This window comes from Thalassophryne amazonica, chromosome 21 (assembly GCF_902500255.1).
Source record: "Thalassophryne amazonica chromosome 21, fThaAma1.1, whole genome shotgun sequence".
NCBI classification, from domain to species: Eukaryota; Metazoa; Chordata; class Actinopteri; order Batrachoidiformes; family Batrachoididae; genus Thalassophryne; species Thalassophryne amazonica.
The window spans coordinates 10,472,312-10,760,669 of record NC_047123.1 but is presented as its reverse complement, the minus strand read 5'-3'; the positions used below and the strand labels follow the sequence as shown (position 1 = coordinate 10,760,669).

Below are 288,358 nucleotides of genomic sequence, written 5' to 3'. Positions count from 1 at the left end.
ACAAATATAATAAGAATGTTTTTTCCATCTATCAACAGTGACTTGATGAGGCAAATGACTGGAGTTGCTTCAAGGCTCAACGGGTCTTCAGCTAACATTTGTGTGAGAGGTGGAGTCCAGGGCGTCATTGTGAAGGAATCTCAACAAGAGTACATAGACAGTGTCTCTCTAGCCTATACCAGTGACAATCATGACACGCCTGCATTGGTGGGTGCACGCATTTTGAAATAACCTCATATTTTGGATGTTGTTACAGTATATTTCAAGATCATACCAACACAGTAATACCTGTGTTTAAAACACACACAAATTGTATGTTATTTGCATTTAATTAAATTGGAAAAATACATCTCAACAAATGCACTGTTATGTGGGCCGCCCGAAGAGGAGGTTCTGCTGGCCAACGCCAGAGGGCGCCCTGCCTGTAGTCGGGTTTCAGGCACCAGAGGGCGCAGTCACCACCCAGGAGTCAGGACTACCAGCTGTCAGTAATCATCACTGCACCATAAAAGCCTGGAGGAGACACCACATCTCTGCCGAGATATCAGTTTACCACTCAGGTAATTCTCTCAGCCGTTGTTTCTGTGCCGAACGCACATACCTTGTTTGTTCTGAACTTTTTTGCAGGAGTACCTGGAACTCTACTTACAGCTGGGTTTGTGGACGGTGGGGGAGTGATGATCTTCACTCCTCATTCCACTTACGTTAAGTAGTAGTTCAGGCTGTGCCGTTAACTGGTTCCAGAGTTGGAGGTGGAGGTGTTCCCTCCAAGTGGATAAACATTGTGAGTTGCTGACTGCTTACTGGGTGTCCACACACCCACCATTAACCTGTTTTGTTCCTGCCAGCAGTACCGGATCTGACAGCTGAAGTAGAGGCCACCTGGGGACTCGGGACTTGGTAGCTTCGGTGTACTGCACGTCTTCGTTGGCGGCGGAACCTTGTGGGCCCCGGCTCTTCTCTGGATAGGCGTCTCCTACCCTCAGGCCTGCCCACACGTCACCTGTTGTATTTTGTAATTGACTGTCTACAAGCAGTATTCCACCTGTTGTACACATTTGCCACAATAAATTGTATTTATTGGACTATCTATTGACCGTTCATTTGCGCCCCCTGTTGTGGGTCCGTGTCATTACACTTCCCCAACATGCACAACATTTTCACATTACAAAGTTGTATCTGGGTTCAGTCAGGAATAACATCTACACACTGCGGCAACGTAATATGGAAACGTCCTATCATGAAGTTACGACAGTATGTATGGAACCACACAAATGTATCTTATCACAACTTCATTCTGCACTGCTTTTACAGCATCATTACTGTTGCTAGCTGGGGTTATGTCTTATAAGTGTTATGTTTCGGACGCGGTCGGAGGACCGACCCAGCGTTTGAAAGGAGCCAGCATGAAATAAGCAGAGCACGGTTCAAAAGATAACAGAATTTAATAAACATAACAGTGTAGTGATGCTAAACAACTAAACAGTCCGCGGTCTGGTGAGGTGAAAACACGGCGCGCTCTCAGCAGCGCAAATGGTCCGGAGCCACAGCAGTTCGAACCCAGGGACCCCGCCGACACCCCCCAGGTGGCCGCGACAAACCGAGTCTGTGAAGAAAGAAAACATGAGGTGAGTCCAACTCCACACAGAGAGACACAACTCAAAGGTGCACACAATCAGCAAACACTTCCTGGCTTAAAGCTATACATCAGCTTCTCACCCTGCAGGCACGGAACAACTCAGTTCAAATCTCCACTGCAGCAGAAGCTGATTAGACAGTTAGCATAACGTGACAGCTCACCAACACAAGGTGTGAGGGACACCAAATCCACTGTCATTACTTCATAAAGTCACCAAAACCAAATTACCTCAGGAAGTGTGCTGAAGAGCGTGAGACCTCACCCAATCCTCCTTCACAGACTGTGGCGTCAAACCTGGAGCGGTCTCTGCGTCCGTGATGGTGAGATTGTTCTCCTGACGTCGATCTCACACGTCTGCTCACAAGGTCGAGTCTCTGGCAATCACACACTGTGCATTCAAGGTTTAAATGCAGCAATCTCTGATTATGACAAAATACACCACAGCTGTGAGTCCTGATGACCTGCACGTGATAACAAGCCTCAGGTGTTCAGGGTGAGGTCCTGATGCTCAGCCACTCAGTCCTGAATGCATACCACCTGGTGGGAGAAACAGAAAACAAAAACCAAACCAGCCAAACACCCCAGCCCACAACAATAAGTATGGTCATCAACCTTACATTTACACTAGCGTGTCACCCGTGGGGATCCATGGCCTCTAGATTGGTTAGTGTTTGTAAAATAGTTAGCTGACATTTTTCAAGGGTGGTAATAAATTATGCAAAGTTTCTATAATGGGTTGGAATGGTGTGTGAATGTTTTTTAGAACCTTAGACCTCAACAGTTTTTAGAAGAAGAAGTCAAGCCTTTTATTTCCTTCTACATAATTATGGAATTTTTAATGTTAATTTACTGTCTTAATGTATTTATAAATTGTTTAGGTTCTTGTTATCATATACACACTATTATTATTATTATTAGTAGTAGTAGTAGTAGTAGTAGTAGTAGTAGTAGTGTTTGATTTTTACTTCTATTTTGTCATTTGATTTTTAAATGGACCACAATGGAAATAAGTGTTTTCATTTTTTGTGTCATCCATGCATTTTTAATGTATTTAAAGTTATATTATGTACTTACATTGAACTTACTAAATAAAATCACGCACGCACACTTTTAATATGTAGAGTCATGGGGTCGGTGGACAGAGGGGTTTGGGAATGCCAATACCTTTGCATGAAAAGGAAGGTCAAGTCTTTTGGGTCCTGGTGCTTCCTGTCATACTGTATGGTTGTATTTGTAAAATTATGACATTAAGTGTATAACTGCGTCTGCATATATGCCTAAATCACAATTGTTATACTGAAGATGTCACAGAGCCTCTTTCTGATATTTGCTTTAAAAAATAAGCTGTACAATTTCATTAAGTTCTCCTTAATGAGCTTTTCATGTCAACAAATTACAATGCGATTATATTTTGTATCTTTTCCTAGTTTGCACTGAGACAGTAAACAGGTGATGGTCTAGTGGTCAGACCACAGAATCCATGTTTTGGCTCCCTGTTGCCATGATAGGCTTAGCAAGCCAACAGTGAATATGATGTGCTTGAGGAAATATATACACAGCATTGTAGATGTTGCCAGTATGACCTACAGCCGTCAGGGTGCAATGGGGTAGGGTACGGGAGCTAACATATCCCACATATATACCCCATCTATCTACTAACATAAGCAACAGATTAGTTGTGATGCGCCATTTCAGGTTCTTGAAATTGAGAATTTTTCCAAGAGCTCTCATATATTTATTTATATCATGCTTAGTAAATTCCTTCAGCTTGTCCTTTTCTACACTCGGGGTCGCCACAGCACTGTCGCTTTTGTCGTTTTCATTCTGATGACTTGCCATGCCCAAGTGTTTACACTGTCTTCTATTTGCACATTTGCTCTGCCCTTCTGTTGCACAGTTAGTATTCCTGCTGCTGCTGTGACACACTGCAAATGTCCACATGCGGGACTAATAATAAAGGAATATCGTATCTTATATGTGCTGATAATGTTGTATCAACTCTTTTTGTACTTACATGTAACTGACTCGTAATCAGTGACTACTCACACGGTTAAAATAAACTTGACTAAGGGCTCAGTCACACAGCACACGGCGTTAGCTGGAAGAAGGATAAAAAGTCAAAAAGTCACAATTTGTCAAGAAAAAGTGGACGAAAGATCATACACCTTTCCCATCACCGAAAAGCCTGCGAATCAAGAGCGAAAAAAGGAACGAAACAAAACTGAAACAAATGAAAGAAAAATGACCGAACATCAACCTCGATGCTTTAAAAGAAATCAAAACGAAACTGCCACGATGACATGACTGACAGCGGGTAAAACTGAGAGGACCTAGCCTGTGCTCATGTCCACAAGACTTGCAGGTGCAGAATTTTGTTTGTCTTGACAACAGGTGAGAGATTTTTGTGTTTGTCATTACAACAATGTGTCTGCACACGCAGGCCAGCCACAAACTGCTGGAACGTGCATACACAGTTAAAGTAGTTGGTAAAACATTCTTAACACTATTGCTTCTGTATGACAACGTTGCTTTTTTGTCCCAAACATGGACGATTCATTAGCAATACAAGTGTTAGAGAACCGACCAGCGTTTGAAAGACCCAGTATGAAATAAGCAGAGCACGGTACAAAGGCTAACTGAATTTAATACATAACAGTGATACATAAAAAACAAAGTGCGGTCTGGCGTGGTGCGCTCCCAGCAGCGCTAACGGTCCGGAGCCAGAAGCCGTTCGGACTCAAGGACCCCGCCGACACCCCCCAGGTGGCCGCAACAAACCGAGTCTGTGAAAGAAGGAACCATTATGTGAGTCCACACTCTACACACAGAGAGAACACTTAAAGGTGTACAAACAGCAAACACTTCCTGGCTTGATTACTAATCAACTTCCCAACCTGCAGGCATGGAACATCCAGTTCACAAAACTCCACTGCAGTGGAAGTCGATACATGACTAACATACAGCTCATATAATAAAGGTGTGAGGGACACCACATTACTGACTGTATAAATGTTAGTCACAAAATCTAACGTACCTCAGGAAGTGTGCTGACGAGCGTGAGACCTCACCCCCTCCTCTTTCACAGACCGTGCATCAAACCCTGGACGTTCTCTGCATCCACTGATGATGAGATGGCTCCCGAGACGACGATCTCACCCGTCTGGTCACAAGGTCGAGTCTCTGGCAAATACACACTGTGCACTCCAGTCTTAAATGCCACCATGTTCCAATCCATGCAGATGCACCACAGCTGTGAGTCCTGATGAGCCGCAGGTGATCAGCCTCAGGTGATCAGGGTGAGGTCCTGATAAACTCAGTAACACAGCCACTCAGTCCCAAATGCAAGCCACCTGGAAGGAAAAACAAAAGACAGAAACAAAAAGGCAGCCAGGCCCCCCAGCCATACAACAACAAGGATGTTTTGTTCAGCTAGTCGAAGCTTTAGTTATTGATTTGTTTGGTTCGTTCAATACATCGGACTTGGAAGGTTGAATGAAGACGGACGAAAGTCAAACGAAACGCTAACGTTATGAAAACTAAGCAAACAATAAGAAACCGTCGAGAAAGAAAACAAACCCATAATATGGATGAATTGAGGTTGTCGTCAGTTTTCATTCAAATTTTTCAAGTTTAAAAAATTCTGATGAAGCGCCAGCTGCATGAACGAAGCTGGACGAAAGTCAAACGATGCCTCCGAAAGTCAACAAAAGTCCAGATTTCTTGTTTCGTTTGGGCTTCGTTGTCCTTCGTTAGTGCCGTGTGACCGCGGCTTTATTTCTATGAACATTTTCTGAATTGGATCGAGATCAAGTGAACAGTTTCAGGATTCTTGCAGTGTTTAACACAGTGTTATATTTGAGCTGTGAACTTGCACATTAATGCTGTTTAGTTTTGACAACACATTTTTTGTCCCTCTCACTACAGATTGTAGAATCCACCACTATCCTGCACAACGTTACCAGATCTGTTAGCATTTCTTCAGAAGCAATTGAAAAGTCGTTTTTTTCCAACAACCTTTCAGCTTTTGTAGCTGCTTTCCGATTCTTCAATATGGCTAAGGTAAGAAAAAAAAACCTGAGGTGTTTGTGCCGTACAGTGACTGATTATACTTGTGGTTGTGCTGTTTTCCAGGATGAGTTAAACAGTGGTCTTTTAGGCAATGAGGTCATAGCAGTTGAAATGGGAGCCAGTATCACCAATCTGACAGACAGCATTTCTATCAAATATCACAAGATCAAACAGGTAATTGATTAGTAAGTATTAATAGTTCTACAAGGCTTAACTGAGGTTGTTGATCGGCACCTTTGTTTCTATTTTTGTATCACTTACAGAAAGGAATTCCATCCTGTTGCTCATGGAATGGCGAAGGTATTTTTCTGCCATATACAGTAGTGTTCAGAATAATAGTAGTGCTGTGTGACTAAAAAGATTAATCCAGGTTTTGAGTATATTTCTTATTGTTACATGGGAAACAAGGTACCAGTAGATTCAGTAGGTTCTATTCCCGACATTTGGAAAATTGCATTTGTTTTACCTCTATTAAAAGGTGGAGATCCTACAATATTAAATAATTACAGACCCATTTCAAAACTGTGTCTTAGTAAAAATTTAGAAAAGATAATAAATGAACAGATTAAACATTATTTGTATTCCAAGAACATTTTATCACCTCATCAGTCTGGTTTTAGAAAGCAACATGGAACAGTTACGGCCTTTCTGAAAGTTCTTAATGATGTAGTTCAAGCTCTTGACACCAAGTACTATTGTGCCGCCCTCTTTATAGATCTGTCCAAAGCCTTTGACATGGTTAATCATAGGATTTTATGTCAAAGGCTTTTGGACACAGGGTTCACTGACCAGGCTATGGGTTGGTTTTTAAATGATCTAACTGGTCGTAAGCAGTGTGTACAGTATAGGGATCAGACGTCAGACTACTTAGACATTACTCGTAGTTTTCTTTTTCAGAACATTCCAAATTCATGTGCTGACTATGCCCAGTGTTTGTCCAATGGTTTGGATTGATTTTCCTTCTTTTTTCAGCTTCAGAATGGCTTGCTTTTCTCCTGTAGACAGCTCACTGATCATCATGTTTGTTTATCCTCTTTAACAAGAAATGCAGTCTTTATAGGTTAAATCCAAGGCACACCACAAGGGTCAATTTTAGGGCCTATTCTTTTTACTATATACATTAACAACTTGGGCCATGGTCTCACAGATGCGGCTGTGCATTTTTACGCTGATGATTCCATAATTTATTGTCAGGCAAAATCAGTTGCCCTTGTTTTTGAACCCCTGCAGTCCGCTTTTAATATCATTCAGTCTCAGTTTTCACAACTTCAGCTAATGTTAAATGCAAGTAAGACAAAAGTAATGTTATTTTCGAACAAAAAGAAAGTGCCGTCACCTCTCCCTACTATATAATCACAGCACAGGGATTACAAATTGACTTTGTATCATCATATAAATACCTTGGCATTATTTTAGATGAAAATTTAACCTTCAAGCCACACATTGAAAATCTACTAAAAAGGCTTAAGTTAAAACTAGGCTTCTTTTTTCGAAATAAACACTGTTTCTCTTATAATGCCAGGAAACAGCTGGTTTCTGCCACCTTTATGAGCCTGTTAGATTATGGAGATATTGTGTATACGAACGCCTCTGCCAGCTTATTACGTATGTTGGAGGCTGTGTATCATGGAGCTCTCAGGTTCATCACAGATAGCAAAGCTCTCACTATCACTGCACCCTCTACTCCTTAGTTAAGTGGCCCTCTTTACGCACACGCAGACTCCTACATTGGTACACATTCATTTACAAATCCATCCTTCACTTGGTACCACCATATTTGTCATGTTACTTTTCATGCAAACAACATTACAGTCTCCACTCCAATGATTTGATCACTTTCAGTGTTCCTTCTATACGTACTGAGTTCGGCAAAAAAGCATTCTGCTACTCTGATCCATCGACCTGGAACATGCTTCAGCAGGATTTGAGGTTGTCTAGTCTGGTCACTCTTGGGGAGTTTAAAGTTTTACTGAAAAGTTTGGAAAATACATTTATAGGCACTTGCTTTTAATTATTTTACTAATGTATGTACAACCCCTGGCAAAAATTATGGAATCACCCGCCTCGGAGGATGTTCATTCAGTTGTTTAATTTGTAGAAAAAAGCAAATCACAGACATGACACAAAACTAAAGTCATTTCAAATGGCAACTTTCTGGCTTTAAGAAACACTAAGAAATCAAGAAAAAAAGATTGTGGCAGTCAGTAACGGTTACTTTTTTAGACCAAGTGTTATGTGTCGACGCGGATTGAGGAGCGAAAAATAACCAGAAAGCGGTTCCTCAGCGTCTCACAAACGAACGTCACAAGGTCGAGTTCCCGGCAGTTCTGCTTGAATCACACATGACTTAAATGCAGAACGCCATCCAATTATCTGCTTCAGCTGCAAGTCGTCCAGGTTGCACGTGAGCACCAAGCACAGGTGCTTTCCATGATGTTGATGAGGGTGAAGACTCTTCAGCCGCACCTTCTTCACAGACAAATCAGCCCTCATGCCACCTGGAGAGCAAAGAAAAGAAAAGAACACCAAAACATCCAGCCACGCCCCCCCCCAACACACAACAGTACCCCCCCATCAACGGGAAGCCTCCCGGCGACCGAACAGACCAGGCCGCGAGAACAGCCCCTCCCTCCGGGGTCCACGTCAGGAAGCAGACGGCAAGACAGGCACCGCAGCTGGAAGGCCGGCTGGAATCAACAAAAGCCCAAAACATTCCCAGAACAAGTCCACTCACACAAAAAAAACATAAAACCCACCCAAACCTCCCCAGGGGACCGTCCCATCAAACCCCGGGAGGAAAAGAAAAACTCCAAAACACAAAAACCCAACACAGTCCCACAACACAGTACAAACGTAGATGCATAAAAGAAAAATAACAAACAACCCCCCCAGAATGACCTTGTAGAGCCCAGCCCCCCCTCGAAGGCCTTCATTGCCAGTTCCAGGAGGAACAGCCAAAACCGTGATCCCACAAAGGTCCCCAGATATACATGGAGTGAAACGGTGCCCCCCAGGGGACCGCATCATCAACCCCAGGAGGCACCCTCCCCACAACCCCGGAACCCCAGATCCGGTCACACTTGTCCGGTCGGTCCCAAGCCAATTCCCCCACCAGAGGACCGTCCCATCAACCCTGGAGGCGGAACCCGGAAGGAAACAAAATAAAACCAAAAACCAACCCCCGGAGGACAACCAAAAACAACCCCGGGGGGATATAAAACGACCATAAACCCCGTTGCCCTCCCCGGCACCCCGAAAGACCCCAGGTCCCTCCCAGAGCCCTTTGGCGGCTCTAGTTTGGCAAACGGCTCAAAATAGTAAGCCGGAGAAGGGAACAGGTAAAAACTAACCCAGCTCCAACCCCAAAGCGCAGCGGAGAACTGGAAATACGTCCGGCGCCCCAACTCGACCATACCCCAGCCACTCGGGAGGGGTGGAACTACCGAAATGGCAAACAGCAACAGATCGGCCCACCCCTCCGACTGAGGCATGTCTCCGCTGCACCACACCCCGGCAACACCCATGACAATCGGTCCAAAGGCTCACCGAGGCTGGAGTGGAACCGGGCCCTAACCAAACCAAAAAGAACACCTCTAACACCCCCCCCCCTAGGTGCAGAGGTCTTCTGAGAATGCTCAGCGTGACCAACCTGCACCACCCCACAACCCACAAGACAAGCGGTCTAAGGGCAAGTGAGGTTGGGGTTAGGAATGTAGAGAAATAAAAACAACAAAACAAAACGACCCAACAACCCAAACAGAAAATACCTAAAAACACATACACAATGACAGGTAAGTGAGCCCAGGCGGGCTTCTAACCGCCTATCACTCCACCAGATACGCCCCTACCTCCCCAAATAAGTATAACCCCTGATTAAGAAACCAAACATTTACGTGTGGTAAAAATTTTTTTAAAATTTTTTTTATTTTTATTTTTATTATTTTTTTTTTATGTGGGTTCTTTGCCTGTCCCAGAACACTTGGAGTTACGTCACCGTTATTTCTCTTGACGCTTACGTTGTGGGGGCAATACAGGAATCTCGACTCGTCCGAGCTGCATGGGCTCATCAATAGGAGGAGCCGGAGGTCCCGTCGGAGGAGCCGCAGTGGGGCGAAGAAGAGCGGCCCAGCTTTGTGTCGGGAAAGCCCCGAGACAAAAAAAAAACCGCTCTAATGGGCGTCCTCTCTCTCGCGTCCACACTCCTTCATCCGATCATCTAGACGAATCACCAACGATATTAGCTCGTCTAAATCATTTGGCTCATCACGGACCATCAGCTTGTCTTTTAATGACTCATTTAACCCGTCCACAAATACGCCTCGTAAAACTGCGGCATTCCAACCTGTGGGTGACGGAGTTATCGGCACCGATATCGATAGTGCCGCAGCTGGAGCAGCAGGGAAGCAGAACAGCTTGCGCTGCAAGCTCCGTAAACACGGGGCATCTGTTTGTTTATTTGGTTTCGCGAGATGCTGTAATTGCTCCCGTATGTTCTCCAAGTGTTCCTGAACTTTTTCGACAAAAGGAACCGCTTCTGCCGCTGGGTCCATTATGGAATGGCCGGGAACTACTGTTATGTGTCGACGCGGATTGAGGAGCGAACCTGCGTCAGACAGGACCCAGCGCTAAAATAACCAGAAAGCGGTTCCTCAGCGTCTCACAAACGAACGTCACAAGGTCGAGTTCCCGGCAGTTCTGCTTGAATCACACATGACTTAAATGCAGAACGCCATCCAATTATCTGCTTCAGCTGCAAGTCGTCCAGGTTGCACGTGAGCACCAAGCACAGGTGCTTTCCATGATGTTGATGAGAGTGAAGACTCTTCAGCCAGCACCTTCTTCACAGACAAATCAGCCCTCATGCCACCTGGAGAGCAAAGAAAAGAAAAGAACACCAAAACATCCAGCCACGCCCCCCCCAACACACAACACCAAGCAGAGGAAAAAAATATGGAATCACTCAATTCTGAGGAAAAAATTATGGAATCACCCTGTAAATTTTCATTCCCCAAATTAACACCTGCATAATATCAGATCTGCTTGTTAGTCTGCATCTAAAAAGGAGTGAACACACCTTGGAGAGCTGTTGCACCAAGTGGACTGACATGAATCATGGCTCCAACACGAGAGATGTCAATTGAAACAAAGGAGAGGATTATCAAACTCTTAAAAGAGAGTAAATCATCACATAATGTTGCAAAAGATGTTGGTTGTTCACAGTCAGCTGTGTCTAAACTCTGGACCAAATACAAACAACATGGGAAGGTTGTTAAAGGCAAACATACTGGTAGACCAAGGAAGACATCAAAGCGTCAAGACAGAAAACTTAAAGCAATATGTCTCAAAAATCGAAAAATGTACAACAAAACAAATGAGGAACGAATGGGAGGAAACTGGAGTCAACGTCTGTGACCGAACTGTAAGAAACTGCCTAAAGGAAATGGGATTACATACAGAAAAGCTAAACGAAAGGCATCATTAACACCTAAACAGAAAAAACAAGGTTACAATGGGCTAAGGAAAAGCAGTGTGTGGACTGTGGATGACTGGATGAAAGTCATATTCAGTGATGAATCTCGAATCTGCATTGGACAAGGTTGATGATGCTGGAACTTTTGTTTGGTGCCTTTCCAATGAGATTTATAAAGATGACTGCCTGAAGAGACATGTAAATTTCCACAGTCATTGATGATATGGGGCTGCATGTCAGGTAAAGGCACTGGGGAGATGGCTGTCATTACATCATCAATAAATGCACAAGTTTATTGTTATGTGTCGACGCGGGTTGAGGAGCGGACCTGCGTCAGACGGAACCCAGCGCTACAAATAACCAGAAAAGCGGTTCCAAAAACAATATATTTATTTCACCCGCTGGTGTATAAAAAGTGTAAACAGAAATAGCATCCTTCTGGTGGAGTGAAGGCTGGCACGCTCTCCAGCGCCCAAAGGATCGAAGCCCGGTGCTCCTGGACCCACTACCACCGCCAAACACCCCCCAGGTGGACACGACAAACCAACTCTCTGCGAAGCATAGAAGAGGTGAGGTAAGTTAGCAGTTACAACTAATATCCTTCAAAAGACACACACTAATCAGCAACACATGCAGGTCTGTATTTTAAGCTTTATGCAAATGAGCAGCTTCTCACAACAGGTGGAGGACCACTTGTCCGCATGCCCCAGCAGTGAGAAGCGAGCTGCACAATCCTCATCACAATTCAAGTATACTGCGTAACAAAATACCAAGTTACTATCAACAATTAGTCAAACACTTAATCACCTTTGATGTGTGCTGACACCATGTGTCCCTCACCCTTCCTTGCTTCACGGGCTCGATGTGTCAAACCCAGGCGCGGTCCTCAGCGTCTCACAAATGAACATCACAAGGTCGAGTTCCCGGCAGTTCTGCTTGAATCACACATGACTTAAATGCAGAACGCCATCCAATTATCTGCTTCAGCTGAAAATCTTTAAGGTTGCATGTGAGCACCATTCACAGGTGCTGCACATGATGTTGATGAGGATGAAGGATTCTTCAGCCAGCACCTTCTCCACAGACAAATCAGTTCTCAGCCCCTGGAGAGCAAAGAAAAGAAAACCAAATATCCAGCCACACCCCCCAACACACAACAGTACCCCCCCTTTAACGGGAAGCCTCCCGGCGACCGAACAGACCAGGCCCGAGAACAGCACCTCCCACCGGGGTCCTCGTCAGGAAGCAGACAGCACCACACTCCTAAGGTCCACCACAGACAGCAGGACAGGGCACCGCAGCTGGAAGGCTGGCTGGCATCAACAAAAGCCCCAAAACATTCCCCAGTAATATCCACACAGGAAAAAAACACAAAACCCACCCAAAACCTCCCCAGGGGACCGTCCCATCCAACCCCGGGAAGAAAAGAAAAAACACCCAACGCAAAAACCCAACACAGCCCCACAAACACAATACAAGCTTAAATACATAAGAAAAATAACAAACAACCCCCCCAGAACGACCTGCAGAGCCCAACCCCCCCCCCCCAGAAGGCCTTTACCGCCAGTTCCAGGAGGAACAGCCAGAACCAGAATCCCACAAAGGTCCCCAGGAGTACATGGAGCAAACGGCGCCCCCCAGAGGACCGTACCATCAACCCCAGGAGGTACCCTCCCCACAACCCCGGAACCCCAGACCCGGCCACACGTGGCTAGTTGGCCCCAAGCCAATTCCCCCCCAGAGGACCGTCCCATCAACCCTGGAGGTGGAACCCGGAAGGAAACAGAACAAAATCAAAACTCAACCCCCAGAGGACTACCAAAAACAACCCCGGGGGGATATAAAACGACCGTAAACCCTGTTACCCTCCCCGGCACCCCAGGTCCCTCCCAGAGCCCCTCGGCGGCTCAATTTTGGCAAACGGCTCAAAATATTAAGCCGGGGAAGGGAACAGGAAAAACTAACTCAACCCCAACCCCAAGGCGCAGCGGAGAACCGGAAATACGTCCGGTGCCCCAACTTGACCATACCCCAGCCTCTCGGGAGGAGTGGAACTACCGAAATGGCGAACAGCAACAGATCGGCCCACCCCTCCGACTGAGGTATGTCTCCGCTGCACCACACCCCGGCAACACCAATGACGAACGGTACAAAGGCTCACCGAGGCTGGAGTGGAACCGGGCCCTAACCAAACCAAGAAAAACGCCCCTAACACCCCCCCCCCCCCCCCCCCAGGTGCAGAGGTCTTCTGAGAACGCTCAGCGTGACCAACCTGCACCACCCCACAACCCACAAGACAAACGGTCTTGGGGCAAGTGAGGTTGGGGTTAGGGATGTAGGGAAATAAAAAACAACAAAATAAAACGACCCAACAACCCAAACAGAAAATACCTAAAAACACATAAAAAATTAACAATTAAGTGAGCCCAGACGGGCTTCTATCCACCTAACAATCACTCCAACAGACACGCCTCTGACTCCCCAAACAAATTATAACCCCTATTTAAAGAAAACAAAACATTAACCTGTACTAGATTTTTTTTATTTTTATTTTTTTTTTATGTGTGTTATTTTGCCTGTCCCTTAACACCTGGAGATACGTCACCATTATTTTCTTGACGTTTATATGTCGGGACAATACAGTAATCTCTGCTGGTCTGAGCTGCATGGGCTCATCAACAGGAGGAGCCAGAAGTCCCGTCGGAGGAACTTCAGTGGGGCGAAGAAGAGGCGGCCCAGATTTGTGTCGGGGAAAGCCCCGAGACGAAAAAACCCGCTCTGATGGGCGTCCTCTCTCGCGTCCACGCTCCTTCATCCGATCATCTAGACGAATCACCAACGATATTAGCTCATCTAAATCGTTTGGCTCGTCACGGACTGCCGGCTCGTCTTTTAATGACTCATTTAACCCATCTACAAACATTCCTCGTAAAGCTGCGGCGCTCCAACCTGACTGAGCAGAAACCAGAGAACATTGCATCACCGTACAAGGCTCCGGACGACAAACAATTGGTTCGGACGCCGAATCTCTGGGTGACGGAGTTATCTGCACCAGTATCGATGGTGCCGCAGCTGGAGCAGCAGGAAGCGGAACGGCTTGCGCTGCAACCTCCGTAACACGGGCGTCTGTTTGTTTAATTTGGTTTGCGAGATGCTGTAATTGCTCCCATATTTTCTCCAAGTGTTCTTGAACTTTTTCGGCAAAAGGAACCGCCTCTGCCGCTGGGTCCATTATGGAATGGCCGGGAACTACTGTTATGTGTCGACGCGGGTTGAGGAGCGGACCTGCGTCAGATGGAACCCAGCGCTACAAATAACCAGAAAAGCGGTTCCAAAAGCAATATATTTATTTCACCCGCTGGTGCATAAAAAGTGGAAAAACAGAAATAGCGTCCTTCTGGTGGAGTGACTGTTGGCACGCTCTCCAGCGCCCAAAAGGATCGAAGCCCGGCGCTCCTGGACCCACTACCACCGCCAAACACCCCCCAGGTGGACACGACAAACCGACTCTCTGCGAAGCATAGAAGAGGTGAGGTAAGTTAGCAGTTACAACTAATATCCTTCAAAAGACACACACTATCAGCAACACATTCAGGTCTGTATTTTAAACTTTATGCAAATGAGCAGCTTCTCACAACAGGTGGAGGATCACTTGTCCGCATGCCACAGCAGTGAGAAGCGAGCTGCACAATCCTCATCACAATTCAAGTATACTGCGTAACAAAATACCAAGTTACTATCAACAATTAGTCAAACACTTAATCACCTTTGATGTGTGCTGACAGCATGTGTCCCTCACCCTTCCTTGCTTCATGGGCTCGATGTGTCAAGCCCAGGCGCGGTCCTCAGCGTCTCACAAACGAACATCACAAGGTTGAGTTCCCGGCAGTTCTGCTTGAATCACACATGACTTAAATGCAGAACACCATCCAATTATCTGCTTCAGCTGAAAGTCTTTAAGGTTGCATGTGAGCACCATTCACAGGTGCTGCACATGATGTTGATGAGGGTGAAGGATTCTTCAGCCAGCACCTTCTCCACAGACAAATCAGTTCTCATGCCACCTGGAGAGCAAAGAAAAGAAAAGAACACCAAAATATCCAGCCACACCCCCCAACACACAACATTTATGTTGATATTTTGGACAATTGAAAGGATGTTTGGGGATGATGAAATAATTTTTCAAGATGATAATGCATCTTGCCATAGAGCAAAAACTGCAAAAACATTCCTTGCAAAAAGACACATAGGGTCAATGTCATGGCATAGGGTCAATGTCAATGAGCAGATCTGATTTGATGCAGGTGTTAATTTGGGAGATGAAAATTTACAGGGTGATTCCATATTTTTTTCCTCTGCTTGGTCTAAAAAAGTAACCGTTACTGACTGCCACAATCTTTTTTTCTTGATTTCTTATAGTTTTTCTTAAAGCCAGAAAGTTGCCATTTGAAATGACTTTAGTTTTGTGTCATGTCTGTGATCTGCTTTTTTTCTACAAAATTAAACAACTGAATGAACATCCTCTGAGGCCGGTGATTCCATAATTATTGCCAGGGGTTGTTGTTATGTGGGCCGCTGAAGAGGAGGTACTGCTGGCCCACTACCACCAGAGGGCGCCCTGCTTGGAGTGCGGGCTCCAAGCACGAGAGGGCGCCAGACCCAGAGGAAGTGACAGCTGTCACTCATCACACCAGCTGTCACTCATCTACACCACTACTTAAGCCGGACTGCAACTCCACCTCCCCGCCGAGAAATCGACTACCAAGAGGTAATTTCTCTGCTGACTGACACGTTGTGTACTAATCTAGATCTCATTTGCAGCCATTGTCCTGTGGTCGTTGCCTTATCTGGGATTTTGGCATTTGGCGTGACTACGACGACTGCGCCTCACTCTCTGAACAGATAAGTGGTTAATCAAGAGCTGCACGAGTGTGTGATTTGGAGGTGGAGGTTCCCCCTCCTAACTGTGTACAGACCGTGGACCACTGAGTGTACAGACTTACACTCATTCATCTTGTCTCTGCTTTCTGCCAGCAGTACCAGGGTCGACAGCCGAAGACAGAGGTCACCTGGGGATACGGGACTTGGCGGCTCCGGTGTTCTTCAGACCGTTGGTGGTGGAGGCCGTGTGGGACGCGGCTTCTCTCTCGTCGGGGTCTTCTATCTTCGAGCCTGCCCACACGTCACCTGGTGTTAATTGGCTTTACAAATTTTGTGTGTTTAGTTGTGTGTTGTCACAACATTAAATTGTTACCTTTTGGCTTACTCATTGTCCGTTCATTTGCGCCCCCTGTTGTGGGTCCGTGCTACGACACCTTCCCAACAGGATTTCTCGGCCAATCGTCATGGATTCCGAGGGGCGTCAGCTCGAGCGTGAACGGCCAATGGAAGAGCCAGGAGCGCAGGCGTCAGCAGGAGGCGTGTTGAGTGAGCTGCAGCAGATCTTAACCGCCTTCACGGCTCGGTTAGATTTAGTGACCGAGCAGAATGTCCTCCTTAATCGGAGGGTGGAGGCTCTCGCCGCCAGGGTGGAAGCGCGCGATCAGGGCGCTGCTGCAGCTCCTCCTCTGGCTGGTCCTGAGCCTGTATCAGACGTTCCACTGGTCGTTCAACGAACCCCCCCACCGTCCCCTGAAGCATACATAAGCCCTCCGGAACCGTACGGGGGCTGTGTTGAGACGTGCGCAGACTTCCTCATGCAGTGTTCGCTCGTCTTTTCACAGCGCCCTGTCATGTATGCATCAGACGCTAGCCGGGTAGCTTATGTTATAAATCTGCTTCGAGGAGAGGCACGCGCATGGGCTACGGCGCTTTGGGAGCAGAATTCATGGCTCCTAACGTCTTATACTGGGTTTGTACGGGAGTTCAAACAAGTGTTTGATCATCCCAACAGAGGCGAGACCGCTTCGAACGTGCTGCTGTCGATGAGACAGGGGCGCCGTAGCGCAGCCGAGTATGCAGTCGACTTCCGCATCGCGGCAGCGAGGTCCGGCTGGAATAACGTTGCGCTCCGCGCCGCCTTTGTAAATGGACTGTCCCTGGTCCTTAAGGAGCACCTACTGGCTAAGGAAGAACCGCGGGATTTTGACGGGCTTGTCGATTTGGTTATACGCTTAGACAACCGTTTAACCGAGCATCGTCGGGAGCAGGCCGGGGGGCGTGACCGGGCACGAGCCGTCCCTCCCCCTTCCGGTTCCGACAAGGTGACGTCGTCCCCACGCTTCACTGCCAGAGAGCTCCGTGTGGCTACAGCTCCCCCTGCTGAGGAGGCTATGGACACGAGCAGGGCCAAAGTGAAAACAAATGTCAGACAAAGGAGGCTGGCCCGCGGGGAGTGTTTTGTCTGCGGCTCTTGTGAGCACATGCAGAAGGACTGCCCTGAACGGTCAAACTACAACGCCCGTCCTTAGAAACTGGGCTAAGGGTGGGTCATAACACGCACGCGGAAAGACCCCGCAGATCTGCACGAATCCCAGTAACAATCCTTTGTGGGGATTTAACCCTTCACGCCCCAGCACTGGTAGACACGGGGTCAGAAGGGAATCTGCTGGACAGCAGATGGGCAAAGGAAGTAGGGCTCCCCCTGGTGGCTCTGCCGGCACCATTGCAGGTGCGAGCACTAGATGGCACCCTGCTTCCATTAATCACACATCAGACACAACCAGTGACTTTGGTTGTGTCTGGGAATCACAGGGAGGAGATGGTGTTCCATGTAACACCATCTACCTCCCGAGTGATTTTGGGCTTTCCATGGATGGTGAAGCACAATCCCCGGATAGATTGGCCGTCCGGGGTTGTGACGCAGTGGAGCGAAACCTGCCACCGGGAGTGTTTAGGATCCTCGGTTCCCCCCGGCACTACAGCTAATGAGGAGGTCAAAGTCCCCCCCAATCTATCGGCGGTGCCAAAGGAGTACCATGATCTTGCTGACGTTTTCAGCAAAGATCTGGCGCTCACTCTTCCTCCGCACCGACCGTATGATTGCGCCATCGATTTGGTCCCGGGCGCTGAGTACCCGTCCAGTAGGTTGTACAACCTCTCACGTCCGGAACGCGAATCAATGGAGACCTACATCCAGGACTCCTTAGCTGCCGGGCTGATCCGGAACTCCACCTCCCCGATGGGTGCTGGTTTCTTTTTGTGGGTAAAAAGACGGCGGACTCCGTCCATGCATTGATTACAGAGGGCTGAACGAGATCACGGTTCGCAACCGATACCCGTTACCTCTGTTGGATTCAGTGTTCACGCCCCTGCATGGAGCCCAAATCTTTACGAAATTGGATCTTAGAAACGCGTACCACCTGGTTCGGATCCGGAAGGGAGACAAATGGAAGACGGCATTCAACACCCCGTTAGGTCATTTTGAGTACCTGGTCATGCCGTTCGGCCTCACTAACGCCCCCGCGACGTTCCAAGCTTTGGTAAATGACGTCTTGCGGGACTTCCTGCATCGGTTCCTCTTCGTATATCTGGACGATATACTCATCTTTTCCCCGGACCCTGAGACCCATGTCCAGCATGTACGTCAGGTCCTACAGCGGTTGATGGAGAACCGGCTGTTTGTGAAGGGCGAGAAGTGTGAGTTCCACCGCACTTCTTTGTCCTTCCTGGGGTTCATCATCTCCTCCAACTCCGTCGCCCCTGATCCGGCTAAGGTTGCGGTGGTGAGAGAGTGGCCCCAACCAACAAGCCGCAGGAAACTACAGCAGTTCCTCGGCTTTGCAAATTTTTACAGGAGGTTCATTAAAGGTTACAGTCAGGTAGTTAGCCCCCTGACTGCCCTGACCTCCACCAAGGTCCCCTTCGCCTGGTCGGATCGGTGCGAAGCCGTGTTCCAGGAGTTGAAACGCCGGTTCTCGACTGCACCAGTTCTGGTGCAGCCTGATCCTGATTGCCAGTACATAGTAGAAGTGGACGCCTCTGACTCAGGGATAGGAGCCGTGCTGTCCCAGAGCGTGGAGGCTGATAAAGTTCTCCATCCTTGTGCCTTTTATTCCCGCAGGTTGACCCCAGCTGAACGGAACTATGACGTCGGCAATCGGGAACTTCTTGCGGTGAAGGAGGCTCTTGAAGAGTGGAGACACCTGCTGGAGGGGGCATCGTTGCCCTTCACGGTTTTCACGGACCATCGGAACCTGGAGTACATCCGGACCGCCAAGCGGCTGAACCCCAGGCAAGCCCGCTGGTCTCTGTTCTTCGGGCGCTTTGACTTCCGGATCACGTATCGCCCCGGGACCAAGAACCAAAAATCAGATGCATTGTCCCGGGTGCACGAAGAAGAAGCCAAAGCGGGGCTGTCGAACCCCACCGAGACCATCATCCCCGAGTCCACTGTCGTGGCCACCCTTACCTGGGACGTGGAGAAGACCGTCCGGGAGGCCCTGACCAGGAGCCCGGACCCGGGGACTGGCCCCAAGAACAGACTGTACGTCCCACCAGAGGCTCGAGCTGCCGTATAGGACTTCTGTCACGGGTCCAAGCTCTCCTGTCATCCCGGAGTGCGTAGGACCGTGGCAGTAGTCCAGCAGCGCTTCTGGTGGGCGTCCCTGGAAACTGACATCCGGGACTACATCCAGGCCTGTACCATCTGCGCCAGGGGCAAGGCAGACCATCGGAGGACGACGGGCCTCCTCCAACCCCTGCCAGTGCCTCATCGCCCCTGGTCTCACATCGGCCTGGATTTCATCACGGGCCTCCCGCCGTCCCAGGGCAACACCGTGATTCTCACGATAGTGGACCGGTTCTCCAAGGCGGCCCACTTCATGGCCCTCCCGAAGCTCCCGACGGCCCAGGAGACGGCAGACCTCCTGGTCCATCACGTCATGCGGCTACATGGGATACCATCGGACATTGTATCAGATCGTGGTCCCCAGTTCTCTTCACAGGTGTGGAAGAGTTTCTGCAAGGAGCTGGGGGCCACCGTGAGTCTCTCGTCCGGGTACCACCCCCAGACCAACGGCCAGGCACAGCGGGCCAACCAGGAGTTGGAGCAGGCCCTTCGGTGTGTCACCTCCGCACATCCGGCGGCCTGGAGTCACCATCTGGCCTGGATCGAGTATGCCCACAACAGCCAAGTTTCGTCTGCTACCGGCCTCTCCCCTTTGAGGCATGTTTGGGGTTCCAGCCCCCATTGTTCCCGCTGGTGGAGGGAGAGGTCGGTGTGCCCTCGGTCCAGGCCCACCTCAGGAGGTGCCGCCGGGTGTGGCGGACCACCCGCTCTGCCCTGTTAAAGGCCCGGACGAGGGCTAAGACCCATGCGGACCGCCGACGTTCCCCGGCCCCCACATACCAGCCCGGGCAGGGGGTGTGGCTTTCAACAAAGGACATCCCCCTCTGTGTGGACTCTCCCAAGTTAAAGGACAGATACATCGGACCATTCACGATCCTCAAGATCATCAACCCGGCCGCAGTGAAGCTCCAACTCCCAGCTTCACTGCGGATCCACCCTGTATTCCACGTGTCCCGTATCAAGCCACACCACACCTCGCCCCTCTGTGCACCTGGACCTACGCCGCCTCCTGCCCGGCTCATCGACGGGGAGCCTGCTTGGACAGTCCGCAGGCTCCTGGACGTCCGTCGTAAGGGCCGGGGGTTCCAATATCTGGTGGACTGGGAGGGGTATGGACCTGAGGAACGCTCCTGGGTGAAGAGGAGCTTCATCCTGGACCCGGCCCTCCTGGCCGATTTCTACAGAAGACACCCGGACAAGCCAGGTCGGGCGCCAGGAGGCGCCCCTTGAGGGGGGGGTCCTGTTATGTGGGCCGCTGAAGAGGAGGTACTGCTGGCCCACTACCACCAGAGGGCGCCCTGCTTGGAGTGCGGGCTCCAAGCACGAGAGGGCGCCAGACCCAGAGGAAGTGACAGCTGTCACTCATCACACCAGCTGTCACTCATCTACACCACTACTTAAGCCGGACTGCAACTCCACCTCCCCGCCGAGAAATCGACTACCAAGAGGTAATTTCTCTGCTCACAAATCCAACAAGACCAAGCATTCATGATATGCACACTCTTAAGGCTATGAAATTGGGGTATTAGTAAAAAAAAAAGTACAAAAGGGGGTGTTCACAATAATAGTAGCATCTGCTGTTGACACTACAAACTCAAAACTATTATGTTCAAACTGCTTTTTTTAGCAATCCTGTGAATCACTAAACTAGTATTTAGTTGTATAACCACAGTTTTTCATGATTTCTTCACATCTGCAAGGCATGGAGTCAACCAACTTGTGGCACCTTACAGCTGTTATTCCACACCAAGATTCTTTAACAACATTCCACAATTCATTCACATTTCTTGGTTTTGTTTCAGAAACAGCTTTTTTGATGTCACCCCACAAGTTCTCAATTGGATTTAGGTCCGGGATTGGGCAGGCCACTCCAAAACATTAATTTTATTGGTTTGGAAGCAAGATTTTGCTGGTTTACTAGTGTGCTTGGGGTCATTGTCTTGTTGAAACACCCATTTCAAGGGCATGTCCTCTTCAGCATAAGGCAACAGGACCTCTTCAAGTATTTTGACATATCCAAACTGATCCATGATACCTGGTATGCGATATATAGGCCCAACACCATAGTAGGAGAAACATGCCCATATCATGATGTTTGCACCACCATGCTTCACTGTCTTCACTGTGAACTGTGGCTTGAATTCAGAGTTTGGGGTCATCTCACCCTTGGACCCAAAAAGAACAATTTTACTCTCATCAGTCCACAAAATATTCCTCCATTTCTCTTTAGGCCAGTTGATATGTTCTTTGGCAAATTGTAACCTCTTCTGCACGTCTTTTATTTAACAGAGGGACTTTGCGGGGGATTCTTGCAAATAAATTCGCTTCACACAGGCATCTTCTAACTGTCACAGCACTTACAGGTAACTCCAGACTGTCTTTGATCATCCTGGAGCTGATCAGTGGGTGAGCCTTTGCCATTCTGGTTATTCTTCTATCCATTTTGATGGTTGTTTTCCATTTTCTTCCACGCGTCTCTGTTTTTTTTTTGTTTTTTTTTTTGTCCATTTTAAAGCATTGGAGATTATTGTAGATGAACAGCCTATAATTTTTTGCACCTGCGTATACGTTTTCCCCTCTCCAATCAACTTTTTAATCAAACTACGCTGTTCTTCTGAACAATGTCTTGAACGTCCCATTTTCCTCAGGCTTTCAAAGAGAAAAGCATGTTCAACAGGTGCTGGCTTCATCCTTAAATAGGGGACACCTGATTCACACCTGTTTGTTCCACAAAATTGACAAACTCACTGACTGAATGCCACACTACTATTATTGTGAACACCCCCTTTTCTACTTTTTTTTTTTTTACTAATAGTCCAATTTCATAGCCTTAAGAGTGTGCATATCATGAATGCTTGGTCTTGTTGGATTTGTGAGAATCTACTGAATCTACTGGTACCTTGTTTCCCATGTAACAATAAGAAATACTCAAAACCTGGATTAATCTTTTTAGTCACATAGCACTACTATTATTCTGAACACTACTGTATTTGTTCCTGAACACACTTATAAAAATAGGCAAGATGAATAGCTGTATGTCTGTTTTGTGCACAATTGAATTTATTACACACACGTTAACACATACATGATGTTAGCCATCCTTAAATCCTCCTCTGTGGGAAAGGATTGGCCTTGATGACAATTTTGATTCCAGAAGAAATGAGATTTTAGCACTAGAGTTGCATTTAAATCAGCTTCGTAAAAATGCCGTCCTCTACATCTGAATCAGTTGATGAATTTCAAGGTGGAAAACTTCTTAGATTTTGCTGTTGACTGGGATCTGAATGTGGATTCTACATGTTTTATCACTTAGGATCTCGTTTATGAGTGCTAAATTGCATGGGCAATCAACACTTTTCACACTTTGGGTGGAGACAGCTTTGCAGGTGATTTACTAAGATTAATTGCACAGTTGATAGCGGGCGGTAACATGACGTAGGCAGCAATATTAGTCCATGGGCCAAGCAGGTTTTTGGTACCACTTCAGGTAACTAAACAACACTTAGAATCCAGCCTCAGTGTATCACGGCCTACACAAAAATGTATGATAACCATCCCAGGGTGGCAGCTGTAGTCAGGTAGGGGTCAATGAAGAATTACACAGAGGTCAAACTATAAAAATGCTCCAGTCATGTTGAAAACTATATCACATTACTTGTCTGGTCATAACGATTCCTAAAAGGTATAGTTTGGAGTATCTGTGATGGAATTTTTTGGAGTTATGGGGTAAAAACAGCAAAAATTGTGACAATGGTCGGTTTCAGTTTGTACAGGGGTCAAAAGTTAAAGTTGCTCCAATTTCAGTACAGAATGATGCAAATTATTGGTTGGAATAAAAGGATTCATAAATGGAATATTTGTTACAGTGTTGAATGTTTGGTCTCCAAGGTAAAGGTCAAACAAGGTCAACATCTATTGGATTCTATGACATGTGACATATGTTACCCTGTAACATGATAACTAAGCATGACAGATGGAGCAAACTATTCCTTATTAGAACCCTATTAACCCAAACAATAATTTGCATCATTTTTTTTATTGAATTTTAGCAACTTTAACTTTTGACCCCTGTACAAACTGAAATTGACCTTTGTCACCATTTTTGCTGTTTTTCCCCATAACCCCAGAATATTCCATCATAGATAGCACAAACTATACTTTTTTGGAATTGTTATGATCAGACAAATTATATGATATAGTTTTCAACATGATTGAAGCATTTTAAAATTTTGACCTTTATGTAATTCTTCATTGACCCCTACCTGGCTACAGCTACCACCCTGGGATGGCTATCATACATTTTTGTGTAGGCCATGATACACTGAGGCTGGATTCTAAGTGTCGTTTAGTCACCTTCAGTGGTACTGATTAGGTCAAAATTGATGACTGGCTCATGAACTGTATGTAAATGAGTATTTTGCACATGTTAATGGGCGTCAGCACAAAATGAAATCTGTATCATTTTGCATGAACTCTGCCACATAACTGAGCTTGTTCACACGCTGGCTATTAAACGTTTTCTGACTGAAAGTTGAGGAAGGAGGCCGTTCCAGCTCTGAACTTTTTTTTAAACTGCTTTCTGTTTTCATCTTGTAGGACATCTGCCAGTCTGGACTAATAGCGGATGTGAAACAATAACAGACGGGGACAATATTACCTGCAATTGCTCACATTTGACGTTTTTTGCTGTCCTAATGGTGAGTTTTATTTGTCCTTTGCCAAAATGAACCCTTTTATGACATTTCCAAGGTTGAACTTTATCCACATATATTTGGTGGAAATTGGTCAAAATACCTGGAGGAACCGACCAACAAAGAGTCAGACAGACATGACCTGGACTACAATGACTGACCTTCTTGACCTTGTTTAGACCTTTCTGAAACTCTCCTACGTGTGTGTGTGTGTGTGTGTGTGTGTGTGTGTGTGTGTGTGTGTGTGTGTGTGTGTGTGTGTGTGTGTGTGTGTTGTGTGTGTGTGTGTGTGTGTGTGTGTGTGTGTGTGTGTGTCACATTTGGTGAAAACTGGAATAAAATACATTTATTTAAAATAATTTATCATGACAATATCTTTGAACATGAAGGACTGATTAGATTTTTGTGCTACATCGTCCCTGTGGTCCATTGGCAGTACTCATCCCTCGGACTTGCAATTTAAATGACAAACAAATGAAATGTAGAAAGGCACCTTATTAAAAATGTGTACTTTAAAGACACTTTGGTCAGTGGAGGGAAAAATTTGTGCATATTTTCAAAAACTTTTTGTCACCAAATATGGTGGTGATAAAAAAGGAATTTGTTTCAAAGTGACAGCTCACCCTGACCAGCACTAAAATAAATGCAATATTGAATAACCTGAACTCTGAGGTTGTTTTTGCATTTTGCAGGCTCCCCTCAACATCACCATGTCCACCTCTGACTTGACCACACTCACCACCATCACACAAATTGGCTGTGGCTTGTCCATGTTCTTCCTCAGCGTAGTACTGTTTATGCACTTTCTTATAAGGTAACTTTTTTTTACTGGCTTGACAAGAGAGTGATGGATACAGAGACAGAATAAACCAATTAATGTTCCAAAGTGGTGCAATAAAAACTAAATGTATTAAGAAAAAATGTGTAATTATTTAGAGGGATAAATGAATGAATAAAAAATTCAACAGGACATAAAGAAACCAAATAATTCTGGAAATATATATAAAGGGAGATAAAATACATTTTACAACTCATATGCAGTCTTCATTAATACTTTATTTCTGTTATTAACTACATTAAATAAATTACAGGGGGTGCCAATTGAGCTTTGCCCCCCCCCCCCCCCCCCAAAAAATGTCAAAACAATAGTTGTAAATATATCAGTAATTGTAAATATTACAATAAATATCCTATATTTATGCCTGGAAAAGTCTTGGTTTTAGGCACCACTAAAGTGGACCATACCATTTCTTGTCTGCCTGCATCAATCTCGTAATTACAATGGCTCAGTACAGTTGATGGTAGGTTGTGGTAGGTTAATGTAAGCTGCTATCTTGCTATCTTCACACTTTCCCTTCTTATCTTCAGACATTCTGTCTCAAGAGTCTATGGATGAATGATAACATGAGATAGTTGCTCCATGAAGCTAATGTTTGTTTTACAACTTGACAAGTTTCAAATTCCAATGAACAGGATCAAAGATTAGGATCAAAATTCTCTAATTTGATTCCAAAATCAAAAATGAATACATAGGATCACAGGACAGCAATAAGCATGAAATCAAAGGATTATAGATTAGGATAAATGATGAGAGCTTGGTCGTCACGATCAAAGGCCAGCTATCTAGATCAAAGATCAGTGATCAAAGATACAGAACAAGGTTCAGCAACAAGGATAATTTAATTAAATTAATTTCTCAGGTCAGCAATCAGAAACAAAGGTTACTGGTTATGATCAAAGATCAGGAACAATGTTCATGCATTAGGATCCAAGATCAAAGACGTTTAATCAGAATCAGTGGTCATCAGCCAGTAGGAAAGCGTAGGAGCAAAGATTTGTATGGAAGATGCGTGATTAGGATCAAAGATTATGAAAGACCAGGAACAATGATTCTAATGGAAGATGCTTGATTTGGATCAAAGACTGCAATCAAAGCTTGGTGATTGGGGAGCAAATATCAGACATCAAAATCATAGAATAGCAGTAAAAGATGGTGAACAACACTAAGGAACAAGGATCAATTTTAATTTCACAGTTCAGTAATCAGAGCCAAAGATTCCCAATCAGGATGAAAAAATAAAGTAAATGAACTGCCTAGCCAGCCCCCTACTGGCTGTGTGAGGTCCGTAACATTTAGCAGCCCTTTCTGATTGTGGGAGGCACATATTAGGGGATATGAAACTATATCTGATTCAACTTGTCATTTACTTTTGCAATTATTATTTTCATTCAACATTTTTTTTCTCATTCTAATCAAATTTATGGGCTTCAATTTATGAATTTTCTTCCCAGGAGGGCCAAAGCCACTGCAGCCACACACTTCCTCATACACTTGATTTCAGCCATGTTCCTGCTGAACCTCACTTTCCTCACCAACCACTGGGTGGCAAAAATTGGCAACTCTGCAGTTTGCAAGATGATGGCGGCTGTCATGCATTACTTTATGTTGGTCACCTTCACGTGGTTCGCCATGCAGGCCTTCCACTTCGTCCTGCACGTGCCTCGAAGGATTAACACGCGCCACTATGTCGTCAAAGTCGCCTTGATCAGTTGGCGTGAGTACCAATGAGTATTTCCCACCTGATTTATAAAGTGCGAGACAGGTGTTTTATATTTGTTCATCTTTTCCCAGTTCTTCCAAGTGTAATTGTCATCGTCCTGCTCATCACTGCAAAATATGGCAAGCAAGTCATCAACACTGATGAAGCCAACGTGAACATGTGAGTACGATCTGTATTATGGCCACAAAAAAGAAAAATCTCATTCTCTTTGGCTCTTAAAATCCATACCTTTACATACAGCTTTATTTCATACAGCATACATACAGGTATATTAGATTTATTTCAGCTTTTATTGATCATAGCAGATGAGTCAGATGTTTAGATACATCATTACCCTGTGGTATTGGGTATCGTTTTCACTATCATGTGTGTTTCTCTCAACAAAATAACTCAAAAATGTCCAGATGGATTTCCATCAAACTTGGTGGGAATGCTACTTGGATAGATATCTAGAGGTGCTTACGTTTTGGAGTAGTTCGGTCAAAAGTCAAAGAAAACATGATCCGAAAACACCTTTTTTTGTATATCTCAACAACCAAGAAGCTCAGATGGATGATTTACATATATATTGTTGAACTAAGTATTTATGACTGATTACTTCATAATGAAGTCATCTGATGAATTCATCATCAAAACCCCCCATTTCAGATATATTTAGATGGACTGATCACCTGGATTGTGGTTCTGTGGTGTGGTGGATGTGGTGACGTGGTGACAGCATGTGCTCCCAGACTTGACTTGTCAAATCAAAACCCCAAAGCAGTTTACAAGTGCAAAGTCAAGACCAGATCTTTCTAATATTGTCTGCCTAGTGTGCAAAGTCAGTCAAGCGCAAATACAAACCAAATGAGCCCATTAGTTTTTGGCAGATCAACAAGAGAGAAAAACAGGTGCAGGTTAGGGACACCTGAGGAGGACTGGAATTGTGAACCATTGATCTAGTGGTTCATGGTTGGGATGATGTTCTTTGGATTTAGAGCCTCACCCTTTCTCCTTCATACATTACTGATCTTTATGGCCACACAATTCCATTTTTTTGTCCCATTTGACCACAAATGCTTACTTTTTGTTTTGGTGATCACCTCTGAAATTTGGCTGATCTTTGTTGGGGTTTTGGTCCAGTTTTTTTAGCCTCTCTTCATCTAATCCTTAGATGTCACCCTGAGCTGCAGTTGCACATTAAAAATCAAAGTTCATTGAGCTCTGGGTGTTACCTTGGGTCTTCTTGAAAGGTGTAAAGTCTAATGGTCCAGAGACTCTTCACAGATTTGATATTTGTTCATGAATCTTTTCATGATGGCTCCAAAGGAGGAATCCAGATTGTAGAGATCCAGAAGGCTGAAGACGTTTTCTTGTTCTTATGTGAAAGAAGGTACTGATTCTACATTTAGACACTTATATCCATCCAAATGGTTCGCATTTATCATAGAATTAGTCCAGGTGTTAATTCAGAAGCTTTTTCAGAATAAGATGAACTTTATTATCCCGAAGGAAATTATTTTGCGAGAGTACCGAACAGTAAACGGTGAATATTTTTTTTAAATATATACAATAGGTAAAACAAATTTATGCAAAATGACTGATGACATTTTCACAAGATATTATCCAATATTGCACATAACTGAATAACTGTTGTTTATTCATCCTGCAGAAGGGGGGAAAAATTCTAGTCTGATTGTCACAGGTAGGAAAGCCCTCCTGTGGTGTACCTCGGTGGTCTCAGTCTATGGCTGAAGGTGCTCTGACAGGACATCAGTGTGGCATGCAGGGGGTGGAAGGTGTTGGCCTGGATGCTGTGCAGTTTCCTCAACATCCTCCTCTCTGACACCTCCACTACCGATTCCAGCTCAACCCCCAGGACAGGGTTTTTTTTTTTTTTTTTGTGGCCACAATTCCACTATTTTCTGTGTCTTCTATGGTGTTTAAAGAGGCATTTATTTTGGTGTATGTCAACAGATGACATGCTGAAAATCTGACAGCAAAACCTGAAAATCGAACTTGTAACTATTATTTTTTAAAAAACTTTATAATGAATTAAAGTGGACATTCTAAAAGCAAGATAAAACACGTAGTGGGGCTAAAAAACCCGAGAGTACATAAATATTTGGACAAAGGATTTGTATTTAATTTGTTTTTAAGTGTGAGACCTTGACCTTATGTTCATGTCCACCTGAAGTCGAGCTTTTTTCTCATTGGGATGTTTTGTCGTAAAAGGTGCTGGATAGCCGACAGCAACGTCCACAACATCGTCAACATAGGCTACTACGCGGTGGTCTTCCTATTCACCTTCACCGCCTTCATCGTCATCTTCACGTGGCTCATTTGCCTCAGAACCAAAGCGGGTACAACTGAGTTGAGCGGCGTTGGCAAAAGGGTCGTCACCATCATGGGCCTGTTTTGCATACTGGGAATCTCTTGGGGTTTTGCTTTCTTTGCCTATGGCGCCTTCCAGAAGCCGGCCTACTACATTTTCACCATCCTCAATTCTTTCCAAGGTACCTGCACCTGAGACCAGATCTCAGCCTCATCTTCAGTCATTTCTCAAGTCCAAGTGTATAATCACATGAATCATTTATTATATTGCTCACTTTCGCTTTTCTATCAGTTTTCCACTTTAGGCCAAATTACCTGCAGATCAACACACACAGGAGCAGGTCACAAAAATGTGAAAGGATTCTGCCAATTCTTAAAAATCTTCCAGTTTTGAAGGAAATGAATAAATGTTTTTATCCTGAAAAGATCATTTTTTTCATTTGTACGATAAATTATTCTGACAATCACTGACAATTGCTTTATTTCAAATTAATTGGTATGCCATGCTTTTTAATTTGTTCATACCATGTCAGATAGCAAAATACACAAATAATCAATTTTACAATGATCTTCCTTAAACTTAAAGCAAATCTCTACAACTTGATATACAGTAGTTTTCAAAATAATAGTAGTGCTATGTGACTAAAAAGATTAATCCAGGTTTTGAGTATATTATTGAGTATAGTTATTATTACATTGGAAACAAGGTACCAGTAGATTCAGTAGATTCTCACAAATCCAACAAGACCAAGCATTCATGATATGCACACTCTTAAGGCTATGAAATTGGGCTATTAGTAAAAAAAAAAAAAAAAAAAAAGTAGAAAAGGGGGTGTTCACAATAATAGTAGTGTGGCATTCAGTCAGTGAGTTTGTCAATTTTGTGGAACAAACAGGTGTGAATCAGGTGTTCCCTATTTAAGGATGAAGCCAGCACCTGTTGAACATGCTTTTCTCTTTGAAAGCCTGAGGAAAATGGGATGTTCAAGACATTGTTCAGAAGAACAGCGTAGTTTGATTAAAAAGTTGATTGGAGAGGGGAAAACGTATGGGTGATTCTTTAACTACGAGCACTATTGGCCTTGTAAATGTAATTTCCACCACACCATTGCCTTACAATATAAAGCGCCTTGGGGCAACTGTTTGTTGTGATTTGGCGCTATATACATGTGCTCTGATGTCACTGTTTATCTCCATAGAAACTACCCAAACAATCTTTCATTCAAACTGTTTAAAGGGACATTACATTGTTGTGGTGGAAATTACAGCAATAGTGTGGGACAACTACATTTTGTTTAAAAAAAATCACAACAGTTGTATGACATTGAATACCCCAATTACATTTTGATTATTTTACTGATATTTTATTCAGAGATATTTTAAAACATTAGAAAAAACGTTTCTTTACCATTCATTTTTATCATTGAAGATCAAAAGTCTGGGTGTGGGACAAGCACAAAACGGCAATATTTGCATATAATGATGCTGAAAAAAGGTGAAAAAGTCATCATAGACTACTACAACAAATTTCTTAACACACTTTCATTGTAAAGATAACTATAAAAGTGTGAAATTTCCCTTTTTCTGTTTTTCATACAATATGATCAAAGGACATAAGTGCCCGTAGTCTAAGAATCACCCGTATACGCAGGTGCAAAAAATTATAGGCTGTTCATCTACAATGATCTCCAATGCTTTAAAATGGACAAAAGACAAAAAAAAAAAAAAAAAAAAAAAAAAAAAAAAAAAGAGACGTGTGGAAGAAAACGGAAAACAACCATCAAAATGGACAGAAGAATAACCAGAATGGCAAAGGCTCACCCACTGATCAGCTCCAGGATGATCAAAGACAGTCTGGAGTTACCTGTAAGTGCTGTGACAGAAGACGCCTGTGTGAAGCTAACTTATTTGCAAGAATCCCCCGCAAAGTCCCTCTGTTAAATAAAAGACATGTGCAGAAGAGGTTACAATTTGCCAAAGAACACATCAATTGGCCTAAAGAGAAATGGAGGAATATTTTGTGGACTGATGAGAGTAAAATTGTTCTTTTTGGGTCCAAGGGCCGCAGACAGTTTGTGAGACGACCCCCAAACTCTGAATTCAAGCCACAGTTCACAGTGAAGACAGTGAAGCATAGTGGTGCAAACATCATGATATGGGCATGTTTCTCCTACTATGGTGTTGGGCCTATATATCGCATACCAGGTATCATGGATCAGTTTGGATATGTCAAAATACTTGAAGAGGTCATGTTGCCTTATGCTGAAGAGGACATGCCCTTGAAATGCGTGTTTCAACAAGACAATTACCCCAAGCACACTAGTAAACGAGCAAAATCTTGGTTCCAAACAAACAAAATTAATGCCTCGCAGATGTGAAGAAATCATGAAAACTGTGGTTATACAACTGAATACTAGTTTAGTGATTCACAGGATTGCTAAAAAAGCAGTTTGAACATAATAGTTTTGCGTTTGTAGCGTCAACAGCAGATGCTACTATTATTGTGAACACCCCCTTTTCTACTTTTTTTTACTAATAGCCCAATTTCATAGCCTTAAGAGTGTGCATATCATGAATGCTTGGTCTTGTTGGATTTGTGAGAATCTACTGAATCTACTGGTACCTTGTTTCCCATGTAACAATAAGAAATATACTCAAAACCTGGATTAATCTTTTTAGTCACATAGCACTACTATTATTCTGAACACTGCTGTAAATTAATTAAAGATACATAAGCCAAGATGATGGGTTGCATAAGTAATGGAATGCTTTGGTATAATACCTGTAAATAATCTGTTTTATTGCCAGTTTTCTTCAGACAAGTCAGGGGATGGATACATGAATATTTCCAAGTCACTGAATGTGTCTTGGACTTTACTGACATCAGTTATAAATACAAACAGTACGGCACTCTATGGTAAATCTGTGTGGAGGAGAGTTCTCAAAAAGTGTTACAGGCTTCTGTGGCTGTGACTGAAGAAATTGTACATAGTGCATGTATTATATTTTGTATCCCTAGTTATACAGCTTCATGATGAAGTGGTGTAGAGGAGGATTTTCTTAAAAAGAAGACCTGAAAGTTCAGCTACAATTTGCCAGAAGGTACATCTGAGATGCAAGCCTAGATTTAATGTTTTGGAGAAAGCAAACCTTTCTCTGTAACACTTCACTTTGAATCGCTCATGTGACTCGTTATGTCAGGATTTATAACCTCTCAAACACAAACTGAGCACAAAGCCAACAAAGTGCAGGTTTCCTGAGTGTTTCCATCATATTTCCTCTGTTGTAACTCAGCTGTTGCTCATTCTAGCAGTTAAAAATTTTACGTACTGATTCTTTTTCTGCCCGGCAGGTTTCTTCCTGTTCATATACTACTACAAGACCAGGAACACGAGCAAGACCGAAGGTGGTTTGAGCGTTTTTAATTTAAGCAGCACAAAGAACACTGTGAATACTGCTGTGGAGGACTACCAGAACCCCTATGAAGACATGTCGACCAAACCCAAAAATCTTTAAAAGAAATTATGGCTGAAAAGCCAGATATTTAAAAGATGACAACTGACAACTACACAGAAGTACAGTTATCCATGTGTACTATTGTTCAATGTAAAGTAGTGCTAGAAAGACATTTGTAACATTTTCTTAGTCCTAACTTCAGTTGACCCCAATTTCTGACTTTCGGAATAACATGCACTGAAACATGGTGGATGTTGTAAGCAACATCGTTGATGTTGGATTCATTTTTAGGTAGGTAGTGGACATTTCCGAGCAGTGAGCAGCTGTGACAGAACCCAGTCGCATCATGCGTCAACAATTTATTGTAGTACTACTGCTTTAACAATAAATATACAACAAAGTAAAAAAAATATTTTTTGTGGAACTTGCCATTATTTTTAATTACTAGAGCTCTTGGTCAAATTCTATTGCACCCGCAGTAGTGTTAAATGTCCACCAGGTGGAGATATTGCTACATTTCAAGAACCTTGAGTACAGGCTGCTGTGGGACATGACTATGACCAAGCTGCTGTTTCTATTAGTAGATGGTGGATTCAACAGTTTAAAAGAAAATATAAAGAAAGCGTTTTCATGGGATAAAGGGATGAAATAGGGGTGTGAGACTCATGAGGTGTTCACAGGAAGCTGTTATTGATTATTTCTAGATTTGTTTTATGGATTTATTCATGTTCATTGTTAGTTGGGTCTATCTTTTCTGTTGTTTTTTTTGTCTTTGTCTAAAATTGTGTTGTATCATTACTATTGTTACTATTATTATTATTATTGTTGTTGCTATTATGATTGTCAGCAGTGGTATTTTTAAGGAAACAGGGGTTGATCTGTGAATCATTATACAGGGAGAAGGGGTGGGATTAGTTAAGTTTAGACTTCTCACTCCTTTTTGAACTAACTTTAATTTTACATTGTCTGTTTTTTTTATTTTTTCTTTTATGTTCAAAATAATTCTTAAATCATTCAATCAATGTTGGAAATCCTGCAAGATCATGTGTGTTGTAGCCAAAGTAAGTAAAAACACAGATTTGATACGGCGAATCGCTGCATGGTGCTACTGTGTCAGTGGCTCCATAAAGTCTGAATGCATTGTTAATACTACTGGGTTCTGTCACGGAAACGTCTCGTACCTGTAGCCATAAACAGCCACATTTAAGACACGGCTAACCCTCACCAGAACAGAAACATGCGACTATGAACACGAGAAAAATAACTTAATACAAGCCCTTTATTCCTTTAAAATAATCCTGAAAGAAACACATACATTTACAACAGCAGAGCTTCCGCTTCTTTGAGAGCTTCTTCCATTTCAGCAGCTTCCAAGGAAAACGTCTCCCTTTCCTGCTTCATGTAGTCATGTGACTTTGTCAGTTCTGCCATTGTTCTTTGGATTTCCTAGAGATTTTTCAAAATAATGGACATAAAAATGCATTCCAATTAATTACAATTTATGGCAAAGTTGCAAGTCGTAGAAAAATGTGTGCAGCTCGACTCACCTCCAGTTGACCACGCTGCTGTGATGCTGCATCACTAACGGCCCTTAGTTCTTTCCGAAGGTCAGTGGAGACACGCTGAGACACATTAGAGGAAGAAAATTACCAGCACTTTGAGCTTTTAAGGAGAAATATTTATAGACCCAGTAAATGTTGTTTTTTGGAAAAATATGGAGCTTTATTTCTATCAGACGGTGCAGCTACATAGCAAAGAGATATGATAGTTTAGAACTTCTCTTTCTGTCCCCATGTGCATTGTATCTTCTGGAGTATGAGTTGTATCTGTCAAAAAAAAAAAAAAAAGCCTCTTGAAGAGAGGAGGGGGAAAAAAAAAAAAATCAAAGTCACCCCCTTTTTCTGAATGTTAAACTCACTTTTTAACACAGCATTTCTGTGGGGGTGACCTTAATGTACAGGAACTCTAGCACATGTGCACATCACAGTGTGTGCTGTCACTAAACATAAGGATCTTTAAATTCCAAAAATAAGCAAGATGGAGAAATAAATGTACATTTGATAACATATTGCATGCTATTTGAGGCAGTTTGAACAAAAGGAATCGTCAGATTGACACAGAGGAGTGAACAGTGGATTCATACAGGAAACTCTGAGCCTGTGGTGAGTACCATAAGGACCTATAAATGACAAATAAATGTGTGTTGGACAACAAATTGGATGAACAGGGATTGCTGGAAACAGTAGAATTAAAACATGAGTCCATCTGATTGTTTTATCAGCTCTGTAATTTGATATTTTTGTGCATTGTTGCAGTCTACTCTTATGATTGGCACAATGGCTTTTGCTCTTTTATTACTGGAGTTTATTGTTTGAAACTTTTATTCCAAAGAAAGACTGAAATCTAGAACTAAATAGTTAATTATTATTAATAACGAATGTGTGATTTGTGTGTGTGTGTGTGGGAGAATAATTGTCAGGACCTACCAAACCAGTAAGAACTAAAGAAGTGAAATCAGATAAAAACAGGACTTATACTTCAAAAAAAATACAGTAATTTTGTGTGTGCTTGAAAAAGCACGACTGGTATAACATAATTGCAAATATAAAGCTCAGGACATGAAGTAAAATGCGTACCACCACTTCTTTTCTTTCATCTTCATTTTGTTGTGCAGCTTTTCCAACCGTCTCTCCTGAAACTGAGCACCAAGAAGAGCATGCAATAGTATCTACAAGGCAGCAAAGTGTGATCAAAAACATTTGAAATTTTAGGCGCATTCTCACCCGGGTCGATTTTGGCAGCGACAAGAAGCGCACAAAAGTACTTCAACTGCTTGTGCATCTCTGCATTCTCTTTCTCTAGGCCGGCGTACTGCAGCTCTAGTTCAGCTATTCTTTGCTGCAGAGTAACAACATAAACTCAGGCACGCGTAACAGATACGTGCAGCAGATGAATGATTTAAATATGCACCTGCGAGTCAGTGAGGTGTTTCTGCAGATCCTCATTGGCAGCCATCAAATGCTGTTTCTGGTCCCTCAGCTCGGCCTGTGGACCGTACCTGTGGGACGGTGCTCTGGGGGGCACATAATCATGCACAAACACAAAAGAATCCCACAGCATTTTCAGGGTATGCAATATCATTTATGACTTACCCTTTGTGAATTTTTGTGACCACATTCTTTCTGAAAGACACAAATAATTTTATACAGCAGGTAGAAGCGGCAGCAGATGCAGCTTCTCTGCACTGTGCAACATCACCACTCAGACCTTCACAGTGGAGTAGTACAAAAAAGAAAAGAGGATTTTCATACAATAAATGACCAAACCCATGCGCCTTCTGGCAAACAGTCAATGAATACTTCTCTGTGCCGCTCCTCCATGAAGCAGCAATGTATCTGCCATAATTAAAAGTCCTAAGGGTATAAACTTGTTGCAAGTATACATCCATTGTGTTGTGAATCTTTGCAGCAGGTTTGTATTTTTGTGTGAATTTGCAGAAGACAGGTTATCAAATTATATTGTTGCATGTGCTGTAGGTTATATTTGTCTGTATTCTCTTTGTTTACAATGTTTCCCTCAATTTACGAGACATTTTTTTTTATGCAAATACCTACTGTGGAAGTGATACAAGTCGTCTTTTATGTTTGTGTTTTCTGGATTTGCTTTTGTCTTAATTTGGAAGTCTTATACTGTCTGAAAGTGGACAAATTGTGTATAAAAGTGATTTATCCAGAACAGCTGTAGGAAAGATTTGGTTGTTTGTTTTGTTCTTCATTTCTCCCTTTTTTTTTCTTCTTTAAAATAAATAAATAGTGAATGGAGAAAAATTTGGGTCCTGTCTACTAGATTTTTACTGACAAATAAAATTAAACAAATTTCATTTAAAAAGATTCTATTTTATTCAATCACTTAAATAAAAAACAAGATTTAATTTAGATTCTGACACTAACTGTTCTTTTTGTAGGTCATATCCAAAAGGATTTATTTAATTTCTTTTTAAATTATTTTGGGTTGATTCCTGCTTTGAAAGTGTTATATTTGGATTTGTGATCGAGACCATTTCTTTTTATAACTCTTCTGTTAAATTTATGGAGCTCATATCCATGAGTAGAATATGACAATAAGAAACCCAGTTTTAAATTCTTCATGTGTTGTTAATTTAGACCTTAACAGGTATTAAAATTCCCAAAATTAAAAACTTTGAAAACCACTGATCTCTGTAAACATTCTGATCTATTGCCATAAGGGTTTTTGTTTGGGACTGATTTATTTTAATATAATTCAGAGCAAATTTTATTTTTGATTCGTATGTATATAGTTCATGTTAAAGTTGTTGTGACTCTCTGGCATTCTTTCATATGTTCCTTTTTGTTCAATAAAGAGTTAAAATAATACTGTATATAAAAATGTCTAATTCCTAAATGGTTCATGTTACATTTTTGTTAAACCTCTTGAATTAACTCTAAGAGTCTACATTATAAATACATATTAACATAGAAGGTGAAAAATTTACACAATTAACATAAAACATAAGATCTGACTGTAAAGTCAGATTATTACAAAGCTTAGGTTAGAGTGACCGTATTTTGATTACCGAAAACGAGGACATTCGGCCTGGCAATGAGATACTGAAGTGATACTTGGTTGGCAGCGGGTACTAATTGGCGGAACCAGAACGGTTGGTAGAACCGGAATAATACAAGTGATACGATACAATACACTTTACTGTCCCTTCCGGGACATTTGTCTTGGACTCCAAGAGCTGCACAAATAAAACTGCCATGGCATAATTACATAACTCATGCATATTGCACGTAACTTAATACACACACCAATATTGCAAAAGTGACGGAACGATTGACAGAATAGCACCTTACTATGCCCCCGTCATGTTGAAAGCACAAACGTATCTCTTTTCTGTCCCAGTTAGCAGGGATTGCTGGAACAGCAGATCGCCATATTGGAAAGTTTACCTTCACTAACATTAGATGGCACCACATAAGCTCCCATTCTGACATTCCGTTGCTGTTCTGTCAAGAGTTATAGCTTTATATAGTGTCTAAATATCTTGACTCTTTTAATGGTGAGACCTGATCATCTCATCAATACTTGTTTTGGGAGTAACATAAGCCAAATTAAGTAAGTAAATAAGTAAATTTTATTTATATAGCGCCTTTCACAGACATAGGTCACAAAGCACTTCACAGGTTAAAATACCATAAAAAATAATAAAACATACATAAAACAAAGGACAAGGTTAACAACTGGTCAGTTCTGAAAAGCCTTATTAAAGAGAAGAGTCTTCAAATGCTTCTCAAAAGTCTCAGCACATTCCAGGGAACACAGGAAAAGTGGCAGTTCGTTCCAGAGACGAGGAGCTGTGGCTTTAAAAGCTCTGTCACCTCGGGTTTTAAAGCAGGTTCTTGGAACCATCAGCAGGTTCTGACCTGAAGACCTGAGACTACGGGCAGAGGTATAAGGCTGAATCAGATCTTTAATATATCCGGGAGCCTGACCATGAAGGGCTCGGAACGTCAGGACCAAGATTTTGAAAGTGAGTCTAGACTCAACTGGGAGCCAATGGAGAGACTTTAGGACAGGGGTAATATGAGCTCTCCTGTCTGTATGAGTCAACAGCCTCGCAGCAGAGTTTTGGATGTACTGTAGCCGGTTAAGGTCTTTTCTACTAAGGCAGGTAAACAGGCTGTTACAGTAGTCCAATCGTGAGGAGATAAAGGCGTGGATGATTGTCTCCAGCTCATGGCAAGATACCACCTGTCGCAACTTGGCAATATTTTGCAAGTGAAAAAAACAATTTCTAATTAATTTATTACAATGCTCAGAAAGAGACATTACTTCATCAAAGATGACTCCGAGATTCCGCAGACTTGTCTTAACTGACGAGCCCAAGTCACCCAACTGCTGCTTGATGCCGGGAATGGCATCATCAGGGGCAACAACAAGTGTCTCAGTTTTCTCAGAGTTCAGCTGAAGGCTATTTCCATTCAGCCACTGCTTCACCTGTGACAGACAGTTCATTAAAGAGTTCAGTTTCCCAAGTTCCATAGTTTTAAAAGAGCAGTATAGTTGTATGTCATCAGCATACAGATGATAGGACACATCACTAAAACGCTGAATTATCTGCCCAAGGGGAAGAATATATAAAAGAAACAAGAGTGGCCCCAGCATCGAGCCTTGTGGTATGCCACACTGCAGATGAGCTGATTCAGACCTAACATGGTTTACTGAAACGCTAAAACTCCTGTTTGTCAAATAGGAGGTAAACCATTCTCATCACAGAGCCCGACATCCCCACCAGATCTCGCAGTCTATTGACCATGATGGTGTGGTTGACTGTGTCAAAGGCAGAGGACAGGTCTAAGAGGACCATCACAGTACACCTCCCAGCGTCAGCAGACATCATGATGTCACTGGACACTCTTAACAGTGCAGTCTCAGTAGAGTGGTGTTTCTGAAAACCTGACTGGAATTTGTCATAGATGTTATATGTCTCAAGGAAGGATGTCAGTTGTTTGGCTACCAGTTTTTCCAGTAATTCAGATAGAAAGGGAAGCTTATTGGGTGGTAGCTTTTATACTCTGCTTGGTCCATATTAGGCTTTCTGAGTCTTGGTTCGATCACCGCATGTTTGAAGTGGGTGGGAAATACACCAGATGAAAAGGAAAAATTGAACAATTCAGTGACCCATGGGCCAATATATTCAAGAATATAAGGAAAAGTTTAGAGGGGATAATGTCGACCAAACATTTTGGATGACAATGCCACAATGTCTTCCAGATGCACAGGGTCGAAGGTTGACCACATCTGTGCAGGTGGCTCACTCTGAGTAGGGCCGGAATATGAAGGCCAGTTTATTTGGTCTTTTATTTCCTGCACTTTCACAATAAAGAAAGTTAAAAAGTTATTGCTGTCGGCTTCAGAGAGCACAGGGGTAGCAGGAGCAGTGTTAGACACTAAAGAATTTATAGTGTCAAATAACACTATCGGGTTTCCCTTATTTGCTGTTATTAATTGTTGAAAATGTTTAAATCTGGCCTCTTTTATAGACTCATTTAAAGACAACATAAGGTCTTTAAGATGCAACCTATGGACCTGGAGCTGAGTGGATTTCCACAGCCGTTCAATTTTACGGCACGTCCTTCTTAAACTCCGGATGCTGTCATTTATCCAAGGGCAGGTGTGTTCATGGGTAGCACAAATTGTCTTGAGAGGAGCAACTTTGTCCAAGTTTGTAGCACAATGACAGTTAAAACAGTTCAAAAAGCTGTCCACATCTGTGCAGTGTTCAAAAACGTAAGAATCGAACAAGGCACAGAATCTGCCTGCTGTTGTCTCTGTGATGATCCTTCGTTCGGCCTGTTTACGGACAGGTCGAGGCTCAGAAAGCTCAAAGAAAATGCCACTATGATCACTCATGTGAACATCCTCAACACATACGTTTGTGACGTGTAGGCCTAGTGAGTACACGATCGAGTGTATGTCCCTTTAGGTGGGTGGGGCCTAATACATGTCTAAAATCATGGATTTCCATATTCTTTAAAAATTCCACTGCTGGGGCAGACGAAGTGTCTTCAAAGTGCAGGTTAAAATCACCAAGAACTAAAAGTCTCTTGAGTTTAATGAGATGATAAAAAGCTGTTAAACTCTGTGATAAAAGAGCCTGCAAAAGCAGGGGGACCATAAATTAAAATTACATAAAAACTGCTTGAGGAACCGACCTTAATCATTTGTGATTCAAACGAGGGGAATTGTTCACAGTAAATCATTCTGCATGTGTATCTGTCCTGAAACACAGCAGCTAGACCTCCACCTCTTCAACCGGGGCTGGGCTTCCCAAGAGCACTGCAGCCCACAGGGCGCAGTTCATTCAGGTGAAAGACTTCTCCATCTTTCTGCCAAGTCTCTGTAAGGAACATAAAATTTGACCCATTCCACCAGTTACCAGTTGTTCTGGTTCCATTCCACCAATACTTCCAGCAATTAGTAGCTCCCTGAATGCCGGTCAATTTAATGGCCCAATGAAAGACAGTGAAAACCAGGAAATCGACATCACTTTCTAAAAAAAAAAAAAAAAAAACCAGGGTGCCCAGGACATGTCTTGGGAAAACAGGACATGTCACGGCCAGCCGTGTCTTGACAATTTGGTCACCGTAGCGTAAGTAAATTCTAACTTTGGCGTGTTTGTGAGTGGTCCATTCTTCCAGCTGAAATTTGTATCGTTGTCAAAGTCTACTTACTTTAATATATTTTCCTTTTGCGCTCGAAGAACCCTGTCGGATTTGGGGCCATTTGTTGACGGACAAACTGGAGCTGTTTCTTTGACCTCGAGTTTCTGAGCTACTTTCTTAGATTCGCCAGGGATGTGCACAACTGCAAAAGACAGAAACATGTTCATCAGACACATGTATGAAAGTGTCGATGAATAAAATCCAGCCACATGCTCACCTCTGGGGATTTTTGAAGACATTTCTGTGCAGTAACAAACCAACAACAACGAAGACAAATGTGCCTGAAAGTATAATTAAAACAGTGTTAATATGTTACCTTAAACTGATTTAACCAGATTTAACCTGCTCTGCTCAAACGTTTTCCACAAAAAATTAAATTATCGTTTCTGTTTGAATACGTTCACAAATATGTTCCGAATAACTTACAGATGTAAGCGATACTCAAAAAGGTTAACATGAATAAAGCATTATTTAGTAAAAACAGCTTTTCCTTACTTTTATAGATGTTTTAACGCTAAGCTGAAAGTTTCCGATCCCCTTTTTGTATTTTTAAAAAGTCCCGCCTTCTGTCGTCACGTCCGGTAAGTTGGTTGTCCCAATCGGTAGGTGGCGCTGTGAGAAAAAAGTGCCCTGAAGCTGTACTGCGCATGCGCGGAGGCGGCTAAATTCAAACTGTATGCGTTACCTGTCGTCGATCTCAGATTGGATAAATTACTAAAGTTTGCTAGCATGCAATAACAATTTCGTTTCTGTGTTAAAGGAGGTTATTTTTATAATAACTGCAGGTACGTGTGTTATGTTTTGTTTACGTTCATCTGCGTATTTTTTTAGAACGATGTGATTAGCCAGCTAGTAGCTAACACATAACATGCTACCGAATTTAGCACTTATTTGTTATTAGTGAGGAGATTTGTTAAGTAATTTAACAGTTTTATGAGGTGTGTTTTGGAGACATATTCTTTGTCAAATACTAGTTTATTTGTCAGTGCTGTGCAAACTGGTGAAACAAAACCGGTTTTAATGTTTTCGCAGGTGAAGATGGAGCCAGTTGATACGGCCAAGAATGAGTGAGTGAAATAATTGTGAGACAAATCATTTATGCTTCATCACAATCAAAGAATTTGGTCACGTTGGAGACGCTGCGCATGCGTCATGTTCGAGCATCAGCAGCGATTCAGATTATTGCCTCTTCATAAACTGGCTTTATGATTTAAGAGGTTTTGCTTTTTATCATCTGATGGTTATTAATAACATTATTCCCTTTGATCGGTAGAGGGTCAGACTCAGACACGCTGATGTCGCTCTCTGATTGGTCCCCCCGTCTTTTATTATGAAATAATGCTGAATTTATGTGGAAATGATTGTAGTGCAAAAGCTTCAGAAATCTGTCACTGAGATAGATGATGACTGGAGTGCAGTTTTAAGCAGAAACAAGGTGGTAATTGGTGAATCGCTGCTGACTCTCCGAAATTATGCATGCGTACTGAAGGGGGGGGGAATCAAATGGACCGCGACACCAGCTAAAATACGAAATGGGGACTGATAATTACAAAATGGGGGTAAAATGTAACGAAATAGAGCAAATGATCGATGATAACATGCAAAATGGGATCAAATGTGCTGCCACCTAGTGATGGTTACCAATAACCAGGGAAATGGGATGAAGTGTTGTTGGTATTGCCTTCTGAGATGGATTGAGGCATCAATTTTGTATTAAGCATATTTTATTATGTGAGTAATCTGATATTAGGTTTGTTTTGTCATAATTGAGTGCATGTAACTAAATGTACTGTAATTTTAGGCCCCATTTTGTTACATTTCATATTTTAGTATCGCTACTCTAGGACCTAATTTAAACATGTATGCATATCATTTGGGAGAAGATAACTCAATTGCTCTAGACTGATCCCACTGTCTAGTATGACTCCAAGCAAAAAGTAAGAGACTGAAAGAACTTACTGTGGTGATGAAAAGGATATTCCTAAAAAGAAGAGACACTATTTCAGCTCCATTTTATGAGAGGGTACATACAAAGTTCAAACCTAGATTAGATCTGTTTTCTTGTATGAAAATTCTCTCTGTCGGGTGGCCAGAGAGTAAATTTTTGTGGTCCTGTGGAACCTTGTCTGTGCTACTCCATGATGCAGCTATGACAAGAGAGAATCACCGAACTGGAGTAACTGGGATTTGAACTTGTTATCCTTCAACTGGAAGGCAGCCACTGTGTCGATGAATTTTTTATTTTGTTTAATTGTGGGTAGACTGTGCATGTGACAGCATAACGCCAGGTTAATACAACTGCACTGGAGCCTTCACAGCTCTGGACCTCAACGCTTCCTCACTGGTGTGGCTCTTTTCTTGTTTTGTGTCACAGTGACAGCGCTGGATTATCGAAGCCACGCATTTCATCGGTCAGTACTATCTTTAATTTGCTAAGCTATATTCGCCCCACCATGAATAAATATTGTAATTTGTCTTTCAGATTTTAAAAGTACCACAGAGATCAGTCCTGCTGTCTGACCTTGAGCAAGTGGAAAATTTGGTAAATGGATTGTTTTCTTCTGCATTTTAAAATATAATTTTTTTTGAATGTGTGAAAAGCTGTATTAGCTCCCTCTAAAATGAGCATGTATACATGTAAATGTGTTGTGACTGAATTATAGCGCATCATTATATTGATCTGAAGTGCGTGATCTCAGTTGGTCTATGTATGCAGTATATGATGTATACTGTAATATATGAAGATGATTTCTGCCCAGTACCTGTATAATACTTCACATTTTCCACATGATTAATTTTTTTTACCTGTTTACTTGGTAAAAAAGCTTCTTAGTGGTTAATATTATTAAAAATGCCCATTAAAATGTGCTCACACCCTCCGCAGCATGCGCACAAATGGTTCTGTCTGCTTTGATGTTTAATGCTGAGCATAAATAAGCCTTATGTCATCCCTTTAGTGGCCACTTGGCTTTAGATGAGTCGAGACATTGACACAAGGCTGTTTTCTAGTTCTGTTAAATCAGTCATTAAGAAATATAAACATTATTGCATATTGTGATAAATTGTCCTTATGCAGGTTATCAAAACAAAAAAAAACCCATCAAAAACAATGGGTGAGAGAAACCATCACAAGGCACATGACTGCTCTGGAGAAGTCTTGTTGCACTCTGCATACCAAACATTTGAGTGTTGCTTTGCTGCAATTTTAAAAAGACATTTCAGATCTATGCTGAAGTATCCCATGTGACTTTTGGTAGACCCATGCTTGAATTATCTTTTCCGTATTGTGACATGTGACATTCTAAAACACTAAAAGCATCTAAAAACTGTGGTGAAAACTTTTATGTACATAATCGTATGTTACTGTGTAGGAACTTTTATTATCAAGTTGTTATCCAGTTGATTTAAATGTTAAGGGTTTTTTTTTATGTGATTACCGTACTTGGATGTAGCATCTGCCCAATTTCACTCCATCTTGTCTCGTTACCTGAAAATTAAACAGGCACTACAGTACAATGGAGTATTAATAATTGTGCTTATGTAAGTCTTATTTGTGATGTTATTTCCACAAAGGTTGAGTGTGTCAAACCAGCGGAAAAGAGGACCTCAAAACGAGTCAGTTTCGCCCTTTCTAACGATGTTCTCTTTTCCAAGTAAGACACTGAATTGATATCAGTTTTCATTTTCCACAAAAACACATGCTTAAAAACAACTAAGTCATACAGTTTAAGTAATTCCTGTTAAACACAGGCTAAAATTTGTAGTTATGAATATATTCAAATATTACATCCCCAAATTAACATGGAACCAACACATAGGAATTATATATTTTCAGTAAATTACACCCTGTGACCCAAAAGGCCATTCTTTATGCGGGTGCTGATTGAGGTACAAGCTGAGTTTCAGTAGTTTGACAAATGTTAGATGAACAGAAGGAGACAAGAAAAGAGAAGACCAGATCTGCTATGTACAAACAAACCAAACATTCACCTGGTAATGTGAATGTCCATGCACAGACACATGCACACTTAAAACAACACACTGTCCATATAGACAACCGTGCACATACCTGGTACTTGTGTTAAAAATAAAGTATGCATGCAGAAAACATGAAGGGAGGTGCTTGTTCTAGAATCTGTTATTGCTTTCCCTCCATGTTTCTGCTACAGATCGTGTGATTTTAGCACATACGATCGCCAGTTATGTGTACAGCTGCAGACTGTGGAGAATAGTTGGAGAAAAAAAATACAAATAATGTACTTGCACATGTTGAAGGACTGATTCCTTTTTCTGATTCAGTGCAGCTAGTCTTAATTTCCACACAGGTTGACTTTGAGGTGAGGCATTTTTTACAAAAACACTCATTTCAACTCGTACAGTGGTCGACTGATTATCAACAGGCTGGTAATAATTGGCTAGGCTGATAATTGGTCAGTCACTAATAAATTTTTATATATATATATATATATATTACTGATTATTGGTCTGGCTGATTATCGGTGTCTTACAACTTGTCTTACAAAAATGTCTCACCTCAAAGTCAACCTGCGTGAAATTAAGACAAGTTGTACTGAATCATATATATATATACACACACACACAAATAATGAATGTTTATGAGTTCATAACGGCTAAACTAGATCCTTGTCATTTGATATTTTATTAATTTATAAACAACAGAAAAGGGACTTACATTTTGGTGTTCCACTGCTGGAAGTCCAAATTGTGACATGTAGTCCAGTGATGCTGTGCACTGACTTTGGACTTCCATAAAAGGAAAAAAAAAACTTTGTAGTTCCTCAGTCCAGCCAAAAATCACATCAGCTTTTTATTTGAACAGCTCTTCATGCATCCAGACGGCTTCCAGCGGAGTGGATTTGTGTGCGTGTGTGTGTGCGTTACAAGAATTAGCAGTGTCAGATAGCAATCAAATCATCGTTTTGTTGTCCCCTGCGCGCAGACACATGCAACGTAGTCGGTGCTTGTCCGCGCGTGTACTACCAAAAAAAGACAGTCCTCAGTGAAGCCAAAAAATTACGTCAGAAATTAGTCCAGCTTTTCATTCCAACTTCCTGCCAACAGCCTACAGACAGCACAGTGCATTTTTGTGTGTGTGTGTGCGTGCGTGCGTGCGCGCACACGTGTGCAGAGTGCAGTGGTACCAAACGTATGGAACCAAATGGGACACGACAACCAACACAAATGGGATGAATTAATCCATATCACGTGACATACAAGCACCAGTCAAATGACAAGGATCCACTCAGCCGTGATATGCAGCCTGCTGTGCAGCCCTGCTTTCCCACTGTCGCCAAGTGCTTGCTCATAGGGGGTCGTTTTGACCGTTGGGGTTTTTCTGTAATTATTGTATGGCTTTTGCCTTACAATATAAAGTGCCTTGGGGCAACTGTTTGTTGTGATGTGGCGCTATATAAATAAAATTGATTGTATTTGATTTGATTACTATTTTAAAGTAACATTACATAACAAAGCTACTGTTATGGTGCAAACGTTTTGGACTCAGTTTCAATGCAGTTGTGATACTTCAGAAATGTGTGTGTACGTAGTATTTTTCTGTACTTGAACTCACAGTTGCCACAACCCGTGAGTTTCCAAGTGTGCTGTGGGAATAAATTATTCTTTGTGAAGATGTGCTCTCATTAGACATAATGATCACTGATTGAGAAAACTTGTAGGTGCAAAATGAAAGCATACGTGCACATTCTTAAATGCACTGATCTTTAACGTGTGAATGGTCAGACTCGGCATATTGTGTTATAATGTAATCTTGATTTTATCATTACAGGGAGGTAAAAAGTGTCTCTTCTCAAAGCCAACTGCAAGTGTTAAACCCACCAGCGTGTAAGTATACTGGGAGGGTACATTGACATGTTTAATTTGTTTGATTTTAGTCTTTGATATTTATACGGTATCATACGCAAGCCAATATCTCAAGAACCGGTTGACCAATTTCAGTCATATTTAGCATAAGGATGTACTTGGGTGATCCCCGAATACCAGTCAATTGCAGTGACCTTGGGGTCAATTTCAAGGTCACAGCGACATATTCAAGATATTGTCATTGCCACCCTTGTTAGCACGATATCTCGAAGACCAGTTGACCAATTTCATTCATATGTAGCATAAGGATGTATTTGGGTGATCTCCGACACTTTGTGTTACTGGTTTATGAGGACTGGGGGGATATGTCATCTCCTGATGACTCTTGTTTGTCAGTTTGTAGGTGCATTCAAAGTCCGATTCAGGAAACACTTTTACACACCAGCTTATTGTGTATACCTTGGACGTGTTCACATGGATAGTGAGTTAATAATAAAAAAAAATGAATACAGCTACATGTCCAATCAGCACCCGATTTTGGAGACTGGCATTCTGCTATTAGAGTTCCACACAGAAACAGTTCATTGTGGAATTAAGAGATCTGCGAACGTCTGTGAATGATCAAAAAAAAAAAAACACGAGTGCCTTCATTGCTTTGCTAATATGTGTGCAAACTTTATTTCACAGCTGAAGCATCCAAGGAAAACAGGTAAGGTGGTTTTTCTTCTTTCAAGATATTCCTGTTCTGGTCTGTTTCAGATTAGAATCTTCGATTTTTGAAGTGACCAAACCAGCAGGTTTTATTTGACATTTTGTCTTCTTTGCTTTCACAAGGCTGCAGGTTGCGGTTGCAGGAGAAATGATTCAGCATCGTAGTGGTAGGAGGTCTAATTCTTCTTCCTGTTTGACATATGTGAGCCCTGTCACACACAGACAAACACCATTAGGAATGTAGTGTGTCCTCAAAATTTTGATGAACACAGCAGTGACATGGTCAAAATGTAAAAATGTGCCGTTTTCATATGCTGTTGCTGATTCCTGCTGTGTTAACCACAGCAGAACATGTTCCCACTAATTTCTTAACACCCACATGGTCGACGTACGTACTAGGTGCAATTAATTCTAACAGTGTTCTCACTACAAAAAAAAAAATCACATTCTCACAGTGTCTGTCTGACTTGTCCTTACCATTATTGCTGCACCATGCACTGCACTTTTTCATTCATTTTGCAGGTTTTCTTGTGTCCACATGAACAACAAAAATCATCTCTCCTGCCAACATGCCCATCTCCATTTTAAACACAGACTCAAATATGCTCCGTGTGGACGAGTATGCTCATGCTTCAAAGAAAATCTTGATTTGTATAAGGTTATTTCAATTTATATATATGTTTTGCTGTTTCAACACCATGGACAGCGACCAGTACATTTAATTTACAAACCAGCCCACGACCAGCTGCTAGGAACAGCTGTCTATACCACACCTGTACTACTTCAGTGACGACCTTTATAGATTTAATTGCGTTGTCAATACATCCTCATGTAATTCTTACTGTCCTGATTTGACCACGTCCTTGCTGTGTATTTTTTTTAACATGTCTACAGTTTGCATTTAACAATTTCTACTGCGTTTCTTAAAGGTTGTACAGGCTCTTTAAGGGGGCATTCCATTTGTAATCTGAGGTTGGAATTTCCAAGTTCCACTCCCAGCAACTCCCCCTGATCAATTACTCCCAATTCATATGAAACCCCATATACCCAGAGTCCACAATCCAACATGGCTGTGAAAGTTGTAGTTTTTAATTTCAACACTTGTCTTTTTTCTGTTCAGTTTAAAAAAAAAATTGTGCACAGAGTTCTGTTTTTCCGCTGTCAGTGGACATGGTGCTGCAGTACATTTTTGCATGAAATAACTTGTAATATGTTGTTTACAACTGGTGCCGCTGATATTCGTGAACTCGTTAGCTTTTGCTACAAACAATGACTACACTGTGCTGCGAACTGAGCAATAAATTAAAATGCAAATATAACTTCTATGCCATCTCTTCTTCTTATTATTATTATTCTCACTCTTGAAGTCGAAATTTCGGCGTGGCAACATGCCTCAATAGCGCCCCCTTGAAACTTTCAAAAACCCCTCTACATAGGGGTTTTTTGGAGTAGGGAGATGAAAATTGGTACACATGTGTGACTTGCATAGACGTACAAAAAAGTCTCTTGCACCATGGGTCTACTCCAAACAGGAAGTCGGCCATTTTGAATTTTCTTCTCATTTTGGCGTGATTTCCACATGTTGTATTTGAACAAACTCCTCCTAGGGATTTTGTCCAATGCACTTCAAATTTCTTCCAGATCACCCAGAGACGATACTGACCAAAAGTTTTCGAAAGCTTTTCTGTATGTCGAAGGGTGTGGCCGCTATGGTGCTGCCATTTTGACCCTTCGCAATATGAACATTATACTTAAACAGGTACTGAAGTCACATATTTAACCCCATCAACTTCCTTCCACTTCTAAAACATGCAGAAGAACTTGGTGAACGTAGGCGATGATCGCCGTGAAGTTACGAGTAACGGCATCCGTGTGGCGGTGTGCCAAATATTGCCCATTCGCCATGAAATTACGTTCTTCCTTTTGACGGCTTTAATTTTGTCATATCATCATGAAAATTGAAACACAGGTCAAGCACGACAACCTCTTACAATTCATAGGGGCATCACCCGTGGGCGGGGCAAAATGCCTCAATAGCGCCCCCTTGAAACTTTCCAAAACCCCTCCCCATAGGGGTTTTTTTGTAGTAGGGAGATGAAAATTGGTACACATGTGTGACTTGCATAGACGTACAAAAAAGTCTCTTGCACCATGAGTCTACTCCAAACAGGAAGTCAGCCATTTTGCATTTTCTTCTCATTTTGAAATGATTTCCACATGTTGTATTTGAACGAACTCCTCCCAGGGATTTGTCCAATGCACTTCAAATTTCTTTGACAACATCCAAAGATGATACTGACCAAAAGTTATCGAAAGCTTTTCTCTATGTTGAAGGGTGTGGCCGCTGTGGTGCCGCCATTTTGACCCTTTGCCATGGAACATCAAGTCATGATAACTCCTTCATGCTTTGAAACTTCACATGTATGATGACGGTTGGTCCCTGAACACACCTGGCCCCTCTGTTTCTACACTGAGCGCCCCATACTGGATGAACCATCAACATGTCATAACTCCATGCATTGTGTGATTTGCTTGAAATTTGAACTGTGGGATGAGTGGTTGCCCCTGTACGCACATGCCCACATCTGGTCACAAGAGAACACACCGCCCTGGGTAGGCGGTGGCGCGGAACGAGGGCCCGTATATGACTGCTTGCAGTCCTAGTTATTATTATTATTATTATTATTCTCACTCTTGAAATCGAAATTTCGGCCTCTTCCCATGTTCAAAACTCACCAAACTTTCCAAAGTCGTCCGGCCGGATCCGAAATTTGATATTTTGGGGGTGTCGCACATGGTCACAGAAAAATCGTGAAATAGCGCCCCCTAGAAATTTTCAAAAACCCCTCTGCATTGGGCTTTTTTCGTCGTAGCCTCACGAAATTCGGTACACATATTTACCATGCCAGGACGCACGAAAAAGTCTCCTACTGTCATGGTGAAATATCGACAGGAAGTCGGCCATTTTAATTTTAAGTTTCAATTTTGAGCAAATTTTTGCCATTTTTGGCCATTTCCACTACTTACATTTGAACGAACTCGTCCTAGGGATTTCATCCGATCGTCTTCAAATTTGGTCAAAATCATCACAACACAATGGTGATCAAAAGTTATCAAAAGATTCTAATTAAGTCAAAAGGCGTGGCTGCTAGGGGTCGTCAAACTTTGGCGAGCTTTTCGGAGCACGCCATTTCACTTCGAACGGCTGTCACGCCCACATACTTCATTGTAGATCCTTCAAACTTGCTGGACATGATGAGGGCTCCGCCCTGAACGTCTACATATCTTAAGTTCCCCTCCACATAGGGGTTTTTTTTGTAGTAGGGAGATGAAAATTGGTACATGTGTGACTTGCATAGACGTACAAAAAAGTCTCTTGCACCATGGGTCTACTCCAAACAGGAAGTCGGCAATTTTGAATTTTCTCATTTTGGCGTGATTTCCACATGTTGTATTTGAATGAACTCCTCCTAGGGATTTTGTCCAGTGCACTTCAAATTTCTTTGACAACATCCAAAGATGATACTGACCGAAAGTTATCGAAAGCTTTTCTCTATGTTGAAGGGTGTGGCCGCTATGGTGCCGCCATTTTGACCCTTTGCCATGGAACATCAGGTCATGATAACTCCTTCATGCTTTGCCTGATTGACTTGAAACTTCACATGTATGATGATGGTTGGCCCCTGAACACACCCAGCCCCTCTGTTTGTACACTGAGCGCCCCCTAGTGGATGAACAATCAACATGTCATAACTTCTTGATGCATTGTGTGATTTGTTTAAAATTTTAACTGTGTGATGAGTGGTTGCCCCTGCATGCACATGCCCACATGTGGTCACAAGGGCACCCACTGGCCTGGGTAGGCGGTTGCGCGGAACGAGGGCCCATATATGACTGCTTGCAGTCCTAGTTCTTCTTATTATTATTATAGATTTTGTTGTAGCACTGTACACTCCAAAGTGTTAAAGGCGTCCATCTTATTTTCTGACTTGCGTTGCTGTGTGGAGAATGGAACACATTAAACATAGTTGTGGTGTCATTTACAGTTATGACTTCCAAGGTAAATGGAACGCAACATTACTGCTTCTCTTGCTTTTTTTAAAAACTGGAAATGTGGCTGAGTGTGGTGGGGGTGTAAGATGACTCTTACTTAGCTATGGTTTGAAATTTTAGGAATGGAGACTTTACTGAATGCTCCTCTGCATGCCTCTCAACAAAGAGATCAGGTAAGACTGACGCTGCTGTACTGTTTGAATTTTTAACCACAGTGATTACCGCTGACGAAATAACCTGCTCATTGGTCCTGATTACTGGAGATGATTTAAAATTTGAATGTTACTGATGATTTGTTGTCATCATCACCAGGTCTACTTTGATACTGAGCAGGACTACGGTGATAAAACTGTGATGTTTGCTGCAGATGATGCGTTTATGGACATGACCCACAGCCATACTATAAACCTTGCCAGTGATCCGGAATTACGTGCAGAGAATTTGGGTATTTTACCCACTCGCAGAGAGAAAATGATGCCCACAGGAGATGATGGATCCCTGGGAATGACCAAAACCCTGAATGAGCCAGTATCACATTCAGTTATTCCACATCAAAAGTTTAACCTCTTACCCACTGGCAAAAGTGTGGATTACAGCATAGCTACAGGGAATAAAAACACATCCTCCTTGAGGCCTGATTTGGATCCAGGATTTAAAAACTTTCTGGCAAGTCTCTGTAAACCAAGTGGACCCGTTGTTAATCCTGTGATCGCCAGAGTGGGACCTAATGCTGCAGCGTCCGGCAAAGAAACTACGGACACAAATGAGTCGCCGGTCCATCTGTCTGCTGAGGTGGATAAAGAGAACCAGGCTCCGCCCTTGATTTCAGCTTTAAAGCGAAAGTCACTGAATCAAACCAGAATGACTCGAGAACGTCCTGAGTTACGTACACTCTGCCCTGAAGGTGAAGTCAGCGTGGACAAGACCAAAGCTCATTCAGGGTGCGTGAGCAAAACCGAAGCCATGGATGCGGCTGATACTCAAACAGGCCAAACGGAGGGAGTCACGGATGCAGACGATCCTTTTCGGTGCCTCTTTGCAATACAAGACAACGAGGTGTCACAGAGAGCTGAGAAGGTGAAAGCTTCAGAACAGAGCGGTACAACACGTGGATCGTTCAGCCTTAAAGGTATGAGAACATTAGCCTTTCAGCTCTGATTTTCAGTGTCAAAAAGTCAAAGTCAAAATCAGCTTTATTGTCAGATATGCTATACATGCTCAACATACAGCACAGATGAAATTTCAGTCCTCTTAGACCCACGGTGCAAAGTATAGAATAAAAACTACTACTAAGCTAAGTAAAAAATTTACCTTAAATATTACTGATTTACAAAATACAAATAATATAAAACAGTATAAACAGTGTAGGTCGTGTAAATATAACAGTATGATGCTGTGTGCAAATGGGAAAAGTGTACCATTGTAAACAGTATGACATTAGACATTCAAAAAGCAACATAAAAATCTACTGTAACATTTATCACAGCTTTCAGTTATAATATAGAAATTCTAATCCAAATATTAAAATTTGTGCAACCTTTATCCTACAGCTCTGGAAACTAATAGGTAAGTTTATTTCCACTTTAAGTTCTTTTCTTTCAGTTAAATTTCAGATAAAACTTCAGTTGGGTCTAAACTTGTCCATGTCTGAGTTTCAAACACTGTTGCCAATTTCACTGTATGTTGTGGTCGTTTGGTTGAAGGTTCCTCAGGTTGGTCGGTCAAGAAGCCCCTCAGAGCTCTGGTAAGCAAAGTGAACAAAAATTTTCTCTTCTCCTGCAGTTTTTATCTCTCCTTATACTTAAATGATTTTAATTTTCTACATTTAGATGTGAAGACGTTAAATCTTCCACTTCAAGCCTGTCAACAAAGACATATGGTGAGGTTGTTTTTTTTTGTTTTTTTTTTAAGATTACATGTTAATTAGGTTTCATGTTTGAAAAGTTTTTTTCTACGATGACATCAGTATAAACTAGTGACAAAGTGTGATTTGTAAATAAGTGAGCAGAGTTTTAGAATTATTGTTAAGTTAGGGTCATCACAATGCCAAAAGTCTGGTTCTTAAAAAAATTATATATTTTTATGTTATTGGGGATTTTGTTGTGACCCTGCAGTTACAGCTTTTTTTTTCCCTGCTCCTCCAGGTTGACCTTGGCAGAAAAGATGAACGCAGAGACACGACACAAAAGCCTAATTCTGAGTCGCAGTTGCGTCTTTCCACAAACGGGTCCCTGACCAAGCTGAACACTCAGAGACCTGGCGGGCATAATGAGAGTCTGTTTCCAGCCTCGACTTCAACTGTGATGGAGAAACTACTAAATGCAACCAAACTTACAGGAGGGTCATCAAGTGGAGGTGGACATGACCAAGTGGAGGTGGACATGACCAACGCTCGGACAGGCAAGACTTTAGCAATCACAGGTACTGGCAGACCTCTTCAGTGTCTCCTTCCAACCAAAGATTTGCAGCCACACTGTGATACTGTGAAAGCAGAGATGACATCAGAACATCAGAGTAGTGCTGCACGATGGTCATCAAGTCCGAACGGTAACAAATCTACACACTCCAGATGGTTTTTGATGTAAGGAAGTGTTTGGTTAAAAGTATAGGTCCACTGAGCTTTTTAAGATTCACAACACAAAAAGAATTTTCACTGGCACCACTGCAACTTTATTTATTAGTCTTCAGATAGAGCATTCAAGATATGACATTACCAATACGATAAAAATACAAGTTGTCTATAAAAAATTCCTAAACATTTTTATGAAAGGTAAAATATCAAAAGACAGACAGAGTGGAACTACTTATGGCAGCGATCGTTGAAACCAACAGTCTGACAGTGATCACATGGGGGCTTTCTCAGACTTGTGCAAAGAATTATGGGAAGCACACAGTGGCAGCCAATCAAAGTAGAGAGGTACAGTGTCAGACTAAAACAGTTAAATATGGTCTATTAAACATTAGGTCTCTCTCTTCTAAGTCCCTGTTAGTAAATTATATAATAATTGATCAACATATTGATTTATTCTGCCTTACAGAAAACTGGTTACAGCAGGATGAATATGTTAGTTTAAATGAGTCAACACCCCCGAGTCACACTAACTGCCAGAACGCTTGTAGCACGGGCCGAGGCGGAGGATTATCAGCAATCTTCCATTCCAGCTTATTAATTAATCAAAACCCTGGCCAGAGCTTTAATTCATTTGAAAGCTTGACTTTTAGTCTTGTCCATCCAAATTGGAAGTCCCAAAAACCAGTTTTATTTGTTATTATCTATCGTCCACCTGGTCGTTACTGTGAGTTTCTCTGTGAATTTTCAGACCTTTTGTCTGACTTAGTGCTTAGCTCAGATAAGATGATTATAGTGGGTGATTTTAACATCCACACAGATGCTGAGAATGACAGCCTCAACACTGCATTTAATCTATTATTAGACTGAATTGGCTTTGCTCAAAATGTAAATGAGTCCACCCACCACTTTAATCATATCTTAGATCTTGTTCTGACTTATGGTATGGAAATTGAAGACATAACAGTATTCCCTGAAAACTCCCTTCTGTCTGATCATTTCTTAATAACATTTACATTTACTCTGATGGACTACCCAGCAGTGGGGAATAAGTTTCATTACATTAGAAGTCTTTCAGAAAGCGCTGTAACTAGGTTATGATTCCTTCTTTATGTTCTCTAATGCCATATACCAACACAGTGCAGAGTAGCTAAATAAACTCTGTAAGTGAGATAGAGTATCTCGTCAATAGTTTTACATCCTCATTGAAGACAACTTTGGATGCTGTAGCTCCTCTGAAAAAGAGAGCTTAAATCATAAACCCCAGGTTTCTTTTCAGCACTGTAGCCAGGCTGACAGAGTCAGAGCTCTATTGAGCCGAGTATTCCTTTAACTTTAACTAGTAATGACTTCATGACTTTCTTTGCTAATAAAATTTTAACTACTAGAGAAAAAATTACTCATAACCATCCCAAAGACGTATCATTATCCTCTGAAAAAGAGAGCTTTAAATCAGAAGTGCCTAACTCTGTGGTATAACTCACAAACTCGCAGCTTAAAGCAGATAACCCGTAAGTTGGAGAGGAAATGGCGTCTCACTAATTTAGAAGATCTTCACTTAGCCTGGAAAAAGAGTCTGTTGCTCTATAAAAAAGCCCTCCGTAAAGCTAGGACATCTTACTACTCATCACTAATTGAAGAAAATAAGAACAACCCCAGGTTTCTTTTCAGCACTGTAGCCAGGCTGACAGAGTCAAAGCTCTGTTGAGCTGAGTATTCCTTTAACTTTAACTAGTAATGACTTCATGACTTTCTTTGCTAATAAAATTTTAACTATTAGAGAAAAAATTCAATCAGTCAATCAATTTTATTTATATAGCGCCAAATCACAACAAACAGTTGCCCCAAGGCGCTTTATATTGTAAGGCAAGGCCATACAATAATTACGTAAAAACCCCAACGGTCAAAACGACCCCCTGTGAGCAAGCACTTGGCGACAGTGGGAAGGAAAAACTCCCTTTTAATAGGAAGAATCCTCCAGCAGAACCAGGCTCAGGGAGGGGCAGTCTTCTGCTGGGACTGGTTGGGGCTGAGGGAGAGAACCAGGAAGAAGACATGCTGTGGAGGGGAGCAGAGATCAATCACTAATGATTAAATGCAGAGTGGTGCATACAGAGCAAAAAGAGAAAGAAACACTCAGTGCATCATGGGAACCCCCCAGCAGTGTAAGTCTATAACAGCATAACTAAGGGATGGTTCAGGGTCACCTGATCCAGCCCTAACTATAAGCTTTAGCAAAAAGGAAAGTTTTAAGCCTAATCTTAAAAGTAGAGAGGGTGTCTGTCTCCCTGATCTGAATTGGGAGCTGGTTCCACAGGAGAGGAGCCTGAAAGCTGAAGGCTCTGCCTCCCATTCTACTCTTACAAACCCTAGGAACTACAAGTAAGCCTGCAGTCTGAGAGCGAAGCGCTCTATTGGGGTGATATGGTACTATGAGGTCCCTAAGATAAGATGGGACCTGATTATTCAAAACCTTATAAGTAAGAAGAAGAATTTTAAATTCTATTCTAGAATTAACAGGAAGCCAATGAAGAGAGGCCAATATGGGTGAGATATGCTCTCTCCTTCTAGTCCCTGTTAGTACTCTAGCTGCAGCATTTTGATTACTTATTTATTAATTAATTATTTTGATTGAAAATTACTCATAACCATCCCAAAGACGTATCGTTATCTTTGGCTGCTTTCAGTGATGCCGGTATTTGGTTAGACTCTTTCTCTCCGATTGTTCTGTCTGAGTTATTTTCATTAGTTACTTCCTCCAAACCATCAACATGTCTATTAGACCCTATTCCTACCAGGCTGCTCAAGGAAGCCCTACCATTAATTAATGCTTCAATCTTAAATATGATCAATCTATCTTTATTAGTTGGCTATGTACCACAGGCTTTTAAGGTGGCAGTAATTAAGCCATCACTTGACCCAGCTATCTTAGCTAATTATAGGCCAATCTCCAACCTTCCTTTTCTCTCAAAAATTCTTGAAAGGGTAGTTGTAAAACAGCTAACTGATCATCTGCAGAGGAATGGTCTATTTGAAGAGTTTCAGTCAGGGTTTAGAATTCATCATAGTACAGAAACAGCATTAGTGAAGGTTACAAATGATCTTCTTATGGCCTCAGACAGTGGACTCAACTCTGTGCTTGTTCTGTTAGACCTCAGTGCTGCTTTTGATACTGTTGACCATAAAATTTTATTACAGAGATTAGAGCATGCCGTAGGTATTAAAGGCACTGTGCTGCGGTGGTTTGAATCATATTTATCTAATAGATTACAATTTGTTCATGTAAATGGGGAATCTTCTTCACAGACTAAGGTTAATTATGGAGTTCCACAAGGTTCTGTGCTAGGACCAATTTTATTCACTTTATACATGTTTCCCTTAGGCAGCATTATTAGACGACATTGCTTAAATTTTCATTGTTACGCAGATGATACCCAGCTTTATCTATCCATGAAGCCAGAGGACACACACCAATTAGCTAAACTGCAGGATTGTCTTACAGACATAAAGACATGGATGACCTCTAATTTCTTGCTTTTAAACTCAGATAAAACTGAAGTTATTGTATTTGGCCCCACAAATCTTAGAAACATGGTGTCTAACCACATCCTTACTCTGGATGGCATTACCCTGACCTCTAGTAATACTGTGAGAAATCTTGGAGTCATTTTTGATCAGGATATGTCATTCAGTGCGCATATTAAACAAATATGTAGGGCTGCTTTTTTGCATTTGCGCAATATCTCTAAAATTAGAAAGGTCTTGTTTCAGAGTGATTCTGAAAAGTTAATTCATGCATTTATTTCCTCTAGGCTGGACTATTGTAATTCATTATTATCAGGTTGTCCTAAAAGTTCTCTGAAAAGCTTTCAGTTAATTCAAAATGCTGCAGCTAGAGTGCTAGCAGGGACTAGAAGGAGAGAGCATATCTCACCCATATTGGCCTCTCTTCATTGGTTTCCTGTTAATTCTAGAATAGAATTTAAAATTCTTCTTCTTACTTATAAGGTTTTGAATAATTAGGTCCCATCTTATCTTAGGGACCTCATAGTACCATATCACCCCAATAGAGCGCTTCGCTCTCAGACTGCAGGCTTACTTGTAGTTCCTAGGGTTTGTAAGAGTAGAATGGGAGGCAGAGCCTTCAGCTTTCAGGCTACTCTCCTGTGGAACCAGCTCCCAATTCAGATCAGGGAGACAGACACCCTCTCTACTTTTAAGATTAGGCTTAAAATGTTCCTTTTTGCTAAAGCTTATAGTTAGGGCTGGATCAGGTGACCCTGAACCATCCCTTAGTTATGCTGCTATAGACTTAGACTGCTGGGGGGTTCCCATGATGCACTGAGTGTTTCTTTCTCTTTTTGCTCTGTATGCACCACTCTGCATTTAATCATTAGTGATTTATCTCTGCTCCCCTCCACAGCATGTCTTTTTCCTGGTTCTCTCCCTCAGCCCCAACCAGTCCCAGCAGAAGACTGCCCCTCCCTGAGCCTTGTTCTGCTGGAGGTTTCTTCCTGTTAAAAGGAAGTTTTTCCTTCCCACTGTCGCCAAGTGCTTGCTCACAGGGGGTCGTTTTGACCGTTGGGGTTTTTCCGTAGTTATTGTATGGCCTTGCCTTACAATATAAGGCACCTTGGGGCAACTGTTTGTTGTGATTTGGTGCTATATAAATAAATTTGATTTCATTTAAAATTTTACAAAGGTTTGCAAAATTTCGTCAGTTTAGGGAAATTTTAGTGGCCCTCTAGCTTCACCAATACTGTTGAGAATGAAAGTAACTTTGTTGTGTTATTTGAAGTCATATTGCTCTCTGCGTCCAGTGTTTTAGTTTAAACTGATTCTTACTTTGTTTCTATCAAACGTAGGTATGGAAACATTTTCCAGTGAATCTTTAAATAAATTAGAGCAAAGACATCAGGTGAGTTTAACTGTTTACTTGTGGTTTTATGTGCATTATCTTAGTTTGAAGAACTATATATATATATGCGCACACTAATCTTGCATAGAATGTACATCAAATCTAAATTGACATTATTGCATTTAATGTTTTGTTAGTGGCAGTGTTTTGTCTGCACTGGATCACAGGAGGACCTTTTCCTTCCAAACAGAAGATGAATGAATGTCTATTTACACTGATTTTCCTTCTTCAGGTGAAACTTGATGGTGAAGAGCGCTGTGAAGACAAAACCGTCAGGTTTTCTGCCGATAATGCATGTATGGATGTGACACGTAGTTATACTGTAAACATCGACAAGTATTTGGAATCACAGTTTATTACTACAGACCACTGTGACTCTCTGCCGACTCATGGAGCGAGAAAGGTGACATTTCACGAAAATGACAGAGCCACGAATATCTCCCAGTGTCATACTGGAGACCAAAAAAGGCATGCACAGTCAAAGGTTGTAGGTTTAGACCAAAGCTGCAACCTTTTACCCACTCATAAAGAGAAAATGATGAGAAAACAATTTTACACTAATGATGAATCCATGGATATAACCCAATGTCACACTGTAAACATTGCCAGACATGCGCAGTCACAGCTTGTCAGTTCAGACAAAATGTGCAACTCTTTACCAGCTCAAGGAGAGAAAACTATGCGATTCGGCGTTAATGATGGATCCATGGATATAACCCACTGTCACACTGTGGATATTGACAGACATATATATTCACAGGTTGTTAGTTCAGACAAAAAGTGTGCCTCTTTTCCTGCTCATGGAGAGAAAACAGTGAGATTTGATGCTAATGATGGATCCATGGACATAACCCAATGTCACACTGTAAACATTGCCAGAGCTGCACAGTCACAGGTTGTTGGTTCAAATGAACAGTGTGCCTTTTTACCTGCTCATGGAGAGAAAGTGAGATTTGGTGCTAATGATGGATCCATGGATATAACCCAGTGTCACACTGTAAACATTGCCAGAGCTGCACAGTCACAGGTTGTTGGTTCAAATGAACAGTGTGCCTCTTTACCCTCCCGTGGAGAGAAAACAGTACAATTCGATGCTGATGATGGATCCATGGATATAACCCAATGTCACACTGTAAACATTGCCAGAGTTGCACAGTCACAGGTTGTTGGTTCAAATGAACAGTGTACCTTTTTACCTGCTCATGGAGAGAAAACCGTGAGATTTGATGCTGATGATGGATCCATGGATATAACCCAATGTCACACTGTAAACATTGCCAGACATGCGCAGTCACAGGTTGTCAGTTCAGACAAAATGTGCAACTCTTTACCAGCTCAAGGAGAGAAAACTATGCGATTGGGCGTTAATGATGGATCCATGGATATAACCCACTGTCACACTGTGGATATTGACAGACATATATATTCACAGGTTGTTAGTTCAGACAAAAAGTGTGCCTCTTTTCCCGCTCATGGAGAGAAAACAGTGAGATTTGATGCTGATGATGGATCCATGGACATAACCCAATGTCACACTGTAAACATTGCCAGACATGCGCAGTCACAGGTTGTCAGTTCAGACAAAATGTGCAACTCTTTACCAGCTCAAGGAGAGAAAACTATGCGATTCGGCGTTAATGATGGATCCATGGATATAACCCACTGTCACACTGTGGATATTGACAGACATATATATTCACAGGTTGTTAGTTCAGACAAAAAGTGTGCCTCTTTTCCCGCTCATGGAGAGAAAACAGTGAGATTTGATGCTGATGATGGATCCATGGACATAACCCAATGTCACACTGTAAACATTGCCAGAGCTGCAGAGTCACAGGTTGTTGGTTCAAATGAACAGTGTGCCTTTTTACCTGCTCATGGAGAGAAAGTGAGATTTGGTGCTAATGATGGATCCATGGATATAACCCAGTGTCACACTGTAAACATTGCCAGAGCTGCACAGTCACAGGTTGTTGGTTCAAATGAACAGTGTGCCTCTTTACCCTCCCGTGGAGAGAAAACAGTACAATTCGATGCTGATGATGGATCCATGGATATAACCCAATGTCACACTGTAAACATTGCCAGAGTTGCACAGTCACAGGTTGTTGGTTCAAATGAACAGTGTACCGTTTTACCTGCTCATGGAGAGAAAACAGTGAGATTTGATGCTGATGATGGATCCATGGATATAACCCAATGTCACACTGTAAACATTGCCAGACATGCGCAGTCACAGGTTGTCAGTTCAGACAAAATGTGCAACTCTTTACCAGCTCAAGGAGAGAAAACTATGCGATTGGGCGTTAATGATGGATCCATGGATATAACCCACTGTCACACTGTGGATATTGACAGACATATATATTCACAGGTTGTTAGTTCAGACAAAAAGTGTGCCTCTTTTCCCGCTCATGGAGAGAAAACAGTGAGATTTGATGCTGATGATGGATCCATGGACATAACCCAGTGTCACACTGTAAACATTGCCAGACATGCGCAGTCACAGGTTGTCAGTTCAGACAAAATGTGCAACTCTTTACCAGCTCAAGGAGAGAAAACTATGCGATTCGGCGTTAATGATGGATCCATGGATATAACCCACTGTCACACTGTGGATATTGACAGACATATATATTCACAGGTTAGTTCAGACAAAAAGTGTGCCTCTTTTCCCGCTCATGGAGAGAAAACGATACAATTTGATGCTGATGATGGATCCATGGATATAATCCAATGTCACACTGTAAACATTGCCAGAGCTGCACAGTCACAGGTTGTTGGTTCAAATGAACAGTGTACCTTTTTACCTGCTCATGGAGAGAAAACAGTGAGATTTGATGCTGATGATGGATCCATGGATATAACCAAATGTCACACTGTAAACATTGCCAGACATGCACAGTCACAGGCTGTTGGTTCAAATGAACAGTGTGCCTCTTTACCCTCCCGTGGAGAGAAAACAATACAATTCGATGCTGATGATGGATCCATGGATATAACCCAATGTCACACTGTAAACATTGCCAGACATGCACAGTCACAGGTTGTTGGTTCACATGAAAAGTGTGCCTCTTTACCTGCTCATGGAGAGAAAACAATACAATTCGATGCTGGTGATGGATCTATGGATATAACCCAATGTCACACTGTAAACATTGATGGACATGTACGATTGCAGGTTGTTCGCTCAAGTCAAAACTTTGCCTTTATACCAAACCATGGAGAGAAAACGATGAAATTCGATGACAACGATGGTGCCACGGATATAACCCAGTGTCACAGTGCAGATATTGACAGGTGTGCACAATCACAGGTTGTTACCTCAGACCCAACCTGTGACTCGATACCCACCTGTAGAGAGAAAGCAGTGGTATTTGATGTGAATGCTGAAGCTGTCGATATAACCCAATGTCACAGTGCCGACCCTGCAGCTCATGCAGAGATGCTGGTGGCTGATTCTGTGAGCACAGAAGCAGAGGATATGGTGACAGCATGTCGAGATGTTGGCAGACAAAGTGGCTTTATCGATGAACCAAGATCACAGAATGGTGAAGAGGTTTTGGGTTTTGTTTCTGCTGTAATGGAGAAATCACTCAATAAGCCCCTGGTGCACAGAGAAAAGTTTAATGGAGGCGCATCCTCTCGCAAACAGAGTATAAATCTGGATGTAACTGAAGTTCAGACAGACCATATTTTGGAACAGCCGTGTAGAGATGAGCCTCTTTCTTCAGTCAAAGACCTCAGTCCACATTGTGACCATTTGAAGGGAACTGAGGTGGAGTCCCACAAGGGCTCTTCTAACTGTAGTGTTGTGACAGCTGCAGATGGTCTAGATTCTGTTTGCCCTCAAGAATTTCAGAATGTGCACAATTCCATTAGAGCAAATCAAACAATTATAGCACAGAATTTGGAAAATTCACCAGGTGCTGGTGCTGTGGTCCCTGATCCTCCCAACGTACCATCACAGAAACGCGAGTCAACTCGAATTAGTTTAGCTGACCTTCGGTCAAAAGTTAGGCGTTTGAGCCACATCATAAATGAAGTTCCTGAAAGTGTGGCAGTGGACAACTGCACTGTCCCTCTGTCTCAAATGGACGAACACTTGGACAGCGATTCAATCAAAGTCCAGCCGTCTGTGGAGTCTGACCTTGACTTGGGTGAGGGGGATACTGGAGATAAAAAACTTAAGCAGTCAGCTGCAACTACATCTGTACCTTTCAACTTGAAGACACAACAACTCATGTCCAAGCTGTCAATGGGAAGCTTTATGCCAAAGCTTCCCCAAAGAAGCAAATCTATTCCACCAAATGAAGGGGACTCTCGCCATACCACTTCTACTGAAGAACATACAAGGACAAACACAATAGTTTTTGATAAACCACTGAAAAATACCAGTGATGAGCAGATCAATATTTGCGATGAAGTGCTTGGAAGTGATGAAGATTTGTCAGAAACGCTGGACACGAGGAGTCCTCAGAACATGCTAGAAACAGGGTTGAGGCCTCCTGAAGGGCTCAATGAGGATGAGACCCTCATGGATGACGTGTTTGAAGAGAATGCTCTTAGCGCCACTCGTGGAAGAAAGAGATTGTCAGATGATGAAGCTAATGTGGAGGCTGAGAAGAGAATGAGGCCTTCCGCTGATGGGTCGACCAACAGCACGGTTGAAACGGTAGGACTGACTCAGCTTTATTGTGTTGCAATTTATTGTCACCGTTTAGGTATGGGAGCTTTGATAGTTTTCTTCACTCGTTTCATTTTCCACAGAGACCACAGTTTCCTGTCGTGGAGTGTGACAGTAACATCACTACGGCCGCAAATGTCACCACTCAGACCACCGATTCCTACAGTAGTGGTCGCACAGCCAGTTCTGGATATGAAACTACGTTTGAGTCCAGTAAGTTCCGTTTATGTTACACAGTGTAAGTAGTTGACACGAAGGCCTCATTGTACAGATGCACATATCGCGTATGTGCAGCATTAATGCTAGCAGTGAGCTGAGTACACCAGGTGCATACCAAGTAGTTGATATAAAGAATTTTGCCATTATATCCAAAGTAGAGCTGAAACAACTAATCGATTAAAATCGATTATTAAAATAGTTGTCAACTAATTTAGTCATCAATTAGTTGCTAAATAACTGTTTTACCACAAATGTTTAGTTTCTTCCATATAATCAACCGAGCTTTGCTTTGAATCCTGAACCAATGAAGGAGTGCTTCGAGCTGCTGCTTCGTTGGTTTCATTTGTTTTATTTTACTTTATCTTAATTTTTCCCCACTAAAACCCTAAAGAGCATATGTCTGTGAGGAATATTTACCTTTTTATGTTAAACTGACCTGTTACGGTCTTCTGAAACAGTTGATAGATGTATTTTGTGCTAATGCCGATGCTAATGCGTTAGCGTGTCTATGGCGTTTTCAATGTTAAAGTTAGCATTAAGCTGCTGGCATTTCAGCATGTTTGTGCATTTGTTTTCTGTATAATAATTAATGGCTCAGCGTTTGTCGTAATAGTCAAATGTATTACAAATTATATTTTTTAATTTATTTTTATTTATATATTATTAATAATAATAGCAACAATAATAATAGTAATAATAACCATGACCATGTTCTCCACCTCCATTGTTGATGCGGCCGCTCGTAGCTGTGGTTGCAAGGTCTGTTGCGGTGGCAATCCCCGAACCCGGTGGTGGACACCGGAAGTAAGGGATGCCGTCAAGCTGAAGAAGGAGTCCTACTTATCTTTGTTGGTAGGTGGGACCCCAGAGGCAGTTGACAGGTACCGGCAGGCCGAGCGTGCCGCAGCCCGTGCGGTCGCAGAGGCAAAAACTCGGGTCTGGGAGGAGTTCGGGGAGGCCATGGAGGAGGACTATCGGTCGTCCTCGAAGAGATTCTGGCAAACCGTCCGACGCCTCAGGAGGCAGAAGCAGCTCCCCACCCGCACTGTTTACGGTGCGGGTGGGGAGCTGTTGACCCTGACTGGGGATGTTGTCAGGTGGTGGAAGGAGTACTTCGAGGCTCTCCTCAATCCCATCGTCACGTCTTCCGAAGAGGAAGCAGAGACTGGGGACTCAGAGGCGGACTCATTCATTACCCAGGCCGAAGTCACCGAGGTGGTTAGAATGCTCCTCGGTGGCAAGGCTCCTGGGGTGGATGAAATCCGTCCTGAGTACCTTAAGTCTCTGGATGTTGTGGGACTGTCTTGGCTGACACGCCTCTGCAACATCGCGTGGCGATCGGGGACAGTGCCTCTGGATTGGCAGACCGGGGTGGTGGTCCCTCTGTTTAAGAAGGGGGACCGGAGGGTGTGTTCCAACTATAGGGGGATCACAGTCCTCAGCCTCCCCGGTAAGGTCTATTCCAGAGTACTGGAGAGGAGAATTCGACCGATGGTCGAACCTCGGATTCAGGAGGAGCAGTGTGGTTTTCGTCCTGGTCGCGGCACACTGGACCAGCTCCACACGCTCCATCGGGTGCTCGAGGGTTCATGGGAGTTTGCCCAACCAGTCCACATGTGTTTTGTGGATCTGGAGAAGGCATTCGACCGTGTCCCTCGGGCACCCTGTGGGGAGTGCTCCGGGAGTACGGGGTCCGGGGTCCTTTGCTAAGGGCTATCCGGTCCCTGTACGACCGCAGCAGGAGCTTGGTTCGCATTGCCAGTAGTAAGTCAAACCTGTTTCCAGTGCACGTTGGCCTCCGCCAGGCTGCCCTTTCTCACCGGTTCTGTTCATTATTTTTATGGACAGAATTTCTAGGCGCAGCCAGGGTGTAGAGGGCGTCTGGTTTGGGAACCACAGAATCTCGTCTCTGCTGTTTGCGGATGATGTGGGTCTGTTGGCTTCGTCAAATCAGGACCTTCAGTGTGCACTGGGGCGGTTTGCAACCGAGTGTGAAGCATCCGGGGTGAAAATCAGCACCTCCAAATCCGAGGCCATGGTTCTCGACCGGAAAAAGGTGCTTTGCCCTCTTGTGAGTGAGGGACGGATGGAGCGTGAGATCGATAGACGGATCCGTGCAGCGCCTGCAGTGATGCGGTCGCTGTATTGGACCGTCGTGGTGAAGAGAGAGCTGAGTAGGGGGGCAAAGCTCTCGATTTACCGATCGTTCTACGTTCTGATCCTCACCTATGGTCATGAGATTTGGCTCATGACCAAAAGAACGAGATCGCGAGTACAAGCGGCCGAGATGAGTTTCCTCTGCAGGGTGGCTGGGCGCTCCCTTAGAGATAGGGTGAGGAGCTCGGTCACTCGGGAGGAGCTCGGAGTCGAGCCGCTGCTCCTCCATGTCGAAAGGAGTCAGTTGAGGTGGCTCGGGCATCTTTTCTGGATGCCCCCTGGAGGCCTCGCTGGAGAGGTGTTCCGGGCATGTTCCATTGGGACGAGGCCCCGGGGAATACCCAGGACACGCTGGAGGGACTACATCTGTCGGCTGGCTTAGAAACGCCTTGGGGTTCCCCCGGAGGAGCTGGGGGAGGTGTGTGTGGATCGGGAGGTCTGGGCGGCTTTGCTTGAGCTGCTGCCCCCGCGACCCGACTCAGGATAAAGCGGAAGAAAATGGATGGATGGATGGATGGATGGATAACTAATAATGCTACAATACAATTTTAGAGAAAGAGACATGAGTCACATGTCATTGTGAAATGACCACATAGTTTACAAGTTATACAGAGAATGTTGCACATATGAGTCAGGCTACAGTTTTTGATTTACCGTATTTTCCGGACTATAAGTCGCACCGGAGTATAAGTCGCACCAGCCACTTTATCCATTATAAAGAAAAATAAACCATAAATAAGGTTCACTGGACTATAAGTCCCATGGACATACAGGTATGTTAACATGAAAAGTTCAGATGATAATATTGTGACGGCTACCGTTTTCGGATGCATATTTCACCAGTCGCAACTTGTAATCTGCAGAGTATGATTTTCTTTTTGGTGGCATTTTTTCGGGCCTTCTCCGTTGTCTTGTTATCAGTAACGTTAAAATTTTTATTTTTCTATGGTAGTCAGAAGTCGCAGGAACAGTCACACAAGCCTCGAGTGCCCTCTCGTGAGCTGCATTTTACCTACGGATATGTTTGTATTTTGCGGACCACATTGCGAGCCGAACCATGCAGCGCCTACCTGCGCAGCTCATGACCACCCAGCGGTGTCGATCCAGCTCCTTCCAAGTGCAGACGCTAATCCTCCGCCGTCGCTCAGTGCTCCCATGCAGCTCTCAGCGTCAACTCTGCTCACACTGATATCCAAGGGTTGAAGCTGTTTTGTTAGCCGTCCCGGAATAAACACCATGTTCGTCTGCTTTAAACGCTTTTCACAATCATCGACGCCAGCTCCTTCCAAGTGCACACGCTAATCCTCCGCCGTCGCTCACCCAATGCTCCCACGCAGCTCTCAGCGTCAACTTAAACACTCTGCTCACATTGATATCCAAGGGTTGAAGCTGTTCTGTTCGCCATGCCGGAATAACAGCAAGCACCGTGTTCGTCAGCTTCACACGCTGTGGGTGAGGTGAGGAATACGCATCCAAAGTTCTGTTCTCTGATTGGTTATCGCGACCAGCGTGAACTATAGGATGGCCGTCATACTACAGTGCCCATGATGCATTGCATTTCCTTTTCCGGTGGCCATTTTAAAACATAGATCGACTCTGTCACGTAAAATTGTTTTGTTACAGTAAATTAATTGAGATCCTACCGGTATATTTTTCATTTATAAGTCGCACCGGAGTATAGGTCGCACCCCCGGCCAAAACATGTAAAAAAAGTGCGACTTATAGTCCGGAAAATACGGTAGGTTTTATGGTTAACTGGTTATGCTAATTGCTCATTTGCAGCAATAAAAATACCTCTTTTTTCACCATATATTTTATAACGTGTTTCAATGTTGTTTTATGGCAACTCAGAACTTTGATAAAGCAATGTCATTTGAAATAATTATTTTTGTTCTTTATTATAAACTGTTTTATTCTTTATTATTTTATATTTCAACAGCCAAGGGACATTTGACGATTTGTTGATTTTCAAGTATTTTAAGTTTTCAAATAATGTTCTGTTGTTAAATAAAGTGATGGAAGGAGAGAAAAATTGTTTCACTGGCACATTTTTTTAAAAGTTCCCCACTAATCCGATTAATCGTGTCGAAACCCCATCAGATTCATCGATGATCCAAATAATCATTTGTTGCAGCCCTAATCCAAAGCAGACGCTAGTATGAGGGAGGCAGTCGGTGCTGAGCAGCGTCTAACAATTTTTCTGAGGTGACCTTTGGACAATTAAACATTACAAAAGGAAACATGAGTCAGAATAGTTTTCAATTTTATGTCAGTTGATACAAATGGCTGTTGTTGTACAGTAGCATTTTCTGAAATGCACTGATTACTGTCAGTAAATTGCCTGAAAATATCGGAGTGGGGGAGGCAGTATGTTACGCTGTATTGTGTTGTACAAACACACTGCAGCGTATAGTCAATAACCACGCTGTTGGAACCCACCGCCACAGGCGTATCGTCAAACGCTGGTGTTGTACAAATACTGCAGAGCCATTGCATTAGTATATGTTATACACAATACGCTGATGTACATTGCATCCTGACGTGTTAATGTCTTAAACCTCGTTAGATGTTTTTTGTTGGTTTTTAAGCTCTCCCGGTCCAACCCTTGTGTTGCTCACAAAATACATTTCCTGCCAAAGATTTGGCACATAAATTTCTAACATTTTTATTGATCTAGTCCCAAAAAGACTGTGGTTTACACTGTGGATAACATAATGCCCTCAGATCGTGTCCCATGTTCTTGACACGCAAACTCCATCTGTGGAATTATGTAAGAAAGTGGGGAAACCATTAAAAGTCATTTCCACAAGAAACGCATTGATGAAAAGAAAAAGAAAATCTGATGTAAATACAGTTAAAATGGATCACAAATCTCATGGTTCAGATCGTGATTTGATTTCGGGGATCAGATCATTTTTGTTTTTCAGTCCGAATGATGCAAAAGTTGTGGGATGTGAAAAGTGTGTTTCTTTGGAGGGGTTATGTTTACGAAATTAGGATGTGTGACGATATGTACTATATGCTGAGATGATGTAAATCAGACATTAAAGTAGTATTTCATGTGCTTTTCTTATACATTATGATTTTTGGACTTATGCTTTTCAGATTGAGGTTTGAAAACAGTTCTTGAATGTGCCAATATAGAAAATGATGTGAGCACTGTTATTCTTTGGATCGGCGCTGAATACATTAATAAATGGTGATGACAGGTTTCCTGTGTGGCTTACACTTACTGAATCAAAACTCTGATAATGATCAAATGCATGTGTCTTAACAATAAATGCAGCAAATCGCTGATCAAGTGACAAAAACAGTGCTGACACTTTTACATACCTCAATAATCACATGATTATGGCCTCAATATACTACATGACTTTGTTTTTGTATAATCAGAGCTTCAGTATCAGAGGTATCATGAACATTAACATTAATTTAAATTGTATACTTCATAATAATTACACTCAACAAAAATATAAATGCAACACTTTTGGTTTTGCTCCCATTTTGTATGAGATGAACTCAAAGATCTAAAACTTTTTCCACATACACAATATCACCATTTCCCTCAAATATTGTTCACAAACCAGTCTAAATCTGTGATAGTGAGCACTTCTCCTTTGCTGAGATAATCCATCCCACCTCACAGGTGTGCCATATCAAGATGCTGATTAGACACCATGATTAGTGCACAGGTGTGCCTTAGACTGCCCACAATAAAAGGCCACTCTGAAAGGTGCAGTTTTATCACACAGCACAATGCCACAGATGTCGCAAGATTTGAGGGAGTGTGCAATTGGCATGCTGACAGCAGGAATGTCAACCAGAGCTGTTGCTCCTGTATTGTATTTCTCTACCATAAGCCGTCTCCAAAGGCGTTTCAGAGAATTTGGCAGTACATCCAACCAGCCTCACAACCGCAGAACATGTGTAACCACACCAGCCAGGACCTCCACATCCAGCATGTTCACCTCCAAGATCGTCTGAGACCAGCCACTTGGACAGCTGCTGAAACAATCGGTTTGCATAACCAAAGAATTTCTGCACAAACTGTCAGAAACCGTCTCAGGGAAGCTCATCTGCATGCTCGTCCTCATCGGAGTCTCGACCTGACTCCAGTTCGTCGTCGTAACCGACTTGAGTGGGCAAATGCTCACATTCGCTGGCGTTTGGCACGTTGGAGAGGTGTTCTCTTCACGGATGAATCCCAGTTCACACTGTTCAGGGCAGATGGCAGACAGTGTGTGTGGCGTCGTGTGGGTGAGCGGTTTTCTGATGTCAATGTTGTGGATCGAGTGGCCCATGGTGGCGGTGGGGTTATGGTATGGGCAGGCGTCTGTTATGGATGAAGAACACAGGTGCATTTTATTGATGGCATTTTGAATGCACAGAGATACTGTGACAAGATCCTGAGGCCCATTGTTGTGCCATACATCCAAGAACATCACCTCATGTTGCAGCAGAATAATGCACGGCCCCATGTTGCAAGGATCTGTACACAATTCTTGGAAGCTGAAAATGTCCCAGTTCTTGCATGGCCGGCATACTCACCGGACATGTCACCCATTGAGCATGTTTGGGATGCTCTGGACCGGCGTATACGACGGCGTGTACCAGTTCCTGCCAATATCCAGCAACTTCGCACAGCCATTGAAGAGGAGTGGACCAACATTCCACAGGCCACAATTGACAACCTGATCAACTCTATGCGAAGGAGATGTGTTGTACTGCATGAGGCAAATGGTGGTCACACGAGATACAGACTGGTATCCCCCCCCCCAATAAAACAAAACTGCACCTTTCAGAGTGGCCTTTTATTGTGGGCAGTCTAAGGCACACCTGTGCACTAATCATGGTGTCTAATCAGCATCTTGGTATGACACACCTGTGAGGTGGGATGGATTATCTCAGCAAAGGAGAAATGCTCACTATCACAGATTTAGACTGGTCTGTGAACAATATTTGAGGGAAATGGTGATATTGTGTATGTGGAAAAAGTTTTAGATCTTTGAGTTCATCTCATACAAAACGGGAGCAAAACCAAAAGTGTTGCGTTTATATTTTTGTTGAGTGTAAAAGTAAGTATTCCAGGAAAATGGTGACAGCAGGCTGGCTGGCAGCCATGACGGTGACCTTCAACAGTGTACAAAATCTTTGTTTGCACATTTTGTTGGTTGACATGAATGGAATTCTTCTGACACTTGACCATTAATTTTTTTTTTTTTTTTTAGCTTGTAAACCCAGCCTGTTTGAGTCCCAGCTGGAAGACTACGCAAGCGACGAACCAAAGGTATACAGTTGATTGTTACTATCTCTTAAATGATTTTTAGCTCAGTCACTGATGGTTTTTTCCTCATTTTATTGCAGAAGTTGAATGATGGAACCATAACTGTGTTGGAGTTCTTTAAACTCTTTAACTTGGACTTTGTCATTCATAATCCTCGGCAAAGTGTTATCTCGGGCAAAGTAGGTTAATTTACAATAAAATATGGATCTTTTTTCTATCTTTTTTTGTTTCTTTTAAGCAGCAGCTGTATAATGTCATGATGCTTGTTTTTGTTCTTGTTTTTGTAGTTTGGATTGCAGGTAGACTGCACACCAATGGATTTATTGAGAGACAAGCACATCAGTCGTCCTAAACAGATGGTTTATGAAACAGATGTTTTGAACCTTACCGAAAAAGTGGACGGGTATGAAAATTTTACATTGGGAAAAGTACATTTAAGATGAGAAATGTATATAACATATTAGTCAAATACCTCATTTTAAAGCCTGTGAAGATGTAGTCTATTGTGAAATTATCCAAATGATCTGTCTATTTTCTGGCAACTTCATTGGTTTTGTTAATTTCCCAGGTTGAAAATCCGAAGGCGCGACCTTCAGAAGCCTTTGAAGACTGTGAATCGACCTCTGTGGGAAGAAATGAAAAATTTTTCAGAGAAAGAGGTAGAAATAGTTGATTTATATGTTTAGTCTCTAGGTCGGGGTGGCCAAGTTCGGTCTTCAAGAGTCACCTTCCTGACACTCTTAGTTGTCTCCCTGCTCCAACACACCTGAATCCAATGGAAGGCTCATTAAAAGTCTGCTAAAGAGTCTTTCATTGGATTCAGGTGTGTTGGAGCAGGGAGACAACTAAGAGTGTCAGGAAGGTGACTCTTGAAGACCGAACTTGGCCACCCCTGCTCTAAGTTTTCCTACTGTGCATACTGCTGCAGTCTGAAATTGCTTTACGTAGTTGGCTATTTTATCAATACTGGAAGACCCCAACATGTGGTATGGGAATGCTTTTCTAGGTTGGTGTGTTCTCCACCAAAATCAGGTTGCTGTGACCTTCATTTTGACCTTTATGTTTTTAGCATGGCTGGAAGCCCCAATAGAGAGAATGACACAGGAAGTTAAAACTCAGTCTGCATTCCGGGTTGATGGGCAGGCAAAGGTCAAGTGTCACAGGAAAAGCAGTCTTCATAACAACAGACAAGGGGGAGTGAGGGAGAAGACAAACAAGCAACCTAACACAGGAGCCAGAAGGTCAACACATAGTCCATAAACACACCAGTACACTTTATCTCAGGGTAGTTTTCAATGGTCAGAGTGAGAATGGAATGCTGATGTGTGTTGCTCCTGCACAGTGCCGCACCAAGAGGAATAAAATCCAGTGCTGAATTCACCCATGCCAAAGAACAGCTACGGAAAATATTTGGTTTCTAACTTGAGTCTCTATTTCCTCGACATTTGGTGACCTGATTAACGGAAAGATGTATAATTTGACTTCTTTAAAGGGTAATCAACATTTGGACAAGAAATAGCTGCAAAACTGAGTATTTTTCACTGTTATTTTGACAGTTTTGTAGAAAACCTGCAACTGATTCTAATCTAAAACTACATCATAACATCCTGTGGTGCACTCGTGCCAAACACTCGGACAAACAGTACTCCAATCCACTGTTTATCTTGTTAAAAGTGTAAATTACTGTATTTTCCATTAGTATATCGTGGTCGTCCCCCCCCCCCCCCACTAGTTTGGGAAGCCCTATGAGTTGTACACACGTGCAACTGATTACCAAAAAAAAAAAAAAATCATGCGTTTGTTATTCATGATAATTATAGTAACTGTATAGAACTCACAGGAATCAAAGCACTAAAAAAAATAAACTCCAATAATAAAAGAATATATGGTAATAATAATAACGATGCTACAACACTTTACAACACAAAAACACCAAATTAATGAGGTGATTATACAGAAGGAAGGTGTGACTTATACTCCAGTACCATTTATATATGGGTTTTTCCTCTTCAAGAAGCATTTTTTAACAAGTGCAACTTATACTCCAAAAAATACATTATTTTATTCTCATGACTATTCAAAACATGGCTGTAACTTAACAGTAGAATTTTTCCCTGCTGGCAGAACTGCTGCAGTGCAACCTGTCTTTAAAGTCATGTTTAAACTTAAACCATGTGACTTCTTTCTAATAAAACAGTATAAATCCCCAGGTTGCAGTAAAATTTCTGTTTTATTTGCAGTTTGAGCATCTTTCTGTTGAGTGCATGTTTTTCTTCTTGCAGCATGATGTGCAGCGATTATGATGATGTTCATAACTCTGGTTTTATTCATGCAAATCCACAGCTCAGATGTTTTGGGGCAACGCTGAAGGAGAGAAATAAGTTCTTCAGGACGGCGAGCAAAGTTCAGTCACATGAAATGAAGGAGGTCCTGTACTCGGCTCTTGTTCAGGCTAACCAGGTAAAAATAGAGCTAATGTTTGATATTTTCTTGTCATATGTTGGTGAATTATGTGTTGTCAAAGTGACATAGAATGCAATTTTACAACTTCATTCTTTCACAGTAAAAGAAAGAATGAAAAGAAGCTGAATATTTCTCTCAAGCCCCCTATTGGTTGCTTCACTGAATAAAACTGATTATTGCCTTCAAGTAAAAAATGTTAGCAGAGCTGTGAATACTAAATTTGACCTTTCCTATTTGTATTTATTTTTTCGTGGCTTTTTTTCTTTCTTTTTTTTTTCAGGATGAGCAACAGAAGTTGAGCTCAACCATAGAGAAAGCAGACAAGATGTTAAAAACACTTGACAGTTGTATTTCTGAGTTGGAAACAGGTATAACTACCATTTAGATGGAGTGTATTCCTGTATCGTGATACCTGTTTATTAGAATGCATCATGCAAAAACTAAAATAAATGCAGTATATTAGTCACAGAATGAATGTTTTTCCATGGGTGCTGTCATTTTTTGTTGGAAAACGATAGCTACGGTCATCTCTGAACATAAGGTTGCTCAAAAGTGCTTAAGCAAGTTGAAGAAATGAAAAAAACTTGCATCAAAATACATGAGCATTTTTTGGAATGTATTATAGAAGACATACCTTACTGAATTTTCATGGAAGACCAAAGGCAGTGGAATAATTTAAATAAGTATTCATTGTCTTTCAAATATTGTCAAGTTCGCGCTCACTTTTACGAAAGCCCAGTTATCCTAACACATTAGGGGTGTGGCCACGTTGAGTGACAGCTGGTGTCGCTGAGAGCTGTGATCCGTCACAGGCTGCTAGCGGATCGTGTAACGTGTGCGCAAAAGTACACATATTGCATTGCATTTGCATATTTGATCGAAATTACAACGTTTGTATTTTAGCAGCTATCAGCAGCCTGATGATGTTAGGTCAAGTTAATCCACAATTATGCCCACACCAAAGCAAAACAACTACAAAATCCACTGCTCAGCTCCCCCCCCCCCCCCCCAAAAAATATGATTTAATAAACACCAGAACAGAGGTTAGCCTGTTAGCATAGCCTGTCAAAAATTCCTAAGATGGGAGTGTTTTTGTGCTTCTTCTGTCCTGCCCAGATCATGCCCCGTGTCGCCCACTTGCCACCCGTTTAATCATATAAGCTGTTTAATTGCGTGTGTTTGTGAGTGTGTGAGATTAAAGGACTGAACATCTTACCTGCTTTAATTTGTTTGTTGTTTAGAACTTGCAGCAGTTGAGGAAAGTGGCTTTGGGGACCAGCCGAGTTTGAAGTTTTGTCAGCAAGGTAGCGCGCGTGTGTGTGTGTGTGTGTGTGTGTGTGTGTGTGTGTGTGTGTGTGTGTGTGTGTGTGTGTGTGTGTGTGTGTGTGTGTGTGTGTGTGTGTGTGTGTGTTTTCATGCACAAAAAAAGAATGCAACACTTGTTTTCATTCCCATTTTTCATGCATTGCAGTAAAAGCTCTCAGACATCTGCTGTACACACACAAAAGATTCGTTTGTGTTGAATTTTGTTAACAGATTTGTCAAAATTCTCATCGGTGAGCACCTCAGCTTTGCTAAGATGGTCAGTCACTAACCAGTCTGGTAGTTCACGATGCTGATTAAGCAGCATGATTATTGCACAAATGTGCTTTGGACTGGTCTCAGTCAAAGGTCACTCCTAAACGTGACATTTTTTCACACATCACGAGGCCACAGATGTCACAAGTTTTGACTCGCTGACTGCAGGAACGTCCCCAAGAACGGCTGAACGTTTATTTCATGACCAGTGTGGTTTCAAACCAGTCTCACAGCTGCAGACCACCTGTAACCATGACAACCCACGACCTCCACATCCAGCTTCTTCACCTCATTAACATCTTTTATCATCAACTGCACGTTTTAGAGAGACACATCTGTCTGTTTTATCAGGAATCACTCACGAACACAGATTTTAATAAGTTTTTATTTTTGCTGTGTGTGTGCTAAATATTTATTCATTTTTTTCAGAGCTGAAGAAAGTCACTGAGGCGTTGGCTGACAATGACCGGTGAGTTACGACGAGGAGTAAAATATTTGTGTTTGAGGTTTAACAGGAACCTTTATTATAACCATTTATTTATTAAGTTATTCCTCTGTTTATTCCCATGACAGAAAATTAAATGAAGTGGGACTGCAGAACAAACAGGCTTCAGATAAAGCAGAGAGGATCAAATCTGAGACAGAGAAACTGGAGAACCACATCAGCATGTTGCAAACGTCAGTTTCTGGTTTTCATTTTCAAATGGTTATTTGCATGAAGGCATTTTTGGATCAGTCGTAGGCTCACATTACCGTTTCCTAACATATATCCTTGTGTTTGACATGAAGTGACATTGATTTCTCTGTGTTTTATTTCTTTTTCTGAATGCCTCAGGATCAATGAGTGGAAGTTGGGGGAGAAGACTGACAGCTGCACCGTGTACACTTTCCTTTACAACACCCTGCATCTACAGCTGGACTACGAAAAATCTGATGGTACCATTGTATTTCCATTTTTATTCATCTTGACGAGTCCCCCACATTGTGAAAAATCACTTATAAAGTTTTACAGGTGGCCTTTAAAGATCCCACAATTCTGCCTGTTCATGTTGAAATCCTCCTATTGTGAGCAGATTTAGGGAGAAACTTTAGTTCTCATCACAATTTCAGCACAAACCTTTTTCTGTTTTCAGTCGCGTCACTTCTGAAGTGTTTGGGAACCTTTAAAATTTACTTCCTGCTTTTTGCTGTTGGCTGTGAATCTAACACTGAACATAGTATGTGTCGGCTTTAGCGTATTTGCATAGTGGTGCTTTTACAAAAACAGACTTTGCATTTGTATTAACACAAGGGTTTTTTTTCCCTTAGGAAAAGATGCTGATGAGTCACAGCGTAAAATGTCACACATCACTTTTACGTTTCTACTTGATGGTGAGTGCACAAACACGAGTAGCACGCTGTTACTTATACAGGTTCTCTGAATGTGTTCAGGTTTATTTTGTCTGTGTTTTATTTGTGTGAAGACTTATTTTTGCAACAGCTCCTGGTTGTATAAGTCAGTCATTTTGGCTGGAAGGACACACGGAGCCAACTTCTACTTTTTTATAAATTCAGCTCTGTCGAGCTCAAATAAACGTAATTCTTTATATTTAATGGAAGTGACGAGTCATTTTTCTAAGTATGAAGAAGCATGACGTACCTATCAGTCAAATTTAAATCACATTTTTTTAAGGTTTGTATAGTGTTTAATTCTACAAGCTGAAGCTCTTTTACTTTTGCCAACTTGATAGAAAATCTGAATCAACCTGACCTCTTCAGCATTTTTATACCAACCACAGAGTACAACTAGATGTTAGTAACTTAAAGATGCTTTAAACATTAATGCAGCGGCTCATGACTATTTTCTGTGTGAACATTTAATGGTGTCCTGCACAGAAAATGAAGTTGTTCTATTCTCTGTTTATGTAGCTGGACCAGCCGTGCGTGCACAAGTCCCGCCTTGTGAATCTTGCTCATCTGCACGTTTATAAAGAGGCGGTAATGACTGTCCACATAGAACTGTGCAGGCAACAAGCAGTTTGGTTCAATTCAGGACCCATTGAAAGTCATTAGATTAATCATTTTCACCAAAGTGGATCCAAGTGAAGATCCCAAATCCTTAAGCAAGTTCATTGGCAGTGAATCAAAAAGGCAAGTGGTTGTTTTAGCACTATCCAGTAACCCCAGAAGAACTGCATTTAGAGGCGCAAAGGCATCTGACCAACAGCACAGTCAGATGGAGCTCCCTCAGCTGCTTTAAAGACCATCAGTGACGATGTCCCCATACGGACACTTGGTTTGTGTATTTACTAAGGGTGTAACAGTACATGTATTTGTATTGAACCGTTTCGGTACGGGACATTCGGTTCAGTACAGGGCTGTGCACGGGTGAGTTTACATGTGTTTGCATTCACTGTTGCCAACTTAGCTTTCTCACTAAATCTGGTGACTTTCCAAACCCTCTTGATGACTTATTTTCTCAAAAGCGACTACTGACAAATCTAACTACATCTCCTGGCGTTACCGGAGACTTTTCTGATATTTGGCGACTGAAAGTGAAAGTCCCTGTTGTCACCGAGCGGCAGTGGGTCTCCCCCTCCTCTGCAGCCTCCAGCAACCTGTAAAGCACTGAGCGGAGGGATATCTGTAATCCTCCTCACTCGGACTCGCTCAGCCTACTGACCTCGTTTGCTGCGCTGTGATTAAATAGTCCCCAGACTTTGAGAAGCCCTGGCCTTGAGAAGTTATTTTATTTTAATAAGTGATGGCCAATTTTAATGACAAAATAAATAAACAAACCAAGAATCAAGTTTATTTGTGGTTATAAATATTTTTAAGGTGATTTTACTCACTTTATTGCCTCTCCCACAGTGTTTTTGTTTTCAAAACTTTATTTAAAAAGATATATTAACAAACATTAAACAAACAGTTAATAGAAAGAGCTAGAAAATAAAATAAATTGTACAAAAGTAAAGGGATTCTTTAACATTAATTCTCTTTAAAAAAAAAAAAAAAAAAAATCCCTTATAGAGTGTGACAGTTTTGGACAAGTTCATTTTTCTGGCAAAAAATATGAAGGTTGAATAAAATTGAACAGGGCTTCATGCTGGAACTGTTGTGCTGCTCTTTACTTGTGGAAAGGTTTTGTTAAAAGCTCTTTACTAGGAATGTATTTTTTACAGTATTTCATACATTTGTTGTTTATTTGAGAACATTTTATTTAGCTTATTACCAGGCAGCATTTTGCAATTATTTTATTTTCCTGTTTATGTAATGTTACAATAAATTGTTGGTTTAAACAACAAGCAAATTTAGGTTTTGCATTTTGTTCCCATACTGTACCAAAAATGAACCGAACCGTGACCTCAGAACCGAGGTATGTACCAGACTGTGATTTGTATATTGTTACACCACTAGTGTTTAACAATTAGAATTTTATTTATTTATTTTTTTTATCATAGAGGATAAGTCGGCGTGCCACGCCCGTCTTGTTCAGAATTTGCTCTCGCTGTACTTTGGGAGAGAAACTGCCTGGGTCAACAAGTATCCAGATCATAGTTATGTTCCAAAGGTAGGTGCAGACAAAAACATTATATTTAATTCCACGTAATGAATGTAAAATGGTATTTTATTGTCCTGTAGGTTTTACACTGAAATGCTTGCTGTGTCTTTGATATAATATTTAATGAAAAAAAAATACTTCATAAGAGCTCTGGGTCACTACTCAGAAAAAAAATGGTCAGAGATGTTTGGTTTTCACGCTGTGTCCAGTTGCTCCATGATGTAAGCCTCGTGGTGAGTCGCTGTCGTCTGCTTGGTGAGGAGATACGTCTGTTGAAAATGTGGGGGGGCCTGAGGCTCGATATCCTGGTCATTAGCTGTGTGGATACTCAGTAAGTGTTCTTCCAGTAAAAAAATGGTGTGCTTAGATTACTACGACAACCAAACACAAAAACTGTTCACATTCACCTCTTTTTCTAACCTGCTTATTCCTGTTCCAGGTGGAGTAACAGCCTATAACTATCTACATATTGAAGTTTTTTGTTTTTTTTTTTTTTGCATTTTTGCATTTTTTTTTGTGCATTTCGTGCACACTGAAGTGTTTATCATTTTATAGGCCTGGCAGCCTTCCAGGTCAAATCTATGCACCCTAAAACTTTCAAAAAAGAAAAAAATCATCTTATGGTACTTAAGAATTAATTTCAGTCACATTGGCTCAGTATTTATTTATGTCTGGAAAAGCACCATTTGAAAAAACAAAAAATATTCAGTCAAAGTGTTGACTCTCACGGATGTCAGCGTGCACGCTAACTTCCGCTCATTGTTTGAATTTTCTGGTCTTTGATGACCACAGGAGCTTTTCCCTCCTTCCAGAGTGCACATCGTCTTCAGCAGTTTGAAGAAAATGTCAAAGTTCGAGGTCGTCTTCGCTGTCAGTTTGACCGAACACGTCTCTGTCCAAGTACAGAGCTTCAAAAACATCATTGGAAACACAGCGTGAGTATGAGCCAATCAGAAACAAACATATGACGTGCAAACAGATTCCAGCAGTAACGCCGATCGGACGCTTTCACAGGAGCCAACAGATCGAAGAAATCGTGGCATCGTTCCTTCCGACCAAGAAGCTCCTGACAAAAGTTGTGAAGAAGATTCACAAGAACCTGCTCTGCTGAGAAGCTGAAGGTTTTTTGGACTGAGAGCAGCAGTTTTCAGAGTCGCCTCTAGATGGTGACGGAGGCTGGTGGCAGTCTGTCCGCCGTAATGACGACTGCTAAAAGCTGATATTCAGACACGTTTCTGTGTAGAACTTTATATTTCACTCTGATTTCTTCGTCTCACCTGTAGCTCAGTGTAAATTTTTAAAACAATTAAATGTGCTTTTGTATTATAGAACAATATAATATTACTGGGAAGGTAAGTATGTATTTAGCAATTATTTTCAAGATGTGTGTTCTTTGACTTTTTTGGGGGTGGGGGGGTATAGTTGTTTTTTTTTTTTTAAATTGATGCATTCATTGCTAAATAAAAAGTTTACAATATTCAAATCACACACACGATGTTTGTTAGTTGAGATCCATGAGACTGACGTGCTGTGTCCACACTAACAAATACAGTAAATTTCTACTTTTAGGTGATATATAACATCAAAATACAAGGAAAAGCAAATCAATATGCAACTTTATGTTTTATTTATGTTTGTTGTGTTGATTAAAGTGTTTGGTCTTGTCATTTATAAATGAAGTGTGTATTTTCAGAATTTTGGCTGCAGTGTTTGATGAAAATGCAGCTCAGATTTTATTCCTGCCTCCGTTTCTTGATCTGCTTCTGTATGTTGTATGTGAAAGGTTCGTTGTTTTCAGGTTGGAAACTGCTGATTTTGAGTAAATGAGACATCACTGACAGTCATTACCTTACTTGGCCTTCAGAGGGCGATCTGGCCTCATACAAAAAGATTTCTTTGTGACCAATGAAATTGTCCTGCCATGAATTTTACTTTGCAACTTGACGTTGGAGTTTTTTGTGGTGTTTCCGGATAGTTGAGGTGTGATTATTTGTCCCCTCAAAGTGACTTTTTGTCTCCTGATTCCTGCACAAAATATGAAAAACAGATGAGATTGGTGTCCAAAGGTCAAGCATATAGAGGCGGGTTGCTGAAAAGGTCAGTTGATGACTGGGGTCAAAGATCACTTTTTGAACAGTCTGCCTGGACTGACCCAGTCAAACTTGTAACCTTGGGGTCAAAGTGATTTCATTCCAGGTGATTATCAGTAAAAAAATTTACATCATGTAAAAACTCATGTGGTTCAGTAAATCAGTAATAGAAATTATCTCTCCAGTTGATTGAATTTGAAGTCAGTTTTTTATAATGTACCTGATTTTCCTTTACCTCACTGGGGGAAGGAGCCTGAGCTTGTGCGGGAGGTTGAGAGATACCGACTAGAGATAGTCGGGCTCACCTCCACTCACAGCTTGGGCTCTGGTACCCAACTCCTGGAGAGGGGCTGGACGCTTCATTTTTCTGGTGTTGCCCATGGGGAGAGGCGGAGAGCTGGGGTCGCATTGCTTATTGTTCCCCAGCTCAGTCGCCATGTGTTGGAGTTTACTCCAGTGAACGAGAGGGTCGCGTCCCTACGCCTTCGGGTCGGGGACAGGTCTCTCACCGTTGTCTCGGCCTACGGGCCGAGCAGCAGTGCAGAGTACCCGACCTTGGAGTCCCTGGGAGAGGTACTAGATAGCGCTCCGACTGGGGACTCCAATGTTCTGGGGGATTTCAGGCGGTAACAGTGAGACCTGGAGGGGGGTGATCGGGAAGCACGACCTCCCCGATCTGAACCCAAGTGGTGTTGAGTTGGATTTCTGTGCTAGTCACAGTTTGTCCATCATGAACACCATGTTCGAGCACAAGGGTGTCCATAAGTGCACGTGGCACCAGGACACCCTGAGCCGGAGGCCGATGATCGACTTTGTAATCGTATCATCTGACCTTCGGACACTCGAGTGAAGGGAGGGGCAGAGCTGTCGACCAATCACCACCTGGTGGTGAGTTGGATCTGCTGGGAGGGGAGGAAGCCGGTCAGACCTGGCAGGCCCAAACGTATCATGAGGATCTGCTGGGAATGACTGGCAGAACCCTCTGTCAGCGAGGTCTTCAACTCCCACCTCCGGGAGAGCTTCTCCCAGTTCCCGCAGGAGGTTGGAGACATGGAGTCCGAGTGGACCATGTTCTCCACCTCCATTGCTGATGCGGCCGCTCGTAGCTGTGGTTACAAGGTCTCTGGTGCCTGTTGCGGCGGCAATCCCCAAACCTGGTGGTGGACGCTGGAAGTAAGGGATGCCATCAAGCTGAAGAAGGAGTCCTACTTATCTTTGTTGGTAGGTGGGACCCCAGAGGCAGCTGACAGGTAACGGTAGGCCAAGCGTGCCGCAGCCCGTGCAGTTGCAGAGGCAAAAACTTGGGTCTGACAGGAGTTCAGGGAGGCCATGGATTAGGACTGTTGGTCGGCCTCGAAGAGATTCTGGCAAACCATCCGGCGCCTCAGGAGGCAGAAGCAGCTCTCCACCAGCACTGTTTCCGGTGCGGGTGGGGAGCTGTTGACCCTGACTGGGGATGTTGTCGGGCGGTGGAAGGAATACTTTGAGGATCTCCTCAGTCCCATTGTCACGTCTTCCAAAGAGGAAGCAGAGACTGGAGACTCAGGCGGACTCATCCATTACCCAGCCTGAAGTCACCAAGGTGGTTAGAAAGCTCCTCGGTGGCAAGGCTCCTGGGGTGGATGAAATCCGTCCTGAGTACCTTAAGTCTGGATGTTGTGGGACTGTCTTGGCTGACATGCCTCTGCAACATCGTGTGGCAATCGGGGACAGTGCCTCTGGATTGGCAGACCGGGGTGGTGGTCCCTCTGTTTAAGAAGGGGGACCGGAGGGTGTGTTCCAACTATAGGGGGATCACACTCCTCAGCCTCCCCAGTAAGGTCTATTCCAGAGTACTGGAGAGGAGAATTCAACTGATGGTCGAACCTCGGATTCAGGAGGAGCAGTGTGGTTTTCGTCCTGGTCGTGGCACACTGGACCAGCTCTACACGCTCCATCGGGTGCTCGAGGGTTCATGGGAGTTTGCCCAACCAGTCCACATGTGTTTTGTGGATCTGGAGAAGGCGTTTGACCGTGTCCCTCGGGGCACCCTGTGGGGGGGTGCTCCGGGAGTACGGGGTCCGGGGTCCTTTGCTAAGGGCTATCTGGTCCCTGTATGACCGCAGCAGGAGCTTGGTTTGCATTGCTGGTAGTAAGTCAAACCTGTTTCCAGTGCACGTTGGCCTCCGCCAGGGCTGCCCTTTGTCACCGGTTCTGTTCATTATTTTTATGGACAGAATTTCTAGGCGCAGCCAGGGTGTAGAGGGGGTCTGGTTTGGGAACTACAGAATCTCATCTCTGCTGTTTGCGGACGATGTGGTTCTGTTGGCTTCGTCAAATCAGGAACTTCAGCGTGCACTGGGGCGGTTTGCAGCTGAGTGTGAAGCGTCCGGGATGAGAATCAGCACCTCCAAATCCGAGGCCATGGTTCTCGACCGGAAAAAGGTGCTTTGCCCTCTTCAGGTCGGTGGAGTGTCCTTGCCTCAAGTGGAAGTATCTCGGGGTCTTGTTCATGAGTGAGGGATGGATGGAGCGTGAGATCGATAGACGGATCGGTGCAGCATCTGCAGTGATGCGGTCGCTGTATCGGACCGTCGTGGTGAGAGCTGAGTAGGGGGGCAAAGCTCTCGATTTACCGATCGATCTACATTCCGATCCTCACCTATGGTCATGAGATTTGGCTCATGACCGAAAGAACGAGATCGCGAGTACAAGCGGCCGAGATGAGTTTCCTCCGCAGGGTGGCTGGGCACTCCCTTAGAGATAGGGTGAGGAGCTCGGTCACTCGTGAGGGGCTCGGAGTCGAGCCGCTGCTCCACCACGTCGAAAGGAGTCAGTTGAGGTGGCTCGGGCATCTTTTCCGGATGCCCCCTGGACGCCTCGCTGGACAGGTGTTCCGGGCATGTCCCATTGGGAGGAGGCCCCGGGGAAGACCCAGGACATGCTGGAGGGACTACATCTCTGGGCTGGCTTGGGAACGCCTTGGGGTTCCCCTGGAGGAGCTGGGGGAGGTGTGTGTGGCTTTGCTTGAGCTGCTGCCCCCGCGACCCGACTCTGGATAAAGCGGAAGAAAATGGATGGATGATTTTCCTTCAGTTTTGAAGATACGTTTTGTGATATGGTGAGAAATCAGTACAAGTGTAAGTATTTAATATCAGATTTTTATTTTCTGATGTGGGTTTTTTTTTTTGTTTTGTTTTTTTGTATTGGGCTAGAGCCAGATTGGTTCTAGATCAGTCCATCCGGTTCAGGTCTGAGTCTTGTGTGTTACTATGACAACAGCTGTGTAAAGCCTGGAGGTCACCACAGACATTCATCAAAGTGTGAGCTGTCAATCAAGTGCAGCCTCTCAATGAGTCGATCAATACAACTGTTTTTGTTTGTGAATGTTTATTTTGTGTGTACATCTTGTGCATATGTTTTAAACATTTATAAACAGTTAAGATTCATTTGTAGGTGACATCGTTTAATCCTTTGGCTTGTGCGTGTCTAAGTAATTTTTTCAACTTATGTGGGGCTTTTTTTTAACACAAGCTACCTCCTTGACTTAACTTTTGTGATGCTGATAAACATGTAAACTCAAACTGCAGACATGCAAAAGTGCAAAAAAAAAAAAAGTCTGCTAGTCTGCTCTCCAAGGAGAGTGAAGAACTTTAAAATTTAAAAAACTTCCAGAATTGATGTGGAGATGTGATCAGCTGTATTTTTTTGTTGGGATTGTACTGTATGGTCATACAATTTTGCTCTGGTCTCTCAACTCGGGAAAACAACTTACTACACAATTGTATGTTGTTTGTTTTTGTTTTTTTGAGGAAAAGGCTGCACTTTGCTCTCCCTAAAAGAGCAGCTAAATGAACCATTACTTTTCTCCATCACTACAGCCAAGCATTTTCCCTGACCTAAAGAAAAACTATCTGCAAACAAATGTTTGTGTTAAAATCTCAACTTCTGTTGGACCCAGAAAATTAGCTAAAAAATATGTTAGCGGCAGAAGATTCCAGCTCAAAATAAATGGAAGTTAAACAGAAAGTATCGGAATGGAGTAAATTTATTTTTCCCATCTGAATTCTGCACACAATACCCCATAATGACATGATTTTTTTTCTCAAAGATAAACTAAGAACTCACATGTACATAAGTATTGACAACCTTTGCCGATGAGCTCAGGTGCATCCTGATGCCACTGACCATCCTTGAAATGTTTCTACAGGTTAATTGGAGTCCACCAATGGTAGATTCAGTTGACTGGACATGATTTGGAAAGACACACACCTGTCTACATATAAGGTCCCACAGTTGACAGTGCATGTCAGAACACAAACCAAGAATGAAGTCAAAGGAATTATCTGTAGGCCTCTGAGACAGAATTGTCTCGAGTCTCAAATCTGGAGAAGGGTACAGAAACATTTCTGCTGCTTTGAAGGTCCCAGTGTGCACAGTGGCCTCCATCATCCGTAAATGGAACAAGTTGTGATCCACCAGAACTTTTCTGAGAGCTCACTACGCGTTTAAACTGAGCGATCGGGGGACAAGGGCCTTAGGGAGGTGACCAAGAACCTGATGGTCACTCTGTCAGAAGTGTGGAGCTCATCCTCTGTGGGGAGAGGAGAACATTCCATCTCTGCAGTAATCCACCAATCAGGCTTGTGTGGTAGAGTGGTGAGATGGAAGCCACTCCTTAGTAATGGCACATGGCAGCCCACCTGGAGTTTGGCAAAAGGCACCTGAAGGACTCTCAGACCAGGAGAAACTGTCTGGTCTGATGATCTAACAAAGGTTGAACTCTGGTGTGAATCCCAGGCATCATGTTTGGAGGTAACTAGGCACCATCCCTACAGTGAAGCATGGTGGTGACAGCATCATACTGTGGGGATGTTTTTCAGCAGCAGGAACTGGGAGACTAGTCAGGATTGAGGGAAAGATGAATGCAGCAATGTACAGAGACATCCTGGATGAAAACCTGCTCCAGAGCTCTCTTGACCTCAGACTGAGGCGACGGTTCATCTTTCAGCAGGACAATGACCCTAAGCACACAGCCAAGATATCAAAGGAGTGTCCTTGAGTGGTCCAGCCAGAGCCCAGACCTGAATCTGAACATCTCTGGAGAGATCTGTAAATGGCTGTGCGCCAACGCTCCCCATCCAACCTGATGCAGCTTGAGAGGTGCTACAAAGAAGAATGGACAAAAACTGCACAAAGATAGGTTCACCAAGCTTGTGGCATCATATTCAAGAAGACTTGAGGCTGTAATTGCTGCCAAAGGTGCATCAACAAAGTATTGAGCAAAGGCTGTGAATACTTATGTACAGTATAAGTGATTTCTTAGTTTTTTATTTTTAATAAATTTGCAAAAAATTCAAAGTAACATTTTTCATGTTGTCATTATGGGGTGTTGTGAGTAGAAATGTGAGGGGAACAATAAATTTCACCCATTTCGGAATAAGGCTGTAACATAAAATGGGGGAAAAGTGAAGCACTGTGAATACTTTCTGGATACACATGTCCAATTGGAAAAAAAAAAAATTCCCAAATGAGTCTGTTCTGTTTTTGTAACTGATTTACAAGAAGTGAAAGGCAGCCTAATGTATTTTAACTTGTTTGTTTTGGTTTCTCATCTTCTTTTTTCTTTGCGTCCTGTGATTATTATCAGTTTGTGTTTTCCATAAATGACTCATTGAGGTGCAAGAAAACAGTTTTCTTTCTGACAAAACAGAGGTGGTGATGATGATTTAGTTGGCACTAGGCATTGACGCATGGTCGGTTTAACACCTTAAAGTGGAACATTTGTCCCTGAGCTGCCTGGAACTAATCTGTTTACCTGCAGGTCCAGGATCAATATCTCAGCTCGACATCAGCCATTAACAGAAATCATTGTGACACTCTAAGGTGGCAGAATTAAATTTAGAAGACGGAAACATGTACTGAGGTTTTATTTGGATACATTCAAGAGATCAATTCTCAAGACTAGGAGTTCCTACTGAAAACGTCCTGATTTGACCCAGAAAACAGGTGATGGTCGGCGCCCTTTGAACTCAAGTGAGAGGGCTCTGAAATCTGAAGTACTTAACATATTTTCTGGAGTAGAAGTCACTTTTTTGGGGGGTAGTTTGGGAGGTCCTGCTGTACTCTAGTGTGACTAAGATACCAAAACAATCGTGTTCAATAATAATATATTGGGTTTTCTGAGGAATCAAAGCACTAAATGAAAGAAACTTCATTAATAGATGTATGTGTACAGTGTACACGTACAGTGTTTGGCGAAATTCTATCCTAGGTCTTTTGGATCCTTTGGATCTATGAAGCTTAAATATGAAAAAGTATCGGTATCAGTATCGATATTGGCGATACTGGGCCTGTATTTACTTGGGATCAGATCAATACCAAATCTCCCGGTATCGCCCACCTCTAACACACACAGCCTGTTTTTATGCAGTGACTTGAATTAGACATAGTAACAGTAATTGAATGTCAGCGCACTTGGACAAAATACATTTCTATAATTCCTGCACTACAGCGGTGGCGGCTTATAAGCAGAACCACACAGGCTTTGACAGCTGTCCTGTTGAGTTCGTTCACCCGCCTTCACTTTCTCTCCACACCTTCATGGTCACACAAAATGCAAGTATCACTTGCATATTGATGGCGCGTCGTCCAGCAGAGGGCACTCCAGTGATGCTGTTTACAATGCTGACGAGCATGGCTGGGACCCCGTCACCCTTTGGACACATTAGTTACAAGAGATGGAGTGGAATTTTTGCAAGAGACAAGTGGTTCTATGCCTCCAGGTAGGTGGAGCCAAGATAGATGAGAAGTCAACCCTAACCCAGATGCTGAGCAATGGAACATGGCGACTGCCAGTCCGAGTGAAGGCAGCGTGACATACATGCATTGATGAGTTGTTAATTATATTTATAGTTATTGAAAGTTCATGTTTAAACTGTATAACATCAAGTATCAAGTACATTTTTTTGTCATAAGGGTTTGATAACAAAATGTTCAGAATCATTGGTCATTTTTTTGTGTTTGTATCAGCAGATATATCAGTTTTGTAAGTTTTTACTCTCAAATATTGGTATTGTTAACTTTTAAGAATTCCACTTGTCTGCAAATCCAGCTCAAGTCTCACAACCACACACTCAGCATGGACGCAGGGCTTGAAAAGACTTTAAAGATATCAGCATCGTCACACACACCTCTGTCTACTGTCCTCACAAATCTGTCCACTGACCTCACAAATCCATAAGCCCCTCCCACACGCTCTTTGACCTCAAAGGCCAAGCTCCCAGAGACACAACGTCACTGTTGAGATAAATTAACCTTTGACGCGTTGCTGCTTTCACCACTATTTCTTCCAACTGCAACAGTCAGTCATGTGACATTTCACTTGTGAGCGAGATTACTTCAGTTGTGCTGGTCTGATTGCCATCAGACTTGGTGTATTCATTACACATACTGACCTCAAGAAACCTATTCATTTTGGGGGTCAAAAGGTCAAAGATCATGGTCACTAGAGTGTGCTTTGTAAACCTTCCAAGCAAAATAATGTCTCATGTAGCACCATATGTGCTACATGCTTTTGGAATACTGACCCCAACAAGTCTTTAGTCTTTGGGGTCAAGGTCAGTGGTGCATACTTTGCAAAAATCTTGTGAGCGCAAAAAGTTCCTTTTTTTACTACTATGTGACTGTCAACAAATGTGTGTGTTAGAGACCGATATGGATTTTTTGAGGCCGATGCCAATAACGATATTTGGATGAAAAAAATGCCGATAATCGATAAATCGGCTGATTTGTTGATAGCCGATAAATCAGCCGATATTATTATTTATTATTATTTTTTAAATGAATAAAATGTTCTTTTTTGGCCCCTTAACAAAAAAGTTATGAGCTAAAAGCTGAAGCGTTGTCCTCATATTGATTAACTTTATAACAGAGAAGAATTTTCAAGTTCAAAAAATTTCAAGTTCAAAAAATGCAATCAAGAATTAAACCTTTGTGAAATTAGCAAATACATATCCTTAAAAAGAGTTGTGAAATACGTCTGATCTTGTCCCTCTTGTTGCTGAAACTTAGATATAGGTTCAGATTGATATAGATCCTTATAAACTTACTTGTATGCTTTTGTCTTTTTTCAGTAACTGTTCTGTTTATGATAAATTATCGGTGTTCTATCAGCAAAATTTCAGCCGATAGTGAGTACTTTGAAAAGGGTTTATATCGGCCGATAATATCGGCCAGCTGATATATTGGTCGGGCTCTAGTGTGTGTGTTAGGCATGGTGACTCCAAGATGCTTATTGATATATGGGGTCAAAAGGTCATGGTCACCTGAGGGTACTTTGTAAAAATCCACAGAGCACAATAACTACTTTTTTAACTGCCTGACTGTCACTATACGTGTTATGTATGTTCGGGATATTGACCCCAACAAGCCTAGTGGCATTGGGGTCAACGGTCAAGGCCACTGGGGCATTCTTTGTAAGAATCTTGTGAGTGCAATGGGGTCAAAAGGTCAAAGGGTACACTTATGAACATTTGCCCAGGGCGCCAGGGGTTTGTACAGACTATGTGCTTTTTAAAATCTGATTGTAACATTCCAGGGACCTTCTGTGGTGGCTCAACAACAGTTATGAATGCACATGTGGTGCAAAACTTCAACAGAGAACAGGTGTCATTCTGTGCATCAGTCTGAAGGATGTTATTATGGATGTTATGTTTAGGGCGGATGTTATGGAGAAATAAAAGTCATGACCTCGACTTCTTGGACAGTTTAAAGAAGTAGATTGAATTCAAACGTTTGAGTTCTCACACTGAATGCATCTTCATATCGTCACTGCACATTCTATGTGAGCTGCATAGCTGAGCAACTATGATATTTGACATCTCAAATTTGGTGTGGATGATTTTAGGAAAGATGGTATAGTTGACAGGCAAATCACATCGAAGTCTATCCTGTGAAACGTCAGCAAAAAATCCCTGCTTGACCCCAACTGATGAACTCAATGAGCAGCTGTTGGTTGCAGGTGATGTACAGTACTGTATTTATTTGAGAAACTTAATGGATTTTTACAGTGCAGAAAGAAAAAAATACAGTTGTGTGCAAAAATAATAAGCTTTATTATTATTAATATTTATTTATGAAAGATTCAGAAAAAAATTGCATTAAAGATCAAAAATAATAATTTAAAAAATCTTTAAAACAGAATTATTTTGATTAATGGTTACAAGATCATCATGTTGATTATATTATTAATAATAATAATAATAATACATTTTATTTGTAATGCACTTTACATTCCATGGAATCTCAAAGTGCTAGTCATAGTCAAGACAAGTGATATTAGTCAGAATTGGTGCAGCAATTAAAAAAGAAACATTTCAAGGCAGCAATCAACTGTTTTTTTTTCATCACAAATGGATTTTATTCATCTAAGAAGGAATTAATCCAAAGATGGAGACAGCACTGATACAAAATGCTGTTTTGGAATGCTACAGATCTCTACTGTGTAGTTACCAGTGGGTGGCGCAGCCGCACTGTGTGGCACCACCCATGCAGTGCAACAGAGAATGGAAACATGTATGGTAAAAATGAAAAATGCCCTTGGATCCCAGGGGGTTAATAACAATGACTAGAGAGTCAGTATTTATCTTCCCAGATTGCCTTTAGAATATAGGCAACCCAAACAAGTTGCCCCCCACCTTCACCAGAAGCTAGATCTGCCCCTGAATGAGCAATGCATTTCTTTAATTTCTGAAGCCTAAATCTGGTGGCCACCAGGCAAACTCTAGGTGTTTATATTTATATCATGCTTTCGAAACAATTTTACAAATAAGACCATTACAAATTCAATTTAAATAATAAAAAAGAGACATTTGCAGACTTGAGGAGACTCCAGGTTTTACATCCAGGGAGGTCTGGGCTGCATCAACCGTCTGTAGACGGTAATCACTGGCGACTGTCAGAGTTCTGCACCCGCATGTTCGGGGAAGGAAGGGATTAACACGTGGGCGCCGCAGGACACACTGAGCCTTCTTATCAGGGTAAGACTTTTGGAGGCTTTTCTGTGGCTCTTCTTCAAATGAGGCCCTGCAGGACGAGTATTAGGGAGTGACGGGAAAATCCAACATGTGGCCAAAAGTACAGTTTCACATTTGTGTGTAACATTTAATCAGTTGATCAGCTGCACACTGTTGTGCACAAAGGCATCATATTGCACACAGGTAATCCAAGTGCACACGACATGTATTTATTCAGTCACTACAAGTCAGTACTTCTATTCCAGCAGCCAATTACAAACAGGAGTGTGACCTAGATTTGAAATATAAATACAGCGCACTCAGAGTGGCCACAGACTGGATCAGGTGTTGTATCAATTTACATTTGTCCTTACAGTGTATTAAGAGAAGTAAAAATAAAATCAATCAATCAATTCAATCAATTTTATTTATATAGCGCCAAATCACAACAAACAGTTGCCCCAAGGCGCTTTACATTGTAAGGCAAGGCCATACAATAACCACGTAAAAACCCCAACGGTCAAAACGACCCCCTGTGAGCAAGCACTTGGCGACAGTGGGATGGAAAAACTCCCTTTTAACAGGAAGAAACCTCCAGCAGAACCAGGCTCAGGGAGGGGCAGTCTTCTGCTGGGACTGGTTGGGGCTGAGGGAGAGAACCAGGAAAAAGACATGCTGTGGAGGGGAGCAGAGATCAATCACTAATGATTAAATGCAGAGTGGTGCATACAGAGCAAAAAGAGAAAGAAACACTCAGTTCATCATGGGAACCCCCCAGCAGTCTAAGTCTATAGCAGCATAACTAAGGGATGGTTCATGGTCACCTGATCCAGCCCTAACTATAAGCTTTAGCAAAAAGGAAAGTTTTAAGCCTAATCTTAAAAGTAGAGAGGGTGTCTGTCTCCCTGATCCGAATTGGGAGCTGGTTCCACAGGAGAGGAGCCTGAAAGCTGAAGGCTCTGCCTCCCATTCTACTCTTACAAACCCTAGGAACTACAAGTAAGCCTGCAGTCTGAGAGCGAAGCGCTCTATTGGGGTGATATGGTACTATGAGGTCCCTAAGATAAGATGGGACCTGATTATTCAAAACCTTATAAGTAAGAAGAAGAATTTAAATTTTATTCTAGAATTAACAGGAAGCCAATGAAGAGAGGCCAATATGGGTGAGATATGCTCTCTCCTTCTAGTCCCCGTTAGTACTCTAGCTGCAGCATTTTGAATTAACTGAAGGCTTTTCAGGGAACTTTTAGGACAACCTGATAATAATGAATTACAATAGTCCAGCCTAGAGGAAATAAATGCATGAATTAGTTTTTCAGCATCACTCTGAGACAAGACCTTTCTAATTTTAGAGATATTGTGGAAATGCAAAAAAGCAGTCCTACATATTTGTTTAATATGCGCATTGAATGACATATCCTGATCAAAAATGACTCCAAGATTTCTCACAGTATTACTAGAGGTCAGGGTAATGCCATCCAGAGTAAGGATCTGGTTAGACACCATGTTTCTAAGATTTGTGGGGCCAAGTACAATAACTTCAGTTTTATCTGAGTTTAAAAGCAGGAAATTAGAGGTCATCCATGTCTTTATGTCTGTAAGACAATCCTGCAGTTTAGCTAATTGGTGTGTGTCCTCTGGCTTCATGGATAGATAAAGCTGGGTATCATCTGCGTAACAATGAAAATTTAAGCAATGCCGTCTAATAATACTGCCTAAGGGAAGCATGTATAAAGTGAATAAAATTGGTCCTAGCACAGAACCTTGTGGAACTCCATAATTAACCTTAGTCTGTGAAGAAGATTCCCCATTTACATGAACAAATTGTAATCTATTAGATAAATAAGATTCAAACCAACGCAGCGCAGTGCCTTTAATACCTATGGCATGCTCTAATATCTGTAATAAAATTTTATGGTCAACAGTATCAAAAGCAGCACTGAGGTCTAACAGAACAAGCACAGAGATGAGTCAACTGTCTGAGGCCATAAGAAGATCAATTGTAACCTTCACTAATGCTGTTTCTGTACTATGATGAATTCTAAAACCTGACTGAAACTCTTCAAATAGACCATTCCTCTGCAGATGATCAGTTAGCTGTTTTACAACTACCCTTTCAAGAATTTTTGAGAGAAAAGGAAGGTTGGAGATTGGCCTATAATTAGCTAAGATAGCTGGGTCAAGTGATGGCTTTTTAAGTAATGGTTTAATTACTGCCACCTTAAAAGCCTGTGGTACATAGCCAACTAATAAAGATAGATTGATCATATTTAAGATCGAAGCATTAAATAATGGTAGGGCTTCCTTGAGCAGCCTGGTAGGAATGGGGTCTAATAGACATGTTGATGGTTTGGATGAAGTAACTAATGAAAATAACTCAGACAGAACAATCTGAGAGAAAGAGTCTAACCAAATACCGGCATCACTGAAAGCAGCCAAAGATAACGATACATCTTTGGGGTGGTTATGAGTAATTTTTTCTCTAATAGTTAAAATTTTATTAGCAAAGAAAGTCATGAAGTCATTACTAGTTAAAGTTAAAGGAATACTCGGCTCAATAGAGCTCTGACTCTGTCAGCCTGACTACAGTGCTGAAAAGAATCCAGGGGTTGTTCCTATTTTCTTCAATTAGTGATGAGTAGTAAGATGTCCTAGCTTTACGGAGGGCTTTTTTTTATAGAGCAACAGACTCTTTTTCCAGGCTAAGTGAAGATCTTCTAAATTAGTGAGACGCCATTTCCTCTCCAACGTACGGGTCATCTGCTTTAAGCTGTGAGTTTGTGAGTTATACCACAGAGTCAGGCACTTCTGATTTAAAGCTCTCTTTTTCAGAGGAGCTACAGCATCCAAAGTTGTCTTCAATGAGGATGTAAAACTATTGACGAGATACTCTATCTCACTTACAGAGTTTAGGTAGCTACTCTGCACTGTGTTGGTATATGGCATTAGAGAACATACAGAAGGAATCATATCCTTAAACCTAGTTACAGCGCTTTCTGAAAGACTTCTAGTGTAATGAAACTTATTCCCCACTGCTGGGTAGTCCATCAGAGTAAATGTAAATGTTATTAAGAAATGATCAGGCAGAAGGGAGTTTTCAGGGAATACTGTTAAGTCTTCAATTTCCATACCATAAGTCAGAACAAGATCTAAGATATGATTAAAGTGGTGGGTGGACTCATTTACATTTTCAGCAAAGCCAATTGAGTCTAATAATAGATTAAATGCAGTGTTGAGGCTGTCATTCTCAGTATCTGTGTGGATGTTAAAATCGCCCACTATAATGATCTTATCTGAGCTAAGCACTAAGTCAGACAAAAGGTCTGAAAATTCACAGAGAAACTCACAGTAACGACCAGGTGGACGATAGATAATAACAAATAAAACTGGTTTTTGGGACTGACAAGACTAAGAGTCAAGCTTTCAAATGAATTAAAGCTCTGTCTGGGTTTTTGATTAATTAATAAGCTGGAATGGAAGATTGCTGCTAATCCTCCGCTTCGGCCCGTGCTACGAGCGTTCTGGCAGTTAGTGTGACTCGGGGGTGTTGACTCATTTAAACTAACATATTCATCCTGCTGTAACCAGGTTTCTGTAAGGCAGAATAAATCAATATGTTGATCAATTATTATATCATTTACTAACAGGGACTTAGAAGAGAGAGACCTAATGTTTAATAAACCACATTTAACTGTTTTAGTCTGTGGTGCAGTTGAAGGTGCTATATTATTTTTTCTTTTTGAATTTTTATGCTTAAATAGATTATTGCTGGTTATTGGTGGTCTGGGAGCAGGCACTGTCTCTACGGGGATGGGGTAATGAGGGGATGGCAGGGGGAGAGAAACTGCAGAGAGGTGTGTAAGACTACAACTCTGCTTCCTGGTCCCAACCCTGGATAGTCACGGTTTGGAGGATTTAAGAAAATTGGCCAGATTTCTAGAAATGAGAGCTGCTCCATCCAAAGTGGGATGGATGCCGTCTCTCCTAACAAGACCAGGTTTTCCCCAGAAGCTTTGCCAATTATCTATGAAGCCCACCTCATTTTTTGGACACCACTCAGACAGCCATGTCACTCCCAGTCCGATTGGGGAGGGGCCCAGAGAAAACTACAGAGTCCGACATTGTTTTTGCAAAGTTACACACCGATTCAATGTTAATTTTAGTGACTTCCGATTGGCGTAACCGGGTGTCATTACTGCCGACGTGAATTACAATCTTACCAAATTTACGCTTAGCCTTAGCCAGCAGTTTCAAATTTCCTTCAGCGTCGTCTGCTCTGGCCCCCGGAAGACAACTGACTATGGTTGCTGGTGTCGCTAACTTCACATTTCTCAAAACAGAGTCGCCAATAACCAGAGTTTGATCCTCGGCGGGTGTGTCGTCGAGTGGGGAAAAAACGGTTAGAGATGTGAACGGGTTGGCGGTGTACACGGGGCTTCTGTTTAGAGCTACGCTTCCTCCTCACAGTCACCCAGTCGGCCTGCTTTCCCGGCTGCTCGGGATCTGCCAGAGGGAAACTAATGGCGGCTAAGCTACGTTGGTCCGCACCGACTACAGGGGCCTGGCTAGCTGTAGAATTTTCCACGGTGTGGAGCCTAGTCTCCAATTCGCCCAGCCTGGCCTCCAAAGCTACGAATAAGCTACACTTATTACAAGTACCATTACTGCTAAAGGAGGCCGAGGAATAACTAAACATTTCACACCCAGAGCAGAAAAGTGCGGGAGAGACAGGAGAAGCCGCCATGCTAAACCGGCTAAGAGCTAGTAGCTGCGCTACGCTAGCGGATTCCTAAAAACACACAAAGTGAATAATGTGTAAATAATTTAGAGGTGATTCAGCAGAGGGAGTGCTTTAGTTAAGGCACATGAAGATTACACTGTGAAACAAATCGTTATCTAGGTAACTAGATCAATCTAACTGCGCAGATTAAACAGCTAACAGATACAGCAAAACACCGCTGTGCTCCGGAACAGGAAGTGATACAATACCGCAGTGAGAGCCAACCACCAGTAGAGGCAAGCAAGAGCAAATAAAATAAACATAAGTTATCCACCGTAGGCCACAGCCTGGTCAGTGTTAGCAACCAATAAAATCAAATGGGCCCAGCTGCTGATGCTGCTGGGTGGTTACCATGGAGACGTGGGTGGTTCCATAGTGCGATGGATGAGTGACACCAGTGTTCCCAGGCCTGGATCTGACCAGATTGATGTTGCTAACACAATGAAAGGTTTGGTTTCAGCTGAAAGTGTGCCTGACCAATGACAACAGGAAGAAAAGAAGAAGAGAGGATACGGAGCCCCAGATAGGACATGGTAAAAAAAAAAAAAATCGTGGCCACCAAATACTATTTCGTGCACACAAATTAGTATTTCACGCACACAAATTAGTATTTGGTGGCCACGATAAAAAAAATTTTATATCACGTCTGGCGCTGTGTAATGAAGAGAGCAGACAGGTGCAACTTAATGAAGGTCAGCCAACGTTGCAGCATGTTGACGGCTAAAACAAATCTGGCAGACACTGCCGTAGCTGGAACAGGCGTTAATGTGAGATGACTCCATTATGGCTGGAGCCGGTGATGACCGGTATGTGTCTGGTCAATCCCACAGAAGCTGGAACAGGAGACGGTTGTGAGGCAAAAGCCAACAAGGCTGAAGCAGGTGCAGACCTTGTAATCGGCCCTGCTGAGACTGGAGCACACACAGACACCTCACCATCACAACGGGGACTAGATGTGCCACTGCAGTAACAGGGGTCATTGCAGGAACTGGTGCGGCAGAGTCCTTTACTGGTGTGTTAGTGTTCCCAAGGTGGATGGCACCACAGCTACGGTGAGATCAGGAGCCTAAGGAAGGAGTTGCTCTTCCACTTGTTCACGTGCAGGATCAGAAGATGGATGGGGCATCACTGCCACATCGAAATTGGCTGCAAGATCCAAAAACAACTCCACACCCTGAAATCAAGATCCGGATTAGAGGAACATGTGATACCATCTGAGGCACAGGAAAGGCATGTGGCAGGAGAACTGCACAGCACCACCTCAGAGGCAAGAGAGGTGTGTTGTTGTGTGGGCCACTGAAGAGGAGGTACTGCTGGCCCACCACCACCAGAGGGCACCCTGCCTGGAGTGCGGGCTCCAGGCACCAGAGGGCGCTGCCGCCTCACAGGAGCAGCCGGGGTGACAGCTGTCACTTATCACCTATGACAGCTGTCACAAATCATCTGATCATCAGTGGTATATCAGCAAGACGACATCTCCACCTCTTCGCCGAGATATCGCTCTACCGAGGAGGTAACGTTCTTAGCCGACTATATTGTCTTCCTGACAGGAATACCTGTTGCTTTGTGTGTTTGGATAACAGATATTGTGTTGTTTTCTTCCGACGAGAGGTGGAGGTGTTTTCCCACCATACGTGTTACTGGGTGCAAACGCACCCACATCTAACTGTTTTTGTTCCTCGCCAGCAGTACCAGATCCGACAAGCGGAGGCAGTGGCCACCTGGGAGTTCGGGACTTGGCGGCTCCAGTATTCCCAGGGTTCGGTGGCGGAGGAAATCGTGTGGTTCTGGTTCTGCTTTGGACAGACGTCTCTTATCTTCGAGCCTGCCCACGTGACACATTTTGTGAATTGACTTCTGTTCTATTATTGTAATTCGCCGTGTTTGTTGTGCTTATTCACAACAGTAAAGAGTTGTTATTTGACTTCCTCCATTGTCCGTTCATTTGCACCCCCTGTTGTGGGTCCGTGTTCCTACACTTTCACAACATGTGTAGCACTGCTCTGCAGTCATACAAGGTGTATAGCATTGCCCTGGAGTCGTACAAGGTGTGTAGCATTTCCCTGGAGTTGTAGGAGGTGTGTAGCATGCTCTGGAGTCATAGGAGGTGTATAGCATTGCCCTGGAGTCGTAGGAGGTGTGTAGGATTGACCAAGAGTCTTAGGAGGAGTTTAGCATTGCCCTGCAGTCGTAGAAGGTGTGTAGCATTGCCCTTGCATCGGAGGTGTGTAGCATTGCCCTCCCTGGAGTTGTAGGTGGTGCGTAGGATTGCCCTGAAGTCATAGGAGGTGGGTAGCATTGCCCTGGAGTCATAGGAGGTGGGTAGCATTGCCCTTGAGTCATAGGTGTGCAGCATTGCCCTGGTGTCACAGCAGGTGTGTAGCATTGCCCTGGAGTCATAGCAGGTGTGTAGCATTGCCCTGGAGTTGTAGGTGGTGCGTAGGATTGCCCTGGAGTTGTAGGTGGTGCGTAGGATTGCCCGGGAGTCGTAGGAGGTGCGTAGGATTGCCCGGGAGTCGTAGGAGGTGCGTAGGATTGCCCTGGAGTCGTAGGAGGTGCGTAGGATTGCCCTGGAGTCGTAGGAGGTGCGTAGCATTGCCCTTGAGTCGTAGCAGGTGGGTAGCATTGCCCTTGAGTCGTAGGTGTGCAGCATTGCCCTGGAGTCGTAGGGGGTGTCTAGTATTGCCCTGGAGTCGTACGAGGTGTGTAGCATTGCCCTTGAGTCATAGGTATGCAGCATTGCCCTTGAGTCGTAGGTGCATAGCATTGCCCTGGAGTCGTAGGAGGTGCGTAGGATTGACCTAGAGTCTTAGGAGGAGTTTAGCATTGCCCTGGAGTCGTAGCAGGTGTGTACCATTGCCCTTGAGTCGGAGATGTGTAGCATTGCCCTGGAGTTGTAGGTGGTGCGTAGGATTGCTCTGGAGTTGTAGGAGGTGTGTAGGATTGCCCTGGAGATGTAGGAGGTGCGTAGCATTGCCCTGGAGATATAGGAGGTGCGTAGCATTGCCCTGGAGATATAGGAGGTGCGTAGCATTGCCCTGGAGTTGTAGGAGGTGCGTAGCATTGCCCTGGAGTTGTAGGAGGTGGGTAGCACTGCCCTGGAGTCGTACGAGGTGTGTAGCATTGCCCTTGAGTTGTAGGTGTGTAGCATTGCCCTAGAGTCATAGGAGGTGTGCAGCATTGCCTTGGAGTTGTAGGAGGTGTGAAACATTGCCCTAGAGTCATATGACATGTGTAGCATTGCCTTGGAGTCGTACAAGGTGTGTACAATTGCCCTAGAGTCGTAGGAGGTGCGTAGCATTGCCCTGGAGTTGTAGGAGGTGTAGATGCCGTATTTAGATTTTTAAGTTGTGTAACATAAGCTTATTGGTATGGGCAATTAACTATCAGCAACTTCACTAATGTTATTACAGTTTATGGAAAAGTCCTTTGGACACACCCCCAGCAGACACATCTGACTGTCAAAAGGTCATTATTCTTGTATTCATCCATTTCATTTCTCTTTCTCTTTTCATCCCTTTATTAAATGTATGCCTACTTTTCTAAGTGTGGTCAGCAAACCAGAGCACTGCGGCGTCTGTACAATGCTTCAGGGCAGTGGTCCTTCCCGTCTTATCGTCCGCTGCAGCTTGACCGGATCAAGCGATATAAATTGGACTTGCCCAGAGGAGAGACGCCGGTTCCTCTTTTGGGTTTGTACATTGTTTTGTCTCAGCCTGTATTTATTTAGATGTAAATCAGCTTGCAAAAGTGTTACATCCTGTTCTTGTGTAGTGGGCAGTGGACTGGGGCTCATTTGGTGGAGGAAGTCAGCCCCGTGGAGATTGGAGCCATACAGATTGTTTTCCATTATAAGGCTTTTATTGATGCAAGAGGTTGACATCATCCCACCTCGCCTTAGTAAGAAAAGCTCCCACACCCTTCTTTATTTATTACTGTGAGGATGCTAAACTTCTCAACATGGATGGGGATGGTGATAGATTTATTTCTAAACATCTTTTTCCTGTATTCATATGGGGTTAACATGTAGGGCCACAAGGTCGGACTGTTTTTGGTTTTCATTGTCTTGGTCAAGGCCACTTTGATATTGATACTGAGTCATAACTGGCGACTGAACTCGCCATCAAGGATGTCCTGGTACGTGGTGGTGTTTGGACCATTATTTTGAAGTACCCATTCTAATAAATGATAATGGACCAACTGAGAAAGGAGATACCAAATTTTTCCAAACGATTCAACTCTAACCCCCTGCACGTAACCCTTGACAACTGCACCCTCTAAAATACAGTATATTCACCAGTGATGCTTCCTGAAAGCAAAAAAAAAAAAAAAAAAAAAAAAATCCAAAGCACAACTGATAAAAGTACTTTGCTGATGTACTGGTAATGACTAAATTGGCTTGATCAGCTCGCCATGGCCCTGCCGGGTACAACATACTCTGCGCGATACCTTTGCCTGGAAATTCACCTACATAATTTCCACATAATCTGAACAAACTAATGTCTAGTCTGTGATTTTGATGATAAGCTGCTGACCACCTGTAAGCACAGCAAAATAAAACCCACCAATGTAAAATATCACCATTAAATGAAACAAATTTGCCATTACTTAAACCCTTCTGTGACAGGTATTGTACCTCGATAGCAACTTCTGAGCTGAAATACTCACATTGGTTGCATAGGTACCATGATTTTGCAGTATTTTATGGATGAAAACCTTGTTGAAATATTATGGAGGATGGGCAGGGCCTAGGATTGTTCATTAAATTCACCATATTTACACTCAGATGGACGGTATACATATTGTGATTCTCCATACAGTCCATTTTTGTAAAGTATCACGGTGCAGTCTGGGCAAAATATAAAACAGAAGCATCGTCCTACCACTACCATTCTAAACACAAAACTAAATCTTGCTATCGCTACCCAACGGGTAGGCCTCTTCGGCTTCTCATTGTTTTCAGTTGGGGTTGCCATGGTACACTTGGATCTGCATGTTGATTTGGCACAACTTTTACGTTAGATGCACTAATGCACCTCCACATTACATTCAAGATTCAAGATTCAAAGCTTTTATTTTTATTTTATTTTACCTGCTGGAGGTTTCTTCCTGTTAAAAGGGAGTTTTTACTTCCCACTGTCGCCAAGTGCTTGCTCACAGGGCGTAGTTTTGACCGTTGGAGTTTTTACGTAATTATTGTATGGCTTTGCCTTACAATATAAAGCGCCTTGGGGCAACTGTTTGTTGTGATTTGGCGCTATATAAATAGAATTGATTGATTGATATGCACAGTAAAGAAACATGTTTCCCTGTGCAATGAAATTCTTACTTTGCTGCCCACACTAGATGCCCAAATATATATATAAATAACTAAGTATAAAATATCTAAATATAAGTGGGAGGAAAAATGAAATAACATAAAATAAGCATGCTGGTGAGAACAACAGAATATAACAAGCAATGTAATAAAAATGTAATAATGTAATAAAAAGAAATATACACTGTAAGAAGGGAGAGTGGAGAATGGGCACAGGTAGTCTTAAACTGAGAGCCTTCTGCACTGGAAATAAGCACGTTTAGCCTCTTGTCCACTACCCCTGCCCTCACTGTCGCTACCCAACTGATTGACAATAAAGACATGAAGAAGTCACACTACAGTGTGACTAGAAACACTTGAGTGCAGGCCTTGAACAGTAGTCTAAAGGGGTCATATTGTGCAAAATTGTCTATCTTTTAAAGTTACATGTTACTGGGGTTTCATGTTCAACACCTCCAGTCTCATAATGCTAGACTGCCGTCACCAACCCTGCTCCTGGAGGTAACCTCGAAGTTTTCCATGTCTACCTGTTGCACCACCCAGACAGACAACCAGCTCATCTTCACCTCTCGAAAATCTATCTGCTGCAGCCAGGTGAAACGTGGGTGTGTCTTTGACCTTCTCCAGCCACTGAAGTCCTCAACACAGAGGCACCTTATTCACTTTGATGATTCACACAATAACCAAGCGACAGTGTTAAATGATCCATAAGCTCTCTCAGTCTAGTAAAGCCAACAACAGTCATCTTGGTCTTCTCTACCTTCAAAGTCAGGAAATTAGAAGACATCCAGATTTTTCAGTCTCCAGTCTCCAGCTCTTCAATCTGAAGAGCATCACCAACATAGACAGACATGTACATCGGCAAGTCATCAGCATAACAGGGAAATTGAAGACCGTGGGTACATATAATCTGAACAAGAGCTGGTACATACAGAGAGAACAACAGTGGGCCTAGAACAGAACCCTGAGATACCCCATATTTCACAGCTGAGAATTCAGATTTTGCAAATTTACAGTGATCACACTGCGGTCAGTCTGACAATAAGATCTCAGCCCCGCAAGCACCCGACCAGAAATGCTGAAGTAATTTTCAATTCTGTCTGACAAAATAAAGCTGCACTTTAATCCGGTAACAGCAACACTCACATTGAATCTGCATTCATGACCATTAACAAATTGGTCGCTACCTTAGCGATTGCAGGAGTCTTCCATGTCACCACGATCATAGTGGACTCAGATTTGTTGATACTGATGGTTCCCTGCATCCAGAAATGGAACCATGTGTCACAGAATTCTGTGACAATTTGGCATTTTCTCAATAGCCAGCTGCCATGTCTATGTGCTTTGTTGCCACAGCAAAATAAAAAATGGTGGAATGTTCGTATTCTGTGTTAAGTGTACATTGCGATATATATACTTAACTCAATCTTTATTTCTAAAGTACGTTTAAAACGACAGCAGTCAACCAAAGTGCTGTACATAATAGAAAAATGGGCAAGTTGCCCCCAAATTCTAAATAAATAAATTAAAAATAACAATAAAATTGCTATAGTTAATAACATAAATAAAAGACAAAGTAAAATAAAGAGTAAAAAATAGTAACTATATATATATATATATATATATATATATATATATATATATATATATATATATATATATATATATATATATATATATATATATATATATATCAGTATACAATTTAAAATTATGTAGTAACAGCTAACAATAGTTAAATTACTAAAAAATAAAGCATTATTTACCATCCACGACTGAGGGTGTTTCTTATCTGTCATGATGAAAAGCTGAACGCCGGAACTCAGTGTATCAATTTTTCCCAGTTTCCTACTTGACATTTAGTTTTGCGATCATTATAGCTATTATTGTTTTTAAGTTATTGTCGACAAAAGATAGGCTCACTCACTCGCTCATCGTTTTGCTGTTATTTTGACAAACGCGTAACGACTCCCGTGTCCTCCGCAGGCTTCCGTAGACATTCTTTCACTGTTATCCTGCGGTCAGCCGCTTGTCCAGCTCAAGTATGGAACAAATAAATAACATTGAAGTCGTTCCATGCACCAACTCTGCCTATTTGAAACCGTTTAGAGTGCACTACAACCAGGTGAGTTATTTTGTTGTTATCGTTCGGCAGTGGCTACTGGATGCTGGGAGCTAGCCTCCTGATAACATGATGCTGGCTAAACTAACCTCAAAATCAGCCACTCTAACACCAACAACTGACGTGACTTTAGCCACGCTGACCGTCACGCTACATCGCTCATTTCCAGACTTTTCATAATTGCTGTTTGTATTTGTTAACGTCAAGCCCGAAGCAGATAGCACGCTAACGCTAGCTGGTTCTTCTCAGGCATCATCATTAGCACATGGTTTAGATTAATGTGACGTCACGAAGCTGTTTGTGCCAAAGGGAATCTCACCAACCTGACAAAATAAACAAAAAAACCTCACTAACCTGACGGGGGGCGGGGGAATATCAGCAATCTGACAGGAAAAAAGAGAAAAATTCACTCATCTGACAGAAAAAATCTCTCCAGTCTGACAGAAGAAAGAAAAGAAGAAATCACACTAATCTCACAGAAGAAAATGATAATTATCTTACCTACCTGTTAGTGACACCATTTAAAAAAAAAAAAAATAGAAATTTTGAGGAGACAGTGGCGACCGTGGGTATCACTGAAAGATCATTGAGAGATCTTACCATTTTTTTTTTATCTCAGTGATTTCCACCCTCTGTAAAGGGAATGGTGGAAGGGAAGAGATCTCTTAAAGAACAGGTCAATAATCTCACTCATCTCTCTTGATCGCAGTGGATCTCTTGGTGATATCCATAAATCTCTCAGTGATCTCTCGTCACACAACGAGTGTTCAGCAAACTCTCAATGGTCGCTGCAAGAGGCTCTGAAAATGGCATTTGTGATCACACGATGAGTGCACAAAGATCTCCCAAACATTTACAAAGAGTTTTCAAGGCTTCGGGAGATGATCGAGAGATCGAGCCAATTTTTGATCACTCAGTGGTTACCCAACAATCTTTCTGTGTGTGTAAAGTAGAGCCCGACCGATATGGATTTTTTGAGGCCGATGCCGATAACGATATTTGAATGAAAAAAATGCAGATAATCGATAAATCGGCTGACTTGCCGATAGCCGATAAATCAGCCGATATTATTATTATTATTATTTTGAATAAAATGAATAAAATGTTCTTTTTTGGCCCCTTAACAAAAAAGGTATGAGCTCAAAGCTGAAGCATTGTCCTCATATTGATTATCTTTATAACAGAGAAGAATTTTCAAGTTCAAAAAATGCAATTGGAGCAGTTAGGGGGCTATTCAAACGGGCCAACTAGTAAGATATTACTCCTGAAAACGATCTTTGCCATTTCACGTGAGGTAAATCTGCCCTACGATTGGATTTTCGAAAACCATGTAATGGAGAACCAATTCCGATTGGACACTCACATTGCACACGTCATCACACACCTTCTATGAGGAGTACCAAGATGGCCGACGTTGGATCGAAAGTCTGTAGTTAACTTTTCAGCAAAAAAAAATGTAAGTTTCTATCTCATATCATTTAAAAGTTATTTACAATTTAGTAAAGCTTGGTCCCAGCCATTATATATGATGGCGTCAGCCCCAGAGGGTTAATGGCGAACGGCAGTAATTCCCAGAACCCTTCTGGATGACCAGTGAATCTGAATGTTTCAATCACTTAGCAGTAAACGAAAGTTTTTCATGCTAGAAATAAGGTCTACACAATGTGGGCTTAATAAAAAGCGTGACCGACGCAATGAAGCACATTTGACACATTACTACATAAACTGAGTTAATCAAACTGAGTTGAACTGAAACGGGAGAAATGTGGGGTGAATGTAATCGCAAAGTTATTACAAATAACATCCTTATAAACTTACTTGTATGCTTTTGTCAGCCGATCAGTGCAGTGTGACGTCGAACTAAGGGGGCCGGTGATGAACACATTTAAGCAGGGGTGTAAGCAGCTCTCAGTTGAATGGAGTCAGACCTCCATCTACTGGAAAAACGGTGCAAGGACATTTTACATTGCAGACACAAACATTATTTCAGTAACTGTTCTGTTTATGAGAAATTATCAGCGTTCTATCGGCAGAATTTCGGCCGATAGTGAGTACTGTGAAAACGGCTTATATCGGCCAATAATATCGGCCGGCCGATATATCGGTCGGGCTCTAGTGTAAAGGGGCCCTTAAGACATACAGACTGTATGGAAAATCTGTATGGAGTAGGTAGTTCAGAAAAACAGCCAGTGCATGAAGGAGACAAGTGAGGGAAGCCACCAAGACACTTGGACAAATCTGATGGAGTTACAGCCTTCTGTGACTGTGATTGTCCAAACTGTGTGTAGTACAGTTTTCATTGTTTAGGTTATCAGTTCTACAGTTTCATGGTGGCGTGGCACAGAGAAAGATTTTCTTAAGATGTGACTTTCTGCTACAGTTTCCCAGAAAGCACAAGGGAGACTCATCCCTAGATTTGATGTTTTCTTGCATGACAATGGTCAATGTTTCGGTGTACTTTTTGTTGTAGAATAGATGCTGTTCTCAATTTGGAAAAAAAATGTTTCAAAGTCTTGATATACGGTTCAGTTGTAAAAGCTTTGTGAGGTTTCATCTGCTCCCTCGATCAATCATGACATGAAGTTAGCGGACATTTGTCTCATTAAAAACGATTAAGAGACAGACTGTTCATTGTGTACAATTGACACACTTTGATTATTTGTACCTTTTTAAAATTCCAGATTATGAAAGCAGTTATGTAAGGACGGGAATTTGAATATAAAAAAGAACCCATACTGAAACAAACCATTTTGTCTGTCAAAACTACTTTGAGTGTAGTTATTTTTATTGAGTAGATCATGAAATGATTTTTGAAGTTCATTTTTCAGAAATGAATATTGGCTCAACGTCATGTTCACAGACCCGTTGAGCTCAGAGAAGCTCAGAATGATGCTGTGCACGTTTTCTGTGCACAGAGCCAGGCGTACTGTCTGCACCTGCAGCGTTTGCGTGGGTCGTCTCTGCTGAGGGACGTCTGTGTTTCTTTGACGCTGCCAGATACTGTGCTGTGTACACATATTTGCCCCTTCCTGATCTCTTCTATTTTTATGTACATCTCTTTTTAAATCGCTTCAGATGTTCAAACTTTGACACAAACCAGACAACCTGACTTAACACAAGGCAAGGTTGTGCCACCTTTTGCCAAAATAACTGCAATCAGTGCTTCGGTAACCAGAAATGTATAGTTTACGTCACTGCGGTGGAACTTTTCCTCAGGCGTCGGTGTGGAACAGCTTCATTACGACTACTTTAGAGTATCTGAGAGTGCGATAATGATGGCTGATGATGAAATGTTTCCCTTGGACATGTTTCCTGGTGGACAGCAGAAATATGACACAACATCACGCTGTCACAACCACACTCGATTGTCAGGCGAGAACTGAACCCAACCACTCTGAATATTATTCCTAATTACATAATCCCCGATACATAATCCTGTACAACACCTACCTGTATAAGCACTATTAACACCTTTTGTCTTCTACACTGAACAAAACTATAAAGGCAATGCTTTTGTTTTTGCTCCCATTTTTCATGAGCTGAACTCAAAGTATGGGGCCAATATTGTAGCAAAAGTATTTGCAAATGTGTATTTCAATCCAGTCAATCCAGAGAGCTGACATTTGCCGTTTGGTATGCTTGTGTATTTTTGGTCAAGGATGAACGCCGCCAAACGGAATGTTGATAGGACAAATATTTTTGGAGAAACTATGGATATTAGCTAACAACACTGAATAATGGAAAAAATGTCTGTCATAATTGTGTTTAGAAACCAGTCACCATTTGCTTTATTATACATCTGTGTAGTTAATAAAATAATCTTCACGGATGATTCGCTTGCGCACACACGTAAAAAAAAAAAGCCTCCGCTCCCCCTGCTGCGGGGCTGCAGTTCGCTCCAAAAACTCTGTCATAATTGTGAAATAATGGACAAAAGGAATAAGTCCTGCTCACAGGGTGGCTACCAGACATCTCGTCACTACATATTCAGTCCCTGATTGGTCATCGCGGCGCGACAAGACGAAAAAGTTCAGATTTTTCAACTTGGGGAGGAGGGTGACGCGACGCAATATTGCGCCACAAATGTGGCAATCGCTCATAATCACTTCACTTGTGTCGCTTCATTCGCCTCCATCGCGTCGTGCCGCGTGGCTTGGCGCCAAAACCCGTCCTTCTATAGGGATTACATGGCAACCTGTCGCTGCTGTTGCTCCTGTCGCGCCCGATGTGAACACGGCATTATGTCTTGTACTGTTACAAGTATTATTATCATTGCTTATCCTTGCACACGCGGTTTGATGAACATTTTCCTCTACTTGCACCCACCTGACAGAGCTGACATTAACATGTGAATTTCTCCTCTGTGAGATCAATAAAGTTTATCTTAGTCTTATAATTACATTCTGGATTCACACACCATTCTAGCAGGAGGCGGTAAATCATCAGTATATTAATAGTGTGAGTGCGTGCATGATTTTATTTAGTAAGTTGAAAGTAGGTACATAATATAATTGTAAATACGTTTCTAAATACAAGAAGGTGAAAACACTTATTTCCACTGTGGTCAGGGCTGGTAAAAAAAAAAAAAAAAGCCTTTTTTTTTCTTAAAAAAAAAAGTCATGATTTTAGTTTTTATGGACTTTTATTGATTTAAATTGATTTAAATTTTTTCATTTTCATTTATTTCACTCTTCTAAATGACACAATACAAATAATATCATAATATCATTAGTTATAATCTTTATTGACATTGATTTCATATTTTAAATCACCTGACTTAAATCATACCAGCTCTGATTATGGTCCATTTAAAAATCAAATGACAAAATAGAAGTAATAATAAAGTAAAATAACAATAATAATAATAGTGTGTATATGATAACAAGACCCTAAACAATTTATAAATACATTAATGCAGCAAATTAACATTAAAAAATTGCATAATTAACAGGAAATAAAAGGGTTGAGTTCTTCGAAAAATAGTTGAGGTCTATGTTTCAAAAAAAAATTTTGGACTCGCACACCGGTCCAACTCATTATAGAAACTTTGCATAATTTGTTACCACCCTTGAAAAATGTCAGCTACCTATTTTATGAACACTACCCAATCTAGCGTCCATGGATCCCCACGGGCAACATGCTGGTTGGACTAAATCCTTAAAAGAGGAATTTCTGAAGGTCTGATAAAATGAGCTGGATGCACTGGCGAGTCCCTGGACCCCAGAGAGTTAAGGATGCAACACGTAAACTGGTTGATTTAAGGTTAATGTGGATTTAACTGTTGGACACGGACACAGATTTTGCACTGATGGATAAGAACCACTTAGCAGGCTGTATTTATGCCGGACAGGCTAATCAGTTCCTGCAGGTGCAGCTGTTATTGCACAGTAACCTAAATGTGAAGCCTTTGTCCTAATCCTGCACGTAAAAACCAGCTAATCATCGGATCACGGTGGTAACTTGTGCCCGTGGCGTCTTCGTAGAGGCTGTGAGAAGATGGCCAGGATTGAAGATGAATAGAAAAAGAAGAGGAGAGCACATGCGGGGATTTAACGAGTGCTATTATATTTGAAGGTGGTAGTTTTTGTGTGTTTTTTTTTTTTCCCCCTGCTGCAGCTGCCAGCAGCACAGGAGGGTGTGTGTGAGATCGTTATTGCACTTTAAGCACATAAAATATCAAGAACCATACACCCCTCTGCACAATGGCCCATTCACACTGGATCTTATCGCCTCTGATGCCCAATGCCAGAGGGACCACATTAATTTCAAGGTCTTGTGTTGCCTGTTTCTGCTTCCCTTCTTTTCTCTCTCTCTCGCTCTCTGTGTCTCTCCCCTTGGGCTAATCTCTCTCTGTTGTAATCCGTGTCAAACGTGATTCTCCGTCTCCCTTGGGCTGTTCAAACTGTTCCCGCCCCCTTTCTCTCAGCAAGTGGCCCACGTAATGAGGGGAGCCCCACCATCTGTGAGCTCTGACGGGATCAGGCGACACGGTCTTGCACAGGAGTGTTATTTCAAATATTGTAGCTGGAAAAGAAACGTGATCCTGTTTGGTCATCAGTCAGATTAAAGAAGTAGTCATTTAGGATATTTCGACCACACAACACATTACATTATTACCCTGCATTTTGTAATCTAAAAAAAGACATTAAAATCACTTTTACATGCCTTGTATGAATAAAATTAAACCTTTTGATCCTTGAGATGGTCTTGACAGAGACATAAGAAGTAATGGCGTACGGTATTTTGCCGGAGTATGACGCACCTGTCAAAAAAAAAGCCTCTTGAAGAGGTAACAAACATACATAAGTCACACCTTTTTACCCCCATATTATCAGTAGAGCCCCGAACCAATATATCAGCCGGCCGATATTATTGGCCGATATAAGCCCTTTCAAAGTACTCACTATCGGCCGAAATTTTCCCGATAGAACGCCGATAATTTCTCATAAACAGAACAGTTACTGAAATAATGTTTGTGTCGGCAATGTAAAATGTCCTTGCACCGTTTGTCCAGTAGATGGCGATCCATTTCAACTGAGAGCTGCTTACACCCTTGCTTTAAATGTGTTCATCACCGGCCCCCATAGTTCGCCGTCACACTGCACTGATCGGCTGACAAAAGCATCAAGTAAGTTATAAGGCTCTATATTCCTTATCCTGAACCTATATCTAAGTTGCAGCAACAAGAGGTACAAGATCAGATGTATTTCACAACTCTTTTTAAGGATATATATTTGCTAATTTCACAAGTTTAATTCTTGATTGCATTTTTTTAACTTTGGAAATTGTTCTCTGTTATAAAGTTAATCAATATGAGGACAAACCTTCAGCTTTTAGCTCATACCTTTTTTGTTAAGGGTCCAAAAAAGAACATTTTATTCATAAAAAACAAAAAACAAAAAATATAATATATAGCTGATAATCGGCTGATTTATCAGCTATTGGCAAATCAACCGATTTATCGATTATCCGCATTTTTTCATCCAACTATTGTTAGCGGCATCGGCCTAAAAAAATCCATATCGGTCGGGCTCTAATTATCAGCTCTAATTATATCATTATGGAGTCTATATTGCATCAGGAAGGGCATCCGGTGTTCATATTTGTGCCCAATCACATGTGGATCCATCTTCGATCTGTTGTGGTGACCCAGAGTGAGAAAGGGAGAAGACAAAGAAATTTATGATTTTTCTTTCATGCTTTGGTTTCTGGGAAAGCCCTATGTAAATAGTTATTATTAATTTATATTCATAGTGAATGTGTGACATTGGCAAATAACTCTCAGGACTCCTAAACTAGTGAAAAAAAAGGATTAAAAACCCTCTCAATTTAATTTTTAAAAAATGTAATTATGGTCATTTTTTTCCACAGTAATTTCTCATCATTGATATCACAAGTCTGTTTATGCAGTACATTTATGTTATATTGATAACTATAAAGACATTGACTGTTAACTTATATTTGATGACATGGAATAGTTAAGTTTTTATATTGGCAATAACAGCCCTTAAATGCAGCTGGTGTGTGCTCAAAGGGTCATGACACCTTCTCACTTGTGATTGTCTAACATTGCCTCTGTTCAAGTCTCCAAGCATCTCTTTTCACTCTTTTAAGGCACCACCTGTATGCATATTGACAGAAGGTGGAGCCCTAGTATCTTCTGCAGAAGCCACAATGATAAATCCAGCTGTCCAGATGTGACTGCAGAATTTATTTTTTGATTTTTATTAAATTGGCCAGGTAAATAGGAAATGGGCTGCATTTCTGTGTGGTTTCCCATCTATGTATTAGTGAGTGCAAAGGTGCGACCCCAGTGCAGAAAACAGATCAGCTGATTCAAGTCCAGAATTCTGTATTCATAAACTGGTTGCAATACATGGTATTAGTCCAAACATAGTGACAGTCTTTCATGGGAGCTAGCAGAGGATCATTCATTATCAGAAAAAAGGCCAGGAATTGAGAGTTCTCTTACCCAGTGATCAGACCAAAATCAGAAACACAGGAGAGCAGAAATGGTCTGTAATGGGAGAAACTTGAAACGTGATAAGAGACACTAGAAATGTGGGAAATGTTTAGCTATCCAGCACCATGGATGGACGGGGAAGACACTAAAATAAAGTGGAGTGACAATACGGAGACAGCTGTGGTAATTGAGGTGATTGAATACACGTGAGACAGGATAGTAGAAGGAGGGGTCATCAGGGGAGCCAGTGACTAGAAAGAGAGAGAAGGAGAGAGGAATGCGAGCCCAGAAGCCAGATAATAATAAAACTGGAATAATAATTTGCCAGAGACAGAATAACACCTGAAACAGGACAATGTGGAGATCAGACCCAAAACACAAAACAAGACCCATGACAATATCCTTCCCCACACACCCTCTGAACTAATCTTGAAAACCCAAGGCATATCTCTTTCTCGCTCTCTCAATCTTTGATATCATGATGACTGGTTGTGCTTAGATCTTGTTGTCACAATGGTACATTTTTTAAGTTGGTTATTTTTTTTTGTCTGATTATATCTGTTCTATTAATCTGCTGTTTCAACATTAAGTACTGCTGATAACCATTTCTGCACACAGCAGAATGAGCCTGCTGCAGTAAAACTGTCATTATTGGGTCTGTGGGTGGATCATAATTGTAGCCAAGATTTAAATCAACACCATGTTTCCTCAGGCACAGAAAATGTAGGCGATGCATAATAGTAGAGACTTAATACTTTTTGTTGTCATTAGCAGGTACAGTAAAGAAAAGATAAAATCGTAAAACTATGATGTACATACGGTTTGCACAGAGAGATGCAGTTTAGTGCATCATGGGGACTATGAAACTTTAATAACTGTGGCCTGTAGCATGTTGTTATGCTGGTTTTCTACCTCTCTGGGTGCCTGGCACCAATAAACTGAACCATTCGGGTGGAAGCATTAAAGAGACATTGTCATCGATATCAGTGGACACCTGCAAGCAAGCTTCGCCAGAAACCTCTGACTTTTGAGTGCTTCCTCTTAGCAGAAATGTAGAAGATCTTCCTGTGCTTGTGTCTTCCCGTGCTTGTGTACATTTTTTAACCTACTTGCACTGGTCCTAGTAACAAAAAAAATTACTTGCACCAAAAAATAGTTACTTGCACAACCAAAAGTCAGTCTTATATCAACCTTTAAAATTCCTCTTCTGATGTGTCAGACTCTTCCTCTCTGGGGAGAGATTGAGGGGAGAGCAGCAGCAGCAGCAGACAGTTTTTTTTTTTCACATGCACGCGTGAACAAATTGTCAGTGAAGATTATTTTATTTATTTAACTACACAGATGTATAATAAAACAAATGGTGACTGGTTTATAACACAATTATGACAGAGTTTGAGGGGAGAGAGAGTGAGGAACCGCAGCGGCAGCCAGTTTTTTTTTTTTTGTTTGTTTTTTTTTTTTACGTGCACACACAAACTAATCGTCCGCGAAGATAATTTTATTGCCTGGCACCAACAAACTGAACCATTCGGGTGGAAGCATTAAATGCTTCAAAGGTGGTCCTGGCTTTGAACATGGTTTGAAATGAAAACCTAGACTGCTTGTAATGTATCACTAACCTGTAGCAACCTGTGCTCTGATGTTAAAAAAACAAACATAATCACACAACCCATCCTCAGCAGAAAAAAAAATACCCATTGGTAGTGGATCAGTGCAAAAGCACACATGGTGCATTCATGGTGATCAGGAACTTCAGGTCTTCCCAGATAGCAGTCTTGGCAACAGTTCATCCTTATTATGAAAGCAATCACTATACTTCTAATACTTTGTGGTACTTTTGCTTTCTGCATGTGCGTTGCTTCACTAGAAAACATCTAGTGCCTTTGGCTGCTTCTCGCACCATGTATTTTTCAATCAAGGCCTCGCTCTATCCACCAAGATCTCAGACTACAAAGCTATCTGCATCTCCACCCTGCTCTATGGCTATGAGTCCTGTACCGTCGACAGGACCTATATCCGGAGCCTGGAGGCCTTTCATATCCGCTGCTTGCAATGGATCCCAGCTATCACGTGGGCCGATCGGATTCCTCATGTGACCATTCTCCAGTCTGCAGGTTGTGTGAGCATAATCCAACATCATCCAACAACAGCATCGCTGGGTACATCACGTCTGTCAAATGCCTGAAGGGCCTTTAACACTGAATACGTCAGACGCATCAAAAATTGGTCTAAAAAGCATTATTTTCAATGAGACGTGTTGCTTTTTAGATGCGTCGTGTCAAAAGCCGAGCTAAACCGACGGTTCTGACGGGAGCGCGCATTGCCGTTTGTTGGCAGGCTGACGCAGTCAAAGTTCAATCCAATCCAACTTTCGACGCTCTGAGCTGTGACATACCTCCGCGTTGTCCAATAGGAACGATGCGTCGGGCCAAAACACGGAAGACTAGTGGCAGAAACCACTGATCTCTACAAAACAGATTGGTGCAGAAACCACTGATCTCTACAAAACAAATGTGTCACAGGACTGCTCATTTATAGAGCAGTTTTCTGAAGAAAAATCCTTGGAAATGTTTTTTGTTGTTGTTACCTCAGAATTTCTGATTACTGTTAAAAAAAGTTTAGAACACTTGTAATGAAAATAGCTAAATAAACCAATAAATGGTTCTTTAGAAACCTTTCATCAGTAAATTAAAACCACCTGTTATTTCAGATTAGATCATTTCTTGTTTAACATAAGGAACCTCGGACATTTATTTTTAGACAAATAAAATAACATGGAAATTTGTACATTTTTTAAGTCTGGTAGATTATTTATATCTCATTTCAACCAGGAAAACAGACAAATAAATACAAATGTTTATTATGAATGCAACAGGAAATAATTTAACAATGACTGCAGCGTGATTGTAAAGTAGGATTTCTGTGACATAAACCTCATGATGAATTTTTTTTAGTAGTCATTTCAACTTGTAATTTAGCCAAAATATGTAATTGCCTTTAATGTTGTTATCAGGACAGAGTCATTTCTAAAATATGAATTTGAGCACAGTAAGTGGAGAGCTTCTACCTGTGCAAATGTCTTTTGACTTTGATTCGTTGACATTTTTAATGATCCGTTCATTTATTGTTAAAATATAAAATGAAACAGCTTTTTAAAAAATAATAAATAGTTTGCTGTTGAAAGAGCCTTTTATTTAGAAAGAAGATGATGTTATGCTGGATTCTCTGGACCAGATGAAGGTCTCTTCTGCAGTTTTGAATCTGGTGGTGTTGCTGAAGAGCAGAGATGTTTCTTCGACTGGACTTTGTGGTGTCAGCTCATCAATGGAAGTTTGGTTGTCTTCACAGCAATGTTCCTGATTGGGACAAATACAAATATTTCTTTAAATTATATAGAAACACTAAACAGTTTATATATAAAAAAGGGAAAAAAAAAACAATGGAAAAAACTCCCGAAAAAATAAGTTATTTAAAGTTGAGCTTTTGTGGTGTCTAAAAAAAGCTGTAGCTTTATTTGGTAAAAATAAAAAAGATTGAACCATTTGCAAATTAAAGCATTCACTCAGATCAACTGTGCTAAAAAGCTAAGCTAACGTTAGCTGATCATAGCAGTTCAGTAAACGTCACGTTTTATTTTTACATTATTCTCACCTCGATAAAGCTGCAGAACTAAACTCCATTGGGCAAACTGGGACTTCGCATATATGCAAAAAGTGGGAGATTTTGAACTGAGTGGGTTTGCTCCCACCTCAAGGCTACCTAAAGAAGTGCAGCATCCCTCCCTTGAACCTGGAGCAGCTCTTCATTAACCGGGATGAGCGTCACACTCTATGCTACAGGGTTGTGACCAACCACACTCAACATCAAGAAGAACAACGTTTGGACTCCAGGCTTCTCCCACCCATGGAGGGTATTCCATGCCTGGCCTATGGGAAATGCTGTGTCTCCAGCTTTGGACTTCGATGCCATCAAAAGAGGCACCAAATACATCCCCCTCCTTAGCCTTCTGAATTCCCCAGAGAGCGAGACATTGTCATCGATATCAGTGGACACCTGCAAGCAAGCTTCGCCAGAAACCTCTGACTTTTGAGTGCTTCCTCTTAGCAGAAATGTAGAAGATCTTCCTGTGCTTGTGTCTTCCCGTGCTTGTGTACATTTTTTAACCTACTTGCACTGGTCCTAGTAACAAAAAAAATTACTTGCACCAAAAAATAGTTACTTGCACAACCAAAAGTCAGTCTTATATCAACCTTAAAACTCCTCTTCTGATGTGTCAGACTCTTCCTCTCTGGGGAGAGATTGAGGGGAGAGCAGCAGCAGCAGCAGACAGTTTTTTTTTCACATGCACGCGTGAACAAATCGTCAGTGAAGATTATTTTATTTATTTAACTACACAGATGTATAATAAAAATCAAATGGTGACTGGTTTATAACACAATTATGACAGAGTTTGAGGGGAGAGAGAGCGAGGAACCGCAGCGGCAGCCAGTTTTTTTTTTTTTTTTTACGTGCACACAAACTAATCGTCCGCGAAGATAATTTTATTAACTACACAGATGTATAATAAAACAAATGGTGACTGGTTTATAACACAATGATGACAGAGTTTGAAGGGAGAGAGAGCAAGGAACTACAGTGGCTGCCAGGTTTTTTTTTCTTTTCTTTGTTTACATGTGCGCATGTGAATGGGGCAGGAGGTCCTCAAACTGGAGCTCCTGCAGCAAATAATGAAAATCCCCGAATTGGGAACATCTCATGAGGATGTTGTGAACTCAGGGACGGTGCTGCTGGCGACATTTGTCAGCTTTCCACAACAAATAGAGCACAGCAACTCGCTCCGTGTGTGAGAGTCATAAAACGCAGGGAAGACGGAGACAACACACTGGAAATTGTTTTTTTCCTTATTTATTCCTTTACTGCTCCATTCTACTGGTGCTTATAGTTGATAAAACTTGGATAAAGTTACTTGCAGCAGTGCTAGTGCAGTATAAAATTACATGCACTGCTCGAATAATACATGCACAAACTATCACATGTATGTACTAATTCGACCCCTGATTAGGTAATTTTTTTCAGCGCCTTTGTGACCAGCACCCTGTTTTATTTGCATTCTGTAGATGGCAGTGAGTGGTTGGTCATACCCCAAATTAGAGATGGGGAAAATCCACTTTTTTTCCAATTTTGATCTGATTCTGATACACAACTGCTGATGCCGATACAGATTCCAGTACAAGAGCTCTTAAGTGCCTTTGCATGCCTTCCAGTCATAGCATGTGAGCTTGCTGTGTGTTCCCATTCAGTTGTTTTGGAAAGTGTGTCCAAATTTATTTTCTTTTAATTATTTTTTTTTCTAGTTGAATGGGGGGAAAGAGCAGAGTTTTCAGAAAAAGTAATACTTGGTCATTTCAAATAAATTTTCTGCTAATTCATCCATGAAGGAAAATTTTTATATCAAAGGTGTTTACAAAGGAAATCTACGGTGCCTATCTACGGTGACACATGGGGGCTTCAGCACCATGGACAGCACTGGTTAAAAAAAAGACAAGTCTCTTCCTACACACAAACACACACACACATATATATATATTACTGATTCATCAAACCTCTTGTCAAAGAAGAGTTTTGACAGCTAGAGTAATCTTGTTAAAATTGTAAACCCATGCCATTGGAGGAGTCCTGTCAAGAGTTTTGTGGACACCCCGAGAGATGTGAGAAATATTATAAAATAATTGATATTTCAAAGTTGAAATAGTTTTTGGTTTTACCCCTGTTAATTTATGCTGCTGATTTTATTATTTTGCAGAATGGTACAAAGAAATCCTGGGACTGCGTGCAGACACATGACAGGTAAAATGCTTTTTAAATTTTTTTATTTTATTCAAATTTAATTTTGTTTTCATATCCAGGCTTCTTGCACTGTCCTAAGTGACACAAAGTATAATTACATCACATTAGCGTCTGATCTGCGCCTGGCCTTGACTTGTAGTGGTGACATGCCGTGCACTCATCAGAGAATTGGTTGTATTATTTTTATGGCTGAGTATTGCGTTAATCATACATGATTTTTTTGTGGTGGAGGTGCTATGTTCAGTTTTCAACTCTCCAGCTGTCGTTAACAGCTGGAGGAAAGGCTTCTGCTCAATGACTATTAATGGAGGAGACGAGTGTGAGAAATCACATAAGGTACCTACTACAGCTCTGAAAGACTTACAGGATTTTATGTATTTTAATTGACATTGCTTTAATCAATCAAATTACTGTATTTTCTGGAGTATAAGTCACACCTTTTTTCTATAACTGAAACTTACCTTATAATGCAGTGTTTCCATGAGGGCGTTTACCAATAGAAATTCAGTGTGCATATGTGCACACCACAACTTGTGCTGTTACTTAATGTTATGACTTTTAAATTCCAAAAATGAACAAAATGGACAAATGAACTTGGATGGACAACATATTGGATGTTATTTGAAACAGCTGGGACAAAAGAAATCATCAAATGCTCAGTGTAGGGAGTCTCTCGCTCCTTGTCTTGGAGCCTTGGGGCAACTGTTTGTTGTGATTTGGCGCTATACAAGAAAAAAGTTGATTGATTGATTGATTGTCATGGCTTATCAAATGTGCTAGAATTTGTTTCAGACATGCAGTGCTTCATGGTGACTTTTGGGTGAAATCAGTTGATTATGTTTGTCTATTTTTAGGAAGCTTCCAAGTTAGCTTTTAAACATTTCACCTTATGTTAATGTCATGTGAAATTGTTGCCTGTAGTATTCCTCAGCGTGTTTGACTTTGTAGCCTGAAATAAATACAGGAAGGCATCGACTACGCATCCAGATCAGATGCATAAACCACCTCCACTGTTTTGCTTTCTTTGTTTTTCCACATGAAGATGCACGTCTCCTTCCAGATATGAGTTTTTCAGCCTGCCCTTAAGAGTGAGGAACACACCCTGCAAAGAAAATAGACTCTGCATTTAGATTCTTTCAGCCACTACCCACAGCCATGCATGGTAGGTGTGGGCTGAAAGGTAGATTAACTGGTAAATCAAGAGCTTCTCGCCTAGTTCAAAAATAATGAAGCCTAACTGCTGATTTGCATTCTATTTGCCATAAACAAGCCATTATTTTATTTAGCACCATCCAGATTTATCTGTGAGTTGCCTATAGTCTGTTTGACGGGTACTGAAAATGTCACGGAAAAATTCCGCACGGTTCCAGAGATATGCATGAAATTTACCCCAAAATTGCACTTTTTCATCAATTTTGTGTGACATTGATATTTAGCATTATCATTTAAAGTTGAATGTTAAAGGCATAACCTTGTATTTTGTCAGTTTGTTTGTTTGTGCTTCATACTAACACACAGTTGGTTGAGAAACAAGTATAACTTTGAGCTTTATCGTGTTGGGATTGATACTGCAGAGGTTTTTTTTTTTTTTTTTTTTTTTTGCGATTGGATGTTGTTTTTTGAAAATTGCACAATTTTTCAAGTTTCCCTTTATTCAATGATGTAACTTTATCACAAGGTAAGCCAGTTTGTTACTATGGCCATCAAAATTGTATATAATGTCCATAAAGTTGATGTAATATATTTTTGTAAAGGTACAAATGTCATTTCCTAGAAAAAGCATCATGTTTCTAAAGCAAGGTAAAACTGTCCCAAGTGGAACGCAGAGAATAAGTCCTTGATTTATTTGTGTCAGAACCTTAGCTATATCTCCTACTCTGCTTCAATAGAATAATTATATTACTTGTTCAATAATACCAGGAACTAATGGACAGAATTTCTTTGTTTCAGGCTTCTGCAGACTAAAGAAGATACCTCCAGCTGTTGTTGCAAGCATTACGCTATAGCACATTATAGTATACAGTGGTCCCTCGTTTATCGCGGGAGTTGCGTTGTAAAAAAAATCCGCGAAGTAGTCAGCGTTATTTTTTACAATTATTATAGATGTTTTAACGCTGTAAAACCCCTCACTACACACTTTATACACGTTTCTCAAACAGGCATTAACATTTTCTCAGTTTTCTCTCGTGTGTAAACACTCTCAAAGTTCAAACCTTAGTAGAAAAATAAGATCAACCTGTTTTCAGGCCCAAACATTTGTTTGAGAAATAAAAATAGAACGTTTTCCTATAAATAATTATGATGGCTTTTAGAACTAACAAATTTAATTTTAACAATCAACCTACGAGGTTGGACACATAAGAAATTATTAATAGTGACTGACCAGTATTTCACAGTTCCTCTGATCGCGCCTCTTCGTCCTGGCGCCGCTCCGCTGTCGTGTCTTTTTCCACTGAGTGACACCTTTGGTGCAGGTGCCTTTTTCCGAGTGAACATAGTTATAGGTAGTTGTTGCCGCTCTTTTTTTCTTCTGGGCGAGAAGATTCTTATAAACAGACATGCAGAACGGTGCCGCAACCGGCCTGCTTGATGAGGAAGCAGAACACAATGCACTGTAAAAAAAAAAAAAAAAAAGCATGCAAAATTGGACTAAAAAATCTGCGAAACTGCGAGGCCGCGAAAGGTGAACCGCGTTATAGTGAGGGACCACTGTATATGCACTAATAATTTCTAGCAATGACTGAACTGAGACCAATAGAAATATTGAAACTCTGATATACGAGGTCTGTGATAAAAGTAACGGACCTTATTATTTTTTTCAAAAACCATATGGATTTGAATCACGTGTGATTACATCAGACATGCTTGAACCCTCGTGGGCATGCAAGAGTTTTTTCACGCCTGTCGGTTACGTCATTCGCCTGTGGGCAGTCTTTGAGTGAGGAGTCGCCCACCCTCTCGTCGTTTTTTCATTGTTTAGGAATGGCTCAGAGACTGCTGCTTTGTTTGATCAAAATTTTTTCAAAAACTGTAAGGCACAACTGAGTGGACACCATTCGATAAATTCAGCTGGTTTTCGGTAAACATTTTAATGGCTGATGAGAGATTTTGGTCTGGTAGTGTCGCTTTAAGGACGGTGGGCGGGGTGGAGCACTCCTCACTCAAGGCCTGCCCACAGGTGAATGACGTCACCGACACGCGTGAAAAACTCATGCATGCTCACGAGGGTTCAACCTTGTCTGACGTAAAAACATATGAATCAAATCCATTTATGTTTTGAAAAAATAAAAAGGACAGCTTTTTTCATCACAGACCTCGTATAACTATACCTAAAATGGTAACATTTTACAAAAAAGACCACTTTTAAATTATGATGGTTATGTCACAGTTTGGCTTCATTATTTTTGTACTAGGCCTTCTCTGTCTGGCAGGGCTGTATTACTTCAACTCTGAAATGCATTCCTGAAGTCACCCAGCTGGACAGTGTTCAGTGCTTTGACTTGTCCAAGAAAAAGGCCTACCTGGAACAAGGCAATATTGTACTTGTTCATGCACGTACAGACCCTACACTGGCTGTTTCCTTTAAACATGAAGTTTATAGTTTTATATGGATACGCATTCCTAAGCCATCCAGCAGGTGTCAGTGTTTCACCAGGTGGTGGCACAGCACATGATGCTTCCTTTTCATACAAGCTCCAGACCCATCTTCAAAACACAGGTGTTTGAAAGGATTCCAAGTGTTTCAAAGACATGTTTTGAATTGGTCCTCACTAATTTGCAGGAACTATGAAAAGCTTTGGCATCATCATCCCCAGACACACACTGCTACCTTGAAGGGTGCCTAATTTTTTTATGTTTCTAAGTTCAACTTTTCATTTGTGAGGGGATTCCTACACAGGTGCATGTGAATATTTATCTTTGTAAATTTAAAGAAAATTTTGAAATTGACTTAATATTCAGACAGCTGCTTACCTTAGCCTTCCTCTCTTGTGGCAGCTGTCCACTAAGTTCGCACAAGTAGATTATTACTGACCAGCTCGTTCTTTTTGTTTGTCAGTGATAGTAGTGAAGTCTACTCACAAAGACACGGGTGACTGTTTTGATCATTTTGAACACACAGATGTGCCATTTGAATTTGATGGCTGTACATGTTTCTTCGACTATATTGACGAACAACTGCGGGATAATGAACGGCACCATATCATGAATCCCCAAATTCAGAAGAGCACACAATGACGATAAACTGCTTTGTTTGCGGTGAACTATAATGCACCAGATGAAACAAAAAACAATTTTGTTGTGCTTATGTCATGTCCCACAGACATGTGCCACCTGCAGGATGGTTTGTGGATGCCGAGTGGATTGTTGAAAATTAGTAACAGCTGGGCCCGGTTTCATAAAGCAACCTGATCTTTCAGTGTACTAAACTTTCATAGTGGACTACAGTTAGTCACCCAACATTATCCATCTAATCACCTTTTCATTTTGATGGCTAAACTTGTAGATTAGCTGTCTTACCTTAGTCGACTGTTTTCACGGTCATAATGGCCTCGTGTGAGCCATTGCCGAGAGACGGCTCCATGCACGACAGTTTTGTTTACTTCTGGGTTGGTTGTTGTCATGAACTATCCGGCCTTTGTTTCGTTAACTGGCTTTATTAATATTTATGGACCCATACAAACTGCTGAATGACGTGCTTAGCACTTTTACTCTTCAGTTTCTTCTTCTACATTTTCATCAACCTTTTGTGCGCACAACGCTGTTCAGCGTAACAGTGATGCCCAGTGACTCGTGTGAAAACTGTCACAAACACTTCATGACAGTCGTCTGCTGCAACCATGGCAAAAGGCAGAGGAAGCAACTCTTTTGAAGGAATACGAGAGATGTAGGGGAGTTTTTGAGTGTTCCATCAAGTTCTGGTACATGGTAGCTGCTATTTTTTGAGGTAAGACATTGAAGTTTTATCAACTAAAATAAGATTAGCCTCCTCTGTACCAGGCTAAAAAGTTTAGTCAGGCAACGTGAAACTTCAGCCGACTAGGCGCTTTGTGCAACAACTAACATCAAAAAACTAGCTAATTAAGTGAGTTTATTTGACGAAACAAGATTCGACTGCTTTATGAAACCGGGTCCTGGTTTGCTCATCTGTAGGTGCGGCCAATCACGTCAGGATCGGCGGATGATTTAAGCTTGCAACCATGGAATAAGCATGATGCCCAGTATGTGACAGGACAGGAAAGTAAAACTGTAATTAAATATTAGATAGAACGTGTGGCTGGGGATGCTGCTAAAACGTTTTGTTGGTACTGCAAGTCAAGAAAAAGGACTGGACGTAATTCACATATTCAAAATGTCTTGGTAACTGCTAACATATCTACTTCCAATTTTAGCTCCCTTTAAAAAAAATAAATAGAAGCATTATGATTGGCTTTAAAGCACTTTGAAAAACGTCAATGGAGGTTCTGATCTCTTTCTGTTTTTGTTTTTAACCCGAGGAGTGTTTGTCATGTACTGTTTCATGCGGATCAAGATTTTCCCAACTTTTTCACATTGGATATGACTCGTCACAGCTGCTGTTTTCAGTGCAGCATTCTTTGCACATGCTGAGAATCATTGACACGTGTGAGGTCTCATCCCGGGTTTACCGTCAGCTGATGGTTTTAACGTTGTTAACTTGGAATCTAAATATACACAGTTATGTGACGTTGCTGCTGCAGCAGAGCTGTGCTGTTCAAGTAAAATTGGACACTCCATAGGAAGACCTTCCGTACCACAGTGCAACACGTTCTGCTCATTAATGAGTAAGTCTCATCTCGCAGCAAGCTGTTTCTGAGATGACGTTCTCAAAAGTGCCACAAGAGGGTGCCAGCTGGCCTGTAAAGCACATTTTGAGAAAGTTTGCATTCCAAAGTAAAGGACAGATCAATCAGACATTCATCATAGAGGAAAATACAATGGTTGCCAATGGTGTTTGTTGATGATGTGACGGCTGATGGACACAACACAGTGAATTCTGACGTGTATACAACCACACAATCTGCTCATATTCAACCAAATGTTGCCAAACTGACAGGATGGAGCGTTACAGCTCAGATGAATGATGACCCAGAATATACAGACAAAGCACCCTCAAAGCAAAGAAATGCAATAATCAGTTAACTGACCTGAACTCAGTAGAGCAGTTTTCATCGACCGAAGGCGAACTGAGGCCAGAAACATCCACAAACAAAAGACTAATTGAAGGAAGTTGCAGTTAAGACCTAATGAAACATCTCACGAGAGAAAACTCAGCATCTGATGGAGTTCCAGGCTTCAGATAGTCATTGATTGCTTTATTTCAACTCCATTGTTTTGGTGTACAGAGGCAACATTTTATAAGGGTTGTGTTGCTGTCCAGATACTCGTGTACCCAACCGTATGCTTGCCAGAACACAGTTTTTCCTGCTGCTAAGCTGGAATCCCCACAGACAAAACTTAATGATGCATGAAAAGCCCAGAGTGTCTCTTTACCCTTCTTGGTTCAACCATGAGAACATTATGTTTTGTCAATGGGAAGCAGCAAAAGAGAAGTCATGCTGCGGAAAAGCACGGCAAGAACCAGGCTGTCGTTTGTGGACAACGTCCATGCCTTAGACCCAGGTCTAGCGCTATCAGACCAGCTCCACGGGGTCAGTCTCTGTCAAATCAAGGAACAATCGGCCGACATCAAGTAAATCTTTGAGGGATTGATCAGGATTCACGAGTGCTGGAGTCTGAATGTGTTATATTAGCGGTGTCAAGGATCACAAAACCCATGGTTCGGATCGGACACGGATTTTAAGTCACAGATCAGATTTTTTTTTTTTTTTGGATCAGCAAACAACAACAAAAAAAAGCAGGGACCCCCCCCCCCAACCATACTACTTTTTATTACATTTTTAAAAATAACTTGTGGTCCTGAATGAAACAAGGTGTCCAGTGTTTTGCATAATATAAAAAAAATACTTAATTGATATATTAAAGCTGAGTTTAATACTTCAAGTTTTCTTCCATAAAAATGAGGATGAGGAATAATAATGGCATTATTTTGTAAGCCTTTCAGGAAGAATACATTTGTCCTGACCACCACTGATCAGCATTCGTTCCGATCTGTGGACCTATTGGACAGACGCCTGGATAAAGTTGGGAATACGGATGTGGTTTTCTGGAGCTGTGGGGTTTCAGTTTTCACAAGCTCCTATTGAGACAGGAAGTGCCTACCACCAAATGAACAGACACACATTTACGTATTTGGTCATAGTTCCCCATTTAGTGACCAGTTGACAGGTCACTAAATGTCACACTTAAAGTCAGCCAGATCACTTTTTTTGTTGTGGGTTTTTTTTGGGGGTGTTTTTCGAGGGTCTCCTGTGCAAAGTGCCTTATCTTATCTCCCCTACTTTATTTATACATGACATCATGATAAGGATGACACATCCTATCTTTTACACCAGAAATACTCTTTGTGGAGGCGAGTGGAGGTAAATCCAGTGACCACTAAGGGGTGCCAAAGTTGACCAAAAGTGTATTTTTGATGTACTTTGATGCCATCTGAGCACGTTAACATGCCGTAGCTATCATTGCACAGTGATTTTAACTTTATTGCAGTTGAAAACCTTTGGAGTTTGGCCTGATTACCTGTATAACATTTTGTCTTTGTGTTATTTGTGTGAACAAACGTATATGAATACGTGCACCTTATTTCATCAAATTAAGATATTTGGGTGCCTGTGAGTATGCAAAGAAAAAAGCCTCCAAAAATGTTTCAGTTCAGCTGATTAAAGTATGAATCTGTCTTCGCTGTATTAATATTTCACGTCAGTTTGTTAACTTTAAGGTCCACTAGGTGGCATCAACGTATGGCAAAGTATCGTGGCACCCCCCTAGTGGCCACCGCAGACTTTGGCGTAAATACCGAAAAATTAAATGTGATGGTCGTAACTTTGAACTCATGTTAATTATTCATGTTCAAATCCAGTATGCAGCTGGAAAATAGTGAGAAGTCAAAATATTTCAACTGTCCATTCAGCAGGGCAACTGATTTTCTTGCAAACATCCAGGCGCTGTAACTGTGAGCCGCCTTCTGGTCTCTCTCAGCACGGGAAAGACGGGGCAGGGCTTCCTGCCTCCTGAGACACATCCGTTTTCCCAAAGCAGACCTCAACCCTTCTGTCCCCACTGACACACACACACACACACACACACACACACACACACACACACACACACACACACACACACACACACACACACACACACACACACACACACACACACACAGAGTGTGTACAGTTCAGCTGGTGCCAAAGCTAAGTTATATCAGACTGACCTTCCTTCTGATGTTCTGCCCTCTTTCTGACTCGGGTCACTTTGAATGGCCTGTACATTTCTTTTAATCTGCATTATGTCTGTTATTCTAAATAAATAAACGGCCACTCGTCCAGGGGACCAGTACCATCTCACATTTACTTTTACCCCGCCATGGACCATCTTCCAGTCCGCCGGTTTTTGGTCCCACCAGAAGTGATGATGGTCGGGATCAAATCATGCTCTGAATTATTTAGTTTACAGTGTGAGATTGTTTAATATGGGGGAGGTGATGGTCTAGTGGTTAAGGTGTTGGGCTTGAGTCCAGAAGATCATGGGTTCAAATCCCCGCCTGACTGGAAAATCACTAAGGGCCCTTGGGCAAGGCCTTTAATCCCCTATTGCTCCCGGTGTGTAGTGAGCGCCTTGTATGGCAGCACCCTGACATCGGGGTGAATGTAAGGCATTATTGTAAAGCGCTTTGAGCGCCTGATACAGATGGAAAAGCGCTATATAAATGCAGTCCATTTACCATCCATTTACCAATATTTTATAGTTTTGTACACCTCACGGGAATTATCTTATTAGACTTTCCCAAAACAGTTGTAACTTGCTTGATTATTTGCACTTTTCTCCACTTTTACTGTTGGTGATGACTCAGTTTTCGCACATTTAAATTGAGTATGAGAGCATGCGCTGGTGCAGTGCCTCAATCCTGGGTCCTGGATGGCAACCACCCTGGTAGACAAGCGGTCCATGGAGTGCAGCAGTTAACAGAATATTTAGAGAGGAATCTTTCAAATGGTGAAATAAGCACCAAATTTGGAACAAATACTCAGAATTTTTTTTTTTTTTTTAATTTCCTTTATATAGCGCCAAATCACAACAGAGTTGCCTCAAAGCACTTCATACAGGTAAGGTCTAACCTTACCAACCCCCAGAGCAACAGTGGTAAGGAAAAACTCCCTTTGAGGAAGAAACCTCAAGCAGACCAGACTCAAAGGGGGACCCTCTGCTTGGGCCATGCTACAAACATAAATTACAGAACAATTCACAGAACAATTCACGGACGAATATACAAGAATTGCTGTTGTTGCACAGGACAGGAGGGTCGGCAACACAATTACAACTCCCATCTCTGGATGGAGCTGCACCTTAAACAGAGAAAAAACAGAATCAGGCATCAGAAAGACAAAAAATACTGTATAATTTGCCAGGATTAAACAACAAGAAAAACAGAAGAAATACTAAGGTGATTGCCGGCCGCTAGCACTAAGCTTCACTAAAAGACACAAAATTTAGGTAAAGTTGAGGCCGCGGCCCGCTCCAATTACTAATAACATGAATCAAAAGAGTAAAAAGCATAAAACAAAACTGTACCAGTATGCTAGCCATATGAAAGGGAAAATAAGTGCGTCTTAAGTCTGGACTCTCCACAGAATCTGACTGTTTTATTGACGCAGGGAGACCATTCCACAGAACAGGGGCACGATAAGAGAAAGCTCTGTGACCCGCAGACTTCTTATTCACCCTAGGGACACAAAGTAGTCCTGCATCCTGAGAACGTAAAGCCCGGGACGGTACGTAAGGTTTAATTAGGTCAGCTAGGTAGGGAGGTGCCAGTCCATGAATAATTTTATAGGTTAGTAGCAGTTAGTAATGTCTGAGGAGGTTACTCCTCAGACATTACTCTTTTGATTAAAAAAAAAAAAAAAGACGACGACTGGCTACTTGAATTTTCAATAGACGGCCAGGTAGGGGTCAATTGAAGCATTACACAGGGGGTCAAAGTTGAAAAAAGTTCCAATCATATTGAAAACTATACCACATTATTTGTCTGATCATAAAGACTCCAAAAAGGCTTTGACAATCTATGACTGAATGTTTTGGGGTAAAAACGGCAAGAATGGGGACAAAGGTCAATTTCAGTTTGTACAGGGGACAAAAGTTAAAATTGCTCCAATTTAGAACAGAATTAATTCATATTATTGGTTGTTATTATTGAGTCTGGTCTGATTCAGGTTGTTTCCTGTCATCAATGATGCATTGAGGGAGTTTCTTCCTTTCCCAGTGTTGTCAATGTCCTTGTTCGAGAGGTTGGTAAAGTCGAGACCTTGCTTGTGTCTCGCACGTTGGGGTAACCTGATTTGATGCTGTATAAATATGTTGAAATCTTGATAAACTGCAAACTATTTGCAAATTTAGCACAAGGAAGACAAAACTAATTCAACTATACCTGGTGGTTTTGTGGTTCAAGTTGTCAGATATTTGATTCCCACGAGCTAGTTAGTGGATTCCCAGAACAACGGTAAGACTTTTCTGATCAGAAATTTGATTGTGGTTTTTAATTAACCTTGGTCTCTCTCTCTCTCTCTCTCTCTCTCTCTCTCTCTCTCTCTCTCTCTCTCTCTCTCTCTCTCGTTTCAGCGTATCAGTGCTGATCTTCAACACCACCTCACACTGTTTTGTCCTTGTCAAGCAGTTCCGTCCGGGTAAAATATATTTTTCTCTGTTCCCACAGTAAAGTGCTGATAGTATAGTGGGTGGCAGTTTATTCTTTTCCGTTTTCTTGTCAAGTGCAATCTAGATTGTTGCACTGTATATCCTGTGGGCACTTTCACTAAAAGTGGACCCAATGGAAAAAAAAAAAAGTGTTTGTTCAACTGGATCTTAACAACAATGCAGTCTCATAAATAGACCGCACGAGGCTCCGGTACGAAGCAAGCAGTTCAACCTCCTTTGTTCAGAGTCACCAGGGACCGTACGCCCGTGTGTTTTAAATTAAAGGAAGTCTAGCTATTGATGTTTTTTGTTTTTTTTTCTTCTTGTATCTTCTTACCTTCTTTCTGTGGGTGAAAAAATGGTTTTATGTGAAATAAGTCAGACTTTGCCTACAGTGTTGAAGGTAATATTTGATAATTACTGTTAATGTTGTATTAGCCAACACCTTGTTCCATTAAAATATCTCATTAATAGATGGTTGCTATGTTAAATGCATTTGAGAAAATGTTTCAGTAATATAAAATGGCAAGTAGTGACCATCTTTGACAGATCAAGTTGTCCAACTTTGTGTGTTTACTGCCACATTTGTGACTGGAAAGAGAGTCCACTGAAGGGACTTCTCTAGTACAACACCATGACCTTGTTTTGACATAGAAGACTATTTGATATAATGATTGAACCGATAGCAACCATAATTTAGCACAATTACATCAAGACTCTAGTAGGATTTATGAAGGCTGTAGTAGGATTGCTTAAGACATAATTCAGACTCTGTACTGTATAACGTTGCTGCACAACCGATACAGATAGCGTAGAATGATCAGGATTGCCTTCAGAATGGCAGTAAGTCGAGTCCAGCCTGGGCACATGGGGTTGGTGCCATGCTTTGCAGCATCCACAACACCATGGAACTGCCTTGGGTCCTTGATGGCAGGCAACCAGTCCATCCTGATGTCTGTAAAATAACCATCTATCTGTCATAGACAGGTGAGGCATGGGCAACCCATTAGCCTTCGTCAGACATTGGGGTCCGCAACACTCAGGCTCTTATGTACTGGATCATGTCCAGATAAATGAGCTACATGGCCAAAATATTAAAGCTGACTCTCCCTCTCACTGCAAAGTTCCTCTTCATCTTGGTCTCCACGAGTAACCGCTCCTTTAACACACTTATTCCAGCGGTGTCCAAGGATCCTTCAAAGAGACCTCGTGCCAAAGACATCCAGTCATCTCCTTAAGTCATGAGGTCGCTGGGTCCTGGTGCTGCCTGTGTTAGTGTAAGGCAGAAAGAGGATTTGTAAAATTTCCATGACTGTTTACAGCAGGTTTGCGGTCAAAATTTAACAAGAGTGGCCAAGACTCACGGAGACACCACCAAGATTATAACCAGGACCTGCCGTGTTTTAACAGATGGTTTTATTGATATGTTTTGTTTGCTGGTGACATTTACAGTGTTTTTGTCAACATAAAGAGTTTTTTTTTTAATATCTGGGGAAAAAAACAGAAAAGTGCACAATCAAATGGTTATACTGATAAAATGTGTAAATTGCTTCTTGCTCCCAAGTGCAATGATGTTTCTCATCTTTTTACACTCACAGCTGTATACATGTGTGAATTTGAGAGGGCCAAGACGCAGCCACCTGAGACGACTGAAAATAGTGAAGAGGGCGTCACCGAAGCCATGGCTCCACAGTCTCAGGAGGGCCAATCAGCCTCGCAGGAAGAAAGTCCTTCTCGATGGCCACCAGCCTCAGCAGGTGTGACCTATGAGCTCTGTGCTGGGCTGGTGGACAAATCCGAGCTTTCCCTTGAGGAAATTGCCCGACAGGAGGTGCTAGAAGAGTGTGGCTATGACGTTCCTCCTTCTAAGATGAAGAAGATTACTTCTTACAGGTTTGTTATTTTGCAAACTTTTGTCTGTTCAAACATCTTGCACACAAGAGCATCCAGTGGTGCCGCCCATCGCCACACTACGAAACCACCTTGAGTCCTGGATGGCAAACCACAAGTGCTGAAGTTGCGTAGCGTAGGAAGCATAGAGTGTGGCAGTGTTAATCCTTCATCTTTGTCAGTGTGTTATTATGATGAAGCCACAGCTACGTGCTGCGGTTGAAAGTGCCCTGTGAGGTGTCGACCCACATTACAGACCAGCACCTGGCCCGCACTCCGACTCTCAGCTCTCACAAACATGCTTTTGATTTGACTCGCTCACCTCCTCCAGCTTTGTAAGTGTCGTCTGTGGCTGCTGTTATGTGTGGGCTGCTTCCATTATGGAGCTGCGTATCATCTTAACCCTCATGACCCCTATGAGGGCAGATTGAGAGGAAGCGCACTGAGTGCTGAAGCACCAAGTCACAGGCATTTATAAGAGACACTCGAGCTTTGTTTCAATGGCGCATATGCTACTTACAGGGCAGCTTCACTTTCTAACCACAGAAATATTAAAATCTTGGTAGTCAAGCATCACTGTTCTGCTCACCTTTGACAGCTGTGAGTACTGTATTTTTTTTTATTTTTTTTTACTAGTTTGGGAGGACTCATGGCTTATACTCCAGTGTGACCTTTATACCAAAAACTCATGCATTTGTTATTATTAATACAACCCCGGGCAAAAATTATGGAATCACTGGCCTCAGAGAAATTGTGGAGAGCTGGACATGTCCAAACTTGTCCTCTGTCACGCCGAAACAGAGGTGTTCCGTTGTCTCGCTCCCAAAGCGCATCGGTCTTTACACGCGAAGCCTCCAGACAATGAAAATCTGACGAGGGGGCGGGACCACTCCTTCCCAAGGCGTGCTCACAGGCGAATGACGTAACCAACAGGCTTGGAAAAACTCACGCATGCGCACGAGGTTCAAGCATGTCTGACGTAAAAACATATGAATGAAATCCATATAGTTTTTGAAAAAAATAAAAAGGACCGTTACTTTATTGACAGACCTCGTATTCCTCACAATTGAGTGATTCCATATTTTTTTCCCTCTGCTTGGTCTAAAAAAGTAACCGTTACTGACTGCCACAATTTTTTTTCCTGATTTCTTATAGTGTTTCTTAAAGCCAGAAAGTTGCCATTTGAAATGACTTTAGTTTTGTGTCATGTCTGTGATCTGCTTTTTTTCTACAAAATTAAACAACTGAATGAACGTCCTCCGAGGCCGGTGATACCATAATTTTTGCCAGGGGTTGTAATACTATAGTATATAATTGATAATTGGGGAATAACCCTGTGGTGTCTGATAATTTGCAGACATTCGTGCTTGTTATACGGTTGCAAATAGTGCTTTACTGGTGACGTGTAAGCGGAGCCAGTAAAAAGGAGTTTAAATGGATATTTGCGACCGTATAACAGCATTGAACGTCCACAAAACATCAGATACAAGGGGGTTATTCCCATTCTAATTCAATTCCATTGTTTGGATGGTTGATTTTTCTGTAGGTAATTCGGTCGAGCGTCGCTCCAACAGTGCGGTGTTTAATCAGGGCGCGGAGTAATCCATCAAAATCTGTATCAGAATCCACATTGCTGCTTTCGGATCGTAGCTTAAATTCACCCATTTCGGTGGCGGCGCAGCATCGCTTTGCGACTTTCTCTCACTCTCAGCAAACAGCGCTAATAGTGAGCAGCGTGTGCAACCGGTGTTCTGTCGAATTGTGCGTCTTGTTGCATAAAGCGACAGTTTGCGTCCCGACAGTACTGCGCATGCAGGAATGATATTCAACAGGAATGACATCTCATCAGAACACCGGTCAGGGCGTGGAATAATACATCCAAATGTGAAATGGTCGAATATTTTGCCACTGTTACCCTTATATTGTACAGTCTGAAATCTCACACCACTAACCAGTCAAATTCATGGAAAAAATGTAATTGATTAGAATAGTATATATATATATATATACTGAATATAGGACTTTCCCAGGAATCAACACAATAAAAAGCAAACTCAAATAATGAAAGAATAAATGCCGTTAATAAACTACACTACAAACAATGCACAAAATTCCCAAATTAAGGAGCTGAAAATTAAATATACAGTAGTGTTCAGAATAATAGTAGTGCTATGTGACTAAAAAGATTAATCCAGGTTTTGAGTATATTTCTTATTGTTACATGGGAAACAAGGTACCAGTAGATTCAGTAGATTCTCACAAATCCAACAAGACCAAGCATTCATGATATGCACACTCTTAAATCAAATCAATTTTATTTATATAGCGCCAAATCACAACAGTTGCCCCAAGGAGCTTTATATTGCAAGGCAAAAGCCATACAGTAATTACAGAAAAACCCCAACGGTCAAAACGACCCCCTGTGAGCAAGCACTTGGCGACAGTGGGAAGGAAAAGCTCCCTTTTAACAGGAAGAAACCTCCAGCAGAACCAGACTCAGGGAGGGGCCGTCTTCTGCTGGGACTGGTTGGGGCTGAGGGGAGAGAATCAGGAAAAAGACATGCTGTGGAAGAGAGCAGAGATCAATAACCAACGATTAAATGCAGAGTGGTGCATACAGAGCAAAAAGAGAAAGAAACACTCAGTGCATCATGGGAACTCCCCAGCAGTCTAAGTCTATAGCAGCATAACTAAGGGATGGTTCAGGGTCACCTGATCCAGCCCTAACTATAAGCTTTTTCAAAAAGGAAACTTAAGCCTAATCTTAAAAGTAGAGAGGGTGTCTGTCTCCCTGATCTGAATTGGGAGCTGGTTCCACAGGAGAGGAGCCTGAAAGCTGAAGGCTCTGCCTCCCATTCTACTCTTACAAACCCTAGGAACTACAAGTAAGCCTGCAGTCTGAGAGCGAAGCGCTCTATTGGGGTGATATGGTACTAAGAGGTCCTAAGATAAGATGGGACCTGATTATTCAAAACCTTATAAGTAAGAAGAAGAATTTTAAATTCTATTCTAGAATTAACAGGAAGCCAATGAAGAGAGGCCAATATGGGTGAAATATGCTCTCTCCTTCCAGTCCCTGTCAGTACTCTAGCTGCAGCATTTTGAATTAATCAATCAATCAATCAATCAATTTTTTTTTATATAGCGCCAAATCACAACAAACAGTTGCCCCAAGGCGCTTTATATTGTAAGGCAAGGCCATACAATAATTATGTAAAACCCCAACGGTCAAAACGACCCCCTGTGAGCAAGCACTTGGCTACAGTGGGAAGGAAAAACTCCCTTTTAACAGGAAGAAACCTCCAGCAGAACCAGGCTCAGGGAGGGGCAGTCTTCTGCTGGGACTGGTTGGGGCTGAGGGAGAGAACCAGGAAAAAGACATGCTGTGGAGGGGAGCAGAGATCGATCACTAATGATTAAATGCAGAGTGGTGCATACAGAGCAAAAAGAAAAAGAAACAGTGCATCATGGGAACCCCCCAGCAGTCTACGTCTATAGCAGCATAACTAAGGGATGGTTCAGGGTCACCTGATCCAGCCCTAACTATAAGCTTTAGCAAAAAGGAAAGTTTTAAGCCTAATCTTAAAAGTAGAGAGGGTGTCTGTCTCCCTGATCTGAATTGGGAGCTGGTTCCACAGGAGAGGAGCCTGAAAGCTGAAGGCTCTGCCTCCCATTCTACTCTTACAAACCCTAGGAACTACAAGTAAGCCTGCAGTCTGAGAGCGAAGCGCTCTATTGGGGTAATATGGTACTACGAGGTCCCTAAGATAAGATGGGACCTGATTATTCAAAACCTTATAAGTAAGAAGAAGAATTTTAAATTCTATTCTAGAATTAACAGGAAGCCAATGAAGAGAGGCCAATATGGGTGAGATATGCTCTCTCCTTCTAGTCCCCGTCAGTACTCTAGCTGCAGCATTTTGAATTAACTGAAGGCTTTTTAGGGAACTTTTAGGACAACCTGATAATAATGAATTACAATAGTCCAGCCTAGAGGAAATAAATGCATGAATTAGTTTTTCAGCATCACTCTGAGACAAGACCTTTCTGATTTTAGAGATATTGCGTAAATGCAAAAAAGCAGTCCTACATATTTGTTTAATATGCACTTTGAATGACATATCCTGATCAAAAATGACTCCAAGATTTCTCACAGTATTACTAGAGGTCAGGGTAATGCCATCCAGAGTAAGGATCTGGTTAGACACCATGTTTCTAAGATTTGTGGGGCCAAGTACAATAACTTCAGTTTTATCTGAGTTTAAAAGCAGGAAATTAGAGGTCATCTATGTACTCTGTAAGACAATCCTGCAGTTTAATTAATTGGTGTGTGTCCTCTGGCTTCATGGATAGATAAAGCTGGGTATCATCTGCGTAACAATGAGAATTTAAGCAGTGCTTTCTAATAATACTGCCTAAGGGAAGCATGTATAAAGTGAATAAAATTGGTCCTAACACAGAACCTTGTGGAACTCCATAGTTAACCTTAGTCTGTGAAGAAGACTCCCCATTTACATGAACAAATTGTAATCTATTAGATAAATATGATTCAAACCACCGCAGCGCAGTGCCTTTAATACCTATGGCATGCTCTAATCTCCGTAATAAAATTTTATGGTCAACAGTATCAAAAGCAGCACTGAGGTCTAACAGGATGAGCACGGAGATGGGTCCACTGTCTGAGGCCATAAGAAGATAATTTGTAACCTTCACTAATGCTGTTTCTGTACTATGATGAATTCTGAAACCTGACTGAAACTCTTCAAATCGGCCATTCCTCTGCAGATGATCAGTTAGCTGTTTTACAACTACCCTTTCAAGAATTTTTGAGAGAAAAGGAAGGTTGGAGATTGGCCTATAATTAGCTAAGATAGCTGGGTCAAGTGATGGCTTTTTAAGTAATGGTTTAATTACTGCCACCTTAAAAGCCTGTGGTGCATAGCCAACTAATAAAGATAGATCGATCATATTTAAGATCGAAGCATTAATTAATGGTAGGGCTTCCTTGAGCAGCCTGGTAGGAATGGGGTCTAATAGACATGTTGATGGTTTGGAGGAAGTGACTAATGAAAATAACTCAGACAGAACAATCGGAGAGAAAGAGTCTAACCAAATACCAGCATTACTGAAAGCAGCCAAAGATAATGATATGTCTTTGGGATGGTTATGAGTAATTTTTTTCTCTAATAGTTAAAATTTCATTAGCAAAGAAAGTCATGAAGTCATTACTAGTTAAAGTTAAAGGAATACTTGGCTCAATAGAGCTCTGACTCTTTGTCAGCCTGGCTACAGTACCGAAAAGAAACCTGGGGTTGTTCTTATTTTCTTCAATTAGTGATGAGTAGTAAGATGTCCTAGCTTTACGGAGGGCTTTTTTTTTATAGAGCAACAGACTCTTTTTCCAGGCTAAGTGAAGATCTTCTAAATTAGTGAGATGCCATTTCCTTTCCAACTTGTGGGTTATCTGCTTTAAACTGCGAGTTTGTGAGTTATACTACGGAGTCAGGCACTTCTGATTTAAGGCTCTCTTTTTCAGATGAGCTACAGCATCCAAAGTTGTGCTCAATGAGGATGTAAAACTATTGACGAGATAATGAGCCTGGTTCTGCTGGAGGTTTCTTCCTGTTAAAAGGGAGTTTTTCCTTCCCACTGTCGCCAAGTGCTTACTCACAGGGGGTCGTTTTGACCGTTGGGGTTTTTACGTAATTATTGTATGGCCTTGCCTTACAATATAAAGCGCCTTGGGGCAACTGTTTGTTGTGATTTGGCGCTATATAAATAAAATTGATTTGATTTGATAATCTATCTCACTCACGGAAGTTTCACACTAGTGCGCCGCTGATTCTCATTACCGTAAGTTCTCATGTAAGCCCTCACTCTGAAAAATTTCAACACTGACAGCAAGCCAAGAACCCGTGCTTTCCAACAGTATGCTATATGTTGCATATATTACAGTAAAGTGCGTTCGGTGACTTTTGAAACGAGGGAAAAGTATGAAAAAGAGCGCAAAAGTGACAGAAAAGTACATAGACAGCAAACATAAATGTATTTTTTAAGGAAAAGGTAGGATGTTAGTGTCATTTGTGAAGGTGTGTGTGCGTGTTTGTGTGGGTGTGTAGTTTATTTTAAGTGTGGCGCACAGCATTGTTCGCAACCCCTCCCCCCCGCCCTTCTTGTTTTTCTGCACCGGAGCAGTGTTGCCAGATATGAAATATGAAACTATCGTACCAAAACCTCAAAATTATCGTATTTTGGGAGAAATTATCGTACACAAACAAAACGCATACAACATAGCTATTTTAGCTTTTTTTTTTTAAAATTTACAAAGAATTTTATGTCACATTTTTAAACAGTAATTATTTTAATGGGGAAACTATGGCACAAAAAGAACGCAAATGCACAAGCAAATGCACTACCAGACTGTGAAGTAACACAAACATGTGTTAATTACCAGACTAGAAAGAGTCGAATTCAACCTCGAGGTCGCTGTCGTCATCCGATGCCATGGCCACTTGTGCAGATTTTGTTGAACACAGAAAAAATGTTGACACCTCCATAAGGAACTTGAACTTTTTTTTATTTTTCTTGTATATCTCTTTGCTCGTGTGTTTTGTTCGTTTGTTATTGCATTTGTTGAAATACAGTTTCGAAAAAAAAAAAAAGATGTTGGTTGGGGAATTTTCCTGTCCTGTCCTGCAGAGATTGGATGGGAACTCATTACTTTGTATGGGGAGGGGGCGGGCTTTCAAATGACTGTCCCGGCAGCCCTGTGTGTGGTGTGTCTTTGATGCCGCCTGAGTGCAACGCCTGCAAAATGATTCTTGGGTGTCAGAGAGAGATGCGTGTTTGGGCAACCAACTGAAATTATTGTACATATTGGGTTTTTTCCCATTATAGATCGTACATCGTACAGATGGCAAAACTATCGTACAAATACGATAGTTATCGTACATCTGGCAACACTGCACCGGAGCCACCCATCCTCTGCGCTCCGGGACCTCCCACTTTACAAATTAAGCACTGCCTGCCACGAGATGCGCTTTGTTTACGTCCATGTGAGAAGAACGTGAGCCAGTGAAATTGCAACATGGGTAACCCTGTCATTCTGGCACGTCGAAAACACAAAACGTGACGACTAAAATTATAGTATCGAGTTCGCAAAAAAATAGTGAATGATTTTGTTATATAAACAAAAATGCTAAATATTGGTAGGGACTATTTTGCCATCCCAAAATATTGGTTGTGACTTGTCCCTATGGTCCATATGCAAACCTACGCCCCTGCGTTCAAGACATTGTTCAGAAGAACAGCGTAGTTTGATTAAAAAGTTGATTGGAGAGGGGAAAACGTATACGCAGGTGCAAAAAATTATAGGCTGGTCATCTACAATGATCTCCAATGCTTTAAAATGGACAAACAACCAGAGACGCGTGGAAGAAAACGGAAAACAACCATCAAAATGAATAGAATAATAACCAGAATGGCAAAGGCTCACCCATTGATCAGCTCTAGGATGATCAAAGACAGTCTGGAGTTACCTGTAAGTGCTGTTACAGTTAGAAGACGCCTGTGTGAAGCTAGTTTATTTGCAAGAATCCCCCGCAGAGTCCCTCTGTTAAATAAAAGACGTGCAGAAGAGGTTACCATTTGCCAAAGAACACATCAACTGGCCTAAAGAGAAATGGAGGAATATTTTGTGGACTGATGAGAGTAAAATTGTTCTTTTTGGGTCCAAGGGCCGCATACAGTTTATGAGATGACCCCCAAACTCTGAATTCAAGCCACAGTTCACAGTGAAGACAGTGAAGCATGGTGGTGCAAGCATCATGATATGGGCATGTTTCTCCTACTATGATGGTGGGCCTATATATTGCATACCAGGTATCATGGATCAGTTTGGATATGTCAAAATACTTGAAGAGGTCATGTTGCCTTATGCTGAAGAGGACATGCCCTTGAAATGGGTGTTTCAACAAGACAATGACCCCAAGCACACTAGTAAACGAGCAAAATCTTGATACCAAACCAACAAAATTAATGCCTCGCAGATGTGAAGAAATCATGAAAAACTGTGGTTATACAACTAAATACTAGTTTAGTGATTCACTGGATTGCTAAAAAAGCAGTTTGAACATAATAGTTTTGAGTTTGTAGCGTCAACAGCAGATGCTACTATTATTGTGAACACCCCTTTTTCTACTTTTTTACTAATAGCCCAATTTCATATCCTTAAGAGTGTGCATATCATGAATGCTTGGTCTTGTTGGATTTGTGAGAATCTACTGAATCTACTGGTACCTTGTTTCCCATGTAACAATAAGAAATATCCTCAAAACCTGGATTAATCTTTTTAGTCACATAGCACTACTATCATTCTGAACACTACTGTACTCACATTTTATTGTAGTGCCTTGTTCGTGTACATCATCTACCTAACTAAACTAACGTTTATGCGTCAGTCTTGCTTATTTTTGAAATTTATAGTTCCTTTTGGTACACACCACAGGCTGAGAGCTTCCTGCAAAATCCCACTATTCATGTCTCTATCCATGTTCATCTGATGTTTCCTTTTGACCAAACTGCATCAAATAACATCCATTATGTTGTCCACCCCACATTTATTTGTTCATCTTGCTAAATTTCTTCTAGTCTTTAAAATTGCATAGTGTCATTTTTTATTGCATTCTTGCATTTTCTGATTACTTAAAGCGAGTATCACTCAAGATATTAATAATTTTCTAACATGGAACTCTTTACCTACTGATTTTATTTGGTCTATTGGGTTATATTTAGGGATGCACATCTCCTTTAAAAAAGGATCTGACACCTATCTTGACACATGGGCTGCAACACAATTTAAGGATGATACTTCTTTTTAGAATGGAATGATTCAATTTGTTGCAATGCTAACATCTCTGTGAAATGTCTTTATAATAAATAAGGTGTTTATTTCTCGCTCACCTTTACAAAATATTTAAAGAAGCTTGTGTGTACGTCACTGTGTTTGTCATGTTTAAAACAGTTCTGTAGTTCTTTTTAGTCCATTTTGAGTTTCACTGCTTAGATATGACCTTATTAACTTATTCTTATAATTAGTTGTCATTGTCAGCTACTACAGTTGTAAACAGCTAATAGTGCCCAGATAGTTGGCAAATTTTTCTCTTCCTGAATGTTGTTTGTCCTTACTATGTGTGCTTTTTAATTTGGTTACAGACGGAGAGTTATTGTATTAACAAATTGAAGGGGATGGACTCATTTATCTATTTCTTCAGCCACTCACTGAATTTTACAAAGTCTAGAAATGTACTCTTGTAAGAAAGAATGAGAGATGATACATGTGCTATATTTGTGTTGAAAACTGATTAGAACACTGCTCAGTTGATGCATAAATGAGTATATTTGGGGAAGAAAATTAATAGCCATATCTCTTAGAGTATTGCCAACTATTACAAAGTAAATTTCTGCTTTTATTTCCTTGCTTTTTTGGTCATAGGATGGATTTTTGTAACCCCTTGACATTGAAGTGCTTGTATCACGACTTCATGTTGCATGTGAACAGCTAACCGTTTTCTACAAAAGGTTTGAAATGGTCATTTTCTTCTGTTTTTCACCTGCTAGGTCTGGCGTGGGTGTAACGGGCTCCAGACAGACCATGTTTTACGCCGAGGTGTCTGATGACAACTGTGTGAGCGAAGGCGGAGGTGAGCCACAGGAGGGCGAGCTTATCGAGGTGGTTAAAATCCCCCTGCATGAGGCCATGACTTTCGCGTACAACGAGCGCATACCCAAAACCATGGGCGTCATTTTTAGTTTCATGTGGTTCCACAATAATATGGCACCCAAGTACAAGATCTCCACCAATGTGTAACGAGCATTAAACACCCCTTTTTACCTCTTTCTTACACAAAATCAAACACTGGTCCCACTGTTGGCTCTTCGTCCTTTATTGCCTTTATGCTGATTGGTCTGGGATAAAGGCTGCGCCTTTGTCTTGTTATCAGCAGGTATCATTGAGGTTTGTCATGTTTACCGTTCTAATTTTTTACGTGCTAATTTTCCCCTAAATTTGCACTGGTTTCTCTCCTTGATGTAATTTTTTGGCATGATAATCATGTAAATTTCTCTGTGCCATGCCATATGTGTGTGTGTCTCTCTCTCTCTCTCTCTCTCTCTCTCTCCATATATATATATATATATATATATATATATATATATATATATATATAACAATTTTGTTATTCTCTCAAACTCTTCTGTCTTAATGTATTTGTAGAAACAAAAACTGAAAGAAATTTGTTGAAATAAGCTTCATCACTAAACAAACTTCATTTACGCTCGAGGTGCCACTGGTTGGACCCACTTGGCTAAAGTATAAGAATCGTATGTGCATATGAGTTGTATTTATGTCAGTGATTGTGCTTGCTTGAGTCAAATGTACAAACAGTATTGCTGTGAATGTGACAGTACAGTACATATCGTCCGAATGATTACTAATATCGACTTTTGTACTCATCGTTATTCCTGTCAAAGCTGCAGGAGTAAAGTTTAAAAACATTGGTGTTTTCTTTGAAGCCATGATCCAGTAATGCAAAAACTTAAGAGTCGATGGTGGGGCCTTGTAACGAACAGAGTGATTGGTGTGTTTTAACCACTCTGACGACACAATCCAAGCAATACTTACCAAAGTACCCCAGGCTACGTCTTCACTGAGGTCTTAAATTATGCTTTCCAGCACATAGTTGCGAACCATCCTTATTTGAGGCATGCTGTAATTTGGTAGTATTATGCATTTACTTTGAGATATTTGAAGTTGTCTTCTGAATTTGCTATTTGTTTAAAGGCTAGAAAATTCCCTCAAACCAGTTTGGCATTATTGTGGCTAAAAGGGTAGGATTCGTGCGATCTTGTCGTTCTGAGGTTACAGGAGTTTGGTGATACCTATTTGGGGAGTTGGACAAATAGGCTTTGATGTCTTTGCAAATCCCCAAAATTTGCCAGTGAGCTACTTTCTTGATGGGGCAATTTTTGCCCATCATGTTAAGGTGTTTGTTGTTGTTTTTTAAACAGCTTGATTTAATTCCTCAAAATAATACAACCCCTGGCAAAAATTATGGAATCACCGGCCTCTGAGGATGTTCATTCAGTTATTTAATTTTGTAGAAAAAAAGCAGATCACAGACATGACACAAAACTAAAGTCATTTCAAATGGCAACTTTCTGGCTTTAAGAAACACTATAAGAAATCAAGAAAAAAAGATTGTGGCAGTCAGTAACGGTTACTTTTTTAGACCAAGCAGAGGAAAAAAATATGGAATCACTCAATTCTGAGGAAAGAATTATGGAATCACCCTGTAAATTTTCATCCCCAAAACTAACACCTGCATCATATCAGATCTGCTCGTTAGTCTGCATCTAAAAAGGAGTGAACACACCTTGGAGAGCTGTTGCACCAAGTGGACTGACATGAATCATGGCTCCAACACGAGAGATGTCAGTTGAAACAAAGGAGAGGATTATCAAACTCTTAAAAGAGAGTAAATCATCACGCAATGTTGCAAAAGATGTTGGTTGTTCACAGTCAGCTGTGTCTAAACTCTGGACCAAATACAAACAACATGGGAACGTTGTTAAAGGCAAACATACTGGTAGACCAAGGAAGACATCAAAGCGTCAAGACAGAAAACTTAAAGCAATATGTCTCAAAAATCAAAAAATGTACAACAAAACAAATGAGGAACGAATGGGAGGAAACTGGAGTCAACGTCTGTGACCGAACTGTAAGAAACCGCCTAAAGGAAATGGGATTTACATACAGAAAAGCTAAACCAAAAGCCATCATTAACACCTAAACAGAAAAAAACAAGGTTACAATGGGCTAAGGAAAAGCAATTGTGGACTGTGGATGACTGGATGAAAGTCATATTCAGTGATGAATCTCGAATCTGCATTGGGCAAGGTGATGATGCTGGAACTTTTGTTTGGTGCCGTTCCAATGAGATTTATAAAGATGACTGCCTGAAGAGAACATGTAAATTTCCACAGTCATTGATGATATGGGGCTGCATGTCAGGTAAAGGCACTGGGGAGATGGCTGTCATTACATCATCAATAAATGCACAAGTTTATGTTGATATTTTGGACAATTGAAAGGATGTTTGGGGATGATGAAATCATTTTTCAAGATGATAATGCATCTTGCCATAGAGCAAAAACTGCAAAAACATTCCTTGCAAAAAGACACATAGGGTCAATGTCATGGCATAGGGTCAATGTCAATGATCAGATCTGATTTGATGCAGGTGTTAATTTGGGGGATGAAAATTTACAGGGTGATTCCATAATTTTTTCCTCAGAATTGAGTGATTCCATATTTTTTTCCTTTGCTTGGTCTAAAAAGGTAACCGTTACTGACTGCCACAATCTTTTTTTCTTGATTTCTTATAGTGTTTCTTAAAGCCAGAAAGTTTGAAGTCATTTGAAATGACTTTAGTTTCGTGTCATGTCTGTGATCTGCTTTTTTGTACAAAATTAAACAACTGAATGAACATCCTCTGAGGCCGCTGATTCCATAATTTTTGCCAGCGGTTGTAATAATTATTTTTCATCATGATTTTTCAAGGAATTCCATTAAAACTAAGAATAAATCTTAAAAATAGTTTATCACAATCTCAGGTTTGAATAGACATTGTGAGGAATCCATTGCATTGGTTTACTTTAAACTATGAATATGATTATGACCAGCATTTTTTTTCTATTCTTAAAAAAAAGTGTGTTTTGTATAACCATAAAGGGCTGGTACTATGTATTGATCAACAGGGTTGTGAGGGTTACTTTAAAAATGTATTCCGATACAGTTACTAGTTACCTGTTGAAAAATGTAGTCCGTAACGTAATCCAAGTACCATAATATTAAAGTAATGTAATTTGATTACTTTCAATTAATTCTGGATTACTCCAATATCAAATACGCTAATACAGACAAAAGAAACTAAATATAAACAGTCTTGACCACATAGTACAGTTTATTAAGCAAAAATAAAACTTTCTTTTACATGGCATGCTCTGTTTTACTTTACATTATGTATTAAGAGCACCCACAAATATAGTTTTAAACACACCCAGTGTTCGCTAAATTTTCAACAAAAAATGCCAAACAAATGAAGGATAATGAAAACTCAGGCAGTGTGCGGATGAATTTATAATTAAAAGTGGCTTGCAGAACAATATACAAAACAAAAAAAAGTCTACTACTTGTTCAGTAAACATAAAATTATCTTTAGTCTTTCACATAGCATTTGCACCATGTTTAACATATCAGTCCACTTATTGAACTTTCAAAATAAGAACAACAGCATAATGAAAACCATTAAGTAAATACTGTCAGTAAGGAGGCGTGGTCGCCATTTTAATTCCGGGCAAGTTAGTGATTTGTGTGCATAGAAGTTCAAGAAACAGGTGGAATATGCGGGAAAGCTGCGCATGTTGGCAAAGCCACAAACAGAGGAACAAGAGAGACAATGTTTCCTTCCATAAGTAAGTGATTTTGGTTCTTCTTGTCACTTTGTCCGTGATATTTGGATGATAAACAGCTGTATGTCTCCTGTCGTACCTGTGTCGCCCGATGACACGGATCATTAACTCTTCACTTATGTCTAGTCGATATTTTCCACTGATAGACCAATGTCTAGTTAAAATACTTGTAGTTACTGATTAAAATTGTTCAACAAGACGGGATATTTTTTTTTTTAATTTGCACCTTAAAATAATGAGATTATAATGACCCGCTCTGTGCCGCTCACAGTCACACCCACACATAGAGATGTGGACCCACACCACTGACTTCATGAATGAAACTCGGTCAATAAAGGATAATTGTGTAAAAATATATATATATAAATGTATTGTGATGGTTTTAGGAGCCGCGCTGCGCTGAACAGCTGCTGCAGCAGGACGCCTCAGTTCAGCAGCTTGAACAACGCAGATCCGTGTAACTTTCAACACTAATATTTGGGAATGTGTGTGTGTCAGAGTAAGTTTAATACTTTCCTGACATAATTTAATGTAAATTAATTTTACTGGCTCGATATCCAGGTCAGAATGGCATTTTAACACGTATTTTGCGAGCATGAAAATGCATTAACATCCGGGTACTTCATCAATATTTTGCCCGGTTAGGAGACGTCATGTTGCTGTCCATGAAGGGACGTTTTTGTTTCAAAGAAAAAAAATGTATACAGATAATATCATAAAATGCATTAAAATTGTAATCCTTTGAACTAATCCCCATTTTTACTAAATACGAGGTCTATTAGAAAAGTATCCGACCTTATTATTTTTTTCAAAAACCATATGGATTTGAATCACATGTGATTGCGTCAGACAAGCTTGAACCCTCGTGCGCATGCGTGAGTTTTTCCACGCCTGTTGGTTGCGTCATTCGCCTGTGAGCAGGCTTTGAGTGAGAAGTGGTCCACCCCCTCGGCGGATTTTCATTGTCAGGAAATGGCGGAATGATTTGGGCTTTTTTTCCATCAGAATTTTTTCAGAAACTGTTAGAGACTGGCAGCTGGAAACCATTAGAAACATTTATCTGGCTTTTGGTGAAAATTTTACGGGCTTCACAGAGAATAAGGACTGTTACTACAGCTTTAAGGACGGCTTTAAGGACGCTCAGCGCCACAAACCACCGGATCATTTCTAAACAGATGGCTCTGTGGATCCGAGACCGTCGTGTGCACTTTCTCTGGTTATCACAAGAGCTGGACATCAACCATTTTCTGGCAGATTTCACTTTTAACAAGAGATTTTGTCATGGAAAGCCGAGCGGAGACTTTGCGCGTCACGACCGATTTGCTGATGGAGCGAGACAAAGGAACACCTCCGTTTTGGTCTCACAGGACGGCTTTGAGATGGCGTTCAGACAGCTGTCGGTGGTTTTTCCATCGAGTGATTATTCGAGAAATTGTGGATGTGCCTGGACATGCCAGAACATGTCCCGTGAGGCTTCATCACGGTGTTGCTTTGCGCCATGCGGCACCGCCGCGACGCGCGGAATTCCTCTGCACGTCTGTCTCAATGTGCTGAAAAAGTGCTGATGTCCACGTCTTTTCACAATTCCTGTCCTAGTCAGACGGCGTCCTGGATAAAACACAGCGTCTAATGTGGAAATGAATGGCACATTCCACTGTTACAGGAGTTTTTGTCATGGAAAGAGGAGCGGAGGCTTCGTGCATCGTGGCGGTGCCGCATGGCGCACAGCAACGCCGTGATGAAGCCTCACGGGACATGTTCTGGCATGTCCAGGCACATCCACAATTTCTCGAATAATCACTCGATGGAAAAACCACCGACAGCTGTCTGAACGCCATCTCAAAGCCGTCCTGTGAGACCAAAACGGAGGTGTTCCTTTGTCTCGCTCCATCAGCAAATCGGTCGTGATGCACGAAGTCTCCGCTCGGCTTTCCATGACAAAATCTCTTGTTAAAAGTGAAATCTGCCGGAAAATGGTTGATGTCCAGCTCTTGTGATAACCAGAGAAAGTGCACACGACGGTCCGACTCCACAGAGCCATCCGTTTAGAAATGATCCGGTGGTTTGTGGCTCTCGATGGCAGCACGGAGCGTGGCGCGCCGAGCGTCCTTAAAGCCGTCCTTAAAGTTGTAATAACAGTCCTTATTCTCTGTGAAGCCTGTAAAATTTTCACCGAAAGCCAGATAAATTTTTCTAATGGTTTCCAGCTGCCAGTCTCTAACAGTTTCTGAAAAATTCTGATGGAAAAAAGCCCAAATCATTCCGCCATTTCCTGACAATGAAAATCCGCCGAGGGGGTGGACCACTCCTCACTCAAAGCCTGCTCACAGGCGAATGACGCAACCGACAGGCGTGGAAAAACTCACGCATGCGCACGAGGGTTCAAGCTTGTCTGACGCAATCACACGTGATTCAAATCCATATGGTTTTTGAAAAAAATAATAGGGTCGGATACTTTTCTAATAGACCTCGTATACCTGTAATCTGAATACGTCTTTTTTTCTGTAACTGTAGCGGAATACAGTTACCCTTTTTTTGTATCCTAATTACGTAATGCCGTTACACGTATTCCGTTACTTCCCAAGCCTGTTGATCAAACACTCATAAATTCACCAGTTGTTAAAATAGGCAATTACTGAAGCAAAGCCAATGCTGTTTGTAGAATAACAATTCTAGCGTAATACAGATAACATTTCTGCTGTTAAATAATTACAGACCTAAACTGATCGTGCAAGTCTGATACACTATTTTATGCTCATGTTGGTTCAGATATTAAGAATCTTTTTGGGCCACCTCCATGGTTTGGAAGATGGAAAATTTGCACGACAGAATGACGTGAGTGAGATCTAAATGTGTTTAACACCACAGTTTGTATGTTCATGTTATTTTTGAATATAATGGTGCCATTGAGAGCACCGGTAAAGATGTTTTTGATGAAATTCTTTCTCTCATTGGCAACATTTTTGCTTGCAGATACAGTACGCCAATGTGTAGTTTATTGGCAGTGTTCTTTCAAAATGCACACTGGTACCGGTCATACAGTGACTCAGCAACACAGGCATACTACTATAGGTGCAAACTAATCAGTGGGCATCCGTATGCTCAGAAGCAAACATGGTCAAGTCTCGGTACCAGTATAACAGCCCAAGATAAGCCCCCTACCCCAGACTATACCCAGGGTTAAAGTGGGCTAGCCTGTTTTATACTATAGCATATTCTGGACTAGTCCAGGTTATACCCTGTGGTAGTACATAGCCTAGGCTGTTTTATACTCCAAATCATTAAAAGCTACAGTATTATATTGTGATTTTATACAAATTATTGGTTGAGTTAATAGGATTAATAAATGGAATAGTGTTGACAGTGTTGAATGTTTGGTCTCCAAAGTAAAGGTCAAACAAGGTCTACGTCTATTGGATTCTATGACATGTGACATATGTTAACCGGTAACGTGATAAGTAAGGATGATACATGGTCCAAACTATTCCTTTTTAAAACCGTGTTAACTCAGCTAGTGATTTGCATCACATTTATCAAAATTGGAGCAAATTTAACTTTTGACTCCTGTACAAAATGAAACTGACCTTTGTCACCATTCTTGCTGTTTTATCCCGTAACTCCATAGAATTCAGTCACAGATAGTCCAAACTATACCTTTTTGGAATCTTTATGATCAGGCAAATAATGTGGAATATTTTTCAATATGATTGGAGCATCTTTTAATTTTGACCTCTGTGTAATTCTTCAATTGACCCCTACCTGACCACTGATTGAAAATTCAAGTGGCCAATCGTTTTGTTTTGGTTTTTTTCTTCAAAAGAGGAGTATTTCTGCCGAATTTGATACTTTTATCACCATTTGCAGGATTCCCCTCCAAATATTCTCTTATCTGCTGCACTATGTGTGCTGGGCATCAATGATTTTTAGGACACACGAGCACAGTGAGTACCAGTTATGTGCACCCCTGTCTATTATGACGCACTAATATGTTGTTTTTTTTAAGTATGATTGGAGGGAAAAACAGCCCCCTGGAAACTGAAACATGCTGTTATTTATGAAAAACATAACAGCGTATAGTCTGGATTAGAGGGTCTGGTCTAGCCCAAGTTATACCCTAGGGTATAAAATAGCCCAGGCTGGTTTATGTACCCTGGAGTATGTTTTGGGCTTGATAAAACTACACCAGAGTCAGGTTTGGCGAGTGGTTAATCTGGCCTGCTACACCGGTTTTCAACATTTCTTCCTCGGAACACTTTCTCCTCGATCCTCTCCTTTACTGATGTGGAACTCCATGTCCCACATTGGGATAAGTAGAGAATTTGTATTTTTATTATTTTTTGTGTGTGTGTGTGTGTGTTTTTTGGCAAAACTGTAAATACTGGTAAAACTCATGTTATGGCTGATGTTAATAAAACCTGACATTATACCTTTTAAAAACATGCACAAATTTATGCAAATTATTTGCATTATTCTCGGTATCTAAAGTCTTGTAAGTAATTTAAATGATTAAATCTGACCTGCCTGAATAATCTGGTTTGTGTCCTTGAACATAAATGTGAAAAAAGTGCTTTTATAAAATATTGTTTAGTAATTTCCGTATATATTAAAAAGTGTTTGTAATACCAAAAAAAAAATAAAAAAAAATAGAATTATTCCTGTTTCATCCTGTAGTTTTCTAACAAGTCACATAATGAAAAATATTGCTGAAGCTTCATTTTGTGACTGGTTTATGGACACGGTGGAAGAGCTGACAATCACATTTTAATATCTGCTTGGCTGTACCCCCCCTTCCCCCCAAAAGAAAAAACATCTATCTATTTAATTTTGTCCTTTTAAGTCCTTAAACTTATAACATTCACATTTTTAGGTGCCTTTCAGTGAACTCCATAAATGTTGGTACCTTGGCAGTTATTTTTCTTTCTTTAGCTTTTTATTGGACTTGAAAGCAAATTATGATTTATGATTTATGCTTTAATTTGAAGGTATTTACGATTAAACTGGGGATGTGCTCCATCCCCTTCAAGAATCATGATACAAAAACCTTCAGTATCTACCTTTTGCTGGATAACAGTGGTTTGGGGTTCAAAGTCTTGTGTGTGGAGGTGAACCTGCTACAAAAGGCGACAGTTGGGTCCATAAGTATTTGGACAGTAATGCCATTTTTGCCTTTTTGTATGTTGTAACAGCATAGTTGAAATGAAATGGTCAAGAAACAGTCATCATAGTGAAGAGTTTCAACTATACCCTGAAGTGCTCTTAAAAAAAATACATTAACCGTTTAGGATTACAGCCATGGTGTCATGACAAGCAAAATATACCCAACGAAGAGTTGAAGTGAAAGACCCAAGACTATTTCTTCTGTGTGCAAAAAAGGTTTATTTTCCTCAGATTATGTTCACAAATTTAAGATCTGTGTTAGAGAACACTTCAACTTTGCCAAGATTATCCAACCAGGTGGAGGCTGTGGCAAATCCAGATGCTTATTAAATGGCATGATAGCTGCACAGATGTGAGGTGGATCGGTCACATCATAAGACCCTTTATTCAGTGAAGAAGCCAGATGATGGGGTGGAGTTGTTGCACGTGATCTACATTTGTGAGACTGGTGGGAAATGACCATGGAGGAGGTTTATGGCAGTGAAGTAAAGCTCCAGTTCACGGGCAGCAGCTCTGGCAAAATTGCAGAAATGGCCACATTTCAGCTACTTATGGACCTGAATGTATTTCTGATGTACTATCATGTGATAGTATCATATCATGTGCAAATTGCAATAAACTGAGTCTAGATCTCTGGATAATCCTTAAGTAATGCTGGAATGACTGTGTTAAATCTTAAGGCGATGCAAATGATGTGTACTACTTTATCTACTACAACACTGCGAACCATGTGGCTCATTCTCCTGAACATGATCTAGCATGCAGAAATCCGAGGGTAACCCAGGCTCCAGCAACTGAACAAGGCCAACCGTTTACCTATCACCTATCACCTGGCTGGGGTGATGGCTACTTTTAGGAAATGTGGTTGGACCTTCAATCTGCCTGATACTAGGGGAGCTACAACCACTACCTTTGCACCCTCCCCCCAGGACTAAACCAAACCAATGAGATTCAATGGGAAGACCATTGCAGGTCACAGCAAACTCATCTGTGCTTAAACTAAATTCATTCATGGGTTTAAGATTCAAAATGGTGTCCAAAATGGCCACCAGTAGACCCTTATCATTGAATCTCTGTGACATTTAAGTTGTTTAATCCTCTGGGGTCCGAGGGCATTTTTTGGACAGTTCACTCACCTGGCATAAATGTTTTATTATTGCTGTTAACAGCTCTCCCTGCATCCCACAATCAAGTTTTATGTCTCTTTTCTCTTCAGGACAACCTGTGCTTTCAGAATATATATGTTTTTGTTGTGTTTTATAAGTGTAATAAAGGTTTACAATCAAAAATAGGCAAGAAAAAATAAAGCAAAAAATAATTTTCCACACATTTATTCAAAACACACAGCAAACTATAATAACTGTTTTGACACTTTATAATGGTAATTTGAGGTCTTGTGTGAAAGACTGTACAACAAAAAGGTTCAAACAATAACCACAAATGCACATTTTGAACAATATATACAAAATGGTCTATGCGTTTTGTTGTCCATTGATACGCAGTAACACTCACATGCAAACTAGTGGAGCAATCCTGATAGTTACACACTCTGTGTTTGAGCATGTGAGATTGTCATCAGAGGTTCTCCATCTGCTCCTGCTTTCACTGATTGCTGTGCATAATGGTGCAGGGCACACTGAGTATGTACTAATAGTATGTACTCATTGGAGCACCCAGGGGGCTATTCAAATGGGCCAACTAGTAACATATCACTCCTGAAAACGATCTTTGGCTTTTCACGTGAGGTAAATCTACCCTACGATTGGATTTTGGAAAACCATGTGATGGTGAACCAATTCCGATTGGACACTCACATTACACACGTCATCACACAGCTTCTATGAGGAGAACAAAGATGGCCGATGACTGGCTCGAAAGTCCGCGGAATTAACTTTTCATCAAAAAAAAGTAAGTTTCTATCTCATATCATTAAAAAGTTATTTATAATTTAGTAAAGCTTGGTCTTAGCCATCGTATACGACGGCGTTGGCCCCAGAGGGTTAAAGGTGTTTTAGTGGAAAAACCCTATTTTTGCAGCCATCTTGGACGCCATCTTGGATAACTGGCTTGAGGCCAGTTTTTATTTTTGGGAACATCCTGATTGTGTTTTGGGGACATCTAAGGAACCTAAAAAAGTTGGTTTGGTTTAGTCCGGGGGGGGGGCGGTCAAAGGTAGTGGTCGTAGCTCCTCTAGTATGAGTAGTTGCTGTTCAGGACCCAAGCCTTTGTGCTATTGCATGGCCCTAGACTTAACCGAATGTGAAATCAACTATAACCGTTCTGTCTGCTCAGTTGTAAATGAGATGGTGAGTAAGTAACACATACTCATCCTCACAAAAGCTGATCAGCCATTTTTCCATTTAATATTGGACCCCTGAAAATGGCGACCACACACAAAAGGTGTTGCAGTTCCTCCAGCATTCACTCATTTCCGATGTACGTTCCCTCAAAGTAGATAGTCTGTAGAAAAACTGCTCAATATTTCTGGAACTCACTGTAAGTACTTGGTGCCTCTCTGAGGACTTTAGATAATTCTCAGCAAATTAGGCAAATTTTAACCGTTTTGAGTAAAGTGCAAAATAATTTCTAGTCTGTTTGCACCTATCGGTGTGGAAGTACGCAATTTCACAGTAGCCATATATGCCTCGCCCCTGCTCGAGCATCGAGTTCTCTGAACCCCTTTTCTCCATCTGTCCAAGGTCATTCCCTGTTGCTGGAATTGCTTGAATTTTTTTTGTTTGTTTTTAATTCACTCGAAAATAAAATAATAGAATTAGCAAAACCTGTTGTTACTGTCTTAGGATTAATGGGCGCGTTCGATTTGTTGAAGTTGTTGATCGTTGTAAATGTGGCTGTGAATGATTACGCACATTATTTATTAAAAAAAAAAATTTAACAGTTTTGCATTATCTTGTAAAAATGGGTCTCGTACTGTTGAGGAGAAGTTGAACTGAACACTGTTGATGGTGTGTAGATGTTCTTTCTGTTAATAAAATCAAGTCAGTAAATTCAGTTCAAAAGGAAACCTGAGGAACTTGTTCTGTTTTGTTCAAACTGATATAGTAAACGGTTTCTTTTGGCGTCAGCTGCGGTCACTGTAGAAACTCCTGACTTAAAGGAAACACAATTTAAGCTGTAAAACTTCAACGGAATCTAGTTTAGCGTAAGGTGACATTTAACATCTGTCACTTGCTGCAAGTTGACTTGTCTTTTGACCTTTAGAGCCTCGTCACAGAGGGCATAAAGGTCACAACTCTGCACCACATTATCTGTAACAGAGTACACTTAGTAGGGATGTGAATCATACAACTCACAATTCAATTCGATTCCGATTCTTGGGGTGACGATTCGATTCAGAATCGATTTTCGCATAAGTCATGTCAAGCTCCTTGTTACGCAGCAAATAATAAAATCCAAAATGCGCCCAAACATTTGCAAAGACGGTGCTGGCTGAATTAGCTCTTTGTCCGCCATGCTAAGCTGCAGCTCACGAATGTTTGAAGCACGCCGGACCCTCCCCTTGTGGGGACACTGTAGTACGGAAGCCGTTGCCTGAAAAACAGTACACGCAGCGAGTAAGTAAGAAAATGTAAAAAAAAAAAAAAAATGCTTTTTAAAAATCGATTCTTGGACATTTTGGATTGATTCAGAATCGTAATAAATAAGAATCGCGATTCGGACGTGAATTGATTTTTTTTCCCCGGCACCCCTAACACTTAGTGAACCTCAGATCGAAATACCAAAGGAAAAGATATTTTTTGTCGCTTCCTGCAAAAGGAATTAGTTTTCTGTAGAATCCCAAAAACCTAGCTAAAAACATTCAAACTTAATTTTCCTCATCTGCATTTATTTTGTTTAACAAAATGTTAAATTGGTTCAAATGTTACTTTATTTCCATATGAAGTTGTAAATGTGCCAATGATTGATCAGGATAGTCTATGAAAGCCTTCAAATAGACACTATGGGCTAGTGCCCGGACCTTCTGATAGAGTCCACGACAGGTGGCATTTACACCCCAGTGCTCCAGTCTAGGCTGATACAGTACCGAATACCAAATTAGGACGTTAATCCTAATTCCGAAGCACCAGACGTGGTCATGAGATGAACCTAGGTTACTGATGCAGCATTCCCACCTACTAACTAGGGCTGCCACAAACGACTATTTTGATAATCGACTAGTCACCGATTAATTTTGTGATTAGTTGACGAATCGTTTCATACGTAAATTGCAGCTTAACACACCAGCATGCAGCTACTCTTATATAACCATCATTAGCTTCAAGCTTGAAGTGTTTAAGCTACATGCTAACTAAAAATAAAGACAATTAAGATGATAGTTCATTCATCTTTGACTTGGCAACAAAGTTGTTCATTGAAGAGGAACATTTTTGTAGCACTGTAACGTAGTGTTATTCTTGTTCAAACATGACATCGCTGTTATAACGTTACAGCAAACACATATGTGTGCTAAGGCCAATTAAATTGTCATCCATAATGTTAAAGTTTACAGCTAAGTAAGTAGCTCACTATAGACGTTAATGCTAGTGGCTAATTAGCCAATTAGCTTACCGAGATGACTGTGTCGCTGCGTCAGAATCAGCCACAACTTGTTTCCTTCTCAGATGAAGGCAGGTTCTGCCTTGCAGATTTTGCATTGCGCATTTTTCTCTTTAATTTGGTTAAAATGCTCCCAAATGTTTGAACTGAATGTTTGAATGTCTGGTGACATCACGGCTGACCCCGATTACCAATATTGCGCATGTGCGTCAAGGACAGAAAGGCAGCAGAAGGTATAGCAGCAGCTGTGAGAGGAAAACAAAGTTAAAATAAAACAATGACATTAATTATTAAATTAGTCACCAAGGATTTTGATAGTTGACCTAATTGTGACTAGTCAACTAATTGTGGCAGCCCTACTACTAACCACTACCCCACTAAGTCCCCTAGTTAGCAAGAATAGTTATGATAGAATGGTGGCATGAGCGGTTAGTGAGCTTGCTTCCAAAACAGAACAGAAGGTCCTCGGTTCAAGGCCACCTGTGCCCCAGTCTCCATGTACAACTCCACTGTACATCTGTGTAAAATGTGTCACACCAGCATGTGGACCTGTATCAGATCGTCTGTGGTGACCCCAGGTAAAAAGGAAGAAGCCAAAAGAAATTACTTCGGACTCATGGCTTCTTTTCAATCATATGATTGTGTCACTGTATTAAAGTTGGACGTTGTCACGTTTCTGTTTGATGCCTCGAGTTCCTTCGTTGTGATCCTGTTCTTCTAGCCATATCGTACGTCTGTTAACTGTTGGTCTGAAGGCAGTAAAACGCTTGTGCAGTAACAGTCATTCTTGCCTATGCTGGATTACGGTTAGCCCAGAGTGGGCCAAGTCTACCTCCATCACTCAGGCACACTGAAGGAAATTATTTTGTTTGTTTGCTTTGACACATCAAATACTCGATGCTTTTCTGTTGTTTGGTACCACATTTTTTTGACATGTATCCCCATATGGTTGTGCTGTAGTTGCTTCTTGAACTATTCTGTTAACGCTTTTGGGGACTGTTTCAAATGTTTGACTGTACTTTGAGCTGACTTAAGCTATATCTGGAAAGGTGCTACTATGTGTAGTATTCACTAACAATGAACACGGGTTTGTTACCGTTAAATAACGGTTGAGTGGATGTTGCAGCTCAAACATCTGCTGTTTGATCAGAGGCTTCCATTTGAGTCAAGAACCAAGGTTGAATTGATAAAATTCTATTTGTGGCTGTTCACATTCTTGTAAATCATTTAAATCTTGGTTTTGGGGTAATTATTGTGAGGTCACTTTATTTCAGTGCTTAAAAAATTTAGAAGCAACAAGCTGCAGATGACCAGAACTGCTGTCAGTGGCTGTGTAGTGTAGCACATCTTATACTACATGATTATTTAGTCCATTTAATGGGACCTATTTATTCCCCTTTTATTGTACATGACATCAAATTTTAAAATAAACTACATGCTCGAATTTGATCCCAATCCTGCGTGCCAATGAGTATACTTGTCCTAAACTGTGCAAGGCCCTGCGCGCAATGATATGCAGTGTTTGCGAAAATGTTGCACAATGTTCACAACTAGTTCACGCAAGTGGCATGAAATTTATGCGTGCCAGAAATTTTGAACATTTTAAAATTTTCTTTGGCACTGCCACGCAGCCTTGCAAAGTTTACACACAGTTTACAACAGTTTTGAACATTTCAAAATTTTCTTTGTGCACTGCCTTGCACAGTTTACGCAGTTTATAACAAGTTTACTCATTGGCACGCAAGATTGCGTGTCAATGCGAGGATCAAATTCATGCAAGTGTCAAGATGGCTTTAGGATTCTTCACACTTACTTTACAAAACTATACCCAAATCCCCATCTCAAAATACATTTTTGTCCATCAGAACTCGGCCATTATGTGAATCAGGACCAAAGTGCACCTATGGAGAGTCAGTCATGGGATAACTGAATGCTTACATTTGAGCCTCATTGGGACCTTGATCCTGATTAATCGCCGCTGTTTTTTGAGTGCTATGGAACGGGTGTTCAGTGAGAAATGTTCATTGTAGTCTGTACAAGCAGTTGTTCAGATTTCATCAAGCATAAAATATCCATTATACCGGCTAAACTAGACCATACTGGAGATAATTAGAGGCTCATGCTGGTAGCATTCGAGGGGTGGTTGAACAGTTTTGAGCCTGTCCCAGACAAAGTAGGGTGTGGTTCTCCATCTTTTGCATGCTGAGAAACCAACATTTCTCTTGAGTGTGTGAAATTTGAACTCACTGGGTTCAATGTTGCAGATAAAAGTGAGTGAGGGTGTGTCAGATTGGCAAAACGGACAAAGCTGGTGGGCGTGCAGGGATTCAGCGTCTCATGAAAAAGGGAATGTCTCCACAGAAGGTCCATGAGGACGTGGTCATGATGTTAGGGGACGATGTCCTGTCTTACGTTACAGTTAAACACTGGTCAGCTGAATTCAAGAGGCACAGAACAAGCGCCGAAGGTGGAGCATGACCAGGAAGAACTGCCACATTGACCGATATGATCCAGAAGATCCATGATATTGTCCTCGCTGACAGAAGAGTAATTGGGTGTCACTTAACCAGTACTGTAGGAATTTCCCTAAAGACACTTCATTCAGTTCTGACAGATGAACTGGGAATGATGAACCTATCAGCGTGATGGGTCCCAAGGCTTCTCACAGCCAACCTACAAGGTTCCAGATGTCCAGGGAGACTCTTCAGCTTTTTGAGGCCGATCCGGATGACTTCATGTGATGATTCGTGACTGTGGATGAGTCACTGGGTCCATCGCTTTGAACTTTGAGCCCAAACAACAGTTGAAGCAATGGAAGCGTGTGGGTTCTTCTTCACAGAAGAAAGCCAAAGCTGTCTTATCTGCTGGAAAAGACAGGACTTCTGTCTTCTGGGATGCTGAGGGCATCATAATGGTGGAGTATCTCCAGAAGGGACAGACCATCAATGGGGCCCATTCTGCTTCCCGTGGAATGGCGTTCTGCTTCACCAGGACACACTCTGGTCCACACGTTGGTCATCACAATGGCTGCATTTCATGAATGTGGGTTTGAACTTGTTCCACACCCACCTTATTTCCCTGATTTGGCTTTTGTTCTGGCTTCCATCTGCTTCCAAACATGAAAAGGCATCTAGCTGGAACTCGTAATACTGATAACGATGGATGACTTCCTTTAGCTCAAGGTTAATAAGACCTTCTCTGAGAACCATATTAAGGTGCTGGAAAAAGTGTGTGGACTTGCAGTAGTGTTCAGAATAATAGTAGTGCTATGTGACTAAAAAAATTAATCCAGGTTTTGAGTATATTTCTTATTGTTACATGGAAACAAGGTACCAGTGGATTCAGTAGATTCTCACAAATCCAACAAGACCAAGCATTCATGATATGCACACTCTTAAGGCTATGAAATTGGGCTATTAGTAAAAAAAAAAGTAGAAAAGTGGGTGTTCACAATAATACTAGTGTGGCATTCAGTCAGTGAGTTTGTCAGTTTTGTGAAACAAACAGGTGTGAATCAGGTGTCCCCTATTTAAGGATGAAGCCAGCACCTGTTGAACATGCTTTTCTCTTTGAAAGCCTGATGAAAATGGGACGTTCAAGACATTGTTCAGAAGAACAACGTAGTTTGATTAAAAAGTTGATTGGAGAGGGGAAAACTTATACGGAGGTGCAAAAAATTATAGGCTGTTCATCTCCAATGATCTCCAATGCTTTAAAATGGACAAAAAAACAAAGACGTGTGGAAGAAAATGGAAAACAACCATCAACATGGATAGAAGAATAACCAGAATGGCAAAGGCTCACCCATTGATCAGCTCCAGGATGATCAAAGACAGTCTGGAGTTACCTGTAAGTGCTGTGACAGTTAGAAGATGCCTGTGTGAAGCGAATTTATTTGCAAGAATCCCCCGCAAAGTCCCTCTGTTAAATAAAAGACGTGTAGAAGAGGTTACAATTTGCCAAAGAACACATCAACTGACCTAAAGAGAAATGGAGGAATATTTTGTGGACTGATGAGAGTAAAATTGTTCTTTTTGGGTCCAAGGGCCGCAGACATTTGTGAGACGACCCCCAAACTCTGAATTCAAGCCACAGTTCACAGTGAAGACAGTGAAGCATGGTGGTGCAAGTATCATGATAAGGGCATGTTTCTCCTACTATGGTGTTGGGCCTATATATCACATACCAGGTATCATGGATCAGTTTGGATATGTCAGATTACTTGAAGAGGTCATGTTGTCTTATGCTGAAGAGGACATGCCCTTGAAATGGGTGTTTCAACAAGACAATGACCCCAAGCACACTAGTAAATGAGCAAAATCTTGGTTCCAAACCAACAAAATTAATGCCTCGCAGATGTGAAGAAATCATGAAAAACTGTGGTTATACAACTAAATACTAGTTTAGTGATTCATAGGATTGCTAAAAACCCAGTTTTAACATAGTAGTTTTGAGTTTGTAGTGTCAACAGCAGATGCTACTATTATTGTGAACACCCCCTTTTCTACTTTTTTACTAATAGCCCAATTTCATATCCTTAAGAGTGTGCATATCATGAATGCTTGGTCTTGTTGGATTTATAAGAATCTACTGAATCTACTGGTACCTTGTTTCCCATGTAACAATAAGAAATATACTCAAAATCTGGATTAATCTTTTTAGTCACACAGCACTGCTATTATTCTGAACACTACTGTATATGAAAAACAAAGCATTACATTAATTCGGTTGTGGTTTCTTGTTGGTCAGGCTCAAAACTTTTCAGTTGCCCCTTATAGGTCAGTATGGGATATCTGAAGCTATGATGATATGGCAGTTCTAGAAACACCTGTACCCTGCTCCACAAACACTGGAACATTGAGGGGAAAATGATGAGGGAATAAAAGCCTTTTGAGGTTGTCACATTTTGTGTCAAATGTCTCCTGATCTGTTTCGATTCTACGTAAATTAAAACCCAGATAAATCAATTTCGGCGCTTCCTGTTGAAGATGAACATCTCGAGCTCATATCTGCCCCACCGTGTTGGATCTTCACGTCAGCTGAAACAAATTCCTGTGGCCTGACGACTTTTTTTTTTTAATGTTATTTCAAAACACTGTGTACATCACCGTGCACATGCACGTTCACACGTTCGTTGACTGTAAATGCGCATAAACTAAATAATAAGTTGGAGGCGAGGAAAACTTCTGCAAATTAATATTTGGCACATCATATATTTATTTCCATTATTTGCTCAGAACGATGACATTAAAGAAAATCCTTTTCTTTTAATTTAGCACATTGGAGCTTGATTTTTACTTTAATTTGGTGTCATAACAATAAAAATGTGAATGCTCATACCTTTTTATAGGCACAGTATTTAAAAATCCTACACATAATATCTTGAAGTGAAAATAGAACTGTCCAGTTTTATTTATTCCAGCATCTTGTACTGAAATGATTTTTTTTTTTTTTTTTTTTTTTTTTTTGGATAAAAAAAGAACATAACCCTGTTTTATGTATTTATCATGATTTATGCTTTGTTCAGAGTGCATATTCATTGTGGATGTTATTTTCAGTAATGTTTTGCTAACTTATTAAGCTAAATGTACTTTTAAAACATGGCGCTTAATACACACGTATCTATCTTAATATGATACTTTGCATGTGCACTGTGTTGGGTTAAACTTCGTTAAGTTGAAATAAAATGGATTTGATGGTCGTTATTTGTGCTGTCTTGTTACTTTCTCACGAGCTGAAACTTTTAAGTTCAGTTTTTACAGCGCCTTGTTGTCCGCGGTCATGCGTCTGAGTGCCACATTCATCTTTGACAACTGCTTTGTTTAAATCTGTCTGTTGTAAGCAAAAATATTCCCATCAACACTTCCCACAGAATTGGGAAGTTTCCCAAATTAGGCAAAACAGAAAAATAGTACTCCGGTGGTTGTCATTGGGTTAACAAATACAGTATGATCAACAAGAACATTCTGGTCAGTCCAGGAAGAATCTAACCTGTTTTTTAGCACATCATCCATATCCTCTTTGGCCTTCGTCTTCTCCTCCTCCCTGGTGGTTCCATCCTCATCATCCTTCTCCCAATATTCCCTGGGTCCCTCCTCTGCACATGCCCCAACCATCTCAGCCTCACCTCTCTGACTTTGCCTCCAAACTGTCCTACCTGTGCAGTCCCTCTGATAAATTCATCCCTAATCCCGTCTTTCTCCTTTATCTCAAAATAAAAATTGGGGCATATGCAGTGATGACATTAATCGTCATCACCTTTTGTGCTTCTCTTGCTGCCTCTGGGCACATTCTTCGCCTCTTCTTTGTCTTTGCCAGCAGCCCAGTTTCCCTCAGCACCCCTGCTGGACAAGCGTACTGGGCCAGTCGGTGATGCTGCAGGCTTCGACTGATCTATTTTGGAAAACTGATTTGCGGTCTGCATTTTTGGCCAAGATGAGTAAGGTGCATTATTCTTCCAGAGGTCTACTTTTTTGCAGATTGGAAAAAAACTAGATGTGTTGTTTTAAAATTATTCTAATTTTTTTGTGATCTTTGTGTACAACAGATCATTTTGTTCTTGATGTTCATGTATCAGCTATATTGATAAGTGCAAATTTTCAGATGCACCTGCTCTATTTTTCTTTCTTTTTTAGTTTCTTCTTTCTCCTGATCTTGATCTCCTGTTGGGGGATGATGACCTGTTATATTTTTTGGCAGCATATTTCAAATCAGTCCTCGGCAGCCATGTCACCATATAAAAACATGCTGTCGAAGCGCAGCTGTTCATTTTGTTGCCACAAAATCAGTTCCAAAGTATAAACAGGAAAAGCAGGATGTACACAGGGCCGTTAAGTTGCCTGACTGGTTAATTTGTTCATCACAGGACACCAGAGTTTCTGAAAAGCTCTTCTATGGATGAGGATCTTGTCAACTGTCGACAGTCCATAAAAAATGTGAATCTCCTGGTTTTTAGATAGTTTGTTTATTTTTGCTTTATGATGTCAAAACAATATTGACATATCAGGCTTCATTTTAAAAGAATTAGGCAAAACAAAATTCCTAGAACTAGTCAGATGAACTAGGGGTGGACTACCGAGACTATGGACATATCAGCCTGCACCGATTATTAAAATTGGTTGAACTTTGACTGTATCCTGTGGTCATTTTTGTACACGCAACCAATGTGTGCAGAGTAGGCTACGCTTACAAAATTGGTGAAGCTAATGCTAATAACAAATGTACTGCTATTTCCAGAATTGTTAAATAACATTATTTTGTTCTTGACTCCAAATTAATGGATGGGGGAAAAAATGTTCAATTGTGTGGAGGAATGTCAGCTTCTGAATGCAGCCGTGCAGTTTAATGTCTGAAACAAGTGGAGCTAATGTCGCCAACTGAACGACACGGCTAATGCTAGCGGTGTTTAGCAATGTGTGCAAAGCGGTAGAAAGTATAGCACCCCAACAGCTCTGGGGTGGTAAAGATTCACATGTGGCAGTGCAGTGCACACAGGACAAGATCGCAATAATACGAACAAAGATTTAGCAGTGTGACATTAATGTATTAATGTGCACAGCCTGACGTTAGCATGAGCGCTCCTGTAATCTGTTTTACGTTTTTCTTCAGTTCCGATCACCTGCAGCTTTAGTTTTCCTTTTTAATTTATGTTTAATATTAAAAATGTGTTCATATAGATACCTACATTTTTTGATAAAACAAAAATATGTAACAGCAACATAGGGTCAATACTTTTTCTTGACTTAAAGACGTGTCCGATATTCATTGGTAAAGTAATAGTGCACAAAGCTGTTACATGCAAAATAACTGTTAAAATTTAAAAAAAAAAAGTGAGATCATGTGTCTTTAAAGCCCTGTCAGTGTTTTGTCTGGTTAGGATCTTCCAGTCTGCATTTCGGATGTTGGCTGGGACGCATTTTGTCTCCATTGACTGTTTTTGACTGCATTTCCAGTCGGTTTGGATTCATCGCTCACTTTTCCTCTTTTGTTTTCACGCTATCTTGCTACACAAAACACACACACACATTCCTGCAGTGTATGAAATCTGAGCCACGTGCACCACAAAGCGCGCACGTGCACCGGCAGCAGGGCGGAACGTAAGGGCGCTGCAGAGGCGCGCCTTCCTGTTAGTTTGAAACATATAGCTGCTGTTATCCTGCTTTTATACCTCAGTCAGTCCGGAGCAGGACGAAAGAGAACAACTTGGAAATTAAAGCCACAGTTTGTAAAAATTCACTTCTTAACAACAGTAGTATATAAAAACATCAGGCCTGATGCAAGAACCACTTAAACAGATTTGTTCATAAGTGGTGTGTACAAATAATTTTGGACAACTTTTCTTGTATTTACAGCTTCTTTTTTTTTTTTTTTTTTTTTTTTTGTAGGTACCACCAGAATGTACGGGTGGTCCAGATCTGTCGGAGTTGTGCAAATAGTCTGCCGTCATCCAAACTCAAGTTTGAAGTAATTCTCACTACTGCATATAGTTGGATCCGAGCCACCATAGGGGGTGCACTATCATTATTGTTTTATTTTTCCGAGATTTACCGTCAGCCGTACTTCTGGTTGCACTATAACTGGTGCAGCCAACGTAAAAAATACATGAAATAACTGTAAACCAGATTGGGTGTTGTGTGGACCGCTGAAGAGGAGGTACTGCTGGCCCACCACCACCAGATGGCGCCCTGCTTGAAGTGCGGGCTTCAAGCACGAGAGGTTGTCATAGCAACCGGGAGTGACAGCTGTCACTCATCATCAGCACCAGCTGTCACTCATCCACATCACCACCACCTTAAAGGCCGGACTGCAACTCCACCTCCCCGCCGAGAAATCAGCTACCTTGGAGGTAATTTCTCTGCTGTATTTAACGCTGACTAATAGTCTGAACTTCTTTGCAGCCGTTTTCCTGTGGTGTTGCCTTATCTGTGGGATTGGCATTTGGTGTGATCAGCGACAGCTTCGTTTCACACCCCAACCAGATAAGTGGTTAGACAGGAGCTGCACGAGTGTGTGACTGGAGGTGGAGGTGCTCCCTCCCAAAAGAACACAGACTGTGGGATTACTGAGTGTGCGTACTCACACTCACCTGTGCTGTTTCTGTTCTCTGCCAGCAGTGCCAGGTCTGACAGCTGGAGACGGTGACCACCTGGGGACTCAGGACTTCGCGGCTCTGGTGTTCTTCAGATCCGTTGGCGGCGAGGGCCGTGTGGGATCCGGCTCAGTTCTGGACGGGCGTCTCCTATCCTCAAGCCTGCCCACACGTCACCCAACGTGTAATTGACTGTAGTTCCAAACTTGTTGTTGTCTGTATTCCGTTGTGCACAATTTACAACATTAAATTGTTACTGTTTGGCTTATCCGTTGCCCGTTCTTTTACGCCCCCTGTTGTGGGTCCGTGTTCCTACACTTTCACAACAGGATTTCTTGGCCAGCGTCATGGATCCCGAGGGGCATCAACCATCGCTTGAACAGCCAATGGAAGAGCGAGGTGAACAGGCGCCAGCGGGAGGCGTGTTAGGTGAGCTGCAGCACATCTTAACCGCTTTTACTGCTCGGTTGGACTTAGTTACCGAGCAGAGCATTGTTCTCAATCGAAGGATGGAGACTCTCACCGCTCAGGTGGAAGCGCATGCTCAGGGCGCTGCTGCAGCACCTCCTCCAGCTGACCGAATGCCAGAGACAGACATTCCACTGGTCGTTCAACGAACCCCCCCACCTTCCCCTGAAGCATACATAAGCCCTCCGGAGCCGTACGGACGCTGTGTGGAGACGTGCGCGGACTTCTTGATGCAATGCTCGCTTGTCTTTTCACAGCGTCCCGTCATGTACGCGTCAGACGCTAGCCGGGTGGCTTACGTTATAAATTTGCTTCGAGGAGAGACACGTGCCTGGGCTACGGCGCTCTGGGAGCAGAATTCACGGGTCCTAATGACTTACACTGGGTTTGTGAGGGAGTTCCAACAGGTGTTCGACCACCCTCATAGAGGCGAGACCACTTCAAGCGTGCTGCTGTCGATAAGACAGGGGTGTCGAGCGCAGCGAAGTATGCAGTCGACTTCCGCATCGCGGCAGCGCAAGCCGGCTGGAATGCTGTTGCGCTCCGTGCCGCCTTTGTAAACGGACTGTCCCTGGTCCTTAAGGAGCACCTGGTGGCGACGGACGAGCCGCGGGATTTAGACGGGCTTATCGACCTGGTTATACGGTTAGACAACCGATTAACAGAACACCGACGGGAGCGAGACGAAGGGCGTGGTCAGGCACAAGCCGTCCCTCTTCCTCCCGGGTCCGAAAGGGAGCCGTCTTCCCCACGCTCCACAGCCAGGGCACTCCACGTGACGACAGCTCCCCCTGCTAATGTTGCTATGGAAACGAGCAGGGCCAAAAGGCGATCAGATCAGAGACAAAGGAGGCTGATCCGTGGGGAGTGTTTTCTCTGCAGCTCAACCGAGCACACACCGAAAGAATGCCCCAAACGGTCAAAACAGCAGCACTCGTCCTTAGAGACTGGGCTAAGGGTGGGTCACAATACCCATGCCGGGAGACCCCGAAAATCTGCACGTATCCCAGTCACGATCCTGAGTGGGGATCTAACCCTTCACGCCCCAGCACTGGTGGACACAGGGTCAGAGGGGAATCTGCTGGATAGCAGATGGGCAAAGGAGGTTGGGCTCCCTCTAGTGGCCGTCTGGGGTTGTGATTCAGTGGAGCGAAACCTGCCACCGGGAGTGTTTAGGATCCTCGGTTCCACCCGGTGTGACAGCTAAGGAGGAGGTTTTAGTTCCCCCCAATCTGGCGGCGGTGCCAGCTGAGTACCATGACCTTGCTGACGTCTTCAGCAAGGATCTGGCACTCACGCTGCCCCCGCACCGTCCGTACGATTATGCCATTGATTTGATACCAGGCGCTGAGTACCCGTCCAGCAGGCTGTACAACCTCTCACGTCCGGAACGCGAATCAATGGAGACCTACATCCAAGACTCGTTAGCTGCCGGGTTGATCCGGAACTCCACCTCCCCGATGGGTGCTGGTTTCTTTTTTGTGGGCAAGAAGGACGGCGGACTCCGTCCATGCATTGATTACAGAGGGCTGAACGAGATCACGGTTCGCAACCGATACCCGTTACCTCTGTTGGATTCAGTGTTCACGCCCTTGCATGGAGCCCAAATTTTCACAAAATTGGATCTTAGGAATGCTTATCACCTGGTTCGGATCCAGAAGGGAGACGAGTGGAAGACGGCATTTAACACCCCGTTAGGTCACTTTGAGTACCTGGTCATGCCGTTCGGCCTCACCAATGCGCCCGCAACGTTCCAAGCGTTGGTTAATGACGTCTTGCGGGACTTCCTGCATCGGTTTGTCTTCGTATATCTAGACGATATACTCATCTTTTCTCCGGATCCTGAAACCCATGTCAAGCATGTACGTCAGGTCCTACAGCGGTTGTTGGAGAACCGGCTGTTTGTGAAGGGCGAGAAGTGCGAGTTCCACCGCACTTCTTTGTCCTTCCTGGGGTTCATAATCTCCTCCAACTCCGTCGTCCCTGATCCGGCCAAGGTTGCTGCGGTGAGAGATTGGCCCCAACCAACAAACCTTAGGAAACTGCAACAGTTCCTCGGTTTTGCAAATTTCTACCGAAGGTTCATCAAGGGCTACAGTCAGGTAGTTAGCCCCCTGACAGCCCTGACCTCCACAAAAGTCCCCTTCACCTGGTCGGATCGGTGCGAAACCGCGTTTAGGGAGTTGAAACGCCGGTTCTCGACTGCACCAGTTCTGGTGCAGCCCGATCCCAATCGCCAGTTTATAGTTGAAGTGGACGCCTCTGACTCAGGGATAGGAGCCGTGCTATCCCAGAGTGGGGAGTCCGACAAGGTTCTCCATCCATGTTCCTATTTTTCCCGCAGGTTGACCCCGGCTGAAAGGAACTATGACGTCGGCAATCGAGAACTTCTTGCGGTGAAGGAGGCTCTTGAGGAGTGGAGACACCTGTTGGAGGGAGCATCGGTACCATTTACGTTTTTCACGGACCATCAGAACCTGGAGTACATTCGGACCGCCAGGCGTCTGAACCCCAGACAAGCCCGCTGGTCACTGTTCTTCGGGCGTTTTGACTTTCGGATCACCTACCGCCCCAGGACGAAGAACCAACGATCTGACGCCCTGTCCCGGGTGCACGAAGAGGAGGTCAAGACCGAGCTGTCAGACCCGACGGAAACCATCATCCCCGAGTCCACTGTCGTGGCCACCCTCACCTGGGACGTGGAGAAGACCGTCCGGGAGGCCCTGACACAGAGCCTGGACCCGGGGACAGGTCCGAAGGACAAATTGTATGTCCCACCAGAGGCCAGGGCTGCGGTCCTAGACTTCTGTCATGGTTCCAAGCTCTCCTGTCATCCAGGGGTGCGAAGGACCGTGGCAGTGGTCCGTCAGCGCTTCTGGTGGGCGTCTATGGAAGCCGACGTCCGGGAGTATGTCCAGGCCTGCACCACCTGTGCCAGGGGAAAAGCCGACCACCACAAGGCCCAAGGCCTCCTCCAGCCTCTGCCCGTGCCTCATCGCCCCTGGTCTCACATCGGCCTGGACTTTGTCACGGGCCTCCCGCCGTCCCAGGGCATGACTACCATCCTCACGATAGTGGACCAGTTCTCCAAGGCGGCCCACTTCGTGGCCCTCCCGAAGCTCCCGATGGCCCAGGAGACTGCAGACCTCCTGGTCCACCACGTCGTGCGTCTGCATGGGATTCCATCGGATATTGTCTCAGACCGTGGTCCTCAGTTGTCCTCTCAGGTCTGGAGGAGTTTCTGCAGGGAACTGGGGGCCCCTGTGAGTCTCGTCCGGGTACCATCCTCAGACGAATGGACAGGCAGAGCGGGCGAACCAGGAATTGGAGCAGGCCCTCCGCTGCGTGACCTCTGCGCACCTGATGGCCTGGAGTAACCATCTGGCCTGAATCGAGTACGCTCATAATAGCCAAGTATCGTCTGCTACCGGCCTCTCCCCGTTTGAGGTGTGTTTGGGGTACCAGCCCCCATTATTTCGGTGCCCTCGGTCCAGGCCCATCTGAGAAGGTGCCGTCGGGTGTGGTGTACCGCCCGCTCTGCCCTGCTCAAAGCCCGGACGAGGGCCAAGAACCATGCAGACCGCCGGCGTGCCCCGGCCCCTACGTATCAGCCTGGGCAGGAGGTTTTGCTTTCCACAAAAGACATTCCCCTGCAAGTGGAATCCCAGAAATTAAAGGACAGATACATTGGACCTTTCACCATACTCAAGATCCTCAGTCCAGCCGCAGTGAAGCTGAAGCTGCCAGCTTCACTGCGGATCCACCCGGTTTTCCGTGTGTCACGCATCAAACCTCACCATGTTTCACCCCTCTGTACCCCAGGACCGGGGCCGCCTCCTGCCCGGATCATCGACGGGGAGCCGGCTTGGACCGTGCGCCGGCTCCTGGATGTCCATCGGAAGGGCCGGGGGTTCCAGTATTTGGTGGACTGGGAGAGGTATGGACCCGAAGAACGCTCCTGGGTGAAGAGGAGCTTCATCCTGGACCCGGCCCTCCTGGCCGACTTCTACCGGCGGCACCCGGACAAGCCTGGTCGGGTGCCAGGAGGTGCCCGTTGAGGGGGGGTCCTGTTGTGTGGGCCGCTGAAGAGGAGGTACTGCTGGCCCACCACCACCAGATGGCGCCCTGCTTGAAGTGCGGGCTTCAAGCACGAGAGGGCGTCATAGCAACCGGGAGTGACAGCTGTCATTCGTCATCAGCACCAGCTGTCACTCATCCACATCACCACCACCTTAAAGGCCGGACTGCAACTCCACTTCCCCGCCGAGAAATCAGCTACCTTGGAGGTAATTTCTCTGCTGTATTTAACGCTGACTAATAGTCTGAACTTCTTTGCAGCCGTTTTCCTGTGGTGTTGCCTTATCTGTGGGATTGGCGTTTGGTGTGATCAGCGACAGCTTCGCTTCACACCCCAACCAGATAAGTGGTTAGACAGGAGCTGCACGAGTGTGTGACTGGAGGTGGAGGTGCTCCCTCCCAAAAGAACACAGACTGTGGGATTACTGAGTGTGCGTACTCACACTCACCTGTGCTGTTTCTGTTATCTGCCAGCAGTGCCAGGTCTGACAGCTGGAGACGGTGACCACCTGGGGACTCAGGACTTCGCGGCTCTGGTGTTCTTCAGATCCGTTGGCGGCGAGGGCCGTGTGGGATCCGGCTCAGTTCTGGACGGGCGTCTCCTATCCTCAAGTCTGCCCACACGTCACCCAACGTGTAATTGACTGTAGTTCCAAACTTGTTGTTGTCTGTATTCCGTTGTGCACAATTTACAACATTGAATTGTTACTGTTTGGCTTATCCATTGCCCGTTCTTTTACGCCCCCTGTTGTGGGTCCGTGTTCCTACACTTTCACAACATTGGGCTAACTAATAAATAAATACCCTGCAACATAACCATATCCCGCTTATTTAACTTCTCCTGAAGGGGGCGCACAGCAGCCATGGAGGATATCATCCTACTGCTTCGGGCGTTGTATGTTTCCATATGCCCAAGTTCTACAAGTTTGACATAAGGTTATTAAATGTCCGACCACCATAGACACATTTGTGTTTCTTGACTTTCATTTGTCCAAGAACAGTCAATAAGGTGGTAAGCATAGACTTCGCTAACAGCTAGCAGTGCTAACTGTTTCAGAGTCCAGGGTCCAAGGCACAGCTGTCCCGCTGAGATCGCTAATCCAACATCGCTTCCTCTCCAAGCCTTCCTGCTCACACTCTTGCAAACACTGATAAATCTGTGCAGATTTCTCGTAGAGAATCAGGACACTACGATGTAATACATTACGGCTCGATTTTGCCTTTCTATGACACTGATAATTGATTGAATGTTTCATTAGTTTGAAGCAGTTTTCACTTGAAAATCTCACATAAATTGCACGTCACAACTGCATTGATATTACCTTGTTTAACTGTACAGTTTGAAATGCAATATAATTCTAATTTGGCAGCACGGTGGCTTAGTGGATAGCACTGTTGCCTCACAGCAAGAGGTCATTGGCTCGATTCCCACGTGTGGCCTTTCTGTGTGGAGTTTGCATGTTCTCCCCGTGTTTGTGTGGGTTCCGTCCTGTTGCTCCGGCTTCCTCCCACATCCAAAGAGATGTAGGATGGGTGGACTGGAAACTTCAAATTGTCGGTGTGATTGTGTTTGTCTGTGGCCCAGTAATAGATTACTGTCCTGTCCAGGGTGTACCCCACCTCATGCCTTATGATTCCTGGGATAGTCCCCACCCCACCCCATGACTCTTAATTGGAGTAATTAATTGGAGATATTCCTTTAGTTGAATAACCAAGATCATTGCAGTTGTTCCACATGGGTCAGCCTTCATTACTGTAGGGAGTTGACTGGTGGTGGGAAGAGAATAGGGCACCCAAAGGTGCATGGGAGCAGACAGGTCATAGTGTGAGCCATCAAACGCGGAAGAGAATGATTCCAAACTGGCCGTCTCACACTGGGAAACCACTGATCTCTCAAGATATTTGCTTCATCTCTGTGACGGAGAGTTGAGGGTCATTGATGGTCTACGTTAAATATGGATACTGACTGACCCTTCTGTCTGCACTCGGTTGCGTCCATTGTCTGAAAGCTCACTAATAAAACAGCAATACCACTGGAAATCACGGGGGCAGTGTAGCCAAAGTTCCAGTGAGACACCAATCCTAAAGCAAAAGGACACAAAGAAGATTAACAATGGAGGAATGTTTTGATGAGAGTTTTACATAAATGATCTTGTTTTGATTTTGATCTTGTAATGGCCGCACAGACCCCGTCTGTCTGCACAGCTGCCTACGCGATGGTGGTAGAAACATTATTGCAACTTCTTCAACCATCAGCATGTTTGATGTCATCAGAAACTTTCAAGACCATCTGCAGTGCCATCTAGTGGATGTTTTTATCATAAATGGCAAAGTAATGGAGGCCGTGATGGTTACAGTTTTTATACTAATCCTCTCATTATGAATGTGCGTTGATTTACACACACGATTATTGGGTTTTATGAATGTTTCGTCAGTGTGGTGTAGCATTCTTGTCTGAGCCCATCATAATAAAAACAAAAGTAGAAATTTAAGAGAAGTTGATGTTCTAGCATGAAACCCAATGTTGGTATTCCATCCTCTTTAGTGCTCTACTTTCTATTGGTCGTATCACATGGCGGAAATCCCATCTGTTAGAGCTTCAAATGAACTCAAACTGCATTTTTCAAACCATTAACCATGGTAAACGCTAAAATGTGGTAGTTGATTCTAATATTTTTAATACACTTCGTAAACGAGAAATCGGAACTTGAGTTATGTTATTTTCGACCTCCATGAATGTTGGTCAAAGGTGGAAAAACAGGTTTTATCCATGTTTTAATTTGTTGCTGTCCTTTGAACATCAAACATTTTTCAATAGACACTTAACTGAAGAAAACGAAGATTGACAAATGTGCAAAATGTCCATTGTCATATGTTTCATTACATCAAGAATAATGAGCAGTGACGGCAATGATATGCTGGATAAGGTGTGGCGTAATGTTACAGGTTAACCAATGAGTTACCAAGTAGGAAATATACCTTTTCTTGGATTTTCTTTTTAACACTCTTTGCATCCGTTGTTTTTGAGGGACCGTTGTTCCACAAGCCGGCCGTTTCACAAGCAGCTTTTGAAATGAGACTTTGAATTGGGACACAACCACTGTACCCTCGGGCAACTGGGATCTTTTAACCAAAATAGAACTTACTGGGACTTACGTAGGTATGCACATACAGTAGTGTTCAGAATAATAGTAGTGCTATGTGACTAAAAAGATTAATCCAGGTTTTGAGTATATTTCTTATTGTTACATTCACAAATCCAACAAGACCAAGCATTCATGATATGCACACTTGTAAGGCTATGAAATTGGGCTATTAGTAAAAAAAAAAAAAAAAGAGGATAAAGTAAAAACTATTATGTTCAAACTGCTTTTTTAGCAATCCTGTGAATCACTAAACTAGTATTTAGTTATATAACCACAGTTTTTCATGATTTCTTCACATCTGCGAACATTAATTTTGTTGGTTTGGAACCAGGATTTTGCTCATTTACTAGTGTGTTTGGGGTTATTGTCTTGTTGAAACGCCCATTTCAAGGGCATGTCCTCTTCAGCATAAGGCAACATGACCTCTTCAAGTATTTTGACATATCCAAACTGATCCATGATACCTGGTATGCAATCTATAGGCCCAACACCATAGTAGGAGAAACATGCCCATATCATGATGCTTGCACCACCATGCTTCACTGTCTTCACTGTGAACTGTGGCTTGAATTCAGAGTTTGGGGGTCGTCTCACAAACTGTCTGCGGCCCTTGGACCCAGAAAGAACAATTTTACTCTCGTCAGTCCACAAAATATTCCTCCATTTCTCTTTAGGCCAGTTGATGTGTTCTTTGGCAAATTGTAACCTCTTCTGCACGTCTTTTATTTTAACAGAGGGACTTTGCGGGGGATTGTTGCAAATAAATTAGCTTCACACAGGTGTCTTCTAACTGTCACAGCACTTACAGGTAACTCCAGACTGTCTTTGATCATCCTGGAGCTGATCAATGGGTGAGCCTTTGCCATTCTGGTTATTCTTCTATCCATTTTGATGGTTATTTTCCATTTTCTTCCACGTGTCTTTTTTTTTTTTTTTTTTGGGCCATTTTAAAGCATTGGAGATCATTGTAGATGACCAGCCTATAATTTTTTGCACCTGCGTATAAGTTTTCCCCTCTCCAATCAACTTTTTAATCAAACTACGCTGTTCTTCTGAACAATGTCTTGAACGTCCCATTTTCATCAGGCTTTCAAAGAGAAAAGCATGTTCAACAGGTGCTGGCTTCATCCTTACCTGATTCACACCTGTTTGTTCCACAAAATTGACGAACTCACTGACTGAATGCCGCACTACTATTATTGTGAACTCCCCCTTTTCTACTTTTTTTTTACTAATAGCCCAATTTCATAGCCTTAAGAGTGTGCATATCATGAATGCTTGGTCTTGTTGGATTTGTGAGAATCTACTGAATCTACTGGTACCTTGTTTCCCATGTAACAATAAGAAATATACTCAAAACCTGGATTAATCTTTTTAGTCACACAGCACTACTATTATTCTGAACACTATGGAATATGTCATGTGTAAACTACCAGGTCAAAGGTAGCATAGGATGGCAGCAGCTTAGTACATCTAAATAGTATTTCTAATACCTGCTCCGTTACGTCTAGTACATAGTACAGTAAAGGTTGAGTAGTATGTGCAAACCTGCAATGGATGCAAGGTAAGTTTACATCATTAGTTAGGTTTTTTAACGAAACCTCTCACGTAGTACTGTACTGCAGTACTATATGCTACTATTCGCTAACAAATGTTAGTTAAACTAAGTTAAGGCAAAAGTTTAAAACTAGATAACATTAGCATTCAGCCGTAGACAATCGAATTCAAAACCTCGGAAAGTAAGAAAATGTATTAAGGTAGCTAGATAGCTGCTTACGTTGACCTGTTACGGTATCCTTTGCTTTGCACCCCGCACACCGGACCACAGACTTAAATGAGACATTGAAATGAGTGACGCAGGCAGATGAGATGTTCAACTAGGAGTGTCCAAAAGACTTGTTAAGACTGTTCCATGCATGAACATGGGACATATATTGTAATATTTATAACTGGGTGATTCTTAGACTACGGGCACTTATGTCCTTTGATCATATTGTATGAAAAACAGAAAAAAGGGGAAATTTCACACTTTTATAGTTATCTTTACAATGAAAGTGTGTTAAGAAATTTGTTCTAGTAGTCTATGATGACTTTTTCACTTTTTTTCAGCATCATTATATTATATTATATTATATTTCACAAATATTGCCGTTTTGTGCTTGTCCCACACCCAGACTTTTGATCTTCAATGATAAAAATGAATGGTAAAAAAAAAAACGTTTTTTCTAATGTTTTAAAATATCTCTGAATAAAATATCAGTAAAATAATCAAAACATAATTGGGGTATTCAGTGTCATACAACTGTTGTGATTTTTTTTTTTAAACAAAATGTAGTTGTCCCACACTATTGCTGTAACTTCCACCACAACACTGTAATATCCCTTTAAACAGTTTGTATGAAAGATTGTTTGGGTAGTTTCTATGGAGATAAACAGTGATATCAGAGCACATGTATATAGCACCAAATCACAACAAACAGTTGCCCTAAGGCGCTTTATATTGTAAGGCAATGGTGTGGTGGAAATTACATTTACAAGGCCAATAGTGCCCGTAGTTAAAGAATCACCCAACTATGGATAAGAACGATATATAAATATTTTGAACATTTGAAACTTCTTTTTAACCCTATATTGAGGGGTCCAAGTCTATATTAGGGGTCATACCTGTGTCATTTGACAAGATGCTTCATCTGCAACATTCCAGTCCACCCAGCTGTAAATGAGGTAACCTGTGATGGACTAGCATCCTGTCCAGTGGGACTCATAGACTCTGAGCCACTAAACACTATGGAATCCTGACAAAATAACCAGCACCACTGGTCCTTGGGACTTAATTCTTTGGTCAAAATAACTTTTCATTGTGGAAATAGTGGTGACAGTGTAGCATAAAGGAAAGTGTGGTATCCAGCGACAATTACTATCAACTTTGTCAAACCGTAGAGGCCACCAGTGGACTTCATCAATTATTCAAAGCCTTTATGTTTGCATTGATCCACAGGGGGAAAATCAGCCATTAAACATGACGAGTTACATTTGACATACATAGTCCTTGCAGATCAATGAGCTAAGACTGCCACCATCGTCCTTTTTATGCCGCAGAAGACCACAGGACCAGGTTGTCATGCAATTGCAGACAACACTGCGGCTACCGATCACAGCTAAAATGGCAGGTATCTAAAATGAACACTGCTTTTATATTCAGTACTGTGAGGTTGTATCTCGATGAAAAGCATTGCTCAACCATGAACCCCCCCCCCCAACATCCTGGGTGCAAACAAAAGTCCCCAGAAGATGCTTAAAAGAGAATCGAGCCGTCAGCTGGATGTACTGACACTGGAGATCTGAAAGGAGAAAATACATGAAAAATGGATGAGAGAAGAAATCCACTTCACCTCCCCCCTGGAAACGGGCAAACCCCCCACAGCGCTCCCATTAGTAATCCCCTCTCCTCCTCCTGCACACACACACACCTTTGTCTTACACACAAACAAGAAGATGAATTCTTCACTACCAACAGCTCTTTGCAGATGATACTGATTGTTGCCACGTTAGTCATGTTTGAAATTGCCAATGTCCTCAAGCAAAGCTGCATAAGTAGTCTCAGGGTGCTTTCACGCCTGCCCTATTTTGTTTGGGCTTTCAGAATTTTTAGTTTGATCCATGAGGTCTACACTGGTCCAGCCTTGTCCTATAGCCCGATTCCACCGAGAAACTCTGGGGCATCTGTCCATGTGTTTCTCTGTCGTCCCTGAAAGGTGATCAATTCTCTGGGTCTTTTTCAAGGGAGAAATGGGTCCCTACTCTGGGGTTGGTACTTCTAAGCAGCATTGAAAAAGCAATGGGTGAGCCTCGATGCTAGTTGGTTGTTAACGAGTGTGGTAGAAGATGACGACAACAACAAGAGCCAAAGCCACGAGATCAAGAAAGGAAGAAGTGAAACAATATTAATACCAGAGGTGACAGATGGATGGGCAAGATAAGACAGGCTTTGTTTGCTTTATTCTCAATGGATGTGGTCCAGCAAGGATTCAAGTCCTTAAGGAAAAATAAGAAAATCTCTTTTGCAGTCAATCATTGCAGAATTATTACATCACTTCATTTGTAGCTGTATTAGTCTGGCGGGTCTTGACTGCAATTGAGATGCAACAGCTTAGAAGACCAGTTATGGGTCCATTCCTCTAAACGGTTGTGACATCGAGGAAGTATGTACAGTTCAAGTGGTTTAAAGACAATCAGTCCATGGAAATAAGTTAACACATGAATATTCGTATATGCCCATTTTCATAAATTATTTATTTATTCAGTTTAGGGGGTGGGATTGGTTACTCCTTGTTTCTTAGAGTTGCCAGGGCACATTCGGTACATATTAACTAAGGAGCCAGTCACACTTAGATGAGGATAAATGCACTGCATCCTGAAAATTCTGATGAACACAGTGAGGACACGGTCAAAATGGGAAAATGTGCCTTTTTCATTTCTATAATTTGTCCTGATTACATCCTTGCCACTTCCTCACAGCATTTAACATGTTCTCACTAATTTCTTACCACATGCAAATCATTCTTACTGCAAACAATCACATTGCACATGTGCATGCCACATTCTTGCCGCATCTGTCCTGTCTTCATTATTACTGCACCAAGCATTGCACTTTCTCATTTGTTCTGCAAGTTTTCTTGTGTCTACATATAGAAAAACTGCTCTCCTGTCAATGTGCCTATCTCTATTATAAACACACAGTCAAATATGCTCCCTGTATGTGTGCACGTGTATTGGCGCATGCTTTGAAATGAGCCTTGATCTGTCTGAGGAACTGGGGAGATTTTTTTTCTCCATATTAGCACCATGTACAGTGACTGGCACATTTCATTCACAAAGCAGACAACTGCTGGGAGTATATTATATATACAATATTTGACACACACAGAAGTTATATGATGGAGTCATAAACACCATTTCAGACATATTTACTTGTTCATTTGTATCATGGTGTGTAGAATGTGCTGGACATGTATTAGCCAGCCTTTCATTTTTTTTGACAAACTGTATAAATGCTGTTTCAGAAGCATTTCCATCTGGACATTTCATAAGAAAACCAGAATAAGTCAGATTTTTCCGACATGGAAATGACAAACGATGCTATATATAAAAACTTGTTGTGGTAGTAAACACAACAGACAGCAAACACACACACACATTATTCTGTCACCGCTCGAGCCCCTACTAGGTGTGATCCAACTTAAGGCACTTGTGTACTTGTGACAGCATGTGAAATGTTCCAGTGGTAGTGGCTGCAGCGGCTCAGGATATCAGCCTCCTCTCTGGCCTATCTGACCGGCTGGCAGTCGCCTGATGAGGTGGAGACGAGGACACGGAGCGGCGATGTCACACGTACTCTGACTGGCATTTTCTTGTTTTTCTTGTCACAAAGGAAGTGTTGTGGCTTCTGCGGGTGTATGTTTCATTTCATTTACACCTGTGCCAAGATGTTAAATGAAATGTCACTTCTAAACTCCTGACCTTCCTACCTATTTTTTCCAGTCTAAAGCTTTTTCCACATGGAGCTATAACCACTGCAATGACACGCTAATCTGTTTTACAAAATTACAGTTTGGAGGTGAAAGGAGCACATACCTCCAAACATTTGACTTATCCCCCACTTGGACCTTTGTGACATCATAAGGTGGGAATATGACAGAATAAGATGAAAGGAACGCCAATCTTGAAATGTCAAAAGAAATCAAACAATTTGAAAAAAAAAACTTTTCCACCACTTGTTTAGATATCACTAGTAAATACATCTGGAGGTGCATCTTTATTCATTAATTGGTTTATTTCTAATTGTGGCAGGTTTGGTCCTCCATATGATGTTGGCTTTGAAAGGTAATAACACAAACAAAAAGCCAGAATCGAGTCTCAAATTACTTTCTTTTATCAATAGGTGATTTTAAGATGTGAAATGAACTGCAAGAAGTAGCTCAAGGTCAGTCTTGTGCTTTGAACCTACTCTTTTTCACTAAAAAAGATCATAGCATTAGCATGGTCTACTTTCAAAGGAACAGGAAACCAAACTTTTTAAATCCAGTCAAGTTTGAGCATCTTTGGATAAATTAAAATAGTCAGTTTTACACTGGGTTTTGAACCGGAACAACATAAACTAGAAGGTTCTCTCACAGAGACGTAACAATGGCCAGACAACAAAGGCGGGGTTAGACATAGGCCTTTGTGACATCATAAGCAGGATGAGGTCAGCATTCGGTTTCACCTGGATATGTGAGGTGTTTTGTGATGCCATAATTCAGTTTAACACAAAAGATAGAAAAAAATGGAAAACCTGCCTGACAAGAAGATAAAACAAAAGGTGTTGAATTATTATCTCAATCAAAAAGTCCTAAACTTTTCCCCTGTTTTAAAATCATCTGTTTTTATTGTTTGCAGGAAGTATTTTTGCAGTTTCTTCTTTTAGGAACTATGTCGGATCATTGACAGTAGATGGCGCTATAAACTACTGCTGATCGTGAACTTTGCTGCCTTTTGTCAGTGGTGTTTAAAAACATTTTGTTGCAGTTTAAGTGATATTTTACCTTTTTGTGTAAAGATTATTTAGGCCACTGTACAAGCATTACACATTAAACCGTAGTAAAAATCAGTTAAATATAACTTGTAGTTTTATTAAAGAAACTCCATGACAAAGGAGGCTTGTTGAGAGAGTTATATTTTTCATAGAACACACACCATGAAAACATTTTGGTCAAAACCCCCTTGAAACTGATTTCTTATAAATATAAATTCAATTTATCTTATTTACATAGCGCCAAATCACAACAAGGTGCAACACACGGTAAGGTCTAACCTTACCAACCCACCCAAGGAACCACACAAGTGATGGTGGTAAGAAAACCTCGCTCTGGCATTTTTGAGGAAGAAACCTCAAGCAGACCCGACTCAGAGGGGTGACCCACTGCTTGAGCCATTCTAACAGTTACAAGGTTTTTACAAAAGACAGAAAAACAAGAAAAGAAAAACCAGAAAAGCAACAAAAACAGTCTCTTATTGAAATAAAAACAGCTGATCTTGGGGTTTAGTGTCTGCCTCCAGGTCTTGAATAGGTAGCGTGCCCTGAAGTTAGTCCAGCATCTGTTAAAGGGCTTGTCAGTGCCTCGGATGGAGAGAAAAAGAGCAAAATCAGCTGGAAATAAACACTAAATAACCTAAGGCATTAGCTCACTAGTAGTAAATCAAAAAATGAAATAAAAAATTTTAGGTGTCATTTCCCAGTTTTTTTTTTCTTAACAAAATAGGCTTTGCATGTAAAAAAACATAACACTTTGTATGTCATACAGGCACAAATGAAGTGTTGTATTCTGTTTACCCTAAGTATAACATAAACTGCACAATTGCAGTGATTTTTTTATTTTATTTCATTTCATATAATGAAGTTAGGGCAGCACAGTGGCTTAGTGGTTAGCACTGCTGCCTCACTGCGAGAAGGTCATGGGTTCGATTCCCACCTGTGGCCTTTCTGTGTGGAGTTTGTGCAGGTTAGATGCTGAGATAGGCTCCAGTTCCCCACGACTACGGTTGAATAGGAGTGAGTGATAAGTTACCACCTTCCAAAAATGCTCAAAACACTACAGTACCGACACCTACTGGGTATTGCTAACCCCGCCCCCTTCTGACATACATTTCTGGCTACACCCCTGCAAACTTAGTTTATCATTGACTCTTCATTAATAAGAATAATAAACAGATGTTTGATACTTTAAACGTTGTTTGATGAAGCAGAACCCAAATTACTCTGTGCCTAAATAACTCCGAGTAATAAAATTCGGAATAATCTTGTGAAATGTGTCGAATATCTTGAATTAAAGTGGATCTCCTCCTCCTCGAGGAGGAGGTGGAGGAGCTGGATCGTCCGCCCCTTGAATCCGGTTGGCTGACAGCCCGCCCGCTGGCCACGCTGTAATTGGCTGTGGGAGCTGCCAATCAGCGGCGCCGCTCTGTCCCCAGGCTGTGGCTGCTGTGTGGAGACGTCCGACCGCCAGACGCTGCTGTGCGGCTCCATCAGTGCGCTGCGCTCCGCTCCGCTCTCATGTCAAATTTGGACTGGAAGCGCTGAATTCCCGTGCGTGTCAGGAGGGGTGGAAGGTGCGGCCCTCGTCTCTGTGTCCGTGGGGTTTAGAGCGGAGACATGTGGATTAGGAACTGCTTCCAGGCAGCGTGTCTGCTGCTGACGCTTCGAGCCGAGGTAAGAAGGCTGCGACTTATGTCCAACATTTCGCGTCGAAGCTCATCAGTGAGACATTAAAAAAATATCCTGAATAAATGAGAAAAAGTTGGCGGGCGCGGGTGGACGTGTTTGTTCTGCTGCGGCTCCTTTTTTTTTTTCCCATCACATTAATCGATATTTACGCGGAGCTCAGCTCGAGGAATCGATCCGCGCGTCGTTCCGTTTTTTAAATTCACGTTTATTCGTGCCCCGGAACCGGTAAGTTGGAAGCTACGTCTTTATTTTGTCGATTGTCTATTTAAAAAAAAAAAAAAAGGCTGCGCACTCCAGCGCGTGCTCCACCTGCGCGTGGCCTCACCGTCACAATTAAGATTCAGCCACATGATTGGCTGGAATGGAAGCCTGTTTCCGCCGTAGAAAAGGGACAAAAAACACATAACATAAACCGAAATTATAACAGAATTTCAAATGTCATAATTAGGAGACAGATAATATCAGTGTCTCAAGTTGTAATTATTCAATACTAATTCAAATGATCTCAGTCATACATATGAGACAAAACTGTCAAATCTTTCTTTTCAAAATAATTATGTACCACAGTGTTGACGTTTTGAGTTCGAAGCCATAATTTTGATATTCCAAAATCAATATGGGATAAAAATGCCTCAAAACGTTCACTTTTAAAATCATGATTAGGAAATAAAATGTTAAATTATAAATTGCTGAGTCATAATGAGATGGTAAGAGAAGCCAAGTCTTAATTAAGGGAAGAAATGCCAAAATGTAAATTTGAGTCCTCTTCCTTAAATAAATTGTGAAATTTCAACTTGCTGAGTCATTGAGTCCTCATGTCCTGTTGTGATTGAGATAAGAATATCTAAAATGTTGACTTTCAGCATATAGTCACATTTTAATTTGCTAACTCATAATTTTGAGATCTCGAATAGAAAAAAAATAGACTATCAAGGTTGAAATTACGACATTCTCGTGTTTTGTTTTTTTTTGTCTTTTTTTTTTTCCAAGTCAGAATTTTGAGATGACTGGAAAATTCACACAATCCAAGTTGAGATTAAAATGCCAAAATGTAGACTTTCACATCATAATCATAATTAAAATGTGCCAAATCAGAGATGCTAAGTAAATTTTGACTTTCCAAGTCACAATCATGAGGCAAAATATCACCTTTTAACTGGGTAAGTTATCTTGAGATACTACGTCAAAATCATGACTGTACACTTTATTTTTTTACATTATCTGACAACTACTGTACCCACCCTCCTCCTGAAAAAATGGGTGTCTGTATTGTAACACGTCAGTCTGCTCCTCTTGCCCATGCTGTAGTGTCTTCACGTGGTCTTCTGCGTTTGATTTTCCAGGTGTGTGAGTCGACGGGATATTTCGAGCTGCAGCTGATCTCTGTGGAGAATGTAAACGGGGAGCTGGCGGACGGGGAGTGCTGCGACGGCTCCCGGAGCTCCAAGGACCTCCGCTGCATCAGAGATGAGTGCGACACGTACTTCAAGGTTTGCCTGAAGGAATACCAGACTGAGGTGACCACCAGAGGGCACTGCACGTACGGAGCCGGATCTACGCAAGTTCTTGGTGGAAATATATTTTCTTTTAAGGTGGCAAATAATAATCCCAATAAATTCAACGATGCTGGCAGGATTTGGATCTCTTTCCAGTTTGCATGGCCGGTGAGTGATTCTCCTTCAGTTTGAGAAAGAAGCCTCTTTGTTGTCTTCTGGAACTTATTTAGTTAGTGTTTGGTGGACATACAACCTGTTATTGCACGGAGCAGTCGGTTGATGTCCATGGGTTTTGGGTCAGTCTCCAACGGAGTTGAAACTGGAGATTTGGGTTGAGTTAGTTGGCTTCACTGATCAGAGTAAGTAGAGTTGTGGTTAAGGAGCTGGGCTGGTGACCGAAAGGTCAGTGGTTCATTTCCAACATCCTTTGATAAGATGCTTGCATCCTGCATGGGGGAGTTATGGACTCTAATCCGCGTCCAGCCACAAGAACCGTAAATGAGCTCCAGTTCTCGCAATTTAGCAAGGAATTACTTTTAATCATCACACGGCCAAAGTTGAAGGTTTCATTCGGAGCACATGCATTTACACCTTCAGTATGCTGACAGAGGAGGCTTTTAACCTCCTCCTTCTTTTCTGCAGCATAAGGATAGATGTTTATGATGTCATAAAGTCCATGTTTGACATGCACAAAAAGATATCAAAGGAAGTTGAAATGCATTATTGAGTCAGATCCAGTTTTTCCTCAAAGTACAACCACCTCTGCTGTAACCCAGAAAATCGTCACAACAAAGTTGCGTGTATCTTGTTGCTCCATCACTACAGTTAGTGGGGGTTTTTTTCACCTGAAAGCTGACTTTAAAATTCAGCAGAAGCTTTAAAATTGAAGATTAGCTTGATGTCTGTGATTCTCAGTCATGTAGAATTTCATACCATGTAATGCCTCTTATTGAGTTTTCACGTTTCCTCGCGCGTCCAACTGAACTGATGTGGTCGCCACAGCTGTGCTGCATTCACATGTTCAGAGCCAGAATCCACTTTGTCATTGTAAGTACTTAGAAGGAAATTAAAACACAACAATGCACAGAAATCCAAAATTTAAAGAGCTCATGATACAGAAAAGAGGTGCAACTTACCTTTAACACTTGTGAAAGACGGCACTATTTTAATCTGCTTTTAGTCTTACAGAGAAAATTTAATGTTAACTTATTTTAACACTAATCAGAGCCAGAGCTTCCTGTTTTTAATATTACAATTATTAAATATATTATTGTCCATCTTACACTCCAGTATCTGATCAGCATCCTGCATCTCCCATAATGACCTTATGATGATTTTTCTACCGTCAGCATGTGAATGCAGCATGTTACCTTTAAAAATAAATAAGTACTTTGGTTTATACTTCTGGAACTTACTGTGCTTAATAAGTTGGGGCTGTCAACTTTATAAAAAGTCTAAACTCTAAGTGGACACTGAGAGCACCTCTGCCTGGGTAATAAATGCCAATCATTTGGATTTCAGTCAAATATCAAATCGACCATTCCCGACAAATATTGTCGGAATCTGTCAACTATATTTTAAGAGCCATGTGTCTAGCCGATGGATGAGGCCAATCGTGTAACTGAAATTCAGAGCACAGAGGAGTTGACAGAACTCCAAGGTGGATCCACACTTGCCTGTTTTCTAAGGATATGAGCCTAGTGTAAAATTCTGAATTAAATATTCCTCTTTTTCTGCTTTGAACTCCGACATGCTTTAGTAATTCCTTGCATTTCTGTACAGGCTGAACATTGTTATAAATGCTGCAGTTTCACCAGGAGGTTTTGAAGTTGTCCTGCTGCTTTTGGACACATCACATGGTACAAGTCCAGTGACAAGTCATCAAATCACGTGGTCAATCACATTTATGGACAGGTGTCATCGTCACGCTTATTTGTCCCAGTTACACACCCTGACCTTCTGGAATACATATCTGTGAAAGGGTGAAAGTCCCCCCCTTTCCCCACTCTTAAATGCATAACTCGCAGCTACATGATTGCTTCTGAATGCCTCACACGGCTTCACTTGCAGCTATAATGACTTGGCAGAGTTGGCCGTGTTGTTTTGTGAAGTTCATACGATTTTATATGAAGTTGGCATTATTCCAGTCCAGCAGCTTGCAGCTGCCAAGGCTGTGATGGGATAATTAGACAATCGGGGGAATGAATGCTTTAATTTTTAGACCACCAAGCTCAGAACATGACGTTTTCTGACTTGTTCACGAAGACGTAATCCTTCAGTGGATGTCAACTGAATTGACTGGCATGGCGTTCTGTGCATGTACAACACGTGCATGTCTGGGAGGCATGCGTTGTGGGGTTTTATGTGTCGGATGGTCGCTCACATTAATCAGATTAGGGTGATGAGTGAGTGGTGTTGGTGCGAGGCGTGTTCCGAGGTGTCGTTCACCGCCTCATGGTCCTGGTTTGCTGTGAATACCTGGATGCCTTTGACGCGTCGCTTTCCACTCGATGCTCCTCAGCTTCCTGCTGTGGGGGCCAGGTGCCTCCTCCAAAAGAGTTAAGGTTTTCTGACAGTAAATGATGGATGAGGTGCGACTGAGGTGTGCTCATTTGTTATTAGACACTGCCATGATGTGGGGAAAAAAAAAGATATTCAAATGGTTTCTGCTCCTACTTCTGTCCTTATATTAGTTTGTCCATGTGTTTGTCTGGATTAATCACAGGCCAATATGTTAATCTTGGGTATTCATTTTTGCTGAAATTGGAGCAACTTCAACTTTTGACCCCTGTACAAACTGAAATTGACCTTTGTCACCATTTTTGCTGTTTTTATCCCATAACTCCAGAACATTCCATCATAGATAGGAATAGGAATTGTTATGATCAGACAAATAATGTGATATAGTTTTCAACATGATTGGAGCATTTTTAAAGTTTGACCTCTGTGTAATTCTTCATTGACCCCTACCTGGCTACAGCTACCACCCTGGGATGGCTATCATACATTTTTGTGTAGGCCATGATACACTGAAGCTGGATTCAAAGTGTCGTTCCCCCCCAAGTGGTACCGATTACGTCAATATTCATGACTGGCTCATGTACTAACAGTAGAGCGCACCTCATGGACACATGTCCACAACTCAGTAAATGTATTTCAAAAGGTGCTATTGACATTAATTTTTTATCAGATGTTAGTAACAACCCAAGTAGTCCACACATACAAAGAAACCACAACAAGTAAGTACAGGAATTAAGTTATGTATAATAATGTGAAATGACACAGGGAAAAAGTATTAAACAAGCTTGGTGAAATTTAATACTTTGTACAAACGTTTTTGTGGGTAATGAAGCTTCAAGACGCCTCCTGTATGGCGAAACTAATCACATCTTAAAGGTTCCGTGGACCTCTTCTGTGAACTCTGATCTTGAGTTCTTTCAATAGATTTTCTATTGGATTCGTCAGCTGATTGGCTGGAACATTGTAGCAGCTTCATTTTCATTCTCTGAAACCAGTTGAGAGTTTCCTTGTCTGTGTCTTTGGGATCACTGTCTTGCTGGAATGTCCACCCTCGTTTCATCTTCATCAGAGTTTTATCAAGACTGTCTGCAGTTTTTTTCCATTCATCCTTCAGTTATATGACATTTGTTGGAGCTGTATGCAGAAAAACAGCCCCACACCATGATGTTCCACCTCCAGATTTCACTGTTGGTGTGGTGTTTTTGGACTGATGTACAGTGACATTTGACCTCCAAACATGGTGTGTTTTATGACATCCAAAGAGTTCAATATTGTTCTCATCTGATCAGAATATATTCTTCCAGTATTTCACAGGCTTGTTTAAACGTTTGCGGAGCAAACGTTAAACGAGCTTCGACATGCTTTTTCTTCAGGAGTGGAGTCTTGCATGGTCTCTGTGTGCATTTTGTATTTTCTTTGAAACTTCACTTTTTCCACATTTTATGTTACAGCTTTAGTCTAAAATGGAGTAAATTAATTTCCCTCCCTCAAACGTCTACTCACAGAACCCCATAATGACAACATGAAAGTTTTATTATGCAAATTTATTACAAATAAAAAAAACTAAGAAATCACTTGTACCTAAGTATTCGCACCCTTTCCTCAATACTTTGTTGGTGCACCTTTGGCAGCCGTTAGAGCCTCAAGTCTTCTTGAATATGATGGCACAAGCTTGGTGCACCTATCTTTGTGCAGTTTTGTCCATTCCTCTTTGCAACACTTCTCAAGCTCCGTCAGATTGGATGGGGAGCGTCGGTGCACAGCTATTTTCAGATCTCTTTCAGATCCAGGTCTGGGTTCTGGCTGGGCCACTCAAGGACATTCACAGAGTTGTCCTGAAGCCACTCTTTTGATATCTTGGCTGTGTACTTAGGGTCATTGTCCTGCTGAAAGATGAACCGTCACCCCAGTCTGAGGTCCAGAGTGCTTTGGAGCAGGTTTTCATCATCTGTACATTGCTGTATTCATCTTTCCCTCAATCCTGACTAGTCTTCCAATTCCTGTCGCTGAAAAACATCCCCACAGTATGATGCTGCCACCGCCATGCTTCACTGTATGGATGGTTCTTGGTTTCCTCCAAACATGATGCCAAAGAGTTCAATCTTTGTCTTATCAGACCAGAGAATTTTGTTTGTCATGGTCTGAGAGTCCTTCAGGTGCCTTTTGTCAAACTCCAGGTGGGCTGCCATGTGCCTTTTACTAAAGAGTGACTTCTGTCTGGCCACTCTACCATACAGGCCTGATTGGTGGATTGCTGCAGAGAGGGTTGTCCTTCTGGAAGGTTCTCCTCTCAATGGTTCAGTTTGTAAATGCAGCCATAGTGGAAAAGCCTGTTTGTACTACAGCGCTGCAGCACGTCTCTGTCCCTACTCACTGATGCAATGAAAAGAATTAAGGGAAATCAAATGATGCAGAGGTTTTTCAGTGGTCTGATGTGTCCCCCCCCGCTTTATGACAGTGCATCATCTCAGCTCATGACTGGCTTGAAATACGATGATAGGAAGTTCTTTCAGCTTCTCCCTCATTCACTACAGCAGATCCGATTTGGATCCAAGGAGACTGATGTTGATATGAACAAGGTAGATGAAGTTCAGCTCACAGACATAAGATGTCGTGCGTTACGAACAGCCTGATGACTCTGATTCTTCTACGCTTTGCTTTCTGCTGCTGTATGTGGGACTGAACAACAGGCAAGCTGGCACACTGCTGCCTGCACAGGAGTAAAAACCTGAGAAAGGTCCAATGAATGTTTTAAAGCAAATTGTTGACATACATACCAGCAGATGTTTCAGACATCAGCCAGGACACCAACACAATTAATTAGGCATGACAAGAGCCTCAAGACCCTTTAATTTCACAATGCACATCAGACATGTTGAGGGTCTTATTTCGCGCTATTTCCTGCATACCTAGTATGTAGCTGAAGCATTCAAAACATCCACCGGAGGGCGTATCAGCTGTTATTGTTCAAAGATTAATGGATCTTTCTTGCTGTTCTGACACATTTGTCATGATACAGCCACACTGTCATTGTGAACAAACCTGGAACTGCAACAATTAATAGATTAATCAGATATGAAGTTAATCAACAAATGTTTTGATCCTTTTTCAGCTTCTTAAATGTGAAAACGTTTTGGTTTATTTTACGAGCTGCTTTACGCCTTTCTGCCAGTAAACTGAATGTCCTCGTCTGTGGACAGAAGAAGACCTTTTAAGTTTAAGGTGTTATCTTGGGCTCTGGATAACATTGATAGATCTTTTTTTATTAGTTTTTTTATTTCACATTTTTGTGGACCAAATGACAAATCCAGTATTCAAGAAAATAATCTGTTTATGAAAATAACCATTAATTTCTTATTGTCCCAGTGGTGGTCATTTTGTTCTTTATTCCATTTCTGACGATGGTTGGGGTGTGTTTTTTTTTGTGTTTTTTTTTGGGGGGGGGGTTGATTAACACCTCAAGGTAGAGAGGTAAATGGGGCCATTCAGTGTGTTGTCTTTCTCTTCAATAGGCCAGGCTGATAAAGTGTTCTCTTCTGGTGCCATATGTCACAAAAAGCCTGCAGGGTCACTTGTTGTCATGTTTCCACTTTTTTGCAGAAGAAGCAAAGATGCAGTTGGCTCAGGGCTGTTGACAATAACAAGTGTGGAAGCAGCTCTCATCCTGAAATTGATTGATTTATTTATTTTGGCAATAGCAGCAGGTGTCTTAAAAAAAGATTAACATTTTGGCCAATAATACCTTGGACATGCTCAAATGATTCATCTCAAGAAAACCCCATTTCCAGGTCTATAAACCACTTACTATCCTTTGGAGCGTAGGACTCAGAAACAAAAATTTTCTGTTTGCATTTGGATGTAGACATAATGATCCATTTTGGATCTTCATCATAGTCCTGTTTTTTAATTTTTCACAAATTACTGTGTTGAAATTGACTTATCAGTTGCCTTTATTTTGGTGAAATTGCAGATAAATTTATTGGTGGTAAAGTATTACGTTGCAGGGTGTGGAGTAGTGGTGGTGGTGTTGGTTGGGGGGGTGTAAGTACCAAGACTTGGTTGTCAAGAAAGAAGCTCGTGGCATTTGATGGAAGTTGGGAACTTCCAAATTACCGGGGGGCAGTGTAAAAATGCATGTGATAAAGCAGTGATTAGGGAATAGCCCTGTTGGTGTCTGATTTGCAGATGTTCATGTTGGTTATACGGTTGGAAATAGAGCTTTACCGGCTATTTGCAACCATATAACAGCATGAATGTCTGCAAATCATCAGACACAAGGGGGTTATTCACATTCTAATTCAATTCCATTGTTTGCACTGTTTCTGTAGGTAATTTGGTTGGCGAGGCTTACCGTCGAGCCGAGGCAGTGCGCGGTGTAATCCATCAAATGTGAAACAGTAATTCTGTATCAGAATCCACATCAATACTTTGGTATGGTAGCTTAAATTTACCTATTTCGGTGGCAGCAGTGGTGCGCAACTTTGTCACTCTCATCTAACAGCGCTAACAGTTAGCAGCGTGTGCAGCTGGTGTTCTGTCGAATTGTGCGTGTTGTCACATAAATCGACAGTTCTGTGTCCCGACAATATAGTGCATGCATAGTAATACAGCCAAATGTGAAATGGTTGAATATTTTGCCATCGTTACCCCGATATTATGCGGTCTGAAATCTGACACAATTAACCAGATTTGCAGAAAAAATATAATTGGATTAAAATAAAGGATACCTGACCTGCCAATATGGGATCTGAGTTTGAATTGCGTTTATGTTACTTAGTATGTTTAATCTAAATTTTCTCTGTCCACCCACCTGTAAATGGTTACCAGCTTCATCTGGGGAAGTACTGTGGGGGAAGAATATATGGGCAAGAAGATCCCACAGTCCCATTATTGAAAAAGCAGCGTGCTGAAGAGGTTACAATTTGCCAAAGAACAAACTGACAGACATAAAGAGAAATGCCACAACATTTTGTGGACTGATGAAAGCAAGATTGTTCTTTTTGGGTCTTGGGGCTGCAGACAGTTTGCGGACGGCCCCAAAAATCTGAATTCAAGCCACAGTCAAACTGTGAAGATGGTGGAGCAAGCATCATATGTAGATGTTTCTCATACTATGGTGTCGGCCGTATTTATCACATACCAGGGATAATAGATCAGTTTGAATACATCAAAATACTTGAAGAGGTCATGTTGTCTTCGGCTGCTCCCTTGTTTGCACTCGGGGTCGCCACAGCAAATCCAAGGTGGATCTGCATGTTGAATTTGCACAGGTTTTATGCCGGATGCCCTTTCTGACGCAACTCCACATTACATGGAGAAATGTGGCAGGGGTGGGATTTGAACCTGGAGGCTTCTGAACTGAAACCAAGCGCATTAACCACTTGGCCACCACCCCCTTATGCCGAAAAAGAAATGCCCTTGAAATGGGTCTTTCAGCAAGACGAGGACCCCAAACACACCAGCAAGTGAGCAGCAGCTTAGTTCCAGATCAACAAGATTAATGTTATGGAGTGGCCAGCCCAATCCCAGGACCTTAATCCCATAGAAATCTTGTGGGGTGACATCAGAAATGCTGAGGCAAAACCAAGGATTGTGGAATATCATTCAATCATCCTGGGCTGGAATACCTGTTCACAGGTGCCAGAAGTTGGTCAACTCCATGCAACACAGATATGAAGCAGTTCTCAGAAACGGTGATTATACAATGAAATATTGTTTCAGTGATTCACAGCAAAGATAAATCTTCAATAATTTGTCAGTGTATACATTAAATGTTTGAGTTTGTAAAGAAAAATGCACATCCTAATACTCCTTTTTCTTAATTTCCTGTCAAGCAATAACAAATTTGATACTTTTTTGTCATGGTTTGATTTGGCACAGAATGCGCAGAGTTCCCAATGCATTTGTGTGTAAGGAAATAAGGATTTTGAGCTTTACTCGCTTTTTTAAACACTTATTTTGAACATGACTGTAAATCACAAAAAAAAAAGCTTGTGGCTGAACAAGTTGTAGAAGCTTGTGATCCTTGCAATGTTGGCATTTTATTCCTGGTCATGAACTTCCTGCCAGTGAGGGGGGTCAGTCTGGTCATGTGCCAGTTTTTAATTTTGTTTTCATTTGCTGACTAGGCTTGCTGTATGAAAGCAGACTGAGCTCTCCGAGATGTGCACACGAGCTTGAGGCATTAATTTGCTGTGGGAATCCACCTACTGTGATATGTTTTTTTTTTCTTTTTTTTTTCTTTTTTTTTAAATGACCAAGCTGCTTGTCACTGTGGAGGTCCGTGTCTCCATGAATGACGTGCACGTGCCACACAAAACAAGCAGATGTTCATATATGGACTTCTGGGTTGTTTTTATTTCATAAATGTAATTGGTGACATTTGAAATATAACTTAAGTCATAGAACTGTGTGACCAAAGTTAAATGAGAACAAAATCCCCACACACACAGTATGTAAGTGTAAGTAGTTCCAGGACCCGGGGCAGTTCCGTGGTGTTGTGGATGCGCCAATGTGCAGCTCATGCACGCAGACTTGACTAGAAATAATTTATAACCTCAGCAAAAGTTAACTTCTGATCCAGGGCTTCTTGTTTTGATCATAAAGTTGTGCAAAATGCTAAAACTCTGTATCTTTCAGTTAACAAATTGTCTGTCTTTATCATAAAAATGTAGCAGCGCCTCATGGTCACTGACAGTCTGGTGGCACAGATGACAAGAATTCTACTATGATTACCGGTATGACAGTTTTTCTGCTGCTGACATGTGAATGCAGCGTTGGTTAGTGTAAAGTCACTTTGTGTCAAAGGCAGAATTAGAATGAAGAGACAGTCGTGTTAAACCTGTGATGCATAAATGTCAGCTGTTATTTTTTGTGATGTCTGACTGATGAATGGGGGAATCTCCACCCCATATCAGCGTCAGATGCGTGTTGCATGCCCATAAAACACACAAGCACACGCAGATGTGCAGCTCAGAATCTGATGTGCATGTGATTACAGCTCGTGCCCTGTGATTCTACTGGCAGAATGCAACAAAGTTCCCCACAGTACTTTTGAGTATTATCAACAATTCATTAATCCTCTGGGGCCGACGACATTGTATACGACGGCTAAGACCAAGCTTTACTAAATTATAAATAACTTTTGAATGATATGAGATAGAAACTTTTTTTTTTTTTTTTTTTTTTTTTTTTTTTTGCTGAAAAGTTAACTCCATGGATGTTCGAGCCAGCCATCGGCCATCTTTGTACTCCTCATAGAAGCTGTGTGATGACGTGCGCAATGTGAGTGTCCAATCTGAATTGGTTCACCGTCACATGGTTTTCCAAAATCCAATCGTAGGGCAGATTTACCTCTGTGAAAAGCCAAAGATCATTTTCAGAAGTGATATGTTACTAGTTGGCCCGTTTGAATAGCCCCCTGGGTGCTCCAATGAGTACATACTATTGATCTCCATGCGCCCTGCACCATTACGCACAGCGATCAGTGATGCAGACGGAGAGCCTCTGATGACAATCTCACGTGCTCAAACAGAGTGTGTAACTATCAGGATTGCTCCACTAGTTTGCATGTGAATGTTACTGGATAACTCTGTTGCTTTCTCTGCGTAAAGCACTGTTTACCATATCAATGGACAACAAAACGCATACACCATTTTGTATATATTATTCAAAATGTGCATTTGTTTATTGTTTGAACCTTTTTGTTGCACAGTCTTTCACACAAGACCTCAAATTACCTTTATAAAGTGTCAAAACAGTTGTTTATAGTTTGCTGTGTGTTTTGAATAAATGTGTGGAAAATTATTTTTTGCTTTATTTTTTCTTTGCCTATTTTTGATTGTAAACCTTTATTACACTTATAAAACTTGATTGTGGGATGCAGGGAGAGCTGTTAACAGCAATAATAAAACATTTATGCCAGGCGAGTGAACTATCCAAAAAATGCCCTCGGACCCCAGAGGGTTAAGCAAGTCTTGAAACTCTTTTTTATTTATTTATTTTTTTTATTTTACTTTTTATGCTGTTGTTGTTGTTATTATTATTAAGATTATTATTATTATTATTATTATTAAGATTATGAGTGAGATGTGACCAAATTTGCACATGTGGGCTGTGGTTGCAGATATCTTTCATGTGCCATGCAATATGTGAAACTGCAATTAAAATTCTCTTTTTAATATCTTGAAATATTGATTAGAAAGCTGTCAGAGCTGTGAATAAATTCAGGTTTGGATCAAATTAATAACTACAGCCAGGAGCCGATTAATACGTGGGCCTTCCTGGGCTGAAGACCAGGGGCCCAAAGTCACACGGGGCCCCTCAAGCCTGTGCCTGTCTACCAAAATGTGTGTGCTTTTTAAAATTGAGAGCACATGTAATTACTCTAATACTAAAGAACACACAATATAACCAGGGGTGCACATAACTGGTACTCATGGTGCTGGTGTGTGCTAAACATTATTGATGCACAGCAGAGGGGAAACACTTCCCTACAATCTGTCATTGCTTTCCTCTTATGAACACTTTCCTTGCATTTTCTGCTGCACATCATTTATTTTTACCACAAGTACCAGTTCTGTGATAATAAATGGCGTCATTAACAGCACCGTCTCAACACTGTCTCTTTGCTTAATAAGCGTATGAAGCAAATATTAAAGATCTCACACAGGGTTTGGGGTTCCTGCCTGTGGAGTTCAAACATATTGAGCTTCTGACTTACAGAAGAAAAAAAATCACACAAGTGAATTATAAAAATGTGCAGTTGGGAAACTGATAGCGTCCTTTACTGCTATATAAATTAGTGGGACCGTCTGTAGTAATGTGTCGTGGTATCAAATGCCGTTACAGCAGGGATGGGTGGCACTCAGTGGCAGAAGTTTAACCTTCTTGAAGAAGGTGCTCTTGGCATGTCGGGATCAAACAAACCTAACGCGTAGGATCAAAGGTAAAAATCTGTTTTGATGAAGTGGGTGCATGCTGACGACTTGGGGGCAGTAACACATCACCACCTTAATTCAAACTTCTTCCAATGAAGACCTGACACTACTTTGCACTCGTGAGACTTCATGGATTTGCGGGGGGGGGGGGGGTGGCTTGCTCACCAGATCAGTCATTTTGGTGTTGGAACTTACAATGTCAGTTTCATAAGCTTTTGCCCGTCTTTCCTGAGTGCTTCGAGCTTCAGTTCTGGTTGTTGCACCATGAAAATCAACTTGCTGATACTTGAAACAGTCTTGACAGGGTAATTACTCGTAGAGGTTTATTGATTTGATTATAAGCTTCAGATTGTATCTCAAGCCCTGTCAGTTGTGGGGATATCCCAGAAAATGTCTTTTAGAAGGTGTTCTTCATAGGGCTCTGTGTGATGGAAAAAAAAAAAAAAAAAAACCCGTGGTAAGGCTTATCATGTACCGATCACAATACAGTACATTTCTTTAAATTTAATGTATTCATAGTTTGTGTATAATGACCACATGGAAAGGCCCATTTTCTTACTACATTTTAAGTTGTATTCAATCTTATTTGATTGTTTTTCTCCTTTATTATTTAGAACCTTTGTACAAATATTCGTTTAAAGTTGTACGGCCTCTGGCTTTTTTAAGCTTTAGGTTAGAAAAATAATTTTCTTTGGCACCACTAGAATTTTATTTGTTAGCCTTTAAATAAGAGATTCATAATGTGATATTGCCAGTATGATCAAAATTCGTGATGTCTGGGGAAAAAAATCTAAATTTCTTCCACCCAAAAGGGAAGAAAGTCCAGCGATCAAAAGGCCATGACCTATATTTGCCTTCCCCCAACTTGCGTGAGGAATGCTGGGAAGCACATGAGTGGTGACAGTCAATCGGAGTATAGAAAGTTAGTGTGATGAAGAAGGTGGAAAATGCTAAAAAAAACAAACAAAGCAGCTTATTTTTGTATAAATCTAATATGGGTCTCATATTCTGTAATTGTTGGCAAGAAACAAACATGCATGTCACGTCAAAGGTAATCTCAAATCCTCATTGCGCACTCTCTTCCTCCTGCAGATGGTGTTAAAAGGGAAAAGAAAATATTAGCTATGGAATTCCCCCCAGATAAATATGTCCTTCAGTAAAATGTGCAGCAATTTTGCAACAATGACCCCGGGCATACATTTTTGTGCACCATTTTTCTAACTTTAATTGGGGGAAACGTTTTCTCCCATGAATTTCAGTCTATTTGTCCTGCATTTATTCAAAGAATTTTGCAAGGATCGGCTGATCCGTGTGGCGCGTATAATCCAAACTTGTGCGGGGTCACTTATGACACTCCGGGAAGATCTGAGATTTTTGACGCTATAGCTTCAGATGGTATTGGAATTTGCCAACTCTAATAATTATATTTTACGGTTTTGCAGGGAAGCCAACAGAATTAGAATAGCAAGATTTACAGCTGCACAAGCATTGAGACTGATTCTTGATGCCCAGAGTGAGGATGAAAATAGCTTGATTGTCCCAAAGGATGACTGATGGGTTCATTGAGATTTGTGTTACAGTATTGGTATATTTGCTAGTCACCAGTTCTTCTATATTTGATCCTATAATTATCCCACCATATTAGTTGCTAAAATAGCTTGGTCGCTTGAGGGTTAAGCATGTAAACAAATGCTCATTGACTTTTGGGACATACTGTTGAAATGTCTTTTTTTTAACTTCCATTTAACGGTAGATTTTCTTGGACTATAACTTCAGTTTTCCATATCATTGAATGTAATAACAAATGTAAAAGATACATACAAATGTAAACTACAATTTCAAAAGTCAAAGCCATAATTACTGATGGCCTTGACTTTTTAAGTCCCCTTTTCTATAATTGGGCAAGACTCGCCCAACAAATATTCTGATGAAGTTTGGTGAAAAACGTGAAGGTTTACCGCTGGTTTGTAGAGTAAACATGGTTTGAGTAAAACTAATGAATTCATTTTGGATTGATGCATTCTGTAGGATTTGTGGGAAGTCACTCAACTGGGGTGATATCATTTTCTCTAAGTCATCTTAAATACTCCAGAGTTCTCAACTTCTAAGATTTTAAATGCCAGATTTGACATTTTGCTTGTCTATTTGTGTAAATAGTCCAAGGTGTCTCTCACTGCCCTCGAGTCTCACCTTGGATTAAACAGCAGTTAGTTCTACATTGAACCAAAACCTAACAGGCCGCTAGTGTTAACTACACCCGCTAGCAGCTTCTGAAGCTGTTGCTAGGACCCGGCCAGAGAAGTTTGTAGTAAACAGTTAACTTTCCTGCTGGTGACTCCTCCATCCTTCCTCTTTTGGTCCCAGGGCTGCTGCAGGGAAAACCACTCACCCGTGAGACAAGCAGGTCAAACTCTTGCTTAAATTCCAGCTTTTCTGACACGTTTTACTGTCACAGAGCACAAAATGTTTTCAAAATGTCTTCCTTGTATGATTCACAAATTCATATGATAAATGAATTCAAATAGGAACACATAGCTTATCTCAACTACTTACAGCTATTTGTTGAACATTTTACATAATATTAATTGTTCCATTTGTGTTAATAAATTTAACAAAAAAAAAAGATAAACTCAAAGCACAGTTTACTGCCAGTGAGGTTGTGGGGAAAAATATAACGTCCATGCAGCCTCGTTCAATGTCATGAGCAAGATTAACTTGCTTCGAGTTTCTGTTTCCACTCTTGGCCACTTGGCAGCAGTGGCAGAGGAGATGATGGAGAAGATCATGATGATAGACCCCCTTTTACCTTCAGAACTGCCTTAATTCTTCATGGTGTAGATTCAACAAGATTTTGGAAACATTTCTCAGAGATGTTGGTCCATATTGATATGATGGCATCACCCATTCAACAAGTCTGCCCATTCTTCTGTGATCTCTGACGTCAACAAGGCGTTTACATCCACACAACTGCTGCTCACTGGATATCTTCTCTTTTTCGGACCATTCTCTGTAAACCCTAGAGATGGCCGTGTGTGAAAACCCCAACAGATTGGTATTTTCTGAAAAATACTCAGACCAGCCCGTCAACCATGCCATGTTCAAAGTCACTTAAATCCTCTTTCTTCCCCGTTCCGATGCTCGGTTTGAACTTCATCAAGTCATCTCCACTACGTCTAGATGCTTTTGCAATCTGTCTTTCTGGGTCTTAATGCTCTGGTTTGGCTATTTGTGCTCTTGAAGTCTTCAAGCAAATGGTGAATTGTTGGTGTCGTTTTTATCGCTGCCGTTTTGTTCAGATCTCATCAGCTGGTGTTTTCTTGGGTCATCCCGCTCAATGTCTGTTGCTTAGTAAAATGCTGCTTTTGTTTTCCACAGCACTCCAAATTGCTGTGTTGGCTGTGCAATACCTCTGATCTTCTTTCATGGCTCCAAAGTGTTTTCTGCTTTAAACACCTGTTCTTGATGCTGGTTTATTTTTTTTACCAACACCTGCAGTCTTCACAGTGAGAAAGTGAGAATGAAATGTAGCACAAAAATAAACTAAATGGTGAGCAGTGTCTGTTTCCCCCTCTGCAGCTGCCTCCTGGGTTATTGAGACCTATGATTTTGGCATGAAGTCTGTTGTGAGAGGACAGACTGACCACTGCCTTAATCGGCAAAGTTATGATTGAGATTGCACTTTGTGTTTTGAAGATATCTCCGTGGACAGACGGTCAGGACCAGTACAATAGCCTCTTTATACTTCGAATAAGTTGACTCTTAGTCTTGCCAGAATTCCCAAAAGAAACAAATGACCAATTAGTGCAAAAGAAGCAGCTTTACTCTTCAAGACAAAGCCAAATTAAGCAATCTAATGAAATTATTCAATTTCACTAATTCATAACGTGTTTAATTCTCAGTTGGGTCATAAATATTACTGGGGTAATAATATTAAAGGTATTGTAGATAATCCTTGAAAAAAAAACCCAATATGATCTAGAAAATGTCAAGACCTGCATCCAAAGCTCAAGAACATAGATCACCTGCTCTGGATATGTTCTTCTCAGAACTGCAAAACATCAAAACAATCTGTATCACTCCTCGCCCGTTCAAAGCAAATATAACTCAATACCAGCATGATTCACTGACCTGTCCAGCAGAAATGGGTCCACCATTGCATCACTTTGCAGGTGCTTCTGGTCCATTGCCCCGGGATGTGGCAAGCTCGGGGGTGGAGGGTCACTGGAGCTGCCAGCCACCTTCAGCCTTGAGGCTTTCCAAATCGACAGCAGGAGCCGGTCGCAGCGAGGTCGAGGTGGCAGGTCCGGTCATTTTTTATATGTAGTCTGGAGCAGGCGGCCAGAACCTGTCCTCTTGTAGTTGGCAACTGGGTGGAGCATTACCGCCACCTACTGTAGACGGGGAAAATCAACAGCGGGAGTAGTCAGCCAGATGATGCCTGGCTAGCTTGAGCTTGAGTAGACTCTAATAACAGGTGACAAGTGCATGAAATTCCCTGGTAGTCACAGGGCAAGAAGAGTTTCTGACAGACGGTCCAACTGGCCTGTGATTAGTTGGGACCTCATGCAAGATGACTGGATGAGCTTTTTACACCCCTGCGGCTTCAGCAGGTGTTTATATCTCATTGTGATATCGAAGCATTGAATTAATGGGTTGCTGACAAGGTGTAAAGAGGATTTCAGTTTATGTAGTAAAGATCTGCTCTGCCTTTCAGTGACTAACAATAGGCAGTTTATTTGTGAACCTTTGGGGAAATGTGTATCTTGACTGCTAATTGATCAAGCTGCAGGTCGAATATTTGACTTCTTGGGTTGTGTTAACTCGTTGAAACGAGTTCAAAAGAAGCAATTAAATTTTCAAAACCACACGATTCCCAGAATTTCTAAAAACGGAGTCCCCTGCATAAATGAGTAATAATGCATATTGTGTGCATGTGCATTCAGCCAGTGACTTACCTCACAGTGGAGTCATCAGCGATAACCAGGTGACCAGCGGTATATGATCCTTGTGCATTTACGCTTAATTAACTTGCATATTAATTTGCATTTTCAGCAAAAATAAATATTTCACACCTTTACACAGTTTGAAGAAGTGATGTTGGACACACACACTGCGTGTTGCATAGCTCTCCTGTGTGAACCCGGCAGATGTGCAGTGATGCTTGTGGTGTCACTGTGCGTTTACTGGCCTGAGTGTGTGTGCGCACCTCCCCAGCCTCTTGTTAAATGAACGGCGTGCGGGTGCTGCAGGCTCCTTGTGGGGGTAATTAAGACACGCTGTTACACGGCCAGTTAAATTGTCACCGTACTGCTGGACCTGTTTGAAATGATAATGGCGCTCTGCTGGAGGCCGGCCAGGCGCCCTGTTGCTTTGGATTAGGAATTGGTCTGTTAATGTTGCTGAAGCTTAGCGTTTGCTGTCGTAGCACTTAAGACAAATTAACACCAGTGTCTGTAATTCAGAAAGATCACACTGAGGTGAGCCTGGAAACCTGACTTCAACTGCGTAACAGACGCTTTTCTCACTTTCTAAGACAAACATAACAATTTAGTGACTAAAAAAGTAGCACTGTATATCTTGACACGTTTGTTTCAATGCACTGATGCACAAAGGACAGAATTACACATCTACTGTCAGTTTTAAATGCATAGGTGGTTACAAGCATCAACAACAGGGGCACTAATCAGTCCCTCCAGAAATTTGCAATGTCAGGATTTCAATAATTAATTCAAACAATGCACAGGTCTTTACAGACATGCAGAGGTTTATCCATCTCTCTCTTCATGTGTGCATGTATGTATGTATGTTGAATTCATTTCTGAAATCCTGTTTGAATAATAAACCCTGAAACTGAAATATTTTTTACACGTGCTAAATTGTGGGTGGTGAAGAAGTTGACAACAAGAGCAATCTGAGATTTTTGATGTCTGCCAGTCCGGATCAGATCACCTCCAAAATTCAGTGGCGTCTTATCATGCCCTAATAGCTATCTAATAGCAAATTTGGTGAGAATCCGTGGTGTAGCTTTGATGTAATCCTGCTAACAGACCAATAAATAAACACTTTATTTTATTACGACCTTGGTGGACATAACACTTTTTTAAGAGGTCTGCAATATTGACTATGAATGATGTTGACAGATTTGCTTTTAAAATGATACTACACAAAATGCAATGTACAAACTTTAGGCTGAATGTTGAAGATGTGAAAAATGTAGATCCTCAAATTGTTGAACATTTCAGGTGATACTGTTCCATCTTCTCAATTAGGGTATAGAACTGGAAAAGGCAAAGGTGGTGCACACGTTTAACCTTGCTGTGTGCTGTGACAAATAGATGGTAACTTTTGAGAGGTGGGAATTAGAGCCCAACCAATGGGGTGGTGTGTGTGTGTGTGTGTGTGTGTGTGTGTGTGTGTGTGTGTGTGTGTGTGTGTGTGTGTGTGTGTGTGTGTGTGTGTGTGTGTGTGTGTGTGAGAGAGAACTACACCCCCCCCCCCCCCCAAAGATATTAGGGATTAACTGACAAAAATAAAAAGTTATGTCTCACTGCAATGATTCCGAACATTTCATTATTAACCCTTGGCTTGATGCTTCACAGCTTAAACATGAACTCTAATATAAATATAACCAACAACTAATCAACATGCATCATGCATTCTTCCCTCAGATTGGCAGTTTCCATTGTGCATCAATCAGCATTTGCATACAACTTATCTATTTTGGCTCCGCCTTGCTGGCAGCATATCGGCCACTATTCCTTTGTCACTGTAAAGCGCCCACTCTGAAAATGAGTGGCAGCTGTTATTTTGCCTCTGCCTCATGTAGCTAATGTGACCATTGGGTGATTGGGGGCTCCAGCCATCCTTGACAGCATTGTAAACTATGCCATCAGAGCGCTGTCTGCTGGTCAGACTATGCAGTGAGGCAATTTCCAGTAGTTAGTGTTTTTCTGGATTGCTTATTCTGTAACATTGGTTTTCATATCAACAAAAATACAGGTTTGTTTGTGAAAGCCTGATGTGTCTTTCGGGATCTAGTGGCCATAGACCACTTGTTGACCTATGGTTCTACTATGCAGATGTCCAGGTGGTTCTGTGGTCTGCTGGATGCAGTGATAACGGCGCATGCTCTGACCCAACCTTTTAAGCCATGGTTTGTACCAAACCATGAGGGAGGTGTACTACTGCACCCCTAACACCTGCCAAGAAAACTCTGATTTTGTCTGTTTTGTGCTTTCATGAAAATGGGAGAATTCCAGCAGTACACCGGTGGTGGTCTTGTGGGACATACCTGCTGCGTGTGTATCAGTTTGTGAAATTTCCCATGCAAATGTTTGTTGATTTTTGTTTCATGCGTTGCATAGTTTTGGATGATGATAGCTAATTAGTACCAGAGGGGAGGGGATTGTTGTATTGAAAGTGCATGGGTAATGACCCTGTTGGCATAGTAGCAGCATGCTTAATGGACTGTGCGTGTGCACAGCCGGTACACAGCAGCCCGCCAAAGGCTTTGGCTTCAGTATCACATCTCTTGGCACACATCACTGGCAGACAACTGTCATGCAGAACCTCCACTCCTCTGCCTGCAACACCTGTGGATTACGCGTTTTGTGCAAGCAGTAACATTTCAGATGTTAAAATGTTATCACTGGTGATGTCTCGTCAAGGCTCTGCTCAAATACCGTGCATCCAGAAAGTATTCACAGAGCTGCACTCTTCCACATTTTATGTTACAGCCTTATTCCACAATGGATGAAATTCTTTTTTTCCTCAAAATTCAACACACAACATCCCATATTGACAATGTGAAAAAAATGAGATTTTTGCAAATTTATTTAAACAAAACGACAAAGTATTCACAGCCTTTGTGAGCTCAGGTGCATCCTGTTTGCACTGATCACCCTTGTGATGCTTCTACAGCTTAATTGGAGTCCACCTGGGGTAAATTCATTTGTTTAGACATGATTTGGAAAGACACACCTGTCTACATATAAGGTCCCACAGTTGACAGATCATATCAGAGCACAAACCAAGCATGAAGTCAAAGTTATTGTCTGTAGACCTTTGAGGCAGGATTGTCTCGAGGCACAAATCTGGGGAAGGATACAGAAATATTTCTGCTGCTTTGTAGGTCCCAATGAGCACAGTGGACTCCAACATCTGTAAATGGAAGAAGTTTGAATCTTCCTAGAGCTCGCCACCCATCTAAACTGAGTGATCGGGGAGAACGGCCTTAGTGAGGGAGGTGACCAAGAACCCGATGGTGGGTTTATTACGTAGGGTGAGTACGGCATGTGGGGTCAGCCCTGGATGTTTGGTGATGTCTGGGGCATTGGGATGGGGGGTGGTCCTCTGTCCGGTTCTGCTGTAGTCTCAGAGCCCTACTCTTGGCCTTGTGGGGCCTAGGATGCCGCAGCCCGTTGGAGGGGTGGGTGTTGCGGTGGGTCGTGTGTGATGACAATTGGGGGTGGATGGCTGCTGGTGGGATGAGGGGAATGATCTCTGTGGGGTGGAGTGCTGTCCTGCTCTTGCTTGGGTGGTCTCCTGATCTTGGTCTTTGGTGTTTGGGGTGGGGTCCGGGGTGGGGAGGGATGAGGGGTGGGGGTCATGCTGGCAGTGTTGGGGGGGAGTCTCATGTGCTTCGTGGCCCGGGGGTTTTGGTCCTGCTCCTTGTCTGGGTGCTGGAGCCCCCCCCTCGTTGGGTTCAGTGGTCCCTGCCTGGGCTTTGGGTTTGGACTTACTGGCTCCTTGGCCCGTTGTCCCCTCCGCCACTCGCTCCTACCTTTTGGGAGTCGTGGCCTGAGAAGTGTGGTTCTGGGATGCCCCATTTTGTGGGCCTATTGCGGCACCCTTTGTGCTTCCCCTGGTGTGGGGGTTGCTTGAGTAGGGGCCAGGGGGAGAGGTGTGGGGGTGCATTCTGGCGCCACCTGAGCTGTTCCTCTGGTGGTTTGTCGAGCTGCCCCGGTGCCTCTGGTAGGTGCCCTTCCTGGCTCCTATGTCCTTCTACAGTCCTTTTTCTCCTTAAGCCCTGCATCCTAGACCCATTTCCATTTGTTGCATGCAGTCGACCTTATGGCTCCTGACATGCCAGAGTGGTCCGTGTCATATGGTAAGGTTCTGTACTCTTGTCTTGGCCCAACACACCAGCCACAGTAGTGATCAGATATTTAGCTGTGATCTGGGTCTCTGTGTGTGGATGGTTGTGTGTTTGTGACCGTCACCACAATTCGGTTTTTGGGTGTTCTCAAGGGGATCATGACTCTGGGGTCCTAGATTAGGGTATGGATGCTCACTAACTAGACAACAGACTGTTGCTGTCACTGCTTGTTCATGTGTGGTTGTTTGTCCTGGTATTCCAGGACAACTCTGTGAATGTCCTTGAGTGGCCCAGCCAGAACCCAGACCTGAATCTGATTTGAACATCTCTGGAGAGATCTGAAAATGGCTGTGCACTGACGCTCCCCATCCAGCCTGATGGAGCTTGAGAGGTGCTGCAAAGAGGAATGGACAAAATTTCCTAGAGATAGGTGCACCAAGCTTGTGGCATCATTCAAGAAGACTTGAGGCTGTAATTGCTGCCAAAGGTGCATCAACAAAGTATTGAGCAAAGGTTGTGTACAGAAATACTTGTGTACATGTGATTTCTTGGTTTTTATTTTTAATAAATTTGGAAAAAAATAAATTAAACACCATAATGTTGTCATTATGGGGTGTTGTGAGTAGGATTTTGAGGGGGAAAATGAATTTACTCTATTTTTGAATAAGCTTGTAACATAACATATTGGCAGTGTTGCCACAGTTACTTTGCAAAAGTAATCTGATTACTCCTTGAAAAAGTAACTTAGTTACTTTACTGATTACTCAATTGTAAAAGTAAGTAAGTTAGATTACTAGTTACTTTTTTAGTTACTTTCCCCAGCTGCCGACAACAACCCACGTCAACATGATAATGATACCTGTTTTGCCAAAACTCACTTTATAGTCACCCTTTCTTGACTTAAATGAAAATAAATACTTGTTTTATAAAAAGTAAAATAAAGACCTCTTTCTTGACCTCATATTTAACTGTTGACAGCACTGTAACAGTAAAACTTGCAATTTCAAACCTACATTGTTTATAAATGTAACTATTAAATTCTAACATTTTTCTAACATTTAAATTCTCTCTAAACATTTTACTTGTCGAAATTATTATTATTTTAAGCAATATTAGTAGTTGTAGTAAAAAACGGCTTCAAAACTGGACCTTTAATCTAGGGGTGTTGTGGGGGAGGGGGGCACATCCTTGCCCCACGCCCCCATTCCATCTGGATTCGCCCCTGCTTTGGCGTTTCAGCACAAAGAATGGATAACATTTATTTATGCAGAAAACAGGACCAGATTTATAGGTAAGAAAGTTTTATTGCATTTTCACATCATGTGGTCCTCAGAAAGAGTTTAGGTGCATTTGAGTGGAAAATAGTGTTAGTTGTTGACGCGTCACGGAGTATCAGCTGTTTTTAACGAGACGATACGGAGCGGCTCAGCTCAGAATTCTAAATAAAGGAGGGGAAAAAGTATAAAAATGTCTTTGTAAAGCTCAGTACAGGTGTGCTGATCACCGCGCTTTAAGAGGTGAGGACGAGTCGAGCAGCTGCAAAAAACCACGGATTAAAAGCTCACAGCTCACTGAAAGTGTGCAGTTCAGTCGAACCCCGACCTCCTGCCCACGGACCAAGTTTAATGCTGCTGTTGACCCACAATGAAAAATAATAGTAACGCACAGTGACATGGAGAAGTAACTTTAATCTGATTACTGATTTGGAAAGATTAACGCGTTAGATTACTCGTTACTAAAAAAAGTGGTCAGATTAGAGTAACGCGTTACTAAGTAACGCGTTACCGGCATCACTGCATATTGGGTGGTGGGGGGGGGGGGCGGGTGTGAGAGCGTGACCTTTTTAAAAGTTGAAAAATAAGTACCACCCTAATTGCTACTTTCCACAAACAAGTTTGATAATGTTCCCGTTAGACATGTAACTGAAAGTCCTCTGAGCTGGATGGAAGAGTTGCTAACTTGAAGTGTCGTATTTTTCCACGGGCAGTGTTTTTGTTTTTTTGTCTCCATCCATTGAAACACACTTGAGACATTGTGTTTTCTGGTTTGCTTCCATAGCAAGTGGCTACAAATGACATTCAGGTCAGATACTAGGTCTCAGAGAAAAGGTGGAAAGTTATCTTTTTGGAGCACTTGCAGTGCTTTGACTTTTTCTGTGCCAGACAAGGAACCGACACTATCACAGCCTGTTTGTGAATGACGAGGCAGAATATATTTGTCAATATATCTAACTGTTCCCTCAGTGTTAACCACACTCCTCGATGAGTAATACATCACTTTGGAGACTCTCAGATGTATTTGTCTAAAAGGACAAATACATCTGTGTCATCACTAACAACATGCACAGTCATGGAAGATTGTCCGGCAGATTCTATCACCTGGTTTGTGGTGATTACATCAGCCTCTGCGTGTGTTACTCTGAAATCCTGCCTCCTGGTGCAGATCCCATTGTGGAACTCATGACGGACAGGTTCTGATCCAGTGATGGAAAGTTTCTTTTGCATGGTCCTCATTTGAAAATGTTCAACTAAAGCTGCACACGGTATGTCAATGATTTGCACTTTGTCCACAATTTTGAGGGATACTGACTAATGGGTCACCAGCTGAACTAGAGAACCTTTGACTCATGCAGAATTTTAGACTGTATGGGTGATACAAATCAAAAATCAGGTACACGTCACAATTCTTCACAGCAAAAATAAGGTCCCATGTGACACCTTGAGCTGGACCATCTTGAATGCCATCTTGAACTTCTCAAAATGCTCAATGATGCCAGCAGGGCATCATCACACTCACTCAGCTTCTGACTGTGGGACAGGGCATCATGCAGATTACAGTTTTACCTGACATACCCTGTCAAAATCAACTCCAACCAGCTTGGGGGTTATTTTTGCAAGGTGGTGGCTATTGTTTGCTGGACTTTTAGTACTTGGCTGGGAAGACTAACTACAGTTGGGGACCAAACCTGCATTGTTGATGGTGATGAAAACTGTTATGGGTTCTGAATGCTGTATTTCCATGTTGGCCAGCAGACTGTAAAATGGATGTCATTGTTTTCTGTGGGGGGATGACAGAAAATTCTGTCACCGTTTACTCCATGCACAGGAAGCGCACACACTGCCACGAGACTTTCTGTGAAAAGTTTAAAATTGGCAAAAAAAAATAAATAAATAAATCTGTTGACAAGGACAAATGGTTCATTTCATTTTTAATGATGGAGAAATACAGGCAGGGAGAGATAATCTATTAAAGTACAGAGCCACCTGGTGATGATTTAGTGGTTAAGTGTTGGGCTTGAGACCAGAGGATCCTCTGTCCCAGCCTGACTGGAAAATCAGTAAGGGCCCTTGGGCAAGGCCCTTGATGCCCTAGTTGCTCCCGGTGTGTAGTGAGCACCTTGTATGGCAGCATCCTGACATCAGGGTGAATGTGAGGCATTATTGTAAAGCGCTTTGAGTGTCTGATGCAGATGGAAAAGCGCTATATAAATGCAGTCCATTTACCATTCAGTATCACACACCTGGCCATGAAATGGCTATATGGCAAATTGACAATCACTTTCAGTCTCTCATAAATAAACATCCCCACAAAAAGTGGGGCTGTAGGTCAAATCTACTTGTCCAAATTAATTTTTACTTGCCCTTATTCAAATTGTCTGATTTAATAACTGTTGCCAGGCAGGGCAGGTGGCTGGAAGTCTACCTGACTCTGGAAAAAAGATGACTTACTTTGACTTTTACCGAGTGGTGTGCCTGCTCCACACAGAAACTAACTGAGCTTTTGTGGAGCTTTGCCCATGAGGTTCTTACTGTGATGGAGGTTTCCTACCCTCAGCTTTCCCCTGAAGGTAGCAATAAGTGAATTAAACCCCATCAACAATGCAGGCTGACCCCTCATTTGATACAGAGTTGCTGGCTGACTGCGATCACTCACAGGATCACAGACCAGATCTGGATCTCATATTTATTGCATTCTTCAAATGCAAACACGCGCGTCGTCCCACATGCAGATGACTGACCCTTCTTTTGAAAACGAAGCGTGTGGATTCATGCTTGGTGACCCTAACCTGCTCCAGCTTCCAGCTGAGCTGCATCCCCTCACCCATCCACCCCGCGTCTGCCGTGGGAACGTACGTCAGTAGCTCTCCCCACCGTGACCAACCGTCTGCCGTCACATGTGCAGCCCCCTCGTGATGCGTTTAAACGAAGCTACCTGCTCTCCCACGGTCACTGAGCGGAGGAGGAGGCTGAGGGTGGGTCCATTTTAGTAGAATGCGGTGGTCCTTCTCACCCGGCGGGTAATAGATATCTGGCAGGGAGGTATAAGGTGGCGAGAAACTGGCTACCCTCTAACCCAAAATGTTGTGGTTTGTGATGTATGCTGTTCCACCTGGCACACCCCCAATGTTTCAGGAACGAGTATGCGACTGATCTTCCTTCCTTCATGAACTGAAAATAGGACTTTTCTGAACAAATCTCCTAATCCATTGAAGGAAGAAGGACGGGTTTGGGGGATTTGACTGGTGGTGGTGGTTTATGCAAAGGTAGATGGGTTATTACAGTTGGAAAATGCTCCTCCCCACAGGTAGAGGTGTCGGAGGGTTTTTATTTTAACTTTTAGTAGCTACTTCAGCTCACTCACATGCTGACATTCGTCATGGTGTTGACAGGCTCTCTTCATGGACAATGGGTTTGATTTGGATGGGGGTGACTTACGGTGTTGGGACAAGAGTCTTTGTTCACTAGTCTTTCCCCTTCCCTCCCCCACTCCTCCCCCTTGTCCCCCTGCCCATCCATCTATCTTGTTCCGACCATTTGGGCAGCTGTCACTTAATCCACCTAATCACAGGCTGTGATGGTCTGTGGGAAACTTGTCTAGCCCGTGGCTTTGCTCAGCACTACACACACACACTCCGGGGGATATTTACCTCAAGTGTTTCCAACATGTAGGCATGCAGTCATGCCTGGATTTCACACAAACCCAAAAGGTGCAGGTCACATCTGACCACCTGCGCTTTGATTTGGTCAAGGATTCCAAAATGTTACAAATCCCACATCTCTAGATATCTAGTCCAAAGGTCCCTCATTACAGACTGGGGTCTTACTTTAAAAATGGCAACAATTCCTAACATTTTATCAAACATTATGAAAAAGAAATGTAATTAAGGGTTAATGTTTTACAGTTTAAATGTGATCTTTATTGTAAATAGCTCTAACCAATCACATTGACTTTGCTCAGATGTGAGCTCATTGTCACATCACTTGTCATAAAACAGTCTTCTTGTCGAACCTCACCTGCCTTGTGGCTTGTCTCTTGTTGCTGTAAAACACCCACTCTGATTGAAAATGGATGGCAGCTGGTTGGTTTGCTTCTGTCTCTTGTAGCTAATGTGACCAAGGGGTCATGGGGTCCCAGCCATGCTTGACACCATTGCAATCAATGCCATCTGAGCACCCTCTGCTGGAGGAAGCTAAATAATAACACTATTTGCAACAGCCGCTGTGTTTTTCTGCATTGTTTATTTGGTATGATAAAAGTTTTTGTAGCTACAAAAATAACACCAATACAGATATGTTCCTGAAATTGTCATATCAGTCACTTGATATCACTTGGGTTGCATCCGTTTGTTTTGTTTTTATGAGGGTGAACATCACTTTCTTTTCTATATCCAAAAACCCACCCCTCCACTTTGTTTGTGTACCTTTAGCTAAAGCTCGATACCATCTTGTCTGTTAACCTTTGTTTTTTTTTCCTTTTCTGCCTTCTTTTATCTTTGCATCAACTACAATTATGTGCACCCATAGAGCCCGTCAGTGGATACGATCCACTTATCTTCCATCCACTTGTCTTGGCACCCGTGGGCTTCTGCAATAACGCTCACCCTCCCCTTGATCCCGCCGCCACCCACAGCTAGACAGCCTACTTAATCCCACGTCCCTGCAGCGACCCGGCCTACCAGCTTGTTGGTTCTGATCAACACCAACTGACACACACTCATTTTACAGATCCCTGATTTCTTGCTTGTACTTGATTCGAGCACTCGCAAGCCCTTAAAATACTCGTCGTTATTTCTGTCTTTGACATTACAGTAGAGGTCAATCACTGTGGCTACTACAACTGTTGCTGATAGCGGTGTAATGAGCGTTATTTAGGTCAGCGGTTGTCTGACTGTGTAGCCTGCTGGACACCAGTTACATTACTCCTGCTGATGCGTAGTTAGCGTCTGTGTGCGTGCACGTAGCTAGTCAAAACTAAAGTCAGCTGTGCAGAATTCTTTTGCTGGATCAATGTAAGCAATTTAAAAAGTCCAGTCCAAAGTTGGTGTAACGGTTGTAAAGTGAGGGTGTGAGTTCATATTTTGGGAAGTGAGAACGTTAAGTCCACCTGCTGTGTTGCTGTTGTTATTTGGAGTTTGTTGAAGTCCCCGTGTAAAGGTGGCAGGGGTCAAGACCGTTATGCACCAGGAGCAGCCCACGTGCTGTCTTCATTCATTTCGTTGACGGCGTGTCTGCTGCTTTTGCTGCTCAGTCCAGCCTACAAAAAGTGGTTTCTTCTGTTTAACTTTGACAATATTAAACTCTGTGTGATTTCCGCTGGTGTTGACTAATTAGAAAAACGAGATGGGGATTGGTTGGCGGGCGTCCGCTCAGCAGGAAAACAGCAAGAGGGAGAGAGAGGGACTTAAATTTAAATTTTTACTCTTGCTTTGACAATGTAAACATATGTTTCTGATATCAATAAAGCACCATTGAAATTGAGGAGAGACAGACAGAGTGCTGTCTTTGCTCTTTAAGCCTATAAAATAAGGTTATAAAAGTACTTAATTCTTCAACCAAAACATCAAATCTAGGCTTGCACCTTGGTTGCACCTTCTGGCAATTGTAGCTGAACTTTCAGGTTTTTCTTTTTAAGAAAATCCTCATAAAATCAACAGTAATGATGATAATAATAATATTAATGCAAACAGAGCTCTGGTATTGGACTAGTATCAGTATCGGCAGATATCCAAATTAAGGTATCGGGCTCGGATCAGAAGTGGAAAAATTGTGGATCGTGCATCCCTAGTCTGTACTTTTTTCCTTATCCTGCTTTCAAAGATGGGACTTCACATCCACGGTCTCTTTCACGTCTCTCACCAAACGTTACCATCCTCGACTTAAACTGTATCGTGATTAAATAATCGTGATAGTTTCATCACCCAGGCCTAAGTGCTGTCTTTCCATGACCTCTTCTCAGTCTTCCGGCTTCTGTTGGCATCTTCCAACAGTTGCACTTTTCCTGTCTTACTCTCACATCGCTGAATCATTGGGTTTCATTGGGAGTGTAACAGAAGCACACCTCTGAGTAATGGGGCCAAGTTCCACTTGAGCCTCTGTAGTAGCTTTGGAATTGATTTTTGCATCATCTGGCTTCTTCTACTCTAGTATTATGAGCACATTGCAGTTATTACTGACAACTGTCAGTATTTTATTTATTTATTTTGTATTTTATCCTTTAGCATCCTCATGGAAAATGTTTATGGGTAATACGTTAATGGTAATGTCCCTTACCAAAAAGTAGTACATGCAAGTATGTTTCAAGTATACTTCCAGTTTAGTTTTTATATACTTATCAGTACTATTTTTTGGTAAGGGGTGAGACTGTGGTGGTACATCAGATGGGATTGTAGTCGTAATGAAAAGCTCAGTAGTACAACAAGGGTTACAGAGTTTGCAAATATATCTTGTAGCATGCATTATTGTGTACCTGCTGTCACCGCTGAGTCATTTCCAGTAGGGCTGTGCCATATTATGCATGTTAGAAATGTACACGAACTCCTTGTCAGTAATGCTGGTTAGAGCCAGACTGATGGATTTTTTGAGGCCGATGCCAATAACGATATTTGGATGAAAAAAATGCAGATAATCGATAAATCGGCTGACTTGCCGATAGCCGATAAATCAGCCGATATTATTATTATTATTATTTATTATTATTTTTTTTTAAATGTTCTTTTTTGGACCCTTAACAAAAAAGGTATGAGATAAAAGCTGAAGCTTTGTCCTCATATTGATTAACTTTATAACAGAGAAGAATTTTCAAGTTCAAAAAATGCAAAAATGCAATTGGAGCAGTTAGGGGGTTATTCAGACGGGCCAACTAGTAAGATATCACTCCTGAAAATGATCTTTGCCATGTCACGTGAGGTAAATCTGCCCTACGATTGGATTTTGGAAAACCATGTGACAGAGAACCAATTCCGATTGGACACTCACATTGCACACGTCATCACACATCTTCTATGAGGAGTACCAAGATGGCCAACGTCGAATCAAAGTCGCGGAGTTAACTTTTCAACAAAAAAATGTTAGTTTCTATCTCATATCATTTAAAAGTTATTTACAATTTAGTAAAGCTTGGTCCCAGCCATCGTATGTTACGATGTCAGCCCCAGAGGGTTTAATGGCGAAACGGCAATAATTCCCAGAACCCTTCCGGACGACCAGTGAATTTGAATGTTTTAACCTCTTAGCAGTAACGAAGTTTTCCATGCTAGAAATAGGTTCTACACAAGTGGGCTTAATAAAAAGCGTGACCGATGCATGAAGCACATTTGACACATTACTACATAAACTGATTTAATCAAACTGAGTTGAACCTGAAACGGGGAAAATGTGGGTGAATGTAATCGCAAAGTTATTACAAGTAACTTCCTTATAAGCTTACTTGTGTGCTTTTGTCAGCCGATCAGTGCAGTGTGACGGCAAACTAAGGTGGTCGGTGATGAACACATTTAAGCAGGGGTGTGAGCAGCTCTCAGTTGAATGGAGTCAGAGCTCCATCTACTGGACAAACGGTGCAAGGACATTTATATTGCCGACACAAACATTATTTCAGTAACTGTTCTGTTTATGAGAAATTTTCGGTGTTCTATCGGCAAAATTTCGGCCGATAGTAAGTACTGTGAAAAGGGCTTATATCGGCCGATAATATCGGTCGGGCGATAATATCGGTCGGGCTCTCATACCGGTGTACATTTTTACATGATTATATATTTTTAAAGAAGTGTCATTGTGATATTAATAGCTGGGTTTCATTCCACATTAGGTGAGTAGAAAGATATATACAGTGAATGTTCAAATTTATTGGCTGCTTCTGCAGTGGCGACTCGCGAGGAGAGTGTTGGCTACATTGTAAACATAGTTACTGGATTAATGTCGCTGACATAATAATGCAGCGACCAGCTAAGTTGAATGTGTGTGTGTGTGTGTGGTCTGTTAATGTCAGTTGTCTGTCTGGGCAAGTATTGTGGTGCTGATGTATGTGGTGATTAAATCTAGGGCTGTCTCGATTTGGAATTTGGCCCAGGAAAGGCATTTTTGTGACTGATCATGTTGGATCAATTAAACACAATTTAATTGCTAACTCAGTGCATGTGTTCTCTCACTTCATTTCACAAATATGGTGCCAGCATTTCATTTTTATTTATCACAGATTTCCTTCAAATATTGTGCAATAATTTTTAGGCAATATCGCCCACCCCTGAGAGGATGTTTTAAAGTCCTTCACTGTACTTCAACAGCAGATAATTTGAAGGGTCTGTGAAGCAGGCATGATTTCCTCATGTATAAAAAGTGTTAAATGACATGCGTCTCCATGGGACAAACAGCTGTACAGAAGGGAACAAAGATGAAACTGAGGCTGGAGAATGTTTTTAACTTCTATTCCACTATGTGGAAAATTGGATTTGCACATTTTGTGAGGAAAAATGCAGATAAGAACCTGCCCAAAGGAGTCACTTTTCAGGTTATTCAAAAATTTCTAATGGCTTTTCCACATGCATTTCTTTCCTTGTTCACCTAAATATTTGTTGCAATCATTTAACTAATTTTCCTGAAAGTCTTTTTTTCTCTTCTTTTCTACATTTGGTCCAAAGTTATTTCCTTTGTCATATGTTCATGAGCCTTTAGTTTTGGGTGTGAAATTAGCACCATGACCTGTCTTGAGCTGCTTCTTGGCTTGGTCTGCATCAGCCACCAACAACCTCAACATCTGCACCAGCATCATGGATCTTAGCCAGAAAAAAGCACTATATGACCAGAAAAAAGCACCATATGACCAAAAACCCGAGCTGATGTTTCCTCACTATTTGATACTTCTTATCAGAGTCTCTAAGTAACCTTTTGTTTCCATGCCATCAATACAGCAGTACCCAACAATTCTCTGAAGACTCCTCGTGCCAAAGACATCCCTTTGTTGCCTTTGGTCACTGGTTAGTGTCCAGGTCTCAGTAAAAACAGAAGCCACCAGGACCCTAAAGACATGAACTTTCTTTCTCATGGATAGGCAAAGGCATCACCAAACACCTCTGTCCAGCGACCTCATGACTCAGAAAGCGCTTCCCAGATGTCCCTTGACCTCAAAGGCTGAGTACCAGGCGATGTGAATGCCATTGTCAAGTGATGTCTTGTGCACAAGTGTCACCCAAAGTCAACAGTTAGGTTAGGGTGGTATTGGCATCAATCAAGGCATTGCTGAAGAAAGGTTGTGAAGAGGGAGCTGAGTAATAATATGATGATCTTCATTACCTTTCTTCCGTGGTACAAATATTTGGTATTGACTCAAAGAATTGGTGAGAATTGTTTTCTTTGCATGGTGAGGCAGGGAGCTCCGAATACAACTGCTTTGACGTTAGTCAGGCGGCATTGGGGGCGTCTGATTCGACCCCTTGTTTTCTGGAGGCGTTCCAGGCTTTGAAAGATCCTGAATACGCTATGGGAGTATAGATCCCAGTTGGCCTTGACACACCTTCAGCTGGCCGGGGAGAGGGTCGTCTCAGTTACCTTACTTGACTTGGACGTCATATGTCTGAAATATCTGCACATCATTTGTTTGCGAATCGGCGCAAATAGTCGATTACATAACTAATGTATCATGTACTAGGCAGCGCGGTGAAGAAATGAACAAAATGTTTTGAGTTTAAGATGTGGAAATGGATGTTCTTGTGCTAAATTCTCTGACTTGTTATTGTGTTTCTCTCCTCTCTTCTCTGTCTGCTTGTAGCGGTCGTACACACTGATTGTAGAAGCCTGGGACTGGGACAACACCACACACACCAACGGTAAGTGTTCACCCACACACATCCTAACCCTGTGGCTTTTGTGCAATAAACCAAATGTGTCTAGATCACAAGGAGAGAGTCTTAACTTATTTCTTATCATAAACATTCAAACTCCTGTGTATGTTGTTACAGTCTTGACACCCTAGAGTATTCGATTCCGCTCATCTTTTTGTTTCTTGGCCACCGGGTGCAGTGCTTTATAAAATACTAAAACATGGAGCTTTGAAGTAGTCGGGGATTTTCAGCCTGTTCAATGTCTTCTATGTGCAGAAATTAATTTGGAGTTTGTTGTTTGTCTTTTTTTATTGTTTGACATAATCATCAAGCACTTTTTATTTGTCTGTAATGTTGTTGTGGTTTTGCTGTTGTCTTAAGTATCGGCACAACTTGAACCTTTTAATTAAAAAAAAATGTCAGCTGTATCCTCAGCTTTAGATGATGACTTGATTTCACTTTCATAGTCACTTTTCGTGCACTGTTGCTCTCTTGCTTCCTTATCCGATACGGATTATGGTTACTCTAGTAGCCTGTGTCAGGTCCTGGCCTAAATATGAACTTGTCAGCCTGTGAGCTTCATGTAGTGGGCACAGGCTATATTTGTACTGTTGCCAGTGTTTGAGTCTCGCTTTCAAGGCATTCAGAGATGGTGCATCTACAGACTTGGCGGGTAACGTGTTACATATGTCAGTTTCTATGTTGCTCAAACACTGTAACTTTGTCATTTTGAGGGCCCTGTCCTTCCTCAGCTTGAACTGGTGCCCTCTTCTGTTAGTCCAGTCTGTTTTAACCTACAGTAGCCTGCAGCTACAGTGCCATGTGCTTGTACATCTCAATAATACAGACTTGACGATCCTTGTTTAGCAAGTGTTTTAGCATATGGATGGCACTTGATTGCTGGAACTAATCTAGTAGCATGGTGTTGGATGTTCTCTAACAGTTGACTATCTTCCTGTATATGGGGCACCAAGCATCATTTCTGTGCTCTTAATGTGAATGTACTAGTGACATCAAGTTCTTAAACACGAGTGTGTCTAGGTGGACTTATGATCTTCTGATTGGGTCTTGAATTTTATTTGCCTTGTTCACTTTCTGTTCACAGTGAGCGCAAAATGCAGGGGTTAAAGTTCTGTGTCGCTGTGACTGATTTCCGTCCATTGAGGCTGCCAAAAGGTGATATATGAGATCACTGCAGATCTGATGATTTTAAAAGGGGCGGAGTCTTACTAGACTATTGATTATGATATGCAGCCTCACCGATCAGCTGCTTCTGTGACAGTTGCTGACAGTGGTCTTATATCCTGGGTTTGTGAGTTTCTGTGAAGGCTCTCAGTTGTCCAGGTGGTTTCCATAGTAGAGAAGCTTGAATCTTCGACTGGACTGAGTTCCTTGACGCAAGAACGTTTCGCTTCAAATCGCAGAAGCTTCCTCTGCTAAAATTCTTGCTGAGGGTAGCTTTTGCGATTTGAAGCGAAACGTCTTCGCGTCAAGGAACCAGTCCAGTCGAAGATTTAAGCTTCTCTACACTGGGTTGGTGAGCTTTAACTGATACCCTACATTATGGATTAAACTGAATTTTTATTGGCGCACTTCTTTAGGATAACGGTGCCCGTGCGTCCTGTCTAGCCATGGGAGGAGTGGCGTCATCTTATGGAACACATGCAGTCCAACTGTGCATGCACGCTGGATGCATCCTGTTTGGCTGTGGATGCTATTGTATTTGTCTATTTATTTATTTTTTTTTTTTTCCGAGTGCCGCAGTGGAAATATATCTAATGCTGCCAGGCCTGCAACAACCCCTGTGCATGCAGGGGTGGCGTGCTCCACCTGTGTGGAGAATGTGTTTGAGGCAATCAGGATTTATTTTTGTTTGCATTGTCTGTGAGGACTTCAGTGGAAGTTGAGAGACGCAGCTCCTGGACATCATTCAACAAGTCCGTGAGTCATTGTTCACACTTTTCTTCTTGTTTTTTTTTTTGTTGTTGTTGTTTGTTTTTGTTTTGTTTTTTGTTTTGTATTAACTGATTCCATCAGCTCAAAGTGATTTTAATCAGTGAAATCACCTGGTGGGGTTGGTGGTTGCAAAGAAAACCTGCACCTTCTTGGCCTGTTTTGGAATCAGTTTGAGACCTTTGCTGTAGACCTTCGTATGATCTGCATACATCTATATGTGAATATTTCACCTACTTCTGGCAGGTCATTGATCTTTTTTTCTCTCTCTCTTCCCCAAGCTCCTTGTTTCCAGAGCTTTTCTTTACAGTAGGAAATATTTCTACTTTTTAGTGTGCAGGCTAAAAGCTGAATGTTCTCAGTCTTGTCTACTTGTCCATCCATATAAAGTATAAATATCCAAAAGCGTATTGTTGTTGATTGTAAATTTGATCACATTATCTTGTTTTGGGGGGGTGATTTATTTGATTGCCGGTGTTAGAATTGGTGCTTTTACAGTCATCTGAAATCACCGTGTAGCGTCATAACCACCCAAGACAGAAGAAAGGCGGGCTTGTTTCTTGGTGCTGCACTGGCCGGACAGCTGTTTCCTGTTTTCCTTTGACTGTGTCCGCCAGGCGGACTCCAGTCTCTTCTTTCTATCTGTCCACTATCCCAGTCTGAATGAACAACGACCCATCGTGTGGACAAAGCTTTGATCTGTGGATACGTCGGCATTTTGGATGATTCCCCGCAGCTGTTTGTCATGCAATCCTGTGCTTGAATATCTGTCAACTCTAGTGCAAAGCTGCTCCTGTTTGAGGTCATGACATCCTGTTTTGTCCACATCAAACCATCCAGTAGCAGACAATGGACAATAAATAGATGTTGACATCATCCTGTAGATGTATGTGTGTGATTGGACGAATGTCGCTGCCTCTTTCCGCATCTTGGACTCTTCTAATTTGTCTTTACATGAAGCTGCACTGATCTACTATAACGTCCAATACGGTGACTGTACCATCTCATTTAGTCATGTCACCAGTTATTCCAGGTGTGATGTTGTGACCTCTGCTGCAAATTGATGATCTCAGAATAAAGTTAATATTTTACTTCTGTGCTTGATTTTCAGTGTCTTTTTTTTAAACAAAATTACTTTCAATGCCTGCACATTTCACTGCAGTTGTAAGACATTGTTTTCACCCCCTCTGTTTATCTGTAAGCTTTGTCTTTCCACACAATAAGTAATGAATGCTTCATCTATTTGAAACCATTTCTTGGTGATGTATTGAGGAGGCTTGAGGAAGGTTCTTTTGAAAATGCCTATCATCTCTTACCCAACATGGCCACCACACGTGGCACCTTGTTGTTTTCTTTCAAAAATGGCTGTCATCTCTTACCCAATATGGCTGCCACATGTGGTACCTTATTTATTGTTTCTGTACAATAAGTAAAGATTACTTTGTGTGACAGGAAACATTTCTTGGGGGTTATCTGTTATCCAGTATGGCTGCCATAGGTGGCACCTTGAGTTTCATTTTGGCACAATAACTTAAAAACAAAACAAAAAAAAACCTTGTTTGTTTGAAACCATTTTTTGGTGAGTTGGAGGAAGGTTCCTTTCAACAATGACTATCCTCTGTCATTGAATGCAGCTACTCCAGACGTCTTCTTGATTTTATTTTTCGCACATTAAATAAAGAACCTCATCTGATTGAAAATAATTCTTGATGGTATATTGGGGAGCATACAGTTTAATCTTTTAATGACACCAGGTTAGTCCCATTGAGATTAAGATCTCTTTTATAAGGAAGACCTGGACAATTAGAAAGTTTCCAGTTCACCTAACCTGCATGTCTTTAGATGTGTTCTTTTGAATCTGCATGTCATTACGCCACACACCAGTTGTAAAGTGCCCATTTTTTGAGATACCAGTACACCATCTTTAAAGCACCAGTCTTTTTCTATAGAAATGATGCCCCGACTTTATCACTATACCTACTTTAAAAACCTTACTCAACCTTTACCTGCTTTAAATACCAACTTAATGTACAAGCGATGGCATATGCCACGCTTTGCTCTTTTTTTTCCCTACATTACAGTATTTATTACTACTATAAATTATGAAGAATGAAAAACTGCCACTACTATTTGAGTTGTTGCATCAAGAGAGGTCACAGATCAGTGTGTATCCTCACAGAAGTGGAAGGAGGCAACTCTAATGACTGTGTTCTGTCTGTTGGTGGTGATGTCTTCAAAACCGGTAAACTTTTGAGGGGTGGGAATTAGAGCCCAACCATTGGGTGTTGTGGGTGTGTGTGGTGTGTGTGTGTGTGTGTGTGTGTGTGTGTTGTGTTGTGTGTGTGTGTGTGTGTGTGTGTGTGTGTGTGTGTGTGTGTGTGTGTGGGTGTGTGTGTGTGTGTGTGTGAGAGAGAACTACACCCCCCCCCCCCCCAAAGATATTAGGGATTAACTGACAAAAATAAAAAGTTATGTCTCACTGCAATGATTCCGAACATTTCATTATTAACCCTTGGCTTGATGCTTCACAGCTTAAACATGAACTCTAATATAAATATAACCAACAACTAATCAACATGCATCATGCATTCTTCCCTCAGATTGGCAGTTTCCATTGTGCATCAATCAGCATTTGCATACAACTTATCTATTTTGGCTCCGCCTTGCTGGCAGCATATCGGCCACTATTCCTTTGTCACTGTAAAGCGCCCACTCTGAAAATGAGTGGCAGCTGTTATTTTGCCTCTGCCTCATGTAGCTAATGTGACCATTGGGTGATTGGGGGCTCCAGCCATCCTTGACAGCATTGTAAACTATGCCATCAGAGCGCTGTCTGCTGGTCAGACTATGCAGTGAGGCAATTTCCAGTAGTTAGTTTTTTCTGGATTGCTTATTCTGTAACATTGGTTTTCATATCAACAAAAATACAGGTTTGTTTGTGAAAGCCTGATGTGTCTTTCGGGATCTAGTGGCCATAGACCACTTGTTGACCTATGGTTCTACTATGCAGATGTCCAGGTGGTTCTGTGGTCTGCTGGATGCAGTGATAACGGCGCATGCTCTGACCCAACCTTTTAAGCCATGGTTTGTACCAAACCATGAGGGAGGTGTACTACTGCACCCCTAACACCTGCCAAGAAAACTCTGATTTTGTCTGTTTTGTGCTTTCATGAAAATGGGAGAATTCCAGCAGTACACCGGTGGTGGTCTTGTGGGACATACCTGCTGCGTGTGTATCAGTTTGTGAAATTTCCCATGCAAATTTGTTGATTTTTGTTTCATGCGTTGCATAGTTTTGGATGATGATAGCTAATTAGTACCAGAGGGGAGGGGATTGTTGTATTGAAAGTGCATGGGTAATGACCCTGTTGGCATAGTAGCAGCATGCTTAATGGACTGTGCGTGTGCACAGCCGGTACACAGCCCGCCAAAGGCTTTGGCTTCAGTATCACATCTCTTGGCACACATCACTGGCAGACAACTGTCATGCAGAACCTCCACTCCTCTGCCTGCAACACCTGTGGATTACGCGTTTGTGCAAGCAGTAACATTTCAGATGTTAAAATGTTATCACTGGTGATGTCTCGTCAAGGCTCTGCTCAAATACCGTGCATCCAGAAAGTATTCACAGAGCTGCACTCTTCCACATTTTATGTTACAGCCTTATTCCACAATGGATGAAATTCTTTTTTTCCTCAAAATTCAACACACAACATCCCATATTGACAATGTGAAAAAAATGAGATTTTTGCAAATTTATTTAAACAAAACGACAAAGTATTCACAGCCTTTGTGAGCTCAGGTGCATCCTGTTTGCACTGATCACCCTTGTGATGCTTCTACAGCTTAATTGGAGTCCACCTGGGGTAAATTCATTTGTTTAGACATGATTTGGAAAGACACCTACATATAAGGTCCCACAGTTGACAGATCATATCAGAGCACAAACCAAGCATGAAGTCAAAGTTATTGTCTGTAGACCTTTGAGGCAGGATTGTCTCGAGGCACAAATCTGGGGAAGGATACAGAATATTCTGCTGCTTTGTAGGTCCCAATGAGCACAGTGGACTCCAACATCTGTAAATGGAAGAAGTTTGAATCTTCCTAGAGCTCGCCACCCATCTAAACTGAGTGATCGGGGAGAACGGCCTTAGTGAGGGAGGTGACCAAGAACCCGATGGTGGGTTTATTACGTAGGGTGAGTACGGCATGTGGGGTCAGCCCTGGATGTTTGGTGATGTCTGGGGCATTGGGATGGGGGTGGTCCTCTGTCCGGTTCTGCTGTAGTCTCAGAGCCCTACTCTTGGTGTGGGGCCTAGGATGCCGCAGCCCGTTGGAGGGGTGGGTGTTGCGGTGGGTCGTGTGTGATGACAATTGGGGGTGGATGGCTGCTGGTGGGATGAGGGAATGATCTCTGTTGTGGGGTGGTGCTGTCCTGCTCTTGCTTGGGTGGTCTCCTGATCTTGGTCTTTGGTGTTTGGGGTGGGGTCCGGGGTGGGGAGGGATGAGGGGTGGGGGTCATGCTGGCAGTGTTGGGGGGGAGTCTCATGTGCTTCGTGGCCCGGGGGTTTTGGTCCTGCTCCTTGTCTGGGTGCTGGAGCCCCCCCCTCGTTGGGTTCAGTGGTCCCTGCCTGGGCTTTGGGTTTGGACTTACTGGCTCCTTGGCCCGTTGTCCCCTCCGCCACTCGCTCCTACCTTTTGGGAGTCGTGGCCTGAGAAGTGTGGTTCTGGGATGCCCCATTTTGTGGGCCTATTGCGGCACCCTTTGTGCTTCCCCTGGTGTGGGGGGTTGCTTGAGTAGGGGCCAGGGGGAGAGGTGTGGGGGTGCATTCTGGCGCCACCTGAGCTGTTCCTCTGGTGGTTTGTCGAGCTGCCCCGGTGCCTCTGGTAGGTGCCCTTCCTGGCTCCTATGTCCTTCTACAGTCCTTTTTCTCCTTAAGCCCTGCATCCTAGACCCATTTCCATTTGTTGCATGCAGTCGACCTTATGGCTCCTGACATGCCAGAGTGGTCCGTGTCATATGGTAAGGTTCTGTACTCTTGTCTTGGCCCAACACACCAGCCACAGTAGTGATCAGATATTTAGCTGTGATCTGGGTCTCTGTGTGTGGATGGTTGTGGTTTGTGACCGTCACCACAATTCGGTTTTTTTTTGGTGTTCTCAAGGGGATCATGACTCTGGGTCCTAGATTAGGGTATGGATGCTCACTAACTAGACAACAGACTGTTGCTGTCACTGCTTGTTCATGTGTGGTGTTTGTCCTGGTATTCCAGGACAACTCTGTGAATGTCCTTGAGTGGCCCAGCCAGAACCCAGACCTGAATCTGATTTGAACATCTCTGGAGAGATCTGAAAATGGCTGTGCACTGACGCTCCCCATCCAGCCTGATGGAGCTTGAGAGGTGCTGCAAAGAGGAATGGACAAAATTTCCTAGAGATAGGTGCACCAAGCTTGTGGCATCATTCAAGAAGACTTGAGGCTGTAATTGCTGCCAAAGGTGCATCAACAAAGTATTGAGCAAAGGTTGTGTACAGAAATACTTGTGTACATGTGATTTCTTGGTTTTTATTTTTAATAAATTTGGAAAAAAATAAATTAAACACCATAATGTTGTCATTATGGGGTGTTGTGAGTAGGATTTTGAGGGGGAAAATGAATTTACTCTATTTTTGAATAAGCTTGTAACATAACATATTGGCAGTGTTGCCACAGTTACTTTGCAAAAGTAATCTGATTACTCCTTGAAAAAGTAACTTAGTTACTTTACTGATTACTCAATTGTAAAAGTAAGTAAAGTTAGATTACTAGTTACTTTTTTAGTTACTTTCCCCAGCTGCCGACAACAACCCACGTCAACATGATAATGATACCTGTTTTGCCAAAACTCACTTTATAGTCACCCTTTCTTGACTTAAATGAAAATAAATACTTGTTTTATAAAAAGTAAAATAAAGACCTCTTTCTTGACCTCATATTTAACTGTTGACAGCACTGTAACAGTAAAACTTGCAATTTCAAACCTACATTGTTTATAAATGTAACTATTAAATTCTAACTTTTTCTAACATTTAAATTCTCTCTAAACATTTTACTTGTCGAAATTATATTATTTTAAGCAATATTAGTAGTTGTAGTTAAAAAACGGCTTCAAAACTGGACCTTTAATCTAGGGGTGTTGTGGGGGAGGGGGGCACATCCTTGCCCCACGCCCCCATTCCATCTGGATTCGCCCCTGCTTTGGCGTTTCAGCACAAAGAATGGATAACATTTATTTATGCAGAAAACAGGACCAGATTTATAGGTAAGAAAGTTTTATTGCATTTTCACATCATGTGGTCCTCAGAAAGAGTTTAGGTGCATTTGAGTGGAAAATAGTGTTAGTTGTTGACGCGTCACGGAGTATCAGCTGTTTTTTAACGAGACGATACGGAGCGGCTCAGCTCAGAATTCTAAATAAAGGAGGGGAAAAAGTATAAAAATGTCTTTGTAAAGCTCAGTACAGGTGTGCTGATCACCGCGCTTTAAGAGGTGAGGACGAGTCGAGCAGCTGCAAAAAACCACGGATTAAAAGCTCACAGCTCACTGAAAGTGTGCAGTTCAGTCGAACCCCGACCTCCTGCCCACGGACCAAGTTTAATGCTGCTGTGACCCACAATGAAAAAAATAGTAACGCACAGTGACATGGAGAAGTAACTTTAATCTGATTATGATTTGGAAAGATTAACGCGTTAGATTACTCGTTACTAAAAAAAGTGGTCAGATTAGAGTAACGCGTTACTAAGTAACGCGTTACCGGCATCACTGCATTGGGTGGTGGGGGGGGGGGCGGGTGTGAGAGCGTGACCTTTTTAAAAGTTGAAAAATAAGTACCACCCTAATTGCTACTTTCCACAAACAAGTTTGATAATGTTCCCGTTAGACATGTAACTGAAAGTCCTCTGAGCTGGATGGAAGAGTTGCTAACTTGAAGTGTCGTATTTTTCCACGGGCAGTGTTGTTTTTGTTTTTTTGTCTCCATCCATTGAAACACACTTGAGACATTGTGTTTTCTGGTTTGCTTCCATAGCAAGTGGCTACAAATGACATTCAGGTCAGATACTAGGTCTCAGAGAAAAGGTGGAAAGTTATCTTTTTGGAGCACTTGCAGTGCTTTGACTTTTTCTGTGCCAGACAAGGAACCGACACTATCACAGCCTGTTTGTGAATGACGAGGCAGAATTATTTGTCAATATATCTAACTGTTCCCTCAGTGTTAACCACACTCCTCGATGAGTAATACATCACTTTGGAGACTCTCAGATGTATTTGTCTAAAAGGACAAATACATCTGTGTCATCACTAACAACATGCACAGTCATGGAAGATTGTCCGGCAGATTCTATCACCTGGTTTGTGGTGATTACATCAGCCTCTGCGTGTGTTACTCTGAAATCCTGCCTCCTGGTGCAGATCCCATTGTGGAACTCATGACGGACAGTTCTGATCCAGTGATGGAAAGTTTCTTTTGCATGGTCATTTGAAAATGTTCAACTAAAGCTGCACACGGTATGTCAATGATTTGCACTTTGTCCACAATTTTGAGGGATACTGACTAATGGGTCACCAGCTGAACTAGAGAACCTTTGACTCATGCAGAATTTTAGACTGTATGGGTGATACAAATCAAAAATCAGGTACACGTCACAATTCTTCACAGCAAAATAAGGTCCCATGTGACACCTTGAGCTGGACCATCTTGAATGCCATCTTGAACTTCTCAAAATGCTCAATGATGCCAGCAGGGCATCAACACTCACTCAGCTTCTGACTGGGACAGGGCATCATGCAGATTACAGTTTTACCTGACATACCCTGTCAAAATCAACTCCAACCAGCTTGGGGGTTTTTTGCAAGGTGGTGGCTATTGTTTGCTGGACTTTTAGTACTTGGCTGGGAAGACTAACTACAGTTGGGGACCAAACCTGCATTGTTGATGGTGATGAAAACTGTTATGGGTTCTGAATGCTGTATTTCCATGTTGGCCAGCAGACTGTAAATGGATGTCATTGTTTTCTGTGGGGGGATGACAGAAAATTCTGTCACCGTTTACTCCATGCACAGGAAGCGCACACACTGCCACGAGACTTTCTGTGAAAAGTTTAAAATTGGCAAAAAAAAATAAATAAATAAATCTGTTGACAAGGACAAATGGTTCATTTCATTTTTAATGATGGAGAAATACAGCAGAGAGATAATCTATTAAAGTACAGAGCCACCTGGTGATGATTTAGTGGTTAAGTGTTGGGCTTGAGACCAGAGGATCCTCTGTCCCAGCCTGACTGGAAAATCAGTAAGGGCCCTTGGGCAAGGCCTTGATGCCCTAGTTGCTCCCGGTGTAGTGAGCACCTTGTATGGCAGCATCCTGACATCAGGGTGAATGTGAGGCATTATTGTAAAGCGCTTTGAGTGTCTGATGCAGATGGAAAAGCGCTATATAAATGCAGTCCATTTACCATTCAGTATCACACACCTGGCCATGAAATGGCTATATGGCAAATTGACAATCACTTTCAGTCTCTCATAAATAAACATCCCCACAAAAAGTGGGGCTGTAGGTCAAATCTACTTGTCCAAATTAATTTTTACTTGCCCTTATTCAAATTGTCTGATTTAATAACTGTTGCCAGGCAGGGCAGGTGGCTGGAAGTCTACCTGACTCTGGAAAAAAGATGACTTACTTTGACTTTTACCGAGTGTGTGCCTGCTCCACACAGAAACTAACTGAGCTTTTGTGGAGCTTTGCCCATGAGGTTCTTACTGTGATGGAGGTTTCCTACCCTCAGCTTTCCCCTGAAGGTAGCAATAAGTGAATTAAACCCCATCAACAATGCAGGCTGACCCCTCATTTGATACAGAGTTGCTGGCTGACTGCGATCACTCACAGGATCACAGACCAGATCTGGATCTCATATTTATTGCATTCTTCAAATGCAAACACGCGCGTCGTCCCACATGCAGATGACTGACCCTTCTTTTGAAAACGAAGCGTGTGGATTCATGCTTGGTGACCTAACCTGCTCCAGCTTCCAGCTGAGCTGCACCCTCACCACCACCCCGCGTCTGCCGTGGGAACGTACGTCGTCAGTAGCTCCCCACCGTGACCAACCGTCTGCCGTCACATGTGCAGCCCCCTCGTGATGCGTTTAAACGAAGCTACTGCTCTCCCACGGTCACTGAGCGGAGGAGGAGGCTGAGGGTGGGTCCATTTTAGTAGAATGCGGTGGTCCTTCTCACCGGCGGGTAATAGATATCTGGCAGGGAGGTATAAGGTGGCGAGAAACTGGCTACCCTCTAACCCAAAATGTTGTGGTTTGTGATGTATGCTGTTCCACCTGGCACACCCCCAATGTTTCAGGAACGAGTATGCGACTGATCTTCCTTCCTTCATGAACTGAAAATAGGACTTTTCTGAACAAATCTCCTAATCCATTGAAGGAAGAGGACGGGTTTGGGGGATTTGACTGGTGGTGGTTTATGCAAAGGTAGATGGGTTATTACAGTTGGAAAATGCTCCTCCCCACAGGTAGAGGTGTCGGAGGGTTTTTAATTTTAACTTTTAGTAGCTACTTCAGCTCACTCACATGCTGACATTCGTCATGGTGTTGACAGGCTCTCTTCATGGACAATGGGTTTGATTTGGATGGGGGTGACTTACGGTGTTGGGACAAGAGTCTTTGTTCACTAGTCTTTCCCCTTCCCTCCCCCACTCCTCCCCCTTGTCCCCCTGCCCATCCATCTATCTTGTTCCGACCATTTGGGCAGCTGTCACTTAATCCACCTAATCACAGGCTGTGATGGTCTGTGGGAAACTTGTCTAGCCCGTGCTTTGCTCAGCACTACACACACACACTCCGGGGGATATTTACCTCAAGTGTTTCCAACATGTAGGCATGCAGTCATGCCTGGATTTCACACAAACCCAAAAGGTGCAGGTCACATCTGACCACCTGCGCTTTGATTTGGTCAAGGATTCCAAAATGTTACAAATCCCACATCTCTAATATCTAGTCCAAAGGTCCCTCATTACAGACTGGGGTCTTACTTTAAAAATGGCAACAATTCCTAACATTTTTATCAAACATTATGAAAAGAAATGTAATTAAGGGTTAATGTTTTACAGTTTAAATGTGATCTTTATTGTAAATAGCTCTAACCAATCACATTGACTTTGCTCAGATGTGAGCTCATTGTCACATCACTTGTCATAAAACAGTCTTCTTGTCGAACTCACCTGCCTTGTGGCTTGTCTCTTGTTGCTGTAAACACCCACTCTGATTGAAAATGGATGGCAGCTGGTTGGTTTGCTTCTGGCTCTGGTAGCTAATGTGACCAAGGGGGTCATGGGGTCCCAGCCATGCTTGACACCATTGCAATCAAGGCCATCTGAGCACTCTCTGCTGGAGGAAGCTAAATAATAACACTATTTGCAACAGCCGCTGTGTTTTTCTGCATTGTTTATTTGGTATGATAAAAGTTTTGTAGCTACAAAAATAACACCAATACAGATATGTTCCTGAAATTGTCATATCAGTCACTTGATATCACTTGGGTTGCATCCGTTTGTTTTGTTTTTATGAGGGTGAACATCACTTTCTTTTCTATATCCAAAAACCCACCCCTCCACTTTGTTTGTGTACCTTTAGCTAAAGCTCGATACCATCTTGTCTGTTAACCTTTGTTTTTTTTTTCCTTTTCTGCCTTCTTTATCTTTGCATCAACTACAATTATGTGCACCCATAGAGCCCGTCAGTGGATACGATCCACTTATCTTCCATCCACTTGTCTTGGCACCCGTGGGCTTCTGCAATAACGCTCCCCTCCCCTTGATCCCGCCGCCACCCACAGCTAGACAAGCCTACTTAATCCCACGTCCCTGCAGCGACCGGCCTACCAGCTTGTTGGTTCTGATCAACACCAACTGACACACACTCATTTTACAGATCCCTGATTTCTTGCTTGTACTTGATTCGAGCACTCGCAAGCCCTTAAAATACTCGTCGTTATTTCTGTCTTTGACATTACAGTAGAGGTCAATCACTGTGGCTACTACAACTGTTGCTGATAGCGGTGTAATGAGCGTTATTTAGGTCAGCTGGTTGTCTGACTGTGTAGCCTGCTGGACACCAGTTACATTACTCCTGTGATGCGTAGTTAGCGTCTGTGTGCGTGCACGTAGCTAGTCAAAACTAAAGTCAGCTGTGCAGAATTCTTTTGCTGGATCAATGTAAGCAATTTAAAAAGTCCAGTCCAAAGTTGTGTAACGGTTTGTAAAGTGAGGGTGTGAGTTCATATTTTGGGAAGTGAGAACGTTAAGTCACCTGCTGTGTTGCTGTTGTTATTTGGAGTTTGTTGAAGTCCCCGTGTAAAGGTGGCAGGGGTCAAGACCGTTATGCACCAGGAAGCAGCCCACGTGCTGTCTTCATTCATTTCGTTGACGGCGTGTCTGCTGCTTTTGCTGCTCAGTCCAGCCTACAAAAAGTGGTTCTTCTGTTTAACTTTGACAATATTAAACTCTGTGTGATTTCCGCTGGTGTTGACTAATTAGAAAAACGAGATGGGGATTGGTTGGCGGCGTCCGCTCAGCAGGAAAACAGCAAGAGGGAGAGAGAGGACTTAAATTTAAATTTTTACTCTTGCTTTGACAATGTAAACATATGTTTCTGATATCAATAAAGCACCATTGAAATTGAGGAGAGACAGACAGAGTGCTGTCTTTGCTCTTTAAGCCTATAAAAATAAGGTTATAAAAGTACTTAATTCTTTCACCAAAACATCAAATCTAGGCTTGCACCTTGGTTGCACCTTCTGGCAAATTGTAGCTGAACTTTCAGGTTTTTCTTTTTAAGAAAATCCTCATAAAATCAACAGTAATGATGATAATAATAATATTAATGCAAACAGAGCTCTGGTATTGGACTAGTATCAGTATCGGCAGATATCCAAATTAAGGTATCGGGCTCGGATCAGAAGTGGAAAATTGTGGATCGTGCATCCCTAGTCTGTACTTTTTTCCTTATCCTGCTTTCAAAGATGGGACTTCACCTCCACGGTCTCTTTCACGTCTCTCTCACCAAACGTTACCATCCTCGACTTAAACTGTATCGTGATTAATAATCGTGATAGTTTCATCACCAGGCCTAAGTGCTGTCTTTCCATGACCTCTTCTCAGTCTTCCGGCTTCTGTTGGCATCTTCCAACAGTTTGCACTTTTCCTGTCTTACTCTCACATCGCTGAATCATTGGGTTTCATTGGGAGTGTAACAGAAGCACACCTCTGAGTATGGGGCCAAGTTCCACTTGAGCCTCTGTAGTAGCTTTGGAATTGATTTTTGCATCATCTGGCTTCTTCTACTCTAGTATTATGAGCACATTGCAGTTATTACTGACAACTGTCAGTATTTATTTATTTATTTTGTATTTATCCTTTTAGCATCCTCAATGGAAAATGTTTATGGGTAATACGTTAATGGTAATGTCCCTTACCAAAAAGTAGTACATGCAAGTATGTTTCAAGTATACTTCCAGTTTAGTTTTTATATACTTATCAGTACTATTTTTTGGTAAGGGGTGAGACTGTGGTGGTACATCAGATGGGTTGTAGTCGTAATGAAAAGCTCAGTAGTACAACAAGGGTTACAGAGTTTGCAAATATATCTTGTAGCATGCATTATTGTGTACCTGCTGTCACCGCTGAGTCATTTCCAGAGGGCTGTGCCATATTATGCATGTTAGAAATGTACACGAACTCCTTGTCAGTATGCTGGTTAGAGCCAGACTGATGGATTTTTGAGGCCGATGCCAATAACGATATTTGGATGAAAAAAATGCAGATAATCGATAAATCGGCTGACTTGCCGATAGCCGATAATCAGCCGATATTATTATTATTATTATTTATTATTATTTTTTTTTAATGTTCTTTTTTGGACCCTTAACAAAAAAGGTATGAGATAAAAGCTGAAGCTTTGTCCTCATATTGATTAACTTATAACAGAGAAGAATTTTCAAGTTCAAAAAATGCAAAAAATGCAATTGGAGCAGTTAGGGGGCTATTCAGACGGGCCAACTAGTAAGATATCACTCCTGAAAATGATCTTTGCCATGTCACGTGAGGTAAATCTGCCCTACGATTGGATTTTGGAAAACCATGTGACAGAGAACCAATTCCGATTGGACACTCACATTGCACACGTCATCACACATCTTCTATGAGGAGTACCAAGATGGCCAACGTCGAATCAAAAGTCTGCGGAGTTAACTTTTCAACAAAAAAATGTTAGTTTCTATCTCATATCATTTAAAAGTTATTTACAATTTAGTAAAGCTTGGTCCCAGCCATCGTATGTTACGATGTCAGCCCCAGAGGGTTAATGGCGAACGGCAATAATTCCCAGAACCCTTCCGGACGACCAGTGAATTTGAATGTTTTAACCTCTTAGCAGTAAACGAAAGTTTTCCATGCTAGAAATAAGGTCTACACAAAGTGGGCTTAATAAAAAGCGTGACCGATGCAATGAAGCACATTTGACACATTACTACATAAACTGAGTTAATCAAACTGAGTTGAACTGAAACGGGAGAAATGTGGGGTGAATGTAATCGCAAAGTTATTACAAGTAACTTCCTTATAAGCTTACTTGTGTGCTTTTGTCAGCCGATCAGTGCAGTGTGACGGCAAACTAAGGTGGTCGGTGATGAACACATTTAAGCAGGGGTGTGAGCAGCTCTCAGTTGAATGGAGTCAGAGCTCCATCTACTGGACAAACGGTGCAAGGACATTTTATATTGCCGACACAAACATTATTTCAGTAACTGTTCTGTTTATGAGAAATTTTCGGTGTTCTATCGGCAAAATTTCGGCCGATAGTAAGTACTGTGAAAAGGGCTTATATCGGCCGATAATATCGGTCGGGCGATAATATCGGTCGGGCTCTCATACCGGTGTACATTTTTACATGATTATATATTTTTAAAGAAGTGTCATTGTGATATTAATAGCTGGGTTTCATTCCACATTAGGTGAGTAGAAAGATATATACAGTGAATGTTCAAATTTATTGGCTGCTTCTGCAGTGGCGACTCGCGAGGAGAGTGTTGGCTACATTGTAAACATAGTTACTGGATTAATGTCGCTGACATAATAATGCAGCGACCAGCTAAGTTGAATGTGTGTGTGTGTGTGTGGTCTGTTAATGTCAGTTGTCTGTCTGGGCAAGTATTGTGGTGCTGATGTATGTGGTGATTAAATCTAGGGCTGTCTCGATTTGGAATTTGGCCCAGGAAAGGCATTTTTGTGACTGATCATGTTGGATCAATTAAACACAATTTAATTGCTAACTCAGTGCATGTGTTCTCTCACTTCGTTTCACAAATATGGTGCCAGCATTTCATTTTTATTTATCACAGATTTCCTTCAAATATTGTGCAATAATTTTTAGGCAATATCGCCCACCCCTGAGAGGATGTTTTAAAGTCCTTCACTGTACTTCAACAGCAGATAATTTGAAGGGTCTGTGAAGCAGGCATGATTTCCTCATGTATAAAAAGTGTTAAATGACATGCGTCTCCATGGACAAACAGCTGTACAGAAGGGAACAAAGATGAAACTGAGGCTGGAGAATGTTTTTAACTTCTATTCCACTATGTGGAAAATTGGATTTGCACATTTTGTGAGGAAAAATGCAGATAAGAACCCTGCCCAAAGGAGTCACTTTTCAGGTTATTCAAAAATTTCTAATGGCTTTTCCACATGCATTTCTTTCCTTGTTCACCTAAATATTTGTTGCAATCATTTAACTAATTTTCCTGAAAGTCTTTTTTTCTTCTTCTTTCTACATTTGGTCCAAAGTTATTTCCTTTGTCATATGTTCATGAGCCTTTAGTTTTGGGTGTGAAATTAGCACCATGACCTGTCTTGAGCTGCTTCTTGGCTTGGTCTGCATCAGCCACCAACAACCTCAACATCTGCACCAGCATCATGGATCTTAGCCAGAAAAAAGCACTATATGACCAGAAAAAAGCACCATATGACCAAAAAACCCGAGCTGATGTTTCCTCACTATTTGATACTTCTTATCAGAGTCTCTAAGTAACCTTTTGTTTTCCATGCCATCAATACAGCAGTACCCAACAATTCTCTGAAGACTCCTCGTGCCAAAGACATCCCTTTGTTGCCTTTGGTCACTGGTTAGTGTCCAGGTCTCAGTAAAAACAGAAGCCACCAGGACCCTAAAGACATGAACTTTCTTTCTCATGGATAGGCAAAGGCATCACCAAACACCTCTGTCCAGCGACCTCATGACTCAGAAAGCGCTTCCCAGATGTCCCTTGACCTCAAAGGCTGAGTACCAGGCGATGTGAATGCCATTGTCAAGTGATGTCTTGTGCACAAGTGTCACCCAAAGTCAACAGTTAGGTTAGGGTGGTATTGGCATCAATCAAGGCATTGCTGAGAAAGGTTGTGAAGAGGGAGCTGAGTAATAATATGATGATCTTCATTACCTTTCTTCCGTGGTACAAATATTTGGTATTGACTCAAAGAATTGGTGAGAATTGTTTTCTTTGCATGGTGAGGCAGGGAGCTCCGAATACAACTGCTTTGACGTTAGTCAGGCGGCATTGGGGGCGTCTGATTCGACCCCTTGTTTTCTGGAGGCGTTCCAGGCTTTGAAAGATCCTGAATACGCTATGGGAGTATAGATCCCAGTTGGCCTTGACACACCTTCAGCTGGCCGGGGAGAGGGTCGTCTCAGTTACCTTACTTGACTTGGACGTCATATGTCTGAAATATCTGCACATCATTTGTTTGCGAATCGGCGCAAATAGTCGATTACATAACTAATGTATCATGTACTAGGCAGCGCGGTGAAGAAATGAACAAAATGTTTTGAGTTTAAGATGTGGAAATGGATGTTCTTGTGCTAAATTCTCTGACTTGTTATTGTGTTTCTCTCTCTCTTTCTCTGTCTGCTTGTAGCGGTCGTACACACTGATTGTAGAAGCCTGGGACTGGGACAACACCACACACACCAACGGTAAGTGTTCACCCACACACATCCTAACCCTGTGGCTTTTGTGCAATACAACCAAATGTGTCTAGATCACAAGGAGAGAGTCTTAACTTATTTCTTATCATAAACATTCAAACTCCTGTGTATGTTGTTACAGTCTTGACACCCGTAGAGTATTCGATTCCGCTCATCTTTTTGTTTCTTGGCCACCGGGTGCAGTGCTTTATAAAATACTAAAACATGGAGCTTTGAAGTAGTCGGGGGATTTTCAGCCTGTTCAATGTCTTCTATGTGCAGAAATTAATTTGGAGTTTGTTGTTTGTCTTTTTTTTATTGTTTGACATAATCATCAAGCACTTTTTATTTGTCTGTAATGTTGTTGTGGTTTTGCTGTTGTCTTAAGTATCGGCACAACTTGAACCTTTTAATTAAAAAAAAAATGTCAGCTGTATCCTCAGCTTTAGATGATGACTTGATTTCACTTTCATAGTCACTTTTCGTGCACTGTTGCTCTCTTGCTTCCTTATCCGATACGGATTATGGTTACTCTAGTAGCCTGTGTCAGGTCCTGGCCTAAATAATAATGAACTTGTCAGCCTGTGAGCTTCATGTAGTGGGCACAGGCTATATTTGTACTGTTGCCAGTGTTTGAGTCTCGCTTTCAAGGCATTCAGAGATGGTGCATCTACAGACTTGGCGGGTAACGTGTTACATATGTCAGTTTCTATGTTGCTCAAACACTGTAACTTTGTCATTTTGAGGGCCCTGTCCTTCCTCAGCTTGAACTGGTGCCCTCTTCTGTTAGTCCAGTCTGTTTTAACCTACAGTAGCCTGCAGCTACAGTGCCATGTGCTTGTACATCTCAATAATACAGACTTGACGATCCTTGTTTAGCAAGTGTTTTAGCATATGGATGGCACTTGATTGCTGGAACTAATCTAGTAGCATGGTGTTGGATGTTCTCTAACAGTTGACTATCTTCCTGTATATGGGGCACCAAGCATCATTTCTGTGCTCTTAATGTGAATGTACTAGTGACATCAAGTTCTTAAACACGAGTGTGTCTAGGTGGACTTATGATCTTCTGATGGGTCTTGAATTTTATTTGCCTTGTTCACTTTCTGTTCACAGTGAGCGCAAAATGCAGGGGTTAAAGTTCTGTGTCGCTGTGACTGATTTCCGTCCATTGAGGCTGCCAAAAGGTGATATATGAGATCACTGCAGATCTGATGATTTTAAAAGGGGCGGAGTCTTACTAGACTATTGATTATGATATGCAGCCTCACCGATCAGCTGCTTCTGTGACAGTTGCTGACAGTGGTCTTATATCCTGGGTTTGTGAGTTTCTGTGAAGGCTCTCAGTTGTCCAGGTGGTTTCCATAGTAGAGAAGCTTGAATCTTCGACTGGACTGAGTTCCTTGACGCAAGAACGTTTCGCTTCAAATCGCAGAAGCTTCCTCTGCTAAAATTCTTGCTGAGGGTAGCTTTTGCGATTTGAAGCGAAACGTCTTCGCGTCAAGGAACCCAGTCCAGTCGAAGATTTAAGCTTCTCTACACTGGGTTGGTGAGCTTTAACTGATACCCTACATTATGGATTAAACTGAATTTTTATTGGCGCACTTCTTTAGGATAACGGTGCCCGTGCGTCCTGTCTAGCCATGGAGGAGTGGCGTCATCTATGGAACACATGCAGTCCAACTGTGCATGCACGCTGGATGCATCCTGTTTGGCTGTGGATGCTATTGTATTTGTCTATTTATTTATTTTTTATTTTTTCCGAGTGCCGCAGTGGAAATATATCTAATGCTGCCAGGCCTGCAACAACCCCTGTGCATGCAGGGGTGGCGTGCTCCACCTGTGTGGAGAATGTGTTTGAGGCAATCAGGATTTATTTTTGTTTGCATTGTCTGTGAGGACTTCAGTGGAAGTTGAGAGACGCAGCTCCTGGACATCATTCAACAAGTCCGTGAGTCATTGTTCACACTTTTCTTCTTGTTTTTTTTTTTGTTGTTGTTGTTTGTTTTTGTTTTGTTTTTTTTTTGTATTAACTGATTCCATCAGCTCAAAGTGATTTTAATCAGTGAAATCACCTGGTGGGGTTGGTGGTTGCAAAGAAAACCTGCACCTTCTTGGCCTGTTTTGGAATCAGTTTGAGACCTTTGCTGTAGACCTTCGTATGATCTGCATACATCTATATGTGAATATTTCACCTACTTCTGGCAGGTCATTGATCTTTTTTTTCTCTCTCTCTTCCCCAAGCTCCTTGTTTCCAGAGCTTTCTTCTTACAGTAGGAAATATTTCTACTTTTTAGTGTGCAGGCTAAAAGCTGAAGATGTTCTCAGTCTTGTCTACTTGTCCATCCATATAAAGTATAAATATCCAAAAGCGTATTGTTGTTGATTGTAAATTTGATCACATTATCTTGTTTTGGGGGGGTGATTTATTTGATTGCCGGAGTGTTAGAATTGGTGCTTTTACAGTCATCTGAAATCACCGTGTAGCGTCATAACCACCCAAGACAGAAGAAAGGCGGGCTTGTTTCTTGGTGGCTGCACTGGCCGGACAGCTGTTTCCTGTTTTCCTTTGACTGTGTCCGCCTGGCGGACTCCAGTCTCTTCTTTCTATCTGTCCACTATCCCAGTCTGAATGAACAACGACCCATCGTGTGGACAAAGCTTTGATCTGTGGATACGTCGGCATTTTGGATGATTCCCCGCAGCTGTTTGTCATGCAATCCTGTGCTTGAATATCTGTCAACTCTAGTGCAAAGCTGCTCCTGTTTGAGGTCATGACATCCTGTTTTGTCCACATCAAACCATCCAGTAGCAGACAATGGACAATAAATAGATGTTGACATCATCCTGTAGATGTATGTGTGTGATTGGACGAATGTCGCTGCCTCTTTCCGCATCTTGGACTCTTCTAATTTGTCTTTACATGAAGCTGCACTGATCTACTATAACGTCCAATACGGTGACTGTACCATCTCATTTAGTCATGTCACCAGTTATTCCAGGTGTGATGTTGTGACCTCTGCTGCAAATTGATGATCTCAGAATAAAGTTAATATTTTACTTCTGTGCTTGATTTTCAGTGTCTTTTTTTTAAACAAAATTACTTTCAATGCCTGCACATTTCACTGCAGTTGTAAGACATTGTTTTCACCCCCTCTGTTTATCTGTAAGCTTTGTCTTTCCACACAATAAGTAATGAATGCTTCATCTATTTGAAACCATTTCTTGGTGATGTATTGAGGAGGCTTGAGGAAGGTTCTTTTGAAAATGCCTATCATCTCTTACCCAACATGGCCACCACACGTGGCACCTTGTTGTTTTCTTTCAAAAATGGCTGTCATCTCTTACCCAATATGGCTGCCACATGTGGTACCTTATTTATTGTTTCTGTACAATAAGTAAAGATTACTTTGTGTGACAGGAAACATTTCTTGGGGGTTATCTGTTATCCAGTATGGCTGCCATAGGTGGCACCTTGAGTTTCATTTTGGCACAATAACTTAAAAACAAAACAAAAAAAAACCTTGTTTGTTTGAAACCATTTTTTGGTGAGTTGGAGGAAGGTTCCTTTCAACAATGACTATCCTCTGTCATTGAATGCAGCTACTCCAGACGTCTTCTTGATTTTATTTTTCGCACATTAAATAAAGAACCTCATCTGATTGAAAATAATTCTTGATGGTATATTGGGGAGCATACAGTTTAATCTTTTAATGACACCAGGTTAGTCCCATTGAGATTAAGATCTCTTTTATAAGGAAGACCTGGACAATTAGAAAGTTTCCAGTTCACCTAACCTGCATGTCTTTAGATGTGTTCTTTTGAATCTGCATGTCATTACGCCACACACCAGTTGTAAAGTGCCCATTTTTTGAGATACCAGTACACCATCTTTAAAGCACCAGTCTTTTCTATAGAAATGATGCCCCGACTTTATCACTATACCTACTTTAAAAACCTTACTCAACCTTTACCTGCTTTAAATACCAACTTAATGTACAAGCGATGGCATATGCCACGCTTTGCTCTTTTTTTTCCCTACATTACAGTATTTATTACTACTATAAATTATGAAGAATGAAAAACTGCCACTACTATTTGAGTTGTTGCATCAAAGAGAGGTCACAGATCAGTGTGTATCCTCACAGAAGTGGAAGGAGGCAACTCTAATGACTGTGTTCTGTCTGTTGGTGGTGATGTCTTCAAAACCCAAAGAACAATTACAATCAAGCTCCGTGGATCAGCTGAATGGACCGTTGACTCATAGTACAAGGTCATAAATGCATTAATGATCATATCTCAGGAACGAGATGATTTCAAAACTCTTGATGTCAAAAATGGACACTGTCCAAATACATATGGGCCTGACTGTAGGTGTGAGTGTTGCTGAATGTGTCCTCTGGTCTGACTCAGCACCGGTATCGTGTCCTACGTAAGAAGTCAAAGCTGCATTGCTCTGTCAGTGAGATTCTTGTCGTTCAGCATCATTTCCTCCAACGTGCATCTCTTCCCATTCCCCCCGCATCCTCAGGAAAGGCAGCCGGCTGTTTTCCTTGTTTATCGAACAGGAAGTCGAGTGGACTGGACGGCTGGTCTCACTGTTTAGACATTGATTTAGCAGAGCCTGGCTTGGGTCTGGAGCCCATTGTTCTCTATCGAGCAACTGCCGGGGTTTATTTCTGTTATTGTTGCTTAATTCTGTCTGGCATTGTGTCAGCCCTCGGCACAGGAAGGTGTTTCCATCTATTTTTGTGTGTGCGTGTCCATTAACTCTCAAAAAATGTCTGTGGCGCTTGGCGGCCCAAAGCCACCAAGAAAAGGAAATCACAGAGCCCTGATTTCCACAGAGATTGTTTGGCTGCTTCGATCCCGCTGTGATAACGATTGCTTTCCCTCTGTAGTGTGGCAAACGCTCCAAGCAGCAGCATCCCCCCCCACACACACACACACACTTTATGGCGCCACCAGAAAATGAATCAATTTGCAGGCAGTGAATTTTAAATTCACATTCTTCAGAAGACCACTCCCACAAACACAAGGAATGTGATGTCATCATGACTGTAAATGCACTGCTGTGATGGTACATCATTCAAGTAGGGTTTTGTTGTTGTTTTAAATGTTTTCCCCCAATGGTCAAATCAGAACAAAATGTTTTTTTTTTTATGATGCCTTACTGGGATTTTTCTGCCATTTTAATCTGTTGGCAAGGTAGGTTGGTCATTACTACCCAAGGTGGCAAATCTTTGATATGGTGTTTTGATCACCTAGCTACAAGAGGGACTGGAAAAAAATATGGCAAACCAACCCAAGGTGGATTGGTTTAAAAATGTACTAATCATATTAAAGTGTACCACATGATTTGTGTGGCCATAAAGATTCCAGAAAGGTATAGTTTGGACTATGACTGATTTCTTTGGGGTTAAAAATGGTGACAAAGGTCCATTTCAGTTTGTGCAGGAGTCAAAAGCTAGTTCCCCCAGTTCTTTAAAGTACTGGCATGAATGACCAATTACTATTATCACGCTATTAGGATTAATAAATAGTTTGGACTTGTTGAATGCTTTGTCTGCAAAGTATTAGTCAAATAAAGTCAACGTCAGTTGGATTCTGTGACGTATGTGACCCCATTACGTGATGAGCAAGCATAACTGATGGCGCAAACTGTTCCTTTTTAGCTCAACCAGAAATTTGCATTACTTTAACAAAATTGGAGCGACTTTAACTTTTGACCCTGTTTATACTTAAATTGACCTTTGCCACCATTTTTGCTGGTTTTACCACATTCTATAAAATTCTGTCACAAATGATCCAAGTTGTGCCTTTTTTTTTTTTTTGGAATCTTTATCAAGAGACAAATAATGTGGTATATTTGTCAATATGATTGGAGCATTTTTAAATTTTGACCCATCTGTAGTCCTTCATTGACCTCTACCTGGATGTAGTTAGCACCTTGAGATGGATATCATACGTCCGCCCCACAAAGTCCCTTTTATACATAGGAGACCAAAATGCCATCTGAAAGGTTTTGTCACTTTGGGTGGTAGTGACACGTCCACTGGCAAGAGTCTGGCCCAAGGCCTAATGTTTGTTTAATGTCTGTTTTTTGTTTCAGATGAGGAGGAGCTGCTGATTGAACGCAGCACTCACGCTGGTATGATCAACCCCGGTGACCAGTGGCAGAACATCCTGCACGATGGTCCAGTGGCTCGTCTCATCTATCGGATCAGAGTACGCTGTGATGAAAACTACTACGGCAACAAGTGCAATAAGCTGTGCGTTCCTCGCGATGACTACTTTGGCCACTATCGCTGTGAGCAGTCGGGGAACAGAGTCTGTCTGAAGGGCTGGATGGGCCATGACTGCAGGACGGGTACGTTGATGGCATGTCAGCCGATAGCTTAAACATATTTAACCAGTTACCTTGTCTTGTTTGTCTGATGGTCAGGACATTCATTCATTTTCTATACCTGCTGATTCCAGTTAAGGGTCACGGGGGAGCTGGAGCCTATCCCATTGGTCATAGGGCAAGAGGCAGGGTATACCCTGGACAGGCAGGATGGTCAGGCCAGTGAAAGCCAAATTAAAGGCAGTTTTGACATTTAACTCCATTACCATGTCAACAGCAGAGCTGCACATTGTCATACTTTTGTTTTTGAAGTGCACTCAAGCAAATTATCAGTGGAAGCTTTGCAGGTTTCACTGCTGCCTGCAGCAACAAACAAGAAAACAGCAGGTTTGTGAACAGCAGGTTTAGTTTGCTCTCGTGTATTGAGTAACATCTTGAGATCAAGCAGCTCAAGACCTGGGTCAGGAGTGCTGACAGGCCTGAACAGAAACTCCTGACAGATGTACAAGTGCTGAATGTCCCCCCCCCCCCCCCCCCCCCCCCCCCCCCCCAGCCACTACCCTACAGAACCACTCTGTCCTATTGGCACCCACCTAGAAAGACTGCTGGTCCATCACCTCCTTATTTGGTGGAGTAATGAAATTGGTATTTCCCTGACATATTCTGAATTAAGTCTTTGAAAGGATGGACCTTTCTAATATTTGTTTGTGGGGCTAAACCAAAGCAGTGCAGTTCCACAGTTGAAACCCAACGGTCAGAAGTTGGCAAATTGAAGGTCAACAGACCAAAATGTTGCCATGTTTGTTTGACATGGCTTGAATTGAATAGGTAAGTAAGTTACTGTATTTTCACACGTGTCGCACCTTTTATTTATTTTTTTTGTCTCATCAGCTCTTTAATTTGAGTTTTTTGTGTATTTTTGGAGTATACTCTAATTATTGGCATGTGTTTTTATTATTGCTGTCTGTGAACCTGTAAAAGGGTTCCCATAGGAGGAGCATCAGTTTTTTTTTATTGTTTTTTTTTATACCTGACTGAGCTTTGAAGTCGAGAGCAAAAGGCTGTGTTGTTAAAAGGGCGGGGGTTAAGTGTTGGGGACGTGGTGGCTGTAACGTCTCGTCAGCTCAGGCTGCCATGAACTCTCCAATCCTGTTACCTTGTTAGACACAAACACATCTCTAGTCATGCTTTTGTATTTGAACAAACTAAAGCAAGTGGAATGTTTTCTGAGGCAACATTTATTGTTGTGCTTTGTCCCTCTAATTTTTATTATGTCCTCCCAACCCCCCAACCCCCTTAGCAATCTGCAAGCAAGGCTGCAACCTAGTGCACGGTGGCTGTTCGACTCCCGGAGAATGCAAGTAAGATTAACAGGACAATCGTGATCGAAGGCGTGACTCTTTATTGATTACTGTGGTATTTATTGGACATGCCGCTTGGAACGAGTGGCTCAGTTTGACGTAGGACAGGGGTGGCCAAGTTCGGTCCTCGAGAGCCACATTACTGACACTTAGTTGTCTCCCTGCTCCAACACACCTGAATCCAATGAAAGGCTCATTAAAAGTCTGCTAACGAGTCTTTCATTGGATTCAGGTGTGTTGGAGCAGGGAGACAACTAAGAGTGTCAGTAATGTGGCTCTCGAGGACCGAACTTGGCCACCCCTGACGTAGGATTTGAACCCTTGTATTAATCAGATTTGTAGATGAGAAGATGCACATCAAAGGTTGTGTGGCCAAAAGTGGGTATGCTAACTGGTAACGCCAGTTTGTTTTTTGTTTTTTTCCTTTGCCTGTCAGCCTTTGACTTTCCTTGCGGGTGTTTCTACCTCCGCTCAGAAGAAAAAGGCAACAGCTTGTCTGCCTACTTGTATTTTTAGCCTCCAAAATCCTTCACGGAATACCAAGCATCTCATCAGCTCTCTGCGGCTCCGACTGAAGGTCGGGAGTTGTTGATGTGCGATTCTGACAGCTGTAAACGTGCAGGGAATTGTCATTATCCTCACTGCCTGCAGTGCAGGTCTTCTTGAAGGGCAAGAAAGGAAAAGAATATCCCATCCTTGTGTGTGTTTCCCTCATGATAATGGCAGTGTGATAAAGTGACGTAGAATGGCCCCAGAGGTCCACACGTCCAGGATACGGTACATCCCGTCATCATTGTCTGCAGCCCAAATGGGAAAGTGTTTCTTACTTATTTTTATTTGAGGGGAAAAAAAGGATCGAGGAATGGTTGACTTGTTGTCGGAAATGTGTCCACGTACAACATTGATCAGCACTTTGCAGCATTACTCCAGTTGACAGAGTGAAAACACAGAAAAGTACCTCAGTTCCCACGGCCCAGGTGCTAGAGCTAGTTCTCCACTACCTACAAAATTAAGTAATGGTTCAGTTTCTGGCTACCTTGTCTTAGGAGCGGGATGTAAGTCCCGCACCTGAGTCCACACCTTGACTGGTCATAACGGGTGACTGTGAGCTGAATTTTTTTTCAGTACTTTGTTTGTTCTCAAATGAAAATATCCAGATGTAAGCGGAGTCCGTTCATTTGATATCTGAGAATTTTCATTTTCCTGCACTGGCTTGACTTTTACGCCTGTGGTTATAGAAAGCTGGAATTAAATCTCTGGCATTTTGTTGCCTTTATTTCGTCACAGCTCCGTGGGCTTTGTAATGATTTGCCCGGGTTGGCATGGCTTTAGACACGCCACAATAGCTGTTGCATACCAGTGCAGTGATGGTTTTATTAGCACGCATTAGGCCTGTTCTGACATTTTCAGAGGCTCACATGGCCAAGCGGAGTAACACGCCTTTCTCCGCTGAAGGTTTTGCAACCTTGGCGTGCAGTCACCGTGCAGATGTTAGACTCAGGTAAGATGAAGCGGCACACCTACATCCGTAAGGAGTTACTCATCGTGGTGACTGTATAGGCGAGAACTAAATCATAGCACATCCTTTAATGTTGTAAAACTTGACAGTTTTATTTATCTGTTTTAAGATTGTAAAGCAGATGATGCAAGGATGAATGTTGTTACTGTAGTGGTTGTCAGTCCCACTGCGGCTGATCGTGTGTGGCTGTATGGACCCACCCCCCCGAGTCCAGCAGAGACGTTCAGAGTCCTCGTCTCCTCGAGAGACAGCGGTGCCGTCTGCAGGAGACCACTGACTCAAAATAGCAGTCGACTGACAAGACAGCTGGCTCGACGACACCGCGGCCTTGGAATAGCAGAGCAGGCGTGCGGCACGTACACATTCGTCTCCGGCTAATCACTGCGAGAACTGCCACGCCACCCGGACCGCCAGACTCCAACCCAAACAGGGGAGCTGGTGGAAGTATTCTTAACCCCTCCTGCCCTGGAATGTCACCCTCCACTAAGATTAGTTGGCAGGAGGCCTTTGGATGTGACGCAAGAGAAAATATTAGACATTTCCACGCCTGATGGCTCATTTTAGTCTCTTTGGCCTTTGAGGATCCCTGATTGAATTGAGTTTGGAGGTAATGAGCATCTTCTGCGCACCTCCTCTTGGATGTCACTGAAGTGTTACATAGTTCTGTCACACCGTATAAAGCTGTGCAAGAACAATATTGGATTCTGCTCTAATGCCTTTGAGGGGAGATAATTGAACCAGGTATTACCCAGGTTAAGCAAAATTACTATATATATATATATATATATATATATATATATATATATATATATGGGGACTGATAAGCACAAAATTGGAGTAAAATGTAATGAAATGGAGCACAGTGAACCAGACCGACTCCAAATAAGTACTTTTATTTAATGTTTGGCTTTTGTTTTTTGTGACATGCACTCAGTACATTTAGTAGGGGCAGGTGTGCCATTTGGCGTTCAAGAGATGAAACTTCAGTCAGTGGGTCAGTCTGCTCCATTTCGTAATGTTTTACCCCATTTTGTTATCAGTCCCCATTTCGCAAAAAAATTTAATAAAAGTACTTAATAAAAAATATTTTGGAGTCAGTCTGCTCCATTTTGCTACATTTTACCCCCATTTTGTTACTGTCAGTCCCCATTTATCTCCATTTCGCTTAACAATAATAAAATAAAAGTACTTAATTGAATCATATTTAATCATATTTGGAGTCAGTCTGGGTAAGTCTGCTCCATTTCGTTAAATTTTACCCCATTTCTTGATTATCAGGCTCAGTTTTACTCTTTCGTATATTTCGTATTTTAGTGTAGCTGTATATACAGTGGGGAAAATAAGTATTTCATCCCCTGTCAGTTTTGCAGGTTTTCCCACCTACAAGAATGCAGAGGTCTGTAATTTTGGTCGTAGGTACACTTCAACTGTGAGACAGAATCTAAAAACAAATCCAGAAAATCACATTGTATTTTGATTTTTAAATAATTAATTTGCGTGTTATTGCATGAAATAAATATTTAAACACCGACCAACCAGCAAGAATTCTGTCTCTTACAGACCTGTTAATTTTTCTTTAAGAAGCCCTCTTATTCTGCACTCTTTACCTGTATTAGTTGCACCTGTTTGAATTTGTTACCTGTATAAGACACCTGTTCACACACTCAATCAATCACACTCCAACCTGTCCACCAAAGAGCTGTCTAAGGACACCAGGGACAAAACTGTAGACCTGCACAAGGCTGGGATGGACTACAGGACAACAGGAAAGCAACTTTTGTGTTATTATTTATTAGAAAGTGGAAGAAACACAAGATGACTGTCAATCTCCCTCGGTCTGGGATTCCATGCAAGATCTCACTTTGTGGGGTAAGGATGATTCTGAGAAAGCTCAGAACTACACAGGAGGACCTGGTCAATGACCTGAAGAGAGCTGGGACCACAGTCACAAAGATTACATTAGTAACACATGATGCTGTCATGGTTTAAAATCCTGCAGGGCAGCAAGGTCCCCCTGCTCAAGCCAGCACATGTCCAGGCCTGGTTGAAGTTCAACAGTGACCATCTGGATGATCCAGAGGAGGCATGGGAGAAGGTCATGTGGTCAGATGAGACCAAAATAGAGCTTTTTGGGATCAACTTCACTTACCATGTTTAGAGGATGAGAACAACCCCAAGAAAACCATCCCAACTGTGAAGCATGGGGGTGGAAACATCATACTCTGGGGGTGCTCTTCTGCAAAGGGGACAGGACAACTGCACCATATTGAAGGGAGGATGGACGGGGTCATGTATTGCGAGATTTTGGCAAACAACCTCCTTCCCTCAGTAAGAGCACTGAAGATGGGTCATGGCTGACAGTTGACCCCAAACACACAGCCAGGGCAACTAAGGAGGGGCTCCGTAAGAAGCATTTCAAGGTCCTGGAGTGGCCTGGCCAGTCTCCAGACCTGAACTCAATAGAAAATCTTTGGAAGGAGCTGAAACTCCAAACCTGAAAGATCTGGAGAAGATCTGTATGGAGGAGGTGACCAAAATCCCTGCTGCAGTGTGTGAAAACTTGGTCAAAAACTACAGGAAAGGTCTGACCTCTGTAATGGCAGACAAATGTTTCTGTACCATTTGTTAAGCTGTTTTTCTAGGTGGTCAGATACTTATTTTATGCAATAAAATGCAAATTAATTTTTTAAAAATCATACAATGATTTACTGGATTTTTTTTTTTTAGATTCTGTCTCTCACAGTTGAAGTGTACCTACGGTAAAAATTACTGTAGGTGGAAAACCCTAAAAACTGACAGGGGATCAAATACTTATTTTCCCCACTGTATATTGACCTGGTGCATCACAGTTGACCAGATTTTAATCAGTTTGTCCTTGTTATATGTCCTTTTTAAAATGGAGACATACACAATGAAAGGATTTATTACTTATTGAGTTATCGTCTGTATAACTTGGGTGGGCTGAACTAACTTACTCATGTACAGGAAGCCAGAGGACATGAAGGAGAGGAACAGTGGTAGCCAGTAAACCAGTAGTGATCAGTATGTCTGGTATTTATATTTGCAGTTTTATTTATTTATTTATTTTTTAACTCTGTGTGCTTCTTACCCTGTGTGCTGCCATACAATGCTGCTGGAACCTCAAATTTCACTGAGGGATTCTTCCAAAGGCATTAATAAATCTCTATCTTATGTAATGTACATTTTTGCTGTACAAGCCAGATGATGTGTGTTAGCACCTACTACAGCAGAGGTGTGCGTGTGCGCATGCGGGGTGGTGGTGGTATAACTATCTGGCACACAGATCTCTTGTTTTGTATTGACCACTTTACAGTCATGTATTTGACAGCTTTTCACTTGGGAATTTATATGCAAATCGCATGCAAAGAAATACTGAAATATTAATCCCACAGGCTGCAGTGGAAGTTTACACCGCTGCAAAATGTTGGCACTCACGTCTCCGTGTCACACGGAGCCGAAGGAACAGGGCTCATCAGCATTTCCGAGTAATATCAGGCTCTGAGATGCAAACATGTTGAATCAAACATGAAAACTTGCACAAAAGGAAATTCGTCTTTCTAACATGCTTCTACTTGAAGCTTCCACTTTCCTCACTGTGCGCTGTGGCCATAGCAGGGATTCCTGCAGGAATGTGTTGTGGCGTGCATATATTCCCACTTTGAAATATTCAGAAGCATCGATGGTGAATTTTCTCTGCTTTGAGCAGAGGTGGAATTTCTGCAGGAAACTTGTAGTTGCTGTGAAAGTATTAAGGTGAATTTGTCTCCATGCAGATGCCTGAACTTTGCTGCAAAAAACATCAAAAATAGATAGAAAATACAACCCAGGTCTTGCTGGTAGGAGAGGTGGACCACTAGCAGGACTATGTTGAAATACAAAAGGAAAATCACTCCAGAAGGACATCATGGGTTCTTCGGATCCTTGTAGGTGACGCTCTAACGAACTCAAGCTTCGGAAAGCTGAAGCTCGGTCTGTTGTACCTGTCGTGTTTGTACATTTTTGTGTGAACTCAAAGAATTATGAACTGGTGAAAGAATTCGGGCACTCTTGAGTGCTCGAGGGATTAGAAAGTGGAAATGATTGATGTTTCGCCGTCTGTGTTTGGCAGGTGTAACTACGGCTGGCAGGGCCAATTCTGTGATGAATGTGTGCTTTATCCTGGATGTGTCCATGGAACCTGCAACAGTCGCTGGCAGTGTAACTGTGAGAGGAACTGGGGTGGCCTTCTGTGTGATAAAGGTATGAAAAGAATATTTAAAAAAAAATATATATATTTCTTCACCTCCGCAGGTCTCCTCAAGCCATCGCTGGTCGTGTATCATGAGTGACTATTAGATGAGTGAGCTGAGAAACATTAAAAACAAAGAATTTACACACAGTGCCACAAATATGATGCTGTTCTTTCATCACGAGTATTAATGTTTGTTTGCCACCAGTTGCTTTCGTCTTGATTATGTGCTGTGGTAAAATTAGGGATTGTGTTTGTGCGTTTGACTGAAATGAGAGGGGATGGAAGCTGGCCAACTTGAAGCTCACTTAATCCTAATTTAGGTACGAAGCTGTCCATGTTTCACAGCCACAGAGCAGTGTGGCGAGAACAGCCCGGCACACCTTGAGCTTTGTCTCTGTGGTGATTCCTCTCGTGTTTTAAAGTTCTTGTGCAGTCTGCCAGAGGCGGTGCTCACTTTAGTGAGTCTGGCATTAACTTCATCATCAATGATGGCATTTGTGAAGAGTGTGCTGCCAAGGTATGTGACCTTGTCCCCCGCGTTCAGTTGCTGCCCGTTGATGGTGATGTTGGGTTCATCGTATGGCTTTCCTGGAGCTGGCTGATGCTTTACCTCAGTCTTCTTACTGCTGATGGAAATGCCAAAGTTGTTGTAGGCATCAAAGAACTTGCCATTGCTGTATTGCACGCGAACATCTGTGGCAGCAAACAGGAAGTCATTGATGGTGTCTGTCAAAACCATTGTTTCCGCTTTAAGCCTCCTGAGGATGAAGACGGAACCACCAATCCAATACCTGATGCCAATGCCTTTGTCAGCGTCCCTGAAGGCATCTGTCAGCATGGCTAAGAACATGAGGCTGAAGAAGGTGGGAGCAAGGACATGAACCTGTTTCACTCCGTTTGAGACAGAGAAAGGATCAGAGGTCTCTCCCTTGTCCTGGACACTTGCCAGCTTGCCATTGTGTAGTTGTCGTATGATGGCGATGAACTTTCTGGGACATCCATACTTGGCCATGATTCTCGAAAGGCCCTCTCAACAAACTGTATCAAAGGCCTCAGTCAAATCGATGCAGGTAGAGAAGAGATTGATGTTCTGCTCCTGGCACTTCTCTTGTAGCTGTCAGGTAGGAGGCCTTGCTTGAAATGTGCTGTCTGTGTGTACAACCTCAATTTCAATGAAGTTGGGACGTTGTGTAAAATGTAAATAAAAACAGAATACAGTGATTTGCAAATCCTCTTCAACCTATGTTCAACTGAATACACCACAAAGACAAGATATTTAATGTTCAAACTGATAAACTTTATTCTTTTTGTGGAAATATTTGCTCATTTTGAAATGGATGCCTGCAACATGTTTCAAAAAAGCTGGGACAGTGGTATGTTTACCACTGTGTTACATAGGGTTGGGTATCGAGAACCGATTCTTTTGATTCGATCCACCGATATCAATAGCCTTTTTGCTTAACGATTCCCTCATCGGTCCTTCAGAGCTGCCGTTGTTTTTGAGGGTGTTTGTCGAGAAAATGATCATTCCTTTCCGTTGATTACAGACCCTACAGCGGCTCTGTAATCAACAGTTTCTGCAGTGCGACACCACTTTGAAGCATGAACCATTGAAGCAATGCTTTGATCTACTAGCTCGTTGGTTCTCTGATTCGCTGCTCTTCAGAAACGGCAAGTCCGCTTCTTAACCCCTCTCAAGGCCATTAAAATATCGTGAGTCACTTTTGTGTGGATTAAAGTCACTAACTGGGACTCTTGTCTTGTTGCAGTCAAGAAACGAGAATCATCCTCATTCCATTGGCACAGCTCCAAACGCTGCACGGCTCTCTGCCAAGACAGAGTCCGGTCGGAATTAATAACTTCAAAATGAATTTCCGCTTTAAATAAAATGACACTTCTTACAAACGTAATACAGACAGTGAACTATAATCGACTAAAATGGTTTGGTTTTTTTCCCCTCCCAAAATAAGACATCCTGCATTCTTTATAAATTACATCCTGACGTGCAGCACAGCAGCTGCAAGAGCTCAGCTCAGAGGTATGGAAAGACATTCATGCCAATAATGTCTGTAAGGAAATGTTTTTGACAATAACTACAGATTTTGTTTATTCCTATTTATGTCCAGAGATCAAGGATCCACCATGTTTATTATGTCCAAACTTTAGGGATCCAGTGACCAATTTCATATTTATTTACTTTAAGACTTAATAAAATGTTGTTCAAGTTCAATTTAATCGGCTTATAAAGCGCCAAATAACAACAAAAGCCATCTCAAGGTGCCTGCCTCACATAGAACAGTTCAACATAAAAAATTTAAATAAATAAAAATTTAAAAATTCAAATACATAATTAAAAACAGAAGTACAAGAATAAAACAGATAGAAAAATAAAAACTATGAAAGAATAAAAATAGGGTTTAAGTCTTGACTTAAAAATGTCCACGGACTCCGACTGCCTCACGGTCGCAGGAAGACCATTCCACAGAGCGGGTGCACGATAAGAAAAAGCTCTTTGACCTGCTGACAAAGAAAATCTGAAAAGCCTACTTTTAGTACACAAAAAATTCACAAGAGGTATCGATAAGGGAATCGGTAAGGAATCGGATCGACAAGCAGAATCGATAATGGTATTGATATTGATAAAATCTTATTGATACCCATCCCCAGTGTTACATCACCTTTCCTTCTAACAACACTCTAAGCGTTTGAGAACTGAGGACACTAATTGTTGAAGCTCTGTAGGTGGAATTCTTTCCCATTCTTGCTTGATGTACGACTTCAGTTGTTCAACAGTCTGGGGTCTCTGTTGTCGTATTTTGTGTTTTATAATGCGCCACACATTTTCAATGGGCAACAGGTCTGGACTGCAGGCAGGCCAGTCTAGTACCCGCACTCTTTTACTGTGAAGCCATGCTGTTGTAACACGTGCAGAATGTGGCTTGGCATTGTCTTGCTGAAATAAGCAGGGACGTCCCTGAAAAAGACATTGCTTGGATGGCAGCATGTGTTGCTCCAAAACCTGGATGCACCTTTCAACATTGAAGGTGCCATCATAGATGTGTAAGTTGCCCATGTCATGGGCACTAATGTGGGCACACATTCAGATCAGAGTATTGACCTCTGACAACAGCCACATTGGAACCAGATCTGATTGTATCCAGGAATTGCATTTTGCAGAAGTATCTCTGCCACAGGGTTTGTTTGCCTATTTGTTCTGGGGATTATATGATTAAATGTGCTTTGAGTGATGTGTTGAAGTAAACACCATCACGGAGAGCATGTGAGGTCAGGCTTTCTGTAGCTGCTCCCAAACTGTGGAACAGCCTTCCTTTTAATATTAGAGCTACACCCTCCTTAAATGTTTGTAAGTCCTCACTGAAGACCCACCTCTTTGCACAGGCCTTCACAAAATATGTGGTGCCTAAAGGGGTATGAGGAAGCAGCGATTATCACTGCCTCCACCCCTGTATGAAGTCGAATAAAATCAGGCATATTTGCCTGATCATAGACGTTTACATCCAAACAGCACATAGCTACAGATAAAAGAAGTCAAATATTTCTCCCGACAGCACCCAAAACAAACTAAAAAAACACACAAAAAATACAAAGGTTCCAGTATAATAGCATCTACATATAACACATCTCAACCACAGTCATCTAATACAAATCTAGAAAATACCATTTCTTTGTATAAATATTTGAACCAGTTGATATCTGGACATCGCTTAAGTTACTCTGGTAAATTATTCAGTTTTTTGTTTTTGTTTTTTGGGGGGGGGGGGGGGGGGCACAAATGGAGACCAAAGCACCTCCTAGTCATCCGAGCGCCAGCAAATTTAAAATGATACAAACCCCTTAAATTATACATTCCTTCTCTCAGCGTTAAAATATTCTTGAATTCTGAAAGGTAATTGTTTATTTTTCACTTTCTGCATCAATTGAACAGTCGTAAATGAAATCATATAAAGTTTTAATATCTTTGATTTAATAAACAACGGATTGGTATGATCCTGAAACCCTGCATTGTGAATTATTCTTAATGCTCTTTTCCGGTCACGTTCCGATCAGAATGATGACTGCTGACTACAACCAGAAGGCTGCATAACATGAGATATTAAAATGTGCATAAAGCAGTCGCAAAATATTATGAAGCCGCATTTTGAGAGCGGACCTTCATTTTCTTCAGGAAATTCAGGTGGTCAAGCATGTTTGTGGTCGGGAGCAGGTTTTCCTAAGCCGGTGCACGTGCACCGTTATTACCAGAGAACACAAAGCTGCAAAACCGCCATATATGGATGCATTTTCATCAAAATTTGTTTCCATCTTAACATTTATTTCCTCTATAAAAGCACTAACTTAAAAAAAATCTGACTATTTTGACACGAAAGGACCAGAAATTGAGTTGTGCGCAAGGATTTCTGGTCGCGACTCTGTCACCACGCTCATTTGGAGTCGCAACATCGGTCTTCGTTGTACTCCGCTGCAATGCTCTATTTCTGCAATTATTTAAGAATTCAGTTAATTATGATAGTTGATTTGCCACAGCATATTCTTAATTGCTAAAACATAGAGATCTGGATGGGTGACAAATTTCACCAAACCAATCAAATTGTGTAACAGTCATTTATTTTAAATTGGAATTATAATTGATCAAATTGAAATGATCCATAGTGGAGCACTGCGCGGGACTATTTTCTTCATCTTGCTCCTGCAACCTGCTTCTGCCAAATTTGGGCCACTACCGCCCGTCCCACAAGAGAAAACACATTATTTAGCCTATTAAAGAGAGTCATGGGGTTGTTTGCTTCATTTCCCTGGCCTGTATGTCTTTTGACGCACTGGTCAGGAATAGCGCTCCTACTTCATTGTTCTCATTTAGTTTAAAGACCGTTTCATATATGTGCCGTATATGGGCATGCGGTAAAGCAGGACTGTCGAGTTTCTGTGGTTACTCCGCTGTGTCTGTATGTGTACCTGTTGAATTTAAATACAGTAAAACCTCTTTAGAATGAACATATTAAAAAAAAAAAAAACTTATATGAACTGAAAATCAAGAACATTTGTTAATTTTTATACTTATTTCGTACATACAGTTGAAGTGCTAATTAAATTAAACATTCAGGAACATTAAAAATTTGAAGGACTTCATGTATAATCATGGACTTGTATTCATATAATTAATTTCGGTACTTTATGACAATTGATTTCCTTCAGTTTTTACTCTTTAAGAGATAAACCATTCAAAAATGTTGAGATATACACTCAACAAAAATATAAACGCAACACTTTTGGTTTTGCTCCCATTTTGTATGCGATGAACTCAAAGATCTAAAACTTATTCCACATATACAATATCACCATTTCTCTCAAATATTGTTCACAAACCAGTCTAAATCTGTGATAGTGAGCACTTCTCCTTTGCTGAGATAATCCATCCCACCTCACAGGTGTGCCATATCAAGATGCTGATTAGACACCATGATTAGTGCACAGGTGTGCCTTAGACTGCCCACAATAAAAGGCCACTCTGAAAGATGCAGTTTTATCACACAGCACAATGCCACAGATGTCACAAGATTTGAGGGAGCGTGCAATTGGCATGCTGACAGCAGGAATGTCAACCAGAGCTGTTGCTCGTGTATTGAATGTTCATTTCTCTACCATAAGCCGTCTCCAAAGGCGTTTCAGAGAATTTGGCAGTACATCCAACTAGCCTCACAACCGCAGACCACGTGTAACCACACCAGCCCAGGACCTCCACATCCAGCATGTTCACCTCCAAGATCGTCTGAGACCAGCCACTCGGACAGTTGCTGGAACAATCGGTTTGCATAACCAAAGAATTTCTGCACAAACTGTCAGAAACCGTCTCAGGGAAGCTCATCTGCATGCTCGCCGTCCTCATCGGGGTCTCGACCTGACTCCAGTTCGTCGTCGTAACCGATTTGAGTGGGCAAATGCTCACATTCGCTGCCGTTTGGCACGTTGGTGAGGTGTTCTCTTCACGGATGATGCGAAGGAGATGTGTTGCACTGCATGAGGCAAATGGTGGTCACACCAGATACTGACTGGTATCCCCCCCCAATAAAACAAAACTGCACCTTTCAGAGTGGCCTTTTATTGTGGGCAGTCTAAGGCACACCTGTGCACTAATCATGGTGTCTAATCAGCATCTTGGTATGGCACACCTGTGAGGTGGGATGGATTATCTCAGCAAAGGAGAAGTGCTCACTATCACAGATTTCGACTGGTTTGTGAACAATATTTGAGGGAAATGGTGATATTGTGTATGTGGAAAAAGTTTTAGATCTTTGAGTTCATCTCATACAAAATGGGAGCAAAACCAAAAGTGTTGCGTTTATATTTTTGTTGAGTATAGTTTGAGGTAAAATTTAAGCAGTACGCTAAATACTGAACAGGTATATTGAGTGGTTGTGATTTTTATTATTTATATTACAACTGGTGGTATTTGAAAGTGCTGCATTCTGGTGATGGCATTTCTCACTTTATTGAGAATTCAGTTGGTCTGGTGGTGGGATTTGGCATTATGTGGTATTGATCTGGTGATGCACTTTTTTTAATTTAAAAAAAGACCTAGCACTGCATGGTGTCTGCTGTGCAATAAAGATGTTGCTTATACAAGCATTGGATAGAAAGTGTTCCCCAGACACTCTTCTGACCACACTCACGAAAAAATGGTGGCTGTTTTGTATAAGTGTCAAATACCACTGTATTTTAATACAAGAAAAACTGACCAAAGTGCTCTCAGAATGCACCAAATTGCACTTTATTTATTTATTTATTTACACTCACTACACTCCTTCTTGCTTGCCTCTACTGGTGGTTGGCTCTCACTGCGGTATTGTATCACTTCCTGTTCCGGAGCACAGCGGTGTTTTTCTGTATCTGTTAGCTGTTTAATCTGCGCAGTTAGATTGATCTAGTTATCTAGATTACGATTTGTTTCCCAGTGTAATCTTTACGTGCCTTAACTAAAGCACTCCTTCTGCTGAATCACCTCTAAATTTTTTACACATTATTCACTTTGCGTGTTTTTAGGAATCCGCTAGCTTAGCGTAGCTACTAGCTCTTAGCCGATTTAGCATGGCGGCTTCTCCTGTCTCTCCCGCACTTTTCTGCTCTGGGTGTGAAATGTTTAGTTATTCCTCGGCCTCCTTTAGCAGTAATGGTACTTGTAATAAGTGTAGCTTATTCGTAGCTTTGGAGGCCAGGCTGGGCGAATTGGAGACTCGGCTCCGCACCGTGGAAAAATTCTACAGCTAGCCAGGCCCCTGTAGTCGGTGCGGACCAAGGTAGCTTAGCCGCCGTTAGTTACCCCCTGGCAGATCCCGAGCAGGCCGGGAAAGCAGGCCGACTGGGTGACTGTGAGAGGAAGCGTAGCCCCTAAACAGAAGCCCCGTGTACACCGCCAACCCGTTCACATCTCTAACCGTTTTTTCCCCACCTCGACGACCACACCCGCAGAGGATCAAACTCTGGTTATTGGCGACTCTGTTTTGAGGAAATGTGAAGTTAGCGACACCAGCAACCATAGTCAATTGTCTTCCGGGGGCAGAGCAGGCGACATTGAAGGAAATTTGAAACTGCTGGCTAAGGCTAAGCGTAAATTTGGTAAGATTGTAATTCACGGCGGCAGTAATGACACCCGGTTACGCCAATCGGAGGTCACTAAAATTAACATTAAATCGGTGTGTAACTTTGCAAAAACAATGTTGGACTCTGTAGTTTTCTCTGGGCCCCTCCCCAATCGGACCAGGAGTGACATGTTAGCCGCATGTTCTCCTTGAATTGCTGGCTGTCTGAGTGGTGTCCAAAAAATGAGGTGGGCTTCATAGATAATTGGCAAAGCTTCTGGGGAAAACCTGGTCTTGTTAGGAGAGACGGCATCCATCCCACTTTGGATGGAGCAGCTCTCATTTCTAGAAATCTGGCCAATTTTCTTAAATCCTCCAAACCGTGACTATCCAGGGTTGGGACCAGGAAGCAGAGTTGTAGGTCTTACACACCTCTCTGCAGCTTCTCTCCCCCTGCCATCCCCTCATTACCCCATCCCCGTAGAGACGGTGCCTGCTCCCAGACCACCAATAACCAGCAAAAAATCTATTTAAGCATAAAAATTCAAAAAGAAAAAATAATATAGCACCTTCAACTGCACCACAGACTAAAACAGTTAAATGTGGTCTATTAAACATTAGGTCTCTCTCTTCTAAGTCCCTGTTGGTAATGATATAATAATTGATCAACATATTGATTTATTCTTCCTAACAGAAACCTGGTTACAGCAGGATGAATATGTTAGTTTAAATGAGTCACACCCCCGAGTCACACTAACTGTCAGAATGCTCGTAGCACGGGCCGGGGCGGAGGATTAGCAGCAATCTTCCATCCCAGCTTATTAATTAATCAAAAACCCAGACAGAGCTTTAATTCATTTGAAAGCTTGTCTCTTAGTCTTGTCCATCCAAATTGGAAGTCCCAAAAACCAGTTTGATTTGTTAATCTCCAACCTTCGTTTCTCTCAAAAATTCTTGAAAGGGTAGTTGTAAAACAGCTAACTGATCATCTGCAGAGGAATGGTCTATTTGAAGAGTTTCAGTCAGGTTTTAGAATTCATCATAGTACAGAAACAGCATTAGTGAAGGTTACAAATGATCTTCTTATGGCCTCGGACAGTGGACTCATCTCTGTGCTTGTTCTGTTAGACCTCAGTGCTGCTTTTGATACTGTTGACCATAAAATTTTATTACAGAGATTAGAGCATGCCATAGGTATTAAAGGCACTGCGCTGCGGTGGTTTGAATCATATTTGTCTAATAGATTACAATTTGTTCATGTAAATGGGGAATCTTCTTCACAGACTAAAGTTAATTATGGAGTTCCACAAGGTTCTGTGCTAGGACCAATTTTATTCACTTTATACATGCTTCCCTTAGGCAGTATTATTAGACGGTATTGCTTAAATTTTCATTGTTACGCAGATGATACCCAGCTTTATCTATCCATGAAGCCAGAGGACACACACCAATTAGCTAAACTGCAGGATTGTCTTACAGACATAAAGACATGGATGACCTCTAATTTCCTGCTTTAAACTCAGATAAAACTGAAGTTATTGTACTTGGCCCCACAAATCTTAGAACATGGTGTCTAACCAGATCCTTACTCTGGATGGCATTACCCTGACCTCTAGTAATACTGTGAGAAATCTTGGAGTCATTTTTGATCAGGATATGTCATTCAAAGCGCATATTAAACAAATATGTAGGACTGCTTTTTGCATTTACGCAATATCTCTAAAATCAGAAAGGTCTTGTCTCAGAGTGATGCTGAAAAACTAATTCATGCATTTATTTCCTCTAGGCTGGCTATTGTAATTCATTATTATCAGGTTGTCCTAAAAGTTCCCTAAAAAGCCTTCAATTAATTCAAATGCTGCAGCTAGAGTACTGACGGGGGACTAGAAGGAGAGAGCATATCTCACCCATATTGGCCTCTCTTCATTGGCTTCCTGTTAATTCTAGAATAGAATTTAAAATTCTTCTTCTTACTTATAAGGTTTTGAATAATCAGGTCCCATCTTATCTTAGGGACCTCGTAGTACCATATCACCCCAATAGAGCGCTTCGCTCTCAGACTGCAGGCTTACTTGTAGTTCCTAGGGTTTGTAAGAGTAGAATGGGAGGCAGAGCCTTCAGCTTTCAGGCTCCTTCCTGTGGAACCAGCTCCCAATTCAGATCAGGGAGACAGACACCCTCTCTACTTTTAAGATTAGGCTTAAAACTTTCCTTTTGCTAAAGCTTATAGTTAGGGCTGGATCAGGTAACCCTGAACCATCCCTTAGTTATGCTGCTATAGACGTAGACTGCTGGGGGGTTCCATGATGCACTGAGTGTTTCTTCTCTTTTTGCTCTGTATGCACCACTCTGCATTTAATCATTAGTGATCGATCTCTGCTCCCCTCCACAGCATGTCTTTTTCCTGGTTCTCATCCCTCAGCCCCAACCAGTCCCAGCAGAAGACTGCCCCTCCCTGAGGCCTGGTTCTGCTGGAGGTTTCTTCCTGTTAAAAGGGAGTTTTTTCCTTCCCACTGTAGCCAAGTGCTTGCTCACAGGGGGTCGTTTTGACCGTTGGGGTTTTACATAATTATTGTATGGCCTTGCCTTACAATAAAAGCGCCTTGGGGCAACTGTTTGTTGTGATTTGGCGCTATATAAAAAAATGATTGATTGATTGATTGATTTCACAGCGGGGGGACATTCCCCCGGACCCCCTGAGGGGACCTCAGGACTGCGATGCTCGTGCACAGCCCCTCCACTTGCGGAAAATGTTGTCAAAACATGTTGAGTGCTTGCAGCCGTGAGAACAGTGGTGATTGCTCTGCTTCGCAAACGATTTTGTGGAGGCAGAGTAAATCACAGACTGCTGCTGACGAGGTCAGACAGACGCTTCACGTCTACTGTGTTTAGCTCACTTTTAAGTTGTTTTTTAAAGATATAAAATGTGTGAAGCCTTATCTGCAGCTGCGCCTTGTTCCCGTGAGTGTTGCTAATGTTAGCACATGCAGAGATTTGTATGAGCGAACGGTTTTAGCGCCCTGTCAGACCAAATGTCAGCTGGTCATTTGTACCTCGTTACTAAATAAAACACTGTATGTTAATGTAGTAATGTCTGAAGAGTCAGTAGTACCAAAGATGGGCAAAAGTATAAAAGATGAGCAATGTTTAGAAGCGTTTGATCCAGGATGCAGGTGCCTTAGTGTTCTGAACCTCAGGACCAGGAAAAAGCCCCGGTAACGCACATGTGTCACCTGACTGATGGATAGATGGTTAATTTGGAGAAGAGAGGATGGACCGGTTGTCTCCCTGGTTGATTGCAGTGCAGGATGCAGAGTGCAGCAGATGAGAGAATATCTAGAGCAGTGGTGTCCAAACTATTCCAGAAAGGGCCGAGAGGGTGCAGGTTTTTCTTTGCAGCCACTGAATCCAGCAGGTGATTTCACTGATGAACTCATCCCACCTGCTCAAAGTGATGTTAATCAGTGAAATCACCTGCTGGAGTCAGTGGGCTGCAAAGAAAAACCTGCACCCTCTCGGCCCTTTCTGGAAGAGTTTGGACATCACTGATTTAGAGCGAAATCCTGCAAATGGTGATACTAGGCATCAAATTCGGGCACAAATACAGTGATGCTGGTAAAGCGTTACTTAAATTTGACCACTTTTTTAGTAACGAGTAATCTAACCGCGTTAATCTTTCCAAATCAGTAATCAGATTAAAGTTATTTCTCCAAGTCACTGTGCGTTACTATTATTTTTCATTGTGGGTTGATAGCAGCATTAAACTTGGTCCGTGGCAGGAGGTCGGGGTTTGACTGAACTGCCCACTTTAAAGCGAGCTGTGAGCTTTTCATCCGCGTTTTTTTTTGCAGCAGCTATGACTCGTCCTCACCTCTTAAAGCACAGTGACAATAGCACACCTGCACTTGAGCTTTACAAAGACATTTTTATGCTTTTTTTTCTCCGAGCTGCTCCGTATCTGCTGCTAAAAACAGCTATCCTCCGCAACACGTCAACAACTAACACTATTTCCACTCAAATGCACCTAAACGCTCTTTCTGAGGACCACATGATGTGAAAACGCAATAAAAATTTCTACCTGTAATCTGGTCATGTTTTCTGCATAAATAAATGTTATCCATTCTTGTGCTCAAACGCCAAAGCAGGGGCGAATCCAGATGGAATGGGGGTGTGGGGCAGGGATGTGCCCCCCCCCCCCCCCCACACACACACACACACACAACACTCCTAGATTAAAGGTCCAGTTTTGAAGCCCTTTTTTTTACTACAACTACTATACTACTTAAATAATAATAATTTTGACAAGTAAAATGTTTAGAGAGAATTTAAATGTTAGAAAAATGTTAGAATGAATTTAAGTTACATTTATAAACAATGTAGGTTAGAAATTGCAATTTTACTGTTACAATGCTATCAACAGTTAAATATGAGGTCAAGAAGAGGTCTTTATTTTACTTTTATAAATCATTATTTTCATTGAAGTCAAAGGGTGACTATAAAGTGAGATTGGCAAAACAGGTATTGTCAATGTTGAAGGTGGCAGAGGGTTGTTGTCGGCAGCTGGGGGAAAGTAACTAGTAATGTAACTTAGTTACTTTTCCAATTGAGTAATCAGTAAAGTAACTAAGTTACTTTTTCAAGGAGTAATCAGTAATTGGATTACTTTTTCAAAGTAACTGTGGCAACACTGCACAAATACTACTTAGTCTTCACTCTTTGAAAAAAAAAAAAAACGATTAGCCACCTGAATTTTCAATAGGCAGCCAGGTAGGGGTCAACTGAAGAATTACACAGGGATCAAAATGAAAAGATGCTCTATAATCATATTGAAAACTATATCACATTATTTGCTTGATCATAAAGATTCCAAAAAGGTATAGTTTGGACTATCTGTGACTGAATGTTATGGAGTTATCGGGTAAAAACAGCAAGAATTAGTGTAATGTATGTCATGTAATTAGTTAAGAGTTTTAAAAAGGAATAGTTTGGACCATGTGTCATTCTTAGTTATCATGTTACATACGGGTTGACATATGTGACATGTCATAAAACCCACTGGACGATCACTTTCTACCAAAATTGGAGCAACTTTAACATTTGACCCCTGCTGTACAAACTGAAACTGACCTTTGTCACCATTCTTGCTGTTTTTACTCCATAACTCCATAACATTCAGTCACAGATAGTTCAAACTATACCTTTTTGGAATATTTATGACCAGACGATTGGAGCATCTTTTAATTTTGACCCCTGTGTAATTCTTCAATTGACCCCTACATGGCGGCCTATTGAAAATTCAGGTGGCTAATCAGTTATTTCAACAGAGTAATGTCTAAGGAGTATTTGTGGTGAATTTGATGCTTACATCACCATTTGCAGGATTGTTTATCTGTTGCACTAGCAGGGCAATCCTGTGATGTGCACCACCAACACCTGCTCACACACACACTTCACCTGTGCCTAAAATAGTGACTTAAAAATAAAATCAAAGCTGTTTTCTCCCATTTTTATACACCAGTATTGTCAGAAATTATATTTTAATATTCTGTTTTGGTTTTAATGTGAACTTCTGACTGTTCCAGAAAACCTTCTGGCTTCAAATGTTTGTTGCCTTATAATGTTACTTATACAGGTGTGAAACTGCTGTCAAAACTCACCTCAAAGGATGTAGAGTTCCTGGTTTGTGGAGCTTCTGAGGAAATCCTGCCAATCCTGTCAGCTTGGCGTGGATTGAAATACATTCATTCAGTCCAGAATTTTCCAGTTAAATTATAAGTGAGATGTGGCATCAGAATTGAAGTAGTTGGACATGTTGCTGGTCATATGATCCAAGACCTGTACCAGGTAATTTGGGGTATTTCCAGTTTGATTCAGGCCTGTCACAAGATGGGTTGCGATTACCGTCCGAATTGTACAAGCTGAAGTGGCAAATTGAAAATACACTTAATGGAAATGCGTATTTAAAAAAAAAAAAAAATTTATGGCCAATTGAGGTGTGTGTGTTTTTTTTTTTTTTTGAAAGAGGATAAAACCCAGCAGCAGAATTCAACTACGCAATTGAAATGCTGTCATTTTGCAAGGTTTTTTTGTTTGTTTTTGTTTTTTTGTTGTTGTTTTTTGATTTACTGAAAATATTGCAAAACATTTGCCAAAATCTTTAATGGAATCCCAGTTGGTATTTCAAGTATATTGTCAAGCAAACGGTAAAATGTCCAATCAGTAACAGAACCAAGGCATGTGGTGCATACTGGGGATTTCTTCTGATTTACTGAGGTCATTTTTAGAGCTGAATTTGAAGTAATTTTGCTTTAATATTCTGAAATTCCTCTTTTTAAGAAGTAGGTTAAATGTTTGCATTTTAAAAGGCAGAATGTTAACTCTGTAATCTGAATGTTTTTTGGCTGATTTGGACCCGATTTCAGTCCTTCTCTGTCCTGTACGGGTTCTTAATGAACGGCCAAGTCTTTACTGTCCACTCTGACTGGAGACCAGGTGCTGGATTGTTTTACTGCTTGTGTGATCCGAGCAGCGGTGACACTCGATCCCCGCGCGTCCCCTCATCACCAAGAGCTCTTCGGGGGATGAGACTGGCTCCTAAGGTCCCCGGTGGCGACAGATTCCTGCTCATTTATTCATCAGCCTTTAGGGTGACCTGGACTTGAGCTTGGGGAGGCTGTGCAAGGATCACGCAGGGTTTGGTGGAGCTAATTCTGTGACCAGCGGGATGGATGGAGTTGAAGGTGTTTCCTCTGTAAGCTGCAGCTTGAACAAAGTCTCAGACAATCTTGCTGGGAATTCCTGAGACTAACGGGATAAACGATGAAACAAGCAAACGGCTTGTGTCCAATTAGCCGTCTGAAGGCTGGTTTGAAGTTTGCCCCAGGATTTTGAACCTGTCTGCTGATCTAAATTAGTCTGCAGTCGTCTTTAATTGGTGCTTTTCCCACCACATGACTAATACCTATGCTGACTGACACAACCTACCCGGAGGAACTGGAGGCGCTCGTCCCTACTGCAAGGGTGCTGTTTGGACTGGGAACAAAGTAGAGCTGCAACGACTCATCCACTGCTAAATTCATTTCTTTATTTTGCTTTTTTTTTTTTTACAGTGGCTGGGGGGGGGGCTCTACCTTTTTTGCTTCTCCGATGTGGATATTTTGTGGTTCTGTCTTCCTCTGTGATAATAAATAATCTGTGTAACAATTGAGGACATCGTCTTGGACTTTGGGAAACACAAAACTGATATTCGGGGAATTCTGTGCAGACAGAATTACAGTCGGAGCAAATTTTAAATGCTAAGCTAAAATATGACCAGATTGTAATTCAGTTATCCTACAAGTAACCAGTTTTTACTGACATTTTATGGATCAAACAACAAATCAAATTCATCAAGAAAGTCAACAGATTCAACAAATATGGAAATGATCATTAGTTGCAGCTCTTGAACCAGGCTAGAAATGGGAAGTGTTTAGATAAGCATGCAAGAAAGTGGAAAAATTCTACCTTCCCCAGCACTGCAGCTAATTTCAAGAATGTCAGATTACATCATACGTGCAGAGAGGAAAGAACATTAAATCAAAAGTCTGGAAATGTGAAGCCACAGCGACGTGCAGCACTACTAGAGGTCTAAAGTGGAATTACAATCGTCAACCGTAAAATCATGACTGGTGACTGCATCATGCAGTGTGCAACCTCACCACTAGATGACACTAAATCGTACACACTGCAGCTTTAGGAGGACATTTAAATGATGGGGCCTGGTCTGGGTTAGTCCACCTGGTGGAACCACAAATGCAAATCCAGAAGTGGAACTAGTCCCTGGAAATGTGGTTCTGTTGTATCACCCGATATGACAAAGAATCTGTAGGAATGTGGCTTCAAAGGATTCTTAAGTTACCTTGACACTTGCACAAACTTGATCCCAGCAATGTGAACATTACGCAACCTATTCAAAAACAGAGTGTCAGCACGTTCAGCAATAGCGCATCAAAGCGCAGCGCATCTGAACGATTATGACGAGATGTTAAATCTGTAATAAACATAATTTTACAGATACTCATAAGGAATGAAAATGCAACTGTTTTACCCAAGTCATTACCATATCAATATTGCAAATAATTACCTTTGAGATGATTCCAAATGCGTTCTCCACGTCATGACGACCACGAGAAAAGCTGCAGCTGTAGAAAATTCCTCTGATTTCAGGAGCAGTTAGAGGGCGTCTTTATCAGCCATGTTCTGAGAGCAAAATGATTAATTTGCTATGAAATAATTATATAATGCAGCGTCCAGCAGCACAAAGCGCGGGATCCAGCGGAACAAAGTGGGTCCGTTGGCACAGTGAATTGCGCAGCAGTGTGGGGATAAATGCGTACGAGTGTTAAGGTGCCTGTAGACAGCAAATACTGGTACATGTACAGTCCTGAAATACATAATTCAGGCTATAGTACCCCCTGGATAAACTACTTCTGTTTACACATCCTTCTGGAAAGTTTTTTTTTTTTATTTTTATTTTTTATGTTTATATTATTGAGTATTTGTGTTTTCCGTTGTGTAATGTTGAATGAATTTTCCTTTGTTATTGAAATGATCTCTCTAATGGAAACATAATGTTGACATGGATACGAGCACGAGAAACATGGTATTAAAAAATCAGCAACTTTACACACAGCATGTCCATCTGTTTGCCTGTTTTCAGTTGTTAGTATGATATCTCAAGAACCAGTTGACCACTTCCATTCATATTTAGCATAAATGTGTACTTTGGTGATCCCCTGACACTTTGTATTACTGATTTGTGGTGACCGGATGTCTTCTCCCGATGACACTCGTTTAATCCGTCAATCTGACTAAATATGTCTCCATCTCTAGATTTGAATTACTGTGGTCGGCACCATCCTTGCATCAATGGAGGGACCTGCATGAACACGGAACCAGATGAGTACCAGTGTGTCTGTCCCCAAGGCTACTCTGGCAAGAACTGCCAGACAGGTGAGAGAATGCTGCCCTGCTTTCTCTGGTGGCTGGGGAAGACTTTTATTTCTTACAGTCTGTCTCTTACGCAGAGTGTAGTCCTTCCTCATCTTTATCATGTAATAAGAAATTACAGTCCATATATAAAACAAATAATGAATGTTTGAGTGCAATGGTGAGAATATTTCATGAGGTGAAAGATGAAATGTTCCATTCAACAAGGCATTCATTATTTGTTTTATATAACACCTAAAATAGATCCACAACCTCATTGAACGGATCATCTTTCACCTCATGAAATATTCTTTCCATTGTACGAATGAAAAAACATTCATTATTTGTTTTATATATCACCTAAAATAGATCCGTAGCCTTATTGAATGGAACAAATCTGTGTCAAGTTGCTAGTTTTCAAAAATTGGGTGACTATACTGCAAGGACACTAGTGAGGGAAGCCACCAAGACTTCCAGACAGATCTGAAGAAACTTTTGTGTAGCTTTTGTCTGTTGCATCACCTGTTATCCAGCTTGATGAAGTGGGATAGAGATTTTTGCTAGAGCAAGACATTTCAGCTGCAGTTTTTGCCAGAAGGCACATGGGAAACCAGAGCCTAGATTTGATCCATTGTAAAATCCTTCTTTATTCCACTCTAACATGACACAGTGAATGGGGGTGCAACAGGCAAATGTTGCACCATTGTTTCTTCAGTGTTATTAACTGAAGCCTATAATTCTTTGAGTTGTCTTGGTGGCTTCCCTCACTACTCTCCTTCTTGTATGGTCGCTCAGTTTTTGGGAATTGCCTGTGTCGTTTTCCCTAAAATCTGCAGCATGTAGTTCTTCAGAAGTCTAATTTATTTCTCAGTCTCATGTATTGAGGTGTTAATTAAGATGTTGCTGTTGGATTAACTCCTTCAAACTGGAAGAAGGAAGAACTCAACCAAAAACTAAGATCTGAAACCTGACACGAGCGCCAAGAACATGTAGAGAAGCAGAAGGTACTGATCTGAAACTTCTCATTCCCACTCTCATCCTTCCTTCTAGCGATGACGCCTGTTTGTCCAATCCTTGCTCCAATGGCGGTACGTGCCGTTCTGTTCCCACGGGGTTCGAGTGTCGCTGTCCTCCAGGCTGGGAGGGTCCGACCTGCGCCCAAGAGTGAGTCGTTGCTCCGCTCTGCCTTCGTTCTACAAACGCTGGCATCGCTTGTACAGCAGGCGGCTCCACGTAAATCCTGCCTGAGTTGTACGTTTTGTTTCCTCAGGTTTTGATGGGTGCGTGTCTGGTCCATGTGCTCAGGGAGGAACCTGTGTCAACCTGGCGGATGGCTTTGAGTGCGTGTGCCCGCCGCAGTGGGAAGGAAAGACCTGCCAGAGAGGCGAGTCCGCAAATCTTCCTTTTATCTTTTGTGCTTCCTGTCTGTATGCTTTCAGACACTGTCATCTGGATTAAACCTGAGCCTTATGGCCAGAGTGCAAGATGTCAATATCCTGGACAAGCTAGCAGCTGACACCCCCCCCCCCCCCCCCCAATGATTTATGAGCTGCTCGCGTGTCTCTGTTGGGCTGTTTGCTGCTGGTGGTGGCGTTTGTATCTGTATCGCTTCATCCGGACAAGCGGACTTGAGCGGCATGAAGCCAGGAAAAGGAATAGAGCAGTAAACCAAAGTTGGGGGTGGGGGTGGTACAGGAAAGAGATCCAAAGAGTTCAGTCTCATCTTACAGCTCAGGTCTCAGATTCCAGGCTGCCCTCCTGTCGTAGCTGTGTGTGTGGGGTGTTTGAATCCACTCAGAAGACAGGTGTGTGTGTGTGTGTGTGTGTGTGTGTGTATATATATATATATATATATATACAGCAGGACTCCCCACGGACTATCCCCCTTTGCATCTCCACCCCCTCTTCTGATTATTGGAGCAGTGGCGTTTTTTTTTTTTTTTTTTTTTTTTTTTTTTTTTTTGTCATGCTCCAAACTTGTGAATGGAATTATACACTCGGAGTTCATTTTATCTGCTGTGTCACTTTAGGAGCTCTTTTGTGGTGTTGTTGTTGTGGTGGGGGGGGGGCGAGGGGGGTGGTGTGTCTCACTGTTCCTTGTGACATCACCGGCTATTTTTTGTAGACATACAGATGTAAACGTGACACAAACGTGACGCACGTGGAGGTTTGTTTGCAGTGACTGAGGGATGTGGACACGAGGTGTAAAGCTGCGCTCGCGTTCTGTCGGTGTGCAGCGGGCGGTAAACTAGATGTTCTGATTATTTCAATAAGACGACGATGGACAGTTCCCCCACTGCTGGCATCCCACCATGATGCAACAATCTATTGACCTTATTCTAAATTAGACAATATTATGAATATTATATTTACTTAAGTTGTTTATGGAATATTCCATTTGTATTCCTGTTTGCATGTTCCAGAGTCCCTTATGCCCTACATATGAAAAAAAATAGCTTAGATCATTACTTACTCCGCTTATGAAATTATTCAGATTCAGGTAATCAGAATGTCTTATTGAGATTGTCTTCACCTTGTGTCTTGATCCCGACTGATATTGCAGTGTGTAACGCGTTACTGTAATCACGTTACATTTGTCTGTAACACGGTAATGGAACATGTTACTGTTGTAAACAGTAATCTCACTACAATTCCTAAGACTGCACACCAAATTACTGAACTTCCCTGAACGCAGCATGAAGATGCCGCATGTAAACTCGGCTGGCTAGCCGGTAACTTTGTTTACACTCACGCCAACGCCGGGAGAACTCAATAATAAATAAACTTGAAGGAATATTCAGGGAAATGTGCATGCTTCAGTGACAAATAGGTCACATAAAGTCCGAGGCAAAACGTGTGGATTGAGGAGCTTTGTTTATATTTGAAGGTGAAACAATTGATTACTTTTTTAATGGGAGTGCAGTGCTTTAAGAACTCTCAGGTGTGTGTGTGTGTGCACGCGCGTGCGCTGTTCCTGGAGGCAGCTGCAAGCGCTCAGTTCTTATTTAGACCAGTTGGGGGGAAAAAAACTGGCGCTCAGTAAAAAGTGCTATCAGGACACGAGGCCTTAATCGGGTTAATATCAGAATATTGCTGTTATGTAAATGTAGCTACTGAGATTTTAGTGCAGAGACTCATTTCAAATAAAAAAAAAAAAATCTTGAAACAGAGTTGACAGTGTGGCATCTAAATAATTGGCTAATTTTCACAGCAGAGTTTTTGCTTTGAGCTTCAACAACACTAATTCAGTGAGAACATCCAGTAAAACAGTTTTTCTACCATCAGTGTGTGAATGCAGCCGGTACAGCAGACAAACACATACACACGTAAGAGTTCACTGCGTTGGAGAGAAAAAGCAGCAAATTTGACCCAGTGTCACTTCTTGAAGACCTGATGCCGTGAAATCTCAAAAGTAAGCAGAGTAAGTTTTGACCTAGTACTTGTCTGGGAGACCCACTTGGGAACACCAGAGACTGTACGGGTTGTGTCAGGAAGGGCAACTGGTGTAAAAATTATGGCAAGTCTTTACTGGATCAACAGTGGTGATCTCAAGCAACAGAGGGAAGCCCCCAAAAAAGTCACTTTAAATTCCGAGATGGCAGCCACAATTGCGGTTTGTCATATTTTTGCACAAAACCGATGTATTTTCATGTTTGTTGTGTCAAATCTGGATTAAAACCCACAAATAGTTTATTTGTATCAGTGTATCTGTTTTTGTTTTGTATTAGCTGATGGGGGTCTATATGCAGATCAGGATGGAACAATTAAGTTTCCTTTTTTAATATGAGCTAAACATCTGCTGTAGGTGTAGTTTGCTGTTTCCACCTGTTGTTTAATCTCTATAAAATACAGTTAAGTTTATCTATTGTCACATTTGTTATAGTCCACATGTTCAGTCCATTTTTGATTTTAAAATTAAATTTTAAACCTAAGCGATGAAGATGACTTGAAGTACTTTCTAAAGGATAGTATTTGGGTGTATTTACATTTTCAGACTTTATAGTTTTTAACTATAATCTAATACAACTGCTTTAAAATGGTATGTGTTTAACGCGCCATATTTGTGATGGCCATGTTGTAAAAACTCCACCTTTTTGAAATGTAAAGTGGCCAATTTTTGTATGAGTAAAAGGAATTCTAGCGTACCTGGACCAAATTTAGTGCTTGTCACCATCTGAGCGAAAACGTATCAGTTGCAGAGAAATGGTCTGACATTAGCTAATGGCTAATACTAGCCTGCTTGTTAGCTAGCTTAGACTTAGCTGCCTACAGCTAACAGTAATAACACAGTTTTGATGTTTGTTTGGTTTTTTTTTATAAATTATACTTGGTTGACATTGTGGCTGGGGGTTAAAACTACAATAACTTATGACCAGTGACGTTGGTACCACCTAATTACGAGAATTACTATTTTAATATATTGGTTGCTGCATTTATGTAGCACTTTTTACACTAGATGTTGCTTAGACAATATTTGATGTTATAGCTATGTTAGCATTAGCATAAAACAGTCACACAGTAGAAATTAGTGCTAGCATATATGCTCACGCTAGTTGCTGTTAATGTGCTGTTGGTATTTTGTACTGTATCATGTTTAGCTGTGCGCTTCACATCCAGCGACTCCAGAGAACTTCAATCTCCGAACAAAACTAAAACTGTTCTTGGTGTCAGTTTTTTAAATATTTGGATTGCGGGCTTTCTGGTTTGGATTGCAGGTGTCTCTTCTTTGTCCTTTTTTTTTTTTTTTTTTTTTCCCTGTTTTGTGCCATTTGAACCCTGTCCGTCTGCTTCCTGCCTTCACAGATGTAAACGAGTGTGCGGCAAAGACCTGCATCAACGCTTACGCTTGTAAAAATTTGATTGGTGGATATCACTGCCGCTGTTTTCGGGGATGGGCTGGAAAAAAACTGTGACATCAGTCAGTATTTTAATTCCGTTTCTTTTCTTGCCTTTGTGTCTGCTCACTGGTGCCCTCTCCTGCTGGACACTGAACTGCGGCTTCATGTCACTGTGGTGTTGTACGCGGTAACACGTTCCTCTCAGCAAACTGATACTTTTGCTCTGCCTCTGTGACTTGAAGGTGCATGCTCATGATCTCTCAGGATCCCATGTACACGCGGTTAATATCCACATGCTTTACTTTTTCTGCTTCACTAGTTCTTTCCTGACTGACTGAACCACGCTGAATTAGTACAGGTGTGAGAGTTTATCTTTAATATTGATCATGTGATGATTGTCGTCATTCTGATCTGCTTTCTCTTCAGACATCAGCAGCTGTCACAGTCAGTGTCAGAATGGAGCTACGTGCAAGGTAGGTTTTGTTCTTAATTTTATGCAAAGTGAACAGTTCAGTGTTAAATTATTTTCTATAGTTGTTGGTTGCAGTATTTGCACATTTTCTAAAGTAGCACATAAGAATCAGTATTCAGTAAATGCGTTTCTGCAGCTCCATCTCTCAAACTCTGTCTGCTTTAGGAGGGTCCGAGGGGTTACCGGTGCCAGTGCCCGCCCGGGTACGTGGGCATTCACTGTGAGCTCCAGCGGAATAAGTGTGAGAGCAAACCGTGTCAGAACGGGGGGCACTGCCACGCAGTTTTAGACGGCTTCGTCTGCGAGTGCCCGCTGGACTTTTCTGGGCCGTTATGTGAGGTGAGTCAGTCTCGTCCCACACGATGTTAAATATGGATTAAAAAGTATGTACGGCAGTCACGTTGGCAGTGTGTGGCTTAAAATCATAGGCGGCATATGTTCTGGACAGACCCACCACGACGTTACCTGTAGGCTTTCTGAAGAATGGGTTTGTAGCTTAAATAGGACCAGTCTAGATGTCACCATCTTGGCTGTACACAACTCCGCTTAACTCCTGACCAACCCGTAAATGGCTAAAGAGGTGAACATGAGCGAGACCAGTATGACGTGTTAGCATGAACATCTCCTAATTCCCAAGCAAGCTAAAGCAAAACAGCTCAACTTTGGGTCATGTATATGCTAAATTTTGTGAAGTAGTATGAATATGTTGCATAACTAGACAATCATGTAACAGCTAAAAAAGAATGGTTTTAATAACACTAACCCAAATCAATATCAGATTGAATCGAATTGAAATATCGATTCTTAATCTTAAGAATAGGAATCGAATCGATTCTTGAAATTTGAATTGATACCCAGCTGTAGTTAGCGCTGTCTGTAATTAGCATGGCTATGAATGTTAATGCATGGCAGCTCGCACAAAGGCACATAGCACTTTCTTTAATAAGACACTTTAGTTATTAAATGCAGGATGTTGACATTATAAATGCCAGTATAGTTGGTGCTGCACTCCTTGTCCATAAATCTGGTGATTGTTGACTTCGCTGTTAGCAGTTTAAACACCTCATCAGTGCTTTTGTAGTCTTTTTTTTTTATTTTATTTTATTAAACTGTCGACCTAAATAGTCATTAAGAATGATAAACTATTTTATTTGTCTAAAAGTGGCACAGCCCCATTCTTGCATGTTAAACTACACGCACCAGCCGATAATGGCTTTAAAATCCCGCTGTGTTTAATGTGTTTATTTAATGGTGACATACTGGTATTCTTGCGACACTCTGAATTTTAGATCATGGATGTTTTTAAGCCAGTGTCAGCCGGCAGAGATGAAACTGACACTTCGCTGCTTCTCTTGGGTCCTGAATGGAGGACATTGCTGGTCTGCAGCCAGACCTATTTTAGTGAGTCTACTATAAATATGAGCCGTCTGAATGAGCTGCTGCTGGATCGCTGCCCGCATACTACCAAACTCTGAGACCTACTACGGCATGGTGTGCATTCCTGTCTTGTTGTGCCAAAACCATGCGTCCAGCACCATGTTCCAGTCGTGTGAAAATATAATTGTCTAATTAATCAGTTGCTGTTCTCTGGGTGTCCTTGTAAGAACTGTACCATATTTTCCAGAGTACAAGTCGCAAAGGTTTTGTTAGTTTGGGAAGTCCTGCGACTTATACTCCAGTGCAACATATGTACAAAAAAATCATCCATCTATTTTTTTTTTAAATGATAATATTATTGTTATTAAATATTTATATGGGGCATTCCCTGGAATTGACGCACTAAACAAAAACTCTACTAATGAACGTGCACTACAGCAATGCACATAAACCCCAAATTAAACAGCTGGTGGAGGAAAAAAGTTCCAACGCTGCGGGTCAGCAGTCCTCATTCATCTGCTTCAATAACCTCCATTATGTTATCTATTGCACATTTATTTGACCGTCTTGCTAATTTTTGAAATGTAAGGGTTTTCTTTTTTTTTTTTGGCCACACATCACAAGCTGAGGGCTTCCTGCAAAAATTCACTGACATTTTCTGTTGTCCAAATGGCATCAAATAGCTTCCAATATCTTATTTGTAAGACTGGTTTGTTTTTGGAATTTGAAAGTCCTTATGTTAAGTAACAGCACACACTGTGATGTGTACATGTGCCATGCAGCTATCCTGTCTGTTAAACTTGCCCCTAGAGAAACACTGTTAAAGTGAGTTAACACATACAGATGCAAGTTTTTTATCCAAGGTGCTTTACTTTTTTTGGGGGGGGGGGCTCATATGTGTCTTTATTGTGAACTTGATGCTGATCTGTTATGGTTCATAGATCTGAGCTGAGAGTCCGACTGCACAGTTAAAAAGAAAATGTATTTGGTCCTGTGACTTCAGCTAAAACAAACCACCTGACCAGACTTGATGCACCCATTTGGCCTTCTTCAACTCTTACTCAGGACCTTAATGGTAAAAAGGGTGCGACTTGTTTACATGCAGTTGGTTTGTGTTTACGTAAACAGGGACTTTTTGCTTTAACGTCTACATTTGAGTGCAGAGACATGACGAAAGCGTGTCCCCATGGTGTGTGGTTTGTTTTTTTTTCTCCGTCATGGTGGTCTGACAGATAACTTCTTCTCTGCATCGTGTTGGATAAGAGTGCACACTTTGAGTGACGCTGAACTCTTCTTGCTGTGACTTTTCTTCTCCCATTCATTTCCACTGAAAGAATTCTTGTTCCACTTCAGCAAATCTTCACAGATCAGGGGAACCACCAGTGCACCAAGTTGTGCAACAGTAACTCACACATACTATCGTTTCTACATGATGAGAATCTTTGCTGGAACCTACTGGTATCATGTGGAAGGAAGAGTGCTGCATGTGTTTGTCTGAGCAGCACGCGGGTTTCTTAATGCCGATGACGTCGTTGACAGGATGCGGTTTGAGGTGTGTCTGTGTACCACGTGAGCGCAGCAGACAGAAGGTTACTTTCAAGATGTGGGGTTGGACCGCTGGTCCGTGTGGATGGTTGCTAGTGAAGGTGGTTCCATTAGATTGTGGATGCAGCAGCGCGCAGCATCGGCACGTGTGGCTGGACCCGACTAAATCATTAATTGGGTCATTTTTTTTTATTCTAATATGAACCTGGCTTTCTTTCTGACCTTAAGATACTCTCACACATTGACCCTCTTTGTTCCATTTCGGTCTGATTGTTTCTTTCCTCAGCAAGTTCAGATCATTTGGGGTGGTGTGAACACACCTTCAGTTTCCAGTCAAGACCAAACAAACATGGACCATGTTGCAGTTTGCTCTTTGCAAGAACAAAAACCAAGCAGCTGGAACAAACCTTTGAGCCTAATGTGAATTCTACATGTTAGACTTTGTTTTACAGTCAGAAGATGCAGCTCGTTGTGCAATATGGATGTTTGTCATTTATATTTTTGGTGCTTTGGCCAAAGGTTCACAAGACCAACGGCATCAAGAGTTGTGCAAGGTGCGCCGTCTAAAAAAAAATGTTTTAAAAAATCATCGCCCTAAAGAATTAGTAAAAAGAAAGCACTGTTCAGTCACTTTTTTTTTCTAATTTTGCATTAAAAAAATTCTAGGCTCCCTACAGACAAAAATCAAAACATCTCATTGTCTTTGAGGAATAAACCAGTTATGTCTAGGAACCCTGTAAATCCTGGAACATACATGCAGCATGTCTGACCAATGAGGGAGCAGCATGCTTACACATGACACTTGCTTAGAGGCTTTGATCCACTTGGAAAGCGAACTGAACCACAGAAAACATGCCACATTGGTCCCGGGACTAAAGAAGCAACCTAATTGATATTAAACCATTGCTAGAGATCAGTCCTTTGCCTTTGAAGATGGTATCTAAATGGTAAATGTACTGCATTTATATAGCGCTTTTCCATCTGCATCAGATGCTCAAAGTGCTTTGCAATAATGTCTCACATTCACCCTGATGTGAGAGTGCTGCCATACAAGGTAGTTACTACACACCGGGAGTAACTAGGGGATTAAAGTGCCCAAGCGCCCTTAGTGATTTTCTGGTCAGGCTGGGATTTGAACCGAGGATCCTCTAGTCTCAAGCCCAACACTTAACCACTAGACCATCACCTCCCCCATTGTGAGAAATTCTTGTTTTAACAAACTTGTTTCAGAAGGAATGAATCTTGGTGAACAAAGTAGCTTTACTGAACCTTCTAGTTGCGTAGTATTGGCAGTAACATTTTCTTGCTTTTTTGTGATGACTTGTATTATATATTGCTGGTATGTTGAATTATTTACCCATTGTCTGTACATCGTGGCAATCCCTCAATGATTGGGAAGATTGTCTCTTGGTCGATTGGTGGACACAATGGTGAAATTGTGTATCCAGGGTTGATCTAGAGACCCTTGCACTTGGGTTTGTTTTACGTCTGAATATCATTGCACGTCAGCAAACACATGGTCCTTGACAGATCCTACGCCTGGACTTTTTGGCCGGAAAATCCCAGATGACCGTGGTCCTTCACAGTCATTGGATTACAAGCCATTGCCTCCTCTGCCCCGTTAGCTGTCATGTTCAAGGTTTCTTTGGGACCTTTCATGCGTAGCAGCCATTGGGCACACAACATCCCTGCTGTATTTCACCCCAACGGGCAGTCCCTTGCTTGATGAGTTATCCAGGTGTCACAGCGTAGTCCACCCTTTTGTACAGTAAGCTCCTCAAGATGTCATGTTTTCATTCAGAGCATTTCAGATGTCGTGGTTCACCTCCTGGTACTCTGTTGTAACAGTCTTTGTTCTCTCTCCACAGGTCCCAAACTGGTCTCCCTCAGATCCGTGTGATCCAAACCCCTGTGAGAATAAGGCAAGGTGCCACAGCATGACCCAGGACTTCTACTGTGCCTGTCCTGAAGGCTATGAAGGAAAAACCTGCGACAGCATTAGGGATAACTGCCAAACCACAGAGTGTCAAGGTGACGGCACTCATCATACAGCAGCCGGTCACGCGATAAACCACAAGAAACTTGATGTAGAATCGAATCCTCTTTGTATTCTCTACAGTGCTTGACAGCTGCACAATCACTATAGCGACCAACGATTCTGCAGAAGTGAGGCACATCTCCTCCACATCTGTGGACCACGAGGGCAGTGTGTCAGCCAGCCAGGAGGCAACTTCACCTGTGTCTGTGATCCGGGTTTCAGTGGCGTCTACTGTCACGAGAGTATGAAGCACTAACCTTCAGTGATGTGTACAACTCAGTACAGAACTCTTTTTTTTTTTTTTACTTCTGCCCTGATTTTTTTTTTTTTTTTTTTGTAGATATTAATGACTGCATCAGTAATCCCTGTAAGAACGAAGGGACCTGCATCGATGGTGTCAGTTCCTTCCAGTGCTTCTGTCCTGGCGGCTGGGAGGGGCAACTCTGTGACCTCGGTGAGCCACTCGCGTTCAGTCTCGACTCTACACAGTTACTCATCAAAGTCAAGTTTGTTTTTACAGCATTTTTAGGTGCTTTCACATCAAATTTCAGTAGTTCAGCCTTTTGGGCTTTTCACTGCGATCTGAGAGGTGTGAAAGTTGTCCCTGGCCCACATTCCGGACCACTCTGTGGAGTGTTGGTCTGGCCAAAAAGGGTGGTCTTAGTTCGGACCAAATTGAACCCTAGTTGATTTTGTTTGCCATGTGAAATAATTTGTTGGATAATTCAGACTTTCTGTCCAATTTGAGCATGTTTTGGGAAAGTAGAGTGTTGTCACTAGGCGTGTATCTGTTCTGAATCAGTACGACAGTATTAATAAGTTGCTAACCCGAATGTAAAGTTCATATGGATACATTATCCCTTATACCACCTACCGCTATCAGACGTGTTGATTTTGTTTTTGCCTTGCAAGATAATGTTCCTGTGACAATCTCGCAAGGCCTTTGCATTGACCTCCAAACTTGCGCGGGACTTTGAAGACTCAACGACAAACAAGATTAACTCAGCTGATTTAGAACATTACAATCAAGCCAAAGCAGTTATTTGTGTTTTCCTTGTCTAATTCAGACTCTGCTACACTTTGACTCATCAACACGATCTTGTTTGTTTCCTGCTTCCGCGATGTGCCCAGCGCTTGTTGTAATTTTAAAACTTTTTTCTGTTTTCCAGACGTCAACGAGTGCAGGCAAAACCCGTGTAAGAACGGCGGGCGCTGCGTGGACCTGGTGAATGACTTCTACTGTGAGTGCGTCAGTGACTGGAAGGGCAAGACCTGTCACTCTCGTGAGTTCTGCCTCTGCTTGTTTGTGTTCATGTATGTGGCAGTTCCTAGCTTAGTCTTCTGTCTACAAGTATTTTTCTCCCACCAGTATTGGTATTTTGAAAACATGATATTACGTCTGTTGCTCCACAGTAAAGTTGAACAGAGAAAAAACTTTGTTAAAAATAAGTTAAAGCTAGATTTGGATCTGAGCCCTTCTCACTGTTACCCTAACGAACCTGATCGCTGCTTCATCTTCATATGTTTTCTGGACCAGGCGAGAGGCAGTGCGATGCAACCACCTGCAGTAATGGCGGCACCTGCTACGACCACGGGGATGCTTTCCACTGCTCCTGCCCACCTGGGTGGGGGGGACACACGTGTAACACAGGTGAGATGCGGCTCCACACAGCTGGTTGGTTGATGGCGTTAGACACTCATCACTCACTCATCTTCAACCTCTTTTCCGGGATCGGGTCGCGGGGCAACAGCTCCAGTAGGGGACCCCAGTCTTCCTTTCCCAGGCCACATTAACCACCTCTGACTGGGGATCCCATGGTGTTCCCTGGAATACCTCCCTAGAGAGGTGCCCAGGAGGCATCCTTACCAGATGCCCCAACCACCTCAGCTGACTCCTCTCCGTGTGAAGGATTAGCGGCTCTACTCCAAGGTCCCCACAGATGGCTGAGCTTCTTACCCTATCTCTAAGGGAGACACCAGCCACCCTCTTGAGGAACCCTATTTTGGCCACTTGTACCCGCGATCTAGTTCTTTTGGTTATGACCCAATCCTTACGACCATCGGTGAGAGTAGGAACAAAGATTGACCAGTAAATCGAGAGCTTTGCCGTTTGGCTCAGCTCCCTTTTCGTCACAACAGTACGGTAGAGTAAATGCAATACCGCCCCTGCTGCACCAATTCTCCAGCCAATCTCATGCTCCATTGTCCCTTCACTCATGAACAAGACGGCAAGGTACTTGAACTCCTTCACTTGGGGCAAGACCTCATTCCGTACCCAGAGTAGGCCATCCATCGGTTTCCTGCTGAGAACCATGGCCTCAGATTTAGAGGTGCTGATCCTCATCCCAGCCGGTCCACACTCCGCTGCGAACCGACCCAGTGAGTGCTGGAGGTCACTGGCTGACGAAGCAAACAAGACCGCATCATCTGCAAAAAGCAGTGTTGAGACCTTCAGCCCACCAAACTGAAGAACCTCCTTCCCTCATGCCAAATGCATGTTGCACATCCTTAGCTACGGAACCACTCTCCTTGATAGGGTTTGGCGTTAAACAGTGATCTCAGATTCCCTGAGGGCCATTGGCCAGGTTTAGTCTTCCCCCTGGATTTAAACTACTGCAATTTCTGAAGTGTCATTAGCAGGGGATTGATTATTTTTGTTTTTTACTAGTTTAGGAGGTCTTGTGACATCTTCTATGGTGTGACCTGTATACTGGAACATCATACCTTTTTGTTGTTGTTTTTTTTGTCTTTAGTGTTTACATATGGCTTTCCTGTGAAACAGTGCACTAAACAAAATGAACGCCTGTAATAAAAGAATAAAAAAGTACACTACAACAATCCATAAAGATCCCAAATTAAAGAGTGGATTAAAAAAAAATTAAAAGTTCTTAAGTAATAGCACATGCTATGGTGTGCACATGTGCTAATGAGTTCCTGTCTTGTTAAATGTACCTCCAGGGAATGCGGTTTTAAAAACTGGGTCATCATACAGAAAAAAAATCTGACTTATACTCTGGAAAATATAGTAATAAAAGAATTTAAGAGATGTGTACAGAATAAGTATTTTCTGGCTGAATATTCTCTTTTAAAGTACAAAATGGGCCGCGCTGAAAGCCCTTCCATCTGATATAATGGATGCATTTCACCACGACTGTCAGTCAAACTTTAATGGACTCATCCTTTTGATGAGATCAGTCATTTCACCAAGATTTGTGGCACAGTGATATAAATTTCCTGGACTTACCATATTTCTGGATGTGGTTCAGCTGAGGTCTGGGAGCATCCACCACAGGACACAAATGCCTTGAATCCTGGACCCAGCCACCCAGGCAGACAACAGCTCATCCCCAGTTCTTGAGAGTAACAGTCTCCTACAGCCAGGTTAATCATTTCTCTGGTGCCTCATTATTGAGGACAATAATGAGGCACCAGAGAAATGTGCTACGTGATCACAATGTCAAAACGGAGTCTTCCAAAGTAACTATTTGTTGGACACAAGGATTCTCCAAAAGAGATCTCATGGTCACAATATTCTCACAACTGTATAGTAAAACAGGAAGTGCCAGGACCTTAAAGACTTGGACCTTCAAGGTATTGGCATCACCAGCGACCTTGTGATGCCGTAAGAGCTTCTCAGGTGTCTCTCTTTGTCTGAAAGGCACAGGATCCAGAAACATGATTGTCCTATGAATCATAACCTTGTTTTTTCTGGAACATGGTTAACATTGAATTGAATAATTGGTCACATCAAGTAAAACACTAATCATGTTCATGCAGTTGTACCAATTAGCCTGGTGTATGTTCTCCTGTGCTAGCAGTTTGTGTTCGTGTATGCTAACGGTAGTTGGCGCTTACTAGTAGTGTTAGCCGCAGCAAGCAGAACTACATATGCTAATCCGTTATTTTGTTGAATATAGCTCGTACACACAATGTCGACAATGTTCTGTACAAATGGCACAATTCCACATCTACAAATGTGTCAATTCCCAGAAAAACTTTCATCTCCGGTACAGTTTCTTTCTCTACTCAAATCCTGGTAAACTATTAATGCAGGTGAAAACACAACTTTACCCGAGGTAAAGCTTAAAGAAGCAAATATTTTGAGATATTTGTTGAAGGCTGTAATGGTTTAAATCAAGAGCCTCATCCTGTAGTCAGTAGATGGAGATTTGATGTCTGTGCGTCAGGCCGATGATCCTGATCCATCCACACTGTGCATAGACGTGTCCGTTTGCTGACTTCTTAAAACAAATTTCTAGTATGTGTGCAGGTTTGTGGAAAGTGTAGATTTATTTATTCATTTGTCATCCTGTTGGGGCAGCATGGTGGCTTAGTGGTTAGCACTGTTGCCTCGCAGGGAGAAGGTCATAGGTTTGATTCCAACCTGTGGCCTTTCTGTGTGGAGTTTTCGTGTTCTCCCCATGGCTGCGTGGGTTAGATGGTTTGGAAACCTGCGACAGACTGGCGTCTCTGTCCAGGTGTACCCCGCCTCATCCTCTGTGACAGCTGGGATAGGCTCCAGCCCCCCACGACCCTTAGTTGGATTAAGCGGTTGAAGATGAGTGAGTGTATCCTGTTGAACCTCTAATTTTTTGTACTTGTCTCATTACCACAGCCAAGACAAGCACATGCGCCTCCAGTCCGTGCGCTAACGGTGGAACCTGCGTGGGAGGAGGCGACACCTTCACCTGCATTTGCAAAGAGGGCTGGGAGGGCGCCACCTGTAGCCAGAGTCAGTTCATCTGCATAGCTTTGCATGTGTTCATATCTTGTAATCTGTGTCAAGATGCTGGATTCAGCCCTATAAATAAATTAATGATTTTAACTTGAGAATGGACATGGGTGGTCTTGAACCAGGAACCTTCTGATTTAGTAGCAAAGTGCACTGACCAGTTGACCGCCATTTGGCACAAATCTTAGCTGCCCTATTTTAGCTTCATCAGAAGGTTGCTAAAAAGAGCCACTTATGTGCTACCATGTAATGCAACGTTATATACTTAGTTATACTTCAGTTATTACAACAGCTCAGAATTTTACATTTGAAAAGGGAAGAAAATAACGTTGAAGTTGTGCGTAACACCTGACCACTAAAAATGATTTTTTGTCTTCAACAGATATAAATGACTGCAACCCTCATCCATGGTATGTTCCGTTTCCTGCATCACATGCTAACTATGTTTGGACCCCTACCCCCCCAGCCTCCCTCTTCTTCTCATTCAGGCCTCGTAGGCTGCAGGGCAACTAACAGTGGATGTTAGTGTCTCTCTCTTGGGGTTGGGGTGGGGTGGGGGGTGTAATTGAATAGAACTGAGAGGTGGATATTTTGACGGGAGGGGTGTTCGGACAAGAGTCCCACCTACCCCACGGAGAATTGCAGGTGGGGGAGCGGAGCAACAGTCCGTTCTTCTGGTGCGACCTGGAAGGGGGGGGCAGGGCTTTGATGAGGGGGGAGGGGAAGACCAGGACACGCCTATTAGCATCTGAAAGGTGGAGGCTCGTATTGATGAGCTGAATTGAGCTTTGCTCCCCCCCCGTGCACGTGCATGCCCCCTCTTGCTTTGTTGGAGCTGTAAAGGATGTAGTTTTGTACATCTCAACTGTTCGTCCCCTCCCCCCTCTTGTTTCTCAGTTACAATGGCGGTATCTGTGTGGACGGGGTCAACTGGTTCCGCTGCGAGTGCGCCCCTGGTTTTGCCGGACCAGACTGTCGAATCAGTGAGTACTGACGCCAGCCTTGCACACGCACGCAGCGCCGCAGCTGAAACGTCCCGATGTGATAACCTTGTTCTTTATTCATGGAAGCCCTACTGTTACCATGGTAACGTGGTATGATTGGAGGGAAGCTCAGGGGGATGAGGAGGAGAAAGACATATTGACACATAATGCAGGACGAGAGCGCTGCCCTCTCTTTTTCATCGGCTCTTTAACGCCTCAGGAGGGCAAAGGTCATCCCTCCTCAATACTCTCACAGTCACGCAGACACAGATGGAGACAAATTACCCGGTGACCCTGAAACAGCCTCATCTCAGCTCTTTTGTTTTGGGCAGATCGCATTCACCTTTTCTGTCAGTGTTTCTGCGCTGCGTTCAAGTGACCTCTGGATGACAAAGGCTTTAAAAAATTTTCTTTAAAGACCTACCTGAACGTCAAACCTGTGCCGAATTTCCTCTTTCATTCAATGAATAAATTAGATGTTGTAATTTAACAGTCAGTGTTGTGCTTTTATTTTGAGGTGATTAATTGCTCCAGCATTTTCTTTCTTTTCTTTCCTCTCACAGACATTAATGAGTGCCAGTCTTCACCCTGCGCCTACGGTGCCACTTGTGTGGACGAGATCAATGGTTTCCGCTGCATTTGTCCGCTCGGCAGGACAGGAAGCCGATGCCAAGAATGTAAATAAGCGTCCAGTGATCGACTCGTTCCCTTTGGTTGATCTGCACACACACATCTTATCTCCTTAAACTGACTTATTCAAACCAAACCTGCCAACTGATCGGTTTCCTCAAACTGTCCACTACTACACAGCGTTTATCAGATTAAAAATAATGAGCCCAAGCAGAAATATTAAACCCTGATTCATCCTGTATAGTACTGTATTTTCTGGAGTACAAGACACATTTATTATTTTTTATATTTTGTTTTTACTAGTTTGGCAGGTCTTGTAACATACGAGGGCTGTCCGTAAAGTATAGGTCCTTTTATTTTTTTCAAAAACTATAATGGATTTCATTCATATGTTTTTACGTCAGACATGCTTGCACCCTCGTGCGCATGCGTGAGTTTTTCCATGCCTGTCGGTGACGTCATTCGCCTGTGAACACTCCTTGTGGGAGGAGTCGTCCAGCCCCTCGTCGGAATTCCTTTGTCTGAGAAGTTGCTGAGAGCGTGGCGCTTTGTTTGATCAAAATTTTTTCTAACCTGTGAGACACATCGAAGTGGACATGGTTCGAAAAATTAAGCTGGTTTTCAGTGAAAATTTTAAACAGCTGATGAGAGATTTTGAGGTGATTCTGTCGCTTTAAGGCCGTTTCACGGTGCGAGACGTCGTGCAGCGCTCTCAGGCGGCGTCATCAGCCTGTTTCAAGCTTAAAACCTCCACATTTCAGGCTCTATTGATCCAGGACGTCGTGAGAGAACAGAGAAGTTTCAGAAGAAGTCGGTTTCAGCATTTTATCCGGATATTCCACTGTTAAAGGAGATTTTTTTAATGAAAGACGTGCAGACGGGTCCGCACGTCGGGACGCAGCCGACGCGGTGCGGCGGCACAGGAAAAACACCTCCGTGTTGATAACCATTTGTAAAATCCAGTTGGCTTTTGATGGCTTTCAGTGGAGGGAGTATATGAGAAATTGTTTATCAGCTGGAGATGTTCCAACGTGTCCTCAAGGCTTCCAACAGAGGTGTTTTTCCTGTGGCGGAGCGTCGCGGCGGCTGCGAGCCGACGCTGCAATCCGCCCGCACGTCTTTCATTAAAAAATCTCCTTTAACAGTGGAATATCCGGATAAAATGCTGAAACCGACTTCTTCTGAAACTTCTCTGTTCTCTCACGACGTCCTGGATCAATAGAGCCTGAAATGTGGAGGTTTTAAGCTTGAGAGCGCTGCGCGACGTCTCGCACCGTGAAAAGTCCTTAAAGCGACAGTATCACCTCAAAATCTCTCATCAGCTGTTAAAATTTTCACTGAAGACCAGCTTAATTTTTCGAACCATGTCCACTTCGATGTGTCTCAGAGGTTTAGAAAAAATTTTGATCAAACAAAGCGCCAGTCTCAGCAACTTCTCAGACAAAGGAATTCCGACGAGGGGCTGGACGACTCCTCCCACAAGGAGTGCTCACAGGTGAATGACGTCACCGACAGGCGTGGAAAAACTCACGCATGCGCACGAGGGTTCAAGCATGTCTGACGTAAAAACATATGAATGAAATCCATATAGTTTTTGAAAAAAATAAAAAGGACCTATACTTTACGGACAGACCTCGTACTCCGATGCGACTTATAATCCCCCCCCCTTCACAAAAGCACGTGTTCATTAATAGTGTTCCCAGGAATCAAAACAATAAAAGTCCAATAATAAAAGCATAAACAGTAATAATAAACACACAGTACATCAATGCAAAAAGATTCCAAGTTAAAGAGGTGATTAAAAAGAAAAGAAAATCGAATAGTCTTTTATAGTTTTGTTTTAAAAGCTGTGGACCAGTAGCCTGTGTCCATCTGAAGGAAGAAAGAAAATTCTCTGGTGATCTGACAAAGGTTGAACTCTTTGGTGTGAATGCCAGGCGTCATGTTTAGAGGAAACCAGGCACCATCCCTACAGTGAAGCATGGTGGTGGCAGCATCATGCTGTGGGGATGTTTATCAGCAACAGGAACTGGGAGACTAGTCAGGATTGAGGGAAAAATGAATGCATCAATGTACAGAGACATCCTGGATGAAAATTTGCTCCAGAGCACTCTTGACCTCAGACTGGGGCAACGGTTCATCTTTCAGCAGGAAAATGACTCTAAACACACAGCCAAGATATCAACAAAGTGGCTTCAGGACAACTCTGTGAATGTCCTTGAGTGGCCCAGCCAGATCCCAGACCTGAATTCGACTGAACATCTCTGGGAGATCTGAAATGTCTGTGTACCGACGCTCCCCATCCAACCTGATGGAGCCTGGTGCCTGCAAACAGGAATGGGCCAAACTGTCCAATGATAGGTGCACTATATTCAAGAAGACTTGAGGTTGTAATTGCTGCCAAAGGTGCATCAACAAAGTATTGAGCAAAGGGTGTGGATACTTATGTACACGTGATTTCTTAGTGCAGTGGTGTCCAAACTATTCCAGAAAGGGCCGAGAGGTGCAGGTTTTCCTTGCAGCCACTGACTCCAGCAGTGATTTCACTGATTAACATCACTTTGAGCAGGTGGGATGAGTTCAACAGTGAATCGCCTGCTGGAGTCAGTGGCTGCAGGAAAACCTGCACCCTCTCGGCCCTTTCTGGAATAGTTTGGACTCCACTGTCTTAGGTTTATATATATATATATTCAAAAAAATAAACAACTTTTCCATTTTGTCATTACGGGGTGTTGGAGCTTGAATTGTGAGGTGAAAAAAAAAGATTTACTCCATTTTGAATAAGGCTGTAACTTAACAAAAGTTGGAAAAGTGAAGCTTTTAATGTGAATACTTTCTTTATGCACTGTAAATGTCAATATCTTGCACACACGTGCAGTAATATTGTCAGGTGTTCCATCCTATTTTCTTTCATGCGACTTCATCTGTTTGTTGTCTTGTGTCTGTGCAGTCATCGGTATTGGGAAGGTGTGCCGCTATGGCAGGGCTGCAGTTTCCTCATGGCAGTCGGTGGGAGGAAGAGTGCAACAGCTGTCGATGCATCAATGGCAGAGTGGACTGTACCAAGGTAACACTGCTGTCAAACTACACTAGTCATTTATACACAGTAAGTGAATAAAATTCAGGTTAGGTCACTTGACATTGTTTCTGTTGTGTATCCAATAGTATTCAGTATATATTCAAATAACAATTTAACAAAAACAAATACAAATTGCATTGAGCAAATATGGAAAACCTTGCAGCAGCGTGCACGGCTACTAGTATGGTTTAGTGGCGTGATTATCAACCTAACGAACAGGCTCAGGTCAGCGGGCGCCTTTAAAGCAGATTGAGCTAAAAATCCTGCACAGGCACTGAGGGTGACGAATCTTATGATGCCTCCATGTCTGTGCCAGTTTAATATTTCAGTAATTTCCTCAATGTAATGATTACAAATCCTTATTTTGCGCGTACCTCCTCTATTCACGCTCGCTGATTTACTTATGAAAACCGCAGTTTCTCCCTATTGAAGCACTCAGAGGTGACTGACTGTGATTAATGTTGCAAAATGTAAATTGATCTGTTTGGTGCGTTTCAGCTGAAGTATCTTAACATCTAATTTTTCGTGCATTTTCTGCAGAATGCTTCTTCAGAAATGTTTACTTTCTCAAAGGGTATTTTTTAATGCATTGTTTTCATCCTATCTGTCCATCCTCTTTGTAAACGTTTTGGTCAATAACTAAACATCGCTCATCTGTTTGACGTAATTTATTGGTGGTGAATTGGGTTTGGCTAGAGGAAGGTTCCTTTCTAGTATGGCCACTATGCACACAATCTCGATGGTGTTTTCAGTACAAAATGCATCTGTGATGATCTTGATCCCAATAGTTGACCTTTAGTAAATTTGATGTCACCTGAGTGATTCCAGAACCCACCTACATATGCTAATTTTTGTTCCCATTGGAATTGAGGGAGTGGTGTCACTTGGGCAAGTCCAGAACCCACCTACATATGTGTGGTCAAGCTTGGTGGGTAAGAGTGAAGAAAGGGGGATCATAATCTTGACCTTTGACCCCATTGTCCTTGACCTTTATTTAAAAAAAAAAAAAAAATTTTTTTAGGACACTTCTGGGGTCACCCTACATGCACACATGAGTTTAGATGAAATTGGCCCAAAGACCTTGCAGTATGCAGTGAATGTTTTCGATGGTGTGCAGGTGCTGTGTGGTCGCCGTCCCTGCCGGCTCCGGTTAGCAGACAGACATCGGATCCAGGAGTCCTGCCCAGCCGGACAGGAGTGTCTGGAACACAAGTACCTCAGGTGCTTCTCTCCACCCTGCCATCAGTGGGGGATTGTTCCATCACTGGACCTTCACCTCCACAAGTAAACACCAAGTGTCGGCCAAACAGTGGACATCTGGACAACAGCTGTGCTCGTATAACACTGATTTTCAACAGAGACAAAGTACCTGCAGTGAGTGATCTTCCTGACTTTGTCTTGGCTGCTTTTTGACGTACAGTCTCGGAGTGTATTTTGATCAGTATCTTTGGGTTTCACCTGTTAGGGAACAACGGTGGAGAACATCTGCTTTGAACTGCGGTATCTTCCTGATACGCAGACTTTGGCAAAAGACCACGCCCTGCTCACCTCTGTGACCTCTCTCATTCCAACCAGGATGCAGTGGAGGTGGCAATAGTAAGTCACGCCCATCAGTTCCTCAGCGTAGTTTTGGATTTATTCATTCTTATTCCCAGAAGGGTGGGACCATTCCACTGGGTTCCAAGAGGACAAAGACTAACAAAGCCTAGTTGCCAAATTATAATCAGTTATACAGATTTTGAAGTTGGATTTTTTTTCAAATGAGGGTCACATTCAGTTACTTGTGCAGTACATTTTTGTTCCTCAGTTACAGTTTTGCAACAAATGTGCTCTAATCCACATGAGGTCAACAGTGTATAATTTTAATGGACTGTGCAGCATAATGCCATACTCTACTGTGACTGTTGGTCTGAATTCTTCATCATCCTGTCACTTAGTCTTTCCAGTCAGAGGAGCAACCAGACCACAGTCTGATCCAGGAGGCAGCCAGCACCATCGTGGGCACGGTGACAAAGCGCCACAACAGCACCATAATGTTGGCAGTCATTGAGGTCAAAGTGGAAACACAGGTCATGCCACACTCAGTGGGTGAGTACGGATTACCCAAAGGTGTACCGCAAGGATGAGTTACGGAGCCGATTCAGATTATGATCTCCACTCTTCTAAAATGTAAAAGTTTTTAAAAATCATCATTGGTAGGTCATTCTGACACTGACATACAGACGGTGTAAAATATGAGATGCGCCTTTTCGGAAATTACTGGATTTCCAGATGTGGAGTGTAATGCTGTTTATTCCAAACGTGATTATATTGACACATTGCTTTTGGCTAATGGCAGTGTATTGCAGAAAATGCAGCATGCTAGCCCTTGCTTGCATATAGTGGTTGCCGCTGATTGTTAGTGTTAAACAGCATATTTGCGACTTTAGGTTTGCATCAACTGCCATTCGCTTAAGTAATCGCCAGCTCACACGGTTAGCTTGACCTAATGGAGATGAATACTAATAGATGGTATCATCTGCCTTAGTGGGCCATTCTAAAGTAATGGAATTACAGAGTAAATGTGGCCAGATCTTGCTGTGTTGTAATTTGGTTAATATACAACTGCCGTAGCTTATGTGGCAGACCATATGTGATATCTGCTTAGCATGGTTAGACAGAGCTAACTTTTTAATGCAACCTATCAGTTTTCACATATGCCAATATTGGTACTATGTCTAGAAATCCGGTAATTCCTTGGAAATGTGAATCTCTGGATGTGATTTTTATCATCCATGATGCTAACCTCATCTTCCGTCTCACTCTTTCCTTTCTTGTGGTTCGTCTGGCCCTCGATTGCTGCGGCGTGCGTTTGAACGGCGACAGATTACCTGGTGCCTCTGCTGTGTGTCGTCTTCTGCTTGCTCTCACTCTTCTGCATCATTGTGTGTGTTTGGTGGACGCGCAAACGAAGAAAAGAACGCGAGAGGAGAGCAGGATCTGCCAGCGACGACGCGGTGAACAACCAGTGGGAGCCGCTGCGGCTCGTGGTGGGACGGCAGCAGGCACAACAGCTCAAAGAAAACAACAGGGAGGCGGAACAGGAGCGCAAAAAGCTTATGGGTCCTTCTTGTCGGACATGTGAGGAGGAGGAGAGAGACGGAAGGAGAGCTGGAGGAGGAGTGCGGTGGAGCAGAGGCGGGAAAGCAGCCGGTGTATAAGTACTGTAAGGCCGGTGTGCAGTCCGGCCGGGGCGTGATCTGCACCCGGCACAGCTTGGGGTCGCCCCTCAAAGCGCCCCACCGAACGGCCGGCTACAGCCCCAAAGACAATCGCTGGAAAACAGTCAGCGCCATCTTCAGTGGCCAGAAGGCGCTGGGAGATGCTTGTGTATAAGGAAGAGAAGGACTCGCAGTGTCAGCGAGGGAAGCTGCGCGGCAGCTGTTCTTATTTTTCAACCACGTCTGCAGAGAAAAATGACTTTGTTTCGTTGTGATTTTTGTCACTGGCACCTGAAAGGAGACTCGAGCGCAGTCAAGAGCCTTTTTGTTTTTGGCTTCTGTTGACTTTTTTTTAATGTCCATAAGGAGAAGAGATGTAAATTTATAATAATAATTAATAATAATTATTATTATTTAATTTTTTTTTTTTTTTTTTTTTGGTTCTCTGCAGTTTTTTTTTGGTTTTTTTTTTACTGTTAAAGATGAATCATTGTAAAGAAGCATAATGATGTAAAATGAATCTTTTTTTTTTTTTTTTTTTTTTTTTTTTTGGTTTGTCTCCTGATGATTTTGTTAAATTAACGGAGAAACTGACTGTTACAGTAACGTTTAACTTTGCTGCATTTCTTTCCGTCGTCCACCAGCCTTACCAAAAACACTTGGCCTTGAGGGGGGAGGGTTGAGGGTGGGGAAGGGGACGAGAACCCAGTGCCTACAATGTGGCCTTGCTTTTCCTTTTTCTTCTTCTTCGCTTCCTCCTCCTCTTCTTCCAATCTGTTGTTTGGGCCCAAAGAACTTTTGCAGTATTTGAGTTGGTAGCAAGTGCCTTTCTGTGAGCCGCCTGAAGGCTCAGAGTCGTGCTGCCAGTTCGACCCTTCTCGTTCTCGAAGGGATCTTGTTGTTTGGTTCGGGTTCCTTTTCTCAGCAGCACTGTGAAGGTATTTGATCAAAACACAAACCAGTGCTCTGTACATACGTGTAATACTAAAGGAGTCGCTGTGTATATTTGAAATGAGTAACTTAAAAACAAGGCACACATTTTTATTACTATTATTATAATTAATATTTATTTTTTATTTTTTTTACACTGTCATTCCTTTTATGTCAGCCGAAAAAAACGGTTTATAATACTTCACATCTTGCAGTTGAGAACCTTACAATGAGGTACCACATAATGAAGGAATTTCTGAGGGGTTTATAAATGAGTAATTATAGTGAAGCATTTCATTACAGGATATATTTTTATTTTATTTTGTATTGGATATTTTCATCACAGCTGACTGTAAAGTGTTTTCTAGTAACCCAACTTAAATCAGTGACTTCCTAAAATCCCTACGTTCCTTCATGACAGAACAGAATGTTATGCCAGAAATTAAAGGGAACGCTCTTCTTTTTCAGCATGGGCTGTCTTTTTATGTTTTTCAGTTCATTGTTTCACTCAGGACAAAAAAAATTTTTTTAACTGGTACAGTATTGATTTAGAAACCAAATACCATCACAGGCTAACCAGTTATATAATGTAATGGCACGGGGGCAATCAGAACAATCATGGGAAACCACTTTTGTTACCACTGAGTAGGTGAAAATGTCAGATGTGTCTGATAGAGAGGATTCCTACCTCACTAAATGTTTAAAAGAAGAAAATACCCCTTTCAAAACAACTGAAAGTTAGCCGCTTACCTTACTGTCCACTGCTCTTGAAGGCGCCACTTTTCCTGAGTCATTACAAGCCGAATGCTGACAAGTGGCTCGTTCCTCTTGTAATTAGAAGAACCAGCTCAACTGCACCAATTAGTCTTTTGTACTGAGTGAAAAGGTGAACTCAAAAAAGGGGCGGGGGGGGGGGGGCACAAGTTGAAAATAGTGGCGTTCCTGTTTATGTTGGCATGGCACATTTGCTTAAAGATGAGAACACCAGCTGTGGGTAGCATTAGCACACAGACATTGTAATGCCGTAGTTAGTCTAAGATGCTGGCGTAAATTTAGCTTTATAAGGCTCTGTATTGTTGCTGCATGTAATCTTAATATCAGTCTCCCTTCTGTTGGAATCTTTGTACATTCATCTATTTTGATTGGTTAAGATTAGATGCACATAAGTTTAGAAATTCTTCTTGTCCTGTGAGTTTCTTGGACAGCCCATACTTATCAGACCTGTGCGTTTATGTAAATGTACAGAAAAGAATAATATTTGGCCCAATGGAGTGTTTGCTGTAGATGAAAATGCAAGCTGTCGCATCACAAATTGGGGGCGTGGCCAGGAATGCACTTACAGCTGTCCCTGGAAAGAATAAATCTTCATTTAATGGTTTTTGTAAACTTTATTTACGTGTCACTGATTTTTGTTGTGTAGCTAGTCGGTGTTTGAACGGCGGCGTTATGAAGCCGCCAGCGTCATAGCCTTAAGAGTTTTTCTGTTCAGCAGTTGCAGCCGTTTGTAAACCCGTCACAAAGCCTTTTGAAAGCAGGTGCCTTAATGTAACAAGTAATGCATTATTGTGTAAATTGATGGTCATCTCTTTATGTTGGTTGTTTTCATGATTAAGGAGAATAACTCTTTCAAACATTGTGTGGTGTATTGTGGCGTTTTTTATTCACCTGAGCATCATGCTGTTCTTGTCCCACTTGGCTTCCGTGGATATTTTTTGGAATAAAACACTGTTGGCGATGAAAACAAACTGACTGATGCCCTTTGAGTGTCACACTGTCATGTTTGTGTTTTCAAGAAAGCAAATTTAGAATTCAGCAGAATGTGCAGGGTTTTTTTTAAGCTACAAACTGTTAAAAAAAAAGTGACCCTTTCGTACCTTGTCATTTCAAAATGCTGCTGAGTTTTCTGTTAGTGGGAGACGGTAAAAACAAAACGATGGCGTCATTGGTGGTTTTTACGAGCTGAAATTCCAGATTGAAGGAGAGACGGGTTCCTTTTGTACAGACATTCTGTTAGTGGATGATTGTTCTAAGTAATCTTATTAAAGCAGCTTTGATACATTTTGAACATGTTTGCAGTATTTGGTTTGGGAGCTTGCATCATCCTAATGCATCCACCACACAAAGAAGCGCGCTGGATCCCATCTCTCAGCATCATCCTAATGCATCCACCACACAAAGAAGCGCGCTGGATCCCATCTCTCAGAAGAAACCAGGTGAAATGTGAGCATCTCCTTGGCTTTCTTCAGCCACTAAGGACCTCGGCACTCTGGTACCTGTTTCCTGGATCATGTCCAGAGAAACGTCACAGCTGACATTCCCTCACTACGCAAGTTATTCTCCTCATCTGACTCTCAATAAGTAACCTTGCAATTGATAGTCATTCCAAGAATCCCCCACAGAGACCTAGTACCAGTGCCATCTAGTGACTGCCTTTGATTACTGGTTATCAAAATTACGCAACTGCATAGTAAGGCTGGTAGCACCAGGACTCTAAATACCTTTGGTTCCTGCAGTAATGGAAATCTTCAGTCCCAGGTCTCACCAGAAAATACTTTGGTACCACCAGAATCTCTGCATCAAATGAACTGTACCTTTGGAAGTCTCTGCAGCTAGGATGTTGGGACCATCTGGCAACATGGTCCCTCAGTGCTAATCAACCCAGTGACTGGAAAAAGCCAAACTGGAGTTCATGTTGCGACTACCATCAGGTCTGTAAGTATGTGGACAGTGACAGTTTTTGAAACCCACCACAATAGAGTTTAAATTAATCAAAGTGTGCTTGTAGTGTAGACATTGAGCTTGAACTGAAGGGGTTTAAAAAAATTGCCATAACCATGTCGGAGTTTCAATCACCTGTATACCCAGTCCCTCCATTAATTCATACAAATTATTTAAAAAAAAAAAAAAAACAGGTTTTTAGAAGCCAATGGATGGATACATGAACACTTCCAAAACTTGGAATTCATTATTGTACCCCAGATGGAACATTCCAAGGGGTTTATCCAGCCTTTACCCCTTTCACCAGTCTTTGGAAAGACTGTAGTGGAACAATGTTATCTACAAATTCTGTTTTCAGGATATAACACAATTTCTACTGGGCACTAGTTGATCTGTTGCTATTTAACTACTGGTGGGCCTTGTTAAAGAAAACGCATTTAGTATTAGCATACTTTTGAAGCCCACCTTTGATCCTAATCTGATAACCATTGCTTCAATGCTCATGCTCAGTAGTGTGTAATTCTTGTGTGACTCTCACCTTCACTTTCGGCATGGGGTGGGTGTAGTGTGAATTGGTAAACATGTACGAGTAGTTTATTCCATGGGGTGCTGTTTTACTATAATGGCTCAAGATCTGAAAAAGTGCTAAAATGGGATGAAAGTTCTTAATCCAGTTTGCATCATAATGGGTAAATGGACTGCATTTATATAGCACTTTTCCATCTGCATAAGGCGCTCCAAAGCGCTTTACACATCAATGCCTCACATTAACCCCAATGTGAGGCTGCTACTGTGCAAGGCGCCAACTACACACTGGGAGCAACAAGGGGATTAAGGACCTTGCCCAAAGGCCCTTAGTGATTTTCCAGTCAGGCTGGGCTTTGACCGAGGATTCTCTGGTTCAGCCCAATGCTTAAGCACCATACCTCCCCCAATGAGCTGATTGTAAAGTGTAGACCTGACAATCTGCCTCAAAATGACGGTAAAGTGTAGACCTGGCAACTTGCCCTCAAAACGAAAGTAACTGTGTCTCCGGCCAAATGTTCAGCTTCCTTCAGTGTGTGTTTTACTGTTTCTAAACGCTTGAAAATACAACCCCTGGCAAAATTATGGAATCACCGGCCTCGGAGGATGTTCATTCAGTTGTTTAATTTTGTAGAAAAAAGCAGATCACAGACATGACACAAAACTAAATCATTTCAAATGGCAACTTTCTGGCTTTAGGAAACACTATAAGAAATCAGGAAACAAATTGTGGCAGTCAGTAACAGTTACTTTTTAGACCAAGCAGAGCGGAAAAAAATATGGAATCACTCAATTCTGAGGAAAAAATATGGAATCATGAAACCAAAGAACGCTCCAACACATCACTAGTATTTTGTTGCACCACCTCTGGCTTTTATAACAGCTTGCCGTCTCTGAGGCATGGACTTACTTTTCATCATCTGGCTCCAACTTTCTCTGATTGCTGTTGCCAGATCAGCTTTGCAGGTTGAAGCCTTGTCATGGACCATTTTTCTTCAACTTCCACCAAAGCTTTTCAATTGACGCTTTGATGTCTTCCTTGGTCTACCAGTATGTTTGCCTTTAACACATTCCCATGTTGTTTGTATTTGGTCCAGAGTTTAGACACAGCTGGACTGTGAACAACCAACATCTTTTGCAACATTGCGTGATGATTTACCCTCTTTAAGAATTTGATAATCCTCTCCTTTGTTTCATTTGACATCTCTCGTGTTGGAGCCATGATTCATGTCAGTCCACTTGGTGCAACAGCTCTCCAAGATGTGATCACTCCTTTTTAGATGCAGACTAATGAGCAGATCGATTTGATGCAGGTGTTAATTTGGGGATGAAATTTACAGGGTGATTCCATAATTTATTCCTCAGAATTGAGTGAGTCCATATTTTTTTCCCTCTGCTTGGTCTAAAAAAGTAACCGTTACTGACTGCCACAATTATTTTTCCTGATTTCTTATAGTGTTTCTTAAAGCCAGAAAGTTGCTATTTGAAATGACTTTAGTTTTGTGTCATGTCTGTGATCTGCTTTTTTTCTACAAAATTAAACAACTGAATGAACATCCTCAGAGGCCGGTGATTCCATAATTTTTGCCAGGGGTTGTAGATGACTGAAGCAGTGTACTTTAATGTTTTTGATGAATGAACGGAACGTGTTTTTACAGCGTTTGTAATCTCTGACGGCATTTCTCATGAAAAAGTCCGCTGTTTTGCCAGCTTTTCTCCCAAACACTGCTGTCATTTGTGTGAAACACATTTGAATCAAGACATTAAATGTAGTTTCACACAAGCTATTTTCACTGTTGTAATACTGAATGATTTTTACGACTAAAGCCGTGACAAAAATGTGTACACACTGTGTACAGTATTACAGCGGACTGTGCCAGTGTTATCTATTAAATGTTGTTTTAATCTAATTGTCACATCTGGGACATGTTAAGGGACTCCGTCCACCTTTCTTTGAGCAAGTTGGAGGCATTTGTTGACATGTTTCCATAG

At 42.0% G+C, this 288,358-nt stretch overlaps 6 protein-coding genes and 1 long non-coding RNA gene across 7 annotated transcripts; 6 read left to right on the top strand and 1 right to left on the bottom strand.

Moving 5' to 3' along the window:
• Window positions 1-5,617: 5,617 nt before the first annotated feature.
• On the top strand, window positions 5,618-32,767 carry LOC117503384 (adhesion G-protein coupled receptor G2-like). The gene is made up of 9 exons (XM_034162598.1): window positions 5,618-5,698; window positions 5,771-5,881; window positions 5,971-6,007; window positions 24,283-24,383; window positions 25,070-25,191; window positions 26,670-26,932; window positions 27,010-27,097; window positions 29,153-29,433; window positions 32,604-32,767. Exons 1-9 carry the CDS (start codon window positions 5,690-5,692, stop codon window positions 32,765-32,767), a joined length of 1,176 nt encoding a protein of 391 aa, XP_034018489.1. The 5' UTR covers window positions 5,618-5,689.
• A 1,223-nt stretch (window positions 32,768-33,990) lies between these two features.
• Window positions 33,991-41,493, bottom strand: knstrn (kinetochore localized astrin (SPAG5) binding protein). Its single transcript, XM_034162599.1, has 9 exons — window positions 41,452-41,493; window positions 41,174-41,237; window positions 40,966-41,098; window positions 35,860-35,889; window positions 35,678-35,780; window positions 35,491-35,605; window positions 35,344-35,405; window positions 34,255-34,329; window positions 33,991-34,153 (listed from the first exon to the last, which is right to left on the bottom strand). Exons 2-9 carry the CDS (start codon window positions 41,193-41,195, stop codon window positions 34,025-34,027), a joined length of 669 nt encoding a protein of 222 aa, XP_034018490.1. The 5' UTR covers window positions 41,196-41,237; window positions 41,452-41,493; the 3' UTR covers window positions 33,991-34,024.
• A 124-nt stretch (window positions 41,494-41,617) lies between these two features.
• LOC117503556 lies at window positions 41,618-59,764 on the top strand. The gene is made up of 17 exons (XM_034162815.1): window positions 41,618-41,741; window positions 41,989-42,023; window positions 43,331-43,367; window positions 43,439-43,498; window positions 44,530-44,609; window positions 46,763-46,818; window positions 47,485-47,506; window positions 47,632-47,675; window positions 51,682-51,734; window positions 51,874-52,690; window positions 53,112-53,127; window positions 53,265-53,305; window positions 53,391-53,440; window positions 53,706-54,108; window positions 58,996-59,048; window positions 59,281-59,643; window positions 59,711-59,764. The coding sequence occupies exons 2-17, from the start codon at window positions 41,995-41,997 to the stop codon at window positions 59,762-59,764; spliced, it is 2,178 nt and encodes a 725-aa protein (XP_034018706.1). The 5' UTR covers window positions 41,618-41,741; window positions 41,989-41,994.
• Window positions 59,765-59,811: 47 nt separating this feature from the next.
• On the top strand, window positions 59,812-80,500 carry knl1 (kinetochore scaffold 1). The gene is made up of 19 exons (XM_034162536.1): window positions 59,812-60,345; window positions 61,018-61,287; window positions 61,825-63,723; window positions 63,819-63,948; window positions 71,340-71,398; window positions 71,476-71,574; window positions 71,683-71,798; window positions 71,964-72,054; window positions 73,739-73,855; window positions 74,139-74,226; window positions 75,100-75,162; window positions 75,866-75,905; window positions 76,010-76,114; window positions 76,272-76,372; window positions 76,745-76,807; window positions 78,877-78,986; window positions 79,187-79,308; window positions 79,790-79,912; window positions 79,992-80,500. The coding sequence occupies exons 1-19, from the start codon at window positions 59,890-59,892 to the stop codon at window positions 80,086-80,088; spliced, it is 4,149 nt and encodes a 1,382-aa protein (XP_034018427.1). The 5' UTR covers window positions 59,812-59,889; the 3' UTR covers window positions 80,089-80,500.
• A 22,657-nt stretch (window positions 80,501-103,157) lies between these two features.
• On the top strand, window positions 103,158-140,000 carry nudt14 (nudix (nucleoside diphosphate linked moiety X)-type motif 14). The gene is made up of 5 exons (XM_034162610.1): window positions 103,158-103,284; window positions 117,048-117,091; window positions 127,844-127,908; window positions 129,517-129,811; window positions 139,427-140,000. The coding sequence occupies exons 1-5, from the start codon at window positions 103,204-103,206 to the stop codon at window positions 139,674-139,676; spliced, it is 735 nt and encodes a 244-aa protein (XP_034018501.1). The 5' UTR covers window positions 103,158-103,203; the 3' UTR covers window positions 139,677-140,000.
• A 12,088-nt stretch (window positions 140,001-152,088) lies between these two features.
• LOC117503376 lies at window positions 152,089-177,304 on the top strand. The gene is made up of 3 exons (XR_004558552.1): window positions 152,089-156,018; window positions 161,476-161,477; window positions 177,293-177,304. It is a non-coding gene; the product is annotated as an uncharacterized LOC117503376 (long non-coding RNA).
• Window positions 177,305-177,873: 569 nt separating this feature from the next.
• Window positions 177,874-282,564, top strand: jag2b (jagged canonical Notch ligand 2b). The gene is given in 32 exon segments (XM_034162075.1): window positions 177,874-178,079; window positions 179,438-179,758; window positions 211,190-211,247; window positions 235,372-235,629; window positions 236,906-236,966; window positions 242,615-242,745; window positions 259,204-259,323; window positions 260,350-260,463; window positions 260,570-260,683; window positions 264,103-264,200; window positions 264,202-264,217; window positions 264,564-264,610; window positions 264,775-264,948; window positions 269,400-269,562; window positions 269,651-269,713; window positions 269,716-269,811; window positions 269,910-270,023; window positions 270,739-270,852; window positions 271,107-271,220; window positions 274,185-274,301; window positions 274,684-274,711; window positions 275,199-275,284; window positions 275,848-275,961; window positions 278,865-278,893; window positions 278,895-278,981; window positions 280,111-280,263; window positions 280,266-280,367; window positions 280,459-280,537; window positions 280,540-280,589; window positions 280,931-281,081; window positions 281,859-282,126; window positions 282,128-282,564. Coding segments are annotated over 32 exon segments (3,738 nt in total). The 5' UTR covers window positions 177,874-178,022; the 3' UTR covers window positions 282,369-282,564.
• The last annotated feature ends 5,794 nt before the right edge of the window (window positions 282,565-288,358 follow it).

Excerpts from the sequence above, each read along its gene's own strand:
- LOC117503384 (XM_034162598.1), top strand. Across the intron at positions 27,098-29,152 it reads GATGAAGCCAACGTGAACAT|GTGCTGGATAGCCGACAGCA; the intron begins GTGAGTACGATC and ends TTGTCGTAAAAG. Across the intron at positions 29,434-32,603 it reads CATCCTCAATTCTTTCCAAG|GTTTCTTCCTGTTCATATAC; the intron begins GTACCTGCACCT and ends TCTGCCCGGCAG.
- knstrn (XM_034162599.1), bottom strand. The coding sequence starts at position 41,195 with ATGTCTTCAAAAATCCCCAGAG. Across the intron at positions 35,606-35,677 it reads AACACCTCACTGACTCGCAG|CAAAGAATAGCTGAACTAGA; the intron begins GTGCATATTTAA and ends GTTACTCTGCAG. Across the intron at positions 34,330-35,343 it reads ATGAAAGAAAAGAAGTGGTG|CGTGTCTCCACTGACCTTCG; the intron begins GTACGCATTTTA and ends AATGTGTCTCAG.
- LOC117503556 (XM_034162815.1), top strand. The coding sequence starts at position 41,995 with ATGGAGCCAGTTGATACGGCCAAGAATGA. Across the intron at positions 51,735-51,873 it reads CCTCTCAACAAAGAGATCAG|GTCTACTTTGATACTGAGCA; the intron begins GTAAGACTGACG and ends CATCATCACCAG. Across the intron at positions 53,306-53,390 it reads AGAAGCCCCTCAGAGCTCTG|ATGTGAAGACGTTAAATCTT; the intron begins GTAAGCAAAGTG and ends TTCTACATTTAG.
- knl1 (XM_034162536.1), top strand. The coding sequence starts at position 59,890 with ATGGACATAACCCAATGTCACACTGTAAACATTGCCAGAGCTGCACAG. Across the intron at positions 71,799-71,963 it reads CTTACCGAAAAAGTGGACGG|GTTGAAAATCCGAAGGCGCG; the intron begins GTATGAAAATTT and ends TTAATTTCCCAG. Across the intron at positions 78,987-79,186 it reads ATCATAGTTATGTTCCAAAG|TTGCTCCATGATGTAAGCCT; the intron begins GTAGGTGCAGAC and ends CGCTGTGTCCAG.
- nudt14 (XM_034162610.1), top strand. The coding sequence starts at position 103,204 with ATGGAACAAATAAATAACATTGAAGTCGTTCCATGCACCAACTCTGCC. Across the intron at positions 117,092-127,843 it reads TGCGTGCAGACACATGACAG|CGTATCAGTGCTGATCTTCA; the intron begins GTAAAATGCTTT and ends CTCTCGTTTCAG. Across the intron at positions 127,909-129,516 it reads TGTCAAGCAGTTCCGTCCGG|CTGTATACATGTGTGAATTT; the intron begins GTAAAATATATT and ends TTACACTCACAG.